General features: G+C 46.8%; 1 protein-coding gene across 2 annotated transcripts; it reads right to left on the bottom strand.

Annotated features, from left to right (window-relative positions):
* Positions 1 to 10,207: 10,207 nt before the first annotated feature.
* Positions 10,208 to 224,977, bottom strand: GALNT14 (polypeptide N-acetylgalactosaminyltransferase 14). Of its 2 annotated transcripts, XM_006118082.5 has the most exons (15): positions 224,089 to 224,969; positions 138,215 to 138,384; positions 90,348 to 90,446; positions 74,251 to 74,318; positions 68,302 to 68,367; positions 65,341 to 65,462; positions 57,123 to 57,210; positions 54,479 to 54,563; positions 50,915 to 51,018; positions 41,358 to 41,484; positions 36,877 to 36,969; positions 34,818 to 34,901; positions 33,597 to 33,741; positions 19,428 to 19,547; positions 10,208 to 18,512 (listed from the first exon to the last, which is right to left on the bottom strand). In XM_006118082.5, exons 1-15 carry the CDS (start codon positions 224,212 to 224,214, stop codon positions 18,354 to 18,356), a joined length of 1,656 nt encoding a protein of 551 aa, XP_006118144.3. In that variant the 5' UTR covers positions 224,215 to 224,969; the 3' UTR covers positions 10,208 to 18,353. The 2 variants fall into 2 exon arrangements, with proteins under 2 accessions (XP_006118144.3, XP_075781445.2); XM_075925330.2 differs by lacking the exon at positions 90,348 to 90,446 and having other exon boundaries at positions 224,089 to 224,977.
* Between the last annotated feature and the right edge of the window lie 11,381 nt (positions 224,978 to 236,358).

Raw genomic sequence — 236,358 nt, 5'->3', positions numbered from 1 at the left:
GCTGCATCCTTCGTGAATATATCTTGCTCCAAACACTTGTTGCTGGGTATTCTGGCACCAGGATCGATAATCTGGTGGGGTGACATTATCTAACACAGCGGTTCATTCATTGCAAAAAACCTGAGCAGGTTGCAATGCTGGGCTTGAAAATGTTAACTCCTAGTACCAATGCCAGAAGAGTCAAGGCCTGTAGCCATAATATCAGGGCTAAGTTCAACCTAACTGAGAGGAGAGGCACCTCAAGAAAGTTGTGGATGCTTGTGCCAGGGCTAATTTTGGCCTCTCGTACTGCAATCCCATCAGCTCTCGCTAAATCAAGGCCAGATACTGCAGTCAGATCTTCATGCACCCACCCACATGGATCCAGTTGCAAGTTCAGACGTGGGTTAGAAGATAATAGATTTCCAAAGAGCACCTATGTGGTATAGGAAAGGAGGCAGTGATGCATCACATTTCTGTCTGAGACACCACTCAGCCAGAGTCTCAGCAAGTCATCTTAGTGGCTAGAACACCAGTCCACACTCCTGATCAACTATGATCATGAAAAGTCTTGTTCTCATGAGAACAAGACTTGTTCTCATCAGCTACGCCTGCTGTCCCAGACACATTAATGGGTGCATCTAGGCTGGCAAGATTTTGCGCAAAAGCTCATGCTTTTGCGCAAAATCTTGCCAGCTGTCCAAACTGGCCGCGAGAATATGCGCAAGAACACTGACGATCTAATGTAAGATTGTCAGTGTTCTTGCACAAGAACTCTGATGCTCCCGCTCGGGAAAAAGCCCTCTTGTGCAAGAGGGCCAGTATAGACAGGGACAGGATTTTTTTGCGTAAGAAAACCCCGCTGGCGAAAATGGCCACCGGAGCTTTCTTGAGCAAAACCGCATCTATAGTGGGCACAGATCCTTTAGAGCAAAAGCAAATCTTTTGCGCAAAGGCACTTGCCAATATAGATGCTCTTTTGCGGAAATACTTTTAATGGAAAAACTTTTCCGTTAAAAGTATTTCCGCAAAATCATGCCAGTCTAGATGCAGCCATTCTGACTTAAGTACATCACATTCTGCTAATCAATTGTACTCCTACCCCACCTGTCCTAACTTCCTATGTGCTATGATTATAAGGTAGCTTGTGGGTACATGCAGTAGTCTCTCTGTTACATTTATGCAGCTGTTTGGAATCCTTAAGGACAAAAAAGCTCTATGTGCTGTGAACATAAGATCTTGGGACTCAGTTCTCTACCTCCCTGCATCTTGCATTGCCATTCATATCTGTGCAAAGGAGGAGTGAAATATGGCCAGATCAAATGATTGCATTTCACACCCACTTCACATGCACAGTGAACAGATGTATAAAGCAACACAAAATGGAGAATCAAGCTCAGTTCTTATGTTTAATTGAACTCTGCTCCCTTGATAAGGTCTTTCATTATATGGGTACATTACAATGGACAATGGGATGAACCACTTGTTCATGTTACAGGTGCATGCATGTCTGTCTGGGGAATGGGAAACCATTGCCGCTGATGGACAGGGAGCTGATGACATGAGTGATTCTGTTTACTTGAACTGGAAGGCCATATAATGACAATGATGGTTTGAGAGAAAACCGTGTGAATAGTAATTGCAGCAATTAAATTGTAATGATACAATTAATGTAAAGATTATGCATGGCTCAACTCCAAGCAATCAAAGCGTGAGAGGTATTTATCATGCTTAGATGAAAATTATTCCTGTTGAAGCTCATATCAGTTCTGCTTTTACAACTTAACCCTGGGTAACCATTTACAAGAATTCTGGGAATTTTCTGTTATCACCAATGACTGACCAGGCTACCAGCGACAGGGAGGAAACACAGCATGATTGTGAACAGGGATGGACAAACTGGCCAATGAAAATGAGACCAGCCTGGGTAGAGTAAAATATTGTTATCCACTTCCAAAGCCTGCAAGAGTTGTTTTACCACATAACAACCAAATCCAACCTCGAATCCTTCCTGAAATCCATTTCAGGGCCAGTTAATCTGGCAATTTACTTCAGAATTTATGATGTAAAACTGGAGCCCAGCTCTGTGAACTAAATTGCTCAAGCTTACACAGTAATACTGGTGAAAGAGAGGAGGATAAAGGCCAGATCACCTGCTACCCATTTCATGGTTTAACCACAGTGAAAGCTGCTTTCTCCTCCCCAAAGTTGTTAAGTGAGAAAAATGCACTGAAAAACGTCCTAATTGATTGATATTGCTGTTCAGGTGGCATGGTACAGAATTCTTCATGCCTTGGCAGGCTACACATATTCCAATGGCCAGTGAAGAAGGGCCCCTGTTAAATCCTGCCCATTGTGTTTTCATTATATCTGCCCTGGCCCCGAGCCTTCTCTTAAAGGGTGTAGCTAAGTTCTCAAAAGCCAGGTAGCTAGTCATATTTCAAAAAATCTCCCAGCAGCTCTGCAGTGAAGACAGATAAAAATTATGGGCCTCATAGATCACACAAAGCAGGGACCTGTCAGTAGGAAAAGCTAGCTCTGATGGGCCAAGTCAATAGAGTGCTCCTGGATCCAGCCAGTCACATGGTAGGCATCCTAACCGGGGAAACTGTGCATATTGTACAGAGCAAAACTCTCTCTTCTTTTCACCAATGTAAACCTGTGATGATGGGGGGGGGGGGGGGAGGAGTGACGGACTCTCAGAGCTTTGATTAGGATCAGCATCCAGGTGTTGGCTGCTTTTGTGAACCATACACACATTTTGGATCTGAAAACTAGATTGAAATGTGAACAGAGCCCCCCTTTCCGCCCCTCACTTCAGGCCTGAAATGGTAATTATTCCCTATGCTGAATATGGGATACCTGGTAAAATTACTCTACTTCAATGAATGCATTGGCAATCAATCAGAACTCTGCAGTACAAACATTCAAATTAACATCAAGTCAATGGCCCCCCTGTTAAAAAGAAATACTGCATAGCTGGAGTTATTTTATTTACCTTATCTTTAAGGTTTGCATGGGGAGAGGTGACACACCCACATTCCCATATACCTCTCTCACACGGGGGAGGCGTAACTAACCAACCTTCCCTACCCAGTGCTCTTCACCCTCCATGCCTCACTGAGCCCCCAGGGTGGGCCCACCTCTTCTGGTATCTGGTACCACATCCTATTATGCAAAAGGGTCAATGGCCCCTTCCTCCAGATTTTTGGCAGGATTCTCACAAGCAAGTAGCCAGCAGCAGCCTTTCAGCACTTTGCAGGAAGGAAGAGATGGAAGCTGCTTCAGCCAAAGGATGTGAAGGGGGTGGGGATGGCCTGGCCCATGTTTTTCCAGAGTTCATCTCTTCCCTCCTTTCTCTTCCCCTTCCTCCCATCCCCACCTCCCCTCCCCCCGCACTCCCCTGTGGCTAGAAGCAGTTTGTCCCTTCCTGCCCACATCACGTAGACAGGCAGCTAACACCTCCAAGCTGGTGCTGGCCACCAACATATGAAGCAGCAAGAGGGTGCTACACACCCTGCCTGAAGACCTGAAGGGACAGGGCACAAACAGGCTGGAAATGGCTTCCTCCCTGCCACTCCAGAGCTTAGCTGAGGGGCAGAGAAACTTCCCTGTGCCAGTCCTATGTGGGGCTTTGGCACATGCAGGACTTGGCTCCTCCTGACCAGTGCCCTAGGCCAGAGGGTCTTAAGCTTTCTCTGGGACCCAGCCCAGCCAGAGGCAGTGGGGGAAGGAAGGAGCCTGCCAGCCAGGCTGTTGGTGAGCTGAACGATGCAACTAGGGGCCGGTTCTCCACATGGTGCTGAAGTGGGACACGCTTCCGGGGGCTATGGAAGAGCAGTGGGCCTGTGGGCACGTGAAGGGGCTCAGCAGGGAGAGAGCAGTGAGAGGGAGAGCGTGTGCAGAGCTGCTGGTTGGGCAGCAGAGGGGACACGTAACCAGCCACCGCCTGCCTGCATTCACTAGCCACTGCAGCAAGTAGCCAGTGCTGGCTGGAAACAGAGCGGGGTGGGAGCCTGCTGACCAAGAGCTCCCCTGCAGCAGGGACTGCACTGACAGACCAGCAGGGGCAGTGGCCAGCCCAGCATGGTGCAGCTTTGCCCAACTACCAGCCTGGCACACCCACTCCACCATCAGCCTCACAATTTGCCCATTTTTTAAAGAATGTAGGGAGTCCTGCAGGAGGGCTTAACTATGGGACCATCCCTTTAAAAAGGGGCATCTGATCACCCTCATCTTAATGCAAAGATGGGTGAAAACAAAATGGCTGTTGAGTTCCTCCCTAGAGGCATCTGCCTTTCAGTGGTGGATCTTTGTATCCACAAGGCCAAATTCTGGCCTCAGATATTCCCCTGCAGCTACCAGTGTTCTGTCTAGCTGAGGCATTTTAACAGGCCTGTCATAGCTCATTAGGAACACAGAGTAGTAACATAGGAAATCTGCCCAAATCCTGCAAAGACAGCCATCCCTCAAAGCAACAGACCCCACTCTTGGTCCCATTTTCCCCACTCAGGCAGATCTTGGGATTTTGACCCTTACCTACTGTGGGCCAAATTCTGCTCAGATGTGTGTGCAACAGTTTCCACTGAAGATGGCCCAGGATTTGCAAGGCTGGCTGGGACCTATCAGGATTTCATATTAATTGTTGACTTCTGAAGGCAGGGTGGGTTGCATGTCTGGGAGGCCTGACACCTGCACAGTTTTGCAACAGGGAAAGGACAGAAAACTGAAGGCTGCATGACCAGGGCACCAGGGACTGGAGGGCTCTTGTTCTGAAGGCTCCCTCAACAGGGGATGAAGTAGCCACAGGGAAGGAAGTTTAGGGTAGTGTTAGGCTAGGTCTAGACTACAGTCCTTTGTCGGAAAAAGCAACGCAAATTGTGAAGCACAATTTGTGTAGCTTTTTCCGATTGCTTTTCCGGAAGAGGTTTTTCCACCATTTGGCCCCATCTCGATGGTATACAGGGCTCCCCAAAAGAGCACGTTTGCTCTCTCGCAAAAAAAAGCAGAAGAGCAAACGCATTCTCTGAAAAACATGCCAGTCTAGAGAAACCCTTAGACTTACACTATTAAACTCTCGAATTAGGCATTCAAGGATCTTTGTGGATCTGGATCTTGGAAGTCCCAGTTTTGGCTCCCTTGCAATCCACAAAACTCTCACTGAAAATTCACTCAGCACCTAAGTTTGCGGGACAGAAGTTCCCTCGGTGCCTACATTTCTGTCCTATAGCACATGCATTGCTGCCCCCTTCTAGGCATCTGGGCGCTCATCTCCTGCCTAAGTCAGGACCGATCCACCCGTTTACCTGCCTAATTGCATATGGGCTCTAATGGGCATGCTTAGAGGCTTCCTACTAGATCAGGCCTCATTCAAAAAGTGACAGTGGCAGCATTCAGCTTAATACTTCTAACCCAGGGATTAGAGTCAGTGGGGCTGACAGCTACCATGGGCCCCTGGACAAGGTGTGGAGGGGCCGTGGCTCCTTGTCTCCAGAAGAGCTGGGGCCTTGATGCAAGGGGTGGGGCCAGGAGCAGCCAGCCCTCAGCTCCCGTCGCGATTTAAAGGCCGATGCCACATTAGCAGCAGTGGCGGCTGAGAGCCTCAGATCTCTTTGAATCACCAGGGCTTACCACCCCCCCATTGGCAGGCCTGATTAAAATTCTTGCACAGGAAGTGGGAAACCCAGCTTCAATTCTTGACCTCGGTGCAGCCCTTTCCAAAAAGTCTCTGTTTTATCCAGAATCTTTTGTTCTTTTTCTTATGGAGTCACTGTGGGAATTGGCAAAGTGGTTTATGGGTCACTCCTGGGACCAAAATGTATGGGTTTGTTCCTGGATAGCGTCATTTTCAGTTTTATTTGGCTTTAGAAAGCCCATAGGTCCTGTTAAGTGAACCCTGTATTTGCCTTCATGGAAACAAGCAATATATTGGTAGTTCAGCTTTAAAAATGCACCTTGTTCAGCATCTAAGGAAGAATAATCGTTTTCTATTTAGACTGTGTAGTGTACTGCTTAATAATAAATACATTCCTGACATTGTTCACTGATAGCCTGCTTCTAATAAACCCCATGCTGATTCATGTGTTGGTTAGAGTGGGTAATTCATCTTCCTGGGCTGCTAAAACTTTAGCTGGGATTATAAAGACAACATGAATCAGATGTGTTAGCCTCTAAAATAAGCTATTTCCCCTGCTGGTTTGCTCATTTTCACACCATAACAAAATATTGGCCAGTTTACCCTTTGTTTTTTGGCTCCCATTATTAATTTGGTTAATAGCCATTCAATAAGGAAGGCATATCAGTGAGGGACCTATGTGATTTTTTTTGTAAAATATGAATCTTTCTCCTCCCTCCTGGATCTACCTGATATCAAGCTGCATCACATCACTGTTATTTAATAAAGAGCCTGCAGCTAAACTCTGACTCCACTGGGATAAATTGAGTGCTCTAATTTTACCCCTTGATTTGCGACTGAGTGCAGAGAAAAATCAGATTATCTTCAAATCTAATTATGGCTCCAATTGCTTTATGTACTGACTCACAAAAGTTTTCCTTGTGTCACGCCCATTAATACCCTCCAATAGTGTTCCCTCTAATATTTTATGTCCATGTGCAGAATGAATTTTGTTAGGAGCACCAATATGGAGATGATATGCAACACATTATCTCCATGTTGGTGCACACAAAATTCATTCTGCCCATGGATGAACTGTGGCAGGGATAGGGCCAAGGGGTTCAGAGTGGGGGAGGGGGAGAGGCTCAGGTTGAGGGGGGATGAGGGCTCCAACTGTGAGTGTGGGCTCTGGAGTGGGGCTAAGGAGTTTGGGTACAGGAGGGGGTTCCAAGCTGGGCCCAAGGGGTTTAGAGTGCGGGAGCAGCCTCAGGGCAGGGGGTGGGGGTGGAAGTGCAGGGTCTAGGCTGTGGGAGAGGGCTCAGGGCTGGAGGGGTGTTCTAGGAGGGAGCTAGAGTGGTGGAGGGGGCTCATACCTGAGGAGGGGATAGAGGTGCAGGGTGCTTACATGGGGCAGCTCCCATTTGGTGGTTGGGGAAAACCAGGTGGCTCCACGCTGCCCCTGCACTCACCTACAGGCACCACTTCCTGCAACTCCCTTTGGCCATGATTTCTGGCCAATGGGAGCTGACATGGCTCTAACTGGGGCATGGGGAGAGGAACCCAGTGTGCAGAGCCACCACCCCACTCTCCTGCTAGGAAGGGCAGGCCCAGAACATGGGGCTGCAGCCCCTAATGCCCCTTTCTTAATCTGGCCCTGCTGCTGGGGCCAGAAGAGCATGCCTCTCCCTCTAGCAGTGGCAGCTCCATGCACAGCTGCCCTGAGCCTCTGCACAGGGCTTTTTAGGAGGGGACCTTGGTCACAGAGAGCATACAGCCAGTCTGACCTCTTGTATATCACAGGTCACCAATTCTGCCCATCACCCTCAGTCTAACCCCAACCAGTGACATTAGACCAAAGTACCACAGCCCGCACGAGACCAGGCGCTTATGTGCCACAGCAAGAGACTAGCAGGGACCAAGGTGCACCAGTGCCCAAGGTCCCTGCCGTGGCAGTCGTTTCAAGGTAGGTGCTAAAATGCCATCGGCTGGGCTGCAGGTGTGCGAACCCAGTGTGCCCTGCAGACAGCAGCCTGTGACTGAAACATACAGCTGAATTAGCTAAAGTGAGTGGAGCCAAACTCTAGGGCCTGACGCAGTGCTCAGTGAAACGCCCATTGATTTCTGTGGGTGCTAAGTCAGACTCCCAGAGACTAATATCTTCACTATTTTTTTCCAGGGGATATCATGTTCCCAAGGGGAACTGCAGAGTGCATGATTGGTAATGGACTATGATGCCTTTCACCTCTAGGGCACGGGCTCTGATAGGCCCAAGGCAGCAGTGCGAACGTAACCAACGGCTTAATCCAAACATTCCAAAAAGGATGGAGGTGTAAGAATACTAAGAAGTGCCTTTCCTGACAGGTTCATCAGAGAGGCTAGGGGTGGGGTTGGTTCTCCCAGGTCGCATTTGAGGCATATTAGCAGAGTAGCTTGGGAAACCTGGGTGGACAGCTTATCTAACGAGCTGCTGCGTTCCTTGGGTTGTTGCTACAGAACCTTCCATGTGAATAAACAAATGGATTTTCATACTGGGGCTACCTGGAAAAATCCTGATCCTGATCCCAAAGTCCTGACTCAGGCAAAACTCCCATTGGCCTGCCTAACATTCACAGTACACTCCAAAGCAGCAGCTTGCTGAGAGTTATTCTCTGGATGGCCCTGTGCTTTTACAGTTAATGAGGGTTTCCTGCAAAGCTCCTTCCCCTCAGAGGCCAGACCAGGCCTCAGCAGGGAGGTTATCAACAGGAGAGCGATCTCACACAGGACTGGTAGTTGGAAGTCTGGGCTTTTAATCTCAGCCTTTCTGCAGTCTGAGTGTAGGCAAGTTATATAGGGCCTATCTGTGAGCTTCTAGCCTGGATAGCTACAACTATTTACACCCCTCAAGACTTGTACTGGCTACTGTTGGACAGAGCAGAAAGACATGTCAGGTTAAGGATCCAGTTGCTCCTAGCTAGGCACCCTTGAACAGGGGAACTGACAGCTATGCTGGGCCCCTGGGCAAGGTGTGAAGGGGGCGTGCTCCCAGAAGTAGTGGGATCTCGGGCAGAAGGGAAAAGGTCAAAGCAGCGAGTGCACCACATCAGCCCCCCATGACCCTCAGTACCACCAGGAGTATAGCATAATTCCTCCCCCACAGCCCTCAGAGCCACCTGGTGTATGCTGCCTGCGGCTCTGATGGTGATTTACATAAGAACGGTCATATAGGGTCAGACGAAAGGTCCATCTAGCCCAGTATCCTGTCTGCCGACAGTGGCCTATACCAGGTGTTCCAGAGGGACTGAACACAACAGATAATCCTCACATGATCCCTCTCCTGTCACCCATTTCCAGACAAACAGAGGCTAGGGACACCATTCCTACCCATCCTGGCTAATAGCCATTGATGTACCTAACCTCTATGAAATTATCTAGCTCTTTTTTGAACTCTGTTAAAGTCCTAGTCTTCACAATCTCCTCTGGCAAGGAGTTCCACAAGTTGACTATGTGCTGCATGAAGAAAAACTTCCTTTTGTTTATTTTAAACCTGCTGCCTATTAATTTCATTTGCTGACCCCTAGTTCTTATGTTCTGAGAACAAGTAAATAACTTCCTTATTCACTTTTTCCTCACCAGTCAATTGCCAGCCCCCAGGACAGTTGCCTCCCTTGGCCTCTCCTCCCTTCCCACCACATCTGTGGGCCTGCATTTGAACTATCCTAAATATTTCTTCACTCTCCTAGACACTGGATCTTTCCAACAGCTGTTGACAAGGGCCATTATTTATTAAAAGTTTGTGTGTCAGTACATTTTAAGTGCAGTGTACACAGACTAAAGCCACACATTCCTTGCCCTCCCAGGTTTTACAGCCAAAATGAGACAAATAAGACAAGACACAGGGCAGAAGGAATCGGGAGAGGCTGTGTGCAGGTATGAGGGGCTCAAGGGAGGAAGGCCTGCTTGAAGACAAGGGACTGCTAGAGGAGGGGGTGCTCACTTGGTGGATGAAGACAAGGATCATTCCACATGGCGGAGATAGCACGAAAGAAACTACAAAGCTGAGTGGAACAAGAAGAAAGCTGGAGGAATGAGATAAGAGAATGAAAAGCAAGGGGTGAGAACAGAGATAGATGGGGCCATGTTGTGCAGAGACATGCACGGTCAAGCAGGTTGAATTAGATGTTAAAATCTCGGAAGCCAATGGAGGGATTGGAAGGGGACGGGAGGAGAAAGATGACTTTAGCAGCAGCCTTTTGGACAGGTTAGAGGAGGGAAAAGGGAAGGACAGGAGAAGTTTGCACAAATCCAAGTGGGAGAAGAGCAGGGTGTGCACATGCCCCTCCTTAGCTGCTGCATTAGAGTTTTTAATGATTTCTAGCAATCTAGATTGAGCTTCCTGGATCCACTCATGGTCTCACTCTAAATACAACACAGGCGTCCAATCGTGACAAGAGGCTACAGAGTTGTACTTGTCTCAACAGCTTGCTATGGCTAAACCTGTATATCCTCTGGGTTGTGACACCAGTCATCGGGAGTCTTTGTAACGAGATCAGGAAATATGACACACAAGTTCTGAATCAGAGCAAATAGACGCGTCTCATTTCAGAGTCAGCTCATGGATGGGTAGAGATCAGATCAGCTGTAAGAAATTCCCTTTATTGTGCAACTTGTTATTCATGCGAGGGTGAAAACAGTTTCAAAGGTGATCTCGTGCACTCTGAGGGATATCTTCTTAGAGCTAATGTACTTTATACAAACCAAATTGGTTTTTGCTTCAAACATCCCTCCGCAAAGGAAAAATCAATTTCAGGTTACAATGGCTGTGATCTTTCAAGCTAAAGAGCCGTTGCAAACGTGCTAAGCGGTGGGAATGCAGAGCTGCGTAGCCTGGTTGTGTAAAGTGCACGTTCACACACGTGCTGTGCTCAGATCAAGGAGCAACCCAGATGGGTTTAACACCCACAGCGGTACACGAGGCAGCCAGTTCACCTGCAGAGAAAGGCTCTTGCTCCCGTTTAATTTCCACATAGGGCCCACTCAGAATCAAAGCCCCATGGTGCGGGGTGCTAGACTGAAACAGGAAATGCAATCCCTGCCACACAGCACTTACCAGCTGTGTGAAGACATGCTCAGGTGTGAAGTGCCACACTCACCTCTTCCAAAGACCTCTTAGTCCATCTCCTCCTCCCTGCTTGGTCCTTCCACAACTTCCCAACCCATCTGCAATTCCCTCCCTGCTCTGGCTCCTCCCCCAGAGGCCCAATTCTGTTGTTGCATGGGATACAGAAGACCAGATCTAAAGATCCCTCTCCGCTGCCTATGTTTCCCACTGACACTCCTCCACCTATCAAACCCTTCCCCTACCTCCCAGTGAGTGCCCAGCCCTTCCCAGCTGCACTTTACAAGCATTATGGGGCCATAGACCACCGGTGTGTAAGTAGCCCCGCATACTAGCTTTCACACAATGTAGACATTTTGCCACCACTGTGATGTGTTGAGCAGAGGAACAGTTAATCAGGGCCCTGTCTCATTCCTCTTGTTTGCAAGCCTGCCTCCCTATCTAATGGGCTCGTGGGTTGCTATGAAAGGAGCGTGGGAGAACGGTGATGCTCACTGAGTCTCTCTCCGGTCTAATACTACTCCAATCCCAGCTGGTTAATGATGGCTGCACACAACTGAAATCAACAAAGGGCACTGAAGTGAAACTGACATGAGGGAGTCCAGCAGTGTGTGTACCAGACTCTTAGTGGCACTAGCTTGGCCTGAGTCAGGGCTATGTTAAGGAGGCTCTTGCTTGAGGGAATGACTATACATGTGTTCTTGGGTTGACTCAGCACTTAAAAAACAAACAAACACCCAACCAAGGATTCTTTGCTAGAGAAAACAGACCAGAAGCCCAGTGATACAATCCCTTCTTTAGCAGAATGGCATCTATTACAGAAGTGTAGGCCATGAGCATAAGAGCTCCTAATACAGATTTAACCGTATTATAAGAATTAGTGCAAAAAAATAAAATGCATTATTAAAGATACTGGAAACTGACCTTGAAACAGGATTGGCTCATTTCTGCAAAGCTGGGATGAGGAGCCACATTATACAAAGAGGCACCTAAGGGCTATGACTCATTGGCCGGTGTCTGTTTGCAGCATGTCCAGTAATGCATGATTAAAGCACATTGCAAATATACTGTACTTTTAAGAACACAGATATTGCAGGGAAGCCATGTGACACTTTCTTTGCAAACCCACAAGCCAAGTAGAATTGGAGTTTCATTACAAACCTGGAACTTGGGCCAAGTTCATTTTAACTGTGGGAGGGCTAAAATAGAACTAAATTTTGGTTTCAGGTGAGAGTGATTTCAATCCATAGCTACAAGGACAGACTTTGGCTGACCCTATCTGCCCACGCAGGAGACTGAGGCAATCAAGATACCCCTTGTTCTCCTGAGAGTGACACCTGAAATGGTTACAGCTCTGCCAACACAAATCGCTGAGTTTCACTCATCTGTAATGAGCTGCCAATCACTTATGTAAGTACGGGAGTTCAGGATAGATGAAGGCCAGATAGCGACTGAGCAGATGGAAAGCTTGTGAACTAATAAGTGTGAAAATAATTCCGGTAGGTGAAATGCTACATGTAAAAAGAAAACAAACCCTTGAACTGTTATTGCAATGATTAAAACAGCCATTTTTAACACATTTTGTTTTGCTGTGGGTTGTACATTTCTTGCATATCTCAGTTGGAACTAGTCTGTTCCCTTCTGATCGTAACCAATTCCACTTTTAAGCTTTCATACCCTAGCTCAAGACTACAATGTTTGGGCTGCAAAGACACTAGCAGGAGGTTTTTAGAGCATAACTGAACAACTGCTTCCACTGAATTATTCCCCCTTTTTGCAAAAAATAAAATAAAACAACCAAACCCGCATTTCTGTTGGTCTTAGGGTTTCAGAAACTATTTCTGGGACCAGAAGTAACTGGTTCTGGCCTCCCTTTAAATACACATTTCACATCACATATGAAGTGTGTACTTACTTTTTGGCACAGATAGATTCAGATACAGTTGCATGAACATATTTTAGATTAATCTAATACATGGTTATATTACATATGGGGACATTAGTTATCATGGACACACATACACAAATCAGGTGTGTGTTTGGTGGAGGGATGGGGAGAGGGTGTTAAATGCATCTTGTAATGGGGACCATTTTTTTTTTTTTTTTTTTGGTCAGCCACAAAGCAACAGGTTGGATTTTCTTAACAGGGTTAACTACAAAGCCACTATTAAGAAAAAGCAACAATCTTACCAGCAAACTTCCCAGCAGCTCAAGATCAGCTCTGTTCTCAGACCAACCCAGCTTTTAATTAGACTCAGTTAGAGAACAGGTGCAAACCATCAGCTGTGCCAAAGTTTTACTCTTAAATGGTTCTTTGGCACTCTAGCCAATCACTCTATTAACTTTGGCTCCTTGGGTTTCAGTTTAATCCATGCTACTCAGACCTGAGGGGTTCAAGAGCCAAACTAGCAATTATTATTATCCCAAAGAGCCATTGTAGTGTGACTTTATTGTTTCATTTACCATATCTGATTAACCAAGTACTCTACAAACGGCTTCTAACATAGTAAAACCATCCTGATTGGTAAAATTAATGTATAAATTAAATTAATTAAATTAAATCACAGAGTGTTTTAATAGCATGGATGAAAAGACCCACTTGTGGCTCTCAAGCCTCTATATGAGTATCACTAATTTATCCTACCTATACAAGTTCCAGTATTAATTACCCCACCAGGTGATGGATAAAACATTACAGAACACTGACACTAGAGCTGAGAAAATAAGTAAGAAAGAATAATAAGCTTCAGCTTCTTTTTCTAGTTGTAAAGTGACCTTTATCTTTAGCCTTTCATGATTTTCCTGAATTTATCAGGATAGTTTTCTTTATAATTTCTATGACTACTTCCTGAAGTTTGATGCCTGAATATTCAATGCCCCAAATATGAGTGGTACAGGTTAATTCTGAAAGGAGACAGGAGTCCATTTCTATTGTAACTTGGGCTACTTCCAGAGGCAGGCAATGAGGGCATTTGGCTGGGAGGGGGGGAGGACTTCCAGGGAGCGCCATGTACTTGGCTAAATCCCTCTTTATAAGCCCTGTGGCCAGAGGTTTTTCAGTCTATAGGATGTGAGTCTGTTAGCTCCTTAGCTCAAGATATAAGCATACATGAGCTTTGAATGTTGCTCGTGCTGTTTTCGGTGTGCTGGACAAGGGGATGGGTACCAACATATGGTATAATAAATAATAGCACTCTACGGCTACGTCTAGACTGGCATGATTTTCCGGAAATGCTTTTAACGGAAAACTTTTCCGTTAAAAGCATTTTCAGAAAAGAGCATCTAGACTGGCAAGGACACGTTTCTGCAAAAGCACTTTTTGCGGAAAAGCATCCGTGGCCAATCTAGACTCACTTTTCCGCAAAAAAGCCCCGATCGCCATTTTCGCGATTGGGGCTTTTTTGTGGAAAACAAATCTGAGCTGTCTACACTGGCCCTTTTGTGCAAAAGTTTTGCACAAAAGGACTTTTGCCTGAACGTCAGCAGCATAGTATTTCTGCAAGAAGCACTGATTTCTTACAGTAGGAAGTCAGTGCTTTTGCGGAAATTCAAGCAGCCAATGTAGACAGCTGGCAAGTTTTTCCGGAAAAGCGGCTGATTTTCTGGAAAAACTGGCCAGTCTAGACACAGCCTACCAGTTCAACGCATTTTACATTCATTAACTAAGTCACACAAAACCTGTGTGAGATAGGCATATATTCGTCCTCTTTTACAGATGGGGAAACTGAAGCAGCACAGACCCCAGTACTGCAATTAGTTAAAGAACCAGGATTAGAACTCAGCACTTTGATACCTAGGCTCTTTATTCTAGACCACCTTTTCACTCCTTGTTAGGTCTTTTCCATGACTGGATAATCATAAATATTCAGATCAGAGTTCTAGTGTGGTCCCTTAACTTCTAAATTATAAATTCATTTCCCATTTATTTTCCTCAAGAACTGAGTAAAATTTGGTGTTTAAGCCATTGCTCTTGGCCTTAAACTTAACAACTATGCTAGCAATAGAAAGTGAAGGTAAACTGGCCTGAAATCAAGTGAACCAAATTATAGTTTTGGGTTTTCCCCCCCAATTCACAAAATCTTTCAGAGTAGCTCTCATTAGGACAGCAATATCTTTCGTAATTATATTGTTAAACATTCAGCCAGGGTAGCTCATTTGAAAAGCAGCAAAAGACAGGTCTTTCTCTGAGTTTCCTGCTTTGGATCCAGTTTTCCAGATGGCTTTCACTCAGGCACAAGGACAAGTGACTTACCCACAGGCCACACACCCAGCCAGGATTAGAACCATAGCTTCTCTTTCTCGATCAGTGTAAAATTGGCCAAATAGCATTGCTGCAGAGAGCACCAAAGTGTAAATACTAGAGCCTATCTAGACATCCTGTCAAAGGGCTCCCAGTTTATGGCCGGTAGAATTATAATCAATACTAAGGGAAAACTCAAACATTAAAAAAGTAAGTGAATCTATTTCCAGACTGTTTTAATCAGATAATTAAACCTGTAGGCTACGTTGGATTTCACCAGTCTTACTTTCTACTGACACTCAAAACAAGGCATTTTGTGAGCGCAGGAAAGAAAACATTTGCAAACTGGTGGATAGTGGCATGCTCCTACTGAGATTCATGAGAGGCAAGCTGACACCCCACACTGTTTTAAGTATGTTGCTGATCAGATGGCTGATCTCACTGGCAGGGCCACGAAACAGGCTTCAGACAAAGGGCTGCATGGTAGGCATGGGAGTGTTTCTGCAGCCTCAGGTATGCTACACAATTAGCAGCTGTCCAGCCTGCACTACGTGGATGGAGGGCTGGCTGATACAATGATGATACTGTCATTTTTCACAGCCACTCAGCACACCTACATTCAGCTTTTCTGTGCCCCTGAGCCTCCTTGCAAGTCCCTGATGGAGCACCTGTGTGGTACAGCTCCATGGTTACCAGGGATGCAGACCCTGCCTTTATTATGCTCTTTGTCTCATGCCTCCAACCATCTCACAGCAGTCTTACTGCAAGTAAAGCCTTCTACAAACTTGACTTGGCCCAGAGGGTTAGGCCTCAAGAGTAGTATCCAGCTCTACCTTACCACATCAGGGAAATGAAGTGAGTTTGAACTAAGACCTTCTTCGAACACACATCTACATACCTGCACACACATGCATGTGAAATGCCCGTCACATCTACACACAAATGCAGAGGCACACACACATATGTACCGACATGTCAACAGACACGCACAAATGCACATGTACATGTATGCAGTGAGGTAGCACTTTGATTTTCTGCTGAACAGCGGTGGTTGTCTAGAACACTGGTTTTGGCCATCAGCAACAGGGATGTTTTGAACCCCAGGAGAGGAAGTGATTGCTAGATGCACCACAATAGTTTCTTCACACAGTTCTGGGCAGCCAAGAGCAAACCTGCTAAAGCAGAGAACTCCAGATTTAGAACCCAAAGTCGAGCCGTCCATCAATTGCCCGGAGGATGCTGGAGAATAGCAGCAGTTCTTTCCAGAATGGCATTTTGTCTGCTTATTTTGGAGGAATCAGAAACAATGCAGCATCAGGGTATCACAGGGCAAACACAACACAGGTACATTTAAGGTAACCTCCAAACTTTTGGGAGCTACTTTACCACTTGGGACCTCCCATCACTATTAGACAGTGACTTATTCCAGCCTGCCTGTCATTTGCAGTGACTAAAGTCATTGGCTCAATGAAATAAGGCAACCAGCAAGTTCACTGACTGCTTTGTGAATTGGGCCTGAGTTTTCTCCCTCCTCCCCACCCCGCCCCGCTCTATTTGTAGTTGTCTTGTTTTCCTATCAGAAAGCTGAGAAATGAAAATGGTGCCGTGCATTGCTGTGACATGATGGCTTCCTTGAACTCTTTCACAAGGCAGGTCCTGGAGGATCACAGCATAGTGGCTTCATCAGATTAATAACCTGCTTTACTGCAGCTGGAAAAGCATTTTATAAACCGGGATGATTTGAAAATAAAAACAGTTATGGTGGTGCTACACTGTAAGCCCAGGGCGTCTGAGCAATCCAATCCCTAGCACTATATTCATCAAGGGAGGCCAGGCAAACTTGGTAAGAGGATGTTCCACCTCCAGGTCACAGGTTTGAAATTGGCCAGAGGACGGGATTTTTGTAACCGCTTACATGACTCAGGAGCTCAAACCTCACTGGTTTACAAGTGCCTCAGGCCCTCTTGAAAGTCCCACCCTGCATTGTACCCAGCTGTGCAAGGCCCTATATAGACTGCCTTGGTGATTTCCATCCTGTTGGAAAGTCCTGCTCCACCAATCCCTTTTTCTGTGCAGAGACCTAGCCCAAAGGCCAGGTCAGAAAGGACTGTTTCCCGTCCACATCACGTCCTGAGGTCTCCACTTAATCCCCTCAGCCCTGCACAAACATCATCTTGGCATTTTATCTCTAGCCAATGCCTGTTTCTTGGAGCCCCCACATCTCACCACCCCAGTGCCTACGAGTGCCCATGGCCACAGCAGAGAGAGAACCTTCCAGGGTCTCCTGAACTGGGGCTTCCTGCTCAGCGATGCAGCTGGGGGGCATCCCAAATTCTTCCATCAACGCTCACATTCTAGGAGGCAGCAACATTGGGGTGGATCTCCTTTCTCCTGCGCTTCATGAAAGCCCTCTGGGAGGTCCCTACCTTAGTCTGTGCCATGCTGAAGGAAGCCCCATTCCCTCAGGCCCCAGCTATTGTACGAAGCAGATTGGGAAACGCACACAAGGCACAATTACCTTCAAGTAGCAAAATATTAGTGGAGTGACATGGTATGATCATTTGAGAGATGCCAGGGTTGAAACACGAGACCTGTACTGAGGTTAATGGGGAAAACTCAGTGATCTTGGCTGGCTCAGGCCATTCAGGCAGGAGAACTAACAGTATTGTTCCCCTGCATTGTCAGAAGGGTTTGCCTATTTAGCTCCCTCACAGGCTTGGCCTCTGTGGTAAGACTCGATGGGGTCCAAGCACAGAGAGTACAGAGTGGTGAGAACCCCCTCCCCATCATCTTGATTCTGGCCACATGCCAGCACGGGCCCTCTGTACAGTACACACCAAGTGCCAGTCTACAGACAAATGAGAACATGCTATCACCTCATCCAAATCCATGAACAGAGACAGGTAATCCTGGCATTCTCCACTCATCCCCAAGGCAACCACATTTGTCTCATGTTAGCATCCTCTTGCTCCACCCTTCAGCCTTTCTGCCAGCCCTGTGGCCAACTACACACTTGTCTTGCTGTGTACAGATCTCCACTTTCCCTCCAAGGATCTTCCTCCAGTTTCCATCTTGGCAGTAAAAGAATAAATACTGTGCACGCTGCATTTCAGCAGGGCCATCCTCAGACCTCAGCCAGGACTCAGTGTTCCTGAAAGATGTTTAGGGCCTGGCTGTGTGTGGTTCTGCCTTGCTGAACCTATAATCCCAAGAGGCCACTAACTGCAGGTCCCACAGCCGACATCCCTTCTTCAACCCAGAGCTCCCTTGGCCTAGCTCTTTTTTCCTCCTGCTCCCGCCTCACAATGAACAAAGGCGCCCAATGGTTCTGCTGCTGAGTTCCCAGCAGCCTCTGCTGTGGGCCATGGCTGCTTCCGACGAAGCCCTCCTGGCTGGTTCTGCACTTGTGACACCTCGGGTGGTCAGGACATCACCATGTCCCAGCGCTGACTCATGGCTGTGCTCTCACAGGGGTTGATGACAAGTTCCCCGGTACTCTCGTTGGTGTCGCCCATCATTTCGGTGTCCAGGCAGAAGCGCGAGGCCATGTGCTCAATACGAGAGCCGACTTTACCCCATCGCTGTGCAGGGAGACATGGGAAGAGGGACAAGAGTGAGTGCATGACCAATGGCTGTGAAACAATAATCACTCCTTTGATACACGGATGGCTCAGCCCCGGCAGCAGCAAGTACCAGGAGCTGGTAGAAGATATTTAAACAAGAAAATCGTAGTCGATTCCATTGGCCTGACTCATAGGATGTACTGAGCACTGACGTCACTGAAGACTGGTGACACACCATGTCTTTCTTGGTCAGCAGTGTGCATATTAGGCAGGAGCCTCCTCCTAGGTTCCAGGTTTAAAAAAAATCAATACATCAGCAAAGGCTCTCTCCTCTACTCTGTGGTTCATACACTGCTGAGGTCATTAATAGAGCCCTGCAAATCTGCGGATATCAAATTTATAGCCACAGGTATCCGAAGCTGTGGATGCAGATATCGGCGGCTCATTTTTGCAGATGCAGACACAAATTTTGTAGCTAGAATTCTGCAAATTTGGGTACATCCATGGGGATTGGTCTGCATGGATGTCAGTGTAGATATCCACGGCTCATCTTTGCTGTACAGATGCAGATACACATTTTATATCCGCTCAGGGCTTTGATCATGAACTGCTGAGACATGTGAGTGTTTGGTGGCTGACTGGCAGCCAGGGTGAAATGAGTTGCTGGCTGTGGTTGAGTTTCTAATGGGCAATGACCTCCGGGCCAGTGGACTAAGTGCCACACTCAGCGACACACTCAGCTTAGAGGCCAAGGACTGAATCGAGGCATCACTGCCACTAGCGGCTGTATCCTCAGGACACAGAATACGCTGCTGGGACGATGTGGGAGAAGAGCCCACTGCCACTGCCGGTGTGGTACGTGCTCTGGGGAAGGAGAGAGGACTAAAGCCTCCCAGGCGGTCAGAGAAAGCAACAAATCATCCACAGACTCACCTGTTTGCCATCCCCTTCTTTGCAGGGGGACAGCAGCACCTGGGAGCCTGGGAAGAGGGTGTGCACGGACAAGCAGAGCTGCTGCTGGCGGACCTGATGGTTGTATGTGTACGTCCATTCCTGGAAGGAGAGAGAGGAGAACCCAGGACAAACTCAGACTCGGTGTTGTTAGCCCCCTTTCATCCTCCGAGGTGGCACACGTGGCCCAGGTCCTGGTGCCCTTTAAATCAATGGCAAAAATCACCCTGGCATCCATGGCAGGAGAGCAGTCGAGAGTGAACAGAGTTTACCCACCTCTCATTCAGGGAAGGGGCAATGTCATTTCACCCACTGCTTTGGTACCACTACACCAATGACCAGCAGGGCGAGGCCAGTCTATCTATGAGGGCACCATAGCTGCAGATTCTTGGAATCCACATCTGCATAAGCCAAAGGGAGCATCTCAAGTCCTGAGGAGAGCTCTGTGAGGAGAAGGACTCAAAGGGAAGGGAAGGGGCGATAGAAGTAGTAAAATGGTTCCCTCTCCTTCAAGTGGTATAGGATGCTTCCCTGATGTGGCTGGGGAGAGGAGGAGGACGTGATGCGTAGGAGATTTTGCTAGTCGCCTGGGGTCTGATCTAGCTCCCAGATAGTTCAATGCCAAAACTCCCCCTGATGTCAATGCGCAGAAAGGAGCCCCAAATGTTTAAAGTGGTCACACAGATTATTAGCTAGCTGTAGAGTGCTGCTACCACTGCCATTCATGCTGATCAGTGTTGCCTTATAGTTTCCTACCCCCTCCACCTGCTTATCGTAGACCTCTGTGGGCTCTCATTTTCTACTTACATTGTAAGTTCTTTGGCACAGGGATTGCCTCCTTGTTCTGTCTGTACAGTGCCTAGCATGCTGGTGACCTGGTTCATGCCCACCAAATGGACAACAACGGTAATATGATTGTGAGATGCCTGTGCCGGGTGGTGCTCCCCCTCCTGTTCAGGAGGAATTTCTGTTGGTTTCAATGGGACTTACTGATAGTTACAGAAGGCAGAGCCTTGTGTGCTAGTAGTTATTGTCCCGTTAATGCCCTTGCTGTTTTTGTGGCAAGCTTTCTCCCAGGAATGTATCCCTCTGTGGGTGGGGTTCCTTCTCTCCACCTCTCACCCATTGCTTGTCTCTATGTATATGTTAATTAGGTGCACATTCCACATGCTCAGGGTCTAACTGATGCTATATTTGGGGTTGTGAAGACATTTCCCCCTTAATCAGACTGACAGAGACCCTGGGGCTTTTTACCTTCCTCTGCTGAATGGGGCACAGATCACTTGCAGGTTTGAACTAGTGTAAATGGTGGATTCTCTGTAAATTGAAGTCTTTAAATCATGATTTGAGGACAGCAAAATAAAGACATTGGATTTCAAAAAGGCAGACTTCAGCAAACTCAGGGAGTTGGTAGATAATCCCACGGGAAGCCAGTCTAAGGGGAAAATCAACTGAAGACACTTGACAGCTTTTCAAAAAGACATTAATATTATTGGTTTTCACCAAGAAACCTGCTGGTGATTGGACATCTAACATAGCAAACACCAGTGAAAATGAGGTAGGATCAGAGAGGCTAAAATAGGAAAAGTACAAGTTAAAAATTATTTAGACAAGTTACCAGGGCCTGATGAAATGTATCCTAGAATACTTAAGTAAGTGTCTGAGGAGATGTCTGAGGGCGTGTCTAGACTACAGGGTTTTGTTGACAAAAGTCGGCTTTTGTTGACAAAACTATACCTGCATCTACACTACCTCCAAGTTCTGTCGAAAGTAAGTCAACAGAACGCAGCAGTTTTGTCGATGGTGGTAAACCTAATTCTACGAGGAATAACGCCTTTTTTCGACAGTTATGTCGAAAAAAGGTGCTATTGCATCACACTGTGCTTTTTCAAAACTGAGCAGCTAGACTCTCTGTCGACAGAACTGGCTGTAGTCTAGATGCTCTTTTTCGACAGAGGCTTTGTCGACAGTATCTGTCGACAAAGCCTCTATCGAAAAAAGCCTGTAATCTAGACGTACCCTGAGTCATTAGCTATTATCTTTGAAAAGTCATGGAAGATAGGAGAGATTCCAGAAGACTGGAAAAGGGCAAATATAGTGCCTGTCTTAAAAACGGAAATAATGACAACCCGGGGAATTACAGACCAGTAAGCTTAACTTCTATACCCAGAAAAATAATGGAGCAAATAGTTAAGCAATCAATTGCAAATATCTAGAAGAAAAGGTGAAAAGTAACAGCATGGATTTGTCAAGAACAAATTATGTCAAACGAGCCTGATAGCTTCCTTTGACAGGGAATAAGCTTTGTGGATAGAGGGAAAGCAGCCAGATGCTGTGGATTTTGACTTTAAGTAAAGGTTTTAGTACTGTCTCGCCTGACCTCCTCATAAACAAACTAAGGAAATGCAACCTAGATGGAGAAAGTGAGTGTAAAAGTAGTTGGCAAACCATTCCCAGAGAGTAGTTATCTGTGATTCACAGTCATGCTGGGAGGACATAACAAGTGGAGACCAGTAGGGGATCAGTTCTGGGTCCAGTTCTATTCCATATATTTATCAATGATGTAAATAATAACACAGAGAATCTACTTATAAAATTTGCAGCTGATACCAAGCTGGGAGGGGTTGCAAGTGCTTTGGTGGATAGTGCTATAATTCTAAATAATATGGACAAACTGGAGAAATGTTCTGAAGTAAACAAGATGAAATTTAATAAGGACAAATGCAAAGTACTCCACTTAGGAAGGAACCCTCAGTTGCACACATATCAAATGGAAAATGATTACCTAAAAAAGAAACTTTGGTTTGTAAACATTTCAGACCACCTTGTGGGGAGGAAGGGAGGAGGAGACAGAGAGAGATTCATCTGTCAATATTGCAGCATATTACAGTCAGGAGTTATAACCGCTTTTGGTATCAAGAGACAGCAAGAGGATTTTAGCTCCAGGGCATATAAATTCTGTTTGATTTTGGCGTTTAGCCACCTAAGATGGAAAATATACATTGTATGAAAGTTCCAAACCAACAAAGACTTTACATTTGGTCTCACTTTTCTGTGCTTCTAAGGTCCAGCGTCCACTATCTTAACAAAAATCAAAGCTGGCTTCGTAAACAGGCTGCCCGCAGGCTTGTCAGAAAGAATTGCCCAGGTTTTCAACACAAGCAAGAAGAATGCATTTTGGAGACATATACTGCCCCCAAAGGGCCTTTTGGCAGCTATTTTTCTTTGTCAGGGTTTGTCTCGTCCTACAGCTATTGAATTCCAAACGTTCCACCGCACATGCTGTCAGCTGGTGTGTACGCTACTAGTGTGGGAAATGGTGTGCCAAATAAATCCTGCACCTGCCAAGAATCAAGCCCTCAGTGACCAAATCCAATACCTGTTCTTCCCTCACTTTGGGGGAAGTTAACTTTGCACATGTGAATGTGTGTGCACGCGCGCGCACGCACACACACACACACACAGAGCTCGTTACTCTGGGTCCCCACTGATTTACAGCATATTTATTACCTTACCACAGAAGTAGCCCCATTGGTTTCAATTAGGTTGCTCATTAAGAAAAATGTACCATTCCAATGAGTCCCAGCTTTGTTTACATTAGGAGCTCCTTTCTATGCTGCTACCCGCCCCAAACCCATATACATATCTCCCTTGGAAATAGCAGCACCCTCCCATTTAGTAATATGGACCGGGTGATGGATACGGCTGCTAGAACAAGGATGCCTGCATCAAGGCTCTCATCTACTAGTCCTTGTAATGCAATAGAAGCAAGCCCTTCATAAGCAGCTTTATAAGGCAGAATCACAATAGAAAATCCTCAACCAGTTTGAAACCGTGATGAGCAGAGGGGCAATAAGAACCAGTTTCAAAGTCATCATCACCCACGCCTCCTTTCTTAAGGATTGGATTGGTAATGGAAGAGCACGAGAGCATAGCAATGGCCAGCGGGGGTCAGGTCAATGGTCCATCTAGCCCCATATCCTGTCTTCTGACAGTGGCTGGAACCAGATGCAATGAACAGTACAGGGCAATTCTTGAATAATCTATCCTGTCATCCAGTCCTAGCTTCTGGCAGCCAGATGTTTAGGAACACCCAGAGCATAAGGTTGAATCCCTGACCATTGTGGCTATTAGCCATAGATGGACCTACCCTCCTTGAACTCATCTAATTCTTTTTTTGATCCTGGTTATTCATGATAATTGAGCTTGATATAGAGGGCCCTGAGGCACTGCAAGGCATTCTGAATCACCAAAGAAAGTGGAGATCGGGGGGGGGGGAGGGGAGATGACTGGCTGGCAGAAGCAGGGCTAGCCGGGGGTGGGGGAGGCAGTGGGGCTGGCCAGGGGAGACCGCCGGGGGAGAACTAGCTGGCAGAAGCAGGGCTGGCTGGGGGGGCGAGAGCAGTGGGGCTGGGCCAGAGGAGATCGCGGGGGTTGGGGGGAGAACCAGCTCGTAGGGCAGCAGGGCTTGCCAGGAGAGATCGGGAGAGAATCGGCTGGCAGGGACAGCGGGGGTGGGGCGGGGGGGGGGCGGAAGAATCGGCCAACAGTGAGCAGGACAGTTCAGGGCGCATGCAGATCCTGAATAAAAATGTAAAAGCAGTGCCTTTTAAATATCCCCACTGCTGACAGTGAGGTTTAAAGGCACTACAATGTGTCAGAATGGAGAGAACCTGGTTGCATTCACCATCCTGAATGAGAATATGGATAAAAAATTCCAAAGATGGTCTCAGATTTCTGAAAATAAATGAGCCCCTTTTCAATACATGATGTGGTGGTGCAGGGTTTTATTGGATTACAGTCCATTTTTCCAATCCATATTCCCTTAACTTGCTGGTAAGAATATTGTGGGTGGCCGTATCAAAAGCTTTAGCAAAGCTGGCTCTGGGGGCTTTGGGAGGACCAAAACCGCCGTATTTGCATATTTGTAATTTGCTTAATGAATATGCAAATATGCAAATGAATGTTACCAGTTCTCCAAAATCTCGTGAATGGATTTACTGGTCCCCGTGTCAAAAAGTTTGGGAACCCCTGATCTACTATATACAGAACTTCACCTGTCTATATCTAAGTGCTTCAAGAAACCAACTGCTCTGCAGTGCAGTACTACTCTTGGGTTGGAGAGCACCTGTATACTACTTTGTATGTCATTCAGTTTGTTGTATTCTAACTCTTTGAAAACTGGTAAGTATAACTCTTAGTTATACTCCAATTCAGCTGAAGAAGTGGGTTTTGCCCATGAAAGCTCATGATTCTATATATTTCTATTAGTCTTTAAGGTGCCACAGGACCACTCATTGGTTTTAATTTTCAAACTAAGATGGCTAGCCCTCTGAGATATCTTAATTAACAGAATTTTTGATTAATGGGCACCTCCATTCCCCTTACATTAGTGGGGGGCAAAAGGGTCTCTGTGGGCTGCCAAGCAGGTTGATCCAGCCCGCGGAGTTTCTGCCACTCCCCCACTGCCAGGCCAGCCAAGGCCTAGGGATGGGGGAGTGCGTGGCACTTAGAATCAATCCTGGTGGTTGACTCTAAGCAACACGCACCAGAGGACAGGGAATGAGAGACTTTGTGCATTCCCCCACTTCCCCGCCCCCCGGGCCAATCAGGGCCTGGGGGTGAGGGGAAGCGCACAAAGTCTCCTCCCACCACCAGGGGCACGAGTACCTAGAGGTAACCACCAGCTGTTCAGATCACCTGGCAGTTCTTTCTGCAGGAGGTGGGGGCAAAGACTTCACATGCTCCCCCGCCCCCAGATCAGTCAGGGTCTGTGGGTGGGGAAGCATGGAAGTGTCCTGGCCCCACCTCTTCCACCTGAGGCCCTGTCGCTTCCATGGTGGCCCGTGGCCACTTCAAAAATTTCTGAAGTGGCTACCGGTGAAAATTATTGCCCACCCCTGCCCTGCATGCAGGAAAACAAAGTTTTAACTCTATCCGTATTATGATCTTTTCTTTTTGTTGTATCCTTTTCCTAATGGCCCCTAACAATCCATTAGCTTTTCTCACTGCTGCTGCCCTTTGAGCGAATGATTTCAGAGGATTATCCATAATGACACAAAGATCTCATTCTGAAGTAGTAACAGCTAATTTAGACCCCATCGTTTTGTAGGTTTAGTTGGGATTGCTTTCCAATGTGCCTTACTTTGTATTTTTCAGCACCAAATTTCATCTGCCTTTTGTTGCCCAGTCACCCAGCATAGAAAAATCCCTTTGTAATTCTGAGTCAGCTTTGAAATCTTGAGTAATTTTCTATCATCTGCAAAGTTTGCCCCCAGCTGTTTACCCACTTTTCCAGATAATTTCTGAATATATTGAACAGCACTGGATCCCTTAACAGGTCTTTGAGGGACCCCACTATTTAACTCTCTCCATTGTGAAAACTGACCACTTATTCCTACCCTTTATTTTCTATCATTAAATAGTTACTGATCCATGAAAGTACTTTCCCTCTTATTCCCGACAACTTATTTTGCATAAGAGCCCTGGGTGAGGTTCCTTGTCAATGGCTTTGTGCAACTCCAAGTATATTGCGTGCAGAGGGCCACCCTTCTCCACGAGTTTGCTGATCCCCTCAAAGAATTCTAGTAGATTACTAAGACATGATTTTTCTTTACAAAAGCCATGTTGACTTCTTCCCCATCACATCATGTTCATCCATGTGTCTGATAATTTTGCTCTTTACTATAGTTTTAACCAGTTTGTTTCATACCGAAGGTAGGCTTATCAGGTTGTAAATGCCGGGATTGCTTCTGGAACCTTTTTAAAAATCAGCATGGTGTTATCTGTGCTTCAGTTATCTGTTACAGAGACTGATTTAAGCTCAGAGAAGGGAGTAAATGTTCAAAGCTCCCTCTGAACTATTTGAAAATCTGGTGAGAAATCTTAAGAAAACTGGTTCTTGTTACATTTAATTGACCAGAAACTCCATAGGCCTGATATTTTGGAACTTATGATCACTCACAACCTTAGCTGAAGTCAATTAAAAAATATCAGACAGTCTGAGACCTGCCCCTCTTGTGGCATTATGGCACTTTCACTTTCAGCCCTAGTGCTGAAAAGGTGCAAGAAAAGAAAAAATAAAGAGAATTTTGAACACTTCTGAGTCTCCAAGACAGTTTGGCTTGAAATTCAGGCCAAAGCCCATGTGGGTTCTTTATCTTATTCATTCCTTATTCAGATCACTTCACTCCATCGGTTTATCTTCCCTCAAATCCTTAATGGACCAGGTCAAGACAAGTATACAGCACTGTTCCTTGTAAGTTGTGTGCTTAAGTGGCTACCCAGGAGAGATTCAAATGCTGCCCAGCTGATTAGCAGAGTGCCCAGAGCTGATTGCATGTGTTTCCACTGGTGGTGCATATCTGCACAAAATTTGGTGCACATAACAAAATTTATTTCATACATTGATGGAAAAAATAGAGGGAATGTTGGTACACAGCTGAGTACAAGCTTCAACTCTCAGATGATCCACTACTGGATTCGTGCAGAGCATTCTGGCATAGCTCTAAACCATTAGAGTCCCCTTAAAGTATACCAGATGTAAAGGCAGCAGACTGTCCAGAAGCGGTCACCCTACAAGCTGAATGCCCAGCACAGATGGGATGTGACTGCAGACTGTTACAAAGTAGTGGAATTGTGTCTGTTAGCAGCAGGGGGTGGAGGTGAAAGGAAAGGAGCATGGGGCTGGATAGAGCAGAGAGGGTCACCAGTGGGTCACAATGGTGATGCCCCCGATGTGCTAAATGCTTTCCTCTGAAATCCCGGCTATGCTAACTCCATCTGAGGCTTGGGACTGTGTTTCAAAGCTTTAACATCATTCAAGGAGGCATCTGTCAGTGTTACTCAGCTTCCTTATGAATTGATCATGTGATTTTAAATTGTCACCTTGGGCTTAGTTTAGGCTGGCTGACATATGAAAAGAACTCCTCTCAGCCAATCAGAGAGTAGCCAGCTGGCACATGCCAGAAGTCTAGAGAGGTTCTACCATTGAGATAGAAGAGCGCAGCTGTGCCCTAAGGCTGGAGAAGAAGCAAAGGAAGGAAGGGGGAAAACAACCCATTCCTGGAAAACCCTGGGGTGACTTCTGTTTATTATGTTATTAATATTAATAATTAATAACTCAACATAACATTATAATTAGCGCTCTATAGCCCCTTCCATCTACAGTTCTCAATGCACTTCACTATTATTAGTTGATCAGTGTTCCTCGTGCTCTGGTGAGGTATGTATTATTTCCATTTTACAAAGAGGGAAACTAAAGTACAGAGTGGTGACACGTCTCAACTAATATCGCATAGGGCACCAGCGCTGGAGCAGGGGTGAGAACTCCCAGGTTGGCTGACTTCCAGTTACCTGCTCTAAGTATTAGAGCAGCTTGATTCTGTATTTGTTTCAAAAAGCCCTCGTGGCCAGGGCAGGGCAGTGCAATAGCATACTCAACAAATTGACTAGGGAAGTTGTGCAATCTCCACCACTGGAGATTTTTTAAGAGCAGGTTAGACATGTCAGGGATGGTCTAGATGGTGCTTGGTCCTGCCATGAGTGCGGGGGACTGGACTAGATGACTTCTCGAGATCCCTTCCAGTCTTGTGATTCTATGAATACTATCTATGCTACCTCCTATCAAGCCCATCTAAGGCAACAACATTAAAGTACTAGCCTTTACTAGCAATTGCCTAGGAAGGCTGATATTACATGCCCTGAGCCTCACTGGGGCCACTTCAGAAGATGTGCTGAACATGCCAATGCAGATAAGTGAAAAGAGGGGAGAGCTGCTCCCGACACTTCTGTTAGCTCTGCAGTCCCCATTTTGCCATGTAAACTACAGCATGTATTTTCAGTAGGTAGATGCTGTCTTAATACTCCTCACTTATTGTCACTGATTCTGGACTAGGCTGTTGCCTCTCTGCTGTGGCCTGATCCACCATAAAATGACAGCTAAAGTGGCCTACCAGTACTGTTCTCAGTGAATACACTCTCTTGGTGCAAGACACGTCTTGGAGAAGTGTGTGTGTGTCTCAGGCTAGGTCTACACTACAGAGTTTTTGCGCAAAAACGGCCATTTTTGCAGAAAAGCTCGCAGTGTCCACACCTCAAACATGTTTTTGTGCAAGTAAAATGAAAGAACAGAGGGGTTTTTCTGGTGTAGGAATTCCTGAATCTAAGAGGAATAACTCCTTTTTCTGAAAAAGTTTTCGCAAAAAGGTGTGTGGGGACAGGCAAGAGGGGGTTTTGGAGCAAGAAGAGGGAAGAGGAAAAAGCACAGGTGCCCTGGTGGCCATTCTGTGCATACCAATCAGTACTTACTTGTGAGAGAACATCCAGGCAGTGTGGATGCTCTCTCGTGCAAAAGCACATCACTTTTTTGATGCATTTTTGCAGTCTGGATGCTCTCTTGCACAAGAAGTTTTTGCGGAAGATCTCTTCCACAAAAAGCATCTTGTGCAAGAAGCCTGTAGTCAAGACATAGCCTGGCCCTGCATTGCCCTTGTCACAGTATCCAGGGTAGGAGAACACCAGAGAAACAGAAAGAGTGGCAGAGGGCATGCTGGGAAAGGGAGGAGCTATCACCAGAGTGCTCTGCTCTCAGCTATTCATTCAAAAGTTAGAGTATCCCTCGGGGCAAACACTGAGGTCTTAAAGTCATCTTTGCTCCCCCTGCTTGCTTGAAGGACACAGCCCAAGGTTGGGGCCACCACATTTAGCAGGATTGCAGTAGATCCTTGGCAACTGGATTCAGTGGTCCAACAAGATCCAAAGTACAAGGGAGTCTCTGAGAAACCAAGAATCTAGCTGGGGGGCAGGGGTAAAAGAGGAAATCCAAGAATCTAAGAGTTCATTGGGGCTTGTGGGAGAAAGATCAAGGAGTCCATTGAAGAGAGAGGAAGAGAAACTGAGAGTCAGAGCAGGGGCCTAGGAGGGAGTCTCTGAGAGGGGATGGTTCTGATGTTTTTGAGACCGTGAAGTTTTGGTGGAGGCGGTTTTTCTAGTCCTAGTCTTGTCCTTGGATTGCTAGTAATGAACCTTAGGACAAAGCTGCTACATTTTGCCGTCTCTCCCTCACGTGAGGATACAATGACACAGCTTCACAGTGTTCTGTCATAGAGTGGCACCTTCTCTCCCCTAATTCACAATCATCTTGCTGCTGCCGTTAATGTGCTCAAGTGTATCCAGGCCTAAGAGACTTCTGATGTTTGTTCTCAAGCATGCCAGGCTGCCTGGAACAGCTAATGATTAATGGGTTTATTGAATGCATCCCAGAGTCAGAAATCTATTCCAAAAAGGTTTCTGCACAGTCGCTTATCAACTGATGCTCAGTTTCAACAGAAAACAAATGCATAAGCCAACCAGTGGCATCTTCATTAGATGATCTAGGGCGAAATTACAATCAATTATTTACTCCCAAATGCATTTTGCTAGCAAAGAGCTAAATCAATCAATTGCTTTAGTAAACAAGACACGAGATGGAAAAATACCAGGGTTCTGTCCGGGAGCGCAGTAAAGACAGCACACTAAGCCCAGGGGAGTCAGTATCTAGTCCTGCTCCACAGAACTCTCTCCACACAGCTGACTTAAGGATTGGCATGGTCGGACTCAGTAGGGAGTTATGCCACACCTTTCTCACGATAGGGGATAATGCCATAATGCAGGCAGGTCCTTTCAGCAAGGGAGGGATGGGATTAGGAGGGAGACAACTTGGTCTCTCTTGGCAAATCAACTTATGGCTATAGGTTTCAAAGGGACTTAATTATCAGGTGACAAATCTGCCTGTGCCTCAATTTCTTCACCTGTAAAATAGGGAGAATGCTGAACTACATCAGAATGGTGCTATGTGAATTAAGCCTGATCCTCAGCCTTAAAGGTATAAATCTGCCTAGCTCCTAGATCTGTTGAAATCAATGGAGCATCATCAGTTTACACCCACTGAGGATCTGGCTTTTCATTCAGAGTATAGTATGGCACTTAGCCATGGAAGTGCAAATAAGTAACTAATATATTACTATTAATACTCATGGGAAAAGGTCTTGGACTGACAGGATCCTTTCAATATATTTGATGCATATCAAGGAACACACCCTTTTTGTGGATAAATCCATTTTCCAGATAATCAAGCTTTGATTAAACAAGATTTGACTCAACTGTGATACAATATAATTGACAGGACCTGCGCTGTTTTCTAAAGTTGTAAATGCTCATGAGCAGGATTTTCAATTACAGGTTGAGCTTCTCTAGTCCAGCACTCTCGGTCAGCAACATCTGTGGTCCAGCATGATTTTAGTTAGCTGGATGTCCACTTATCATGGAAGTAGCCAAGTTGCCTGTGGTCCCATAAAGTTTGTTTACAGCCACCAGTCCTGGCTCCAAGTGTTCTGTGCTGTTATTTAGCTCTGATTTATTTCTAAATGTCTTCTAAGAGCCCAGTAAGCAGTGGAAGTGCTGGTAATGCTGCCAGATATTACTGCCCTCCTGTGGTTCAACAAATTTGCTGGTTTGTCACCAGTCAGGTCCTGAAGGTGCAGGACTAGAGAGGTTCAACCTGTACTGCCTATTCTATATTTTGTGACCTGTTAAAGGAAGTCACTATTGCAATATATACAGTTAGACTTTGCCTACACTAGCACTTGATCAGGGGTGTGAAAAAAACAACAACAAGAGTTTCACCAACAAAAAGTGCTGGTGTGGACAGTGCCATGTAGGCAGGAGAAAGCCTGCTGCCAACATAGCTAATGCTGCTTATTGGGGGGTGGAATCATTATACCAGCAGAAGAGCTCTCTTCTGCTGGCAAAGAATGACTACATAGGAATCCTCATAGCAGCAAAGCTGCTATGGTCCAGTTGTACTTCTGTAAAGTTTGTAGTGTACAGATAACCTTAAGGAACAGAGCAATTGCCAACATTTTTGTGATCTTCTAAACTTTAAAGGAACACTTTCAACTTAAATCATATTTTTGTCTCTCTCTACTTCACTATAATTGCAAGAGATTGGGAATCATTTTTTCTATTTTTATCTGTTTGCTTTGTGCATTTGTCAATATTTTGTGTATAGTCTGTTTCACACGTTCTAGTTAAATCTTTGCCCTGTTGTTCATGTGGATCGACTTCACAGCATCAGGCAAAAGAAAAAGATTTTTAAAAGCAAAAGAATGTGATTGTTATACTATAAAAATTGTCATGGATATTCTGGGGTAATACCTCACACTACTTTCAATTTATTTGTTGAACTGATTAGAATCCAACTTGCCATCGTCCATTTAACAGTACGCTTTTTCATGTATTAGGGATGCAGAAAGGTAGGTATGATGCAGGTCTCCTGTGCACATGCAAATTAGGTAATTCTGCAACAATATAACCACGTTCGGTCACTTGTGTGCACACTTACCCACTTTGCGTAATGTCAATACTACAAGCTAGAGGTGTGATTCCCCAGTTTATGTACACATACTCTCACAAGCTAAATTAGAAAAGCAGTGTAGCCATAGTAGCTTGGGTAGTTTCTCTGCTGCATTCGCGTGCTGCTACAGCTACCCTTCTACTTACACTTGTGCTAACCTGATGAGAGGTGGTGCAAATATGTGTACACGAGAAGGACAATCACACCATGCCAGCTGATGTGTTGCTGCAACAGCGACCCCTTTGGCCAGGTAGGGTGTTGCACCAGAGTTCACTCAGTCTAGCAAGGTAGTCAGTACCTGTTGCTAGAGTCTCAAAGGTTTTCTCTTTTTTCATGGTGGGGTCAGCTGGTCTCAGTGTCCAGGGGTCTGGAAACTACCTCAGTTCTTATGTCTCTCAGGGGTTGGTAGGGGAAACCAGGACTGCCCGCTCCAGTGGGTTAAGGCTCAGCATCTTCCAAACAGGCAGAACTGGGCTTCTACAACCCCTCCTGCTGTCCCCTGAGCTCCTTTTTACCTCCCACAGTCTCCATAAGCTTTTCAGCCTGTTGGTCCAATTGTCCTTTCTCAGCACAGGGGCTCTGCCAGGCTCCCCAGTGGCTTGCTGGCAGGAGTTTCATTCTCCAATCTGCTCACTCCTGTGGCAGCAGCCCTTTACCTCCCATCTCCTTTATTCTCACAGCTGCTGTGAAGCAGCCATTCAGCCTTGGCCAGCAGTACTTGCCTAAACCTCATCGGCTGCCAGGCCAGCCTGGGATATATACCCAAGGGACACAAGGGACATACAGCTGCATACTGTCTGTTTTAACAGCTCCCATTGCTGAAGTATCTGAGCACCTGACAGATATTAATGAACTTATTTTCATAGCACCTCTGTGGTATAGAAAAGTGTTATCATCCCTGTTTAACAGATGCAGAAACTGAGGCTCAAGGTGATTAAATTACTTGCCCAAGGTCACCCAGGAAGCCTGTGGCACAGATAGGATTTAAACCCAGATAGGATAGAATCCAAAGACCTCAACAAAAGACCACTCTTCCTGTGCCAGTGCATCTGAGAATCTGGAGCAGAGAACACATGCTGACTGATGTTGTATACTTGGTCTCTCAGTGAGATTTTAAAAAATAAATGAGGTCACGCTCATTAAGCTCTTGCTAGTTTAATGGGCAATTTAATATTGAATGAATGCAGCCTATGAAGTTATAAATACCATTGCAATTCAGTACATTTTGAAATAGATAGAGGAGTAAATAGGTCAGAAAGATGAGAGGAAATTATAGTTCTCATTTTCTTCCTCTGATCTCTGCATTTGAATTGCATGTGAAAAGCAAACAGGTCTGGGTGACCTGGACTGCCGACGAGGAGTGCTCTATGCAGCTTAGGAAAGGCAGGTTAGGCCAAAAGGGGCCTTAGGCCATTTTTGCATTCACTCAATTCTAGGACTGTCTGGCTGCAGGGCTAGTCCCTTGGTGGTTGGAGCAATTGGCAGATGCTGCCAATGGTCCCAAATGATGTTGACTAATTGATTTATTGGCAACTGGGGATGATCAGGGATCCCTTGTCACACTCCCATCCCTTCTCCCCAACCACAGGGAAGGGAATTGGCAGCAGCTTGGTGCCACTCCAAGATTGCCCTGCAGGGGTCAGTTTCCACTGGCCAACAAAGCAGGTAAACAAAGCTGCTCCCATACACTGGAGTCAGCTGTGTGTATCTCTGTTTTCTTTTTATCTGTATTAGAAAGGCAGGCCTAAAACTGTTACCTGTGCCACTGCTGCCACACCTTTGCTGCTGATGCAGGGACTTAAGCTCAGGACTGGAAACTCCTGGTCTTCAGGCTTCTGGGACTCCAGACACCTCTGTCTCTGTCGGATCATTCCAGATTGATACAATGTTTCCTCAGGAATCCTGGGGAAAGAACCCCAAGAGGATGTTACAATACTTGCCAGAGATAGGCACAGCATTCAAAGAGAGGAAGGGCTGTTTGCCCCATAGGATGGGTCACTTTCATGGACTGCAAGGCCCATCACATGCAATGAATCGCTGTGTGAATTTCAGGGGAGGGCTACTGGCATTGCAAAACAGGTATCACGTGATAAACTGAGCCTTCTCATGTGGCATTGCTGCAGGAGGTTGACCAAGCTCATTGGACACAGTAAATACAGCAGACAGAAATATATTTGACTCACAAGTGTAAGGAAACCTCAAATGAAGCTCCCATCAGTCTTTTACTCACAGTGCAATGCCTCTCTGCATGAAGAAAGCTCTATAGGGTACAAGTTCATCTACACTTGATATGCTGGAGTAGTGTGGCTGTACCACTTTAGCACTTCAGTGTAGACACTACCAAAGTGGATTGGAGAGATTTTCTTATTGGCATAGGTAATCTACCTGCCCAGGAGATGGTATCTAGGTCAATGAAAGAATTCTTCCATTACCGTAGTGCATTAGGGGTTAGATCTGTTTACCTACTTCACTGATAACTCTGGGGAATACAGTTTTCACATCCCTGAGCAACATAGCTGGGCTGACTTAACATTTAGTGTAGATCAGGCCTCATTCTCAGACTTTTTCTCTCTCTGACTCCACATTCAATCACTCTCAGCAGGACCCTGGGTGCATCTCTAGCATCCTTTGCACCAGTTCCAAAGATGGCTGATGTTAGTCACTGGGGGAACTGTTGCAATGGCTTCTGGGGCATTTATGGTGCCCGTGGGGTGTGGAGCAGCCGAAAGTGGCTAACAAAATACAGTTTAGCAGAAAACCTGAGACACAGAGTGAGATGGGCTCTGGCTCAGGCATCTGCTGTTGAATACAGGCAGAGAACAACTTCCCAAGAAAGGTTCTCAGAGATGACTTCTGAGTTCTCCCCTCTCACAGACCCTGAAAGCACTGGTGGAAATGGAGGCCCAGGAGGTGCTGGTCATGTACCAATCAGCATGCATTACATCTTTATGAAGAAGGATATAACAGTTGGCCAATACCTAAGTTCTGGATAAACATTTTCCAGGTACCACTTGAAGGTCTGGCATTTCAAGCTCTTCCTCAGTTCCAGTCTGCTCTTGATGCTGTGTGGGGGAAACATGATGTAGCTGTAATAATTGCAGTGATCACATAAACGTCGCACATGGAGACAGATCGAAGTCATGCAGATCAGATCCAAGTCACAAGGGAGGAAGAAAACGTTTGTATAGGCAAGGATCACAAAAAACTTCACCAGGCTCTGGGCAAGATGTATGGGGGGGGGGGGGGAGGAGGGAGGTGGCTTTGTGTCTTGGAAGGGGAAGGGCTTTGGGCACAGGGGTAGGGGGTAGCATCCCCCAGCTAACCCTCAGCACGGCTCAGACCACATCGCTTGGGGCTCCAGCTTCAGTTTAATAGCACGGGGCTCCAGCTGCTGCTGGGTTGGTAGTGGTAGCAGCCCACAGCCCCAGGCCCTTTTAAATCGACGGGTTGTGGGGCAGCTGTCCCCTTTGCCCTCCCCACTCCCTGCTCTTCTGGTTGGCAGCCCTGTGTGTAGGTACCAAATCAATAACATGCAAGGCTGAGACCTGGCTTCTGTTCCCTACTCAGGCAAGTCAGTTCACTTTTCTATACCTTGGTTTCCCTGTCAGTAATATGGGACTAATGACACTTCCCCATCTTTGTACCATGCTTTGAGACTGACATAAGAACAGGCTGATGTAAGAAATATGTAATGTATGCTATTTAATATGCCAAGGATTACATTAATATAGGGATGATACATGAAATTATTATGTGCTAATAATAATAAAATATTAGTAATACTAATACTAATTGAGATTTAATTCAGCAAATCACTTAACTATGTGCTTAAATCCCTTTGAACTCCATGAGACTTCAAAGCTTCATATGCTCAAACACCTATTCAAGTCAAGAAGCAGATGGGCAGAAGCCCACCTGTAACTGAGTGTACCTCTCCCAGCCTTCGGGAAGAAGCTACTGCATTCAGGATTCAAATGAGTACAGGGGACAACTTCAGCCCTCCTGCTCAACTTAAGCACTTGGATGAATCCAGGACAAATTTACCAGTGGGGGAGCATATTATACCGAGTGGCTGTTCCTTGATTCCAGCGCACTACCTGGGCAGGCCACGCCCACTTTTAATCATGAAGCTAAGCGGGTGTCAAGCGAGCACATGTGGGCTGTTAGTAACTATAAAGCAGTAAGAAGCAACCCGTATATTTTGCTTTCCCCTTCCCAAATCCCAGTCCTCTCTGCAGTTCTGTTTGCAGAATGTGACAGAGCTTTTCTTTCCCTCTGTGCTGATAGCAGAAGGGAGGGTATGGCTGATGGTAAGCAGGTCAGGCTGCACAGTATTTTAATCATCTAGATTCTCTGACAACTGAAAAGCAGAAGAAAATCTGCTCCAGCAATTCACCTTTGGACTGAGACATGCTCATTCTCAGCCCTGAACGGAGAATTTCTGTGACAGTGAGGAGCATGTTAAACTAGGGGATTAGAATGCAAGGCTGGCTGCTATCTGAACTCAAGAGTTTGCTGCCTGTGAATACAGACCTTTTTTTAATAAGGAGGATTTCTGACTAGCCATGATTATAAAGGAAAGAATCACAAATGTCCTGGCAAAACACAGAGTAGTAATTCAGCTTCCAGAAAACCAAGTCTGCCAAGACAGGATCCAGAACATGCCGATTACTTTTCTTGCCTGCTGGTTTCACGTCTAAATCGCATTGTTAAAGCTGAGCTCTAGGACTAGATCTATTCAAAGTCAAGAGTGGGAATCTGGGCGGGATGGGGGTCCCCAGCAAGAATTCAGTTGTCTCCATGGCATGACTTAACAGCTTCTAAACAAACTGGTTATATGCTCAGGAGCTGGGAATGTATCACCTTACCTGTAGCATCTGCTTTGTGTGAGCACTTAACTGTTAGTACTGAAACTAGAGGAAGACACTTCGCAGGTGCATACAATGCCCCCGTGTCATTATCTTGACCTTTTCATTGAATCAGGCACACTGGGCAGAGCTCTTTGTGCTTCCACTGACCACCAAAACCACAACTTACTCTCCATACGGCCTCCCTTGTGCTGCAGGCCGGGCAGCGTAGTAGTATTGTTTGAACTCGTCCATCCACACTTCAGCTGTGCGCTTGGTATTTCTAGAGGAGCAACGAATGGCAGAGGTGAAAACCAATGAAGCATATCAAGGGACTTTCTACTTTCATTCAAGGGAGCCCCCAACACTGTGACTACACCTCTCCCTTTATCCCACTACCAACATATTGAGGGTGCTACTTTGGCTTCACCCAACCCACACCACTTCAGTCCATTCCTGGTTACCACCCTGGTTCTACTACTTCCATGTCCATGCAATTGCTACACACAACCTAGGTGACTGTTTGGAGGAGGAGTTTTCATCTTGGCTGGTGTAATAAGATCACAGCTAGTTCTCACAGTAACATTCCAGAAAGACCTGCGTGGGGCCTGGTTTCACAGCTGGTAGAGGTCTCTGATGGGCTGTACACTTCAACTCTTTTGGTTCTCAAAGTTTCAGTCACATATTTCCTCCTCCATTTCAGCCCTCATGCATTTGCCTTCTTGCATCCTTGAGTTTCATTTGAATAAACTCAAACTCAAAGTTAAACTCAACAGAAACCATTAACTCCCAGTGGCTTCAAAGTGAGACTAGAAAAAGGCTCCAGGTCAGCTCAGAGGAGTGCAGGAGGCTTGCAGACTTACAGAAATCCTGTAATGACCCTGAGTGGAGTTTAGAGCCAATAACAAACTCTCAAACCAGGCGAGTTTGATGCAGCTTCAGATTTCCTTGCAAATATTTCTTGCTACTCTATGTCTATTCTTTCACTTCTCTATGTTTCAGGAATACTCTCTGTGAAAGTGATGGCCTCAGTATTTAATGGTCTGGACTATTATTGCAAAACCCGCCTATCACATAAAATGTCATATGTGGGCCCTACAGCTTAGCAGGCCCGGGATAGAAGTTTCCAACCTAGCTGTACACAGCCTGGTAACCTTGTACCCTGCAAATGCAAACAGCAGCTGGGCTTTATCAGCTTTACCCCACGCCTTGATCTGGGAAACTGTAAAGTGGTAAACAAGCTTGACCTCGGTCTCAGCTCATGAAAGTGATAAGAATGGTGTTGAGGCAGTACACGCACACCCAGTAAACAACTGTAGTATAACTAGTGTAGGGAGTTCTATGCCTAGTGAGTCTCACCAAGGACCTAGACTTTGGAGGGTGCCCTGGATTCCCCCAGATGGAGCCACATCCACTGTGGCCTGGTTGAGGAGACAGGAACGGGACTCCCTGCAGACTAAAGAGATGTAAGCATTTCTAAGTGCCAGTTACTCTTTTATACATTACTCTGCCTGTGCTTATTGATGTGTCACTTTGCAGTAGCTGTGTAACCATTTGGCAGTATTAACTCTGTAATAGTAGTGATGCAGTGAGATTAATAAAAGCAACTATCCCTAACTGACTCTGTTGTAAAGTGAATTCATAATCCTGTTTGGCCATGACCCTGTGAGTTGACACCACCCAACTGTAAACTTCTCTGGACAGTGACTGACCTTAGATTTATGTCCTCTTTTGCACCAAACCCACTTGTGTCAATTAGCAAGCAATAACTGTCATGTGAATTGTGCATGAGTTGGGAAGTTGAACTTTCTTTTGCTGAGACTGGTGTGGAAGGGAGTGGCAAAGAAGGTGTATGGAAGAAATCAATCCCTGGAAGAAACCTAGAGGTGTGAATTTATACATATATGGTAATATCTTTGTACTGGGCCTTTATTGGGAGCCTTGATGAGAAATAGGAGTATTAGATTGCCTGAGTCCACACTCCAAGTTCACATCTTAGAATGCTATAAGTTAAGGCTACAAGGCATCACAGGGCTCATCAGATCTTAGCCCTCGATGCTTTGCTAATGCCTATACACACGATCCACCAGAATATGCTTTCTGATCCCCATTTGAATGGCTCTAGTGATAATACCCCAGCCACCCCTCAGAGTGGCTGTTCCATTTGCCTGATCTTTCTTTTTGTTGGAGATGGACCTACACCACAATGTTTCAACCCAGATCTTAACTTCCCTATGTTCAAAGGCATTCTGACTGGAGAGTTTGGTTTGGCCTATAATAGAGATGGGGATCCACAGCAAAGCTGGCATCTGTATTTGGAATCCAAACCTCCCAAATTTCATGGGTGTCTGTACATAAACTATTAGGTTGGACTCCTCTCTTCTTGAATCCATTAAAGCCTCTCTTCTTTATTATGGACTTTACAGCCAGAACCTGTTTAAGTTCACCCTCTTCACCCCCAACAGGGACCAATGCAGGTTACTTCCCTACAACATTTTATCAAATACTTCTCTCCATGGTCAGCCTCCAACTTGTCTCCTTCCTCCTTTTTTTACTGTATCTGTGATTACATCTCTCCTTCACCATTCTCTTGAAGCGAGGCAATGTATTCATTGTTGGTCACCTATCCTTAAAGGCCCTTTTCTCTTTAACTTTGCTGCAAGACATATCTGAAAATCATACCTAGAATGCGATAACTGAGAATGGAAATGAAAATATAACTGACTGGCCTTTCAGGGTACATCTACCCAGCAGCGTTAGCTCAGAATAACTGATGTTATTCCAAAATAACAAAATGTGCATCTACACTACAAGCCTTTATTTTGAAATTATGTCAAACTAGAGGACTTCCTACTCCAACTCGTGGTAACCCCCATTTCACGAGGAGTAAGGGAAGTCAAAGGAAGAATGTTCCTCCTTCAACTTCCTGATGGATAGCCAGTGCCAAAAGCCTAGTTAAACTATTTCGACTTCAGCTCCGCAATTGACGTAGCTGAAGTTGCATAGCTTATTCCGACTTTAGCCCTGCTACGGAGACATACCAGCAGTACATCCACAATAAGCCTGAGTAAGACATGTAGTGGACGGGTAAGAGGTGGCCATACTGCAAGAAACTGAGTATTCACATTTATTATTAGTTAATCTTATAACATTAGAAAATATACACAAAAAGGGATCCACAAACACACAGCTAATCTGGGAAACAAACTGGTGATAAACACAACTGTTTCTATCTTTGGACCACACTCTCTTTATTGGGATAACAATGAACAACCCTCCGCTTCAAAACTTGAAAGGGGAAAAAACCCTTTTTGACGCCACTGGCTGTTCAAAGAGATCCTTTAATTCTCCACTACCCCTTCTGCACTTTCTTATTCTTTGGCTAACTATTTCCAACACCAACCCAGACAGATGAATGATGCCTTCACAGGGTTATAACTTGTCTTTCTTAGCTGTGCTGTGGAGCGCTTAGCTTTAGCCATGTCAGCATGTGCTTGAAAGGTTATATTCATTGTCTTAACAAGAACAGGGATCTGTTGGCCACTAAACAGGAATCCCAAGTCCTGGCCTGTCACCCAGGCTATGTCTACACTACAGGCTTCTTGCACAAGAAGCTTTTTGCAGAAGATATCTTCCGCAAAAACTTCTTGTGCAAGAGCACGTCCACATTGCAAAAGCGCATTGAAAAAGCAATGCATTTTTGCACAAGAGAACGTCCAGACTGCATGGATGCTCTCTTGAAAAGAAACTCAGATTTCTATTTACAGAATGGCCACCAGGGCACCGGGGCTTTTTTCGATTGCCTCTTTTTAAGCAAAAAATCCCCGTTCCCCGTCCACACACCCTTTTTGTGCAAGAACTCTTGCGCAAAAAGGAGTTATTCCTCGTAGAAAAAGGAATATCTACACTGGAAAAAACCCTCTGTTCTTTTGTTTTACTTGCACAAAAACATGCTTGAGGTGTGGACACTGTGTGAGTTTTTGCACAAAAACAGCCATTTTTGTGCAAAAACTCTAGCCCCAGTGTCCTGTGTCATAAGCAGCCAACTACAGTGAAGCCAGCTGCTCCCAGCTGTAAGAAGTCCAAGCATTCCTTAGGGCCTGCTCTGAAGGCAGTCTTAATTTGGAGTGGATGATCAAACTGCACCACATCTTCATTCAACATGCTCCCCTGGCTCGGTCTTCATTATCGTTATGTTCTTGCAGGCATTTGGCCCAGATTTTCTGGTCTGGTTGAACTGTCCTAAGCCCCAGGCCAGAGTCAGTGGGGACAAGGTAGCACTAAGACACTTTTATGTTCCCCTTAATTTCAGAGCTGCTAGCTACCAGCCTGGTGGCATCTAGGAATCAGCAAGGGGAAGGAGTATTCCCTGCCGCACTCCTTGTGCTTAGGGACAGGGAAGGCATTAAGGAGCCATTACTTCAGTGGCCTATGCCACTGAAAGTATCTCCTGCTCTGGGGAAATCCTGAGGGGCTTGAATGACCTGGGTTTAGGTCTGTTTTGGGCTGGGACACTATTGAAATGTTGACACCTCAAATCTTTCCAGCCAAACTTTCCCCCCTTCATCCATTTCCGATGTGGGTGTTCCTCTACCAGTAACATCCAATTCCTGTTCACATAGCAACTCATCAGTCAGCAGCACACAACGACAGTAAGAGCACAACACCTACTTTATATAGGTGTTGGCATTTCCCTCTGGGAAGACATAGGGGTGTTTCTTCCGGAACACGTGTCCGACCCGGCTGCAGGGGATAATTTCCAGGCTCCCACCACACATCCACACACGGAAGGAGATTTCTGAAAGAGAAGCATTGTCAACATTTTATCTCCTGACCACAGGAGCTGGGTAGAGCCTGGTTTTCTCTCTCACTTCACCCTTTGCTACACCAAATTCAGGTAAATCCATTACTGGAGGTGCTTTCCTAGGCTCAGCTTTCTTAAAATTACATGTCAAAACTCCTTACTCTCTGTTTGAAGATAGCCCACTTGAAACCTGCCTATAGCACGGTGTGTAACATTGCAATTGCCCAGGGAGGATGTGAAATCTCCATCTGTGGAGATATTTAAGAGTAGGTTAGATAAATGTCTATCAGGGATGGTCTAGACAGTATTTGGTCCTGCCATGAAGGCAGGGTACTGGACTCGATGACCTCTCGAGGTCCCTTCCAGTCCTAGTATTCTATGATTCTATGATTAGACTTCAAGACATGCAGCATAGCTTATGTCTCAGAAACATCTTGCTGTTTGTTCCTCTAGAAATAACTTCTGCACTGTGTAATTCAGAGCCACGTCCCTCCACGGGGGCTCACCAAGAAAGGGTATGATTTCAGTTTATTAATGACTGTAACATGCCTTTAGAAGGCCCGCATTTTTATGAGTCAGGGCCTGATCCTGCCAAGCACTGAGCTGATTATGAAAGGTCCTGAGCACGCTTCAACTCCCACTGGAATCAATGGGAGCTGAGGGTGTTTACACATCCCAGGAAATGCTCAGCATCTTGTACAACTGGGCCCTTGGTGCCTATGCTGCATGCACATGTACAACAAGGTCACTTACATACACATCTGCCTGCGCTGCTTTGTGCAGAATCAGCATGGAAAACAGAGCTGCTGGTATCAGGTAATTTAGTCCAAATTGCCCAAGCAAGTTTCTGACTGTCTGGATGGGCCTTTCTGGGAGCATTTATGTCCCCTGTGGATAAAGGATTCAATACCGGAGGAACTGGCTGAAATTCTATAGGTGTATAATGCAGGAGGTGAGTCTAGATGAGCTAATGATCCCTTCTGCCCTTCAAATCTATAAATCCGATACCTCATTGCCTGATCATCATCACCTTTAGACAGAATAGGGATTTGAACACCCTGTGGGAGACAGAAAGAAAATAAGCAGAAACCAATTTCACAGTTTTTTGTATCCTGGATGACGATGATGGTTTTTGAAAGTAAAGAGTGATATTTAGCACTCATCAAGCTTTACAAACATTGGCTTGCTCCTCCCCTGGAAAACCGGAGAGTATTGTTACTCCCATTTTACTGCTGAATCACAGAAATTAGACAGGAAAGACACCCATTAGATCATATACTCCATTGCCCTGCCTATTCAGGATTATTCATAAGAACGTCCATATAGGTCAGACCAAAGGCCCATCTAGCCCAGTATCCTGTCTGCCAACAGTGGCCATTGACAAGTGCCCCAGAGGGAATGAGCAGAACAGAGCCTTACACTTCATTTTTCAGTATTAGCATAATGGTGCTGATCAGTTGCTGCTTCAATGCAAATAATGCCAATAAGAACGGAGGAGAGTTTAAAGGCAGGGTGGTTGTTACATGCCTAACTTCCAGAGTCAGAGAGAGTTCGGCACCTATCTGCCATTGGTACCTTGGACATGTCCCCCAACTGGCCTAGTTTTAAAAGTTCTAAGAAATGGCCCTTCCATCTCTTCACTTAAGAGATTATTCTTCAGCTTAATATGTCTCCCTGTCAGGAGGTCTGACCTGGCACTCACCTTTCTTAATTCCGCCATGATCCCATTACTCTTAGGTACACTTCATGCATCAGCAAGTGATTCTTTGCTTTCCCTTTGAAAACCCTGCAAGTATCGGTGGAGCATTATCATGTCCCCACTTTTGTCACGGGGTAATCGAGCTCTCAAAACAATCTTAATATTTCCCCTGATAATTTCCGCGGCTCTCCTTAGAACTCCGTTAATATGGTTTGGGGAAACTGATGCACGGGGGCTAGGTGACTTCCCCAAAACCACACAGAAAGTTCATGTCAGAGCCAGCACCAGCACTAAAGCTGTCCCTGGTTCTCAAACCATTAGGCAAGGCTTTCTCTGTCTCTCTCTCCAGTTGAAAATTAAGTTCCTTAAAGGGAAGGACTCTTCCTGTGTGCCCTCTCCCTTGGTTACTGTGCAATTTTTGTTCCAATTCATGAAAACATCACTGTCACGCAGCTTTTGTAAAAGGTATTTTAAGATATAAAATATAAATTGGGGGAGGGGGGGAGCAAAATTGGGTGAGTATCCCTTTAAACACAGTGACATTATCATCAGATAGGACAAAACAGCCAATCATGATCATAGTCCGCATGTGCTCTTTGGGGGTTACCCAGCTGCAGCTGTTTCCAGCCCTCACTGCCCCTCCTGGCTCTCTCTGGCAAAGCCCTGGTGAGACCAAACTAGCTGGGATGAGGAATTTCATGCCTTGAGCTCATCTCTAATGACAAGGCCCCTTCAGGACACACTACCAAAGCCCAGAAGCGGAAGCACAGCAGGCGGCCGCGGAACAGACGTGAGTGTCTCCTTTCAGAAGTCCCCTCCCTCTTGCAGCTCCCCCCTCCTTTTGCTGTGGCAATTATTGAGAAGCAAGCACTGGCGAGGAGTGGAGCCTCACAACTCACCCAGGGCAGGTATTAATGGGCCAATAAAAAATGCCCTTGTGCCGCATCTTAGTGCTATATTGGGAGCCACCTTAATCACAACAGGAAGGAAATGAGATTAGTAAGGGATTTAGAGGTTCTCAGCTGTTACATTCAGCTCTCCTTGCATCCGTTCTTCATCTGCCCATGTGTAGCACACTGTACGGTCCCTGAGTATCACTGCAATTAAAACCTGATGAACGCACAGTTAGCCCAAGCAGCTGGGAACTGGCTTGTGGATGCTGTGCCATTCATCCCTCCACTTTCTGTTCAGCCTGCCAGGGACTATGGCTCTCTGAAGGGTTTGTGAGGGTGTGGGTAGGCTGTAGATTTCAACCCCCTGCTAGCTTGCATCTTAAAGCACAATGAAGAGGAAGGATGATGTGATTTCAATGCACTGAAAATCAGTCTGGAAGCACAGTGCTCAAACTGAAGAAGAGACTTAGTAAGTGAAGCATCAACTTCCAACCACCTAGCAGCCTTGCAAGTCCCAGAAGGGACAATTCAAAGCCTTCAATTCTTCCCAGTTTACTGGGTATGGAACTAATACTTGGCCCCACCTATATCACCTGCCTTCCAAGGGTCTGAGAGTGCTACTGTAATGAGTAATCCTCACAGCACCCTCTAAGTAAGGTTGTTTTATACTCATTTAACAGATGGGGAAACTGAGGCACGACATGGTTAACACATGTGTCCAAGTCACACAAGGCCAGGAATACAAGCCATATGCCCTGGTACCTAGACCTGTCCCTTACCCACAACCCATTACTTGAGTTTTAAGCCAATCACTGGTGCATTGTTACTTTTGCTTCAGTTACTATTACAATCCTTCCATGTTCTATTAAACATGGTGTGTAACAAAGTGTCAGACTCCAAAGGATCTCCTTGCTCCAGCTCGGCCACGCAAGGCTCTGTCCTGACAGAGGAACACTCTTCTGCTAGTACCATGACCCCCCTCCTATTCTCCCTGTCACTATTTGCTACCAACTTGACAATGCTACAATTCTGCACACCTGAGTTACATGGCACATGGAAGCAAGGCCTGCCAAGGGGAATTGCAATGTCTGCAGAGAGGGGAAGACAGCAAAGCAGGGGGTTTGAGTGTTGGAAGGGATAGCTAATGAGCCAGGGACTCATTCTTTGCTAGGTCTCCATCCTGAATCCATTCAGGGCTGGGATGTCACCACTATCCAAAGGGAGTTCAGTGATCTGCATGAAATGAGTTGGCAGGTCTCACTCTAAAACTGGCAGCTAAGGATCCACAGCCTATTTGGCATCTCTACTGGCACTCTTGGCAATGAAAGTGAACAGCCAGGGGCACTAACCACCCCAGAGACAGCCCTCAGGGTGGTCCCTTCAGGTCAGGTTTGAGGCATGCTGGAGGCTTGCCCTTGCTATAGTGACATGAAGCATCTTCAATCTGCAGGCAGACACTCAACAGCCGGGCACCAGCCGCAGTAAATTTGCTGACAGAAAGCTAAAGAAGGAAATTCCAAACCAGTGTGGGAAGTGACAGAATCCCAATAGCCCTCCCTCTAATTTGAATGCAGATTCCAACTTGCTTTTATTTTCGATGGAGTCTGGCAGTCCCCTGTGGCTGGCAATCACGCTGCCATAAAGCTGCGGAGTTTACAGTTGTTAATGTTGAAAAAAAAACCCACTGCAGTGCTACATTGTATTCAGAGTGCTCCATCTAATTAGGAAGAAGAGTAAATCACCAGAGGGCTGAAATGTATTTCACTGCAAATATAATGAAAGGAAGTGCAAAATGCACCACAAGAGCCTAATGTCTCAGCCACTTACCCTGAAACCTGCCACTGGCGCAACTTAAATCAGAATCTAGTCCGCTGTGCGCTTAGCACAGGGGAGATTCTGTTCTGTCAGGTGGGAAGGTGAGGAGCTCTGCGGCTAGGTCACTGAGGGGCAAGTTCTGAACCCTCTCAGGGAGGGAGGTGAGAGCAGGAGCTAAACTCACACAGTCGGAGGTTCAAGTCCACCACTTTGATGTCACCATTTGAGCCTGTTTGGTCCATTTTGTGTCGTATGTACTATCCCATTTACACACAAGCTGTCGTCCCGCTTCTCAGCTCCCTCATGCTGGAGAGGTCCCAGCTGTTGGCCTATTACAAAGGGCCAGATACACCACAGTTGTTGCAGAGAGAAGCCAACTTTCCCTCTATGTACCAAGAAGACTCACCGTGTCCCAGGTGGGGTTTCCAACCTGTCTATCCTCAGAAACTGTACTGGTGGAGGATACTAGAGGAATGCTTACTACTGCCCAGCGGCTCCAACCGAGATCAGGACCCATCTGTGCTAGGCCAAATATATACAGTCAGTGACATTCCCTGCCTTATAAAGCTTACAGGAGGCACCAGAGAGGTGAACTGACTTGTACAAGCTCATGTTGCAGGTTAGTGATAGAATTGGGAATCAAACCCAGGACTTCTGCCAGTCCAGGGACCACACTGCCTTCCATAAAGCATGTCTCCTCCAGCCTCTATGTTTATAATCTAGGCTTGGCCAATGCCATTTGTTTTAGCACTTCATGGGATGCCTGCAACTCTTGATTAGTTTAATCTAGCAAGCTCCATGGCTAGCAAATCTTGAGTCTATTAAAGTTTGAACTTTGGTTAAATTCTGCCTGGGACTCCATGATATGGCTGCCCTCTGACATTGGGTGGGTGAGAACACATGCTACTAACGAGAACACCTAGCTCCATAACATAGGTTAGAATGACATATAAAGCCATAGTGCCCAGCACGCTAGCCACATGTGGCTATTTGGCCAGTTGAGTGTGGCTATTTGGTTTGAACAATGTGGCTATTTGGCTGGCTGAGTGTGGTTAGTTTGCTGGAAGCTATAGCCACTATAGTGGCTACTGCTTCAGAACTGGTTGGATCCCACAGATATAAAGGGTATAAACCCTCATGCTTCAGGGTGTAAGCCAACAGCTAACTGACAGAAATTTCTCCTAAGGTGCATCTACACAGCAGGGCTTAACTCAGAATAAGCTACCCAAATTGAACTACGTCAATTGCATAGTTTATTTCAAAATGGGGAGCGTCTACACAGCATTTATTTTGAAACAGAGCATTCTTCCTCTGACTTCTTTTACACCTCATACAATAGTGTCGGAGTAAGAAGTCCTTTATCTTGATAGTATTTTGACATTATTTTGAAATAACTGCCTGCTGTGTAGATGCAGACTACGTTATTTTAAAACAATGCTAGTTATTTCGAAATAATGTTCCTGTGTAGACATACCCCCTAGGGGGAGACTCTTCCATAATTGTCTATTTTGGTCTCTTTCTGGAATGAGGATACAGGACCACGCATCTGATCCAGTATGGCACGTCCTATATCTATGTTTAGTTTTCTTTGCAAAGACAAGTTTGAGACCATTAATTCAAGATGGGAAAAAGGCTCCATGGGATTTTGTGATGAATTTCTTCAGATAGCAGAGGAAGGAAGAGCAGATGCTGCAGGTCAGACCACTGGCAAGAAATTCTCTCTCTCACACGCACATTTTACACGAAAAGAAAGAAATAAAATACTATAGAGAAATAGCGAATAGAAGACATCAATAGCGCTAGACAGTGGATGGGATTATTGTAAAACACAAACATCTGTTCCGATGAATCCCTGACAGCATTGCTACATCTGTTAAGATAGGATTTTTTTTCCTTGCTAGTCACACTCCCCAGAGGTGCTGAAGTATTAAAACCAGCGTAAGATCTCCTCCCTGTCATCAAGTGCATCCTTCGCCTTTCACAACTGCTGGCCAACTGGATCCAATCAGCAGCATGATTACAGCAGCCAACAGAATCAAGCCCAACCTGATCTAGCACTGTCGGACATGGTGAGTGAGGATAGTACATCATCTACTTAACCCCTTCATCGGGGCTCACAGCCAGGAGCTTCCCAAATGACACATGTGAACACAGAGGGCAGAGGTGGAATGAGATGTCCAGAAGCACAGGGCCCTACATCCACTTGCCATCAAATTAATTAGGCCAGGTTTTCTCAGCCTTTTCCATGCTGGAACCCCTCCCATCTAGCCAAGGTTAACCTGGGAATCTCTCTCTTATTTAGCAGTATAGGCATGAAAGCGTTGTCACAACGCTCTGATGGCTGTTTTTTCATAGATTAATAGACGGGTCCACTGTGATCATTTAGCCTCACCTCCTGTATAACAAAGGCCATAGAACTTCCACAAAGTAATTCCTCGAGCAGAGCTTTTAGAAAAACATCCCATCTTGATTCAAAAATTGGCAACAATGGAGAGTTCACTATGATCTTTGGTAAATGGCTCCGTTGATTAGTGAAAAAAAATTACCTCTCATTTCCAGTTTGAATTTGTCCAGCTGCAACTTCCAGCCATTGCTCATGTTTTCCTTTTTTCTGCTACACTGTTGAGCCCACTAAATATTTAAATATGTGTGTCCCACATAAACACTGATAGACTGTAATAGAGCAACCCCTTAACTTCTTTCTTTGAATGTAAATAGATTGAAATTCTTGAATCTGTCACTGCACAGCATGTTTTCTGGTCTTTTAATCATTCTTGAGGCTCTTTTTTGAGCTCTCTCCCGTTTATCAACATCCTTTTTGAATTGTGGAGCCAGAAATGGACACAATATTCCTGCAGTGTCGCACTACTGCCAAATACAGAGGTAATGCAACCTTTCTACTGATACTCAAGCTTCCTGTTTATGCACCCCAGGATTGCATTAGTTGTTTTGGCCACAACATCATACTGGGAGCTCATGTTCAGCTGATTAATGACCCTTTAATCTTTTTCAGAGTCACTGCTTCTCAGGATAGAATCCCCTGTCTTGTAAATATGGCCTGCATTCTTTGTTCCTAGATGCATATATTTACATTTAGCTGTGTTTCGCAAACACATATTGTTTGCTTGCACCCATTTTCCTAAGTGAACCAGATCATTCTATATCAGAGACATGTCCTCTTTGATTTTACCACTCTCTCAATTTCTGTATTATTGGCATACTTTATCAATGAAGAGTAAATGTCTTTTGCAAGGTCATTGATAAAAATGTTAAACACTGCAAGGCCAAGAACCGATCCATGTGGGACCCCACTTGAATGATGATTCCCCATTTGCAGTTGTATTTTGAGACCTAACAGTTAGCCATGATTTAATCCACTTACTAGGTGACATGTTAGGTTTTTTTATTTTCTAGATTTTTAATCAGGATGTTGCACAGTACCAAGTCAGTCACATCAACGCTATTGCCATTTTTATCAACCAAATTTGTAATGTCATAAAAAAAAGATGCCAATTTACTTGAACAGGAGATGTTGTCCATAAATGCACGTTGACTTGCATTAATTATATTGCCATCCTTTAATTCTTTTTTAATCAGGTCCTGTATCAGCTACTCTCTTACCTTGCCTGGGATGGCTGACAGGCTTATAATTATCTGGATCATCCCATTTACTCTTTTTAAAAACTGGCATAAGGTTAGCTTTCTTTCAGTCTTCTGACACTTTTGCAATTCCTCCAAGACTTCTTGAAAACCAACATTAACAATTCAGCAAGATTCTCAACTAGCTCTTTTCAAACTCTTCAATAGAAATTATTTGGACCTGGCGATTTACAAATGTCTAATTTAAGTAGCTTCTTTTCAGCATTCTCCAGTGACACTAGTAGAATGGAAAGTGTTTGATCATTGCCATATGAAGAAACTATATCATCTCTTCTGCCTCAAGTAGGAATAAGAGATCATCCGGAAAAGGGCTTATTTTCCAGAGAATCACGTCTAGACTGGCGCTTTTCTCCGGCTTATCCCCAAGCCGGAAAAAAGTGGCAGCCATGTAAATGCAAATGCCGCGGGGGATATTTAAATCCCCCGCGGATTTTGCTATTCCGATGTGTCTAATCTGCATCCCTTTTCCGGAAAAGGAGTGCAGTGTAGACACAGCCGAGGGGTACGTCTAGACTACATGGCTCCGTCGACGTAGCCACGTAGATTTGTTTGTTCGGCAAAGGGAAATGAAGCCGCGATTTAAATAATCGCGGCTTCATTTAAATTTAAATGGCTGCCCCGCTCTGCCGATCAGCTGTTTGTCGGCAGACTGGGGCACTCTGGACGCTCCCCTGTTGACATGAAAGCCCTTTATCGATCTCCCTGGTAAACCTCATCCTACGAGGCATAACGAGGAGGTCGATAAAGGGCTTTCAGGTCAGCGTGGGAGCGTCCAGACTAGCGCGCTGAGCCGACATACAGCTGATCAGCTGTTTGTCGGCTCAGCGCGGCAGCCATTTAAATTTAAATGAAGCCGTGATTATTTAAATCGCGGCTTCATTTCCCTCTGCCGATCAGCCTAATCTACATGGCTCCATCGATGGAGCCATGTAGTTTAGACACACCCTACCTGAAGGCCTGTTTCTGGGCACTAGTCCCTGAGCCCACCCTTTCTGCTGGAGACCATGCCTCTACCTCAATTCCTTCCACCCTCTTCACCACCAGATGTAGGCGCCCCATCCCAGCCATCTTGGGTTCTGGCCAGCCCTAGCCCCAGAGCAGCAGGCTGCCCCAACACCAGCTGCCCCAGGTTCTAGACAGCCAATCAGCTTGCCTTAGCCCCAGACCCAGACCCAGGCCCAGCCTGCTTTGGGGGAGAGGCTAAGCAAGGCCAGGAAGAGGAGTAGCCTGGGCTGGGGCCACAGGGGAACACCAGAATGCAAAACTTAGGTGATACCAGCCATGCTTGAGAGGAAGATCTAGCCCCATCTCTTGTGAGAATGAAGCCCCACACATCCCTGTATAACAAGAGACTCACCAAAATTCTCCCCACCCCAGATGTCCATGGCAGTGTCATACTTCCCGAGGTGGTTGAACCAAGCCTTGTCGATCACAAAAAGCCCCCCTGCAATGATCGGAGTCCTGCAGAGATACACAGGGAAAGGGGACAAGCTCTTACTCAAACACTGGAGCAGAACCCCAGATGCGCAATTCACCACCTCTTTTCACTTTCTATTCTGCATCTATGAATCTTCCTATTACCTTAAAGAAGGAGACACATCAAAAAGTGACAGACCCATTTAACTGGCTGGCGTGGTATTTTTCTGTCAATCAGCAGCACTTAAAAACAGGCCAATGCATCTATTAGCACAACTCCTAGAAGCCCAGAGTTCACAGCCCTTATGGTTGGCTTCAGAACCAAGAATACACTCAGCAGTTGGGACTTATGTACATGACATTACCTAAAGTGCCTTTGTGCCAGGAGATATCTTATTAGAAGCACCATTGCAACAGGGAGATGTTGACTAGCCTGTGCCTGTTGAACAGGGAATTTTTAAAAGTCATCGAATTTGATTCAATATTTCTCAAACTAGGGACCCCAACCCAAAAGGGGGTTATAAGATTATTATGGGGGGGTTGCAAGAGCAGTTGTTGGTGGCTCAAGCAGAAGCAGTGCAGAAGTAAGGGTAGCACAGTGGGGGGCCATTTGTCACTTTTTCAGGGGAGTCATCACAGTATGACTTTTTCAAAAGAGGGTCCTAGCAAAAAATAAAGTTTGAGAATCCTGACTGATCTTTATTTCAAAACACAGCTACTTTTTGCCTTTTGGATTAGCTGGCATGGGTATCAAAGAGAAGTCATATGGCAGGGCTGGAGAGAGAGAGAAAGAGAAGGATCATTTTAGGAGGACCACTCATTTCATGGGCCAAGCCACCCTCTGAACCTGTGTCACTTCCTGCAAACACATTCAGTTAGGATGCATTGAATCTGTCTCGGGACTCATGATTTCTCTGCATCATGTTTGCAGGGCAGCATAATCACAAACATTAGATGAGGCATTGGGGGATGAACATGAGTTCATTACAAGAGCCAAGATAGGGAGAAGCAAGATTTGTTTCCCAACAGTGTGTGTCCTCTGCAGTGTTTCTGGAGCTCTGAGCACTCACCGCCACATTCCCCGTCCCATGCTGCCACAATACTTTTCTGTTCAAGGACTTGACAAAATTCCAGCCAACGCCATACCTCTGCCAGCCACAAGGGGTGATAATGAATAGGGTGAGGCACGCTCAGCCAAAGAATGAGGACAGACACTTTTCTCTTCCTGACTCCATTAACTCTCCTGAGACTCATCACTCACTCCAGACTTGCTGTCTGTCCCTTGGGCAGCTCAGCAAGGCAGTGCTGGTTGGGAAGGCATGATGCAGTTAACATGCTTGTATCAAGGCAAGGGTATCATCCTATCAAGTTTCCTTCTTGTTCTTGGGCAAAATATTAATTGTGAGAAGAAAAGTGAGGCCTTGTCTACTCTACTGCAGACCATCAACCTAAGTTGTGCAACTTCAGCTACAGGCAGTCCCCGGGTTACTGTAAGATAGGGACTGTAGGACTGTTCTTAAGTTGAATCTGTATGTAAGTCGGAACTGGCATCAGCCGCTGCTGAAGCTGATCAGTTTCAACAGCGGCTGAATCTGGATGCCAGTTCTGACTTACATACGGATTCAACTTAAGAAACCCAGGCGTCCCCAAGTCAGCTGCTGCTGAAACTGATCAGCGGCTGATTCCAGGAAGCCCGGGGCAGAGCAACTGGGGTGCTGCTGGGTTGCTCCAGTTGTGCGGCTCCTCGGCGCTACTGGAGCAACCCAGCAGCACCCCAGCTGCTCTGCCCCAGGCGTCCTGATTCAGCCACTGCTGAAATTGACCAGCAGTGGCTGAATCAGGACGCCTGAGCTATGTCTAGACTGCAAGCCTCTTTCGAAAGAGAGCATCTAGACTGCAAGTTGAACTTTCGAAAAAGCGGCTTGCCTTTTCGAAAGAAAGCATCCAGTGAGTCTGGATGCTCTCTTTCGAAGAAGCCCTATTTACATTGAAGAACGCCTTCTTTTGAAAGAGGAACTTTCGAAAGAAGGCGTTCTTCCTCGTGAAATGAGGTTTACCGCCATCGAAAGAAAAGCCACGTTCTTTCGATTTAATTTCGAAAGAACGCGGCTTGAGTCTGGATGCAGGGGAAGTTTTTTCGGAAAAAGGCTACTTTTCCCGAAAAAACCCTGAGTCTGGACACAGCCCTGGGGCAGAGCAGCTGGGGTGCTGCCAGGTTGGTACAGTAGCGCCGAGGAGCGGCGCTGCGGGACCAACCCGGCAGCGCCCCAGCTGCTCTACCCCAGGCATAGGCAAGAAAAGCCTGGTCTGCTGGGGGGGGGCACTAGCTGCCCCCCCCCCCAGCAGACCAGGGAGACGCGGGTGGCAGGACCGCCCGCGTCCTCCACGGCTTTGCTCCGTCTCCCTGGTCTGCTGACCAGGGAGATGGGGAGCAAAGCCACGGAGCACGCCCGCAGCGGGACAGCCCAGGCACGCCCGGGCTGTCCCACTGCGGGCGTGCTCCGCGGCTTTGCTCTGCGTCTCCCTGGTCTGCGGGGGGGGGGGGGGGCTGCCCCCCCTGCAGACCAGGGAGACGTGGAGCAGCTTTTCTCGCCCCGGAGGACGGGGGCGGTGGGACTGCAGCGCACCTGGGCGTCCCGCCACTCCAGTCCTCCGGGGCGAGAAAAGCCCCGTTCGTAACTGCGGATCCGCCATAAGTCGGATCCGCGTAACTCGGGGACTGCCTGTACATGAATAACGTAGCAGAAGTCAACATACTTAGGTCTGTTTAAGTTAACAGCTGATGGTCTCCTGTTGACTCTGCTGACTCTCCTGAAGTACTGGAGTCAACAGGAGAGCATTTGGCGGTTGATTTATTGCATCTATACTAGAAGTGATAAACAACCCCCACCGGCCTGACTGCTGTCTGTGGAACCTTTAGTAAAGACATGCTTTGTTGTGGAGAAAAGGTTCTCATTCACAGGCTGGAAGAACTAGGAAGCTTCGCTATCTTTCCTTAGCTGCTTAGGGGAAAATTCACATGGAGCACTGAGAAATGATCATGTTACAATAATAATAATTTTGACCCCTGTGTTGTAAAAGCCCCACAGCAAACTGGAACTCAGGACAGACTCATGAGACTCAGGACTGTTGTGAGATGTGTGAGAGTGCCTATCTATCTCCTTCATGGTACCATATATTAAACCAAATCCCTAATTATATACTTCAGTTTCCTTCTGGACCAGCTAAATAGGAGAATGATTTGCAAAAATGATACTTATTGCTGTATCAACAAAATTGGGCAATATCTCCAGTTAGGGCCAGATCCACAGCCGGTGAAGTAAATGAAAAGACTCCCGTTGACTTCAATGGACTTTGAGCCTAGTCCTTAATGTGCAAATTTCCCTGCAAGTGAACTGGACAAAATCAAACAAGGCCCTGGACACAGCTTGGCTGGCACAAAATTCTGCAGAAGAAAACCTTCCATTCACTCCAGAGTTTCCCCCTTCCTTGTCTTGACACTTACTTAATAGGTTCTGTTGGGTCAATTCGCTTGGCTTTTTGTTCTGGGGAAAGCTGCTCCCATTTGAAATGTAAACTCCAGTCAAACCCTAAAAAACCAAGTAGAGAAAGACCATTGTGAGATTAGAGATGGACATAAACAAGGAAACTACCAAACCCATCCCCTGGCCAGCACAGAATTGCTTCTTCTTTTCTAGTTACAAATGACCCAAATAATAGGGCCACAGCCTGTTCTCTTAGGAGACAATTTCAGTGTCTAACACATGTAAATATTACAAACAAAAAACTACAAGAAAGGAGCGTTTCAGTTGCAATATCCAGAACACAAAAGCCAGGAAATGTCCAAACAAAGGTTATCTATACAGCCTTAATTCAACATTCTTATGCATATGCATTAGGATGCAGTCTTTAACTACATAAGCAAACACTTATTTTCACAGGAACCCTGCCCCATTCAGTGCACAGAATGGACAGTTGATGATCAGCAGTTTAATATTTCTTGTTACCAGTGTCGTTCAACATGTGAGCCCCTGGCCTTATTAATTTCCTTTTTTATGGTGCTCATCACTGTAATAGCTGAGGGTTTTACAAGCATTAGTGAATTTACCTTCACAGCACTCACATAGCATGATGGGGTGATACTATACTTATTTTACAGATGGAAAACGGAGGCAGGGAGAAAGTAAGGTACAAAGCATATGTTAATTCGGGGTGCCCAGTTTGAGATACGTTGGACCTGATTTTTCAAAGTATTTAGCGTTACACAGAATTTTGAATGTTCAAAGCCCAGCTTCTATTGACTTCAATTGCATTTGTGAGTGCTCAACACATCTGCATATCAAGACAGGCCTCCCATATTGAGGCACACACAAGTAGTGACCATCTCTGAAAAGTCTGTTGTAAGTGCGTGGTGCAGCATCACACAGGCATGGAACCCAGATCACCACACAGCATTCAACTGTCTAAACCCTGAGACCCCACCTCCTTCTCTTTCTGCAGCCCCCTGCCTCATTCACCATCCATCCACCTTTCAATTCTGCAACAAATGAAACAGGGGCCTTCCAACAAAACCCGCTCTGATGCACAGCACAGGTTCATTCTCTAGGTATGAAGGAAATGTTGTGTGTTCTGGGGCTCTTAGAGAGGTGCAAAGCACAAAGGGGCACAGGGACAGGACTCTCAGGCTATGTCTAGATTGCAGGCTTCTTTCGAAAGAAGCTTTTCTGGAAGAGATATTCTGTAAAAACTTCTTCCGAAAGAGAGCATCCTCACTGCAAAAGCGCATTGAAAAAGCGATCTACTTTTTCAACAGATAGCGTGTTGAAACAGCTATCTCTTTTTCAACAGCTATCTCGCATGTAAGCTGTGATTACTATGGGCAGAATGGTCACCAGGGGACCTGTGCTTTTTTCTCTTTTCTCTTCTTGCAAAAGAACTCACTCTTCCCCGTCCAAACACACCGTTTTGCAAAAGATCTCTTCTTCCTCGTAGAAAGAGGTTTACAATGTTGGAAAAACCCCTCTATTCTTTCAATTTTCTTTCGAAAGAATGCAATTGCAGTGTGGACATAATTGACAATTTTGGGAAAAATGCTGTTTAAAAAAAAAAAAAGCCTCTATAGTGTAGACATACCCTCAGAGAGCCAGCAAGTTTGCAGTGAGGTTAAAATTAGAGGCTGCTTGATCTGCTAGGCCCCACTCTTGAGAAGGGGGACTCAAAGATCGTAGCAAAGAGGCAATGATCCAAGCCTGTTGGATCTTGAAAAATGGCTTTGGCTCTGTTTATGGAACTGTATAAATTGCCATACCAGAATACACTCAGGGTTCATCTGGCCCAATTACTCCTTTCTGCAGAGATTATAGAGACTGGTCTTCAGTATGGGCCATGTTTCCTCCAGTACAAACAAGTTAATCTGTCATTAGTCTCATCATAAGTTATATTTGTTAAAAGCACAAGAGCCTGCCCAGCTGGCATTTTCTAGAGAAATCTAAGGATATGAGTAAAAGACTCCAAGGGTGCATGCAACACAAAAACAAAGAGAGGAGCCATTCTCCCTTAGCATAATGAAAGAACAGCCTTCTCCAAGGAGGGAAGAGACATCTGGCCATTTAGCACAGGAAAGTCATATTTCAGGGCATGGTTCTTCACTGCATCACTTTGGTTTTACACTGGCATATAGCTGGAGAGACACCGTGGGGAAATCAGGCAACCAGAAATGTGCAAAGCTCAGAAGGGGACTTCAGCTAATAAACCAAAGTATAGCTGTGGAGATACGCATGGCAATACAATCCCTCCATGTCCCTCCTCTTCAATGACCCCTCTGCTGCTGGGGGTTAGCTTAGATGTGATACTTCTCTCCAGCACGGCCACTGTCCCCTCAAAAGGAACTCCAGTCCCTCAAGTCAGTGCTCTGAAGGGCCGTTCTAGCCCTGCAAGCTGACAGAGGAGGAAACTGGATATTTTTAGCATGCAGTGCACAAAATAGTTGTGTGCACAGAACATTATAAATAATCCTTACAGTAGGGAGCTCCGAGTCAGTGCCTCCTTCACACTGAGTCAGCCGCTTTCCTCTGCCAGCATCTGCTGAGCATAGGATCTGACATATCAGTATCACCTGACAGGGAGTGAGCACAACACGACACACTCACCACCTCGCAGGTCCGAGGAAGCGGCCACGTAGGCAAAGGTGTCCAAGTTGATGATGTCAATAACTGGACTGACCACGCGGGTTGGATCCTGAAAACAAGACACAAAACAACCCGTGACTTTTGGCCTGGTGTTGCTTCTCTTCAGAAGCCACCTCAGGAGCCGAGAAAACCTGTGTGATGGACAAAGAGGCGAGGAAGTTGGTTTGCCTCTGAAGTCCTCTACTGATTCACAGGACAAACAAGTTAAGGGAAGGGCCAAATTCTTAGTTATGCAGAATGGCTGGAATTCCTGGTGTCCAGATCACAGAGGCAACTCTCCTTCTTGGGGGAAGGGATAGCTCAATGGTTTGAACACTAGCCTGCTAAACCCACGGTTGTGAGTTCAATCTTTGTGGAGGGGATTTGGGGCAAAAATTCATCAGGGATGGTCCTGCTGAGAAGGCAGGGGACTGGACTCAACGACCCTTCAAGGTCCCTTCCAGTTCTAGGAGATAGGCAATCTCCATAAGAAAATTCTTATCAGACAAGCTAAGTGCTGCATGGAAGCATCTGCTTAGACACTTTCTTCCCTGGAGGATCAGGTTGAGGGTACACTGCCAGGGTAGCATGTGGGGGAAACACTTATACTTCTCCTATTATGAAAAGAAGACAAACTCCAAGGATGTCAAGCCAGCCTCTTTCACTAACTCAAAATTTTCTCATAAAGAAACCCATACTGCACAGGCTGTGGGTGGGTTTTATATTAAGCTTGGCTCAAGAATCTCTGGCTGAGTACAAAGCTCCAACTTTTTTATACAGATTCCTCAATTTATTCCCCACCACCACCACCTTCTTTCAAATCTTTTTATTGCATTTCAAATGTTAAGCCACAAACAAGCAGCATAAAAAATGGACAAAACAAAGCCAGTCAGCCAGTTAAGAACGTATAGAAAAAATACTACAGAACACACATCTGCAAAATTATGCCATTCTGCACTGGTTTCACCCAAGGAGGGAAAGGGGTTAAAAAAAAGAATGAAATGATGTTAAATATTTGATGCTAGTGATTTAATTACCAGCTTGTTATGGGGGAAAAGATTATACAAACAGTTAGGGACAAAAATATCTACAGGAGGATGAGATTTTGACAGCTTTGACTGGTTTCTTATCTTCTTTTTTCTTTTCAAAAATCCCAAACTCCAATTATAGCTAAAACTTCAAGCTTTTCCCCTCACCAGATCAAATCGCTTTTCACAGACATGTAGACGAATGTGTCGTCGCACATCCAGGCTTGCTGCCTCACTCTGGTGACATTTTTTGTTTTATTAATCAGTCCTAACAAAGAAGAGCCATGTTCTGGTACACCTACAGGACAAAGGAGCTGAGCACTGAAAGCTGAGCTGTTCAGCCATATTGGGGCCTCGGATTTTCTAAACTGGAATGATAATTCTTGGCATTCCTCTGACATTGTCTAGCTGAGAATCTCAAAGCACTTGTGTGGTTATGGATGAACTGAGCATCATAACCACCTGTGTCAAGTCAACAAGCATTGTTATTCCCATATGGTAGATGGAGAAACTGAGGCACAAGAAGTTAAAGAGGGTGACACTTTGTGCCTCAAAGTAGCACTCTGGAACCCCCATATTCACTACAATTGAATAATTATATGTTTTGTACAAAGTATACCTGACGAGGTACCATTCTGAAGGTCTTGATTTGTTGAACATTAATATCCTGTTGAATTGTACATACTCTCATTGGCCGTGATGCTATGAACTATTGCTGAACATGTTACCAAAATATGCTGTGAGCTTTGGAGATATCCACAGCCAGCTTTTCATTTGCAACAAAGGAGAGCCCAGATAGTATTAATGGCCCATGGAGAACAATCAACTGTCCTGCAGATTTCTCAGAAAAGGTAGAAGAGGCTGCCTGACCCCACCTCTCAGCAAGGATCTCACCAGCAGCTGGAAGAAGGCATAAAAAGAGAGGCAGTGACATCATCACTTGGGAAACCTCCTGGAAAGAAAAGACTTGGAGTTAGGGAGACTGGACCCAAACTGGAAGGCCCAGTTTATGTATGGAGGAACTGTAAGCGGGTGTACCAGCTGTTTGGGTGGGGATGTTTGATTAGGGTTGCCAGGTGTCTGGTATTGATCCGGACAGTCCGGTATTTTTGCCTCCTGTCTGGTAAAATAATTCAGAAAATACCAGACACCTAAAATGTCTGGTATTTTCTGATTTTTTCCCAGCCAGGAGGCAAAAATCCTGGGTGCTTACTGGGTTCCACGGGGGGCTGCTTGGGCTGGAGCAGGGAGACAAGGTGGCGGGTGGCCACTGGCAGCCTGTTAGGACCAAAAAGCCTCAAAAGCATTTCTTAGAGGGTCCACACTTTGTTTTTTAATTTTGTTTTGTTTTGTTTTTTTGTTGCTTAACAACTCTCAGGGGCCTTTGTTTGTTTGTTTTTGTTTTTTGTTGCTCAACAACTTTGGTTTTCCCCTTTTTTTTCTCAAAAGAATTTTTTCCCTGTTGGTTTTTTTTGGGGGGGGGTCAGTATTTTTGGTTAAACCATCTGGCAACCCTACGTTTGATTCAAACATTTCTTAGTCTGTTTAAATTAGAATTAGCTTGCAAATTTAGTTTTGTTTCTTAGGTAACCAGTTTCGATCGCTCTGCCTGCTATTTCTAATCAGTTAAAACCCATCTTTCTGCAGTTAATAAATCTGTTCTATATTTTACTTAAAACCATGTGTTTTGGTTGAAGTGCTTGCGAAATCTCAGCTCACGTTAACAGGCACTGATGCATGTCCACTGTCCTTTCTTTAGAGCGGTGAAGTAGTTTAGGGGCCTCCACTGGCTTGGCTTCTGACCAGGGCACAGTGGTAAAGTTCTGAGGTGTAGGGCTGAGACTGGCTGAATTGGCTGGAGCTTCTCTATTCTGTTAATGTGTGACTGGGAAATTATATACCTCAGTTGGCTGCATCCTGGCCTGTCCATGGCTGGGTAAGTGCAGGGCCTGGCAGTGGATTGTAGCTTAGGCCGTGTCCAGACTCAGGGGTTTTTCGGGAAAAGTAGCCTTTTCCCGAAAAAACTTCCCCTGCGTCCAGACTCAAGCCGCGTTCTTTCGAAATTATTTCGAAAGAACGCGGCTTTTCTTTCGATGGCGGTAAACCTCGTTTCACGAGGAAGAACGCCTTCCTTTGAAAGTTCCTCTTTCCAAGGAAGGCGTTCTTCAATGTAAAGAGGCCGTCTTCGAAAGAGAGCATCCAGACTCGCTGGGTGCTCTCTTTCGAAAAAGCGGATTTCTCTTTCGAAAGATCCGCCTGCAGTCTAGACGCGATCTTTCGAAAGAGGCTCTTTCGAAAGATGCTTTCGAAAGAGCCTCTTTCGAAAGAAGCCTGCAGTCTAGACATAGCCTATATGACAGCATCACAATGTGAAACTCAGCTGAGGCTGGGGGAGAAACGGGAGGAGGGTTGGCTCACTGGTCCCACAGTCCAGGTTACACCTCTGGGAAGCTGTCACTAAAACCCTGCTTCCAATGAAGTCAATGGCAAAACTGTCACCACATTGAGAGTAAGACTGGCCCCTAAGTGGCTTGATCAAAGTCAGTGCACAGAACTCAGACACCCAGACTTGTGCCTGAACCCCAAGACCACCTAATTTTAAGAGGAATAAGGGATCTTCCGGAAAAGGCTTTATTTTCTGAAAGATCCCGTCTAGACTGGCGCTTTTCTCCAGCAAAGCCCCGAGCCGGAAAAAAGCGGCAGCCGTGTTCATGCAAATGCCGTGGGGGATATTTAAATCCCCCGCGGCATTTGCAATTCTGACTTGTCTCATTAGCATCCCTTTTCCGGAAAAGGGTGCCAATGTAGACACAGCCACCCAGTGTGGGCTTTGAGATACTGACAAGAAAGGCTCTTCCTATAAGCATAGTTATTAGCAGCTTCATGGTTCACTTTTACTTTAGTCAGTTTCACCTGAGGGGCCTCTCACGGCTAACACAGTACTGTACTGTTTAGGGCTGCAAAAATCTCAGGAGCATGTTTACCTCTACCCCCACCTTCCCATATTCTCAAACATTAGAATTTTCAGAAATCCAGGAATACATTTCTACTGATCTTGTTGTCAGAAAACTAAATGGTATCTGCAAGTCAACCATGCATTGCCCCTTAATGGTCTTAAAAATCAAATAATAAATTTCAATGGAAAAGGAAATGTATTCCAACCATTTGGGGCCACAACCACCAACGCTGGCCTCCCCTTAGATGGAACGGTCAACAGGAAAGCAGTGGACAGCCTCCTCCCTTTGCGATGGCTTCATGCAAGGTTATAACTTAACATTCCACCTCGGCGCTCTCTCCATAGAATGGGAGAACACACGGAATTGTCAGGGGCTTCTGATGGAAGCGGAACGTCGCCATCCGCTGGTTCATTATAGCGGCATTAGTAAAAAGTCAATTTTCAGGTGAACTTATTAAGATGACTCTTACTGTAAAAATGCCTTAGGCTTGATAATTAAATTTTAAGGAAAGTTATTCAGTTGAAGTAAATGGGTAATGGTTTTAGATACAGCTTTATAATGTAAAAATGAGAGACTGTGTGATTACCTGTTTGCAGTCATAAATACAGTCTGATGATATGCACACAGTCTCTCTCTCTCTCACACACACAGTCTTATATTCTCTTACACACAGCCTCACCCTCAGGCACACACACATTCAGGTATGTACATCCACTCAGACAGTCTCAGGCACAGGCTCGCACCTTATCAGGCAGACACACGTGCACGCTCAGACACGGTTCACTTAGGGGAAAAAAAGAGCTAGAACAAGTGTTGTTCAAGCGTAAGAGTGACTGACACCATATATCCATCAGAGGGAGAAGCAATCTGCATAAGGAAAGGCTACACAGTGTGTTTGGGCTCTGTATCCATGTGGGGCACGTGCATGAGCACACACGCACACACAGAGCTGCTTTTATTTTGACATTTGCTGAACACCCAGAAACCTGCCTGAACAGCTGCTTTGCCCAGTGAAAAATGGGAAGTGACATGCAGAGTGGAATGGCGCTGGGAGCAAAGTCAGATTCATTTTGGGCCAGTCATTGGTAATTTGCTTGAGACTTCCATTTTATTACAACAAGACAGACCACTCCTGCCAGGAACAAAGCAAGAAAAGGCTTTTTATAGAACATTAATCCCCGCTGTAACAGAACAGGGCAGACAATTGGCCAGTTGTCTTTCCAGCACCCACCTGAAGGTGGCAGCAGTAACATTTCATATAGTTCAGGGATCAGTGTCTTAACCCCAAGTGTGAAAGATGGAGGCAACGAGTGGGGGCGGGGAGGGAGGATTAGGGACCTCCTGGATCTTTAAAAAAAGTTTCTCCGAGGTCATATATATATATAAATGCCCTTGAATCCCAGCCTGTAGTGCTGTCCATCTCACCAATCCCCCCCACCCCTCAGTGTTCCAGAACTAGGTCCTCACCCAGCTCTGAGGTGCACCTCAATCCTGCCTGAAGCACCACCTGTAGTTCCATTTCTCCAGCCACCAACCACCTTATCTCTAATGTATCCCCATCAAGACCCACAGCACTGTCTGTCCCAGTCCTGGGCTCCCCACACACAGCTCAGTCACTGCCCTTTGCTCCTGGCCTGCCACAACCCCTGCTATTCTGATCTCAGAGACCACTGAGTGTGTCAATCTTGACTATATGATGGTTTAGCAAGCAGGAAAAATGCCCACTAGGAAGCAGGATGAATCCACTGCGCTGCCTTTGTCCTAAAATAGGATTTAAATCCGGGTCACCATGGTCTGTGGATTAAACCTTCTACTATCTCTTTAAGGGTCTATTTTGCGGTGACCTCACTTGGCCCAAAATGTCAGCAACACCCTTCAACAAAGCCCTTGCCAACTTCTAGGGAGTAACTGAATCTGCCTCCTCTGTGGCAGGGCCAGCCACGAGCGCTGCCCACAGAACCAGCTTCTACTTCAGGCCATGCACATGTTTATGAGGGTATGTCTACACTAGCTCGTTAGTTCGAGCTAGGTAGGCAAATGAGGGCAACCGGAGTTGCAAATGAAGCCGGGATTTAAATATCCCGGGCTTCATTTGCATGTTCCTGGGTGCCGCCATTTTTAAATCCCCCTTAGTCCGAACTCAGTGCCCGCGGCTACACGCGACACGGAGTAGGTAGTTCGAATTAGAGATCCTAATTCAAACTACTGGTACTCCTCGTTCCATGTTCCTCATTCCATGAGGAGTACCAGTAGTTTGAATTAGGATCTCTAATTCGAACTACCTATTCTGTGCCACGTGTAGCCACAGGCACGGTGTTCGGACTAAGGAAGATTTAATGGCGGCACCCGGGAACATGCAAATGAAGCCTGGGATATTTAAATCCCGGGCTTCATTTGCAACTCCGGTTGCCCTCATTTGCCTACCTAGCTGGAACTAACGAGCTAGTGTAGACATACTCAGAGAGAATTACGAATGAGACATTAGCAGAGGTGAAGTTTGGCTTTCACGTTACAGACAAACCATGCTCCTGTCGCTCTCTTGTAATGAAACTCCTCCAGCACTGCTGCAGATGCCACCCACACTCATCTATCACAGCGACGCTGAGCATGAGCAACGGTCCCCAGCACCACAAGGGAAATGCAGTCCTGACTGCCATCCTGCTTGCTTTCACTCTGCCGTGACACGTCAAGGGCCTCGTTGGAGACAGACACTGTTGCTCTTAAGTTGAAATTCAGGGAGGAGTTGGTTGGGGGAGGGAATGTGCGGGAAGGAAAGTGTTAAAAAGGCCCTTCCCAAGGTGAAAAGCAGCTTTCGCGGAAGACCCTGTAAGGGGCAGGTCAGATCTGAGTCTTCATAATATATAAGTGTCATTTTTATTACATCAATATTTATGAGATGAATTTTAGTGCCACTTTCAGCCAGAGATGGGGCCCCATTGGGGTGGGCATTACACAAGAGTACAAAAGACAGCCTGCCCCTGACAGCTCATAGGCTAAGAACTTGACCTGGAACTATGCCCCCACCAAGCCATTGGGGCTTCACAGTGGAAGGTGAGCTGTATCCACATGGAACTGCCTAGGTTTGTAAGAAGGGGCAAGGCAGATTTGTGATATGATGCAGAAGGAGGATAAAAGAGACAAGGGGCAGGGAGACAGCAAAACAAGCCCATTTGTACATACTATGATGACCTTAAACAAGGCATTTCACCCTTGTATATGCCAGTTCTCCAAATATATGTTTAGCTATTTCAGAATACAATATACAAATAGCTGTTTCCATAATGAAAAACAGTATTGACTAGGGTACACACATTCCTGATCATAGTAACAATAATGATCCTTCTAAAGACCCATAAACACTTATCTTCCAACCAACTACTTAAAATCCACATGTGATGTCCCCAAGAGGGGCATAAGAGTTATTATCCCCATTTTACAGAGGAGCAAGTTCAGGCACAGTGAGGTGAAGACTTGCCCCAGGTCACAGGAGTCAATGGTAGAGCTCGGGAGTTCCTATCCCTGATCCTGCACCAGATCCTGCCATCTTTTATTTGAATGACAAGGTGCTTTGGAGGGCAGGGCAAGGGGAGAGGTGTTTCTAGTGGAAGGATATCACTGTCTGCTATGAAATCAGCAGAATTTAAACCTATTAAATCCATTTATTAAAGCTTAATTAGCATGAAATTAAATTCAACCCTTATTCAAAGAGCCCTAAATCATCAGTACTGGGCATTTTAACATGAGCTTAATTGAAAAATCTGTTGGAGCAGCGCCCGTCTATTCCCCTTGCGTCACTCAGCATTTGCCTCTTATCTATTGCAACAGCGACCCAGTGGTTGAACTAGCTTAATTTGCACACACACACTGGCCAGTTTCTCGCATCCTCTCTCTGCGACACACCCACCATCTGCTGGGCTTGACTCACTATTGCACACAATCGGTCATGCTCATGTCGACAGCAGAGGTTTATGGGGGATGAATTAGGTCAAGTGGGATCACCAATGGAGCCGGAGAGAGTGAGAGAAAAGTGCATGCTCAAGAAAGACCAGAGAGAATGTGGCAGGTGTGCCAATGAAAATTGGTCCCTAGAGAGGTTTATCACCAGCCCATCCCAACACCCATCCACCTCTGGCCATAAGAGGATCTGCTCGGGGTTAAAAGGGAGGGACAGTGGATTTTGCCAAGACTGGTGAGACAGTTACCTGAGACACTTACCTCTTTGATCCTCTGCAGAAGAGGCAGCAGCCAGTCTTTATTCACCTCACAGTGGCTGTCTAGGAAGGTCAGAACTGCTGCCTGTGCCACATCTGCCCCTCGGATTCGGGACCGGATCAAACCTGTTCAGATACAGACAAGCTCAGGTGCAGCACAGATTGTGTGTGTCTCTCTGTGCAGGGGGACTAGTGGCAGAAGCATGTAGAATAGTGATAGAAATGTAGCCGTGTTAGTTTCTATCACTATTCTACATGCAAGGCACTACATTTAGCCGTTTGGAATGGAAATCCATCAACCATATGAAGAAACTCGCACAGATACAGACAGACATCATCTTTCTATACCCCAGACTAGTGGCAGAAGCACATTCTACACACACACTGAGGCCCCTTGAACCCTTCCATTCTCCATCCACATGCATACCCGGGTTCTGGGGGGAGCGAGCCCCCTCCCCCATTTTCCAAGGACAAAGTAAATAACGGGCCTCTTTAGATTAACGATTTATGGCATTTATACCAATTCTTAATTTATGCAATTACTTCTGCTGCCACTTTGCTGGGGGGAAAACAAAACGTAAAGTGCTTCACTGTCCCCTGCAGGTACAATAGTTTAATGTGAACTTAATGCAGCTTGGAATGTGACTGTAACAGCAGTGAGAACGGAGAGGGGAATTTGAACAACTATTCTACCGCCCCACCACTCTCTACCCATCCTCCCCCACACCTCTCCTTAATAAGTCTCTGGTTCTGTCCTGTCCATTCACTGGTTCCACCAACAAAGTCCCCACTGAAGTCCATGGGGATGAGGATGGAGAGCAATTCGAGCATCTCTCGCTCTCTAATCCCTAAAATTCATTCTGACTTCCTGCTACTGGGCTCATCTACCGGACCTGCTGATGTCTTGTCTCTGTGGCATCGAAGATCAGTGGCTGAGACAGCTGAGCAGCAATATATCTTCTATCAAGGAGGGGGAAATCTCAGGCACTGCTCCCAACGGGCAAGCCTGCTGTGTCCTTATAACACATTTAACCCACCTGGGTGTTAGCCGATACAGGAGGTGGATATTTGTGCATGTGAGAAAGAGAGCGAGCGAATGTATCTAACTGTGATGCAGCAATCCATGGGGCACTGCTCACACAGATTTAGGGCTGGATTGTTTGGTTAATTTTTGATCTCTGAAGGACATGAAACCCTCCTTCCATTAGCTGCGTCGCTCCAGTATCTCTGTGTATGTGGTATCTACCATCTGTACTACAGGGAAATGGCTCCTCCCCGCTCATTCCTTCAGCATACACGCAGCCTTCACTAGCAGCAGCATTAACTAAATGGATAGACCCTCCACAACTGAAAGGACCTGTCTCTTGACCAAGTGTAGCTGAGAGGGCTAAGTGGAGACACAAGAATGGAGGCAGTGCTGGAAAAGTGGTAGGGCTGGTGGAGTGAGGGGAGACAACAAGGAATTGATGGATGCTGGGGAAGAGATGAAAGGCAAAGGCAAGAAGCAGCATCTCAGGCACAGGCAGAAGGAACCCCTTGATCCTTATGTTGCAATAACCAGGAGGAAAGGGACTGAGACACCCCCAAGAGTTAGAGCAAGAGCGAGAGACAGGGTTGGGCACCTGGGCAATGCGAGGGACTATAGAGTTTGCTGGGATAGCCTTGTGGACTGGAGACTCACCTTAGACAGCATTCTGCAACTTCTATGACAACTGCAGGTTCTGTCTTCTGATTTGGGGCCTACCATCTCCACCACACCCCTGCCCCAACTGCTTACAGGCAGGGGGCAAAGAGCCTCGATGGAGTATAACTCTGTGGTGTACAAGGGGATGTGACCCCTCTGGGCTGTGTTCCCAAATTCCTGACTCCTTACACGCTAACATCTGGAGCAGAACCGCCATGTTTCCATGGGATCAAGGACCTCTGATGCCATCGAGGAGCGTGTGTGTATGGGGGGGGGGGCGCATGTCGTGGGGTGTCACAGTGTGGCTGGAAGAGAGACAGACAGAAATGCAGATAGTGCTAGAGAAAGAGGATAAGACAGCCATATGAATGAACCAGAAGAAGACCTTGGAGTAGCTCAACAGCTTGTCTCTCCCACCAACAGAGGATAAGACAGCAAACTTACATGAGTCCAGGCAGAGAACTCCTTTTGACGACAGTGGGGCTAGCTCAGATTGACACCAGCCTAACAGAGCAAATCCATCCCAGCGGGAGAATATTCAGATAAACCCGCTTTGCTCCTCATCCTCTCTATCCCCCTCCTGCCCCCCCACACTCACACCACAAAATTCCTATCACTCATGCCTTTGGCTTGCTGCTAAAACCTTTTTTTGATATTTGTTTGGTTTTTTTTTCTTTAATACTGCAAACAGCATTAGAAAACAACCATTCAGATTTTGGGGCTGGGTGGAAAAGTGTATCCAGAGGTCACCAACAATAGCTCCCCGAGGGCATACGTTCATCCTCCTTACAGATCATCTTAATCTTTAAAATATAATTAATTTACATTTTTATAAAATTCCCAAGGAGGCAGCAGGAGCTGATCTTGCCTGTTTCATTAGAACAAACAGTTTTAAAAAGAAGTCCCCGGGCTTTGTTTTGCCTGTTCTAATTTTCTGGCTAATAAGCTGCAGCTGAGCCTCATTGGATAGCTTAATAGGGCCAATCTTTTTGAGTGTGTGTGTGTGTGTGTGCGTGCTTGTGTGTGTGTATGTGTGTGCTGGGTATATGTGTGGAATTCATTTCAATTCCTGATCCTTTCAAACATCTCCTTTTTTCAGTGCTCTTACCCCATCAGCCAAATGTTGCTGATATTTGCATAAAAACATCAGACCTCTCCAGTGATCACCTAACCCCAGTACAGCCACTCCTGCCAATGCATTTGGACATCCATCCCTTTCCCTCTTTTGTGAACTTCCCTTTTTCTCACCATCCACTTGCATCTTGACAAATGGGATCTTACCTTCTCGTTGTCTGTTGCGCAAGCATTTCACCTTGGGTAACTTGCCCAGTAAACGGCAGTCATCAGCTTTGGAAACACAAACAGAGGCACATCAGTGTTGAGGCTACAACTTTCACATGAGATGTGGCCTCACAGGGTCACTAAGAGGGCTGGCAGGGCTATTTTTTGACAGATGGCACCTCGGCTAGAAACTGAGCTTGGTTTTGGTCTCACACCAGTGTAAATCAAGAATGACGCTGCTAAGATTAATGGGCCAGGTACCTTGTTGGTGTAAATCAGTGTAACTCCATTTATTTTCAATGGCATTACATGGATTTACAATGGCTGAGGGTGAGGCGGATCAGGGCTTAGGTTGGATTCTGATTCCATTTACACTAACGTAAACCTAGATAACCAGCCATATGAATGAACCAGAAGAAGACCTTGGAGTAGCTCAACAGCTTGTCTCTCCCACCAACAGAAACTGGTCTGATAAAAGATATTACCTCCTCCAGCTTGTCTCTTTATTCCTCTGTGAGGCAAGAAAGCCTTTTGGTGGTCAAGGTGACAGGAAAGGAAGAAGCACTAATGCACTCTGGCAATCCCAGGTGTGGTTCCTTTGAGGCTGTTGCAGAGGGATGCTATTTAGAGCAGCCCTGAGGTTGCTCTAAGGTATGGAGGCATAAAACTGACCTCTGATACTCTAAGGACTAAGAAGAGCACTATAGTGGCTTACAGCCACCTTTTGCTTCCTCTTCCCATCTTTCCCCATGTGATGCCCTGATGCCGACGAAGATCTAGCCCAACAACTTTCTTCTTTAGGAAGGTAAGTGCCTTATATTTTTTAGCCAAATAATTATCATTTATTGGTTCTATGCCTCAAACATCACACTTATTCTCATCTCTTCCCTGCAGAGAGAAAAGCTCTGGGCCTAGATTGTTCCTCAGTTTCACATCACTGTAATCCTCTGATTTCTGTGTCATGGTTCTTGATAAATAATCTGATACAAAACTCACTGAATTCAACAGGCATCTTTCCAGTAACTTCCGTGGACTTTGGATCAGGCTCATATGCCTGTGTGAAATCAGAATCAGACACTGTGTGCTTAATGTGCACTTCACTCAGCCCTATTTATAGCCTTTGAGTGTTCGCAGGCAGAGAGCAAATTGGTTGGGAAAAGGGTAAAAGTGTGTTTTACACCCTCCTTTTAATTGCTTTTCCTGCTACACCTTGCAACCCCATGGAGTGCAAGTTTAAGTGAAATAATGAGCATCCAGAGTATCAATTAAACCTGTTTTCTTGTTCATTCACAAGCTACAATCATGATTCTCTGTCAGTCACACCATTGTGACATTATTGGCCCTCATCCTTGTCTGCGATCAATCGGTGTATTTCCAATGATGTCAATGGAACTATGCCTGCTTACGCCATCTGAGATCTGTTCCACTGCTTTCTATAGAGTTACACTGTGTAAAACTGATATAATGGAGGGAGAATCAGGTCTCATGTGTAATTTACAGCACCATTTATGACACAGCTGAAGTTAACTTACTATGCTACGAATGGTCCACAAACGGATATGATTCCAGTCTCCCTTACACCAGTGAAAATTAAGAGTTACTTCTTTGAAGTGAGAGTCTCCTCTTGAGTACAATTTAAGTCAAAAAGTGTTCTGGACTTCTAGCAGCATAACCAAGATTCAGATGTAGCAGAATAGAACACTACCAGTTTAAAACCGGTGTGAGATCAGAATCTAGCCTACTGTAAACAGAAATTATTTGTTTTGTTTCAATTAAAACAGATCCTCTCTGTTGCAGCCCTACCCTTTGCATAAAGCAAAATGTGAACTAGCAGGTTCAAAACTTTTTTTAAAAAACAAAATTTCCTTCCTAGCCGCACTTTAGATTATTTAAAACTGACAGACTCTCACAAACCTGTACTGATTTTGTACAATACAAGCTATGTACATACTTTTTGTGCATGGAAAATGAAAACAGGCCAGTCAATTTTTACTTCTGATTTTACAGAGTGACTTTTAGAGTTCCATGCATCCATGCAGAGCTGCAACATACAGGTTGCAAACTAAATCTGGATGGGAATTTTTCTGTGAAAGAGTTTTGGGTAAGAAAATGCTGATTCTCCAAAACCAAATTTTTCACAATCATACGGGGATATAAAATATATAGAAAGGATAAAGCAGTCCGGGTGGGTGGCGGAGTGACACTGTATGTGAAAGATAATGTAGAATCAAATGAAATAAAAATATTAAGTGAATCAACATGTTTCATAGAATTGCTATGGATAGTAATTCCATGCTCCAATAATAAGAAATTAGCAGCAGGGATATATTACCGACCACCTGACCAGGACAGCAATACTGACATTGAAATGATGAGGGAGATTAGAGAGGCTACCAAAATAGAGAACTCTATAATAATGGGGGATTTTAATTACCCCCATATTGACTGGATACATGTCACCTCAGGAAGAGAAGTGGAGATGAAATTTCTCAATGGCTTAAATGACTGCTTCTTGGAGCAGCTGGTGCAGGAACTCACAAGGGGAGAGGCAATTCTCGATTTAGTCCTGAGTGGAGTGCAGGATCAGGTCCAGGAAATAACCGTTACAGGACCGCTTGGGAATAGTGACCATAATATAATAACATTCAACATTCCTGTGGTGGAAAGAACACCTCAGCAGTCCAGCCCCCTGGCATTTAATTTCAAAAAGGGAATTTACACAAAAATGAGGAGGTTAGTTAAACGGAAATTAAAAGGCACAGTGACTAGAGCCAAATCCCTGAAAGCTGCATGGAAACTTTTAAAAGACACCATAATAGAGGCCCAACTTAAATGTATACCCCAAATTAAAAAACATAGCAAGAGACCTAAAAAAGAGTCACCGTAGCTTAACCACCATGTAAAAGAAGCAGTGAGGGACAAAAAGGTATCTTTTAAGAAGTGGAAGTCAAATCCTAGTGAGATAAATAGAAAGGAACATAAACACTGTTAAATTAAGTGTAAAAATGTAAAAAGAAAAGCAAAATAAGATTTTGAGGAACAGCTACCCAAAAACTCAAAAAGAAATAACAAAATGTTTTTTAAGTACATTAGAAGCAGGAAGCCTGCTAAAAAACCTGTGGGTCCCCTAGATGATCAAGCTATAAAAGGAGCAATCAAGGACGATAAAGCCATTGCAGATAAACTAAATGATTTCTTTGGTTCAGTCTTCACAGCTGAGGACGTTGGGGAGATTCCCGAATCTGCACCATCCTTTGTGGGTGATGATTTTGAGGAACTATCCCAGATTGAAGAGTCATTAGAGGAGGTTTTGGAACAAATAGAAAAACTTAATGTTAACAAATCTCCGGGACCGGATGGCATTCATCCAAGGGTTCTAAAAGAACTCAAATGGAAAATTGCTGAGCTATTATCTGTGGTTTGTAACCTATCCTTTAAATTGGCTTCTGTACCTAATGACTGGAAGGTAGCCAACATAACACCAATATTTAAAAAGGACTCTAGAGGCAAGCCTGGCAATAACAGACTGGGCAGCCTAACTTCAGTACCGGGCAAATTAGTTGAAACAATAGTAAAGAATAAAATTGTGAAGCATGTAGAAGAACATAATTTGTTGGACAGAAGTCAACATGGTTTCTGTAAAGGGAAATCCTGTCTTACTAATCTATTAGGGTATGTCTACACTACAAAGTTTATTCGAACTAACAGACGCTACACATGCAAACCGCTAGTTCGAACTTAATTCGAACTAGCGGTGCGCTTAATTCGAACTAGGAAAACCTCATTCCACGAGGACTAATGCCTAGTTCAAATTAACTAGTTCGAATTAAGGGCTGTGTAGCCACTTAATTCGAACTAGTGGGAGGCTAGCCCTCCCCAGCTTTCCCTGGTGGCCACTCTGGCCAACACCAAGGAAACTCTTCTGCCCCCCTCCCGGCCCCGGAGCCCTTAAAGGGGCACGGGCTGGCTAGGGTGCCCGTGCCAGGTGCAAGCCTGCCAGCACCCAGGCAGCAGACCTTGCACCTGGCACGGCTTGATCCAGCCACCCGCTGCCACCCAGCCCTCCGCCTCTTCCCGGGACCAGGCTGGCGGCTCCCGGGAGCCTGCCCAGGTCTGCGAGAGGCAGGCGCCCACCTGGTCTAGTGCAGACATCGTGGACCTCATCCACGACCTCCGCACTAGGTACAGGAAAGTGGCCGTCTAGGGCAGGATAGCTGCCATCCTGGCCACCCAAGAGCAGGTTGGCATGAAAATCAAGGTGGTCCACTGAGAACCCCGACCCTGAGCCCTGAGCTTAGAATGGCCGTACTGGGTCAGACCAAAGGTCCATCTAGCCCAGTAGCCAGTCTGTCGACAGCGGCCAACCCTAGGGACCCTGGAGGGGATGGACCGAAGACAATGACCAAGCCATTTGTCTCGTGCCATCCATCTCCAGCCTTCCACAAACAGAGGCCAGGGACACCATTTCTACCCCCTGGCTAATAGCACTCCATGGACCCAACCTCCATGACTTTATCTAACTTCTCTTTAAACTCTGTTCTGGTTCTAGCCTTCACAGCCTCCTGCAGCAAGGAGTTCCACAGGTTGACTATTTGCTTTGTGAAGAAGAACTTTCTGTTATTAGTTTGAAGCCTGCTACCCATTCACTTTATTTGGTGTCCTTTAGTCCTTCTATTATGGGAACTAATGAAGAACTATTATGGGAACTAATGAAGAAAACTCGGGGAGACTGGGAAAAGGAGGTGGGAGAGGGGAAGAGAGAGGGTGGGAGAGGAGAGGGTAACTAAAATGATCAGGGATTTGGAACAGGTCCCATATGAGGAGAGGTTAAAGCGACTGGGACTTTTCAGTTTAGAAAAGAGGAGACTGAGGGGGGATATGATAGAGGTCTATAAAATCATGAGTGGTGTGGAAAAGGCTGATAAAGAAAAGTTATTTATTAGTTCCCGAAATAGAAGAACTAGAGGACACCAAATGAAATTAATGGGTAGCAGGTTTAAAACTAATAAAAGAAAGTTCTTCTTCACACAGCGTGTATTCAACCTGTGGAACTCCTTGCCAGAGGAGGCTGTGAAGGCTAGGACTATAACAGCGTTTAAAGAGAAGCTAGATAATTTCAAGGAGGTTAGGTTCATAAAAGGCTATTAGCCAGGGGATAAAATGGTGTCCTTGGCCTCTGTTTGTCAGAGGCTGGAGAGAGATGGCAGGAGACAAATCGCTTGATCATTATCTTCGGTCCACCCTCTCTGGGGCACCTGGTGCTGGCCACTGTCGGCAGACAGGATACTGGGCTAGACGGACCTTTGGTCTGAACCAGTACGGCCGTTCTTATGTTCTTATGTTCTTAGAGGAAAGGGTCTGTTATGATGAATTTCCCATTTTAAAAATTGAAAAAAAATATTTTCAAATCATCAGTGCACCCGACTATTCATAGAATTGCAAAACCTATTTGCACTGGAACTTTTTAAAGCCAAAAGTAACTTGTGGACATGGTTCTACTTGTCCTTGAGTTTTCTTAGAACTTCCTAGTACACAGCCTAAATTTTAGCCAGATTTTCAACCAGACAAGGTCTCTTTAGTGAATGGAAATCAGAAAGTGAAATTGACTATAAACAGAAAATGAAGCTGACCAGCCTGGTTGGATTGTCTATCCTGAGTTAAAGAACAAAAATTAAACAAACAGAATAAACAGGCAAAGGAGATATAAAAAGATTTTCCAGCTTAAAGATTCTGTCTCTAGTTCCATGCACAGCCCCAAGCCCTTGATTCCCTGGCTCATTGCAAAGGGGGTTCTCTGGGAAAGGTATTACATCTCCCATGTACTGCCACCACCCAAAAGAGGGCTGTGTATGCCTCATCCCTGCAGAGCTTTGTCTGTCAGCCCAACCCAGCACAGCCCCCTTGCATACAATCTGTCTCTTGGTGGTTAAGATACGGAGAGTCACTTACGATCATCGCTGAAGTCATCCACCAATATGATTTCATGCACCAGGTGCACAGGGGTGCGGTTTAAAACACTGGGGAATGAAGAGAAACAAAAATCAGTGATAGTCCCTGAGCAGATAAATGAGTTAGGAGATGGGGAAAGGGCAGGGGGACTGATAGATCGATTGATCGACCAATATCAAGGTCAGGTATCAAGGTCAGAGGTAGACAGTGGACAGTGAAGCAACGTACTGGAAGTCAGTACCTGAAGTCGCATCTAATTATTCTAAAGGGAGGAGAGCCCCTATTCTCCTCTGCCCCAGCCCTGCAAAGCCTGGAAGAGATTTGCCATGAACCTCAACATGCACATTGGAAGCTAAGTTTCACATGCTCTTCAGATCCCTTCCCCTCCTCTAGAACTACCGCTGGGTTACTGACAAGGGGACCGACACAAAACAAAATGTCCCATGGAAAACCCATCTTTTCAAGCCTCACAGGCATGGGAGGAAAAGTCCTGTTTTTATTGTGAGCAGATTGTGTTTCAAAGGCTGCAGAGAGGATAACAGTAGGTTTGAATCCTGCCTGTTTAATAAAAGAAAGAAGCTGGAGGTGATAGTTTAAACGCCCCTCCAGGAGTGTAGTTATTGTTAAATGGGGATGAAAGCTACAATCTCTTCTTAATTATACCAGCTACATTTTCTGTCATTAGAAATGCAGGGTCTAATTTTCTCCTGGCTTACAGTAGTATAAATCAGTGAAGTCAATGGAGTTATACTATTTTAAACTCTGCCTATGTGAAAGGAGGAAAGCTTGATTTTTTTGAAGGGAAGTTGGCTACTGATGGATTGGTTGTTGGTATAAAGCAGGGGTAAGTCAGTTATTTTTGGTCACAGTCCAACTTTCTTGGTCAAGGTATAGTCAAACCAGATTCTAGTGAAAATAATTAAGAAAAACCATTATAATTTACTATATATTTTGGAAAGTTTGTGCGTCTGTCTGCCTGTGTGTCCATTTCTTCGAGAACTCCTCCTAAATGGTAAGAGCTAGGATCACCAAATTTGGAGTGCGACTGCCTCTTATCATAACTTAAAGCAACATCAGGCTCTGGTTGTGCCAGGACAATGAGACGTGTGTGGACTGCAATTGTTTTGCATCAAATGGAAGGGGAGAGAAGTGAGAGTGGGAGAGTTATATTCACAAATGCCCACAAGCATGGGGGACAGTTATACTCACAAATGACCAAAGGGGGGGCAAGCAAGTGCCCCAGTCCCGGGGAGCAACCGGCGGCCTGCAGCATGGCCTTCACCACCCTAGCCTGCCCCAGGGAGCAGCTATTGGTTGCCATGTAGCCCCCGCCATCCCAGGCTGCTCCCAGGCCACCACGGCACATAGCCCCCACCACTCAGGTTGCCCCCCCAGGTAACAGCCACCAAACAGGCTGTGCAGCCCTTAGCCCCCTGCTCTGGGCTAGCCCCAGGGAGGAGCTGGTGAATGGTCTATGTGGCCTTCTGTCCATTCTGGGCCAGCCTTGGGGAGAAGCCCACAGATGAACCACGTGGCCCCCACTGCCCTGGCCTGGCCCCAGACCCAGACAATGCTGAGTAAGTCTTCTAGTTACTATATATTTGAGAGTTTCTCTGTCCATCCGTCTGTCTGTTCAAGAACTCCTACACAGTAAGAGCTAGGACCACCAAATTCAGTATGCAGCTTCTTCTTATCCTAACTTAAAGCAAGGTAAGGACTTGGCCGTGCCAGGATAATGGGATGTGCCTGGAATGGGAGTGCTTCTCCTAAAACCATGTGGAAAAGAGACAGACTCACCAGGCAGGTGAAAAGGACTCCTGGGACTGCCCCAGCCCATTAGAGCGGCTGGTGGGGGACGTGATTCTCACCTCCCCCCACCTAATTCATATGGGAACATTGCTGGCTTTTCTCCTGTGTCAGGAAGCGAGGGGAAAGAGCACAGTTTGCTCCATTCTTCACTTTTGCCGAGGAACACAAAGTGCAGATGAACCTGGGCCTGCCTCAGCTGGGGCATATGCACCCCCTTCTCCAGCTGTGCCTACTGGAGGTGCAGTAGCCAGAGACAGGCCCCAACCTGTTGTGGTGAGAGAGGGCTGGAGATATCCTCTATCCCTGGGCCAGCCTTCATTCTGCACACCTCATCCCCAGCCCCACCCCAGAGCAATGATTTAAAGGAAGCGCGCACATTTTTCATTTTATTTTCCAAAAAACAAAAATTGATTGAGTTAAAGACCTGAAAATGTGAGAAAACATCCACAATATTTAATAATTTCAATTGGTATTCTATTGTTTAACAATGCGACTAATCACTATTCATTTTTTGAGTTAATGACATGAGTTAACTACAATTAATCAATAGCCCTAATTTCAATAATCATCGAGCAAAATCCAATAGCTACATACACACTAATGATATATATTTTCGACAGAACAATGGTTTCCAAGTCACTTTCCTATGCTATTTTACATGGCATGCTTTGTATGAAATGTATCATAATTATATGATAGGGCCAATATGAGTTCCAGAGTGCTGATTTCAGATACAGCATGTCACAGTAGGCTTGGCAGAATTTTTTTTTTTTTTATTTTAAGGGGATAAAATGAATGTTTATCCCTAAGCATCTTTTTAGATTTTTATTGATTTAAATGTTCAGTTATGTAAAATTATGAGTTTTAAGCATTTTTTATTTATCAATTTAGATTTTCACAGTTGCAGGAAATTAGGGGGCATAGATTCCTTAGATAATAATTATTTAACAGCAATAGAAATTGAGATTCAAAATGTTCTGGCATTATAAACAAGTTATATGAAAGACAAGTCTTCAAGAGCACGTCAACATATACAAAGTAGACATTCTTAAATCAAACAATAATAAGGTTCTCAAGCAGCATTTTCTTCCTTCACTTATATGTAGATTTCAATTATTGATGGAAATATTTTTTTGTCCTTTTGTTCGTGTCTGATGAAATTGACAAAGAGATAAAAATCAGGTCATTAGAATCTCCTTCTCACACACCACTCCTTTCTCTCACCCTCTCTACAATGCCTTTACTCTTTTCCCCTTTCTTTTCTGCTCTCATCTTGTCTGTTTATTACACATTGCCTCTCCTTCTCTTCCATTGCTGCAGTCTCTCCCACCTGATACCCATTCAGGGCTAACATTCAAACCCACAATGTTCGAGTGGGTTCAGAGTAAGTCAACCCCCTCCTAGGTGGAAGTGATGCCTTACCCCACCTGTCCTTGTCCTGTGGGTACTGAGAATCTTCAACTCTCATTGAAATCAGAGAGATCTGGGAGTATTCAACCCACCAGAGGATCAGGCCTTCGAGTTGCACGCAGAACTAAAATCTGCAATCAGTAATGCTGGGGTAAATCTGTACTAGCTCCACTGAAAGCACCACTAACTTATAACCAAAGTAACTCCATTGGTTTCAAGGGGGCTAGTCTGGATTTACACCAGCAAATGTGAGAGCACCACTGGTCTCAATCCTTGTAGAGTCAGGTCTTTGCCTGGTGTAAATCAGTGTATTGACGTCAGTAGAAGAATGCCATTTTGCAGAAGCTAAGAACAGAGGCTGTAAATGTAATATTTGAGTGACATCTTGATTCCAACCCCTAAGAGCAGTAACATTATCTGGGGAATATTCCTGTCCGTTCCATTGCACTAGGACAAGTGCAAATCCCTGGTGATAACAAAGGTGGGAGCTGCACTAATGCTAAGGCTGTCCTGGCTGCTGGCCTTTTTTAACATCAGAGGTTTGGACAGCACAGGGTTCCATGTGCCAACACATCCAAAAAGGATTAGCAAGAGTGTCTGGCTGCCCCTCTTCCTCCCAGAGATTGCACATTGCAATTGCCATGAGCTGTTCCCACCTGTCAAGTCTCTTTTTTTTAATTATAATTATTATTATTAATAGGTTTGTCTTACAAAATACTAAAAAAAGCCCAAATGCAGGAGCTGAGTTCAGCAAATAACTGCAGCTAGGCATCAATACTGGGAGACAGGAGAGCAAGATCACGCTCAGCAGAATAGCTAACAGGATCTAATCACCTGGAAAGCAAACTTGGGGGAAGGGGCAGGAAAAGATGATTTGCAAAAAGAACCAGGGAAATAGACCCTGGAGCACATGGGGAAGGGGAGAGAAATAGTTTAGTTTAGGGCTGCCTAATCTGGTAAGAGGAAAACATCAGTGGGGCTAGTTCTGCTCTAACTTAAACCAGCAAAACCATAGGAGTCACTTGACTGAAGTCAAAGGACTGGGCTGTAATCTCAGATCTGCCCCTTACTGCCATTCTAACTGGGAACAGAACAAGCCACCAACAGAAAATGCCTCACTCTTGATAGAGGAAGGCTTGTACAATGGTTACATTATGATTTACCTGAACTGATTCCTCCCCTCCCCCCTCACTCACATTTTCTAGACTTTGACATTTTATCCTGATGTGGATGGGAAACTTCTTGCAAACCTCCAAACATTTCCACAGGAGAGAAAATCCTTCTCCGAATCAGCTTTCACTTGACTACCCCAAATGCAGTCTGGAGAACCAGGGAGTCAGGCTTCCAAAAAGGCACCGGACCTTTTGGCCTGCATTACAATGATCAGAATTTCACCTCCCCGTGTAGCAGTAATAATTTGCTCTGTCTATTTTTTGAATGGGCGGGTGAAGATGTTGCACACCCAGATAACACTGCTTGCTGTACTCCGAACAAGTCACAGTAAGTAAGGAAGATTTTATATCTATATTTTCAGCCATCATTGAAATGCAGCGGCTGTTCTGCAACAGCATCACTATGCATCTGTTCAGGACAGTGAGTGCAGAAAACATTCTCTCACTGAAAGTACCTGGGGAACTTGAGAGAGGTATAATGCAATCTGGCTAGAACTAGTCGACTCTTGCCAACCATACCCTAATGTCACCTTATTTTTACTCTCTTATGATGGAGAGCACTTTCCAACAGCACAGCATCCACAGCACTAGTTCATTAGCAACTCACAGAACAGGGCGCCCCATCTCAATTACCCACATCAGTTCCTACAACACCTATCCCTAATCCTAACCCTTTCCCACCCAAGTCCCAAAACTGCTTAGCTAATGACCTATATCACAGCCAAGGTGCGACAGGCCTGATTCTCCATTCACCTTTCTGAGTGTAAATTGACTGACAAATTCCTGAAAGTCAGTGGAGTAATACTGGTCTCAAGCTACAGAGTCTGATGAATGAGAGTCATATGCCTGCAGGCCCTAAACATTACCATTTTGGAGTTCTTGGCTGCACTGCTGAAAACCTGCTCAATAACAACCATCTGCCACTGGTATAAAGAGCTGTGTCACAAAGGCTTTGTCTATACTTAACAGCTTAAAGCACAGTGGTAGCAGTGCTTTATACTGAAAGTGTGGGCATGGCACCAGCGCTGGGAGAAAGATCACCTCCACTAGGGGAATAGCTAACAGCTGTAACCTGGTTCACATCGACACTTTACAGTGCTGTGACTATTGCTGCTTAGGGGAGGAGGGGAAGTGTTTGAGCCAGAAAGTTACAGCACAATAAAGTGCCAGTGTAGACATGGCCAAAGGCTGCTTGCTACTTCTCTAGGGCTGTGTCTAGACTACATGCCTCTGTCGTCAGAGGCATGTAGATTAGACACATAGGCAAAGGCAAATGAAGCCGCGATTTAAATGATCGCGGCTTCATTTACATTTACATGGCTGCCGCGCTGAGCCGACAAACAGCTGATCAGCTGTTTGTCCGCTCAGCGCGCTAGTCTGGACGCTCCCCGCCGACATCAAAGCCCTTTGTCGGCAGCCCCGTTATTCCTCGTGGAATGAGGTTTACCGAGGCTGCCAAAAAAGGGCTTTGATGTCAGCAGGGGAGCGTCCAGACTAGCGTGCTGAGCGGACAAACAGCTGATCAGCTGTTTGTAGGCTCAGCGCGGCAACCATGTAAATGTAAATGAAGCTGCGATCATTTAAATCACGGCTTCATTTGCCTTTGCCAAAACAACAAATCTACAGAGGCTCCGTCGACGGAGCCATGTAGTTTAGATGTATCCAAAGAGTCTGAGGCTACATCTAGACTACGGAGTTTTATCGGAAAAAGGTATGCAAATTGCACTCCGCAATTTGCGTACGTTTTCCCGAAACAGGCTATTCCAAAATTTGGCCCATCTTCACTGGGCCAAATTTCGGAAAAGCCTCCTCTTTTGGAAAACCCCTCTTACTCATGGAATGAGGAAGACAGGGCTTCTGAAAGAGTGCATCTGCTCTTCCACAAAAAATGTTGGAAGAGCCTACGCGTTCCCTGGATGCGGCGGAGTTTTTCCAGGCTATATGCCGGAAAAACACCATAGTCTAGATGTAGCCTGAGAAAAAATTCATACACTTGCCAGCAAGGCCAAATTCACTATTCCTGATCGACATTTGCAACTTGAGTTGTACTAATCAGATAGTAAGTTACAGAAACTACTGAAAACACAGAAGATTACACACTCCCCACCTAGAGTGACAATTTGCAGGAACAACAGGAATACTGAACACTTTGGCTTCTTGGTGATACATGGACTTCCTCAGATACTCTATAAGACACTCATAAAAACTGAAGAGCTTCAGGGGGTAACCGAGATAGTCTGTTACAGAAAAAAACAACAAATGGTCTGGTAGCACTTTATTGACTAACAAAACATGTAGATGGTATCATGAGCTTTCATGGGCACAACCCACTTCTTCAGATGACCAGAGTTATGAGTTGGGGATATGAAAACTCAAAATAAATAGGAGAGGGGAAGGGGAGGGGGGAGAGAAAGAAAAAGGGAGGGGGATGGGAGACAGAGCATCATTAAGTATCTGGAGAATGGGATCTCTTATGCCTCCTGCAAGGAGGTTTACAGGATATGTTGAAAAAGGCTTTCTTTCTCGACAGATCCTCCTCTAGACTGCCGCTTTTTGCCGACAAAGTGCTGGGTCGGCAAAACGCGGTGGCCATTTTAATGCAAATTAGGCACGCGATATTTAAATCCCTGCCTCATTTGCAATGTCAACCTGCCTAATCTGCATCCCTCTGCTAACAGAGAGATGCAGTCTAGACATACCCTCAGTGTTTTCAGTTCTTTGAAGTACCTCTTATTTATAGATAATTTTCTTTCTGAAATTAAATGCAAGAAAATATATCGCAATAAAAATCAAGACAAATCAAAATATTTTGGGTCAAATCCCAAAGTCTGTGATCATTTGTACCAGACAAAAACACCCATTGTTATCAAAGGGCTTAGCCCAGAGAATTTACCTAAAGTCAGTTGTCAAATAAGGACTAGATTCTTTTCTGAGTTACTTTGAATTGACTCCAATATAGCTTCCTTAAGTTCACTGGGGCTAAGTCTAGACTGCAGGCTTCTTTCAGAAAAAGCTTTTCTGGAAGAGATCTTCTGGAAAAACTTCTTTTGAAAGAGAGCATCCACATTGATTGGACGCTATCTCACACTGAAGTTGTGATTACTGTGGACAGAGTGGCCACCAGGGCACCCGTGCTTTTTCCTGAAGGCCTCTTCTTTCGAAAAAACACTCTCTTCCACATCCACACACACCTTTTTCTGAAAAAGCTTTTTCGGAAAAAGGCTTCTTCCTAGTAGAATGAGGTTTACTGCCATTGGAAAAACCCTTCCGTTCTTTTGACTTTCTGTCGAAATAACTCAATAGCAGTGTGGACATAAGTATAGTTTTTCTGGAAAAATAGCTTTTTTTTCTGGAAAACTCTGCAGTATAGACATACACTGGGTTTAAATCAAGATTATGTTGGTATAACCAAGCACAAGCTGACCCTAACTTTTCATCATAGGGTAGGTTCCATCTTTGTCACTTGCATTTTAGAGGGATTCTCTTCAATATGCCCAAGAGTAAGTGTTTGTAGAATTAGGTCCATAAATGCCACCTGTAAATAATTATCAGCAAAAAATTGACACTGATGTAGGCAAAACGTGGATGCAGACATGAGAGGCCAGTGATGGCAGACATGAACCTATATTTTTTGTTTGTGTGTTCTTTTGTCACCCCTTAATACTTCCTGGTTTATAAAAATTACTCCAGACCTTGATCTGTCTGTATTTACAAACCCTTAATTCTCTCCATGGCAACATAATGGGACCTGTGAAAGAAAACCCAACAACATAAAGTGCTAGAGGGGTTGGAGGTCATGGTAATTGAAATCAGACAGAGAGAGAGAGGAGACAATGCCCCTTGAAATGAACTGCTCCAATGATCCAAAATGACTAATTATGCAGGAGATGGAGAGAGATATTACACCAAGAATAACCATAATGAGCTTTGATTACACTGCAGCTTCCGCACTGCATTCTCTCAAATACCCACCCGCTCTTTGAAATTCAAGAGTTCTCTTATGTTAACATCAAAAGGTAAAAGCGCATGTAGAGCTGTGTATTTACTCACTGGAGAGATGATTAGCAATTTTTTAAAAAGATGGCCAGGATTTTGGGGCAGAAAAAAAGAGAGGAAAAAAATTAGTCAGCACAAAGTGCTAATTATATAGCTTCAGAGTAACACCTGGCTTGGTTTTGCTCTTTTAATCAGAGCCATTTGAGCGATGGCACAGCCTCTATGCTGTGCCTTCATACTGCCTACAGATTAGGCGAATGACTTCACTCCGTTTTCTCAGCAACTGTAGGTTACACATCAGATTGCATGGAGAGGGAAGGTTGCAGGGTGCTAACTTCCTGGGACAATACCTGCTTCTACTTGTGGGTATTGGAAAAGGTAAGAAATGACAGTCTACCCTCTAATTACCTAAATATTTGATCTGGGATGTGCAGTGCTCATATCAAGATTTTTGTCAAAGGATTTCTGATAAGAGGCACATAAGTAAGCCTCCTGATCCTAATTCTGAAGACTCAGGTTGCAGATATCTAGAATAAATAGCAAACCCACAGTGGAATAAAACTGCACATCTCCCAACAGCTCCTGTATTTGGAAAGCATTCTCAACAGCATACCACAGCGGAGACTAACAGCCAAGCTGGGGCAGTTGTGAAATCATTGGAAATCTGGCTCTGGAAGTGATCAAAGGGAGCAAGATGGAAACTAAGCATTTAAATAAAAGAGAAAAATCAACGCTATGTAACAAGGAGAAATGGAGTCTAAGCCAGATGTTAGCAGTAGGAGGGATCAGATCATTGGGGAAAGGTAAACCCCCCCACCACAACTGGGACCTATGTTACGGCATCATTAAAACTCTGTACATTGGACTGAGCTCTGTTCCGATTTGGCTACACCTTTGGGTGTTAACAGATATAGCAGCTCAGGGATAAAGTTAAAATATAGGGTCAAAACCTAAGCTGGCGTAAGTTTATCTCCACTGAAGTCAGTGGAGCTGAATCAGTTTACACCACTTATTTAAGGAAGTTTGGCTCACTCTTGGTCCAGCATGGCTTGCTGTCTCTCTTTCAGGACTTTCCAAAGAAGTCTGAGCTGCTGATTTTCCTTGGCATCTTAGGGTATGTCTACACTACCCCCCTAGTTCAAACTAGGGGGGGTAATGTAGTCATACGGAGTTGCAAATGAAGCCCGGATTTGAATTTCCCGGGCTTCATTTGCATAAAGCCGGCCGGCGCCATTTTTAAATGCCGGCTAGTTCGGACCCCGTGCCGCGGGGCTACACACAGCACAGACTAGCTAGTTCGGATTATGCTTCCTAATCTGAACTATCTGTATGCTTCGTGGAACGATGTGTACAGCTAGTTTGGATTAGGAAGCCTAATCCGAACTAGCTAGTCCGTGCCGCGTGTAGCCGCGCGGCACGGGGTCCGAACTAGCCGGCATTTAAAAATGGCGCCGGCCGGCTTTATGCAAATGAAGCCCGGGAAATTCAAATCCCGGGCTTCATTTACAACTCCGTATGACTACATTACCCCCCCTAGTTCGAACTAGGGGGGTAGTGTAGACATACCCATAGGTACTAGGTAAACAGTCATTCACTGTCCCTCTCTTAATAGCCCAGTTAATGTCTTAAAAGGATCTCTCTCACACACTTCATTGTCCCTATTTAAAGAAGAAGGGCATCTTCCTGAGGGTTCAGTCTCCATTTCTTCTTAATAGACGAGGCATTATCTCGTCCCCTTGTAGGCGTGATGGCTTTTTACCATCCCAGAGGTATCCCAAAATAGCTATTCTGCTTCTTTTGAGCATGCCCATTATTTCAAAATATAACAGGCTCGCTATTCTGATATCCTCATAAACCTCGTTCCACAAGGAGTAAGGGATGTTTTGGAAGAGCAATTTATTTCAAAATAAGTGCTGCATAGACATAGATAAATTTCAAAATAAGTGATTTTGAAATAACATTGAAATAAGCTACGCGATTTGCGTAGCTCAAATTGCATATCTTATTTCAACCTACAGTGCTGTGTAGACACACCCAATGAGACTGAGGGGGATTCCTAGAGAAGACCCACCAAATCAAACACTGGGGGAACCCCCATCAACACTGGTACTCCTCACTTGATGATGAGTAAGGGAGCGTTTGTTCCCCTCGACCTCCCTCTGTAGAGATGGTGCCAAAGGTTGAATTAAGATACTTTGACTCCAGCTACATAATGTAGCTGGAGTGGAGTATCTTAATTTGACCTTCCAGATAAGTATAGACAAGGCCTAAGACAGTGCTCTGAGAAGGGGAGGATAAGACAGGGCAGCCAGGTAAATAGAGAGATAAGACCCTATCATACCCTTCCTCTCCTTCCTCACTTCCGGCTTAAGAGTAGCCTGCCTCTTTTCTTGTGCTCAGTTTGGCATCTGCTTCCCTTTCAGCTCTGAAGATAATTCCCCAGTGAGCTTAGGTGCTTTACCGACAGTCTCATACATTGCAGCAATTCCTCACCTGGCAGACTGCCAGTCCCTCACACTTCACAATTTCTGTCCTATTCAGAGCTTACAGGAATTTGGCTGATCCCAGACTGTTGCAGAGACCTTTGGGATGAGACATAAAACAGAAGTTTTGATAACCTGTGATCATTAAAGATGCCATGTGGCCCATTTTACTGGCATAAGCCCATCAACCCTGCTGTTCCAATCAGATTCTTGCCTGGGAAGTACACCCTGTCTCCCTAAAATCCCCCTCTTCGTTTCAGTTAGATGCGGGATTTGACTTCAGTTTTTGCCTTGCACGATGCTGAGTGTAGCATGGTGGCCATCCTGCTCCAGGCATATGAAGGGTTAAAATAGCTATGGGAGAGGGCTGTCGCTAGGGACCAATCATGAGACACCTTGCAGCAGCCAATCAGAGCATAGGAGGACTGTATAAAAGAGATGGCTGGACAGGTTGAGCACAGTGTCACTCCTGCCTTAGCAGGTGAAGGACCTAGCTGCCTGCTAGCCAGGGTGCCATGGACAGAGGAGTGCTGGGGAAAAGCAGAGTGAGCCAGGGGAGCTCCAGCCTGAGTAGTCCCAGGTTGAGGCCCAGGGCCAGAGGCCTGAGGGATACCAGTGCTGCAGGAAGGTAGCCAGGGCAGGCAAAGGCAACAGGTCCTCACCCCCTTGCCTATTATGAGTGGCTATGGCCAGACTGCATTTGGCCCCTGAGGCAGAGGCTAAATAACGAGTGGAAGTAGGGTCACAGAGGCAAAGTAGATATAGGTGGTTGGAGGGGGGGGGGGGTCTCTGAGGGGGAGGACCCCAGAGTATGGGGGCACTCTGGCAGGGCAGTATCCAGAGGGTAGGGTTCTTTAATCTGGGAGGGACACAGGTGCTAATTAACATCTGCACGGAATAGCAGGCGCAACACCAGCCAGAGAAGGTGGCTCCAGCATTGAGCAGAGCTAGCTCCCAGAGTGACCAGCAGGAGGTGCCCTGTGTTACACTGAACAGCCATTGACTTTGATGGATGCATATCAGGATCAAGTCCATCAAGCAGAGTGTTTCACCCCAGAGATAGCTGCACTACAGTGGAAGGTGCAAGAGATATTCCCACATGCATGTTATAGTTTGCAAAGCACCTTGGGGCTCTTCACAGATAGAGAGGGTTACGTGATGGTAAGATGTTACTAGTAATCGCTGTTAGGAGCCGTTGCGGTTGATCAAGCCCTTGCTGAGTCCAGCTCCTTTACTTCAGCATTATTCTTTACCCTCCCACCTGCTGTGCTGCTGTGGATGTCTTTAGCTCTCCCTAGGACAGCAGGAGCAGGAAATGACAAGGAGTTTTCTTTTTAAATTCAAGTTTGTAGGAGGCAGCGGGAGATCATGGGAGGAAAAGAATGTGGGAAAAGAAATACAGGGTGTCAAGTAGGGTAGACAGCTGTGAAAAGGTTCCAGGTTTCCCCCCACAGCCTCTCTTTTTTCAGGTATTTATATGGCCCCATCACCAGAGTTTCTGAATGCTCTGCAATCTTTAATTCATTTATCCTCCCCACAACTGCCCGGAGAGGTAGAAAAGTGCTATTATTCCCATGTAACAGGTGGAAAATTGAAGGGCAGAGAGATTAAGTAACTTGCCCGAGGTCACACAGAAAAATCTGTGGTAGAGCCAGGCATCAAACCCAGGTCTCCTGATGCCCAGTATAATATACTCCTTAATGACAATGCCATATTTCTTCCTATCTGCCATATTCTCTCTTTCCAGCCTCCTCCTATTTTTCTTTTGCCTTGACCCTAGAAGCCTACCTCATCCCTGAGATGTTCACACATACTAATGCTGATAAAAGAATTCCCAGAGAACTATGCATTCAATTAATTTGGGCTCCCCCCCCCCCCCCCATTGGCAAATGGTGGGGGAATAGACCATGATTTTCTTCAACCAATTAATTATTCAACATGAATTTTTAATTTTTGTCAGTGACTAATTCTCAGGATGCAGATTGTTCACAAATGGTGTGTGGCTGATGTTCAAAATGTGAGAAATCCACAAGTTGTGTCATGCTGACTACTGACAGAAGTCACACTACATTATTCCCATCCCCTGACTAGGTCACTCATGCCACTGACCAGGCAGGAGCCAGACATGCAGATTTTGCAGTCCAATTCAAAGTTTGTTTGCAGTGAAGATTCAAGTATTCAAGCTTCAGATGAGGATTCAAGCTAGTAAGGATCTCACATGTCTTTGGGAAAGTGCACAAACAGCATCAAACTGAAACCTACTTTTGAGTTCTGAGGATGATTAATGGTGACTTGCCCCCCACTATTTGCTCATTTTCAGTATATACATGCATCATGCTCCAATGGGTTGATGTGTCCAGTTAGGACGGTGCAGCCTATCCCCACTCTTGTGATTTTTACAACAAGTAATTTCTTTCCCATTTTTCTTCCTCGTGTTTACAATGATGTCCACTGATTTGTGATGAAGACTCTGGGGAACGGTCATCATCTTATTTCACTGCCAGGCAGGCAAACTCAGGGCCACTGCTCTGATGATTAGCCAGGGACAAATTATTAATGTTTACTTATATTTCTACAGCACCTGGTCTGTAACTAAGATTTCTAGGACCCCATTATGGTAGGCAACGGACAGTGTTCAGGAATAACTTTGAAGGGAAGAGGAATCCATGGCAAAGAGAAGATAAAACAGTGAAACAAAGAGGTAATGTTTCCTAGTAGTTATAGCCTGAGCACTCTTCCTGAAACAATCTCTCTCTGCCCCACTTTATCCCCATTAACAAAAGGAGGCTAGACAGCGCATACTAATTTCACAGTGCTACCAAGAGGCTTAATTCAAAAAGGCAGTGGAGAGAACACTCAACTGGGACTCAGAACAGCTGGGTTTTATTCCTGGCTTTACCACTGACCTGCTGGATGATCTTGGGCAAGTTAAGTCACTGCTCTATGCCTCAGTTTCCCCAGCCAATAGAGACAGTGCTACTTACCATCCTTTGCACTTTGAAAGGTACTAATGAAAAGTGCTTTTACAAGAGCTATATATGATTATTATTGTTGCACATAAAGTGCTCTGACGTCCTTTGGCAGAAGCACAAAGTAGTATTAAGGCAGATTTTGTGCTGACTGACATATGGAAAAATGTATCAACAAGAGGTTACTGAGGTCATGGAAGAGAGATTTCTAAGATCCAATTAAGCCAAGCAGTTACTGAGTGAGACAAAACAGACCAGAGATCCGGATATATTAGCTTACAAAGGCTTAAGAGGACACTAGATCTGAACTGGGTTCAAAAGCAGGCAGGAAACAGAGGTTGTTTGGAGCTGAGCCAGCATGGGCCGGGCTGCTGACAGAATTGTCAGGCCCCAGGGCAAAGTGGGGGACAGATCCTTGGACGGAAGGGGTGAGGGTGAGGCTAGTCCCTCAGCATCAGCCAGTCCTTCAAGGTGGCCAAACTTACTGGTGCTCCAAATCACATACAGCAATCTTCAGAAGTCCAAGAGCCCAGGCACACTGGCTTCCGCCCCACAGAAGGCCCCTGATGGGGCTTTTCAATCTCACTCCTTTTGCAGCCCCAGATTCCCTGCAGATGCAGAGCTGAAGCTGAGAGACACACACCCTGGTGGGCCTCTCCCCTATCACTCCTCTTTCAAGGCAGATGTCCTGAGCTCCCCCTTCCCCAGTCTGGTACATGGAGAATGGGGGTGGGGTGCTCCACAAGCCACCCTTACTCTGTTCCCTTCCCTTACTTACATGAGAAATCCACTTGTCAAACGCTTGTATAATAAACATGACTGAATGCACCTGACCACTGCTTTGGGGTGAGCCGCCCACTGAACGAAGTGCACTGATCTAACAGGACAGAAGTTGTGACTAGTTTTCAAGAAATCTTTCCATTCCACAGCAATGAGCTTTGTTAGAATCAAGATACACTGGAATTCAATGCTGCTTTTAGAAAACCTGCAGTGAAAATGAAGCATGAGCTCTATCACACTACAGAAAACCACAGCCAAGAACGATCCAACACATGGAAGAATGGCCACATGCTCAGACCTCTCCACTGCTCACTTAGGGTGGGTCTACATGGCTCCCGAAACTTGAAATTGCGTAGTTTATTTAGTCTATTTCTAAATAGCTTATTTCGTCATTTGGCGCTGTCTACACAGTCAAATAAATGAAATAAAGCGCTATTTTGAGCCATCCCTTACTCCTTGTAGAATGAGGTTTACAAGGATGGCGAAATAGCACGTCCGTTATATTTCGAAATTGTGGACGCATTCAAAAGACACAGGGTAGCTATTTCGGGATACCTACCGGTATCCCAAAATAACTTTGCTGTGTAGACATACCCTTAAGGTGTGTCTACACTGCACCCTTATCTCAAAATAATCTATGCAATTTGAGCTAAGCAAATTGCATAGCTTATTTCAAGTTAATTTCCAAAAATAGCTTATTTTGATATTTGGAGCTGTCTACACAGCACCACATTTTGAAATAGAGTGCTATTCCAAAACGTCCCTTAATCCTCATGGAACGAGGTTTAGAGGGACATTAGAATAGTGTGCCCGTTATATTGAAAGCTATATTGAAATAACGGGCACGCTGTAAAGACGCAGAAAACACTGTTTCGAGATACCGGAAGTATCCCAAAATAGCGCCGCTGTATAGACACACCCTTAGAGCTCAGGAACAGTCCATGACAAAGCAGCTTCTCTCTCTGAGCCATCAGAGTTTCTCAGCCAACTCTCCTTGCTAGCATCCCTTGTGGCCGACTGGTATCACTGGGGAAGTCAAAAAAATGATACTAAAGCAGACCTTTGCAAAGCCACAGATACGACTCTGGAAAACCACAGCTCAGCATTAACAGTCACGTGAATATAAAACCTGCCATCCCAAGAGCCATCTGGTTGTTGACATGCTCTCAACCGCAACACTGTCAGACATTTCAAAGGAAGACACTCCATAACGCACCGCGTTGGGCAAAACTACTTCATGGGAATCAGATCTCAGGATCTCCTCAGCTAGTGCTCGTCCTAGGACCTGGATGAGTAGTCTTTGTAACCCTGGTAAGCGTAGCTGAAAAGAGGATTATCTTTCATACAAAGGTCTAACTCTTTTTTGAAATGGGAAGGATTTTCTGTCATAGTGTGAGGAAAATGACACGCGTGCTTTTGAAGCAGGGTCATACATATTATGCTACACTCACATATTAATTTGCATAAGTCTTTCTTACCTTCTGATAGTTCTTAAGAGGGTGGATCTGGCTTCATTGTGAAAGGTGATGATGATACTCGTTGACGGAAGATCTGGACGATAGTGCAAAGTAGTACATCTGAGTAGGTGGAAAAGATACAGGTGTCACTAAAGTTCTGGAATGTAAAATGGCAGGTGATGTAATAGACACAAATATTAAAGGTATGGTGTAAAGGTAGATGGTATGCATTCAGAGTTTTCCTGGAACTACTTGGTTTTCTGAGCTATTCATTTCTATTTGACCCAGAATCTGTAGCATCCTATTGTGTGGGATGAGATGACTGGGATTTCTATCATTCCACTTTCTGCTTTGTTTCTGGGTCTAGCAATGGGATTCCCCAAAGAGGTTCAGCTTATATAGATACAGTGTTTGAGGAATCTCAAAGGGTATGTCTACACTACAGCACTAATTCGAACTAACTTAATTCGAATTAGTTAATTCTAAATAAGCTAATTCGAATTAGTGCATCTAGACCTAAAAACTAGTTCGAATTAGCACTTTGTTAATTCGAACTAGCATGTCCACATTGAGTGGACCCTGAACTGAGGTTAAGCATGGCCGGAAGCACTGCCGGCAGGGCATCAGATTAGGACTTAGAGTGTGGAGCTGCTGTCTCAGGCTAGCCAAGGGCTGTGCTTAAAGGGACCTGACCTCCACCCCAGACAGACAGTTCTCAGGGGTTCCCCGCTTGCTTGTCTACCTCGATGAGGGACAGCAAAGCAGTCCTGGCTTGGAGTACCCTGAATGCCCACACTCGGCACATCACAGCACTCGGCCATCAGCCCGGCTGCACTTGCCGCAGGCTGCCATCCGGGGGGGTCAATCGGAGGGCTGCAGGAGAGCTTCCACCCCGAGGAGCCCGCAGAGCCACCCCAGTCCTCCCCATCAGGGTCTCGTACCCCATTCCTCCCTCACATCCTTCCACTAACCCCTCCCTAGCCCCCCTTCCTGATATACAAAATAAAGGACACGTGTGTTCAAAAATAGAAACTCTCTTTATTGAACAAAACTCGGGGAGACTGGGAAAAGGAGGTGGGAGAGGGGAAGAGAGAGGGTGGGAGAGGGGAGGAGGAAACCTGGGAGGAGGGAGCTGGAAGGGGGAAGCCAGGGTAAGGAGGAGGAGGGGAGGTATCAAACTATGGTACACCATATCTTCAGTACTGTGTACAGATGTGATCTCCTCACTCCAGAAAATATATTTTGGCCTTGGAAAAGGTTCAGGAAAGGGCAACTAAAATGATCAGGGGTTTGGAACAGGTCCCATATGAAGAGAGGCTAAAGAGACTGGGACTTTTCAGTTTAGAAAAGAGGAGACTGAGGGGGGATATGATAGAGGTCTATAAAAGCATGAGTGGTGTGGAGAGGGTGCATAAAGAAAAGTTCTTCATTAGTTCCCATAATAGAAGGACTAGAGGACACCAAATGAAATGAATGGGTAGCAGGCTTCAAACTAATAACAGAAAGATCTTCTTCACAAAGCAAATAGTCAACCTGTGGAACTCCTTTCTGCAGGAGGCTGTGAAGGCTAGAACTAGAACAGAGTTTAAAGAGAAGTTAGATACATTCATGGAGGTTGGGTCTATGGAGTGCTATTAGCCAGGGGGTAGAAATGGTGTCCCTGGCCTCTGTTTGTGGAAGGCTGGAGATGGATAGCTTGGTCATTGTCTTCAGTCCATCCGCTCCAGGGTACCTACTGTTGGCCACTGTTGGCAGACAGGCTACTGAGCTAGATGGACCTTTGGTCTGACCCAGTACGGCCATTCTTATGTTTTTATGTTCTAAGCTCAGGGCTCAGGGTCGGGGTCTCACTGGACCACCTTGATTTTCATGAAAACCTGCTCCTGGGTGGCCAGGCTGGCAGCTATCCTGCCCTAGATGGCCACTTTCCTGTGCCTAGTGCGGAGGTCATGGACGTTGGAGGCTTCCCCCCCAAACCTCGATGAGGTCCACGATGTCCGCACTAAACCAGGCGGGCGCCCACCTCTTGCGGACCTGGGCAGGCTCCTGGGAGCCACCAGCCTGGTCCCGGGAAGAGGCGGAGGGCTGGGTGGCAGCGGGTGGCTGGCTCGTGCCGTGCCAGGTGCAGGGTCTGCTGGCTGGGTGCTGGCAGGCTTGCACCTGGCACGGGCACCGTAGCCAGACCGTGCCCCTTTAAGGGCTCCAGGGCCGGGAGGGGGGCAGACGAGTTTCCCTGGTGGTGCCCAGAGTGGCCACCAGGGCAAGCTGGGGAGGGCTAGCCTCCCACTAGTTCGAATTAAGTCGCTACACAGCCCTTAATTCGAATTACTTAATTCAAACTAGGCGTTTCTCCTCGTAGAATGAGGTTTACCTAGTTCGAATTAAGCGCTCCGCTAGTTCGAATTAAGTTCAAACTAGCAGTTTGCCTGTGTAGCTCCTATAAAAGTTAATTCGAACTAACGGCTGTTAGTTCGAATTAACTTTGTAGTGTAGACATACCCAAACAGACTTTGATGGACCACTCCTGGAATAAATATTGTCACATCACAAGCAGTATTATGCAGTGGGGCCAGACCTGAAGAGTTCCCTACAGCCTGACTAGACTTGTCCTTCTCCTGCACATTGAGGATTGAAGTGCTTTCAAGTGCAGATGTGTAGCAACTTCTGCCTTTGAGGGTCTTAGGGCAGAAAAATTTTCCTCCATGCAGCTGGCCCCTTCCAGAAGGCTTGGAAGGGGCTCCCACATCTGTGGGCTCTTTTGACTGCGGTCATCACACCACACTGAAAATATCTGCTCATCCAACCCTAAGTGGTGTACGAGCAAATTTATAAAGAATATTTCTCAGATACAGCTAAAAGTACAATAGTCATTCTTTTTCCTTCTCTTTCACTCTCCATCCAGGAGCTCAAAGCCCTTTGTACACTTGGATGACTTATGCCGTACAGCTGGTATTATTCCTCCTACTCTATAGAAAAGTCAATTGAGAAATGGAGAATTCAAGTGAATTGCCCAAGGCTACATGCTGAGGCAGCAGCAGAACCAGAATTAGTACCTATGTATCCTGGCCCCCAGACATTTGAGATTTCACAACCTTCCTAGGCAATTTATTCCAGCACCTTTACTCCTGACTGTGTTCCCATTTCCCAGAGCTGTGGCCCTGCTTTCAGAACCAGCTGGGGGGAGAGGGATGCAAACAGGGGGAGGGGCGTAATCCTGAAAAGTTTGGGGACCACTGGTCTAGTGGTTATAACACTGTACTGAAAATTAGGAGAGCTGGGTTCTGTTCCTTCATCTTCTGTCTATGATCTTGAGCAAATCTCTTCATGCCTCTGTTTCTCCTCCCACCCTTTATCTTGTCTATTTCTCCTGTAAGCTCTTTGGGGCAGGGACTGCCTCTTTCTTGTTAATGTTTGCCCAGTGCTCAGCACAATGGGACCTCGATTTCATACAGCTAGGGGTTCTGGCACTTCCATAATGTAATAAACAATTCAGGCCACCTCATTAGTCCCATACATGTGTATCCCTTTGCAGTAGAAATAACCCGGTGTAGAAGTGTCATGTGAAGTTCTAGGTCAGTCTGTAACAGTGATTGGGTGAATGGAGAACAATCTCCTAAAGAGCTGCCTCTACCCCCCTACACTGCTCTATGCTCCCTCCTCTGGTGTGTCACCTAGAGATCGAACTACAAATCTCCTGAACTTTGCCTTGCTCCACCATCAGAAGGTTTCTCTGTGAAGCCTGACAACTAATTGGTCTCTTACAAGAGAAACAGTTTTCAAAAGGCTCCTTTCATAGATTGTATTGGCTCTCCTGCCACAGAAACTGTGGGGCCTGATGCTGATTGGACTTACAGCAGCTTGGCACCCCCACAGAGTCATTCCCCATTGACACCAGCATGAATGAGATCAAAAGCAGGCACGGAGGGAGGATGCTGATGCAAACATGAGGTCATTTGTGAAATGTTTATGCCATGTGCCACTTTAGCAGCTTTGTGAGCACTGTGTAGAATTCTCGGATGGCTTGGAGCACCGTGCTGAGATCTTTATTTCCACTGAGCCCACCCATTCTGGCAATATTTACTCCCGCAGCGGAGAAGGAATCACTAGCCGAGTATAAATTAAACAGCGTAAACTACGGAGGGGGTTAAAACAGCAGAATAAAGGGGAAAATCTCACAAGAGATCTCTTTCCCTTCATAGGACTGAACTCCAATACAGTTTTGTCTGTTGACCTTCTAGTCTTATAAGTGCACAGACTAGCAGGATGGCAGGTGAGTTGAGAACAGAGTAGTGAAGGGTCAAATCTACAAAGCAGAGATCCTAGTTGAATTTGCCCAAAGTCTAGGGGAAAGTCCAGCCATGCAGGTTTTGTTCAGGACCATCCCTAGAAAATGGAAACACGTTACAATCCATGTGATTTATTCTGCCATCAGTGCTCATTCATGACCTTGACTATAGCTACCGCTTGAAGACGCACCAGGTCACCCTACTGACCTATCCGCTCCAGTGGTCTATCTCCAGTAGTAGCCAATGCTTGACGCTTCATGGAAAGATGAATGCCCACAAGATACCTAATTATCTGTACAATGCTGAAAATGCTACTGAGCAAAAATTCCTTCCAGATCTCCACAGACAATCAGCTCATGCCCTGAAATGAACCGTAAGATTCAGTTGTCCTTGTGATCTTTGCCTGTACTCTTACATCAGTCACTAATGGTCAGAAAACTAGCCAGCCTGGTTTTAAATCCAGCCACGGAATGGGGTTCACTGACTTCCTGAGGCAATGAGTTCCATAGGCTCTAAAGAGATTGTTTCAAAATTCCCTGTTCTTTAATCATACAATGTGGCCACTCGGTCAGGGCAGAAGGGAGAGACTGTTTTCACTACAGTCTTCAATATACAGAGTCCCATATCCAGAACCACAACCATGCTACCAGTCTCCTTCCCAAATTAAAACATCTTCACTCCTGAAATCATTGTGATCCTCAGCTGGTTTCACTGACTTTAGTAAAGCTATCCTGATTCACACCAGGTGAATACCCACTCAATAAATCCAGATCAACCTCTAATATCTTTGGGTATGTCTACACTGCATTCCTCTTTCGAGAGAGGAATGCAAATGAAGCGCGAATTTGAATTTCCCACACTTCATTTGCATAATAGCATCCAGGCGCTATTTCAAAATATCCTATTTCGAAAAAAGAAATGCTGTTTAGATAGGGTTATTTCGAAAGAAAAACCTTCTTTCAAAATGACCCTTACTCCTATGAGGTTTAAGAAAAATTTCGAAAGAAGGGTTTTCTTTTGAAATAACTGTGTCTAGACAGCATTTCTTTTTTCAAAATAGGGTATTTCGAAATAACCCCTGGACGTGATTATGCAAATGAAGCATGGGAAATTCAAATCTGCGCTTCATTTGCAATTTTGCTCAGCTGCATTTGCATTCCTCTCTTGAAAGAGAAATGCAGTGTAGACATATCCTTTGCTGCTGTTTGGGGGTCCATTGAGTCTTCACTGTATCTTTAAAGTGAAACAGCTGAACTGAAATGCTGTAGGATGGCCAGTTTCCAACATCACGTCATCATGTATCACATTTTCCCTCAGGGTTTTACCCCATCTGAGCAGCTTGTGTGCCCTTCTATAACTGGCACTGCACATCACTCAGACACCTGCAATGCATTATCCAAAATAAACTATCAGTCTCTTCTCTGAGAATCCTGAAAGTGCAGGACACAGGAGAAGGGCTGATGATGTTGGCCCATGGGCAATACATTTCCTTTATCAAAGTTACATAGGAATACCAAGAGCAGAGCGTTACTCTGCTGCCAAACACTCACCTTCTTGTGCCTTTACCGTACCATGTTGCTTTGGTCTCCTATGTCCTACAACAGTTCACTCGCATTCACAGTAGTTTTTCCTATTAGCTGATTGGGGAAATCAAAGCTGATACACATCTCCGAGATGAATGCTGCTTGCAGACAGCCTGTATGGTTACTCTTTCTCAGTGTCCATACTAAACATTTCTCCCTTAACTGCTCCCAGATGTGTGTCCTTCCCCGCATTTTGAATTGGCATCAAGAAGGAGTGCTGTGTATCAAACAAAGCATGCTATTTTGGGCATCGTAATGAAAGAGCTTGCCAAATACATCACCTAGACTGAGGGACAGTTTAGGAAATGTTCAGATTTATCAATTCCACAAAGACATGATGCAGCCTCCTTGTATTTGGGTGTCATATGCCTTTAAAACTCCAGCTGCAATTGCAGTACAGTAATTCCTCATTTAACACGTGTCCGCTTAACATGTTTTCGTGATAGCACGATTTTTTTTGGGAATGTTTTTTGAATTACACAACCGTCCCCAGAATAACACAATTTCCCCAGCTGGCCCATTTCCGGCGGCTGCATGGGGCTTCCCCCACCTCCCTGCAAAGCAGTGGAAGGCTTGCCGCTCGCCACGTCGTTACCTGGCGACCCCCCCTCGCTGGACACAGTGCGGGTCCCGGCAGACCCATCACAGGAGCATACTCCCAACCCAATCCCCCTCCCCTTTCCTCCCCTTCCCTTCCCCAGAGCCAAACACCTCCCGTCCCTGCTGTAACCCAGTCCCCTTTCTCCCTCAACCTTTATGTCCCGATCCCAACAGACACCACCGCTTGAAACGCAACCCCCACCTTTTCCATTATTTTCAATAGGAAAATTGACCCCGCATAACACGTTTTCACTTAACACGATCATTTTCTGAAACATATCTATAGTGTTAAATGAGGAATTACTGTATAGTTACTTATGGACAGTCCCAACCTGATTAGAGAGTGGCCAAGATTTTCTTCAGGCAGGAAGGTGGAAGTAGCAGCCAATACTCCAAATATAAATACTTTCAGGCTCTGCAAGCTCAAGTCCAAAAACTCATAGAATCCTAGCACTGGAAGGGACCTCTAAAGGTCATCAAGTCCAATCCCCTGTCCTCACGGGAGGACCAAGCACTGTCTAGATCATCCCTGACAAGTGTCTCTCCAACCTGCTCTTAAATATCTCCAATGATGGAGATTCCACAACCCCCCTAGGCAATTTATTCCAGTGTTTAACCACCCTGACAGTTAGGAAATTTTTCCTAATGTCCAACCTAAACCTCCCTTGCTGCAGTTCAAGCCCATTGCTTCTTGTCCTATCATCAGAGGGCAAGGAGAACAATTTTCCACCTCCTTCCTGAGACATCCTTTTAAATACCTGAAAACCGCTATCATGTCCCCTCTCAGTCTGCTCTTTTCTAAACTAAACATGCCAAATTCTTTCAGTCTTCCCTCATAGCTCATGTTTTCTAGATTGTTAATCATTTTTGTTGCTCTTCTCTGGACCTTCTCCAATTTCTCCACATCTTTCTTGAAATGTGGTACCTAGGGATGTGAATAACTAGTCAACTATCTGATAAGCAAATGCTTATTGGATACTCGATAGGTTAGTCAACTAGTCGCTTCCCGCCCCCCCTTCTGCCTCTATCAGAAAGAGGCAGAAAGGGGAGGGAGAGGAGGAGATGCTTCAAAGTGGCAGCGTCTCATGGAGCTGGGGGCCAGACTCCGGGGTCCACATGGGACTGCCGCTTTGCAATGCTGCATGCAGTGTTTCAAAGCAGCAGCACCACACGGAGCCTGGTGTCAGCTGGTGTCAGAGTGGGAAGCTGTGGGGAGCACATGGCCAGTGGGGGACTGCTTGAGTTGCCCCCTTGCTCCCCGCAGTGCTACACTTCAAAGGCAGAAGTTGCTACACTTCAAAGGCAGAAGTTGCTACACTTCAAAGGCAGAAGTGCCTTTATTGACAAGTCGAATAGTTGATGCAAATTGCATTGTTTGTTCAATTAGCCAAATAATCGAAATTTTACATCCCTAGTGGTGCCCAGAACTGAACACAATACTCCAACTGAGGAGTCATCAGCACATAGCAGAGTGCAAGAATGACTTCTTGTGTCTTGCTCACAACACTCCTGTTAATGCATCTCCTAGTAATAGGTTGAATCAAAATCCCAGAGACCTGATTCGCTGTTACCTTGCACCTGGGGGGCTAGCCTGCACCTATTAAATGGGTATAAAACACCACTGTTCTGATCTGGTTTTACACCCACATTGCTCCAGTATATTTCACTGCACCAGGTGCAGGGCAATGGAGGCTTGGACCTGAGCACCAAGTGCACCATCATACTGGAAAAGTGCCCTTCTAATTCTGAATCCTATGTCTCAGATCTGGCTGTAGCTGGGTGGGGAATGACTCCTGCAAATAAGGCTCCTTCAAGTCATGCTTTGAATATGTGACACCAAGCACAGTAGCACCAAGTCTCCTCCCACAATGGTTTTGTACATGGGTAGCTCCACTGGTGTTATTCCTGATTTACACCAGTCTGTGCAATAAGAGAAATGGGCCCAAAGTTTGGAGAAATTTGTCAGTGAAATAAGGAATGAAAAGTTCTAACAGGATCCTTCCACCCAGCCTCCGTGTTTGTTTCCCAGTGTAATAGCAGCTAAATACCCTGGTGCCTGACAAGGCAGAGTATTGTTTAAGCTGTTGACTACAAGTGTTTTTTTGGCACTTGCTTCAGTGATAAAAACCACAGCTTGGAAAAGCATTAAATTCAGCATGTCCAGGGTTATTCTGTGTGACAATTACATCTGGGGTAATTTCAATTTAATACCTCCCCGCAAGTGAAAATTGCAGCATGCCGCCCTAAAATTGCTGTAATAATGAAAATAAGCCCATTAAGAGCTGCCTGTGCTACCTCGGGCTGTCACTGGATAAATGCTTTCTGCTGCTTATGGTACCTCATAGGTCATCCAATTGCCAACAAGGAAAAAAAAACAACCACAACGTTTGTGAGGAACCAATATAAATCTGTTTGTTTTTTAAGATTGTTCATTTCAAAAAATTTACTGCCCCACTTGTATTTGCACTGCCGTGTAGCTCACAGGCTACAAGCTCCGTGCATACTCTGAAAACCAGCAACAACACAGAGAAGAAGGACTAGCAGAATCAATGCTTAGACCCACCCCACTCTATGCGTGGCTAACCATAGCATAGGGTCTGTTCAGCCTCTGAGGTACATGAAAGTCCACAGCAGCAAGATGGGCCTGTCAATAGTGAGAATTAACAATCCGTTCTAAGAACTTGGCCAAGAAAATTCTCCAAGGGATCCCAGACTACACTGATTAGCTTAAGACAAAAAGGACGTCAAGTTTTTCTAGTGCCATCATGGCCTGCTTTTGCAAGAGCACAAAGACTCCACGGGTATGTCTAGACTACATGCCTCTGGCAACAGAGGCATGTAGATTAGGCTACCCGGCATAGGCAAAGAAGCAGGGATTTAAATAATCCCTGCTTCGTTAAAATAAACATGGCCACCGTGCTGTGCCGACAATCAGCTGATCAGGCACAGTGCGGTAGTCTAGACGCGGATCGGTCGGTTGGGGAAGCCTTTGCCGACCGATCCCTTATGCCTCGTGAAATGAGGCTTACCGGATTGGTCGGCAAAGTCTTCCCCAGCCGACCGATCTGCATCTAGACTGCCGCGCTGTGCCGGATCAGCTGATTGTCGGCACAGCGCGGCAGCTGTATTTATTTTAATGAAGCGGGGATTATTTAAATCCCCGCTTCTTTGCCTATACCCGGTAGCCTAATCTACATGCCTCTGTCGACAGAGGCATGTAGTCTAGACATACCCCACATGCTGTCAAAAAAGTTAACAGGGTTAGGAACCATTAGGGGAAAGGGATAGATAAGATGGCAAACTTCATAACGTCACTATAATCATGTGATTCTGCACTCCTCTTTTGTAAACCCTCATTACAGAAACAGAGATTACATCCAAGCAAAGCAGGTGAGAACATTTTAGATGAAAGTTTCCCACTGAAAACGCCTTTTTGTCAAAATGGAAGCATTTTGCAGGATTACATTGATTTTGACTAGATTTCATTTTAAAAAGCCAAATGAAGCATTCTGATGAGGAGGAAACTTTTTACAAAGTTTTCATGTAGTGGAAAATTGTAGAGTTTGCTGGGTTTTGTTGCTGCAAAATAGAAATCACTTCAGATTTCCCTCCAAGTAAAACTAACAGTTTTGCCAAGCGTGAGAAAAACCATTCTCACAAACAAAATCTCAGCCCATGGAGAAAAAGACAGAGCTGAACACAACCCCAGTACTCCACTCACAACTGAATAACACATCAAATGCCAGGTTCTGGTTCTAATCTTCAAAGCCCTCAATGAAATGGGACCAGGGACCACTGGGGGGACTTTTTCACCCTTCATGTTCAGGCCTATTGCACACCAGGGGTCTGTCAGCTTCGTGCATCAAATCCGAGAGTGCAGAAGACAGCAGTTTCTCTGTGGCAGGCCCTCAGCTTGGAACATCCCCTTCCAGAAGAAATACGGCTGAGGTTCTCAAAGGTCTCTCAGGGTATGTCTACACTTCAGCACTAATTCGAACTAATTCAAATTAGTTAATTCAAACTAAGCTCATTCGAATTAGCATCTAGACTTAAAAACTAATTCGAATTAGCACATCCACACTGATTGGACGCTGGGTCGCAATTAAGGGCAGCTGAAACCGGTTCTGGCAGGACATCAGGTCAGTAGTTGCTTTGTGTGCTCGTGCTTAAAGGGGACCCCCCCCCGGACAGCCGGTTCTCAGCTTTTCCACTTGCTTGCCTACCTCGCTGAGGGACAGCAAAGCGTTTTTCTCTCCGCCTGCCTGTGTCGGTGCTTCCCACTGGAGCCGCCGCCGCAGTTGGCACCATGGAGCCAGAGCTCACTCTGGGCATGCTGCTCCAGTTTTTGGACTTACTGCTGCAAGCCTGCCAGCAATGGGTGGAGGCTGCCTTGCACCATCTGGTACACGTCAGCCCTCTGCCTCTCCCCCGGCCTCCCTGGGGGTTGTGGAGGAGTGGCAGCAGTGCCCGAATGCCAGTGTGCCCCGCCGCATCTGGCGTCTGGACACCAGCAGTGACTGGTAGAACCACATCGTCCTGGAGCGCTGGGGAGACCAACAGTGGACCCAGAACTTCAGGATGAAGAAGGACACCTTTCTGGAGCTCTGCGAAGGCTCGCCCCTGCTCTGCGGCAACGGGACACTCGAATGAGGCCCTCCATCCCCCTCCAGAAGCGTGTGGCCATCGCCCTGTCCCGGCCATACTACACACCGCCCACGGGGATTACTTCCAGGAGTGGGGCGCGAGGCAATGCCAGGGAATGAACACTCTCAGTCACCCGGCTGCCCCAGTGATTCGCAGTTTGCTGTGACCCTCTGCAGGTGGTCAAGGCCATCAACCGGGTGCTGCTCTGCAGGGTGGTCCACCTCGCCAACCCGGATGTGGTCATCTGGGGGTTCGGCGCCCTCAGCTTCCCCAGCTGCAGGGGGGCCATCAACGGGATGCACTTCCCCTTCCTTCCCCATAACACCAGGCCTCCCAGTATATCAACTGCAAGGGGTACTTCTCCATCCTCCTGCAGGCTGTGTGTGACCACCGGGGCCAGTTCACGGACATTAATGTGGGCTGGTCCAGCAAGGCACACAACGCCAGGGTGTTCCAGAACTCCTCCGTGTGCCAGAGGCTGCAAGCCGGGACCTTCTTCCCCGACCGCCACATCAGGGTCGGGGACATGGACATGCCCGTCTGCCTGGTGGGGGATGTGGCCTACCCCCTACAGCCCTGGCTGATGAAGCCCTACACGGGGCACCTCAACCCCTCCCGGCAGGCCTTCAATGCCAGGCTCACCCGGGCCCGCATCATGGTCGAGGGGGCCTTTGGCCGACTGAAAACACGATTTAGGTGCCTCCTCACCTGCCTCGACCTTGACGAGCACAATATCCCTCCCATGGTGGCAGCATGTTGCATGCTGCACAATTTGTGCGAGCGGAGGGGGGAGGAATTCCTGACAGCCTGGATGGCTGAGGATGACCGCATGGCTGGCCAGTACGTGCAGTCCCGCACCGCCGCCATCCGGAAAGCCCAGCGGGGGGCCATCCGGATCCAGAAAGCCCTGCAGGAGAGCTTCCAGGTGGAGGAGGAGGACTGAACTCTCCCTGCATGCCCCACTGGGGCCTTCTTCCACCCTCACCTCCTTCTCATTTCCCCTCCCTAATCCCCCTTCCTAATGTCAAATAAAGACACCTGCTTTGCCAACAAAAATCTCTTTTTATTTTACATAACTGGGGTGGGGGGAGGGAGGAGTGAGGGTGGGAGATGGGAGGGAGAAACCTGGGAGGAGGGAGCTGGAAGGGGGTGGAAGGGGAGGAAGGGAAGGGAAAGCTCAGGGTTGGGGGTCCTGCTGGCTCTCCCATCTCGCAGCACTGCAGGTGCGGGGGTGTCGGGGGGAGTGGGTGTGGAGGGTGGGACAGGACGGGGGGTGCGGAGGAAGTGGGAGGGGGAGCAAGAGCTGGGGTGGCCGCAGGAACTGGAGCAGGAGGAGGCAGGAACCTGTCCACCAGGGTCTGGAGGTGACCTCTGAGGGCACGGCTCTGCTCCTCCAGCACATCCAAGCTCCGCTGCCGCATCCGCAGGTCCTCCCGGACTCAGTGCTCCTGGATGCGGATCTGGTGCTCCAGGAGCCGCAGGTGCCGCTGGTGGTAGTCCTCCAGATTCCTGGTGCGCCTGCTGGCCTGGGTGCAGGTGGCTGTTGCAGGCGGGGTGGTGCGCCCTGCAGTCCCAGGTGCTGTGTGGCTGTGGTGAAACAAGAGCAGTAGTCAGTTCTCCCTGGGGACATGGTGGGTGAAACCCAGCCCCCCTCTGCAAGGCGAGGTCGGCGTGTAGGGAACGGGCCAGGGCCCCTGAATGACACCCAGCTGCTGCTCCATGGTGGGCAAGGCCCAGGCGCACAGTCCCTGGGCTCCCTCTCCCCCCAAGCTCCCCATACACATAAGGGGAGCATGATGGCACTCACATGTGGAGCCCTTCTCGGTCTCGGATGACACAGCCGATGTGCTCTGTGGGGTGCCTCGGCAGTCCTGGGTCCTGGGCAGGCTCCCTTCAGGCTCCTGGCTCTTGGCATCCTTCTCCTCCGTGTCTAGGACGGGTCCCTCTGCCCCGGGGGTCGATCACCACCCAGGGAGCATGCACTGTATGAGCCCCCAGGATGCGGTCCAGGGCCTCAAAGTGAGGGCATGCCTCTGGGTCGGCCCCTGGCTGGGAGGCCCTGGAGTAGACCTGCCGCAGGTCCTTGATCTTGCAGCGGACCTGCTTCCGGGTCCGCATGTGTCCTCTGGTGGCCAGGCTGTCAGCCATGTGGCTGTAAACGGCCGCGTTCCTGTGGCTAGTGCAGAGATTGTGAACATTGGAGGACTCCCCCCAAACCTCGATGAGGTCCATGATCTCTGCACTAGACCAGGGGGGCGCCCGCCTTTTGCAGCCCTGGGCAGGCTCCTGTAAGCCACCAGCCTGGTCCTGGGAAGAGGCGGAGGGCTGGGTGACAGCGGGTGGCTGTCTCATCCTGTGTCAGGTGCAGGGTTTGCTGGCTGGGTGCTGGCAGGCTTGCACCTGGCACGGGCACCGTAGCCAGACCGTGCTCCTTTAAGGGCTCCGGGGCCGGAAGGGGGGCAGAAGAGTTTCCCTGGTTGTGCCCAGAGTGGCCACCAGGGCAAGCTGGGGAGGGCTAGCCTCCCACTAGTTCGAATTAAGTGGCTACACGGCCCTTAATTCAAACTACTTAATTCAAACTAGGCATTAGTCCTCGTAGAATGAGGTTTACCTAGTTCGAATTAAGCGCTCCGCTAGTTCGAATTAAGTTCGAACTAGTGGTTTGCATGTATAGACGCTATGAAAGTTAATTCGAACTAATGTCTGTTAGTTCGAATTAACTTTGTAGTGTAGACATACCCTCAGGGAGTTCAGTGCCCAACTTCCATTGTATTTCACTGGGAGCCAGGTGCCTATAGATGCACAAACTTTACCGCTTTCAGAACAAAAAGCATCTCTCATCTCATTAATATGGCTCTGCCGCATTGCCCACAAGTTTGATACTAATGGTAAATGATCCTGGACTCTTCCCTCCTTCCACAGTTAAGAGGGAGCAGAGAACCAGAGAGCAGCATTGATCAGACCCCATAGTAAAACCTCCAATATCAGTCATGACCATGAATCACGCTAGATCAGTCTCCATGAATAGTTGATCCTTGCCCTATCTATGGAGAATGCTTTTCCCCAGCTCCTGGAATTCTTGCTGACTAGGGGATTTTAATGATGCTGTTTCGAGCAAGACCCTTTGCTGCTTGTTTATCAACTCAAAGAAAGATCATTGGGTTGCTCGCTTCTATAGCTGTCTGCTGCCTGTAACCCAGCTGTGGGTCTGCTCTGGGCACTGCCTCACCCTGGCAGTGCAAACCACTGCAGCTCTGTGTTTGGTTCAGGGACTTTATAGAGCATTTGGAATGCTAAAAGACACAGCCGTGGCTATGCTAGGACAGAAGAGGGAACAGAGGAGCTGACAATTAAAACAGCCTCTTCTTTGAGTTACCCTAAATACTAGAGATATGATGGAATCAAAATCCTGGCTTATTTACAGATTTTGTGGCATCGCCCCTGTCTTTATTATGAGTTTTCACCCCTTGCCCTCCCACCGAGTACAGGCCTGATAACAGAATCCTTCTCCCTGCCCTGCCCCATCCCACTTCTACCTTAAGCACCAATGAGACACTTTGCTGGTGGTACCACTGGGGGGTCATGAGTTGTAACAGTGGCCTACATAACCTTTGTACATAGTTCCTTAGCTGGTAGAATATTAGACCAATCAGCCAGGTGTAATTTCCAGTTTGTGTTTTTATACCTCCTTCCCTGTGCGATCACTCTGCCTGCTTCTCTCACACATTCTCTCTCTGTGCCTTTGTTAACTTTTCCTTTCCCCCTCCAGCCCTCAGCCTCCACTCACTAGGTTTCCACTCATTATTCCTTTCTGCTTCAACACCGCTCGCTGGCCAGCAGCTCTGCTTTGAATTTTTAACATTCTCCCTGTGATCCTAAAGCTCCCTCAACCAGCCAGCATCTTACAAAAAGCACCCTCTGCATATTCGTTCTTAACAGCCGGCCCTGTCTGCAGAGCTACACCATCTTTCAGTTCCCTGCAAATCCCCCTTCTCTACTGAGCCACAGATTGGCTAGAATTATTCAGCTTTGGCCTCACACTCAGAATCAGAGTTTGCCCATGTAATGCCAAATTCCAGTACAAAGGGAGGAGCTCCACTGTATTGTACCCATTTATTTCTCAGGTTCTCAGCTAGAGAGAGGCAAACCTCAAAACATGATCAAAGGTTCAGATGAACAGTCCAAAGTCTGCATGAATTTCCAAACTAGATAAACCTTTCTGAGCAGCAATGGTGAGGGGATTATACAGTGATCTGATGTGCATGAATTGTGAGTCATATAAAAGGCTCCTGAGGAAAAAAAATGTTGGAAAAGAAACAGAACTTCTTTTAAGTTCAGGTCGCTGTGAGAGGGTGCACAAACCCCACACCAGTGTGGAAGTGGTTAAATGGCTGTTTGGAGTCCAGGCAGTCCCACCCCACCTAGGGAGCACAGAAGGCTTGTAGGAGGACTCTAAAGAAGAACAGGCCATCAGACACAGGAGGTGAACTGTCTTATGCTGTGAGCTTCTGTGATGGCGCAGTCGGGGTTCCCCTAATCCTGCACCCCGTAGCAGCCAGAACAGTCTCCACCAGCCAGCAGAATAGAGAGGGGTTTATTGATTTTCCAGAATACAGCACAACATAGACGTAATGTGGCAATAGGAGGGGAGCTAGTATGCCCCAGACCCTTTAAAGCAGGATGCCTGAGGCCCTAGTCTCCAAGCCCCCTCCCTAGGCTGTCTCCATAATGTTTCCAGTCCCAGACTAACTCTTCCTCCCCCCACGTACTTCCCTTGTTCCAACCTCCTTCTCTCCCCCAGTCAGAACCAGTCAGGGCAGTGTCTGGCCCCCCTGCTGGGCCGTGCTCACAGACAGGGCCAGTAGGGGACAGCCCAAGCCTAGCGACCAGCAAGATGCCCCACTACATCACAGCTTCTCACTGTCGTGACCCAAAGGGATGAGACTGATTTAATGTCTTGTCTTTACCTATTAGGAAAGAGGGGACTGGCAAGAAGTGATCCAGGGAGGCAACAGGATAGCCTGCACTGGGTCCTGGAATGGCAGGTGAAGGGCGTGGAAAGGCGTACCTCCAAGAATACTAGAGGGTGCTGAAGGCAAGAGCCTCCCCCTGATAAAGGGGATAGAGAAGAAAGAAGGCACTCAGGAGAGAAAGGTCACAGTCCTGAGATGTCAACCTAAAGGGAGATCTGGAGCCCTTCTGTGATGCTGGCACACCAGGTGCCAGCTCATGACAAGGTCCTCCTGTCTCAGTTGAATGCAGACAAGTACATAGCTGGATTCTGTCTGGCTCACCTGTATTGTTAAAACATTTACTAGAATTCTAAGAATGTGCTTAGACTTTATTGGATTCTTGTGAGCTCCTGCATACATTAACCTCGAAACATCTTCTCCTATATTGTAAGGGGATATTTCAGCACTTGTACTGTGAGTTTCTGTGACTGGGTAAGTCACTAGACAGGAGTGAAACATTAATTAGTGTGAAGGGCTTATTTTCAACAGGAGGTTTTACACCCTTCCAAAAGGAAAGGTCCATCCACACCAGACAGACGACTGTGGGATGTTGCAATCCAAAAATTCCATATATAACATTAACAAGAAGACAAAAGGCTTTCATGTTCTTCTTTACTTCCTGGGAAGAGGAATCAAGGAAGTGGATTCTTGCCATCAGTGGAGTTTTCAGCTTAGGGCACATGACAGCAGAGGGGTGGAGTATTTACATCCCTAGTTTGCATCTTACAGCCTTGACCAGAAGACTTCAAAGGATGGACAGTCAAGTGGCACTTTTCCTATTACAATCCATATTCTCATGTAGCACAATGCAAATGACATGCTACCTATGTTTACACATGTGCATTCTATATGAGGGCATCTAGGTTGTCTCCTCCACACCCACCACTCCTGTGCTACCAGAATTAGACCTCTAGGATCATCCCGCGCTTATGTCTTCTTTCCTGCATATCCTCTCAGATTCCTCTGTCATACAGCTCTGATAGATCTGCAAAATCCTGCATCAGCCAGTATTATTCTTAAATAACTAAACTTCCAGTCTCACTGTTCAGTAGGATTTATAGTGAACCTGCTAAACTAAGGAGACAGCCCTGCATTGCCTGCTACTAAATATTGGAAAGGAATCCACAATAAAAACCAACCCCCCAGCGCAGTGGTGGGCAATAATTTTTGACAGGGGACTACTCCAAGGATTTGGAAAGTGGTCAAGGGCCGCACTCTTCCATGATATTAATGGAGGAGGTGTGGGATCTGGGATGGAGGTTAGTTGCAGAAGGGAGCTTCGGTAAGGGAAGGAATTTGGGTGAAGGAGGCAGTGGTTAGCTGGGGCACTGGACTGGGGTGCATGGGGTTGGATTGTAACCTAAGACAGGGAATTGGGGTACAAGAAGGGGTGCAGTGGTTTGGGTTGTGAGCTAGGGCAGGAGGGGACTGTGATCTGGGGCAGGAGATTGGGATGCTAGATCCAGGAAGGGGTATGGGTGCATGAGGGGGGCAGAGGATTTGGATATGTGGAGTAGAGGGGCAGGAGTGGGGGGGGGGGGGAAGAGGGTTGGGGAAGGGAGGGGCTGGGGTGCCAGAGGCAAGGTCTGGCTAGGAGACTTACCAGCCAGCAGCCCGTTCCCGAATCAGCCTCCCTGTCTGCCCCGCCCCCATACAGGCTGCTGCCATTTGTTCTGTGAATAACTAGGAGCCCCTTGTGCTTCCTGGCTGCCTGTTATTGAAACAGGCAGCTCCCATTGGCCAGTTTCTGTCCAGAAGACGGCCAATGGGATTGCACTGGGGGTGGGAGCAATACCTAACGCTTTCTCCATTCCCCTCCAGGCTCACTTTTTAAAGTGAAACTGCCCCACAGTTGTGCTTCTGAGCAGTGTGCTGATGGGGCGAGGCAGGTGGGGAGCCTCCCTGGAGTTCCCCGCAGCATCTGCAGGCCAAATCCAGTGGCTTGGCAGGCCAGATGCAGCCTGCGGGCCATATTTTTCTCAGGCCTGCCCTAGCCAAAATGAATAGTACAGCGCCCACGCAACAGAGAGGATTCATACTATGTGCTTTTACATAGCGTAGTGCTGCCCAAATTCAAGTTAATTCAGAGCAGCTGGAACAAAATCAGATGATCAATACATTGGATCATGGGCTCTCCATCTGGAGGTCATTGAGGAGTCCAGGTGGTCGCCACATTGCTTTCTTCCTTATAAATGCAGTGCGGGCTTCAACCCTTCTGTCTGTTTCAATAATGGGCCATAATATGGAAAAGGCTGAGGAGAAGAGAGAAAAGAGAAGGTGCGAGTAAACAAGGTATTCTAAATTATGCAAAAGACCAAAAGTCATGGCACAAGGGTGTAGCAGAGAGAGGGAGGTTAGCACATCATGCTGAGTACTTTCCAGTGTGCTCATCTGGTGTTCCTGCAAGGCTGTATATTACACTGCCATAAATCTATTGTCTGCATGCCTGGCAGCTGCGCAGTCCTGACAGGAATGTCATCCTGTGCCACACACAGCTACTTCTCTGGCTGTTCGCAAGTCCTGTGTTCAAGGGCAGGCACAGTTGCTGGATTTGCAGCATGTAGGGTTTTGCTGCTTGGGTAGGCTACCATCATTTGCTTCTTTTGTGGCTGCTGGGTAATGCTACCAGGTCCCTCTCAGAAATCTCCGTGGATTTCAGCAAAGTCAGAGAGCTTATGACTTGACACAAAACAGTAATGTAACCAGAAGCAGATAGTAAAGTTCAGTGACTGTAGCCTGAATGATAACCTAGACAGATCAAAGCTTGGTGGTTCCAGATGCATTGAATGGTCCAGGAGATTATTAGGATGTAGAACCCTCTCAGTTTTAAATTGCTTGTTCAGATCCATTACAAAAGGATGTGGACGCATTGGAGAAAATCCAGTGGAGGGCAACTAAAATGATTAGGGGGCTGGAGCACATGACGTACGAGGAGAGGCTGAGGGACTTGGGCTTGTTTAGTCTGCAGAAGAGAAGAATGAGGGGGGATTTGACAGCAGACTTTAACTATCTCAAGGGAGGTTCCAAAGAGAATGGAGAAAGGCTGTTCACCATAGTGAGGGATGGCAGAATGAGGAGCAATGGTCTCAAGTTACAGTGGGGGAGGTCTACGCTGCATATTAGGAAAAACTGCTAGACTAGGAAGGTGATGAAGTACTGGAATGGGTTACCTAGGGAGGTGGTGTAATCCCTGGAGGTATTTAAGTCCCGGCTTGACAAAGCCCTGGCTGGGATGATTTAGTTGGGATTGGTCCTGCTTTTAGCAGGGGGTTGGACTTGATTTCCTCCTGAGGTCTCTTCAACCCTATGATTCTATGGTCCACCTCCGGTTAGTAATGACTAAAAGATGTTACTGTCTAATATGAAATGAGCTAGTAACAGAGGGTTAACATCTAAACTGGAAGGAGTTGCAAATTCTGCTAAGGACAGAGAAATAAAGGCCCTAGAACGATCCGAGACAGAAAAGTAATCTGAAACAAATTCTTCATGCCACTGAGGGACCTGGAAAGCAGCAGTGCTGAAAGAGATTGATAATGGACAGCTAATCAGACATCAGATTGCAATATAATATGATAGCAAAGAAAGCCAACTCAATTTCGGTCTGCATACCCAAAGGCAAAACATTGTGCAGCAGGGAGGTAACAGACACTTCTCTGCATAGTTATAGTGCAACCACAACCGCAATATTACACACCGACCCGGTGGATACCACATTACTAGAAGGAGAATGACAAATAGAAGGGAGTTCAAACAGGAGCAACAGAAACAATCAGGAGCTGAAAGGAACGAGGAAAATTAAAACAGCCTAATATGCATAGCAAGGCTAGCAGATGACTGTGTGGGTGGAAGGGGCTTGGGTGGGGGTGGGAAGACACATGATAACAGTCTACAAATATTTGAAGGCTGTTAACATCAAGGATGGAGAGGAATTATTTAGCAGCATTTAACTAGAATTAATTGGAGGAAACCAAGAAGGGGAGGGGGGAGGAATGCTCAGAGTGTAAGAACTATTTAGCTAAGGAATAGACTCACAAGGGAACTAGTAGAAGCACTACATGGGACAAAATACTAGAAAATGGGATGTAATGAACATGCCTACACTAGCAGGAGAGGGAGCAGATGAGCTAATAAGTTTTGGCCATTTCTGAGACTTTCTCTAGCACATGTGGTGCTGAGTGCAGCTGATTTGCTACAATAAGAAGTGTACAGTGCTGTAAGAGGGCCAGAGTCATGGAGTTGATTCACACAGGGCATGTCTACACTACAGAGTTATTTTGAAATATCTCAAAACTAGGGGGGCTAACAAGGTGAGCGTCCACACAGCAAGCTCATTATTTCAAAATTATTTCAAAATAATGGGCTTGTTATTTTGAAATAATAACCCCTCATTCTTTGAGGAATAATGCCTATTTCAAGATTGCTATTTTAAAATAGGGTTAGTGTGAGCGCTCAGCTGCAGTGATTTTGAAATAACTACTCCCCAGAGTCATTCAAAGGAATTACTCCCCAGTGCTTTCTGGGGCTCTTAATCGAGATAGCACATCCACATTATGGGAACCGGCCTTGGACTAATTTCGAGGCTTCCCTGTAGTGTGGATGCGCTATTTCAAAATAGTTACTTTGGACGTTATTATTTCGAAATAGCTTATTTTAAAATAACCTGATAGTGTAAACATAGCCATAGGAAATATGATCATGAAATTGTGAAGGGGAACATTCTACAGGTTGAACCTCTCTAATTCAGCACTCTCTGGTCTGTCAAGATTTAGTCAACAGGATGTCCACTTATCAGGGATGTGGCCAAGTTTCCTATGGTCCCATAAAGGATGTTTACAACCACCAGTCCTGACTCTCAGCGTTCTGTGCTATTATTTAGCTCTAATTTACTCCTAAATGTCTTTAAAGAGCCCAGTAAGCAGTGGAAGTGTTGGCAATGCTGCTAGATAATACTGACCTTCCATGGTCTGGCAAATTCTCTGGTTCAGCACCAGTCAGGTCCCAAGGGTGCCAGATTAGAGAGGTTCAACCTGTAGTAGTGGGTTGGCCCCAAGGGAAATTTCTCAGCTAAGATATTGGAGGTGGGAGCTGTGCTATTTTTAGACAGTGTAAAAGCAGTTGTGTGTGTGTGCATGTGAGAGATCTAAAAAAATAATCACACAGACAAATTTAAAAAAAACACAGGAAAAAAATGCAGAAGGAAACAAAATAACCTTCATTCAGTGTGTGATATGCTGCCTGTGAACCTTGAGACTTGTCAGATGATGCATTTATTAAAAATTCACCGGATTTTTGTCTTTGGAAAAGGAAAGGAGGGGGAGAGCCTATTAAAACTGAAGGAAAGAATAGCAGGGCTGCATTTAAAAACAAGATTAACTAGACTGTGTGCAGTGATTTTCAAAGCAGCTTGTGAATAATTCAGACTCCCAGGGCCCTCCACACAGATGTGGGATTTGTTTTGCCTGATTCTCCCCCCCCCCCCCCCACACACACACACTCTTTGGAGCGTGTGTGAGTGGGGAAATTACTTCTCTGTTTTCAATAGGTTCTAGAGTATTGGTCAGATTCTGGCATCTCTCCACAAATATGCTGGTGAAACAGAAAACACTGACTTGTGTGTTCCATTGTATATAATTAGGAAAAAAATCTAGCCACTTGATTTCACCTATCGACCTTCCTGGAACGCTACTGACCTGACCCTTTGTCAGGATTTCAGATGCTTAGGAACCCTTTGAAATTCCATTTGGGGTATTAAAACATCTCCCATGTAAAGACTCAGTCAGGATAACAGTTTCTACCAAAGCTTTGTGATTCCATGTCTTGGCTGAATGATAGGCACTACACCATCCCTTTTAAAAACAAACCAAGCAGCACCCACCCCTGACAGTTCAAATCCCTTAGTTAAAAGGTTTGCCCATTATACCATTAAAGGCTAAGATTTTTTGACAGTGCTTGAAAAATATTGTCAATGGCCATCCTGTCTCTGTAATTGCAGGGTAGATTACAGTAGTGCCTAGATACATAGACGGATGGACAGATGAGTGAAAAGAGATGGTAATAATTATAGCTCAGATAGCCAGGTATTTTTCCCTGAGAAAATATGAAATGATAGCTCAAGGGAAGAAAGTGTCTGATAGACTCAATTAGCAATAGCAGTGAAGCTCAAGGAATTAGTTTATTAATACTCAGGCTCCCTTTTAGTCCAGGCAAATACTGTTGGCCAACTGAGACACTAAGACAAAGCTTTAAGTTAACAATTGTATTCCATCAGAATTATTTTGAGGCAAGTTATCAGAGTAATCAATGACTCACAAATAACTATAAGACAAATGATCAATACATTAAAGTGGTTGAAGGCATAAAGTAATTCTAAGAGAGAGAGTGATCAATGACATGAAAAGACCTCGGCACACAGAGGGATGAAGAAATATGCCCTCTGTGAAATAATCAGAAGGCATCAATACAGTTTGGTTATACACGCCAGGCCAGTTTTTTTGCTCTTGGTAAAGGGCACCACGCTAAAACCTTGCTCTGTCTTATGCAAAAAGAAAAACCCTTTCTTTCCACTTGAGGGAAGAATGGAAGCAAACTCAGGTTGTCCTTGTACACTTTTGCTCAAAGAGGAGACCTGCTTTGCTATTTGTATCACCCTTTACTGGGATAGTCTAAATAATGAAAGTGCTATAAAATTCAGTGCAACCTTGATGGGTAATGCAGCCTGCTTTATGCACATGACCCAGCATGGCTAGGTAACTGTAATGGCATGAATGAATCTAGCTGGACTGTCAGTTGCAAATGCACTGGTATATATCCTTAATGTGACTGGGTTTCTCCTGGGAATCTGGCTGTGGTACCGGCACATTGTTTCCAACTGAACTATTGAACAATATTAGCTCATTCGCTCTCGCTGTGTTGCTATTACAGTAGCCACTTGTTCTCCCTTAGAAGGTCGGTCTCCTGCCCGTAGTCAAAGAGTTCATTTAAACTAGCCCCTTGACAAGGACCATCACATTCTGCCTCAACCCAGACAGCCCTTACAGTTGGCCAGAACTTTGTCAGAGGGTTTCTTTTTCTTTGGAGCTGGTCTCCATCTTCTGGGAAGGAGTGCAGCCCTTTAAGAGATGAAGGGTTGGCTTCCTTCCGAGGGGATGGCTAGAAGCTCTCATTTGAATGGCTGTCTGGTTTCTTGGCCTGGATGCTCTCTCCCTGTGCTTGTCAGGCCTTTCTGTAAGCAACTACCACTCGCTTAGGACCAGATTTCCCCGAGCTGAGGTCTGGGACATTGGTTTCAGGAAGAAGAGTTAAGATACTATGACAGAGTCAACCTATAGGTCCCCCAAAGATGGGAAGAAGAAGGGATAACTCACAGTTGTTTGGGGGGAGGGGGAAAGGATTCATACCATTTCTAGGCCCTCCCTCACCCCACCCCACCCCACCCCCACCCACCCATATTGTTCTTTTGAAACTTTCTGGAACTTCCTGTTACTTTAGTCCCCCCTTTATTTTTTTCAAACCAGTGAGTTTTTCCAAAAGATATTTATATACATCACTTTGCCCCACACAAATGAACAAACCCATTCATAAATCCCTACCCTCAGCAGAGCAGTTTATGGCATGGCAGCTGTAACCAGGCTAATCAGCTTTCTCCTCCCCTCGCCCCCCAGGCGTCCATCTCCTTTAATGAAGGTAGAGGTGGCTGTGCCAAACATAATTTGCCTTGCAACAAAGCAGTTCCTCATTAGGTAACAAAGTGGCAGGTCACCATCTTATTTTTTTCCCCTCTTGACAGGGACATGAACAAAGATCATTGAGACTCCAACAGATTTCCAGAGATGAACTTTATCTCCTGGTGAATGTGTCTCAGAAGTGGAGCTCGTTAACTAGAGTTCGGTTTAAACAAAGGTTAATATTTTATTTCATGTCTTGTGTCTTGGGGAATAATTAGCTTTGGCAGCACTAGTTCTGACACCTCCTGGTGCTGGAATGGGAAATTAAAATGTGGAGAGGCACATGAAGTAATTGATGGGAAGCTGATCAGTGCTTTTCAGGGGCTAACCATATATCCAGCCACTGGTTACTTTTTAATGCAAAAACACTTGTGCTAGGAAATAACCAGCAGCAAAATTCTGCTCTCAGATTCAGTCAGCCAGTTCAGATGTTCTGCTTTACCTAGATTAGAATCACCAGCTATGAGGGTACCCAAAAATCAACACACTGAGTCTCAACAGTGACTCACCTAACCAGGAGCTTTATTCTCCTTGTGTACCCCAAATTTTCCCCCAGCATGCAGTGAGCGGAGTATAAAACCTCAGGTGGATCCTCTGGACACAGTCTCTTTCCTTCTATCATCCAGACCCAGGCTTTGGAAAAAAACAGGGATGCTCAAACTGTTCCTTGCCTACACCTACGGATCTCTTATTGAAACCAAACAGGAGATCTGCACTGGTCAGGAGAGCAGATGATGAAAGTAAACGTCAACCATGTGGACTGGAGAGAGAGAGACGTATGTTGCTCTAAGTTATTGTGTGGCAGTTCATGAAAGAGCAGATGTAGGATCCCCATCTAAGAGTGCATTAAAAGGGATTTGGTCAGGAAATGCTGGCCTGACCCCCAGAGAATCAAAACCAAACTCTTCAGAAGAAAGTGTTGCCCATTCTGCACAGAGGGACTCTTCCTACGCATAAAGAGAATGCATAGCTGGGAAGAGCTAGCATGTATGAAAAATACTGTGGTCCCACTGTGGCCTTTTACCAGCTGCAGACTTATCCTATGAGGAGTGAGTTGTTCCTCCATGTGCCCCTCATTTCCCCATCATTCCACTGTTTGGTTTGCTTGTGGCCCAGGGAAAAGTTGTCAGGGAACTGGCTTTACTTATGAGATGAATGCAATATTGCACTGAGTCCTCTTCTGTTCAGGACCTCACTGGCTTGTTAAAGGCACAAAATCCATCAGAGCACTGTTGGCTAAGGCAGAACTCCATTAGGAGACCACTTCAGTTCCCACCCTCCTGCACCACACCCCTTTGCTAGCCTCCACCTGCCCACTACTCCTGTATCACTCTAGCCCAGGGCTAGAATCCCCACCTCCCTGCATTCCTGGTCCTTTAAAATTCACTAGGCATCAGCTTTGGTTGGTTGGTTGGTTTTTATTTTGTTTTACAGGATCTCACTTTGCTTTCCAGTAGAATTCACCCCAAGCCAGGAAATTCACTGCGGACTCAGAATAAGTCAGGGACTTCATTTTAAACAGCCAGAAATCCTACAGAACCACAACTTTACCTGGTAAGCTCCTTTCCTCTACACATACCTGGTAAGCTAGCTTTACCTACCAAGAGCACAGCCCAGGTCCTTTTGTGGTTGTTTTGGCTGTGCTGGCAGGTGCCATCACAGCAAAGCACATTGCTGTACTTCCAAATGTAGTAGCTTTACCCTCCAGAAAGATGAATGACTCAACCACTTAACTAATGTGTTTTCATGCAGTCAAAACAATGGCCTCTATATTTCCTTCAGAGCCACATAAATGCCAGCTCACTCCTCCAACTCCCCCAAGAAGTCATCATCCTCCCTGGCTGATCTGTTCTCTTTTCCTTGGAGAGATGAGGAGACGAGGGGGATCATTTTCCTTATTATTATTTTTGAAAATTGGGCTCACCTCTGCAGTCTCAGTGCTTCCCTCACCATTTCCCTTGGGCCCTCAGAGCTGAGAGGATCCGGCAGCAGCTGAGCCTGCTTACGGACACCATCCTCCTGCAGCAGAGGGGCTTAGCTCCAGTGCCTTGCGTTAATAATCCAGACAACCTCATCTCTAGAAACTCCCATGTCAATTCATTTCTCTCCTTCTCTGCCCCTCCTCACCCCCACTGTTCACTCTGTTCCTCTGCTTACAGGACAATATGGTCCCAAATTACCTTCCAGTCCTGCTCTCTCCTTTCTGCCACTATGACATCCCCACCAATCCTTTCCCTACATAATGCTCTTTGTGATAAAGCTGCTGCTACAGCTGGGGATGGGTCAGATCCTGTTCTTATTTACATCACTGTACAGGCTATGTCTAGACTACGGGGGTTTTGCAGAATTCTGGAGGTATCCCACAAAAACCCCACCGCATCCAAGGAATGGTTTGCTCTTCTGCTTTTTTTGCGCACTCTTTTGGGTAGCCCTGTATACCCCATCTAGAGGGGGCCAAATGGTGGAAAATCCTCTTCTGAAAAAAAAAGCAGAAAAAGCTACGCAAAATGCGGAGCGTATTTTGTGTAGATTTTCCACAAAAACATCGCAGTCTAGACCTATCCTATAAGTCTGGAGTCCCCCCTCCCACACACACATACATTGACTTCAGTGCACAATTTACAAAGGTGGGTTAGGTGCTGCTATAATAGATACGTTGGCCCAGATTCACCATTTGTACAAAGTGGGTGCAGTTCCATTGACAACAGAGTCACAGCGATTTTGCTGCAGTGAAATTAACCCCCTAGTAATTGTTGATTCTTATCTGTTTTTTGAGAGATGACAAGAAGTTGCTTGTTGGATGAATGTACCAGTCAAAGCCCCCCACACCTGCGGCTATAGAGAAATGGCAGCCACTGGCTGGGTTTAGGAGGCTGCAGGCCAGATGGGAAACCTAGGCTGAACACAGGTTATACTGGCATGGCATGCTATACTGTTCTACACAGCATGGGCTTGATTCCCCTCTCATGGGGGTGTGACCACAGTGTAACTCCATTGATTGCTGAGCAGGGGACCATGCGGCGTGGGAGCCCCGGGATAACACACCAGGGATACTGCCTTAGCTCTATGAAGGTGGTGACCGGCACTTGTGCAGCTGCCAAAGAGGAGCTATGCTTCTTTGACTCTTTGCCTTCCCTGGCATCCAGGCCACACAGGCCCTGAAGAGCCCATAATGGTTACTGCATGCTCTGTTGTATACACTGCCTTTGTCACATCCCCTCCTCATCAACTGTCTGGGTGTAACACCAACAGACACCAGTCATTGGTGGATGAGATCAAACCTGGGACCTCCAAAACTTAGTGCATAAGCCTCTACTTCATGAGCTAAAAGCCGTATGGCTCTTAGCTAAGCCTGTAGCAAACTCATCAACCTCTAGCTGGGCTAGGTGCCACTAGAAGGGGGCAGAGTACAACACCAAGCAGGCATGGGTTACATGGGTTACACTTTGTTTTAGACACTGCTTATCTAAGAGAACAAGACCAGGAAACAGGCTTTGGCAGTGGAGAGCAACTGCTTTTCCCTGAGTCTCTTGCTGCATGCTGCTTTCACAAGTGCTGTCTGAAGCATCACACGTTTTCCTGCTCTACACAAAGCAGGAGAGTAAATCCCCTAGAATTTGTTACGGCGGAGATGGAAGCTCTGCCTCTTCCGCTTGGGGGTGAGTAAATAATGAAGATGACAGGTCACTGGCTCAGAGCAATGTGGTTCACTTGGTAATCTGGGAACAAGCACATAACGTGTGTTTTTACATGGCTCATGTAAATATACACCAATCTAAGCACAAGGGATAAATGCATGGAGGACTCTATCCTGGGGAGCAGTGACTCTGATAAAGATCCACCATGACCCCTGGATCATCAGCTGAACACAAGCTCCCAATGTGACACTGCAGCCCAGAGACTGAATGTGATTCTGGGGTGCATAAACAAAGGGACTCACAAGCAGGAATAGAGATGTCATTTACCTCTGTATTTGGTGATGTGCGAGCACTGCTTAAATCCTGTGCCCCGGTCTGGTGCCCACATTTCAAGAAGGATGTTGTTAAACCGTAGTCAGAGAGTTGTTGTTAACGGTGCTAAATCCTGCTGGAAAGGGATAACAAGTGGAGTTCCGCAAGGGTCTGTTTTGGGACCCGTACTGTTCAATATCTTCATCAATGATGTAGATATTGGGATAGAGAGTACGCTTATTAAGTTTGCAGATGATACCAAACTGGGTGGGGCTGCAACTTCTTTGGAGGATAGGGACATAATTCAAAATGACCTTAGCAAGTTAGAGAAATGGTCAGAGGTAAACAGGATGAGGTTTAATAAAGAGAAATGCAAAGTGCTCCACTTAGGAAGGAATAATCAGTTCCATACATACAAGATGGGAAGCGATTGTCTAGGAAGGAGCATGGCGGAAAGGGATCTAGGGGTCATAGTGGACCACAAGTTGAATATGAGTCAACAGTGTGATGCTGTTGCAAAAAAAGCAAATATGATTCTAGGTTGTATCAACAGGTGTGTTGTAAGCAAAACTCGTGAAGTCATTCTGCCGCTCTACTCTGCACTAGTTAGGCCTCAGCTGGAGTACTGTGTCCAGTTCTGGGCGCCACATTTCAAGAAAGATGTGGAGAAATTGGAAAGGGTACAGAGAAGAGCGACAAGAATGATTAAAGGTTTAGAGAACATGACCTATGAAGCCAGGCTTCATGAACTGGGCTTGTTTAGTTTGGAAAAAAGAAGATTAAGGGGGGACATGATAGCGGTTTTCAAATATCTAAAAGGGTGTCACAAGGAGGAAGGAGAAAATTTGTTCCTCTTGGTTTCTGAGGACAGGACAAGGAGTAATGGGCTTAAAGTGCAGCAGGGGAGGTTTAGATTGGACATTAGGAAAAAATTCCTAACTGTCAGGGTGGTCAAATATTGGAATAAATTGCCAAGGGAGGTGGTGGAATCTCCCTCTCTGGAGATATTTAAGAACAGGTTAGATAGACATCTGTCAGGGATGGTGTAGACGGAGCTTGGTCCTGCCTTGAGGGCGGGGGGCTGGACTCGATGACCTCTCGAGGTCCCTTCCAGTCCTATTATTCTATGATTCTATGATTCTATGAAATCAGAGAAAGTTCAGAAAAGAGTCATTAGAATGATCAGAGGATTAGAAAACATGTTTCATAGTGATAGACTGAGCTCCGTGAATCTATTTAGCTTAACAAAGAGAAGGTTAAGGGGTGATTTGGCTACAGGCTATAAGTACGGACAAGGGGAACAATTAGAGAGGCATAACACAGTCCAAAGTCTGGAAGTTGAAGCTAGACAAATTCAGACTGGAAATAAGAAAAAATAAATAGAGAGAGTAATTAACCAGTGGAACAGACACAGTGCATTCCCCACCCTGACACTGTTGAAATCAAGCTGGGATGTTTTTCAAAAAGCTCTGGCCTAGGAATTATTTCAGGGCAGTTCTATGACCTGTGTTACACAGCTCAGACTAGATGATCATAATGGTTTCTCCTGGCCTTGGAGTCTCTATTAATCCCATTTACCCTTCAATTCCCTGCTAAGGTGCTAGCTGTCGGGTGGGTTTTTTTGGAAGACACTTGCCCCACCATGTAGGGGGCTCAAATCACCACTTCTTTGCACATCAGCCACTCAGCAGCAGGTAACAATTTTCATTCACTATTAAGCTAGGCATACGGTAGACCAATGAAATACTCAACATCTCCCAGCCCTCACCTGGTCAGAGCCACACAATTCCTCCCTATGGTGCATCTTTATTAACCCAACTGTGAAATGCTAAGACATAGAACTGTTCATGGCAGGGAAGTGACAAGTTCAACAGGGGAGATCTCGAGGGCAAAAGTGCACAGAAGGTAGGAGCATTAGGGTGCAAATACAGAAGTGCTATATTCTGGGTCCGCTAGTGTCATGATCATGAGGGTTAGCCAGCAGCCTGGGGACTAAAGGGTTAACTGTACCTAACCAGGTAGCCGGCAGCCAATAGAAATGCAGGTAGGAATTTCAAACTGCGACAAAGGAATTTTTGTTTTTTCCCTCCTTTTGTCCATGAGCAGTTTCTCTCCAGATACTGAGGGGGACAGACATGATGTCTCTCTCCAAGAAAAGACTCTTCACTATCTGTAAGTAGGGTAAAGTTTAGATAAATCCGTTAGGTTTTATTGCTTTATGGTTTGGGAACGGAAATCTGATGTCTGTGCATTTAAAAATGGGTTTTCCTCTCCTTTGTAAATAAGTTTTTGGCCCATGGGAATTCCCCATGAGTTTATTAATTAGCGGCTCTTACCAACTAGCCAAGCCAACTATGCTTGTAACAAAAGTGTTGTTGTAATAATAAAAGTTCTTTCTTTTTTATTAACCTGGTATTGGTTAATTTTTGTGTCCTGGTTTTACTTTAGGGCTGAGATTTCCCAAGTGATCTCTTCCCTGGTTTTCTTACCATCACTTGGGTGGTGGCAGCGGACTTTTAACCCCAAAATCTAGGTTTTTAAGATTTTTGGGGGAAGCTTTATACCAAAGCCTGGAAAGATAAGGTTCTGGGGTACTTTTGCAGGCCCCCACTTCTGCATTCATCATGCAAGAGTGGGGATTTAGCCTTGACAGCTAGTTATACACAGCCCCTGGGCTTGGTTTCTTCTCACCCACAGCAGTGCAGGTCAGGAGTAATGGCAATGAAATCAAGTGGAGTCACACTGGCATGAAATAGCTGCAGGGGAGAACAGAAATAGGCCCCAAAATCAGGCTGGAGGAGAGGAATAATGAGCCTGTGGTTAACACATTGGGACTGAGATTCCTTTCTCCCATCCTTGTCTGCTTCCATCTAATTAGAGTATAAGCTCTTTGGAGCAGGGACTGTCACTTATGCTGTGTGTGTACAGCACCTCGCACAATGGGACCCTGATCTTGCCTGCGGTAGAACAAATAAATGAGAAGGACACATGATCTACTGGGATGGCCATAGGCTTCCCCAAGGCATTTCACCCTGATGTAGGCCTACTTCCTCCTTTCACTGAATTTAGCTTTACAATTCAGCAGAGTTTGATTTCATTGGCATTACTCCCGATTTACACCAGTTTCAGTGAGGGAAGAATCAGGCCTATAGCACCTGGAGAAGTGGAATGAGAGGGGTATTGCAAAGACATTTATACAGTACTAGTCACATTACTGTGAACTGCTCAGAGAGAAGGACTATAAATCATGTGCACCACAAGCAAGATTTGTAAATCATGTCGAGAGTTACAAAACTGCCTCAGAACTGGCTCTGGACCAAGAGTGACACGCAGAAGCTCGAGGCCTCAGCAGACTATGAAACAAGACCTAGTGTTTACTGATGCATCTCAGATTAGTTCAGATTTAGCCACTAACAAACCCAAGCCCCAGGCTCCTAGGTAGGGATGGATGAGCTCAGTGGTAACTGTGTTCTCAGGGACTGACCCACATGTGTGCACCCCCCTAAATTTCACTTTCAGCTTCAAGTTCAAATTAATCCAAACCTCAACATGAAATTCAGCAGAAAAGTGATTTTGACACTAACGCACACAGTGAATTAGGTTTCTTCAGACGTAGAGGTGCGTGAAGCAAGAGAGGCCAGAGTTCAGCTTCCCCAAGGTTTGGAAGTTCAGATCTAGGGATTTGGGCCCATCACAGGCTGGCCAGGGTCACCTGAAAGGTCCAGGAACATTTAGCTTTCTGCCAACTCAGTCTGAGTTTCAAGTCTATAGCAAGACTTGGAACCAGATGAGTTTCCCGTGGTGTTAGGCTGTGTTGGGAATTTTTGTGCAGTTCTGCTGTTGACAACCAACAAGCAGCATGCCTCAGGTCACACAAGGAGTGTCCGTTCTGCTCTCTGGACAACAAAGGATATTCGCAGTTGGCAAGACAGCAGAGGGGAGCAATCATGCAAGACAGGAGAAGAGGACTTGTTCTTCCCCTTCTAATGCTAAATGACACAGACTGATATTGCACCTTTTTGGAAAGATGGATCCCCAAGCGCTTTAGAAACAATAGATGAGATGGAGGAGTTCACTGGATCTGGAGTACCACACCTCTGGGGCAACATATGACAACTGTAGCTTAATGCAGTAATGGCACACAACACTCTTTAGCAGCAAGGAACCGAAGTTGAGTGCCTGTTTTCAAGCTACTAAAGGAGTTTTCCAGACTACCCCCTTAGCTCATTACTGGGGGGAAGTTTCAAACTCTGGATCAAACTCTGACTGGAATTAGAACAGCTGGAGCCTCTGAGGTGAGAGTCATGTCAGGATCTGACCTCAGACAGCTGAGCCTAGAGTCCAGTACAGAGAGTGACAACAGGTATAAATTATGGCATTATTGTTTGCAGTTTCTGATTAAAGCTGGGAATCTGTTTCCTGGAGGGAGGGTGAATTCTTCATCATGATTTTTTTTGTTTGTTTTTGTTTGGTAGCGTATGGCTAGATGTCTCTGGCTAGTTAGTAAACTGGAGCTGTTAATCATCATATTAGGTAACAAAAGGCTTGAATTCCTTGAGAGGTGAAAGGACCTATAATAAGATCATGACAAGGATATAAAGCTCCCTAAAATCCCAAGGTGAGGGGGTGACATGACCATATTTAAATTAAATGTTTCAGATTCATGGTTCTCAAACTATTGCAAGCTTGTGGGTGGACTGCAGAGAGCTGGCTGGCCTCATAATGCTGCCTCTCCAATTTGTTTTCAGCTTTGAAAATGCATTAAAAGAAGCTAAAAATACTCTAGAGCCTTTCCTAATGTTAACATGCCATGCAAGCAATTGCAGTGGTTAGCAAAAGATTGCAGTATGATTGTGCATGGGTGGTCAATGGGAAATCTCTCTGTTAAGATGATGTCCACTCTATGAAAAAAATGTTTTAAAAATGCTGGTTTCATTTTAAGCTGCCACAGTCAAGTATTGGCTGGAGAAATGGAGCCGCATCCAGTTCACAATTCATCATCGAAACACAAGCCAATTGCCGTCAGTACAGAGCCCACACTTCCAGAGTCCCCACTCCGCGCTATCCAGCGCGGTTGTCAAACAAAGTCCTGCCGCTCTTGCCGTTGGGGGCGATTGATTTTTCCACACGTTCTAATCCCCAGAAACCCCAGCCTGAGAAGGGCTCAGGAAAATCCGAGTGTCACAAGCTATGCTCAAAGCACTTGGGAAAATAAGCGACTAAGCCATTTCCTGTAGGAGACATTTTCATCTTGACTGTCTTCCCAGCTGTTCTTGTCACAAGTGTCCCTTGGAAAAGCACATTTTGCCATCTCCCCATAGGTCAGCTACAAGCTGAGAGAGGCTGGGGTTGAGAGGAGAAGCCCAGCGCATCTTCTACCTGACTACCAGTGTTCGAACTTCCTGCGAGCCACCATTGCCTATTGTCTAGAGAACCGGAATGGCAGTGCTCACATACACAGGAGCTGGATCAGACATGTGGCCCAGACATAACCTCCTGGGTGCACCCAGAGGGAACACAAACAGCTAGAATCACAGGCCCAGGGACAGAACAAACCTGCTGGCGATTATCGGCTCTGGGAAGCAGGGAAAGGTGACTAAGAATGAAAATATGAAAACAAGGAGAGAGCCCAAATCTGTGACATCAGCTGACTTGCTGACTGCTAGCCCAGTTATGCGACACTTCCACTAAATTGCATTTACTCACATGTGTAATCCCTGTGATGTCAATAGGAGTCTGCCTGTGGGAGGACCTCAGGGACTGGCTGAGAAATAACAACCGGTTAGTGGATGTGGTGCTCAGCAAAGGGAGCGACTCATTGCCTTGAGTCAGCCTGAGTGCAGGCAGGCGTTGTACAAGCTTCCCACACACAGCTGTTCCGGCATACCTCATCCCAGCCCTGGTGCCAAGCTTTGCCAATGCGCCTAAGTCCTGACATGCAACATCTGTTCCTGTTCCAGCACTGTCTCCCTCTCTACCCCCATGCACTCTTGGTCCTGATTTGCAGCACTCCTACCATTCCTGGCCCCATGCCAGAGCTTTGCCCATGCATCTGAGAGCACTTTGCATAAAACCCACTAGTCACCATGGTATTGAGGGAGCGTTTGGGACCCCTCCCCAGCATACTGTAGCACCAGCTCCTTGATCCTCTCCCCTGCACAGCTCAGCCAATGTTCCTCAGTCCTAACCAGAGTTGGTTTACTCATATGCAAAACATGCAGCTGCATGGGGCACCAGGAAATTTGGGGCGCCGAATTGTCCCAAAACTCATGGTACCTTTACAGAGCTGCATGCTGCCTATGGGCTCTGGAAGTCCCCATCCCCCGCTCCAGCCTCAGGGCTGGGGCTCTGCCCCTCCCCCAGGGCTCCAGCAGCCCCCAGCCCCAACCTCCCGCCTTCCCTCAGGGCTCAGTGCCCAGCCCCTGCCCACCAAGTGGGGCTTGCAGGACCAGGGGATTCTGGCAGAGAAGGGGGTAGCTGTGCTGTGGATGGCTGGAGGGAAGTGGTGCTTTCCCCTTAAAAGCACAGCTTCTCTCCTGCCAACTCTGCAGCCCTCTGCTGCTCCTCTGGTCTGCACCTCCCTCCTGGCTCTGCTCCCACATGACCAGCTCTCTGGACCAGACACCAGTAAGTTGCATCTGGTCCATCCAGTCCGAGAGAGTTGGCAACCCCTTTCCCCACAGCTTCAGTCCTCCTCCCCCACCCCCTCTTATGCAGAGCAGGGGAAGTGCCAGTACTGGACTGCAGAGGGCACCAGCATTGGTAGGGGCAGCCCTGGTCCTGATGACCTGTGCAGCACCTCCTGCTCAGGCAGAGTTGAGCCTCCTCACAGCTCTGACAATGCATAGAACGAGCACTATTATTCCCATCCTGGGAGCTCACATCTCTGCCAATGCCCCTCAGCCCTCATCTGCAACACTCCTTGTTATACCCAAGACTAGGTGTGTACATAGGGCCACTTTTGGCATCAATTGAAGCTGACATCACTGGAGTACATACTTTTAATAGGTAGCAGGTTTTAAACAAAGAAAGTATTTCTTCACGCAATGCACAGTCAACCTGTGGAACTCCTTGCCAGAGGATGTTGTGAAGACCAGGACTTTAATATGGTTCAAAAAAGTACTAGATAAATTCATGGAGCATGGCTTTTATCAATGGCTATTAGCCAGGATGGGTAAGAATGCTGTCTCTAGCCTGTTTGACAGAAGCTGGGAATGGGTGGCAGGGGATGGATTACTTGATGATTACCAGTTCTGTTCATCCCCTCTGGGGCAACTGGCATTGGCCATTATTGGAAGACAGGATACTGGGCATGATGGACCTTTGGCCTAACCTAGTATGTACATTCTAATGTTCTTATACCAAGTAGGGGCCCCAACACTTGGTCCACATTGCATAGGACATGGAACTAGCCCAGCTATGTTACCGCTGCCAAGCAAAAGAGAAAAGCCATCTACGGTCAGCAGCAAGAAAGGAAAGGAAGCAATTAAATCGTGACAGCTTTCAAGTACTTTCTCCTCTGAAATGTACAGGGATTTAGCTATCTGTTACCATGCAAACCTCACCTGCAATCTGAGAGGACTCTTATTGTATCACCAGCAATAGAGATGCTGCAGGCTAAATTCTGCTCTCACATGCACACCCACAATCCCTCATACCGTCTTCAAACTCTGTTTCACTGGGCTAACTCAGTAACCCAGGGTAGGATTCAGCTTTGCACTTGGGCATTACCAATTGTCAGGAGGATGAGAGAGCCAGGGGAGGGTCCAATTCACTCCCACAGAGCCAGGCGTTGGCTCTAAAAGGAGCAATGAAAGCATCTTTCTGCCGCTAGCACTTCAGTCTCAGAGATGAGACTGAGTACACACAGGAAGCGGTGGAGTGAGAAGGGGTCATTTCCACACGGGTCACTCTGCAGACATAAATGATTCCTGGGACCCTCTGGAGGGATAGCACAGAACATTACAAGGAGCTCTGAGGAAGCCAAACAAGGAAAAGACATGAAGCCAAAATTTCCTTTAGTGGTACAAAATATTGCAGGGTTGAAATTGTTTCTAGTTGTCAGGGCAGATTGTTCATTTTGATTCATTTCTAAGCAGGTTTAGAGGCGCAGACTCCAGGCAGGTAAGCAGATTTGGAGAGAAACAAGGCAACAGGAGAAATCAAATGGAGTCGGGGGGCCACAGAGAACTTTCAGGCAAGGGCATATTGCCAAAATCTAATTGTTGCTGCTTATGACATTAGGTAATGAGTGGACAGTATATAATCAAGAGTGCTTGAATGCAATCCAGTGCCCACTCCTAGGGTATATTTAGACTGCATCCCTCTGTCGGTAGAGGGATGCAGATTAGGCAGGTCGACATTGCAAATGAAGCAGGGATTTAAATATCCCATGCCTAATTTGGATAAAAATGGCCACCATTTTTGCTGACTCCGCACTTTTTCTGCAAAAAGCGGCAGTCTAGAGAGAGAGGGATCTGTCGATAAAGAAAGCCTTTTTCAACAGATCCCTTATGCCTCCTGCAAGGAGGTTTACAGAATCTGTCGAAAATGGCTTTCTTTCTCGACAGATCCCCTTCTAGACTGCCGCTTTTTTGCCAACAAAGTGCTGAGTCAGCAAAAACGGCGTCCATTTTATGCAAATTAGGCATGGGATATTTAAATCCCCACTTCATTTGCTATGTCGACCTGCCTAATCTGCATCCCTCTGCCGACAGAGGGACGCAGTCTAGACAAACCCCTAGTCTGGAGCACAGTAATCAACTCAACAAGCAAATGTAACTCCCAAGCATACCTGTGCACAGAGACACACTACAATTGCTCCCACATGGACCCAGCAGTGCATATTTGCATTGCACTCTCAACTTTCAGGTGCCACTCACACAACATTTGAATTACCTGCACACATGCATATACAGATGTACACAAAATACCCATCTCCTCAACACTCCTTCTTCCCCATGTGCACCATGGGCACCACTACACAAAGACAGAGAGGTGTCTGTTGCAAACAGAGTATATTCTACCAGATCGCTGCATCAGGACCATGTGCATAAAGGAGTTCACTGCTCCTGCCAGCCTTTGTACTAGCCCAACTAAAGACGGTTCAGAGAGTAAAAGTGCACCTGCAGCCACAGGGGTCCCACCACATAAAGGACAGGTCAAAATATTAGGGGGAGATGTGCTCATTCTCCAGTCTGGGTGAGTGGCTTCGTGCTGACCATGTGCTGTGCTGATAACAGCTTGGGCCTCTGAGGTTTCCCAATACCACCCATCACCCTCTTTTTGCAGTCCTGGGTCATGCTGTGAACACCAATTTTAACCCCCTAACTTTCTCCACAAGCACAAACTCCCTTTCTCGAAAGATTGTCTCACCGTGGGTGGATAATCTCACACCAACTAACACAAGCTGGAAGTAGGAGAGGCGGAGAAGATGACATACAGGAATTTTGGCACACATTGGGCTTGAGGTATGAGAGGTGGAGAAGATGACATACAGATTCTTTGGCCTTGCAGCAAAGAGACTGGGAGCAGGACTGAAACCGAATGGTTTGGCAGGGGTACATGTGTTTATCTGAGATGGCCTCAGATCTGCCCAGCTATTCCTAGCTCTAGCAGATTTACCCTCCCATCTTAGCACATTCTTGCTTCCTACTTCAATTCCAGCTTAGTTTTAGCAGCTGCACTCTCTTGGGCAGCAGAGGTTAATCCAGATCAGCATGTGCATGAAATACTTAGGGGCCCTCAGATGGAAGATGCTTCAGAAAATCAGAGTATTACTGCACTCCTCCGGCACTTCAGAGAGCATCCTAACTCCAGCAAGCCTCGAGGCAGTGGCTGCTAAATCTGTAAGGGTACGTCTACACTACAGCGCTAATTCGAACTAACTTAGTTCGAATTACTTAATTCGAACTAAGCTAATTCGAACTAACGCGTCTAGAACTAAAAACTAGTTCGAATTAGCGCTTTGCTAATTCGAACTAGCATGTCCACATTAAGTGGACCCTGAACCGGGGTTAAGGATGGCCGGAAGCAGTGCCGGCAGGGCATCAGAGGAGGACTTAGAGCGTGGAGATGCTGTCTCAGGCTAGCCGAGGGCTGCGCTTAAAGGGACCCGACCCCCACCCCGGACAGACAGTTCTCAGGGGTGCCCTGCTTGCAAAGCAGTCCTGGCTTGGAGTGCCCGGAGTGCCCACACTGGGCACATCACAGCACTCGGCCATCAGACCGGCTGCACTTGCCGCAGGCTGCCATCTGGGGAGAGGGAGCAATTGGGGGGCTGCAGGAGAGCTTCCACCCCCAGAAGCCCGCAGAGCCAGCCCAGTCCTCCCCATCGGGGGCTCGTGCCCCATTCCTCCCTCACCTACTTCCACTTACCCTTCCCTAGCCCCTTTTCTTGATGTACAAAATAAAGGACAATTGTGTTCAAAAATGGAATTTGTCTTGATTGAACAAAACTGGGGGAGACTGGGAAAAGGAGGTGGGAGAGAGGAAGAGAGAGGCTGGGAGAGGGGAGGGCAACTACAATGATCAAGGGTTGGGAACAGGTCCCATATGAAGAGAGGCTAAAGAGACTGGGACTTTTCAGCTTAGAAAAGAGGAGACGGAGGGGGGACAGGATAGAGGTCTCTAAAAGCAGGAGTTGGGTGGAGACGGTGCATACAGAAAAGTTCTTCATTAGTTCCCATAAAGAAGGACTAGAGGACACCAAAGGAAAGGAATGGGTAGCAGGCTTCAAACTAGTAACAGAAAGTTGTTCTTCACAAAGCAAAGAGTCAACCTGTGGAACTCCTTGCTGCAGGAGGCTGTGAAGGCTAGAACTGGAACAGAGTTTAAAAGGACGTGAGATCAAGTCATGGAGGTTGGGTCCATGGAGTGCTATTAGCCATGGGGTAGGAGTGGTGTCCCTGCCCAAGATTTGTAGAAGGCTGGAGAGGGATGGCACGAGACAAATGCGTTGGTCATTGTCTTCGGTCCATCCCCTCCAAGGTCCCTAGGGTTGGCCGCTGTCGGCAGACAGGCTACTGGGCTAGATGGACCTTTGGTCTGACCCAGGACGGCCATTGTAAGCTCAGGGCTCAGGGTCGGGGGTCTCAGTGGACCCCCTTGATTTTCATGCACACCTGCTCCTGGGTGGCCAGGCTGGCAGCTCTCCTGCCCTAGCCGGCCACTTTCCTGTGCCTAGTGCGGACATCGTGGACGAAGTCCACGATGTCCGCACTAGCCCAGGCGGGTGCCCGCCTCTTGCGGTCCCAGGCAAGCTCCCGGGAGCCGCCAGCCTGGTCCCAGGAAGAGGGGGAGGGCTGGGGGGCATCGGGTGGCTGGCTCGAGCCGTGCCAGGTGCAGGGTCTGCTGGGTGGGTGCTGGCAGGCTTGCACCTGGCATGGGCACCATAGCCAGCCCGTGCCCCTTTAAGGGGTCCGGGGCCGGGAGGGGGGCAATAGAGTTTCCCTGGTGTTGGCCAGAGTGGCCACCAGGGAAACCTGGGGAGGGCTAGCCTCCCACTAGTTCGAATTAAGGGGCTACACACTCGTAAAATGAGGATTACCTAGTTCGAACTAAGCGCTCTGCTAGTTTGAATTAAGTTCGAACTAGCGGAGCGCTAGTGTAGCGCCTATGAAAGTTAGTTCGAACTAACGTCCGTTAGTTCGAACTAACTCTGTAGTGTAGACATTCCCTAATAGAATAGAGGAGATAAAAGCACAGCAAACACAGGAATATTGGCACACATGAAGGCCCTATGCTGGGCCACATCAGATACATGATAAAGTAATCTCTTTTGGGGGCTCCCTCTCCCTTCCCCCCCAGAATTTGTCTTATGTCTCACTCCATTTTCTCTCCTCTACTCTATTAACCTCAGGAAGAGCAAACTCAAGGCCAGTGCAGCACCAGCCAAAACTAGTGGCACAAGCCGATTCTAGCAGCAGGGCATTCATGCCTATAAAACCAGTGGAGCATTCTGAAGACACAGGTCAGCACGACTAGCATATGGAACAGTAATAGCATGAACACTGGAATGTCTGAACTCCTTGGGAGGCATCTGCTACAGCTGGAAGACACCCAGAACCCATCACTGAGAATTCTTAGGGCTTTGGGTCATATTTCCTGCTCTTGGACAGTTTTCCAACTTGCTGAGCCATAGCACAAACCTCTACACCACAGCACGGACAGATCCACAACTCTGACATTCTGTAACCTTGCTTCCCATTTTATGGACATGCAGCTAGTGGGTACGTAAGGCGGGATGTGACAGGAATGCAATCCAATGGTGCACGTGCCACTTACAGCCTTCCGCAGATGAGCAAGCTAGCACAAAGAAGCTGTGCACTAGAGGCACTCATAGGGTGTGTCTACACAGCAAAGTTATTTCGGAATAATGGATGGCTTATTCCAGCTTCTGTAAACCTCATTCTACGAAGAATAACGCCTATTCCAAAATAGCTATTTTGAAATAAGGCCTGTGTAGACTCCCCACTTCTGCTATTTCAAAATAGTCTCTCACCGGGGCCATTCTAAGTTATTCCTCCTGGGGCTCTAAATCGAGATAGCACGTCTACATTAGGGAAGCCTTCAGACTAATTTTGTGGCTTCCCTACAATGTAGACATGCTATTTCGAAATAAGCTATTTCAGAATAACAATTTCAGAATAGTTTATTCCGAAATAACTCTATAGTGTAGATGTACCCATACAAACTCAACCTTCTGGCAAAGGCCAAATAGCCATGCTTGGGACTTGTAGCATTTTAAGAAGGACGAGCAACATACTTTGGGCAGAGCATGTGGAAGCGCCTTTCTTCTGAGGGAATAGGAAATGTTTAATATTCACAGGTTGGGTAAATGAGGATTAGAGTTGGGATATCATATGCCATCTACACATACTTACAGCAGCATGAGGCACTGTTTGCAGTAGTCGTTTCCTAGCTTTTTAAATTTGCAGAGCCTAAAAATTGTCAAAGGGACCTGCAGACCCCTTTCGAAATCTTAGACACAATCTGCAAACATGGGGGCCAATAGAATTGCTGGGTCTCTCTGCAAGGTGGATGGGAGTGCTCTGTGCTCCCGGAAGGGGTGAGGCCTTGGATATAAGGGGCACGGCTAGGGGCAGCCAGCCCTCAGTGCCGCCCCCAACCATGCTGTGCCCCAACCCTGCCAAACTTTATGCTGTCTGGACCATGCTGCCCAGGGCTCCAGCCACTACTCCCTTTGCCCATCCTGTCAGTGGGTCTGTCTGCAGATCCCCAGGGTCTGTGGACCACAGGTTTAGTGTGATCCAAAGGGAAGCTTTAACAAAGAATGCAACTAAGCACTGGAAAGTTTAGGCTGATTACCAGGAAAAAATATCAATTGTGGGATCCTTTAGACCAGGGGTGGGCAATAATTTTTGCCCCGGAAGTGGCGGGGCCTAAACAGGAAGTGGCGGGGCCTAAACAGGAAGTGGCGGGGGCTACTCCACCCCCACACCATGTTTGGTCTGGGTGTGGGGGAGCCCCTTGGCCCCCCCCTTCTCACTGGGCATCCATGCCCTGGAAGAGGCTTGGCACACTCCCCCACCCCCCAGGCCAATCAGGGCCTGTGGGCAGGGGAGTGCGGGAAGCCTCCTCCCGCCCTGCAAGGAGCATGTGGCACTTAGAAGAGCCACGGGCTCCTCACAGGGCCGGGGCAGGGCGAAGGAAGCTTCACACAGCTCCACTGCCCCCAGGCTCTGATTGGCCTGGGGCGGGGGAGAGCGTGAAACCTCCTCTGCTCTCCCCCTGCCCTGAGAGCAGCACGCAGTGCTTCAAAGCACTACATGCTCCTGGCAGGCAGGAGGAGGCTTCCCGCACTCCCCTGCCCACAGGCCAATTAAAGCCTGGGGGCAGGGGAGTGCATGAAGTCTGCTCCGCCTTGCCCCTGCCACATGCTGCTCGCAGGGCGGGGGCAGAGCGGTGAAGGCTTCGGGCGCCTAATTGGCCTGGGGGTGGGGGAGCAGCAGGGCCTTTCCGGGCCGGAGCCCCCCACTTGGTGGGCCGGATCCAGCCCGCGGAGGCCCTTTTGCCCACCCTTGCTTTAGAGTGACTGTGGTCTCCTGGGAGAATTGGTGGAAACTTCACTGCCCAAGTCATTGAAAAACAGGCCACAGGAAACAAGCTGGCTTTGGGAGGTGACAGGACACCACTTTCTAAACCCTGACTCTCCTCTACCCTTTCCCTCCTACCGCCCATCAGCTTCTTGCTGCGAGAGTCTGGGATGACAGTTTCCATTTACCCACCAGGCTGTGCTAAGCGATCAAACAACCCCTCCTCAGTGCCTCTACCCAATGAGACGTAGCAGCAAGGTCTGTTTGCAAAGCACACTGTAGTGCCGGGGCGCGTTGCTGCATCTCCCCAAACAGCTGCACAGTGAACAAAAATCTCTGCCCGTGGAGGGCCATTAGACCTGTCTTCCTGCAGCCCCTCTCCCCAGCTGTCTGGTGCTTTTGACTCTCCAGGCAGCGCTAGCTCCTTAGTGGCTGTTGTAATGCTGGAACAATGTTGCAGATGATGCACCATTAGTACGACATATTCAATAAATCAGAATCCAATTACCGGGTTGAGGAAATTGGAAGCAAATTTAATTAGCTCAGGCCCCTCCCCACACACTGTGCCTTTGCTTCCTCCTGAAATGAGGACTTTTCTTTTCCAAAGCATTTGACACCATGTCACAGGAAAAGGCTGACACTTGGCCGCAGTAGCCAGACCGGAGGGAGGGTCAGTCTAGTTGTTTTTCCTTTTCAAACAGGGCAGATGGTTAACAACTCATACATGAATTCTCAACAGGAATAGTAGGCTCTCTGCTCTGCTCTAGCATGTGTCCATTGGGCCCATCAGTGCAACGAGCATCTGGCCTCCCTAGGCAAGGGAGTGAACATCAAACCAAAAATTGTGCTAAAGAGCAGGTGCAAGTTTATCATTAGAGAGGGGCTCAAGTCCTACCTTTAGGATCAAGTTAATAGAGGAGGTTTGGCGCCCATGGCTCAGTTCTCCCCCTTTACACAGAGGCAATTTAGGAATTTCAAATCCAGACACCGAATTGGATTCTGACCCAGATTCTGACCAGGGTTCCGGTTCAGGCCTGTTCCTCCCTAGTAGTGTGCTATGGGCTCTCACCACACAAATGGCTGGGTGGGAACTGCATAAGGAGCTGAAGCATGTCCTTGGAAAGCAAGCGGAGCCCACTGCAGCTCAAAGCAAGTGGACCGCAGAGCGAGAAGCCGGACATGGGCAAGGAGCTCTAATCCAGCTCTCGGAGGGCAGGGTTCGTGTTCACTCAGCCTCGCCAAGCAGCTAAGAACTCCCCATTACTGCAGGTCAGCCCCAAGGTGACAGGGCCCAGGGGAAGATGCAGCTCTTTCACTGTGCTGCCACACCAGTGAGCCTCTGCGGTCTCTTCTCAGGAACAACCTTTAAATCACTCTTTGTCCTACTCGTCACTGCCCTGCACGAAGCAGCACTGGGCTGGGGCTGGTTTCTAACCCGGCTCTTCCTCTGGCCACGTATGTAGCCTCAGGCACGTCCTTCAGTCCTTGTATTGCCGGGTGCGAGTCACATTCATCATAGGAAGTAAAGAATCAGTCAGAGGACATTTGTTTACTGCACTGGAAGGAATGCTGTTTACAAGCCCAGTTGGTCTGGACTGAGGGGCCCACTCATGGAGATCTCAGCTGTCCCCTGTGACAGATGGGAGGATGGGGATGAGAGAGGTCTTCATAGGGCAGTATTCCTGTCTAGATGAGAAGGGTTCTCCGCAGGTCTGGGAATCCAAGCATGGGGAGTGGGTGGGACATGCCTCATCTTCCATCAACAACATGGGCTTGGGAGAAACGGCTCAGAGCTAGAGGCAGTGGAGGGTGTCACAGGTGCTTTTGCTGGCCAAGAGAGCCCTGTGAGGTTGACCCCATTGGAACTGCACTGTCAAGAAGCTGATAATGGCTCACAGAGCTTTATGTCTGGCCCTGGTCTCCCATGGAGTCCTTGCAATCCAGGATGACCCCAAGGATTGCCAGTAAGCCCCATAACAAATGCTGCCTCCCACACCCCCATCAGAACAGCCAGGAAGAACACTTTCCCAGAAGAACCTCTGGGAGACTCCCGCCACAAGTCTGCCCACAGGAGGGGACAAACGAGATCATTATAGCCACATGCAGCTGATTGAGGAAGTCAGACCATGTGCCAAGCAGGTCGGATGCAGAAGTGCAAGAACGAGGGGCGCTGGGGTGTGGTAGCACCCCTTGGTGGAAGTGGTTTCCATCCCACACAGGGTTTGCATTTTGGGTCAGTGGCTCTCAGCACCCTGGTAGGATATGGGCTATGGCAGCATTTCCCCTTATGACTAGGGTTGCCAGGTGTCCGGTTTTGAACCAAACAGTCCAGTATTTGAGCTTTCTGTTTGGGAAACAAATTGAGAAAATAGAAATGTCCGGTATTTTCTAAATAAGATGCAATGTAGATTGTGTCAAGTGTGTCTGGTATTTTTGTTGAAACCATTTGGCAACCCTACTTATGACTCTCATGGGAAACTGGGGATCAAAACAGTGAGCTCTTGTACAGGATGTGAAATCAGGCCCCTGCAGACCCTCCCCACCCTATCAGCACCCAGCTCCTGCCTGTCAGTTTTCCACTGCCATGAAGGGAGTCCATCGCCACTCCATCAAGCAGCACTGACATTATGAAAGACAATCCTGCAGATGGCACAGATCCACCTGCAAAGCACCATCCAAGTGGCCTGCCAAAGCAGAGGGCCTGTTTCTTTGAGTGTGCCACTCAGATGCCTTGTCCTTTGGCTGATGAAGGGAGCTAGGTAAGTTCTTACATTTCTCTCTCTCATACACACACACACACACACACACACACACTCCTCCACTTTTATTCTGAAATAATCCTTTCCTTCCTTTATTAACCCTTTGCTCTGCTGAACAAAATTGTGAGCTTCTGTTCCACACTTGTGGCCTCATCTGATTGTTTCCCCTCTTAGGGCCACAGGGGATCGACGCTAGTAGCATGTGTGTATACGTACACACACACACACACACACACACACACACACACACACACACACACGTCTGCCTGCCTTGGAGGAAGGTAACATCTATTTTTCCTCAAGCATCTCGATGGAATCTTATGGGATTCAACCTGCAGGGCAGGTGAAGTTTTCAGTGAATTGGACCTGAGCATCATACATGAGAATAGACATCGGGGGGTGGGGGGTGGAAGGACTTCATCCTAAGAAAATACAGACCAGATCAGACCCTTTCCACCCACAAATGAAGAGGATCAGTGAATTTTCCTGTTTACTCAATAAAAGCACTCAAAAAACAATGAAAAGGACACTCAATACATTTAAGCCTGACACTTAGGTTTGGTTTCTATTGAATAAATATAATGGGAGAGGCCACAAGCATCATATAAATAGAATAAATCACATAGGGTATGTCTACACTACAAAGTTAGTTCGAACTAACAGACGTCTGTTAGTTCGAACTAACTTTCATAGGCGCTACACTAGCGCTCCGTTAGTTCGAACTTAATTCGAACTAACGGAGCGCTTAGTTCGAACTAGGTAAACCTCATTCCACGAGGATTAAGCCTAGTTCGAACTAGCTAGTTCGAATTATGGGGTGTGTAGCCCCTTAATTCGAACTAGTGGGAGGCTAGCCCTCCCCAGCTTTCCCTGGTGGCCACTCTGGCCAACACCAGGGAAACTCTACTGCCCCCCTCCCAGCCCCGGACCTCTTAAAGGGGCACGGGCTGGCTACGGTGCCCGTCCCAGGTGCAAGCCTGCCAGCACCCAGCCAGCAGACCCTGCACCTGGCACAGATCGAGCGACCCACCCGATGCCCCCCAGCCCTCCCCCTCTTCCCGGGACCAGGCTGGCGGCTCCCGGGAGCTTGCCCGGAACCGCAAGAGGCGGGCACCCGCCTGGGCTAGTGCGGACATCGTGGACCTCGTCCACGATCTCCGCACTAGGCACAGGAAAGTGGCCATCTAGGGCAGGAGAGCTGCCAGCCTGGCCACCCAGGAGAAGGTGTGCAAGAGAAACAAGGGGGTCCACTGAGACCCCCGACCCTGAGCCCTGAGCTTACAATGGCCGTCCTGGGTCAGACCAAAGGTCCATCTAGCCCAGTAGCCTGTCTGCCGACAGCGGCCAACCCTAGGTACCCTGGAGGGGATGGACCAAAGACAGTGACCAAGCCATTTGTCTTGTGCCATCCCTCTCCAGCCTTCCACAGACCTTGGGCAGGGACACCACTCCTACCCCCTGGCTAATACCACTCCATGGGCCCAACCTCCATGACTTGATCTCACTTCCCTTTAAACTCTGTTCCAGTTCTAGCCTTCACAGCCTCCTGCAGCAAGGAGTTCCACAGGTTGACTCTTTGCTTTGTGAAGAACAACTTTCTGTTACTAGTTTGAAGCCTGCTACCCATTCCTTTCCTTTAGTGTCCTCTAGTCCTTCTTTATGGGAACTAATGAAGAACTTTTCTGTATGCACCGTCTCCACCCAACTCCTGCTTTTAGAGACCTCTATCCTGTCCCCCCTCCGTCTCCTCTTTTCTAAGCTGAAGAGTCCCAGTCTCTTTAGCCTCTCTTCATATGTTCCTGTTCCTAACCCCTGATCATTTTAGTTGCCCTCCCCTCTCCTAGCCTCTCTCTTCCCCTCTCCCACCTCCTTTCCCCAGTCCCCCCCAGTTTTGTTCAATAAAGACAGATTCCATTTTGGAAGACACGTTATCTTTATTTTGTACATCAAGAAGAGGGGCTAGGGAAGGGTAAGTGGAAGGAGGTGAGGGAGGAATGGGGCACGAGCCCCCGATGGGGAGGACTGGGCTGGCTCTGTGGGCTTCTGGGGGTGGAAGCTCTCCTGCAGCCCCCCAATTGCTCCCTTTCCCCAGATGGCAGCCTGCGGCAAGTGCAGCCGGGCTGATGGCCGAGTGCTGTGATGTGCCCAGTGTGGGCACTCAGGGCACTCCAAGCCAGGACTGCTTTGCAAGCGGGGCACCCTGAGAACTGTCTGTCCGTGGTGGGGGTCGGGACCCTTGAAGCACAGCCCTCGGCTAGCCTGGCACAGCATCTCCACGCTCTAAGTCCTCCTCTGATGCCCTGCCGGCACTGCTTCCGGCCATCCTTAAGCCCGGTTCAGGGTCCACTTAATGTGGACATGCTAGTTCGAATTAGCAAAACGCTAATTCGACCTAGTTTTTTAGTCTGGATCCGTTAGTTCAAATTAGCTTAGTTCGAATTAACTAATTCGAACTAACTTCGTTCGAATTAACGTTGTAGTGTAGACATACCCATTCTTACTAACTCTCAGAATGTTATTGTGAGTCTCATGATACTTGTTGTTTCTTTTAAAGCTCCAGCTTCAGGAGGCATATGATTAGGAGAGAATTTCTACTTTCCCCCTTTTAAAAAGTATGTTTCTAATACTCATGGTTGTAAAGAAATGCTTGAAAGCCTGATTTGAATGCATCCTGAAGGACTAGAAGCCAGAAGGGGGCAGAGGGAAGCTCTCAAAACTTATTACTTTAAGCCACTCTCATGATTTTGTAGACAACTCAATATTTTTGGAGGTCAGTGTAAAAATAATGAAAAAGTCTTTTATTAAAATGTCAGCACAATCAGTAGAGATTTTTTGAGGATTCAAACATCCCCTTCTTATTTGAAAAAAAACTAAAACAGAATCTTTCTTTTTGTACAAGAGAAAATAGAGTAAAAACAAACTATAAATTAGAAGTAAAATTGACCTGTGTAGCTTCCCTGCCCTAGCGAAATGCAAACAATGTATCAAACAGCCCCAAAGCAGCTTCAAATAAGTGTCTAAGGTGGTATTAATAAGGTGTGTAACTAAATTATTTTTAAATCAACATGACTTATCTTTTCAGGCTCTGTTTGAAGGCAAAGATATCCCCTAGGTATGTTCCCAGTCCTACATAGCCTCACAGCTTTGGCCCATTATAATTTCCCCCGAGTGTATATTTTTAGCTTCAGTGGACACCTTTAAGGAAGGGCAATTCATGTCCCTTTTTCACTCATTCTGTTTGCTCAAAGAAGGGGATGAGAAGGATGGAAGAACCTGTAATGCCTGGTGTCGCGGATAGCACGGTCACTGGGAATCCTCTCGCTCTCACGCTGGTTAAAGGCGTAGAGGCGGTACGGGTCCTCTCCACCCTTCCATTTCCGGGCACTGAGGTACCTTCTCTCTTCAAACTGATCCCAGAGGTCATCCCAGTCGACATCTGAGCCCTGCACACACAAGAAAACATTTAACCCCATCATACGGAGGCCTGCAAGGTACAGATTTCTCTGAGTGGAAAGCAGTGACACCCAGCAAGTGATTAGTACCACAAAGGGTGCGTGCTCTCACCCCCCTCTCACAATTAGTAGCTGAAATCAATGGACCTGCACCGATTTACATCAGCAGAGATGTACAGATGAAAACTACAGGACCACGGGGGACCCTTAGCATTGCCCTTTGACAGCCAGTTCCACAGGCGAACCTCAGCATCCTCCCATGGCCATGACGCGCTTGGTTAAATTATATGGTGTGGTTTAATGACTTCTCACAACTGTCTAATATTCAAGTGGCTAGAGCACAGGGCTGGATCTGCACTTCCTTTCAGATGGCTGGGGGCATCTCTTCTGAAACACTGCCTGCTCTGCTGCCACCTTATTCTGGACAGCAGGGTTCCCACAAAGCCAGGCATTAGGGAATGCATCATCTCCATCCTTTGCTCCGTACAGAGGAGCCACAAGCCACATCGCAGAGCCCCACATTACTCCACACAAGGGACAAAGTGTCCTTTCACTAAGCAGCACACAAGGGCTCTGTGCCGGTGCCGAGGTGGCGAGCGCAAGGTGCACTTGATAAGATCACATCATTATGGCAGCACAACCTCTTTGATCTCAGCCTACGTGTAATACAGAGTGAGTCAAACGTGTACAGTAATTTCAGCACCAAAGAAAATTGTGATCTTATCGAATAATTGATCTTTTTATTTTTTTTGTTACTCCATCTCACAGCCGCTCTCCCCTGCTAATGGCACAAAATGAAGCTTTTGAAACAGGCGATTTTTATCCCATAATTGATTTTATTCACATCTGACAGCACATTCTCCATGTTAATAGGAAGGGGGAAGGGGAAAGAGATGGCCCCTGCAAATGAACAGCCTGTATCTCAGACATCAGCTTAAAAAGGAGCTGGATCGAGAGTCCCCTGGATGCTGTAAAGTCTTTGGAGTGAAATTTGAGAGAACGCAGGCCACCTCCAAAGGTCTAATCAAACTCCCATTGAAGTCAGTGGATGACTCTCCATTGCTTTCAGGGCCAGCTGGGTCAGGACTGGGCCCAAGCAATGTGCTATTCAACACAGCAAATACTGCATGCAAGATGGCAAGCAACGTGCCATTTAAGATGGCAAATAGCTGGCAGAGTGGAGTTCAGAAAAGGCCTGATGCTGCTTCACAGCCCAAATTGATTCTCACACACACACACCAAGAGCGCAATAGTTGTAACCAACAGTGGCTTTGTTGCAGCTGACCTTGTCCTCTCAACCAAGCATTCCCAATAGCCAAAACGTGCCAATATTTCTTACTATTGCTCACTATTGTTGGGCCAAATTCTGATTACAGTTACATCAGAGTAAATCGGTGACACAGAACTCAGAGCCCAGGCTGTTGAATGTAAACTCTTCTGTGCAGGGACATCAAGGCTGATTCTAACTTTACACTAGTGTAACACCATTGTGCTCCTTGGGGAATACTCTCTCTCTCATCCCCAGTGGCCAGATGAATCTTTCCTGTCACTCCAGTTGAGTCCACCTCCACCAGTGGCGTCATCCCAGAAAGAAATTTGGCCTTTGGGTTCCACCTGCTACTAAGCAGAGAAAATGTTTTTCCCTCTTGCTCCTACTGAGCCCATACAGAAAGCTGAATTCTAACCCAACCCTGATCGAAGCACATTATCAGCCTTGCTCTGATGACAGTAGCTTTATTACCTTGCTGCAAGAGGCAAGACGACCATGACTTTATTTTCATATCCTGGGGTGAGCATACAGTGGCTGAGAGCTATAAAAATCATCTGTTGACTTGCAGACGCAGCACATTCAGAGGGAATAAATATGGTGCACCACAATGTCATTTTTATAACTGCTTTTCTGCTTTTAGCCATTCTACCTGGGCTGTGCCTGGGCTGCCTCCAGGGACAATCGCTGAACAGGCCACCTTTTTGAACATCAGTCCAGCATCTCTGGGCACTAAGGGTGCGTCTACACTGCACCCAGAGCTCAAAATAAGCTACACAACTTGAGCTACTGAAATTGGGTAGCTTATTTCAAGTTAATTTCAAAATAGTTTATTTTGAAATTTGGCGCTGTCTACACAGCACTTATTTCAAAATAAATCGCTATTCTGAAACGTCCCTTGCTCCTCATGAAAGAGGTTTGCAGGGACATCAGAATAGTGCACCCGTGATATTTTGAAATAACGGGCACGCTCAAAAGATTCGGAATAGCTATTTCGGGATACCCTGAAATAGCACTGCAGTGTAGACGTAGCCCAAGAGTGAAGGATAGTTATTAAAATGTTATGGCCATTCCGGTCCATCAGGAGGTTTATGAGCAGAAGGCTATCCATAAAAATGTGTATGCTCTTGGTAGGAGTGCAGTATATTGTGCAATAAATATAGTTTATGTTTAAGGCATCTTGTAAAGCATGATTTACCAGGCCAGTGAAAGATCAGGAGAAATGGAGCTGATTGTGTCTCAGAACCACCTGAAACCCTAAAATTTACAAGATTTGGAGAGGATCCTGAGCTTCCAGCTCTGCTGAAAAAACTGTCAGAGGTTAAGATACCAAGCTAAAGCTCTGTTTTTGATAATAAAAAAAGTTATAAAACTCAGCATGACTAGAAATGTTTCCATTTTAAAACAGCCATGAAACAATGTCATTTAAAAAAATGTAAATTAAACGCTGTTAATTGAGCTTAGACAGGAGACAGGGAATAGAGGATAAACAGGAAGTGAAACTGACCAACCAAGTGAGAGAAGAGCAAAAATTACACTATCAGCAAAATATTACAAATTTCTTTCAGTTTTATATAGTAGAAGTAATAAAACTGAGCTGTCAATAGTGTGGGCTTAATTCTCCACTGCCCTACACCTTGTGCACTCATTTACACCACTGCTCAAGCGGGTGCAGGGCAGAACAATGGAGAATCAGACCCTGCATGGAGAGATTATCAGCACAGCATCCTTTAAAACCTTGACATATCAACCTGTCCCTGTATAATATGGCTAAGCAGCTTGGCACTTTGATTTTTAATAATTATGCTGCAAGGGAATCTGGGTAGTGGGCAAGTCTTTGCCAGCTTGAGGCTTGCCAAGTTCACATGGCATAATGGACAGATGCAGTTCCAAAACAATACAATTAGCCAACTGCTGTGACGTCAACCATATGTTCCAAGCACCTCTGTTCGTACAAGGACACCAGCCGTTTACATATGGTGGTGAGCCGCAACACTAAACTCAAAAGATCTGAACAGCCCAGTCTATGATAAGGTGCAGTGGCCAAGTTTGCTCCAGCTAGGACTGTGTGCTCAGCAAACAAGACAAGCTGCTGCAGATGACTGAATAGCCCTTTTCCATATGTAGATTCTGATCCTCAGATAGGGTATGTCTACACTACAGCACTAATTCGAACTAACTTAATTCAAATTAGTTAATTCGAACTAGTGCATCTAGACCTAAAAACTAGTTCGAATTAGCATTTTGCTAATTCGAACTAGCATGTCCACATTGAGTGGACCCTGAACCGAGGTTAAAGATGGCCGGAAGCAGTGCCGGCAGGGCATCAGATTAGGACTTAGAGCGTGGAGCTGCTGTCGCAGGCTAGCCCAGGGCTGTGCTTAAAGGGACCCAACCCCCACCCCGGACAGACAGTTCTCAGGGGTTCCCCGCTCGCTTGTCTAACTTGATGAGGGACAGCAAAGCAGTCCTGGCTTGGAGTGCCCTGAATGCCCACACTCGGCACATCACAGCACTCGGCCATGAGCCCGGCTGCACTTGCCGCAGGCTGCCATCCGGGGGGCGGGGGTCAATTGGGGGGCTGCAGGAGAGCTTCCACCCTGAGGAGCCCACAGAGCCAGCCCAGTCCTCCCCATCGGGGACTCGTACCCCATTCCTCCCTCACCTCCTTCCACTTACCCCTCCCTAGCCCCCCTTCCTGATGTACAAAATAAAGGACATGTGTGTTCAAAAACAGAAACTCTTTATTGAGCAAAACTCGGGGAGACTGGGAAAAGGAGGTGGGAGAGGGAAAGAGAGAGGGTGGGAGAGGGGAGGGCAACTAAAATGATCAGGGCTTTGGAACAGGTCCCATATGAAGAGAGGCTAAAGAGACTGGGACTTCTCAGGTTAGAAAAGAGGAGACCAAGGGGGGCATATGATACAGGTCTATAAAAGCATGAATGATATGGAGAGGGTGCATAAAGAAAAGTTCTTCATTAGTTCCCATAATAGAAGGACTAGAGGACACCAAATGAAATGAATGGGTAGCAGGCTTCAAACTAACAACAGAAAGTTCTTCTTCACAAAGCAAATAGTCAACCTGTGGGACTCCTTGCTGCAGGAGGCTGTGAAGGCTAGAACTAGAACAGAGTTTAAAGAGAAGTGAGATCAATTCATGGAGGTTGGGTCCATAGAGTGCTATTAGCCAGGGGGTAGAAATGGTGTCCCTGGCCTCTATTTGTGGAAGGCTGGAGATGGATGGCACGAGACAAATGGCTTGGTCATTGTTTCGGTCCATCCCCTCCAGGGTCCTTAGTGTTGGCTGCTGTCGGCAGACAGGCTACTGGGCTAGATGGACCTTTGGTCTGACCCAGTACGGCCATTCTAAGCTCAGGGCTCAGGGTTGGGGGTCTCACTGGACCACCCTGATTTTCATGCAAACCTGCTCCTGGGTGGCCAGGCTGGCAGCTATCCTGCCCTAGACAGCCACTTTCCTGTGCCTAGTGCGGAGGTCTTGGATGAGGTCCACGATCTCCGCACTAGACCTTGTGGGCGCCCACCTCTTGCGGACCTGGGCAGGCTCCCGGGAGCCGCCAGCCTGGTCCCGGGAAGAGGCGGAGGGCTGGGTGGCAGCGGGTGGCTGGTTCATGCCGTGCCAGGTGCAGGGTCTGCTAGCTCGGTGCTAGCAGGCTTGCACCTGGCAGAGGCATCGTAGCCAGACCGTGCCCCTTTAAGGGCTCCGGGGCCGGGAGGGGGGCAGACGATTTTCCCTGGTGGTGCCCAAAGTGGCCACCAGGGAAAGCTGGGGAGGGCTAGCATCCCACTAGTTTGAATTAAGTGGCTACACAGCCCTTAATTCAAACTACTTAATTCGAACTACGCTTAATCCTTGTAGAATGAGGTTTACCTAGTTCGAATTAAGCGCTCCGCTAGTTCGAATTAAGTTTGAACTAGCGGTTTGCCTGTGTAAAGCCTATCAAAGTTAATTTGAACTAACAGACGTTAGTTCAAATTAACTTTGTAGTGTAGACATACCCATAGAAGGCCTCCAAAGTCTAGAAGCAGAGCTCGTTTATCAGACAGGGAATGCTTCTTGTCTCCAAAACTGAATGTCACCCCAGGACATCCAGGGCACTGTGCTATTGAGAGGAGCCCTGAGAGTACTGTACTTTAAGGAAATAAAGGACAATGTGATGGGAAATATGATCAATCTACTATATATTTGAGAGAGTCTGTCTGTGAGTCTGTCTGTTTGTTCTAGAATTCCTCCTAAAAGATAAGAGCTAGGAGCACCAAATTTGGTATATAGCTTCCTCTTATAACTGAAAGCAAAGTCAGGGTTGGGTTGTGCCAGGAAAATGGGATGTGCCTGGAATGGGATTGCTTCTCCTAAAACCATACAGAAAAGAGACAGACTCACCATGCATGCGAAAAGGGCTAGATAGTGGTGCCCACCCCACCATCCGGGACTGCCCCAGCTCTGAGCCTCCCACCCCACAGGACCCTTTAAGGAGGGTGGAGGAGGCTGAAGCTCCCCCAGCCCAATTCATTCCGGGTACGTCTACACTACAGTGCTAGTTCGAACTAACTTAGTTCGAATTAGTTAATTCGAACTAAGATAGTTCGAACTAACGCGTCTAGAACTAAAAACTAGTTCGAACTAGCGTTTTGCTAGTTCGAACTAGTAAGTCCACATTGAGTGGACTCTGAACAGGGCTTAAGGATGGCCGGAAGCAGTGCCGGCAGGGCATAAAAGGAGGACTTAGAGCATGGAGATGCTGTCTCAGGCTAGCCGAGGGCTGCGCTTAAAGGGTCCCGACCCCCACCCCGGACACACAGTTCTAAGGGGTGCCCCGCTTCCAAAGAAGTTCTGGCTTGGAGTGCCCTGAGTGCCCACACTGGGCACATCACACCACTCGGCCATCAGCCCGGCTGCACTTGCCGCAGGCTGCCATCTGGGGAGAGGGAGTAATTGGGGGGCTGCAGGAGAGCTTCCACCCCCAGAAGCCCACAGAGCCAGCCCAGTCCTCCCCATCGGGGGCTCGTACCCCATTCCTCCCTCACCTCCTTCCACTTACCCTTCCCTAGCCCCTCTTCTTATTGATGTACAAAATAAAGATAACGTTTCTTCCAACATTGACTCTGTCTTTATTGAACAAAACTGGGGGACACTGGGAAAAGGAGGTGGGAGAGGGGAAGAGAAAGGCTGGGAGAGGGGAGGGCAACTAACATGATCAGGGGTTGGGAACAGGTCCCAGATGAAGAAAGGCTACAGAGACTGGGACTGTTCAGCTTAGAAAAGAGGAGACGGAGGGGGGACAGGATAGAGGTCTCTAAAAGCAGGGGTTGGGTGGAGAGGGTGCATTCAGAAAAGTTCTTCCTGAGTTCCCATAAAGAAGGACTAGAGGACACCAAAGGAAAGGAATGGGTAGCAGGCTTGAAACTAGTAAGAGAAAGTTGTTCGTCTTGACAAAGCAAATAGTTAACCTGTGGAACTCCTTGCTGCAGGAGGCTGTGAAGGCTACAACTAGAACAGAGTTTAAAGGGAAGTGAGATAAAGTGATGGAGGTTGGGTCCATGGAGTCCTATTAGCCAGAGGGTAGGAGTGGTGTCCCTGCCCAAAGTTTGTGGAAGGCTGGAGAGGGATGGCACGAGACAAATGGCTTGGTCATTGTCTTCGGTCCATCCCCTCCAGGGTCCCTAGGGTTGGCCGCTGTTGGCAGACAGGCTACTGGGCTAGATGGACCTTTGGTCTGACCCAGTACGGCCATTGTAAGCTCAGGGCTCAGTGTCGGGGGTCTCAGTGGACTCCCTTGATTTTCATGCACACCTGGTCCTGGGTGGCCAGGCTGGCAGCTCTCCTGCCCTAGACGGCCACTTTCCTGTGCCTAGTGCGGAGATTGTGGACGAGGTCCACGATGTCCGCACTAGCCCAGGAAGGTGCCCGCCTCTTGCAGTCCAGGGGAAGCTCCCGGGAGCCGCCAGCCTGGTCCCGGCAAGAGGGGGTGGGCTGGGGGGCATCGGGTGGGTGGCTCTGTGCCGTGCCAGGTGCAGGGTCTGCTAGCTGGGTGCTGGCAGGCTTGCACCTGGCACGGGCACCGTAGCCAGCCCGTGCCCCTTTAAGGGGTCCGGGGCCGGGAGGGGGGCATAGAGTTTCCCTGGTGTTGGCCAGAGTGGCCACCAGGGAAACCTGGGGAGGGCTAGCCTCCCACTAGTTCGAACTAAAGGGCTACACAGCCCTTAGTTCGAACTAGCTAGTTCGAACTAGGCGTTAGTCCTCGTAAAATGAGGTTTACCTAGTTCGAACTAAGCGCTCCGCTAGTTCGATTCAAATTCGAACTAGCGGAGCGCTAGTGTAGCACCTATTAAAGTTAGTTCGAACTAACGTCCGTTAGTTCGAACTAACTTTGTAGTGTAGACATACCCTCCGGGACATTGCTGGCTATTCCCCTTTGTCAGGGAACGAGGGGAAAGTGCACAGTTTGCTGCATTCCTCTGGCTGGGAAGTGCAGGGGACAGACGAACCTGGACCTGCCCCAGCCAGGAGACAAGCTTCTCTCTCCCAGCTGTGCCCACTGGAGCTGCAGTGGCCATAGAGAGGCGTTTCTCACCTGGCCCCAAGCTGCTGCAGTGACAGAGGACTGGGGTAGTCCTCTCTCCCCGGGGCAGGCTCATACTGAACCCCGTGATGTTCTATTTATGGTCAGACTCATATGTCATACAGCATGTGCTTGCTCTATGGGCATTTCCTGACAATACAGTTTGGATTGGATCAAAATCATTTTTGTCCTTATTGAATGCAAGTCACAGGTTATTAGACACTTAATAAAGGTGGTGTCATGAGGATTCTAGTCCCTTTGGAGAAGGGAGTGCCGGGGTTATGTGCTCATTCAGATTCTGGGATCTGGAGCAGGACCTAACCCCATCCAGGATTTCAAGAGCACAAGCAAAAGAACAAAGGCCAGGACATAAAAGAAGGGGAGGAAATAGGCAGCAAGTCCCAGAGAAGCCACCAGACTCTCTTCCTTCAGAGGGACCCTGTCAAGTCACAGTCCAGCTCAGCATTAGGCTGTTTGACCACTAGAAAGAGCATAGTCCAGCCCATTTTCACTTCCAGAAGCTCAGACACAGTAGGGATGTGAACGACTAGTCACTTCCCCCTCTTCTATCAGAAAGAGGCAGCAAAGGGGAAGGTGGGAGGAGGACAGGAGAGGGTGCTTCAAAGCAGCAGCACCTCGGAGCCCAGAGCTCTATGTGGCACTCCACTTTGAAAAGCTGCGGAGAGCACGGGGCCAGCGGGGAACTGCTTGAGTCCCGCCACGGGCCCCGTGCTCCCCACAGCGCTTTCGCCTTTGAAGTGCAGCAACAGCCACTACTGCTGCTGCACTTCAAAAGTAGAGGAGCCCTTATCAACAAATCGAACAGTCGGTGCAAATTGTATCGACTATTTATTAGCAAATTAAGCTAAATTTAACATCCCTAAGACACAGGCCAGGCAGCAGGCTCTGCCTTTTGTCTGGCTTCTCTTTGGAAACTGCGGAGACAAACATCCTGTCAATCAATATCTTCCTCCTCTGTCCCCTCCATCCCCGTGCTGCCCACCTGCCCCGGAGCTGACTTGCTCCCCTTTGTTACTCTTCTTCCATTCCTAGCTTACCTTGAAGGTACAGCAGTGCTGAGCCACCTATGAGCCAAGAGTAACTCTTTAGCCCCTTTCTGAATGGTGTGGGGCGTCCACATCCTGCCGCACATGTAACACCCCAGAGCTAAGACATCAGATGCAGAGTTTACCCGTGTCCAGGTCAAATTCCTATTGGACCATTACACACTCTTTACTATAGCTAAATCCCTCCTTGAGGTTTCATTAGGAAGCGGTATTCTTCATCCTCAGCCTCTCTTAAATGCCCTGTGAGGCTGCATGAAATCGGAGGAGAATTTTCAGGCCTACACTGACTGCAGACAGTTTGTCGGCACTGTATACCACGAAGGATGCATTGTATAGGAAGTGTTCAGACTATCGAAGTGCTCTAATGACAGAAGGTTTCTCCAACTTGCGGTAGATGATTTACTTGTTTCTGGACCACTGACAGGGGAAAGGAAAAAATCAGGCAGGACTGGGACAGGAAACCCCCGTCATACATGCAGGGACAGCACATCAATTCTAGATTATTGGATAAGAACTTCATTATATTTCCACCATGTATTATCACCTCTTCCTCACACTGGAATTCTATCTTGGGAGTTATTTAACTGATGTGCGGAAATCTAAATTTAATTTATTATGATCTAACTCACTTTAGGAGCCAAATTACCCTGCACTAGAGAAAGATCAAGTCAATATTCCACTTGCCTTTCTATTTATCTTCTGCTGGGTTCCTTCTCTGTAAGTCTCATTCATTTTCTCTCATGTACTGGTAATAAATTTTATTTTTTCCCCCCTCAGAATTAGGTAGTTTCTCTTTCAATGCTGCAGTCTAATGTTTGGTTTTAATTATAGGAAACAGTCACTTCTTTTGGCAAAAGAGTTTGAGAGATTGGATAAGTCTGCAGCAGAGGGAGAAAAAAGTGTACCCATTTTGTGGTTTTAGAAAAGGGGGAGGTGCATTCCTATTACTCTAATGAAATAAGTGCGCCTCTCTTGCCCTCTCAATAGTATCAGACAAACCACTCTGTTAGGAAACTTGCCTGTTAAGATTCACTTGCAGCAGTTAATCAGCCTCCCTAGCTGTGAAAAGCAAGACCTAGTTTAGTGATGGGTGAATGGCTCACAGAGTTTGAGATCAGTTGAGAGGAGCTGCATCTAAATCTTTCAGGACACTACAAACAGGTATTAATATTAGCCTCGATATAGCATGGAATAAGCACAGTCATGAGATCTCTAGTATTTCCCGCCACCAAGAGCCTGGAACCCAGCTCAGTAAGCAAACACTTGTCCCTGGTAACTGACACCTTAGCTTTAGAATCTGTTTGGGTTTTTAAGGAAGCCTCCAGCCTCTAGGATTGTGGGGAAAGCGATTGAAATGGGATCAAGTTGTGAATAGATGCCAGTTATTACCAAGCAGCAATGGAATGTTAATTCTGAAACTTAATGATGACAATTTAGATTTTTCAGTACAGGTGACTATTTCACAGCTATTCAAAGAAAGAACAATCATGATCATGTCAAGCTTGAGCCAAAAACTGCTACTGAAGACAAACTTAAAAAACAACAAATGGTCTGGTAGCACTTTATAGACTAACAAAACATGTAGATGGTATCATGAGCTTTCGTGTGCACAGCCCACTTCTTCAGATGACCAGAGGTGGGGTTGTTTTTTTTCCAAAGTCTTTCAATTGACTGCAGTGAGCTTTGGATTATTGTTATGAAGACTTGACCATAAGTGCCAACACTTTCAACAGTTGAAGTGGGTGAATCTTGGGCTGTGGGTGGTGTTTCCAAGGGCACTGGAACCCACACTGGTTGGGTATGCATCTTTGTCCCCCTTTAATAGCTGGGTCACATAAGAGGATAAAAGCCTAATACAATTCCCAGCTGCCAATCCATGTTCAGACCACTTGAGCAAAACTGTCAAAAGTGCCTTAGGATCCTTCAGGATTCAAGACTGTCATTTAAAATATGAGTGAGTTCTAATGCTTCACTACACTTGGACTGACAGACCTGGATCTGGAAAACTTTGAAAGAGGCTCTTTCAAGATTTTTCAACCTCAATACTTGCCTACAAGTAACTTTTCCTGTTCAGCCGGGAAGGCAAAGTTCTTTCGCTGCATTGTCAGAAATGAACATGTTTGCTGTCTAGTGGATCCCACACAAACAAAAAGCTAGTTCAAAAGTCATTTGATCGGTCCTCACCAGTGTTCCCTGTAAGCTGTGCACTTGTGCAAGCCACTCAGGAGACATTCAAATGTCACCCAGCTGATTAGCGGAGCACCCCCAGCTAGGGTTTTTGCACATTAATACATTCCTTGGTGCACATAAAAAAATTCATTCTGCACATGAATGGAAAAAATCTTCACATGGATGGAAAAGCTGAGAGGAAACATTGATCCTCACATAAAAGCATCAGAATGTGACCAGCTGACACACAGAAGCAGAACTCATCAGAAATAAACACACCTAGGAATCAACTATAAGGACATGGGACTAGGGGTGGGAGCAGGAGAAAACCTGTGTGTGCTCTAAAGAGACTTGGCCGAGTTCATCCTTGTCAGTGGAGTTATATCAGGGATGAACTGCATCTCATGAACATATTCTCCCACTCACTGACCTGCTCCTGCTTTCTCCAATTAAAACCTGAGCTGTTGTCCCAATGGGCATATTACAAGGAGAATAGAAAATGCCTGGCCTTATTTCAACTTCTGCAGGCAGGCTAGAGACAAAATTCAATTCAGTGGGAATCTATCTTATTACACCAGATATTTGACACTTTCCCAACTGAGAACACACTCTAAACAGCCTCTTCCTTCTTTACCAGCTTGCTAAGTGGCCTCCTCCAAGCCACCTGTAGGCTGTAGCCTTATTAGAGAGAGAAGGGGAGGGGGGAAGAGAAAGAGAGAAAGAAGTTCTCTCGCTTTGACAGTACATTAAAAATTGAGAGTCTAAGCACAGAGATGCACTTCCTTGTCTGCCTCTTAAATCAAGGCTCAGAAAAGAACGGGGGGAGGGTGCGTAAAGAGAGCAGGTCATTAGCAGTAAAGACTACAATTTTCCAGAGATTGTTAATGCTTTGTTTATGTGGATTTCTATGAATATGACATTTTAATGGCATAATAATTGTGTGATTACAGTGCAGCCGGGATTGCTGGAGCAGGAACAGAGAGTGAGTGGCTCAAACCGATACAGCTGTAGGTTCTTCAGTTTCCCTTGGAAAGCTCAGGCTGAAGGCAGATATCCACAGCTTTTCCATCCATGGCACATAAGTGAACCTGACACCACTCCACAGCATTCACACACTCACATCATAAGGTAGAAATTGCTTCAGAAACAGGTGCAGTAAGTGGCAGGTCGGGACCCTCTCGCTTTGTTTGCTGGAAAGGCTTAAGGAGGCACTTACAAGAGCATGTTACCTAGCATGGTGCCACATGGATAATGACCAGAGCTGGTTCAAGATGCCTCGCCCGGTGCTGGGCTTTATGCAATATGATGCTGCATGCAATGATCAATGGTGCTGCAGGAGAGTCTGATTCAAGTCACCCAACCTGCCCCTGTGTGTAGCCCATTGTGTTTCTCCATGCAGCACTGGGGGCTGAGTTGATGCACACTCCCCTGCCTGCACCTGCCAGTCCCTTGCCCAGAAAGGTGCCGAGAGCCATAATGAGCTGTGCTGGGCCATTCTGCTTGTATAATCAGCCCCAGGGCCACGAGAGCCAGTTTCCTAGAGACTAGTTCCATTCAACCAACAATCCCCTTTTGTTTGCAAGTGCAGCTCTGCCAGCCTTCACAGAAACAGGTTGGGAAAAGCATAAACAAAGCTCAGGGACTGAATCAACAGCACTCCCTGGGTTTTGCTTGGAGTTCTGCCATCCAACCTTTCTTAGCTTAACTCAGAAAAGACCATTTCGCCAAGAGGCCGTATCTACAAACTGCAACTACATTTAGGGCAACCAAAGATTTAATTAAGGAGAGAAAGGACATACATTTCACCCTAGAATACAGGCCAACTCTTGTTTTAAATAGGTCTCAAGGGACAGCCAAGCCCTTTTTAAAGGCAGGTGAAAACCACAGATCAGCGTGGGAGTGGTGACAAAACAATGCATACTTAGAGATCAACTGCAGGAGCAGTTTTGGGGGTGTTTTTCCATCACATGCCTAGGGACACTATTTGAGGAGATCCAAGGCAGGAGAACCACACCAAGTTTTGTTTACAGAGAGCTACTCCAATACCTAAGGCCAATGGGATGCATCCAACCCAGAAACAACAAAGGCAGGTGTTTTCTTATCCCAGGGTGAGTCAGACCCTAAGATCTGTCCAAACTCAGAGAGAGAAAAGGACTCTCACTACATTCCTTTTTATAGTTTCTAAAGAAGCCACAGACCTCAGCTCTGCTCTGGTTCTTTCCCCCTTGGCTGTACTTCTTGACCACGCCTGCCATGAGGGTAGACACCTGCTGTAGATTAAAGGTTTTCAATTCTCTCCCTGATAGCCATGAGGTAGGGCCTCCATTCCCTATTGCACACTCTCAGACCACCCGCCAACCCCCAGGCTATCCTGCTTTGAACCCCTAATCCTTTTGTCTTAGTCAAACAGCAGTTAGACCCATTCCCCCCAAATCAAATGGCATTACAACTTGGTGCATGGGATCACAATGTCACTCACATCCGCTCCCTCTGCTCTTCTAGCTCTACAGAGGGAGAGATGGGTCAAACCTGAATGGTGCTGCATCCCACATTAGCCACTTGTAACATTAATAGATATGCACCCTGGGTTTTTTCCCCTTCCACTGCCCTTACTGGCACATCTAACCCCCATGTTGTACTGGGGTTCTCATTGCATTTCTTCCCCATACGCTATCCCTAGGATGTACACCATCCACACAATCCACCCATTATATGTTTGCAGATCGCAGCCACAACGCAGCTTTAGATCACAGATTAGAGACAACGAGACCAAGTGGTGTTAGAAAGGCATTGAAGAGCATGGCTGGAGAGTTAGACCTGAATTCCGGCTGTAACCAGAGCTTCTGCAAGTGTGCACACCACTGCCTTCTTCAGGGTGGAATGAGACCCGCACAAAGTACATGCCATTAAGTTGTGGAATAGTAGCAGTCGTGTGAGGAGTAGACAAAGCACTAATGCTAATGGGAATTCTCTGGGAACTTGTGCAACAACAGTCTGTGTTCTAGGAAAAGAGGGTCCCGAGTTCTAACATTTAATTTAACAGCTGATGATGTTCCCTACCTGTAGGCAGCCAGGAGTTTCATACACGATGCACAATGTGCATTGCAGCAATTATAAATACCTATTCTGGGGAAAGTGTTCCGAAACATAACCCTAAAAAAGTTTCCAGTATGATGTGAATGAAATTAAGAAAGATAAAGGAACCTCTCTATTTGGCACAGCGCATTCTATTCACCAGTCTTAGACAAATGTCAACACACTGCCAGTTGCAGCATGAATGCCAGCTCTCTGCAAAATACGTTGCCTGTCACCTATAAAGAGTATTAAAATTCAGCTTCTGCTAGGAGTATCTAGGAAAGAAAACACCTTTTCTTAATTTAGAAAAAAAAACTAATTCTGAGGTAAAAGAAATGCATCACACTGTATAACTGTCTGAGCAACAGGAAAGCAGGTTCACACTCCCCAGCCTTCCCTCCCATGCCTTGTTGCCACAGAAAGAGAGACAGCCCATCCCCCATCACCTCTTGCTTTGCCTCTCACGCTGCCTTTTCCCAGGTCTCATCTGAAGATGAAGATTGCATTTACACACCCCCAAACGTTGTTCATGTCAGTGACAGGCACTGGATCAATATCCTCTATTAATCAAGAGAAAAGACACAGTAAGGATAGCTGTAGGTAGAGTTGTCCCTCTAACATAGGCGCTTGCAACCTTTCCAGCCTAGTGCACCCCATTCAAGGAGGCTGATTTGTCTTGCATATCCCCAAGTTTCACCTCTCTTAAAAACTGCTTGCCTACAGAAATCAGACAAAGATTCAGAAGCATCGCAGCACACCATGACTGAAAAAATGGCTGTCTCTGTTTTACCATATAATTATAAAATAAATCAATTGGAATATAAATGTACTTGCATTTCAGTGGCTAGTATACTCTACCTCCGTATAAACCAGTCATTGTTAGCGTGCATGGACTTCACTAGTACTTTTTATGTAGCCAGTTATAAAACTAGGCAAATATCTAGATGAGTGGATGTACCCCCTAGATGACTGCTTCATACCCCCCAAAGGAACATGTACCCCCTGGTTCAGAACCACTGATCTAACATACTTAACCTCTGAGCCACATGCATCTCCTAGGATTGAAAGGGGACACCAGTTTCCATGGCTCACACAGTGCTGGCACGGAGAGGACTCTGTAAGGTTAACTGTGTTGGCAGTTCTGACATCCGACCACCAAACACTGAACTGAGACTAGTAGGCTCGTTTCAAGTTTGACACCAGGCAGCTGTTATACAGGAACCATTTTTAGTCACCACACAGAGCACTGGGCTAATTCTCATGGTCAGCAAGACATTTTCACCCATGGTGGCAGAGAGAGTTGGCAAATTGTCCATTACAGGGTACTAGTGGTGACCACTGAGTGACATATTGCAGCACTCTTACACCCCCACACCTTTGGGTGCTGGCAGAAGAGAAAGTCTGAAGGGGTTTCATAGACAGACCCACGCAGGGAGAAGTCTGATGCCCCATCACTCTAGTATCAGAGCATTAGAAACGGGAGAGACAAGGACAAGCAGGCTTGCAGGGAAGATGGCAGCAGGGGAAGAAGGATGACACTGGTACTCTGAGGCAGCAGGAATCTGGCCCAGGTTTTTCCAGCTCTATGCCTCCTGCCCATTCCATGTCTCCAGAACAAAGATGGGAATCAAGAACCAGCTACCTCGTGGCCTGTCTCGCCTGCCATTCATCAGAGAAAGCCGCTGCGGCATCACACCCTAATATCTGGGCAGCTGAGTCAAGGCCTATGGCTCCAGACAACAAGGGCTGTGAACATACACTGGAGGAGGAGTATCTGCAACAGGACACCATAGCCCAGTGCAGCAAGATGGCCCCCTAACCAAGTATATTTGATACTGGTCCCAAGATGAAGGGGAAGCAACATGGTGAAAGGTTCCAGGCAGATCCCTGCTCAGGAAGATTTCCCTACTCTCAGTGTTTCACACCCAGGGGTTAGAAACTGAGCAGAAGTATTCTCTGGCAGCCTGAAGATCGGTGGGATTGGGAAATGGTCCCATCACAGCCAGCAGGTTCCGGGAAAGGCAGTGCTGGGTATGTCACCCCACCCTAGGAATGGTGCTCAAGTGGCACAGAGGGCTCCAAACTCAACTCTTTCCCCTCTAGCCACTGAGCTACAGAGTCACACTTTCTCTTGGCCAATGACTTTACGAGATGGGCCAGGAGAGAGCCATAAAGCTCAGCCAACCAGTCAGAGCAGAGAACCTTGTCACAAAGGTGGAGAAACGTGATCACAGGAACTAAACAGGCTTGAAAAAACCTGATTGTGCCAGGCCTTGCAAAGGTGAGATGGAATGGGGTAAAGCTCCTTTGCAAAGACCAGCCTGATTCATACTGGCTATGTCTACATTCGCGGATTCTTGCACGGGTAATATGCAAATTAGGCCAAGTGTGGAATATCAATGAGCCTCATTTGCATACCTAATGAGCCTCCATTTTTTTCAGAAGAGGCTCTTGCGCAAGAAGGAGCATCTACACTGCCCCTTCTAGCACAAGAAAACCCTCTTGCGCAATGCCGCTACACCTACTACCAGGGCTCGACAAATAATGCAATCTACTCGCCTGTGGCGAGTAGATTGCAACCCGGAAGAGCTGGGTTCAGGAGATCTGCACATGCGCAGAACGATCTGCACATGTGCAGATCGCTGGACAGTGCGGCTGGCGAGCGGGGCTCACCACAGTTCGGCGAGCCCTGCCTATTACATATCAGGAAGAACGGCATTGCGCAAGAGGGTTTTTCTTGCGCAAGAAGGGGCAGTGTAGACTCTCCTTATTGCGCAAGAGCCTCTTCGGAAAAAAATGGTGTCTCATTAGGTATGCAAATGAAGCTCAGCAATATTCCACGCTTAGCCTCATTTGCATATTACTCGCGCAAGAAGCCGCGAGTGTAGACATAGCCACTGGGTGCTGCTAAAGCAATGGCCCCTGGAGTATACAGTATCATGTGTTTCTAATACACACACAGGGTGCTATGTGCCTTTATAATGCTCCCATGGGGTAGTCTACCCTGTGCTGCTAACATCTATTTGCCATGAGTGAGGCATCACAGAATTAATACATTCATATATCAACAGTGCAACGGCATCAGCAATCACCCAAGAACTCCTGGCCATTTGGCACAGATCCCCTCTGGGGACTCAGATGCCCTGAGGTGTTTGTGCTCACTGGAAGGGCAGTCACTCTCTTCCCTGTTTTTGGATGGCTTGAAGCTGTTTGTTTCCATTCAGGGGTACTGGAGGCGGACAGTAATCTCTCAGCAGGAATTGTAACCAGGCATTATACAAACAAGATTTAAATATCTACGGCAGCTCTGGGGGAGGCTCAATTAGAAAGCTGTGACCATCCGAGGCACTAATGCCAGCTGAAAGGATTATATCACTCCAAACAGAGGAAAGCTCATCCCACCTTCTCCTCAGGTGCCAGCATGTGCTCTTAGGAAGGAACACAACCACAGCAGGGGCAGGCTGGAGCAGCGGGGGAAACCAGCAAGCTTGACAGATCAGATACTTCCCCAACACAGCACACTTAACCTGAGGTGGGCTGAGAGGGTCTTCCAGTGTGGTAGGGAGAGATGCTGAGGGGAAATTCTACATCGAGAGGTAGCAAAACAGGCCAGCGTCACAGCCTGAACTCCTCTGTGTGGCTCAGAAAGGCTGTTACACGTATTGTGTGGGTATCCATAAGCCACAGTTGAGATCAGGGCCCCCATGAGTGCAGTACATACACCTAGCAGAGATAATCCTTTCCCCGAGGCGTTCATAGTCTAAGTAGACCAGAGAGAGTGGGAGAAAACACGTGTTATCCCCATTTAATGGATGGGAAGCTGAGCCAGAAAGAGAGACTATGCAAACTGACTGAGGTTGCACAGGGTGTGTGCAATGCCACTCATCTCCAGTGATGCACTCAAGTGCCTTTACCAGAAGGCCATTCTTCTCCGGAGACTTTCCATGTCTCAGCAATGCGTCTCCACCCGAATCCAGATTATGAGAGATGGTACCTCTGTCTCCACAGATCATTGTAGGCCTTGACCCCACAAAGCTCTTAAGTGCAGCCTTAAATGCTAGGCACTTGAAGAATCCCCCTGACATTGCTGCCCATGTGCTTTAAGTTAAGCACAGGCTTAAGTACTTTGCTGCATACATCAGAGCACCAGTCACTAGCCTCTGTACTGGGGCTGCCTGCTGGAGTGGTCATTCAGTGGGGGCACCAACAATGTACAAGGAACTGGACAGAATCAAGCCATTCACAGAATAAAGATCAGGGGTTGCTCCTTTTTGTTGAATTTCTTCTTGTGGCAAAGTGGGCACCTCAGCTGACACCCTTCTCCTCTTGGGCAGGCTGTGGTGCTGCAGCAAATTTAGTTTCCTCTCTCCCCGCCCTCTCGAACTATCTTTTGGCCTCCTGTAGCCATAGCATCCTGGCCCTCCACCCAGATCCCATAAAGTCCTGCCCCTTGTTGGACCACTGTGTCCTTCACCCAAAGGCAAAACCTTCAGCCCAGCAGGCAGGCACCTCACTACAGGCATATCTCTGTTGCTCTGCATGATCCTCCTATCCAACCATAACCCTCTGTGCTCTAGCAAACCCCGCAGCTCCACACCTAACATGCTCCAGCATTCAGTCTGGTTAGAGCTTCTCTGAGCTCTTAGCACTGGGCAGGCTTTCACCCCCTAGCATAGCCTGTGTCAACTGTTCTGCTCACCTTCTTTCAGGTGGCTTCCCAAGAAAGGGAAATCTCCATCTCTCCTCTCCAACCGGCTCCTTAGGGAAACAAGCCCTGCTCTGCCCCAGCTGGGCTTTATTTCTAAACTTTCTTCAGATGCAAGCAGGTTGGTTAACTGGTCTCTCAGGCCCATATTAACCCTTTCACCACATGGGCATGTTAAACATCCCATCAGAGGTCTGCTCCGAATGAGTTTTTGGCAGCTTCCACGTTATCATTTGCCTTTAAAGTGACCAGTCTTCGGACCCTGCTGGGACTTTATTGGTGGGGAGGGGCGAAAGTGGATTTGTTTGTTGGTTTTGTGGGCTGTGCGGTGCTTCTCTTTAGGTAGCAGGCCTCATCCCAATGTGACTCGCAGCCTCGCCTTAGCAAGTGTGACGGAGCAAAAGCCCTCAACACATGATCCGAGTGGAATGAACAGTGACCTAAGGCCTGCTGGGGACCTCTCCAGCACCATACACAAGCCTCTCTCCCCCCACACTCCCAGAAGACAGTGGGCATCTCTGATTTTTTCCCCATTTATGCCAGAGGAGCTGCAAATCAGAAATTGATCTTGCCCATGACAGTGGGGGGAAAGCCCCTTTTAAAACAGAGTATTCCTACTCCTGGCTAATTAAAGCAACATGCTTCCCTACAGAGTCTGTCCTGCAGCTGGAGAAACTTGGAGCATTCCATTATCATGCTTTTATCTTGCTAATGACCATTACATACTCCCAGAGATACGAGTATTTACCAAAGAAGGTAAATCCCAAAAGTTTGTACATCGGCTGCCATTGTATCAGCAGAGCAGGGAGGTCTGTTTGGGTTCCTCAGGGAACCTGTCCCTTACATATGGCCTGAGGCAATAACTTCCTCCCCTCTCTATCCTCACTCCTCCCCTCCCCCCAGTTTCTTCCTTCCACACCCAGCCTCATGCAATTCTCTCCCGGTGGAATGATTTGGTATGTCTCACCCTCCTTCTCCATTTGTCTCAGCCGCCTTCTAGAGTACAGGCAGTCCCCGGGTTACGTACAAGATAGGGACTGTAGGTTTGTTCTTAAGTTGAATTTGTATGTAATTCGGAACTGGTACATATTGTACCCCAGGTGTCCCCGATTCAGCCGCTGCTGAAACTGACCAGCAGCTGACTACAGGAAGCCCGAGGCACAGCTGCTTTGCCCCGGGCTTCCTGGAATCAGCCGCTGATCAGTTTCAGCAGCAGCTGACTTGGGGACACCTGGGGTAGAGCAGCTGGGGTGCTGCCAGGTTGGTCCCCGCAGCGCTGAGGTCCCAGGTGTCCAGATTCAGCCGCTGTTGAAACTGACCAGCGGCGGCTGAATCAGACATGCCGGGGGCAGAGCAGCTGGAGTGCTGCTGGGTTGGTCTCGTAGCGTCGACCCTTGGCGCGGCGGGACCAACCCGGCAGCACCCCAGCTGCTCTAACCCAGGTGTCCCCAAGTCAGCTGCTGCTGAAACTGATCAGCAGCTGATTCCAGGAAGCCCGGGGCAAAGCAGCTCTGCCTCAGGCTTCCTGTAGTCAGCTGCTGGTCAGTTTCAGCAGCGGCTGAATTGGGGACGCCTGGGGCAGAGCAGCTGGGGTGCTGCTGGGTTAGTCCAGTAGCGCCGCACCTCGGCGCTGTGGGACCAGTCCGGCAGCCCCCAAGCTGCTCTACCCCAAGCGTCCTGATTCAGCCGCTGCTGAAACTGACCAGCAGCGAGAAAAGCCTGGTCTGCTGGGGGGGGGCGCACTAGCTGCGCCACCCCCCCTCTTCCCAGCAGACCACGGAGATGCGGGTGGCGAGAAGATAAGCACCTGGTTGCGTGGGCCGTTGGGGCTAGTAAATGCTCCGGTGGAGAAGATGCCGGGGTAGAGATAACTGAATGCGGAATCACTTCTACTGGCATTGGGGGAATCCGTGCCGAGGTGGGCCCCGTCAGCGTTGCTGACCGACTCGGCACCGGTGATTGACTGCGCTCCCGAGATGTATGGAGAGGAGAAGGCCGTCGCATCGTCGGTGAACGTCTGTGCTGAGACGGGTCTTTCGGTGCCAAAGGGCGACTCGGTGCCGGCGCGGTCGACGTCGAGGAGTGTCTCGGTGCCGAAGGTCGTTGTGACTCCCGTTGTTTGGTGGGAGGCGGTGGACGCTTCGGTGCCGATGGAGCCGCATGCCTTGAAGGGCGGCTAACTTCCGCCGACCGTTTGGTTGCGGTCTTCAGCGTCGGTGGCTGTTCCGGTGCAGGTGAGCCCGTAGGTTCCGGTGATCATCTCGGCGCTGGGGAGCGGCTCGGTGCCGGAGAGCGGCTACGCTCCTGAGAACGTCTCGGTGCGGGAGAACGCCTCAGTGCCGGGGCCCTCGGTGCCGGTGAGCGGCTACGGCTCAGTGCCCGGCTACGGCTTGGTGCTGGGCTGCTCGGTGCCGGGCTGCGTCTCGGTGCCGGGGAGTGGCTACGTCTCGGCGCCGGGGAGCAGACCGGTGCCGGGGGACGCTCGGTGCCGGGAGCGGTTCTCGGAGCCGTAGGCGGCCTAGAGACCGAGAGAACGGCTGATATGGTCGAGCCCGATATAGAAGGGCTCGGGGCCGACTTACTCCGGCTGTCTTTCGGCAGCCTCGCTACTTTCGCGGGCGGTGCTGTTGACGTTCCTGGTTGATCGTCTGCCGATCTTGAGGGTGGGAGGGATCGTGTCGGAGACGGTTTTCTTTTAAGTTTCTTGGATTGTTCCGAATGTCCTTTTGACTGTTGGACGTCCGGTTGTAGGGCTTTGTCGAACAGAAGGACTTTTAGGCGCATGTCTCTGTCTCGTCTAGCTCTAGCAGTTAGTTTGGAGCAGTGGGGACATTTTTTGGGGAATATGTCCTTCCCCGAGGCACCTAATACATAAAGCGTGGCCATCAGAGGCAGGCATTGCCTCGTGGCATTCGCTACATTTCTTAAAGCCCGGCATTGGGATAACTAATTAACTATTGAAGAAAAACTGGTTTTTTTTTTTTTTGACTAACGACTAGGATAAACTATAACTTGGAACTCTATATAGGAACTATATACAATAACATATAAAGTCTCTCTGTCTCTGTAGGAAACAGTGGTCACCAGAGAGACGATATTCCGTCCGTGGCCAAGGACGGTCAAGAGGAACTGGCGGGAGCCGGACCAGCGCTGCTCAAACGGCGTGAAAAGCCACGAGCCGTACTTCACGCATGCGTGGTCCGGCAGACTACGGCTAGAAAGATCTCCGATCTGCGGCGCCGGGACAAGCCGACACCTACAGTGGAGCACCCATGGGACACTGCTCGAAGAAGAACAATCGTTACAGCACAGGGTGAGTAACTTCTTTTTATTTATAGATTATGTTTTAGGTATAATATTAGGTATATTACAATAATCTGATGTGTAAAACTGTTATTTGCTCATATTACATAATTTTTAAATTAATTTTACGTAATTTTAAATTTAAATATAAATTTAAGGTACTTTTAAATTTTGTATGATACATAACTTGTTTTGTTGAAATGAAAACAAGTATAGACCATGGTTAATCAAATAGGACAGGCGTCTGAAAATTTCAGATATTTTGTAAGTTTGAGATTTTGCATAAAGATATTATTCATGCAATTGCAAAAAATTGACATTTATTGATTAATATACATTTTGTGATTTTATTTGGGAATGAATAAATAAAAAACAATATATCAACAAAATATTCCCTTCCTCTTCCTCCGGAGTCAGGTACTCACATACCCCTGTTCTAACCCAATCTACTCCCCCAGAGCCAGCCCCCCCCCCTCCGCAACCTAATGCCTCTCCCCTCCCCCAGAGTCAGGCTCTCCCAGACTCCCCCCCTCCAACCTAATACCTGGGTCCTGGAGTTGACGTTGCCACCTGAGGTGCTGAGGCAGCATGAGCACAGCAGCCGGCCATGAGCGCGTGCACAGAGCAGCCCAGCCAGCCGCAAGCAGGCACTCGGACATATGCTCTGAGTGGCCAACGGGCCACACTTCATTCTTTAATAAAAATGTTTGGGGGGGGGCGCAAAATGTTGATCAGGCTGCATGCGGCCCTCCAAACACCAGTTTGACATGCCTGATCAGCAGGATCAGAGGGCATGGCAAAAATGCATTGCTAGATTCCCCTCTCTGAAAGACTAGAAGGGGAGAAAATGGCCTGATTACAATGAAGGTTGTAGGCACTGAAGACAACAGAACGATCGGGCCCGGTGTCCTAGCCAGGATCTAGTCCTATTCCGCATACTTACAATTTCTCCTTCCCTCACCTGAGTTTCAGTGAGACATAGTATTCTCCTTTGCTCCCTGAGAGTGGAATAGTTGTTACACCATACAATGGCTGCCATATTCCATCCCAGGCAGGGATGCCAACAGGGGAAGGGTTAGGGGAGGGTATGACAAAGAGGCAGCTGCCCAGGGGCCTAATAATTTAAAAGGGCCTCAGCAACAGCAGCAGCTGGAGCTCTGGGCCCTTTAAATCACCACCAGAGCTCTGAGCAGCATGGACCCATCCCTATGGCCCCAGCACCGCTGAAGGGCTGGCTCAGAGACGCTGTCTCCCCCTCCCCCTCCCGCCCCACAGTCCTGCCCTTTCTGAGGGGCCTAGAGCTGACTTCCTCCAAGACCTAGAGAAGCCTCTTGTAACTGCCCTGATCTCAGGGCTGAAATCTCAGAGATTGAGTTGATCCGTAAGTAGGTGGATAATATTAATGGGACATGCTTAAGGTTTCCAAAAGGCACGGTATAAATAATAATACCCATTATGGGTATATCTCCTTGCAATGCAGCTGCACAGCCTAGCACCAGAGTACACATAGAATCATAGGACTGGAAGGGACCTCGAGAGGTCATCAAGTCCAGCCCCCGCCCTCAAGGCAGGACCAAGCTCCGTCTACACCATCCCTGACAGATGTCTATCTAACCTGTTCTTAAATATCTCCAGAGAGGGAGATTCCACCACCTCCCTTGGCAATTTATTCCAATATTTGACCACCCTGACAGTTAGGAACCTCCCTTGCTGCACTTCAAGCCCATTACTCCTTGTCCTGTCCTCAGAAACCAAGAGGAACAAATTTTCTCCTTCCTCCTTGTGACACCCTTTTAGATATTTGAAAACCGCTATCATGTCCCCCCTTAATCTTCTTTTTTCCAAACTAAACAAGCCCAGTTCATGAAGCCTGGCTTCATAGGTTCTCTAAACCTTTAATCATTCTTGTCGCTCTTCTCTGTACCCTTTCCAATTTCTCCACATCTTTCTTGAAATGTGGTGCCCAGAACTGGACACAGTACTCCAGCTGAGGCCTAACTAGTGCAGAGTAGAGCAGCAGAATGACTTCACGAGTTTTGCTTACAACACACCTGTTGATACAACCTAGAATCATATTTGCTTTTTTTGCAACAGCATCACACTGTTGACTCATATTCAACTTGTGGTCCACTATGACCCCTAGATCCCTTTCTGCCATGCTCCTTCCTAGACAGTCGCTTCCCATCTTGTATGTATGCAGGTCCCCAACCATCTTGTGTTTTGATAGCTAGTCTGTGCTGCCAGCTTCTCTGCTATTCTTAAGTAAGCCAGTGTGGGGCTGTTTAAAGATTTTGCAATCACCTCTCCTGAGAGCAGTGGAGACAAACCCTTTGGATATGTCTACACTGATGGGTTCTTGCGCAAGAGTTCCTGTGCAAGAACTCTTGCACAAGAACACGTCCACACAGCCATGTGCTTTTGCGCAAGAACATCCATGACAGTGTGGACACTCTTGCGTAAGAAAGCTCTGATGGCCATTTTAGTCATAGGGCTTTCTTGACCAAGAAACCCCTGCCCCGCATCCACATTGTTTTCTTGCGCAAGAGCTCCTGAGCAAGAGTGCTTACACCTGTTAGAAAAGAGTGTAGCTTCTGCGCAAGAATCCCTCTCTTACCATGCTTTACTGTAAATCTTCTTGTGCAAGAGCAGGCGGGCAGTGTGGACGCTCTGCAGAAGAACAGCCATTCTTGCACAAGAACCTGCCAGTGTAGACACAGGCTTTGAGTCATCAGCACAGCAGGATGAAAACCTAAGAATGCAGGCACTGAAATACAGGCCTCCACCTCTTGTGCTGAAAGAGGTGGAGGGGCAGAGCATATCCTCTGCAGCCATGTCCTACCTGTCTGGAGCTCTCCTTAGCCCAGCTCTCTGCTCGCTCTGCCCAAAGCCAAGGCAACACAGCCAGAGCACTCTTTGGCCCAGTTTCTCCACAGTCTGGCTAAACAATTTCAAACTGAGGCATGAGCTCTCCAGATCCAAATGCTCCTAACGTGTTTGCCTGTATGCCTGCACTACACAACTATCCCCAGACACAAATTCCCCTATCACTGCAATGCCTCTCCCTGCCCGCTCCACCACATAATGTCCCTCATCTCAGAAGGAGGTTTTGAATCCCGGAGGCACCCTGGGCCCAGCTTCGTTCAGAATCCCTCATGAGTGCCCAGCACCCAGCCTTTAATTCTTTAAAACAATAAATTAGCCCAGAGCTCGCCTGACGCACGGAGACAAATCCTGTTTAATTATAAAGAGAAGGCAGGCGATTATATCCTCCTGGAGACCACTTCTGCCTGCTTCTGTTTTATTTATACATGATACTGTGTAATGAGCTGAATATTTAGGAGGTCAACATAAAGCAAGCTGTTGACTGGAGAAAAAGCTACCCAGCTCTGCATAGATCAATAGCCAGGCAGTGCTGTGGAAGAAATAGGGTGTGTATGCGTGTGTGTGTGTGTGGGGGGGGGTCATTTCACTGCTGACGATGACCTGTTAAGTTGATCGTCTCTTTCCCCCTACTTCAGTCTCACATGGGTGATTCTTCCCTGCGGTACATTCTCCTGTCGAGCTCCAAAAGACCCATCTGTTGGGAGACTATTCCACACACTGTCCCCCCTCAGAAATGTTTCCTGATACTCAACATATAGTTTCCCTTTGCAGAATGTCATATCTTACTCCTTGCTACTCCCACCGCCCACCTCAATCCACTCCGTCAGCTTCATGCCTTTCAAGGGCTTGTGAACAGGTCTGTGCCTGTGTAACCCACTCATCTTGCGTGGTTCACTGTCTCATGAAGTCGCACCTAGACCACAACAAAAGATAAGAACTAGAGACCTCTACAGCAGGGGTTGAGAGCTAGCTAGACTCTAGAATCCACAACTTTTTTCACTAACACTACTGCTTTTGGAATATTTCAATTAGGATAATCTAGTTATTTACCAAATATTCCCCGTACACCCTTGACAAGCTTCTCGTACCCCCTGGGGGTACATGTACCCCAGGTTGGGGACCCCTGCACTAGACTAACGAACATCGGGAACAAACGCTGCACTAGGCCTCGCCCATCTCTGATGTCTAGGAGTCACATCTATGGGGTCTAGGGCAAGCGCAGAAGGGAGGGAGAGGAAGCATTGGTGGTCACAGACTCTAGGCTTCTGTGAGAAGCACAAATGGAACTTTTACATTTCGCCTCAGAGACAGATCCTTGATTTCTATGGTCCCATTGGCACCATGAGCCTGGATTGAAAGCGGTTTCACTGGTCTGCGTGTTTATCTTTGCCACCTGTCCACCTTCACCGACAGCCTCGCACAAGCAATGCTGTTCTCCTCCCCCCCCCCCCCCCCCCATGCTTCTGATGTAGCAAGTGCTCTCCTTGACATTCTCCTCTCCGCTCTCCTCCCACTTTGTGAGCCAGCTCGGAACACAATGCCGGCCCTGCTTGGGTGGGCTCCCGGACGTGTCAGGAGAAGGCAGAGTGCATCACAGCTGCTGTCGAGCGCCTCATTAAGCGGGACACCGCGGGCAGCTCCTCCACTGCCGAATTCGAGTGCTTAATGCCATCTTTAGCTGGCTTGCTGCACTCCTGCAAGGCAACCGAGCAGCAGGCAGGCAAGCCCGCGTCTCTCTCCCCTGAAGGCTGGCAGCAATTAAAAGGCACAGAAATTGGAGACAGGAAGGCAGCGCTGTCTCCCCCATGCCAGCCTGGCTTTCCCCTTGGCGCCCCCGAGGTCAAGCACCTTTGGAAACAGCTGAGTCCCCACGGCCAGTGGAAGGAGAAAAGCCCAGTGCAGTGAGCCAGGCTGTTATTTGTTTTTGTCAGACGCTTTCCCACTGATTGTGCCTTTTCAAGACAGAATGGAGGTACTTCAGATCCATCAAGGTCACGCCAACCTCCCCACTAGCGTGTCGGTAAGAACAGAAGACGCGTTGCTATTTAGGAGCCCAGCGCCCTCAATCTCGAGCCAGAATTTGCTCCTTCCCTCGCTAAGCTCAAAGCTTGAGAATAAATAAAGGTTCAGTAGCTCTGGGGTTGGAGGAGGCTAAGCCTGTCCCTGCAGAGATGCATGTTCTGGTCTCAGCAGGACAGTGGGAGATGGACGGTATCGTAATGCGACCCAGCCCGGTTTGGGCAGCAGAGGCAAAGATCCCAAGAAAAATGCACTGCTCAGAGAAGAATCTCATACAAGGAAGCAGAGACTCTCAGTTGCACTTGTGAAGCCCTCCAGCTGCAGTTCGGGAAAGAGATCTTGAAGTTAATACACTTTGCATCCTTGACCCGACGTGGCCTTTTCACAGCAGTGCAGCCAGCAGTAATACATCCAGTAATTGCTTCTATGGGGATATTTACCTGGCTTTAAAAGCTACTGCTGCTATCATATGCCTGGATGGCTGCCCTTCCAACCCAGCCAGGAATAGGGGGCAATTGACACCAGCAGTGTATTATTTGAAAGAGCACTGCTTGCTCCTCTTTGCCTTGCCCTCTCAGCCAAGGAAACTCTGGGTTTCTTATTAGTCAATATATTCAATCCACCTAAATTCCCCCTCAGAAGTGGCTCATAACAAAGATACTTGACAGTATCCAATATAAGAGGACAATTAGCGCCCACTCTAGACTTTGCTGAGAAAGGTCCCTTCCTTTTCCCCAGGCCTTTTGCTCATGCAGAAGGTCTCAGGCACAGACATGGGCAAAGCTAATGCGTACATAAGCAGAGCAATGCACACATCATGGAGAAAAAGAAAATACTAGAGAAGCGTGCTCAGGGCTCCTGGGCTCTATTTGCAGCTCGGCTACTGACCTTGAGGCAAGTCTCCAGACCTCTGTGCCTCAGTTTCCCCCATTATTATTGATGTAGAACAATGCCCACAAGGCACTAGGCACTCTCCACACACCGATCCCTGCTCTTTCAGTGGCTGTGGCAAGAACATCAGGGAAAGGTGCTCTTTGTAAACAGCCATTTTTACTAACCTGGCTTTACATGACAGCACTGAGACATGGTCTGTGCCATACCTCTATATTCCAGCAGGCCCTGGTTGGAATAAAAGCAGCACTTCTGCTGTGCTGACAGCACTTGGGAGACTCTCAGTCCTACTGACACCTCCCCACGCCCCAAGTTACTTAAAGGCAATTGCACAGTGTGGCTGTGTCCTGCAATGGCAGTGGGAAGATGACTGGACAGGCTAACTAGGGCTTTTGCATTTTTTAGGGCCAAATTTGGAAAATCTGGTCTCTACTTGTGGGAGCCCATTAAACCACATAGATAAGGAAGTCCAAACCCTTCCACCAATGACCTTGGTGCATTGAAGGGAAATGGAGATCCAGTTAGAATGGCTACTAAAGACATAACTGTTTGTTTGCCTCTATCTTGTAATGAAAAAATAGCAGAGTAAAGCACCAGCATATAGAGCAATGCCAGCTTGACCTGACTTTGCAAAGAGACAGGTGTCTCCATGGCCCATGTGCTAGAGATCCAGGAGCAATAGACTATGTTGAGAATAGGGCTTGAGTCACTGCTAGAGTATTGTACAATGCAGGTATCAAGCAGCTGCCAGCCCACACTGCTGTGAGCTCTCCCAGAGAAGGAATTAGATGTAAAATGCTTGTGACAGCAGGAATTGATCTAAACCTTTGATCAGTTGGTACCTGCTGCTGCAGTGCTCACTAGGCTCCAGGTCTGGAAGGGACACAACCGACAGCACAGAAGATACAGCAGGCATAATTTAGGGAATTGTGTCAGCTCCTAGTTTCTCCTATTTCAGCTCAGTAATGGAAAATAAACCAGGGATAGTAGGAGATGGACTGTATGCAAGGCATTGTGAGCTAGACTGTAACACAGCCTGCTCCAAAAGAACCACACACTTATTCTTCCCCCCCCTCCCCCCCCGCCCTTCCCTTATTTATTCTTGGTTCTGGACTTCCAACACTCCAGTCATCTGAAGAAATGCCCACAAAAGCTCATGATACCATCTACATGTTTTGTTAGGGATCAAGCAAAAGTATTTGGAGCAATGCCTGCCCTCTTCAGTGCAGAGAGAACTCGGGGGTCATGATAAGTGCAGTGACTTTTATTACTAGAAAGATTTGTATTATCTGTGTAAATTCTGAGCCTTATGCAATGGTTGGAGGGCAAGCTTCACTAGGGAGGAATCCCAGGAAACCATGGCCAGGGTGTCTGAGAACTACTGGAAAAATTCTGTGCCACTACATAGGTGCAGAATTCATGTCCCCTGCAGATTCCTTTGCTTCCCCACAGACAATGACAGGGAAGTAAGGGAAAACTGCAAAGGCAGTCACACGCCCCCTCCCCAGCAGCACAGATGCATAGTTTCCTGCACCCAAAGCAGCCTACAGAGAGATAAATCACTGCTAGGGAGTACTGCCCCCCTAAAACAGTAGCAAGGTGGGGAGGGAGGCACATGGTGTCAAGTGCCACAGGTGAGCAAGGATGACTGGCTGACTCCATCTGGACACCACCTCCTGGGTCCTAGTGTCAGTCACCTTGCACTTCTATATGTGCTGGGCACCCTCCATTGCTATTATTCTATTCTCTGTACAATGGTGAGTGCCTACAGTGGGGCCAAGGGAAGAGGAAGAGGCAGTGGCGAAGTAGGGGCTGGAATGAAGCAGGGGAGGGGATGTGGGGGTGAGGTGGGGTTGCCAGGTATCTGATCTTCAACCAGAACACCTAGTTGACACCTAGTTGAAAAGGGATGCTAATGGCTCTGGTCAGCACCACAGACTGGGCAATTAAAAGTCTGGCTCACTGCACATGGATGGACAGTATGGGGCTAAGGCAGGTTCCCTACCTGCCTTGACATTGTGCCATAACAAGAAGCTGATGCCATATCCCTTCAGCCTTCCATGTACTGCCCACCCCCCACAAACAACAACCAATGGGAGCAGCACTTGAGTGGCAATGCACAGAGCCTCCCTGTATCTAGGAGGCACAGGGACCTTGTGACCACTTTCTGGGAGCTGTGGTAAGCACCCACAGGGCCCCACATTGCAACCTCCTGCTCCAGCCCAGAGTCCCTGCCTCTACCCTTCTATTGCCTGGCACAGAAGGGAAAGGCCCCAGGGTATTTGGGGGGGCAGATATGGTCAGTGTGCTGTGTCACAGTTATATATGGCAATATACCTAGCTCATAGAGCTTGAAGGCCTGTCCCTAATGGCAGGACCAAGTACCATCCCTTACAGATTTACCCCAGATCCCTAAATGGCTCCCTCAAGCATTGAACTCACAACCCCTTGGTTTAGGAGGCCAGTGCTTAAACCTCTGAGCTATCCCTCCTGCCTTAAGAAGGCTGAAGGTTAATCTCCCACCTGTGTGCAGCCAGTGGCCGATGCTCCCCACTGTCGTCATGGAACCTCCACAGCCATTCACTAACACATTAAAAATTCTGCACACAGTGTTTTAAAATGTAGCAATTTTTTTGGGGGGGATGGGGGGCACAGAATTCCCTCGGGAGTACAAAATGCAATCTGGGGTAGAAGAGCCACAGCAGCTGAAACTCAGAAAAAAGAGGCTGCGGAGCCTACTGGTGTGACTAGGACTGGTGGCAAAATCTCATACCGCGGCAGTTCACACGCATGCCTGGCAGAGAAAGCTGGTACAGCTGCCCACAGCCCCACTCACTTACTTCTGGGGTCTTGCTTACCTTCATGGGCTCAGCCCTATTAGTAAATACTAACATTTAATTCTCCGAACACTTGAGTACATCTACACCTCAAATGAAGGTGCGAATGTGGCATGGGACGGCACCCCCACGCTGTTGTTAGTCTACAGAGAGAGAGTAACAACAGCAGTGAACAGGCCCACCAATGGGGAAGGGGTGCCTGCACAAAGGAAACAACTGCCCTGGGGCCCAGCAATTCAAAGGGTCCATGGCTCCCAACGGCCACTGCTGCTACTGTGACAGTGGCCAGAGCTCCAGGGCCCTTTAAATCACTGCTGAAGCCCCACACAGCCTGCTGTGGGCAGCTCTGAGGGCTGCCTGAGATGGGGGAGGGGGTGGCACTGCATGCTCTCTGACGCACAGAGATCCGTCTGCCCCAGCCCTGCCCCTTCTGCCTGAGGCCCCACCCCTTCCAGGAGTATAGAGCTGCCTCTCCTCACCATGCCCAGGGGCCACGCAAGTCTATCAGCCCCTGGCAGTGAAGATGTGGCAGCACAGACTCTGCAATGGGCTAGCAACTCAAGTACGTACCCAGAGTCCCTTGCACCAGAGCCTTGTGCAAAATGAATAACGAGCCTCCCTCAGCTTCAGAGCTTGATTTGGTTGGGGCTGGTCCTGCATGGAGCAGCGGGCTGGACTAGATAGTCTGAGGTCTCTTCCTACCCTAATCTTCTAGGCTGCTATCATCTCGAACAGCTATTTCAGTCTGGCACCTAGGCTCAGAGGCTCACCCCCATAGGCTTTGTAGACATTCCCATAAGTTTGAGGTTGTGAGAAGGCATGGGGCTTTGGTCCTGCTTTTTGCCCACCTCCAAAATTTGAGCGCCACATATGACATTCAGCCTTATAAACTGAGACAGGCCCTTGACGCATGTAAATCAGCCTAGTCCCACTGACGTCAATGAAAGGTTGCTGATTTCCACCTGCTCTGGACCTGGACCTGCTTTTGGAAGGGAAGCCTGAATTCCTAATTCTTTAGGCTGCTGAATCCCGTGAGTGACAAACTTCTCATGACCCCCCACCAGAAAGGATTATCCGGCCCTCTGACTACTACCCCATGCTACTCATCCACGTGGGCACAAATGATACTGCCAGGTGTGACACTGAGCGGATCAAGCGTGACTACAGGGCCTTGGGTGTACGGGTGAAGGAGTTTGGAGCGCAGGTGGTATTCTCTTCTATCCTTCCTGTCAAAGGTAGGGGCCTGGGCAGAGAGAGGTGCATCCTAGAGGTGAATGCCTGGCTGCGACAATGGTGTCACCAGGAGGGATTCGGCTTCCTTGATCACGGGGTGCTCTTCCAGGAAGGACTGCTTGGCGGAGATGGAGTTCACCTTTCCAGGAGCGGGAAGGCCTTGTTTGGACACAGACTGGCTAACCTTGTGAGGAGGGCTTTAAACTAGGTTCGACGGGGGCAGGTGAGCAAAGCCCACAGGTAAGTGCTGAATGTGAGGGACTGGGAGATGGGTTGGAAATGGGGGGGGACTACGGCCTATAATGGCAAGGAGAAAGGAGGGTCAGGGCACAACAGGGAGGCAAGATCAAATCAGTATCTTAGATGCCTATATACAAATGCGAGAAGTATGGGTAATAAGCAGGAAGAACTGGAATTGCTAACCAATAAATACAACTATGATATCATTGGTATTACAGAAACCTGGTGGGATGGGACGCATGATTGGAATGTTGGTATGGAAGGGTACGGCTTGCTCAGGAAGGACAGACAGGGAAAAAAGGGAGGAGGGGTTGCCTTGTATATTAAAAATGTACACACTTGGACTGAAGTGGAGATGAACGTAGGAGATAGCTGTGTAGAGAGTCTCTGGGTTAAGCTAAAAGGGGTAAAAAACGAGGGTGATATCATGCTAGGAGTCTACTACAGGCCACCTAGCCAGGTGGAAGAGGTGGATGAGGCTTTTTTTAAACAATTAACAAAACTATCCAAAGCCCAAGATTTGGTGGTGATGGGGGACTTCAACTATCCAGACATATGTTGGGAAACTAACACAGCGAGGCACAGGCTATCCAATAAGTTTCTGGACTGCATTGGAGACAACTTTCTGTTTCAGAAGGTTGAAAAAGCTACCAGAGGAGAAGCTGTTCTGGATTTGGTTTTAACAAATAGGGAGGAACTAGTTGAGAACTTGAAAGTGGAAGACAGTATAGGGGACAGTGATCACAAAATAATAGAGTTCATGATCTTAAGGAAAGGTAGACGGGAGACCAGCACAATTGAGGTAATGGATTTCAGGAAGGCAGATTTTGATAAGCTCAGAGAACTTGTAGGTAAGGTCCCATGGGAAGCAAGACTGAAGGGAAAAACAACTGAGGAGAGTTGGAAGTATTTCAAAGGGACGTTGTTAAGGGCCCAAAAGCAAACAATTTCACTGTGTAGGAAAGATAGAAAATATGGCAAAAGACCAGCTTGGCTTAACAAGGAGATCTTGCACGATCTCAAAATAAAAAAGGAGTCATATAAAAAATGGAAACTAGGACAACTAACAAAGGATGAATATAGGCAAGCAACACGGGAATGCAGGGGCAAGATTAGAAAGGCAAAGGCACAAAATGAGATCAAACTAGCCACAGGCATAAAGGGAAACAAGAAGACCTTTTATAAATACATTAAAAGCAAGAGGAAGACCAAGGACAGGGTAGGCCCACTGCTCAGTGAGGAGGGAGAAGCAGTAACAGGGAACTTGGAAATGGTGGAGATGCTCAATGGCTTCTTTGTTTCGGTCTTCACCGAGAAGTCTGGAGGTGTGCCTAACGTAGTGAATACAAGCAGAGAGAGGGTAAGTTTAGAAGATAGGATACACAAAGAACAAGTTAAAAGTCACTTAGGAAAGTTAGATGTCAGCAAGTCACCAGGTCCTGATGAAATGCATCCCAGGATACTCAAGGAGCTGATAGAGGAGGTATCTGAGCCTTTAGCTATGATCTTTGAAAAATCATGGCAGACAGGGGAGATTCCAGAAGACTGGAAAAGGGCAAATATTGTGCCCATCTATAAAAAGGGGAATAAGAACAACCCAGGAAACTACAGACTGGTCAGTTTAACGTCTGTCCCAGGGAAGATAATGGAGCAGGTAATTAAGGAAATCATATGCAAACACTTGGAAGGTAATAAAGTGATAGGGAATAGCCAGCATGGGTTTGTGAAGAACAAGTCATGCCAAACTAATCTGATAGCTTTCTTTGATAAGATAACGAGCCTTGTGGATAAGGGAGAAGCGGTGGATGTCATATACCTAGACTTTAGTAAGGCATTTGATACGGTCTCGCATGATATTCTTATTGATAAACTAGGCAAATATAACTTAGATAGGGCCACGATAAGGTGGGTGCATAATTGGCTGGATAACCGTAGTCAGAGAGTTGTTGTTAACGGTTCTAAATCCTGCTGGAAAGGGATAACAAGTGGAGTTCCTCAAGGGTCTGTTTTGGGATCAATGATGTAGATATTGGGATAGAGAGTACGCTTATTAAGTTTGCAGATGATACCAAACTGAGTGGGGTTGCGACTTCTTTGGAGGATAGGAACATAATTCAAAATGACCTTAGCAAGTTAGAGAAATGGTCAGAGGTAAACAGGATGAGGTTTAATAAAGAGAAATGCAAAGTGCTCCACTTAGGAAGGAACAATCAGTTCCATACATACAAGATGGGAAGCGACTGTCTAGGAAGGAGCGTGGCGGAAAGGGATCTAGGGGTCATAGTGGACCACAAGTTGAATATGAGTCAGTGTGATGCTGTTGCAAAAAAAGCAAATATGATTCTAGGTTGTATCAACAGGTGTGTTGTAAGCAAAACTCGTGAAGTCATTCTGCCGCTCTACTCTGCACTAGTTAGGCCTCAGCTGGAGTACTGTGTCCAGTTCTGGGCACCACATTTCAAGAAAGATGTGGAGAAATTGGAAAGGGTACAGAGAAGAGCGACAAGAATGATTAAAGGTTTAGAGAACATGACCTATGAAGCCAGGCTTCATGAACTGGGCTTGTTTAGTTTGGAAAAAAGAAGATTAAGGGGGGACATGATAGCGGTTTTCAAATATCTAAAAGGGTGTCACAAGGAGGAAGGAGAAAATTTGTTCCTCTTGGTTTCTGAGGACAGGACAAGGAGTAATGGGCTTAAAGTGCAGCAGGGGAGGTTTAGATTGGACATTAGGAAAAAATTCCTAACTGTCAGGGTGGTCAAATATTGGAATAAATTGCCAAGGGAGGTGGTGGAATCTCCCTCTCTGGAGATATTTAAGAACAGGTTAGATAGACATCTGTCAGGGATGGTGTAGACGGAGCTTGGTCCTGCCTTGAGGGCGGGGGGCTGGACTCGATGACCTCTCGAGGTCCCTTCCAGTCCTATTATTCTATGATTCTATGATTCTATGAAAGGCCCCTCCCTCTCCAAAGGAAGCTCTCACACCCCTGCCTCTCCAGAGGACATCTCCTCGCTCACGGTAGTCATGCCACTCACTGAAGCAACGTGAGGGAACTTGCCAAGTGAAAGAATGTCACCACTGACCTAAAGACACTTGGCTGCCTGACAGAATTCTCTACAAGTGTAGAATCATCCCTGCGGGGAGGTAGGAGATCATGCTGGGAAAAATAACAGCATCTGCCATAGCAACCCTCCTCCCCTTCCGCCACCACAAGCAACACCTGCTTTCCTAGAGGGACAGAATTACAGAGAGTTTTCTTCCTCAAAAGAACTAGACACCCCGCCCCCAGTCGCCACCTCCACACTCACTTGAAGGAAGCGCCTAACACAGCTCTCTGCATTTCTAGGAAGCTCACTGAGATGTGAAAGGAAAACAAGAAAAAGAGCTTTAATTGGTGTTGTAGCAAATGACAATTACAATCCCGACTGCTTCTCGGTGCGTTAACAATTTTATCGGAAGAGGAGGCTGGGATCTGGCAGGCCACCAGCTCTGCTCAGATGACTCAGTTCATCAGCACTGCCAATTAAATGATGAATCCAAAGGGGAGAGGGAAATACAGGCAGGTAAATGGTTTCCCAAGGCCATGTCAATATTTTTCAGGTCTGTCCCACTTGCTTCATTTTCCTGCCCCTCCTTGTCTGGAGTCTCAGGGTTTCATGACACCTGGGTGATGGGCAAGTCAGTGGTCCTTACTGTGCACTGAGGAGAACGAGGGTTTGTTTTCTTTCTTCCCAGCCACTGTGCTGCTGGCTTTGTAGGAGGGTTTCCCCATTCATGAGGGGGAACAGGACACTGAGCCTGACAGCAGCAAATGGAGGAGTGGGAGAACAGTGCAAATGGAACTGGGAATGAACAGATTGTTGGCAACTGTTCTGGACTGGAGACACAGTAAGTTGTGTCAGTTTGGGGCCCCTCCATCCCACAGCCACAGCTTACTGGTTTTTAACACCCTCCTTTGCCCCAGCCTAACACAAACCTTGTCTCACTTTACTCCCTACACTGCTCCATGTGTCCATCTACCATCAGCCTTCTGTCTGTCCCTCCTTACTCTCTCCTCTGCTGATGAGGAGCCTTCTCTTCTGCCCACAACACAGCCTTTCCACTCTCCATGTCACCGATCCCTCAGCCCCTCCAAAAATCTAATCTGAAAACTCAGTGGCCCCGCTCTCACCATACTTGTTAAGCATTTTTATTTTACACTGATTGTCCCCACAGAATTTGGGGAGAGAATTTGCAAGGAAGGTGCTCCACAAATTCTCTTGCACTGGAAAAGGCAGCTGATCGGGTCCCAAATGTGCAACTCCCAGAATTCAAGCCGGTTCAGGATTGAACTTGATTACATTTTCCAGCACAAGACTATTCTATAATTTGGAAGGAAGCTGTGTTACTACCAAAAGCAAAACACTGGAATTGTCAAATCCTTTCACCCTGGCTCAAATTCAGACAGCACTTCAGTGTCAAACACAGCAGCAGCAGCATCCCTCACACATACAAACTCACGTCTGGTGTAACTGGGTGGAATCAACATTGCTGCACTTGCCTATAAATTGGGAGCAAAAGATAAACCAACCCAGCCACTTGATAGTCATCTGACAAGGCAACGGTGAAAGAGCCCCATGAAGCATGGGGCTCTGAAAGAAAATGAAAACCCAGAAGGTTTTTTTGGTTATTGTTATTAAGTATTTTCATTTTACACTGCTTGCCCTCACATGCCTCACTATCGATAAAAGAGGATTTTGCCGTTGTCAGTAGCAAGAAGGCAGCCTGGAAATCTTGATGTGCAGTTACAGCTCGGGCATAGATGAGTTCCCTTTGCTGACACAGAAGTGAGATTTCATTATAGCCAAAATATAAGGCTGCAACATGAGATGCAGTTGGTTTAATAACTCCCTGAATGTTTCTGGTCCATTTCCAGTGCTATTCTAGCCACTTTGATTGACAGGGAGCCTTTGCTGCAAAGCCATCTTGAACCATGAAGACAGGTAGGTTACAGCTTGGAAACGCTGCCAGGTGTCTCTCTGCTTGTGTTACAGGGAAGCAGGTAAACAGGCATAGCTGGCCTAGTTTTGGTTTTTCCCTGTAGGCTTTAAACACTGCTTGAGGGCACATTTGTATCAGTTGCAGCTGGGAGATGCTGGAAATGCAGATAGGCCAGTCAGTTAGTCTGAACTGGGAAGCAGTTTTGTGAGGTGCCCAAATATGGATAAAAGGAGACTCAGCAAAGCCATTTTTGCCTGCTGCATACCTTAGTCCTGACTCCAGAGGGCAGCTGCTGGGATTAGTATCAGTCTGGGATGCAAAGCATACCACTGCTCACACCCACCCTTAGTCAACAGTGACTGAAAGTTGATATAATTTGGTAGCTTTTTCAGGGGCCTGTGTGAAGTGAATGGGTGGGTTTCCATGGGCTTGCTACTGACCAGGTACCTACATCACCACGACTGGCTCTAGCCCTTCTGGTGATTTCAGCAGCGATACCAAGGACTGCAGCAGGTCTAGAGACTCAGCTACCACCTCACTCCCTCCTGATAGTTACAGCTGAGGCTTACTGGCAGAACATTCTGGCCTTTTAGGGCTGCCAACCTAGCACCTTTTGCAAGCAGCATCTTCACATGCAGTTATCTGTCCCCCTCTATAAAACCCCTACAAAGGACTAATGATCTCAGAGTTATCCAAGTGAAAGGTGGCTACATCTATGAAATGTGCAAGATCCACACAAGGCAGGAGATGAGGGGGTCACAACCAAATACATGTCTATAAAGCTACAGAAGAGAAAACCATGGAGGGGCAAGCTAAGGACATAGCAGGTTCTGAAGATCTGGGTAGAAATCAGAACTTCTGGGGAACCTCAGAAACTTCCCCAATGCTTTCCCCAAACATATTTAAAATATATCTGAATCAAGAAACACTGCTCACCAGCTTCCAATGCACTAGTTCCCAGGGCCTGATGGGCATCCCCTCCCCATTTGCAATCTGTCTTGCCATTTGGGCAGGAGACTCAAGTGTTTCATAGATTATAGCGGATACACATTCTCCTCTTTCTTGATGCTTTCAATGGCTGCAGAAGTGTAGCAGAAGCAGAGAGCATCCTGAGATATCCCAGAGTCTCTCTCAGAATGCTCTTTGCTATTCCTGGTCACTCAAGCTCTTTTCTCCCCTTCTTTATTTCCCTGCCAGTCTATACACCAGTCAACTCTGGGACCCCCAGGCTGTCTTGTGGGTTTTGAAACTCCTGAAGTGGAAACCATTCAGCTCTCAGCTCCTTTTAAACTAGAAGAGTCAGCACCATGACAGCGGCTGTTTTCCTTAACTAAGGGTTTTTTTTCCTTTCTTCTTGCAGAGTAAACAAGCCAGTTCCATTAGAAGCTGTAAAATATTTACCAAGCACTTTGCTTTCAAAACCCCTCTGTGAAAGACCCGGGAAACAGAGCCAGGGCATGAACTTTGGTTTTAATCAGTCACTCTGTTAACCTTAATTCACAGCCCTCTGTACATGCTAGATTCACCACAGTTCTCTGTGGGGGGAGGGAGAGTTTCCAGTCACTAGGAGTCTGCAGCATCTGGAAGCAGGGAGGATCCGAAATAATACTACAGATGAGATCAGACACTGCAACTTACTGTCTGGCCCGGAAGCCATGAACTTGCCCTTCCAGCCAAAGAGAAAGGTGCCACAGAAGCACTGTAAAGGAGGTGGGGAAAAGATAGACAGGACTATAGTGCATCTTAGTCTAATACAATCAAAACAATGTTTTTCTTGTGAGGCTTTCTGTACAAGCCATATTCCAAAGCCACTTGCAGAGCTAAGTAATTCTATTATAGGGTCAACTACTAAGCAGCAGCAGGCAGGGCTCAGTTCAGGGGAGTCAGGAGATAAAACTATGTCTGCAGTTGAACTTTTACAGGAGGCAGGAAGTAGGCAAGACGGAGAGCCAGAGGCTGTTCTGCACAGCGGAAGCTGCAGAGGAGAAGGCTCTCTCAGCAAGAATGAGAAGATTGTGGGGTGGTGCAGAGAAGAGGCCAGTGTGGGATGAACAGAGGGAGCAGAAAGAGCAGAGAAGGAATGAATTTGAACAACTGTGGAAGGAGCTCCCCTGTCAGAAAAAAAGTCAGCTGTCATAAAGCACACCAAGTAGTTTTACTGGAATCCCAGAGGTCAGGGAACACTTCCTACTAGGGACCTGTGAACTGGAAGAACATTTAGGAAGGGCTGGGCAGCCTTACCACTCCTACCGAGGTAACTAGTGCAGCAAATACCGGTATAGAAACCAGGGACAGCCCAAATCCTGGATCCAAACACACCCCAAACTTTGCATCCATCGTAGCACTGCCAAAATAATATCTGCAGATTGTTTCTCCCGCTGTTGGTGCGAGGTAATGGGGGAAAATAAAATCTCACACGGAGTAAAGAGCTTTGGATAGGACTATCAGTTTGCACAGGTTAAGATGATACCTTTGTACCTTCTGGTGTTTGCCTGTCACTAGTTATATGAGGCCGTACTCTGAGGGCCCAATCCTGCAAGCCATCTGCAGTCACTGATGGATTGGTTCTTCTGTGGGTTTCACAGCGTACATTACTGCCCAGATGAACAGAGAGGTCAGAAGAGGCACACAAACCTTCCCTCTGTCTCCTACACAAGAGTTCAAAATCCAGATCAGCATGATACAGCTCAGCAGCATTCTTGTACATGTCTCCATTCATAGTGAAAGAAGCTGGAAAGAAAGATCTCAAAAGATGTTCAGGCAAGAACTTCAGGAGGCGGCAATGTGGTCTAGTGATCGTTAGAATGAAGGACCGAGCGTCTATAGATTCCAGAGTAATTTCCCAGCCCTGCAATTGACCCCAATGTACCAGCTATAAAATGCAGGTACTAATGTTCATGTACTCCTCGGGCCCATGGGCAATTAATGCTTGTAAAGTGTGTTAAGATCCAAGATGAAAAGATGCGAAGTGAGTGCAAGGTGGTATTATAATTAGAAAAAACTCCTAACAGCTGATAGACTAATGGTCCATACTGCACTATACAATCCATACTAAGGCCAAGTTTATAGTGGCACTTTACAGCACTGTATTTCTCAGGCTCTGGGGTGTGAAAAAAAAACACACCCACCTGAGCACAGCAATTTACAGCGCTTTAAAGTGCCAGTGTGAAGCAGGCTACAGTGCTGGGAGACCCCCTTGTGGCGGTGGTTTACACAGAGCACTGGGAGAGTCCTCTGTGTGTGCCCATGACGTGGCCACACTTTCACTTGAACGCACTGCTGTGGTGGCACTTTAAACTGGTAAGCGTCGACAAAGCCTAATATGGGATATCTAACTCTAGCTGATGCCACGTGTTTCAAAAGAAAGGACTATCCAATCCTACCTCACCCAGCTGCATTGGGCAAAGTCCTTCCAGACTGCAGCTGGCAATAGGTCCCATGTCCTGCAGACTGAGAATTGATTTGCAGGCGGGAAACCTCACTGTCTCCTCGGCTCCGTCAGCCCAACAGATTTTGCTTCCCTGCCATGTCATCTGCTGAGCTCCTTGCATTTTCACACAGACCCTGCTTCAGTTACACACACAGCCTCTGCTGTTTTCTCAGCTCAGCCAATTACCTCTTCAAAACCACTGAGCCGGGGAACTGAGCGTTCAGAAGGATGAAAAGGCCAAAGGAAACATCCAGGTTATTTTAAAAGCATCCCTATTCTCAGCTAAGGTCGGACATCCCTCTTGGCTCTCTGCTTTGTGGTAGAGCAGCATTCCCTGGCTTTGGCTCTGGACCGGGCCATGGACACCACAGCCGCTGTCCAGGAGCTGGTCCGACCATTCAGAGCAGCAAGGCAAAGACCCAGAACACAGGGCCTGAAAGGGTCCACACACTGCCAAGTGGAATTAGACAGCCATGGTGGGAAATCAGACCAGATGAAATGCAAAGCTCATTGGTTTCTGTCCCACATGATGGTTTCCTCTGGGGGCAGGCCTCTCCCTATCAGCCCCCTAATGAACAATATCCTGGAGCCAACATATGCACAGCACCGTCTCTGTTGGTAACTGTTCATTTCCAGAAATGTCCTCCTTCACTGATTCACCACTGAGTTACACCCCCTCGCCCCAGACATCCCTGCAGCCAACATATTTATCTAGTGTCTAATGTTTTCTTAAAGAAACATGGTCATTTTTTAAAGTAGTTTAATGGTTCTGTTTTTCACTCACGGCTAGCAAGAACCATCATAGAAAGATGAAAATGGTTCTCACCCCCTAGTGATAAGTGCCTTTCCTTCATGCTGAGACAAACCCTTCCTCGGCTGAGGAGCTGGCTATAATAGACGTGGAAGGTGTCCCCAATTATTTATATTATGGTAGCAGCTTGAGGCCTTACTGAGAGTAAGACTTGACTATGCTAAGTGCTGCACAATCACACAAGAACAGACAGTCCCTGCTCCAAAGAGCTTTTACATTCAGATAGCAGACAAAGGATGAGAGGGGAAAGAGAGGTGATGTGACTTAACCAAGGGTCACCCAGCAGAGCCATCATTAGAATCTTCATCTCCTCAGTTCCAGTCCCGTAACCTGTTACCTCCCCAGCTTCCAGACAGAGAAGTTCGATTCCAACACTCTCGCTGGAAGGCTGCAGTGTAAACCTATTTCTTAGAATTCAGAATGCCACCACACAAGAACCTGAACCAGAGAGGGAAAAAACAGGCTGCTCCCTCCAGACAGCCAGAAACAACTCACCTCACCTTGTTCTGGGCCAACTCTTTTCAGAATGACCCATTGCATGCTGGCTTCCCTACAGAGATCTACTTGCCTGCAGGCGGGACAAGGAAACTCCTATGCAATTAAAGTGTTAGGTCTACAGTTTTAATACTGTTTTCTACATGCCCCATTCTCCTCTAGTCAGCATGGTCTCTATTGAACAATACCCCCACCCCAAGCCACACATTAACCACCATGATGATCATGCTCCCTGCTACTATGCATAGAGGGGAGCAGCCAGTGAACCTATGAGGTGTCCAACCAACTTATCCTGACCCTCTCTTAAATTCTTGCCATGCAGGGATCTCTCAAGGCGCTGTGCAGATTGCAGGGTACACCTCATGAGTGAGCTCTGCAAAACTGCCCCAGCTCCACTCCAAGTGGGACTTCCACAGGTGCAGCAGAAGAGGGAGGATTCATATTCTGTAAAGTCAGTGGGCTCCTGCCTGGGGCGGGTCTTATTCTCTAGCCGCAGGTACAAACACATCTGATTTTCTGCTTGCTTTCTTGCTGGTGCCACCATCTACAGACCTGAGAACATTATTGGTTAGTGCCAGGAGGGGGAAGCTCACAGCACTGGTTAAAAATGTTTGTTTTCTCTGCGAGGTGGCAGTTGGCTGTTGTTGGTTCGTTTCTTGGCAGCCCTGCAGTGCACCTTAAAAGTGGGACAAAGGTGCTTTCAATCCAGAGGACGTTCCCCAGCAGCAGGTTCCATTTCAGACATCACGTTCCATAGAGGTTCCCTAATGTTCCTCTCTGCTGTCTCAGATCACAAAAGGAGAAGGAATTTTCAGAGAAAGTTTCATTATTCTAAAAGTCAGGTTCAGGTCATTCAAATAGAAAAATAGATGTTCTTCTGAGCTGAGATCAGGGACAAGACTGCAAGCTCTTCAGCAGGGGAGATTGATTGATCTATTAATTCTGGCAAGGGCACAGTTCTTGTGTTCAAATAGGCTTGATTGGGTTTATCCCTGCTCATGCTCAGCAACATGCAGTGAAACCTATTGATCTAGTCACGAGGTGGATGGGAATGTCTGAGCTTTGTGTTTTACTGCTGGGGTAAGGTAGAAAATTGACAGCACCAGAGACTGCTTGGTCTACCCATGCCAAAACACAACTTTGCTTGTTCCCCGTTTAGATTGTTCAAGAGCAATCCCACCAATACAATCCCTACAAACCAAGGAAATCACCCAATAAGGCAAACACTAGTCACATGCCCTAATAGCCACACTATGTCCCACTCTTCCCCAGAATAGCAAAACCACATGCACTTCCATCACCTACTCAAACTCCATGACAAGCCCTCAGCATCACCCTCACCCTGTGAGTACCAGCAGCTCAACTGACCCAGACACAAAACTGACCCAGACACAAAAGGAGTGCCAACATCTACCATCATTTCTATATGAAACATGTAGGTCAGTGGAGATAACAACGTGCACATATAACCTTCTCCCCACTCAAGCCTTCTTTCCTTCCTAATTCCCCCCAGTAGTCTCTCAGAGCTCCTCCACCCCCCGTTCCCCTAGAACCCCCCAACATGACCATGCTGCTCAGCCTACCTCCCACAGGTTAGAGGATGGCAAGAGTCAGGGAGCACTGTTGCATTGGCTTTTGCCTGCATTGATAAAGGAGGCTGATTCCAATCAAAGAGTATAACGTGTGCGTGCTTAAATGTAACATTGCCAAAGTGGCATCTAGCTGAGGTGAGAAGGAACACATCAGGAAGGCCGTGGCTCTGTAGCAGGAGGAGCCCAAAGAAATGTTACTGTTTTAGCCATGTCCCAAAGGGCTCATTCTTAAATGTTCCTTCTGCCAATGTGGGTAAATATTTAAACAAGAAAATACTACAGGCTCACCACAAGCGAGTGTGTTAAATGCTGTGGTGGAGTGCTCCCTCCTGCCCCCACTGGCAGACAGAGAGGGGCCCCGAGTCCACGAACCCAGATATCTTCTACCCCTCTAGAACCTGACTCACTGGCCTAAGTCAATAAACACAGTCTGAAAGTATGGCCCTTTAAGGCAAGACCTGCGCTGGCCAATCAGGGTTATGGCAGGGTCACACCCCTGGTAGGGAGACCTGGGCCCACCCTACTCCACCGGTTCTCAGCTCAGGGCCCTGTGAGTGACAGGACGGTGTACCACTCCCTCGACGGGGAAGTCCTGCCAAAATGCACCGAGGTTCCTGGGGAGGAAGAGGTGGCTCCCGCTCCTGCCCTGGGCCACTTCCTACCTGGTCCGCTGGAACTACTTCCCACATACTGGTTTGCTGCCTCCCTGGGGCAATGTCCCCTTGGTGGGCAGCCTCTACGATGCTCCAACTCAACACGGCGTCTCCTCTGGCTTATCCTGGGGTCTCAGGTTGGTGCTGACCAGGAGCTTCCTTCATAGGTTCTTTTCCTCTGGCTGCCAGCCCAGACTGGGCCCTTTCCCCAGGCTTTTATAGTGGAGCTGCAGCCTGGGCATGCTCAGTAGGGCTGCGGGGGAAGGGCCTCTGCAGCCAGGTAACTCTGGCTGGGCTCTGCAGATTCAGTGTGGGGCTGCCTCGCCCCATCACAAATATGAAGAGTACATTCAGCAATTAAATGAGAGCTGTCAGTCCTGCTTCAAGCAAAAATCTCACTGTAACGTGAAGGACAGAGCTACCAGGTTTCCTTCACAGAGCCCTGAAATCTCACCTGAAGCCAGTGAGACCTGACTAGAAGTATCAAGGTTCAGAACACAGCCACACGCACTCCAGCTTGGGTCAGGCAGTTGCTGCTCACTTCCTTCTCCTTGGCTGTGTCTAGACTGGCATGATTTTGTGCAAAAGCAGCCGCCTGTCTACACTGGCCATGAGTATTTGCGCAAGAATACTGACTTTGTAATGTACAAAATTGGGGTTCTTGCGCAAATACTCCGACGCTCCCGCTCAGGGATAAGCCCTCTTGCACAAGTATTCTTGCGCAAGAGGGCCAGTGTAGACAGCCACATTAATTTCTTGCGCAAGAAAGCCCGATGGCAAAAATGGCCATCGGAGCTTTCTTGCGCAAGAGAGCGTCTACACTGGCACAAATGCTTTTGCGCAAAAGCACATGCCAGTATAGACGCTCTCTTGAAATACTTTTAACGGAAAAACTTTTCCGTTAAAAGTATTTGCGTAAAATCATGCCAGTCTAGACGCAGCCCTTGTGAGGTTGGGCGTGCCAATGGCTGTGTAGCACTCTCCTGATGGCCACTGCCACCTGACCATATGGTGTGCGCTGTGCAGAGCTGACTGAGGAGTTGTGGTGCACCACTGGAGCGAGAGCTGGGGCACACGGAGCTGTTGCTCTGCCAGCCCCAGTAACAAGAGGCAACAGCAGCAGCCATTACTCAAGTTGAGGAGGAAGAGTTGGGTCAGAAAAAAGCTCAGGTCAGGTGGGCTTGGGTCCAGTTCCAGCTTTAAAATTAGAGCTTGTTTCTCTGCCTCTGGAGACAGTCTCTTCCTGAGGCACACTGGCAAGGAGGCTTGAAGGCAGCGTGTGCTATGTCCCATTAGCAGAGCCCTTCAGTCTCCCGGGCTAGCAAGCAGGCAGAAGCTACATTCACCTTCTCAAGGCTTTGCAAGACACAGTAGATGAAAGATGCTGGCAGCAAGGAAAGTGCCATGGAGAGGATGGGCTCGGAGCAGCCTTCATTCCAAGCTGCAGCTTCTCCTTTCCTACCTGCAGGTCTGACTCACACACACTCCTCCCCCCACAATCTCTATAGGAGAAGAATCCCATGAAGGGCCAGATTCCAATCTCATTGGTGCTGCTGCAATGCTTGAGTCACTCCACTTGAAGACAAGAGACATAGGCTATCATGTGCCCAGACTAGCTGTGGGTCAGAGTCTCAGCAGCAGCAAGCTCACTGTAGCAGAGGTGCAGCAAGAAGGGCTGGATCTAACCGACCTTTACCTTCCTCTGAGAATGGAGACTATAACAGCCCCTGGCATAACAGGCAGTAGATGAATGCCTGCTCTAGGCTTTGCCAGCAGCAACGATTACATACAGACTGTTCTGCTGGCCAAGAGTCACTGTGCACTCTGGCCTCCCACCTCCAGTGCCAGCACTGCCTGAGTCTCCTCGGTGCCACTGGAGCAGTGTGAAGAGATTTAGACAAGACAGAGGATCAGTACCTGGTGCTAGGTTGTACCAAAGCATAGTGGGAATATTTCCTTCCTACTGTAATTATGACAACATGAAACTTTACCAAGATCAGCCAGTAGTGTTGTAGGAGGGTGACAGAGCAGAAGGGGCCCCAGATGTGGGTCATGCTGTAGAAGTTGCTAGACTGGTCCATACCAATGATCAATCTAAATGCAATATCCTGTCTCCAACAGTGGTCTCAGAGAATGATGGGGGAAGAAATGCCCCAGTAATGCTGTGACAACACGTCAGGGGGTCCCCGACACTGCACCCCCATCCGCAGCCAGATGTGACTCTCAGACAGCCAGTAGAGTAGAAGGTTTATTGGTTCACAGAGACACAGCTTAGCTTAGGATCGATGTTAGCACAGGAGCCAGGGCAGACAGAATTATTCCTCTCAGGGTGGCGGAGGGGCTTCACCCTCTTCCTTGGTCTAAAACCTCCTCACTCATCCTAGCCCAGATGAGACTGACTCTCTTCAGACACTCCCCCGCAGCCTGGTGACAGTCCCACCTATATCCTTTGGCCTCCTGGCCCTCAGGTGTCTAGGCCCAATACACATTTGGAGTGGGTCATCGGGAATCGCATATAACACAATGCAGCCACCAGGCAGGACACACAATTACAAAAGTAGACAGCACTTCCACTACATCACAAATGCCTCTTATTGTCCACTGATGTTATTAATAATTAAAGCAGATACTCCCTGAAATTTTATTTTAGACAATATAAGGAATCAGTATCAGAATCCCAATGTTCACTTGAAAATATCCCCCAGTAAAAAGTCCCATGGGCCACATTTCATGAAAGTACTTCCTAGAGCTACATACAGAATGGCAATTCTGTTTCATGGAAGTTTTGAGATTGGGCTTTACTCCAAATTGGAACAAAACCCAAAAATTCTCTATGAAGGAAAAAGTCCAGAAGAGTTTCATTTCAAGCTGATAGAAATGATTCAACAAAATAAATCAAAACATCTCATTTAAATTGGTCTTTCAGAATTTGGTATTATCATCATAGACTCACATCTTCCAAGTCTTTGAACAGCATCCTTCCTATTGGCCCCCTCTTCTTCCTCATTCTTCATGATCCATTATCACATTCACTCTCCTTTAAGCTTTACGTCAGACTAGCTACAGCTCCTCCCATGACCACACCAATACTCCTGAACATTACCGAGAAGATTAAACTGCTATATTACAGTAACTGACAGAAATCAGAAATAGTATCAAGCTAAGCATAACACTCAGTTCATTTTCTCCCAATATCATTTGTAAATGGCTTCAATGTAGAATTACATGTTTAAGGCTGATGGTCCATAAAAAGTACAGCAAAAGAGATGAGTATGAATTCAAGTAGCTGCTATTAACAATAGTTAACAACAGGGCTTCAGCTAATGGCTAACAAATGCTTTATGAACTAGCTAAATATCTCTGTGGAGGCCAATTCAATTTATTCAGAATGCATTTGCGGTGTGCTATTAAGGTCAGAAGTGTGTAATCTGTCACCTCTTTTTAGGGATGTCACCATAAACTGAAACCTGTACTTCTGGAAATGCCACATATTGAAGACTGGTGGGATCAAGATCAGTCTTAAAAAGGGTCACTGTCAGGAAGCTCAGGCTTAAAAATTAATACCCAAAAATTAGGTACCCAGAAATGACCCTATTTTCAAAGGTACAGTACAAATCACCAACAGATGCCACAAGAGAAACTAGAAGATGCAAGAGCATGGCATTGCTGGAAACCACCCCTCATCAGGTGTCCAGATTTATAGAGCTCTCGAAATCTGCAGATATCTGCTTTATATCCACAGATATCTGCAGCTCATTTTTATGAATACTGATGCTGATGCAGATACAAATTTTGTATCTGCGCAGGGATCTATACCTTGACAGGGTTTGTCCTATAAAGTTTTCACAAGACAATGTTAATACAGTTGTGATCATGTTTTTCTTTTAGTGAGTAACATGCTTCTAAAAGTGAAAGTCCCCTATCGGGTTTGCAAAACACAACCTTATACAGCAAGACTCAGAGGCTATGTCTAGACTGGCATGATTTTCCGCAAATGCTTTTAACGGAAAAGTTTTTCCGTTAAAAGCATTTCCGGAAAAGAGCGACTAGATTGGCATGGATGCTTTTCTGTAAAAGCACTTTTTGCGGAAAAGCATCCGTGCCAATCTAGAAGCGGTTTTGCACAAGAAAGCCCCAATCGCCATTTTCGCCATCGGGGCTTTTTTGCTCAAAACAATAAGAAAGTGAGTGATCATAGGCTGAGGTTGAAACAGACAGATCTAGTTTCACTGCCCAAGCTGAGTGAAATGCAAAAAGTAATCCCAGGACAGTCCATTTGATTTGTTACATTATTTCATTTTTAATAAACTAAGTGTTGACATGACTGGTAACAACACAAGGAGAGAGACTGCCCCAAGTCCCTGCATGCAGGCTATTTGTAAAACCATCAGGTTGTCAGGCGTTTCAACCCTGCATGAAGAGACAGGGTAAATAACTGCTCACTCATATTAGCAGGTGATCTTCCAAGCTGCAACAAAGTTAGTCTCTCAGGGTATGTCTACACTACAAAGTTAATTCGAACTAACAGACGTTAGTTCGAATTAACTTTCATAGGCGCTACACAGGCAAACCGCTAGTTCAAACTTAATTCAAACTAGCGGAGCGCTTAATTCGAACTAGGTAAACCTCATTCTACGAGGACTAACGCCTAGTTCGAATTAAGTAGTTCGAATTAAGGGCTGTGTAGCCACTTAATTTGAACTAGTGAGAGGCTAGCCCTCCCCAGCTTGCTCTGGTGGCCACTCTGGGCACCACCAGGGAAAATCATCTACCCCCCTCCCGGCCCCGGAGCCTTTAAAGGGGCACGGTCTGGCTACGGTGCCCGTGCCAGATGCAAGCCTGCCAGCACCCAGCCAGCAGACCCTGCACCTGGAACGGCACGAGCCAGCCACCCGCTGCCACCCAGCCCTCCGCCTCTTCCCGGGACCAGGCTGGCAGCTCCCAGAAGCCTGCCCAGGGCTGCAAGAGGCGGACGCCCACCTGGTCTAGTGCAGACATCATGGACCTCATCGAGCTTTGGGGGGAAGCCTCCAACGTCCACGACCTCCGCACTAGGCAGAGGAAAGTGGCCGTCTAGGGCAGGATACTTGGCAGCCTGGCCACCCAGGAGCAGGTTTGCATGAAAATCAAGGTGGTCAAGTGAGACCCTGACCCTGAGCCCTGAGCTTAGAACATAAAAACAGAAGAATGGCCGTACTGGGTCAGACCAAAGGTCCATCTAGCTCAGTAGCCTGTCTGCCGACAGCGACCAACGCTAGATACCCTGGAGGGGGTGGACCGAAGACAATGACCAAGCCATTTGTCTTGTGCCATCCATCTCCAGCCTTCCACAAACAGAGGCCAGGGGCACCATTTCTACCACCTGCCTAATAGCACTCCATGGACCCAACCTCCATGAATTTATCTAACTTCTCTTTAAACTCTGTTCTAGTTCTAGCCTTCACAGCCTCCTGCAGCAAGGAGTTCCACAGGTTGACTATTTGCTTTGTGAAGAAGAACTTTCTGTTATTAGTTTGAAGCCTGCTACCCATTCATTTCATTTGGTGTCCTCTTGTCTTTCTATTATGGGAACTAATGAAGAACTTTTCTTTATGCACCCTCTCCACACCACTCATGATTTTATAGACCTCTATCATATCCCCCCTCAGTCTCCTCTTTTCTAAGCTGAAAAGTCCCAGTCTCTTTAGCCTCTCTTCATATGGGACCTATTCCAAACCCCTGATCATTTTAGTTGCCCTTTTCTGAACCTTTTCCAAGGCCAAAATATATTTTCTGGGGTGAGGAGATCACATCTGTACACAGTACTGAAGATATAGTGTACCATAGTTTGATACTTCCCCTCCTCCTTATTCCCCTAGCTTCCCCCTTCCAGCTCCTTCCTCCCATGTTTCCTCCTCCCCTCTCGCACCCTCTCTCTTCCCCTCTCCCACCTCCTTTTCCCAGTCTCCCCGAGTTTTGTTCAATAAAGAGAGTTTCTATTTTTGAACACACGTGTCCTTTATTTTGTACATCAGGAAGGGGGGCTAGGGAGGGGTAAATGGAAGGAGGTGAGGGAGGAATGGGGTACGAGTCCCTGATAGGGAGGACTGGGGTGGCTCTGCAGGCTCCTCGGGGTGGAAGCTCTCCTGCAGCCCCCCGATTGACCCCCCGGATGGCAGCCTGCGGCAAGTGCAGTCGGGCTGATGGCCGAGTGTTGTGATGTGCCAAGTGCAGGCACTCAGGGCACTCCAAGCCAGGACTGCTTTGTTGTCCCTCATCGAGTTAGACAAGTGAGCGGAGAACCCCTGACAACTGTCTGTCCGGGGTGGGGGTCGGGTCCCTTTAAGCACAGCCCTGGGCTAGCCTGAGACAGCAGCTCAACGCTCTAAGTCCTAATCTGATGCCCTGCCGGCACTGCTTCCGGCCATCCTTAACCTCGGTTCAGGGTCCACTCAATGTGGACATGCTAGTTCGAATTAGCAAAATGCTAATTCAAACTAGTTTTTAGGTCTAGATGCACTAGTTCGAATAAGCTTAGTTCGAATTAACTAATTCGAATTAAGTTAGTTCGAATTAGTGCTGTAGTGTAGACAAACCCATAGGCTACGTCTACACTGGCCCCTTTTCCGGAAGGGGCATGTTAATTTCAGAAGCCATAATAGGGAAATCCGCGGGGGATTTAAATATCCCCCCGCGGCATTTAAATAAAAATGTCCGCCGCTTTTTTCCGGCTTTTAAAAAAGCCGGAAAAGAGCGTCTCCACTGGCCCCGATCCTCCGGAAAAAAAGCCCTTTTCCGGAGGATCTTATTCCTACTCCCTATTACGGCTTCCGAAATTAACATGCCCCTTCCGGAAAAGGGGCCAGTGTAGACGTAGCCATAGGGTGTATCTAGACTACAGGGTTTTTTCGAAAAAACTTCCCCTGCATCTAGATTGCTGCCGTGTTCTTTCGAAAGTAAATAGAAAGAATGCGGCAGTTTTTTCTACTGTGGAAAACCTTGTTTTATAAGGAATAACGCCTTTTTTCAAAAGTGCTCTTTTGAAAAAAGGCACTATGTAATGTAAGCTATGCTTTTTCGAAAGAGCATCCAGACTGCCTGGGTGTTCTCTTTCGAAAAAGCGGCTTGCTTTTTCAAAAGTACTGGTTATAGTCTAGACGCTCTTTTTCAAAAGAGGCTTTTTCGAAAGAATCTTTCAAAAAAGCCTCTTTCAAAAAAGAGGCTTGCAGTCTAGACATAGCCTCAATCTGGGCAGAGGGGATTAGGGAATGAAACAGTTGTACAAGGGAAAAGCTAGATACTATCAATGTAAGGGAAAAATAAGGCACATTTTAGTTGTGATTTTATAGCTTTTATTTATTTAGGAAATTAACAGCTTTACAAATAAGTGCTCTGTAAATGACAGAGGAAAAGTGACAATCAGTACAACAGTGTGCTTATTCTTTGTTTAGAGAAACATTATTCAGTTATCAAATCTCTAACACAAGGGTCTCCAACCTTTTTGAGCACAAGATCACTTTTTGTATTTAAGTGCAATCCAGGATCTACCTCAAACCCAAATACCTTTGCCCTGCCTTCTTTGTGCCCCTTCTCTGAGGCCCTGCCCCAGCTTACTCCGTCCTCCCTCCCTTCTCCATTCTCCCTCCCTTTCACTGGGCAGAGGCAGAGGATTGGGGCACAGGCTCTGATGTTGGGCTAAGGGATCAGACTGAGCCTGGGGCAGGGAGTTGAGGTGCAGGAGGGGGTTCAGGATACAGCTCTGTAAGGGAGTTTGGGTTCAAGGGGCTAAGGGCTAGGACAGGGACTTAGGGTGTAAGAGGGGGTTCATGACTGGGGCAGGGGTTTGGGATTCTGGCTTCACCTGGACACTGTTTACCTCAGGTGGCTCCTGGGTGGTGGAGCAGTGGGGCTAAGGCAGGCTTACCCCTGCCCTGGCCCTGCACCACTCTCAACAGCAGCCAGCAAAATCCCTCCATCCCAAGCCCTGTCCCCCTCCCCCCCCCCATCCATTCTGTGACTACAGGGTGGGAGGGGGCATTCTGACATCAGCCCCCCCTCCTCTCCCTCCTGCCTAGCAAGCAGGAAGCTCAGGGGAGGGGGAGAGGGGAAGCAGATCCAAGGCAAAGGGCTCAGCAGTGGGGGAAGGGGCAGCTGAAGTGCCAGCACTTGATAGCCTCTTGGCCAAACCAGTCAGGATCACCTGTCAGAGGCTCCAAGATCTACCAGTAGATCCCGATCTACTGGTTGGTGACCACTGGTCTAACAGGTGTTTTCAGAGAATCATAGGACCTCAAGAAGTCACCAAGACCAGCCCCCTGTGCCATGGCAGGAATCTAGACCATTTCACCCAAGACCATCCCTTACAGGGGGTCTGTTCTGTTTGTAAGAACTTTCAGTGATGAGGAGTCAACAACTTCTCTTGGGAGCCTATTCCAGAGCTTGACTGCCTTTATAGTTGGAAAGTTTTCCCCCGATATCTAGCCTAAATTTCCCTTACTGTAGATTATGATCACTTCTTATCCTATCCCCTTGGACATGGACAACAATTTGATCTCTGTCCTTGTAAAGCCCTTAACATATCTGAAGACAATCAGGTTCTCCCCTCTCCTCTCAATTTTCCTTTCTTAGGGTACATCAAGACAGTGGCGCTATTTCAGGCTACTTCTAGTATAACCTATTTAAAAATTAACTCAAAATAAACTACACAATTTGCATAGCTCAAATTGTGTAGTTTATTTCGAGCTCAGGGTGCAGTGTAGATGCACCCTTAAAGATTTAACATACCCAGACTTTTTAACCTTTCCTCAGAGGTCATGTTTTCTAAACCATTTCTCATTTTGTTTGCTCTCCTTTGGTCTCTCTCCAGTTTACCCACATCTTTCCTAAAGTCTGGCACTCAGAAGTAGACAGTATTTACCAATGTTGAGAAGAACAAGACAATTACTTCCCATGTCTTACATACAATACCCTTAATAATACATCCCAGAATAATTAGCCTCTCATACAGCTACATCACTGTGTTTGCTCACAGTCAATTTGTGATCCACTATACCAGGGGTGAGCAATAACCCCCCCACCAAAAAAACCCCACACCAAACATTGGCCTGCCAGGCTTAGTCCTTGGCGGGCTGCCACCGCTATATTTACTTGTGCCTCCACAAGTATCAGGTGATCACAGCTCTCATTGGCCAGGGATCACCATTCACAGCAAATGAGAGTGACAGGGACCAGGAGACAGCTTCCTGCCATTCCCATTGCCTGTGAACGGTGATCAGTGGTCAGTGAGAGCTGTGATTACGTGGAGGCACAGGTAAATATAGGTGGGAGTCCTCCAGGGACCAGCCTTGGCAGATCAGATTCAGTGCCCACCCCTGCACTATTGCCCCCAAATCATTTTCAGAGGTACTGCCACCTAGTCAAATTTCCTAAATAAAGTACTCTACATATGCCCTTATTGCGTTTCGTCTTGTTGAATTCAGACCAATACTCCAATTTGTCCTTCTGAATCCAATCTTATCTTCCAAAGTGCTTGCAACTCCTCCCAGGTTGGAGTCATGGGAAAGTTTTAGAAGTGCACTTTCCACTCGATTAGCCAAGTCATTAATTAACACATAGTTAGTAATGGACACAGGAATGATCCCTGAAGTATTCTAGTAGGGTATGTCTACACTACCACCCTAGTTCGAACTAGGGTGGTAATGTAGACAACCGGAGTTGCAAATGAAGCCTGGGATTTGGATTTCCTGGGCTTCATTTGCATCTCGCCGGGCGCCGCCATTTTTAAATGTCCACTAGTGTGGACTCCGTACCGCGCAGCTACACGCAGCACGGACTAGGTAGTTCGGACTAGGCTTCCTATTCTGAACTACTGTTACTCCTCGTTTCACGAGGGCTGTGTCTACATTGGCACCCTTTTCCGGAAAAGGGATGCTAATGAGACACATCACAATTGCAAATCCGCAGGGGATTTAAATATCCCCCGCAGCATTTGCATTTACATGGCTGCTGCTTTTTTCCAGCTTGGAAAGTAGGAATAAAAGATCCTCCGGAAAAGGGTTTATTTTCCGGAGAATCACGTCTAGACTGGTGCTTTTCTCCGGCTTATCCCCAAGCCAGAAAAAAGCAGCAGCCATGTAAATGCAAATGCCGCGGGGGATATTTAAATCCCCTGCGGATTTGAAATTGCGATGTGTCTCATTAGCATCCGTTTTCCGGAAAAGGGTGCCAATGTAGACACAGCCGAGGAGTAACGGTAGGTCAGAATAGGAAGCCTAGTCCGAACTACCTAGTCCGTGCCGCATGTAGCCGTGCGGTACGGAGTCCACACTAGCGGACATTTAAAAATGGTGGCGCACGGCGAGATGCAAATGAAGCCCGGGAAATTCAAATCCCGGGCTTCATTTGCAACTCCGGTTGCCTACATTACCACCCTAGTTCGAACTAGGGGGCTAGTGTAGACATATCCATAGATACATCCTCTCACTTTTTATAGTTTACAGAATGAGACTCTTTACCCCAGGCAAGCCATGTTGCCTCTAGTGATTTGATTAGTCCCCAGGAAAGAGAGGGGGCACATTTACACTATGTATCCTGTGTCTATTTATTCTGTTCAGAAGAGGGTAGGAATTACATTTATAGAGAGACAGATAAGAAAATGAATGTAAGATTCTTATCTTGACAGTGTACCTTTAAGAAAAGTTCTAGGGAATTTATTATGCCTGAAACTAATAGGCTTCTATAGTCTATTTACTTTCTAAGGCTACAGAACATAATAGTTAATGGTATCCTTCCTGCTGAGTTGAATAGTGATCTCTTCTGTGAAATTCTATAAGCTAGTTTAAAAATCTCAGAGACAGCTTCCATAATGTTCCATTAAATTCAATAAGACTTTTCCTTTAATGTCACTATTTCACACAGCTTATTAGCAACACAGCTAAGTCATTAAAATAATGACATTTGTGGAATGGAAGAAGTCTTGTTGACCTTTTGCTACCTCCTACTTTACATGCACAGTCCCAGGGACATATTCATGCTTGTGCACTGGTTCAGAAGCGTAAACAACAGAAGATCTGGCCCACAAGCTGCCCACAAATACCAGAGGTGTGAAACAAAATTTGTATGACCTCCAAGGATCATGCATGAGATTTACCTTCCTGAGAGGGGAAATTTCAATTTTGGGAATTGAAGCAATTTGACCGGTTGTCAGAAAAGGACACACTCGTGTTTCAGGTTGTCAGTTGAGAGTCGAGGAGGATATCTGAATACAATATGTAACACTGACCAGCTATATCAAGTGGGCTTATTTGTTTGCCTTCTTTGAGGGCTCCATTATTGGTCATGGATGAAGTCAGGACACTGTACTAAATTGACCACTGATCTGATTCACAGTAGCAAGAAACCTAGACTGGCTATGTTTACACTGGCAGGTTCTTGCTCCAGAAATATGTAAATGAGGCTAAGAGTGGAATATCACCGAGCCTCATTTGCATACCTAATGAACCGCCATTTTTTGCAGAAGAGGCTCTTGCTCTCCCTTTGGATCTAGGAGAGGTGCTCAGTGTGTCACAGCTTAACACATAGTGCAAGCATTGTAAATCAACACAACCAAGGCTATGCAAGCGCTGCTCCCCAGGGACTCAGTCACACTATTTCTACAGGCTCGGTTTCCCCGCTGCACTGCGCAAACAGTGCCAAAGCCAGTGATTTAGTCCATTTTTCCTCGCTGGCTTTGGCCACTGAGAAGCAACCTGTTGAGGCAACTTTTAGCTCCATAGGCTTAATTATCTCATTTGCCCCAGTCATCTGCAGTGACTCCACTGACTTCAACGAAGGGAAATGGATTTATATGAGAACCAATGGGATGCATAGTTGGTCTCACTGCATGATCATGAGTTGTGATCCGCACGGGGGTGGGAGGAGAAGGGGATCCGTGGGGGGGGGGGGAGAGACAAAAAAAACAAAAAAAAGGGGGGAGGGATAGCTCAGTGGTTTGAGCATTGGCCTGCTAAACCCCAGGTTGTGAGTTCAATCTTTGTGGAGGCCATTTAGGGAAATGGGGCAAAAATTTGTCAGGGATGGTACTTGGTCCTGCTGTGACAGCAGGGGACTGGACTCAATGACCTTTCAAGGTCCCTTCCAGTTCTAGGAGATAGGCAATCTCCATTAATTTAATTTATGTATCAGTCATGTAAGAGATACGCAGTGCAGTGTAAGGCTGGGGGGAAAGGGGCCTGGAAGGTGAAGACAAGTAGTTTGTGTTGGAAAAAGGAGAGACGGGGCAGGGATAGAAAGAGAAGTGATGTGGTGAATGTGACATGATCTTTGCAGCAGCCTTTTGAGTGGTTATGAGCTGGGAAAGACAGCTTCCAGACTTAGGAGTGCTTGAGTTTGCAACCTTAACACAGTTCTTTAAATGTAGGCTGTTACTAGAAACATCCTTGGACTCAAACCCTGAACTTTTGGAGAATTATATACCCACAACTTTGTAGCTGGCCCTTGTGTTGATAATGAGCTGTGATCCAAATACCGACTTGGGAAATTCAGATCTGAATCTGGATCCAAACTTTGGGCCCCACCTCTGTCTGCTCTGATTCACACAGTATTTATTTTAATTGTACTTACATAATTGCCTTAACAAATCGCCGCACAAGCCAGCACCTGCACTTTAGTGCACAGGTGACACACAGGAGAGGAGACATTAAAGGCTTCAATCAAACAGTCACAGAAAGAGGGCCCACTTTGTGCCTTAGGTAGCAAAGGTAAAGCAGAGGGGCAATTATAATCATAACTCGCCGTTCACTTAAGCTTTGGAAACTGGCAATCAGCAACACATATTCATCACCGCCCCACCTAATCCCTTTCATTTATATCGTTCCTCTTGAATGTTCAAAAGCCCTGGCACATAAATCACTTTACCCACAAATAAAATGCAACGACTTCTGGGGCAGTAACTGTTTAGCAGGGCACAGCAAATCTACGCCCCAACTTAGCAAAGGGCCTACAGAAGAAAGTGTGCAAGTGAATCTGCACTGGACAGAATGTGTAACCTTCATGTCCTAGCCTAATTCAAGTAGAAATAGTCATTTTAAATGAGCACAAGACTGGGTGTTTGAAACTTTTGAGCTCCACTCCATGCTGTGCCACAACTTCAGCGGGACCTTAAGCAAGATATTTAGAAGTATAGGAACTTCCACACCAGACCGACCAATGGTTATCCTAGTCCAGGGGTGGGCAAAAGGGCCTCCGTGGGCCAGATCCAGCCCACCAAGCGGGTTGCTCCAGTCCGTGGAGGCCCTACCGCTCCCCGCCCCCAATCATGGTCTGTGGGTGGGGTAGCCCAGAACAATCTGCCTCTGCCCCTTCCAGTTTAGGCCCCGCCCCTTCTGGGGCAGTCCAGGGCCACTTCAAAAAAATTTTAAGTGGCCCCCCAGCCAAAAATTGTTGTCCACCCCTGTCCTACTCCATATATTGGCTGTGACAGTGGCCAGTACCAGATGCTTCAAAAGGTGCAAAAAGTTCCATAATGGGAAATTTGGAGATAACTTGTCCATAGGTGAAGTTTCTTCCTAATTTCTGTCAGTGACCAACTGATTTGTACATGAGGGTATATCTGCTCATATGTAACTATGCATGTATTTAGCATACTAATACTTAGTGAATCTTTTTTTATTCCTACTTAGCTTCTGATCAAAAGGCTATCTTATGGCAATGAGTTCCACAAGTTAACTATGCACTAGGCATTATATCTTCCTGTCAGATGTGCATTTGTTGCCTCTCCATCTCACTGTCCATCCCCTTGTTCTTTTCATGTGAGGATAACCTGGAGCACCTAGATGCTTTTCCCTATACATCTACTATGTATCCACTATTCAGTCTAATTGTAATTCAATTCCTCCTGCTATAGACAGATTTCCATTCTCACAGCCATCTCAATCCCTCATTTCATGGGTCCCTTCCAGGTGAGGTGCCTAGCCCAGAACACGGTATTCAGGATGAGAGCCCATATTCGTTTCTACAATGGCTTTATAATACAATCAGTATTCTTTCCTTTTGCATCATCCAACCTGTCATATTGTTTGCTTTTCCACCACCTCTGATGTTTTCATTGATCTGTTCCCTCTAACATCCCATCCTTGAGCAATTACAGCTAATTTAGAACCCATCCCCATGAACAAACTCTGTCTCAATTTCCCCATCTGTACAATAGGGCTAATCATGATGGCATGGCAGTGGCTGTAAATCCTTGTCAACTGAGAGCTATTGAGAGACCAATGAGAAGTGCTGGTTTCCATTCAGTTCTGAGTGGATAACTGTCCACATAACAAAGAAGCCAGTGCTGAAACCCCAGACTCTTTCCAGACCCCCCCGACGTGTGCCAGGGCTGGTGCACAATGGCAGGGAAATGTGGGGAAACTGACACTGTTGCTGCTGCTTCTGTAAATAAATAGAGGGCTTCAGTCTTAAGGGCTGTCAGGCTTTCAACCAGTACTGAATGCACTTAAAGTCACTACAAAGTGGGTCTGGCCCACGAAAGCTCATCATCTAATAAACCATCTTGTTAGTCTTTAAAGTGCTACATTGTCCTGCATTTTGCTTCAGCTACCCCAGACTAACACGGCTACATTTCTATCACTATTCTACAAACCCCAGCTCTGCCAAGCAGCAAATGGACAACAGTATCTCTGATCAAATCTCTCCGGTAGCCACAGACAGCAGGTGTGTAAATTGGGCTATGATTTAGCTCCATTTAGTGGCCTTTTTCCAATTTCTCATTTCATCACACACTATGGTTGTGTCTAGACTGGCAAGTTTTTCTGCAAAAGCAGCTGCTTTTGTGGAAAAACTTGCCAGCTGTCTACACTGGCCGCTTGAATTTCCGCAAGAACACTGACTTCCTACTGTCTGAAATCAGTGCTTCTTGCGGAAATACTGTGCTGCTCCCGTTCATGCAAAAGTCCTTTTGCGCAAAGCTTTTGTGCAAAAGGGCCAGTATAGACAACCCAGATTTATTTTGCGCAAAAAAGCCCCGATCGCGAAAATGGCAATCAGGGCTTTTTTGTGCAAAAGCGTGTCTAGATTGGCACGGACGCTTTTCCGCAAAAAGTGCAATCTAGACACTCTTTTCCGCAAATGCTTTTAACGGAAAACTTTTCCGTTAAAAGCATTTGCGGAAAATCATGCCAGTCTAGATGTAGCCTATGGGAAGAGGGGTGCACCCTTTATCTTTTACATCTGGTGCCCGGAAAAGGAAAGTGAAGAACTTTGGGGGACTGTGTGTTCAGGTCTATGTGACGGTACACATGTGGGTATGGGATGTGCCAATGTAGTAGAAGGAATACAAGTGTGTGTTAATGCACATATGTATGCCCAGGGGGAGAGGGGGAGAAGCAAGGAGCAGAAGCTTATCAGAGGGAGGATGTGTGAGAGAGCTGTGCGTGACAGTGTCTATATGTGTGTACCTATTTCCTTCCAATGGAGCTTCATTCCCAGACTTCATGGGGAAAATTCAGTGCTCTCCTATCTCGGTGTCTATCTCCTCATCCTTGATTACTTTGGATTTTTCTTTGCTCTGATCATTCTTAGATTTTTACCTGATCCCCCTCTTGTTCACATTATAACTGCCATTGATCTCCATGATGACCAGGTTGATTTATTGCGCCTATCCATGCGGCTCTGGCATAAACTATATGAAAAAAGGACAGATGGAAGCTGGCATGAAACAAGGGCCTGGGCACATCAAAGTGCAACAATTGGAGGTGGGGGACAATAGAAAAATCTTTTCAAAAACATTCCTAAAGAGGGCAATTTTATTCCCTCTCGTTTCCATAAGCAACATGAGCTCAGCTTAGGGCCTCCAAGCTACAGTGAAGAGACAAACCCATCAGAAGCGCCGGTTCCACATCCCATTGGCAAAGAGCAGCAGCCATTCAGAGAGGATTACTTTATTGCGAGGGAATTTTTTTTGGCGGGGGAGGTTACATCGGATTAAGGCTCCCGTGACGTGTGGCACCTAATTCCCAGGGACACACTGTCAGAAAGCAGCATGAGCTGGAGAGGTTTTCTGTTGGTTTTTAACCCTCCCCCCTTTCCTTTCTCAAAGCCAGAAACTAAAGGATTCAGAAAATATAAATCAACTGCCGCTTTTGTGTAGGGGATACATAGGAATAAAGCACCAGGCCTGCTGGAGGAGATAACGGAACTGACAGTAAGAACGCCAGGGGTCAGGAGGACAGATATCATGCCAGGCAGCAACTGCTGGAGGGGTGGATTTCTTGTGGCATTCGATCAGTCTGATTAAATCAGAACAATTAAAAAGGAGCACGTGTCAACTGCTGGGTTTTTAAATCGTTGGTGACAGCTATATTGCCCCCCTGCCACACGCACACACCCTCTACTCTTTATGATGATGATAATACTGCACACTTCTTAAAGTGCTCTCCTTCCAGAGGTCTCAAAGCAATACACCAATGGTGGAGATGCCTTGGTACCTCCCACCCAGCCCCCATCTTGCCAATGAGGAAACTGAGGCATGGAGGAGTGAGGTGACCTGCACAAAGTTGTTTGGCTTTTCAATAGCACAGAACTCCATTCCCTTGACTCCCCCACCCCTGCTAGATGGCTACCAATGGGGCGGAGCAACTTGCTCTTGTGGAAAACAGAATCTAGGCCTGGTAGCCAACTCTTTGCAGGCTAAAATAAGCTCCCGGATCTGAGCTAGCCTCTGACTTTGGTTCTGCAAACCCAGCAGGGCTGAGCTGGGAGAGGCACGCAGAAGCCCAGGGGGTTACAAGACAGGTGAGGGCTTTACTAATGGCAAGCTGTAAGTGACACTGCAGCCAGCAGCACTGCTTCCCAATTCAGCAAGACTCTGTCAACGTTAAGTCCTTCAGTGCCCACCAGAAGCAGGCCCTGATTTTACCCTTCTCTCTTGAGTAAGTACTGATTCTACCCACCTGCTCCTTCCTGTGTTTCTAACAAAGCAGAAAGCAAGTGGGGACTCCACTTAACTTTCTTCCATTATGGAAAACAATGCTACAGAGTGGAAAAGACAATGGTAACCTCGCTCTAGGTTTTTGACCCTCCTATGGGATTTAACAGAGAGTTACATCCCAGTGACAACGACAGAAAGCATTTCCTTGCATTACCAGCTGGAGAGGAAGTATGCCTAGGTCACCTGCCCTCCCCTGGCAGTATAAGGCTGTTCCTTCCAACGCTTTGTCCAATCTAATGTCTCATATGATCAGTTTCTGCCACGTCCCTTGGGGCAGTAGTCCCACCACCCAATAAATCTCAGTGGGAATACAGAGTGCCTTTAAGTAGAGCTCTGAACTAGGGGTGGTGCTTCAGAAGCAAAACTGCAGCAGTAGCCCCACGAGGAATTGTGACTCAGGCACCATTCTGAATTACAATTACTCCCCCGCTTCCTTCTCATTCCATGGGGTAGCCTATCCCAGCAGCAAGTTAGTCCCCATGTGCTGCTGGCTCAGCTGTGCAAACCTGTGAGCAGGTAGAGGTGGGATTAACACTTTGCTTGTTCCTCACCTGCTCCATCCCTCTCTGCTCTAGGGTGTGAGTAAATAGGCACGTAACCCTGGTCACTCCTGTGTGCCAAGGCCCAGAAGTATGTGGACGGGGGGCTTCTTACCTTCACAGGTGCAGAACCCATGTCACCATCTACCTCACTACGATCTTCAGCCTACAGTTTCCTGTGCTCCGTTTTATCCCATTATTGAAGAAGCACGGACCCTTTGGGTCACCCCAAATAACTCGTCTGCTTCCTTAATATTTGTGGTTATCTCCTCTTCTTTAGCCCTGGCTGGATGAGCACTGATATCCCTACAAGAATGAGGCTGATCTGGTTGTGGGGGCTGCTTAGGGGTTTTGACTTGTCAGCAGAGAAATCCCTCGTACACCGGTGGACATGGAGCACTTGCCCTGCCAAAGAGATCCGGCTTCCATGCCCCAGCAAGCTGCGTGACAGGCCGACTTGCTCAAGATCAATTAAAATTCACTGAACCTTGAGAAGGGCCTTCTGCTGCAACCTAACTTTACGACTCTCCCCCTACTCCTACCTCGGTGTTCTTGCTAACTGAAACAGACAGGGCAATGATTAGCTGACAAGTTCATTAGCGTTCACCTCCTTGGTATTCTCTCCCTCAGATCCCTTTGGAGAAAACAAACAGCGCTTTAAAAAAAAACGGTACTAGTCATCTATGCAAGGAGTTTCTCCAGGCCTGAGAAGAGCAGGTCAGAAAGAATGGGAAGAGAGATGCTGCAATCCAGCCCACGTCACACTGTAATCTCAGATAGTCACCATCACTAGGCAACCTGGCTGTTGGGTTTGGGTTCTCCCCACACAGACATACCCTCAAATGAGCCCAATGATGTTGGTGTGCAAGTCGAATTGAAATTCTGCAGGATTTCGGTACCTAACTTGCTTAGCTGCCTTTGAAAATCCCAGACTAAATTGCTACATTCTGGGCCAATGGAGCTAAACTGAAGCTTGTGCCTGGAGGAGGTAATGTATCCTAGCTGACATCACACACACACACCTCACAGACAAGAACAAGCATTTAGCTAATGTTTCCACTGCACAGTTGATTCTAGTGGGGATTTACAGTTATAAAAAAAGCCAGCCACCATTGGCACACTTATTGTTATTGTTTACTCACTGGTCACCATCAAATGGTGCCCCTGCTGGAACATGGGCATTGCCCACAGCATACACCATCTGATAGGCTTGAATACGATCATGTATGCTCTGGATGGGTCCAGGTCTGACCATAAGCATCTCTAGCTTCCTCGGGCAACTTGTCCTGTTGCCACTTCCTTTGGAGTTGGTCTGAATTCTTCCTGCTGAAGCTTAAGCCCATGACTTCTTGTCCTGTCCTTGCTGACTAATGAAAATAATTGATCCTTGTACTGTAGATACAGTAATATCCCTTTTCCAGTTCACAGGGTGTTATCCTAACTTTCATTAGGGATTTTTCCTTGACACTGAACATGCCCACTTCTCTTCTCAAAACCCCCTCCCGTTCCCCTGTGGGTTTTATTGCTGTCTTCTGAACTCTTTCCAATTTGTCTTTGGAAACCCCCTTCCCCTCATGTAGGTGGCCAAAGTCCCCAACAGAACATGGTGGCATTGAGCAAAGCTCTCATCTCTCCACCTCCCAGCCCATGGGGATTTGCACATTATTTCAGTGTAGTATTTGTGACAATCATCAATTTAACACTGCTGCAGACAGCAGTGGACTCTGCAGGAGTAAATAGTCACTCGAACAGCATGAATATTAGGGGGCTCTTAACAGCCCTTGTCATCCCATCATGACTCCCAAGTAGGAATCTTGTCAAGCAAAGCTACTGCTGGCACTAAATTGAAATGCCACCTTTTAAATTTTGCAGAACTTGCGATGGCATCAGAAATAACCCCATTTTCAGAGGAATTAAGAGTCCTGACAGTTGAGACAAACACTGTTCATACTGATTTCTTACAGATGCCATACTATCTAAGTAGTCCATTCTTTTAGGCTGTCCCAGAGGCTAGGTCTAGACTGCGGTGTTTTTGCAGAAAAAGCTACGCAAAATGCACTCTGCATATTGCATAGCTTTTTCCACTTTTTTTCCCCCGAAAGAGGCTTTTCTGCCATTTGGCCCTGTCTGGATGGGGCCAAATGGCAGAAAAGCCTCCTCTTTCAGAGGAGCCCCTTATGCCGCATAAAATGAGCAATACAGAGCTCCCTGAAAGAGCGCATTTGCTCTTATGTGAAAAAAAGTGGAAGAGTAAATGCGTTCCTTGGACACGGCAGGGTTTTCCCGCAAAAACCCCATAGGCTAGACATAGCTGAAAGTGCATAATGTGAGGTCAGTGTTATTTATGGCAAGTGAGGCTTCTCCATGCAAGAAAGCTACACTGGTTTAAATTAAATTGGTTTAAAACTGATTTAATTGGATTAGTACAAAGCCAGGTATAGACATTCTTATTTTAGAAAGGCTTGTTTTGATTTAGTTTAAGGGTACGTCTACAGCTGTAGCACTGCAACGGAAGAGGTTTTGCCATCATTCTGCAAGACACCGTTGTTAGGTTGACTGAAGATTTCTGTCAACATCACTGTACCTAGAGTGGAGGTTAGCGTGACTAACTAAATGGTGCAGGACATGCAATTTTTCATAGGTCTGAGTGATATACTTAGTGTAACCTAAGGTTTTAGGATGGAACTATGCCTAAATCAAGAAAGAATCAGTTTAGGACTTGTCTGTACTCGAACTGGTACTGAAATAGCGATGTGAGTTTTAATTAATACCTGTAGTAAATGCAGCGTAAAAGCCATGTGTAGATATTTTGTTTACCCAATGAAGTGAATATCCTATTTTGATTTAACTTAAATCAACAGTACATTAGAATGAATTAGGACACACTATAAGTACCCACATAGTATGGAAATTAAAATTAAGCTTAATTAACATCTTTTGTTATTATTTTGGTTCCAGTTTGTGTGTAGGCTAAATCCACATATACCATTCAAACTGAAAGAAGAGTGTCTAACGCACCATTCAATACAATTCTAACTAAATTAATTTGAGATCATGTCTTTAGTTAAACTGGTACAGGAGTGTGTGTAAACAAGGCCTAGATTTAGAACAAGTGATCAATGTGTTTTATTTCTTTAAGCGGCATATAACAGTTTTGTATATTTCACCGCTTCAGAAGGAGGTCGTGGAGCAGAGCGAAAGGGCTCGATTTATTACTAGGTTATTACTTTTAAGCCCTTCTAGTTCTAGTGGTAAATTAGGCCCACTGACACATCTAGATTTTTTTAACTCAGTAGGAAATTTTCAATTAAGTGCAATCGTTCATTTCAGCATCGGGATTTGGCCATTGCATGCAAGCACAATCTGGTGGAAGGAAGATCTGATGTGGTATGGCACACAAACAAATCCTATTTTCAAGAATACCAGTTCTGATTGTTCAGGTATACATGGATCAAATTTCATCTTTCAAAACGCATTTTAAATTCATGGAGGTTAGGTCCATCAATGGCTATTAGCCAGGATGGGGAAGGATGGTGTCCCTGGCCTCTGTTTGTCAGAAGCTGGGAATGGGCAATAGTGGATGGATCAGTTGATGATTACCTGTTCTGTTCATTCCCTCTGGGGAACCTGGCACTGGCCACATTCGGCAGACAGGATACTGGGCTAGATGGCCCTTTGTTCTGACCCAGTCTGGCTGTTCCTATGTACTTTCTTATGTTCTCACCCATTGCTTCTACAGATCAGCCTGACCTCTGGTTGGGAAGACCAAACTGAAAGTTCCTTGTTTCTTGGATTCATTGGGTGTCTCAGGGAGACCTTTATTATGGAATTCTTTAATATAGTGTTTATCAAGCTTTTTTTTTATAAAGTATCTCTTTTCAAAAAAAAATTATAAGTACCCCCAGTTCCTACAGTTTTCAGACACACAAAATTATTTTCTACCATTGCAACACATTTGTTTAAACAACTTAATGGTAGCTGGGCAGCCGATGAAATTTTTGCATATAAAAAGTACAAAAATAATAAAGCGCTGCAAAACTTAAAACAAAAATTCTGTTTTCTCCAAATTTCAGTTGTGTTGATGTACACTTCCCCCCCCCTCCCCGACTTCTCTTGAGTACCCCTTAGGGTACTCGTACCACTGGTGAAGAAACACTGCTTTAATATGTACACACATTTCAAAAGGTAGGGTATGAAGCACTGCCTATTAATGTTGCCCAGTGCTTCCCATTATATGACCTTTTCAGATTTTTTAATAATTTTGCCAAACTTTAACTATTTGGCCTGAAATTCCCCATGCTGAGTGTCTGCCTCAGGCTGGATTTTGTGGAGAAATTTCAGCTGACGCACTTCAGCACTTTCTAAGAACAAGGCTAGGGGAAAATGACATTGTTTTGCTGATGTCCTGTTGATCTTTTGCTTGAGATGCTCTGGCAGGTACTTGACGTTTGGCAGGAGGGTGATCTGTGTGTCCAGAATGCACCTTGTGCTGTTCTTGTGAAAATCTGCATAATTTAGGCCAAGTTATAAGCCTTTGAAAAAAAATCGCAGTTTTCACTTAATCAGTAGAAACTTCTTAGAGATTAGCACTATAGAAAAGCCTATGAGGAAATTAATAAGTCTGTCTTCCAAGCAGGGTTTGAATAGTGTGCGTGAAATAAGGCCTGGGGACCTCACATTAAACAAGGAGGGTAAAAGGAAAACATTAAATAGTTGCTCATTCCATGACTGACATCCACCTCCCGCACTGACTGACACAGGGTCTAGTGCAAAAATAGTATGTGATCATGTAATTAAAGACTGTATTATAATGCACAGGCACGAGGGGCTGAATTAGGTTGCATGGGGAAACCTTAAGACAGGCATTTCTTGTTTCTGAGTACTTGACTTTGCAACCTTAAAAATGTTCTTTTAATGGAGTTTTGTGTGTGTTTCATAAAATATCAGTTAGTACAAAAATTATAAGGCTAATTCACTCAGCCTCTGACTTTTGGTAGATTTCCATTCAGCTTAAGTATAGAGCAGCTATCAATGCCTCTATAATAGAGACTTGGATCATATCTTCATTTCCTGCAGAGAACCCACAGGAGGATACAGACACGAAATCTTTGTGAGATTCGCCGCAACAAACACATCCCATTGGGGGTACTGGAGAGGGGAGAAACAGAGGCAAAGCAGTTTAAAGCAGCAATGGGCAGTCACGAACAGTGAATGGGCTGCACGAGTGGCCTTTCATCTCAGAGGGTCGCAGCAACTGGTGGCCCACTGGAGTTCTACCTGAGGCCTGCAAACCTCCTGTCTGCCCCCCTCTCCCAGCTGATTCACAGAGTTCCAGTTCTTGGAGGGAGTGGGGACGGAGCACAAATCAGCAGATTCCTGGCACTCCGAAAATGCTGGGAGGGAGAGAGAGAAGTAGGAAGTGCGGGGCTCCAATACCCCAGTGCAGAAGAGGCATGTGGGGGTGGGGGTCAGATAGGGGGTCCATGAGCCCTAGGTATAGCCCCAATACGCTACATGTGGCCCATGGGCCACAGATATCCCACCACTGATTTGAAGTAATAGCAGGCTATACCAGCACCAGCCACAATTCATAGCAGTTTACACTGTCTACCCTAGGGGTTTGTTCCAGTGCGGCTACACTGGTGATTTGCTACCAAGAGCTGAAATGGGAATAAATCCGCAGTGTAGACAAGACCTAGCACTTTGAACAAATCTATACCAGATGATCCTTCTGCAGAGCATGACAGTGCTTTACGAGCCATTTCACACTCCTGATGCTAGGAACATCCCATGTGCAATCTATATGCTGGACACGTTTTCACTCTTATTGTTACCTGGAAATTCATTCATTTTGATTTTAGACACGGGAAATCAGACGGCCGGCTCATTCATGTTTCAGGCTGTTTTCCCCTTATCCTCCCCACAGGCTACACTGCATTAAAACTCTAGGAGATTGCTGAGGACATTAAAACACTGCCACTGCCTCTCTACTCCCACGCAAATGCAGGATCCTGGAAAATGACCAATTCTTCGCTATTTACTTTGGCTCTCCAGCTTCCGTGTCAAAGCACCCAATCAGGCAGCTCTCTCGGGCCCATTCAGCTGACACAAATGCTCTGCTTTCCTTAGCCACTAGGTGCGATTGTGAAAATCTCAATGCATACAGAGCCTGAATTTATGTCACCAACCATATGTGTTTCTTAAAGCAGCTGTAGAAGGCCAAAGCAAAAGGGACTACACTGCCTTAGCACCGTGTCACCAGGACCATTCACCACTCCAGGCACCTCCTCCTGATCCAAGCACTGCAGCCTCCGCTAATAGCAGTCTCTCTATTCATCATCCTCTCTCACCCTGCAACCATTCTTGCTCCAGGAGCTGCAGCTTCCCCGGGTTGACTTGGCCCTCTGGCCACATCACTATGGGACTCCCCTTCCAGGGTATCAAAGAACTGCCAGGCAAACTGCTCCAGGCAGTCTACTGTCCTGTCTGGGCCACTTCCTCACTGGCCAGTAGGGGAACCCAAAACCATCCTTTACTCTGGGCTCCAGAGTAGGGATGTTAAATATCCAGTAACTGACTAATCGAATAGTCGATACATTTTGCATCGACTATTCGATTAGTTGATAGGGCGCCTCCCCTTTTGAAGCGCCCTAGGGCTGTTGCTACACTTCACAGGCAAAAGTGCCACGTGGAGCCTGAGATCAACTGGGGACTCCCCAGCTGACTCCAGACTCTGTGTGGCGCTGCCACTTTGAAATGCCGCAGGGAGACTGGGGACAGCAAGGGTGGGGGGGAAGCAACTAGTCAACTAGCCTGTCGACTATCCGATAAACATTTGTTTATCGGATAATTGACTAAGTCGACTAGTCGTTCACATCCCTACTCCAGATAAGGAGCCCTCTAGTCAACAGCTAAGTTCTGGGCCCTCCTGAATCTTGCTGCCTCTTCCCTGAGCCTCTCCTACCTTTTTGGCTCCCCACCCCCTTTGCCAGCCCAAACTTCCTCCCCCCAGGCAGTAAATGTAGATTAATATGTATAGTCCCTAGCATGCCTCCCTTCACCCACAGTGTAACCACAGTGCTTCCCTGCAGCCCCCAGCTGCCCTCAGCTCCTGGGCTTTATCAGGCCCATACACAGGAATTTCTGTGTGTGTGGGGGGGTGAGCCATAGGAGGGGCTGGTGGCTGTCCCGCTCCTGGCCTCGCTTCTGGGTGGGGGGGAAATCAGCCCCAGCCTTTCCCGTGGCCAGCTGGAGCCCAGGGGAGGGAAGCTGGGGCAATTCACTGTTCCTGCCTTCCCCCAGCCAGCTGCACAGGGGAAGGAGCAGGGCCGGACTAAGGAGTGGACGAGCCGGGCAGCTGCCCAGGGCACCAACCGATGGGGGGGCGCGTGATGGCAGCTGTAAGGGGCACGCGGCGTCCCATACAGCTGCCATCAGGCACCGCGCACCTGGCTCCCGCAGCACCAGGCCCCCTCCCCCCATCCTCGTGGCTCCGGACAGCAGCGCCCTTCCCCCCCGCGGGGCCCTGCACAGCCAGGCGCTGTGCGCCAGCAGCAGTGGCTGGGCTGGGCAGCACATGCGCCATGCGCCCTGGGGTTGGGCCCATGCTCACTGCAGGGGTGGGACCTGGGCTGCGTGCCAGCGGCCGGGCCGGGCAGCGCATGTGCCGTGCACACTGGGGGCGGGCCCGTGCTCCCTAGGGCCTGCGCCGTGCGCCCGGGCCCAGGGTGCCAAAATGGCTCAGGCCGGCCCTGGGAGGAAGGCTGGGGCAAAGCACCATCCCAGCTTCACGCTTACTTGGAGGACCATAGGGGAGGGGTGCCTTTGCACCCTTCTCACACACCCCTTTGTATGGGCTTGTGCTATATAAGTCTCTCCTGTTCCTGTTAACCAGAGCCTCCTCTCCCGTCCCTGGCTCCCCCTCCAGGTGCAGCATGGGAAGTTAAGTGACTTACCTACCCACCTTAACCCCCTCCAGGTCTTGTGTGGGGTGGACACCGCAGCTCATATCATCACACCCTCCCATAAACAGCACCCTGTGGAATGGCAGATGCAAATATCAATTCTTCAAAAGCTGCTGTATTGCTCAAGACTAAGCAGCATACAAATGAAGTGTGAACAGTAACATTTTCCAAATTTTAGAAGCTGGAAGTATGGGGAACTAACTACAGCTTTGCAAACTTCTCCTCAGGAAGGAGTGGGCCTGGTTTTCCATCTGGAGTTCTAATGTCTGGTGTTTTGTAAAGAAAGGACAAGGGCATTTTGCTGTCTCGCTGCTCATGGAAGCTTAGAATTGACTGGCTGAAACTCCAGAAAGGTTTAACTCACTGGAAAAAGCTTCCCTTCATCTTTCTATGGGAAAAGAAAGACTCTTTGATGGCTCACCTTTCATATAATAATATTTTAAATGAGCTTCCGGTTTATACAGCGCCTTCCATCCTATAAGATTCCAAAGGAATTTACAAACTATGCTTCCACAGTAAAAAAAACCGAAGTGGCTATCACTGGTCATCAGCAGGACCTGGAGGAATGAGTAGGACTACTGATCAGGGACATAGCCAGGGAAATTGCCCAAATACTTCTTGGAGGGACTATATTTCCCAACATATAGCCTACCCCAAATACTTACAGACTCATTAATGTATCTGCGTTCCACAGCTAACTCTCTGTAAATCTTTCCATGTGTGATATACCCAAATACTTGTTCACTCATCCCTAATCTATACTCTTAAACTTTAACAATTATAATTAAGCAAAAATGAAATGTGCACACATTCAACTGACCTAGCCTTTCCGACCAGTAACAACATGGGTGGGGCTTTTAGAAAAACAACCAATCATCTCTGATATGCAAACAGCTTAGAAGAGAATAGGAGGAGGAAATGAGAAGGCTAAGAAAAGGGGCCACATTCTTTTCCCAGGCCACCATCTCAATTTGGAAGCACTCCATTAACGTCAGCAGAATCTCTCCAGATTTCTGAGAGAGGAATTGGGCTCGAGAAGTTCAGATGAGCCTGTCACAATCTAAAATTCTGTTCTTGCCTTGATTTTGCTCATTGTGCCCAATTATACTTAAGCAAAAATGAAATGTGCACACATTCAGCTGACACCTTTGCAAAACCCTGCAGTGTGACGAGGCTGTCTCCGCCACTATGCACCACTACCATTAAATATCTTTTTGTCTTATCTGCGAGCCTTGCGTCTCTATAATGTGTTATGAGGTGTGTTTGTAATTGTCTGATGCTGGCACTGGTCCTTGAAAAGGAAATGGTGTGTGTCTAAATGCAGACAAAGCTATTTAGGAAGCCAGGACAAAGCAGCTTTCTCCCTCTTGCTTGGGCCAAATTCGAGCCTCTGAACTTACTCCTTCCATGGCTGTAAAAGAAAAGAAAAAATCTCTTTCAATTGCCTTGGCTTCAAAAACAACAGATAGAAGGTGATTTCAGAGCTCATTTGTTTTTGCAATGCACAAGCCTCTTTCTCCTCACATCATTTTCTAATAATTTTATTGTCAGCATCTCGGACGATAAAACTGACGAGTAAAAGCCTCAGTTCCACTTGAAACAGTAAGTAAATAATAATACCAATAATACAATCTTTTCCTTTTCTTTTAGCCTGATTCTCGAATGAACCAATTTTGTTTTTGCAGCAGTCTTCCGACACTGTATTTCCTGATATTTTTGCAGATCTTTTTAAAATGAGTTGCAATGATTAGCTCACTTGCTCCCACAAATAGTATTAGGTTTGGGGGCTCAGCCTCACTTATGGTAAATTATCACCTTCAACTCTACTGAAAGAAGGGGGTGGGGTCTAGTGGTCAGAATATAGGATTAGGCACACTGGAGTGCTGGGTTCTGTTCCAGTTTCTGCAGCTGACTCACTAAGTAAGGTGGGACAAGTAATTGAACCTCTCTGTACCTCAGTTTGCCCAGCTGTAAAATGGGCTGATATCATGACAATGCTGTTGTATACTGCTGACTCACAAGCAGGCCCTTGAATTTCCCCAACCAAATATTGCACTGTGATAGAACAACAAAAACAGAGCCTAAAGGGCAAGTGGTTAAATCAGCAGGCTATCTAGATTGCAGACAGTTGCTTACAAACCAGTAATTCAGACTTTAGGGACCCAATTCTCTCTGTGCTAGGTTCAGATCCAGCACAGAGATGGCCCCAACTTAGATCACTCTGAGGCAAGTAAACCCATTTATTCCTGCACTAAAAGTTAACACAGACCACTGTATTTAACTTTCTCCTGAGGGCTCTGTAAGGGTTAACTGGGGTTTGTAAGGAGCTTTGATCTATTTGGATAAAAGGCAACTGATGAGTATTACAAATAGCGCCTTGATAAATAAACCAGTGAATGCCTGATGAAACTGTCATCCCTGTTCATTGTCTGAATGCAAATGTTAATGATGATTGATCCTTGCTTCCAGCGCGTACACTCCGCACACACCATATGGAAACAAAGAAAAGAGTTTACAGGCTCCATTCGGGCACCTGGACACGCAGAGCCCCAGAAGCCATGCATATATACTGGACCATTAGTGGCACAGTCTTTTCTTGTCTTCAATTGAAGCAGCTGCCTGAGGAAGTAGCAGTCCCACTTCAATAGTCTGTTGTCTGAAGTGGACCAGCTGACTTGGAGGTCTAGCTCCTATTGTCCAGATTTGGACCCAGTGAAGCGTTACCATAGTCTTAAGCCATGTTGACATTACAATCAGGAGGAATGAGGCAACATATGTAGACATGCCCAAACCAGCCTGGGTCTAGCTCACTCCAATTACAACAGCAGTGCAGCCATAAGCAAATGGCCAGAGCACACAACCAGGGGCCCAGGCAGCTTGGACACAGGTGGCTAGTGACTGTTAGGCAAGCTAGCTAGATCACAGCTCTCTCAGGTCTGTCTACATGTGCTCCTCTCATACCTCCCTATTGCCGTGTAGACATACCCTGAAATAGCCATTCTGGGAACAGCAAACAGTCTGATTTGGCTCAATGGCATGTTGATTCTGGAACCTAATAATGCCAGTGGGAATTTCAACTTGTAAGCAGCCTCGCGGACGACAGGGTACAAAAATAGCAGATGAGTAAGAGAACTTGCATGGGATATGCCACCCAGATCACAACTTGGTCCGAGAATCAGAAAACGTACTGTACGTTGTGAATGCCATTGCTTGTTGTGACGCCAACATCACCTTGCATTACTTGTCCTGAAAGAAGTTATCCTTTATTTACATTCTGCCCTTCCCCTCATCAAGATTGGCTACCTTTACTTATTGTTTCAGAATATGATATAGCTGCAAGTCTACTGCTAGCAGAATGTGCATTGCATCCTCCCACTCCCCCTTCCACAGACTGGCCTAGTAGTGGATAACAGCACACAATTGCTGCTAGCTAATGGGGTAATCCCTTTCATTTAAATAATAGAGATCTGTACTATGATGTTGAAGGTCTTTGTTTCAAGTCCAACTGATAACTCATGGGGGAGCTCATTAGGCAAGCCATGAAAACCTCAAACTAAGTAGCCTGGTTTGGAAAGGCCAGAAGAAAGGGAGAAATAGATCATTACAAAGAGCTAGGACATGAAGAGTTACTCAACAACGAACAATGACAGCGACAGTATCTATTCTGCATCCCACCTTGAAACGACTTACCCATCTCTTCTTACTTATATTCATGTTTGGGGTCATACCCAATCCTTGGTCACTTCTCGATATTTCAATCAGAGCAGTGGCCAAGAGTAATTCCCACCCGCCAACTGCATATAGAGAGGAGAATGGGACCCGTTTTCTCAGAGGGGAGACTTCAGTGGCTTCCTCTAGTCCAGCTCTCTGGTCTAGCGCTATATCTTCAGGCTATTTGGAAATAGCAATATAGAATAGGATTGCCTGGTTACTTGGCTATTCTCCTGCAAGGGGTACACTACACCTAAGCTGGAGAGGCTCCACTGGCTTCCAGTTAATTCCTGGGTGCAATTCAAGATGGCACACGTGAGCTAGGAAGCCCTATAGCATAGCTTGGGGCATACGTAGTTTAGACACCTGCTTTTCTTCTGGCGTTTTAACCCAGCAGGGCAGGACACTCACTTTTACTGGTCACCCAACCAAACGGTGGTTGAGCTGGCTTTCAGGGCATGTTATCAAATCCCTTGAGCCAGGTTAAGGGACCCTGCACTGCACACATTGCACAGGTGAGTAGCCTTTACACTCATGCACAGTCCTATGGAAGTCAATAGGAGCACTCCTGTGAGTAAAACTTACTCACAGAATCAGGCCCAGCCCAAAGGGGAGGAGATAAAGAGGTGAGAGGGCTCTTACTGTAGGAAGGTCACTGATTCAGCTTTGCATTGTTCTGCGAGACGTTTGTTATATGCTGACTTCTGCCTGTGCTTCGAGTCTAATGGTAAGTGCCTGGAATATAGACACATATATGTAAACAGATAGGCAATCAGCAATCACAGGACTCCCATTGGGAGCGAGACGGCTGCTGTTGCCATCCTTAACCAACGGAATGGGACAGGAGGCAGATGTAAAATACTCTGCTCTCCATTCTATTCATCTCCCCAAGCAAAGGCAGTTGAGTGGCATCGCCGCACACGCACTTTGACAACGCCATTCAGAAGAGACATTACAAATCCCTTTTTATATTAACAAGGGGACAGATCCACAATGGATGGAACCTAGCATGGCTCCATTACAGGCAATGAACCAAGGCCAATTTATACCAGCTGAGGATCTGGCCTCAGGTCTCTTTCCCAGCTGATCTTCCACTTACATTGACTCCCGCAGCGGCTTTCGAACCAAGAAGGGGAAGAGGGAGAGAAAAATCAATTTAATTGCAGCTTAGTAAGCAAATGTGCTAAGTGTTGCTGGCAAAATGTGAGCACTTTATTGTAAGAGAGAGGGGTGGGGGAAGATGGCTCTTTTCATTGCATGGAAAGTGGGGTGATAACAAATCTACTAGGCCGTCATCTGGTTTTCACCCCTTCCGCTTCTTTAATCAGGAGGACGCCTCCTCCAAGAGGCACGTAGTTAATGGTTGATATTTTGTGCTTACACTGCTCCATTTAATAGTCAATCCACTGCACCCTTTGTTGTTCTCCTACACCTAATTACCCTTTCATGCCAGGCGTCTCCCTTAAGCAGATCCTGTTTTTGCTTTCTCCGCAGATACATCCCAGTGATTGGTTTTATTGCACCAAATGCTGGGCTGTCCTAGTGGAAGGGAAATGGCTCTAACTACATCGCTCTTACACAGCTGCAGCGCATTGCTTGTGCATTTTTTATTATTTCTCCCATGTTTTCTTTTCCATCAGCGCAGAGACTCGAGCTAACAAAAAATACCAAATTGGCATCCTCCAGGGGCGGGTACGCTGCCAACCCTAATACCATCTGCAGAGCTTGCCTATAAAGCAACATGCGTGCTCAAAGGGACTGTGTTTCAAAAAGAGCTTGTTCAGTCATGTGTTAAATACGACACCCGCCACTGGGATTATGACATCGAGCTGAGAGGTAACTCCACTTCTAGGGACTGATCCTGCTGGCACTGAAGTCACTGTTAAAACTCCCATTGACTTTAGTGGGCCAGGCTCAGCCCCTGAATGACTAAGGGACTGACTGTATGAGGCTGCTTACAGGCCTTGGTGCTAGATGAAAGCAGGGCTCATAGCATCGGAGCTGAAATGCAGTGCTCAATACAGCCAGTGCCTTTTGCCAATCTTTGTGGTTCTTTGGTTATGAAAACTGCCCAAGCAGCTCCTTCCAAACAGCCATTCTATATCTGGAAACTTGTCATTCCCTTATTTATATACTGAGTAAACAACTTGTGTCCATAGCAAAGAACAACACGGCACCAAATGCACCTTTGTAAAAAACCTCTACTCAGCTACTCAGGCGTATCAGGATAGAACAAGAATGCACCAAATACATTGTATATACTTCGCTGTATGCTGATGTTGGACAGAACAACACTTCTCCAAGCATTAGGCCTATAATCTGTATATTTATCTATGGCTTATACATATATTTTTCCCTGGGTATTTATCTGTAAATATCACTATATGGCATAGAGAGTTTTCAAAACCGTTCAATAGATTGTACCTTATATTCTGCACAAAAGAGCTTATTCCTCTGATTAGTGACTGTGGTAGGGGAGGCAAGCAGGCCCTTCAGTTGATGGGGATCATCCTTCCGCTCTTTGATATGGAAACAGGTTTGAAGATTTCTTTCACAGATACGATGCTTATGAAAGGCACTGGCTACTTCACTGAATTACAGGGGTTACATTATGTATGTATTGTACTGCATATGGTGTAGCACTCAAAATGTTCTAGGTACCCTCCAGACATCAGACAGATACAGTCATTGCCCCCAAAGCATTTATGATCTGAAAGCAATTCGGGGGAAGATTTTCAAAAGAGCTCAGCTCCCATTTAAACACCAAAGTAAGAGGCTAGATTTTCAGAAGAGCTCACTCAGTGGGCTGGGTCAGCAATGGTCAAGCTAAGCTAATAAGTGACCCTCCTTCATCTCAGTGGGCCCTGAAAGATTGTAGTAACCAAGATGATCTTCTGGGATGGGGTAGTTTTGCTAACTGCGCTTGCATGCCTAGAATTTGTGGGGTATGCTGATTGAACCATAGCAGCGCTTTGACTGGATGTAGAGGGAATGTATGGCTATTCCAGACATGTTCTGTGCAACCAGCACGCACCTCACTTCATGTGCCCTTGCTTTACATGCATGTCACTTTAGTAATACCAGAGAGATAAAAAAAATCTATGTGGATTAAAACCAGTGGAATATGGCAACCCTGCAAGTGGACAATGATAAACAAAATGTCTCTCTGACCCAGTTTGGCTGCATGCATCCGCTGGGCTATAGGTTGCCCACCATGGGGCTAGGTTCTTCAGTGCCCTTAGGTCAATTTGGTTACAAGGGTCACCATCGCAGCTGCTGAGTGGTAAACATCACAGACAGACTTGGGGTCCAAGCATGCGCTGAGCACTTGAAAATCTGCCCCTAAGGTCTTTGGAAAAAACTAAGTCACTTCTCTTGCTACCTACCAGCTGGAAGAGAGCAGCTGTTTTGCTGCACACAATGTAGTTGTGCAATAGTTTAGAACAAACAATGAAGAGGACAGTTTCCACCTGGAACTTTAGGGGGAAAGTTAGGTTAACAGGATGCAGTTATCAGAGTTTTGCCCAAACGCTAGGGATGTGAACGGTTAACTGGTAAGCAACACCCTTAGCTGGTGGGGACCTGGAGCAGCCCTCCCCCATCCCCTTTTAATTGGTTAAACATAATGTTTAAGTGTTTAATTAATTAAATGGGATTTTACGTCCCTACCGGACACCAGGGTTGCAAAGGTGCCAAGAGATCCTGCAGTACAGTACCCCCCAATAATCCAGTGAGGACAAGGCTCAGCACCGAATCTAAGAGGACAATGCTATGTTACCACCTACTGTGTTACCACTGGCACTGGTGTAGTGGTGTTCATTGAGTCCCTCATAATATTAAACCAGGGACATCCAGGGCCAACCATGTTAAGAAGAAAAATCTGTATTCGATTATGAACTAAACATGTTCTGTGAGATGTGATTTTTAGCTGACATGTCTGCATAGGGTTGCCAAATGGTCTCCCAAAAAATATTGGACACACGATATTTTTTGGTCAAGCAAAAAAAAAAAAAGAATGTGGGATAATAAGCCCAGAGCGGCGATCACAATCCCGCCTCCCAGCTGGGACTCCCAGGCTGAGAGGCGGGGCCGCCATCGGCATTGTGCATAAGCCTGGCGTGGGCAAAGGAGTGGCTGGGAGTCCCTTCCATTCCCCCCACCCCCGCCAGGCTTCTGCGCAATCACAGGCTCCTAGCGCAGATTGTGGCCCCGCCTTCCAACCACTCCCTCCGCCAACGCCAGGCTTCCATCCGGTGCACAGCCAGAAAAATCAGAGAATACCGGTCATTGCGCATGTCCGGTATTCTCTGATTTTTTTTACCGGACAAAGAGTGCAAATACCGGATTTTCCAGTAGAATACCGGACACCTGGCAACCCTATGTCTGCATCCCTCTGAGGAGCATATAAGGGTGTCCTGCCTCCCTAGCTACATCGCACAGTTTCCTCCGTTGCTCAAGTGTGAGCCCAGCCAGGAGTGTTTCCAGCAGCAGCAATCCAGCCCCAGCCGTAGTTGCTCAACAGCCCCCCTACTAGCCATCTACTGCATCACAGGGGAAGGAGAAGAGTAGCCCTGACTGACCTATCCACTGCTGGAATGTGGAAGCCCCAGGAAGATGAAAATAGGAGCTCTTCTGGCTCTGCTAGAGCTTAGGGGAGTGCCTGACAAAGGTCCTCTCCCCAACACTGCCATTAGAAGTACTCTAGAAGAGAAGAAGCTGAGAACCAACAGCAGGCAGCTGAAAAGGAGCAAACTCCACAGCAGGGGATTCTCCTAGCACTGGGCATTCCTTAGAGTCACAGAACCACCACCTACACCTCTCTCTCCACAGCCCCTTGTGCCGGGGTGAAAAGGCAGGAGCTTGTTGCCCTAGGACTATCTCCAGCTAGCATATCACCCCAAAGGACTGTTGCCAGTTGACGCAGGTTAGAACAGCCCCCAGACTATCAGAGAAATCTGGCTGAGTGGCACAAAAAGAGAGCAGAACAAGCCAGATGCTCTGCCCCACAGTACTGACAGTGACCACCTGACCTTTCTGAAAGAACATTTGGCCCTTGGACTGGCCACTGCTGGTCTAGGTGTTTCATGAAGGTGTCTCATCCACATACTGCTCCAGTTCAGAGCCACTTAGTTTAGGAATTCTGTCAGTATTAACCCAGAAGGTCACACAGCTGCAAGGTCTCCTATCCTCAGCCAGCCCTGAAAGGATTAAGTAAAAAACTCCACAAGGGAAAATGGCATGAATCCAACCCTATTGACTATATAGAAGTTCTTGTAAATAGTGCTACTAGCAGGGGAACTTGCAGTCAAGTTTCAGGTCAGGGTCAATAGTAAGGATCAGAGTCTGAGTCTATTTCCAGGGCTTAGGGCAGGAGGCAAGGTCCAAATTGAGGGGAGGTCAAAGCCAGGAGTTCAAGATCAAGAATGGTCATGGTGGTTACAGCAGATCCACACAGTTGCCTGGACACTTCTTGGCATGCCCCTTGAGTTTGTATTGGGCAAGTGCCAACCAGGCTTCCTTGAGTTGGGATGTTCCATGATCTGTGTCCACAGCAGCTCATGGGTAGTAGAACACAAGCTAGTTACAGCTGCTGTTGGAAGGCTGCATGGAGATGTACACTAGCAGCTCTGCAGGCCTGTGTTTGAGACTCACTGTGCCTTCCAATCCCAGTCCAAGAGCGAATGGCTTTGAATTTTCTTGGCAGCACTGGAGACTTTTCAAAATCTTTATATCTTCTCTCAGAGAAAGAATAAAAATTTCTCCTCTGTCCTCTAAAATGTCAAACAAAGAGGTTTTAACTGCATCCAAGATTTATTGGGCTTCTTCTGAGTAAACAGCCAGCATTTTTTTTTTTTTTTTTTTTGCTCTTTAAAAAAATTTTTTTTTTACAAGCACCAGACAATGGAAGGTTCCTGGGTACCTTGATGTTCATCATTTCATAAAGCAAACAGGCCTTGTTCAATCAATATTTATGCCTCTATCATTCACAGCTGCACCATGAAGCTATGATGGGGGTAAATTCATTCATTGTAACTACCATTGAAAATTTAACAAGGTTTTCATTTACTGCCTATTGTTTCTCAGATATCTCAGAGAGACCACTGATGCACAGTCAATAGATTAATTAAACAACATGGATAAGATAAGCTACACGCCATTTGCCCGTGACAGTTTTCTTATTGTTATAGCCAGCTGAGTTGTGCCTCACCAGTTGGATTGCTACATTCTGACGGAACTTTGTGCCCCGCTCATGTGCAACAAAGAGACAGTTGTTTGTAACCCGGGAGGATAGTGCCGAGGAAAACTATTTTCAAAGCATAGCCCATTAGGAAAGTGATGGAGAAAACAGCCCTTTCTTTTTTCAAACAGGCCTGCTTCTTGGCTCTGCCCAAGACACACAAACACAAAAATGATTGTTTAACATTGTTAGACATGCAGCTGAAATCCAGGGATGGGAGAGCAAACTGGATTCAATTTTAGCTCATGATTCACCAGTTTGTTAGTGATCTAGACATGCTATAAAGCCTGCCTTTACTCTGGACAGTTCAAGGAAGGCATTTGTTGACAAGCGGCATTATAGGGCCCATCTTGTGACCATCAAAATCAGTGCCAAATTCCCCACTGGTTTCAATGGACACAGAATTAGGCCCTCTATGTTAAATCACCAGGCTTCTGTTCATGTTGCAATAGGCAGTTCAGTTAATTAACATGTTATGATCTTAATTTTGGCAGTGTACATTGTTGTTTTAATCTATGCTAAACACCTCCAATAGACTGGTGCTCTACAACCTGGAGAAATTAGAGGGAGAAAGATTATCTGCTGAGCTCTGGATGCAGAATCTTTCTAGCTGGTGATGATGCAGAAAGGCAGCAATGTGATATTCAGCTCCCAAATGCCACTGCCTTTCTACAGGCCCAACCTCACAGGGTGCACAGCAAGGGCACCGGAACCTTTGTACAGGTGAGCAGGGAGGCAGGTGCACAGCACCTCCCTCCCCCCCCCTCCCCCCACCTACCAAGTTGCTTCCAGCAAGAACTGTGGGTCCAGAACAGCTTACAGGAAGTTTTAATCACTTCTCAGGATCAGCCCCCACCACCTTGTTTTAACATGAACCAGTCCCTTTTGTTGAACAACCACATATATTTTGTGGTTTATTTTTTTTCCCACCCTCCAGTGTTTGTAACTCCTCCTTCAAAACTTCTCCGGGAAAAGGGGGTTAATTCCATTTTTTTTAACCATTAAATTAACAAGGCCTTGTTATTTTTGACAACTGGGGAATCTTCTGGGATGCCAGATGCCTTCTTCTTCTATAGTTCAGCCCCACTCAAAGTGGTCCTGCTTTTCTCCAGAATCTATCAGCTATGCTTCATCCATACACCACTGGGAACATTAGGGGGCTCCTTGCCATTTTAACCCTCCCTGCCAGTCCCTGCCTGCCCCAGAAAGTAAGAGGCCAACCAAGCTGAAAACCTGATCACTGCCATCATCTGCACAGACTCCAGGAATTCAGCTTGCCAACTCAGTGCCACTACGCAGAGTCCACTGCATGCATTCTTCACAAACCAATCTGGGAATTTACTTGTAATTAATCCAGCATATCAATTCTCATTATTTCTTAATCTAATTAAATTGATAATTGCTACGTGGGTTGTTTTTTTTAAATGAGAGAAAGGCAGAGCTGTGCGAGAGATTGTGCTGTCCAAAGGTAAGAACAGGGACAGCGAGTCAAAATTCCTGGATTCTGCTCCAAGTTCAGACACTGCCACACTGGGCAGTTTAAAGCAAGATGTACATGACCTGATTTCCCAAGGTACTGAGCCACTCCTCTCTCCTTTGTATGCAGGACATGCTAAGCATTTTTGAAAATCATTAGGTTTGGAAGGCCCCAGTTTGCTCCTCTGGAAAACAGAGGGAAGCGGGGGGGAGTGGTTGGCGCTGATTAATACTTGTGAAGTGCTTGGAGATCCTGAAACGAAAGGCTCTGTAAGCACAGAATATAATCACTGAACCTCAGCTGATGAGAAACACACCGATACAGTTGCTCCCTCATCCAGCAGACAGGATTAATTTTACTAATCCCTTGCCTGCTAACTGGTTCACCTGATTAGGTGCCTGCTAGACAGCAGACACTAGAAGACAGTCACGCCATTCCAGCAGGCCCGCTGCTCTCTCCTTCCCAGATGGACAGGGCTCCAAACAGAACAGAAGCACAAGAGCGTTTTCCCCAGCCACGCACCCAGGGCTCCAAAGGTCCTTTGCAAATGTCACTGGCCGGGGTTATAACAGCATGGATGGCAGCAGATGAATGGGGGGCTTTATCCCATAAGCAGCAAGGAGAGGCATCTCTTGCGAGTTTGATAGGATACAATTTTTAATTCCATGCCCCACTGTTACTGTGAGATTATTACTTAAAATAAATACTTCCACATGAAGTCCTCTGCTTGAGAGAAGAACTGCTGATCTTCCTTGGACAGAGGAAATGTTCCATTGCAGCTCCTGAGTATGATAAAAGGCTGGCTTGATGTAGCCTGCTAGACAGACAGCCTAGCTTTGCCTAAACTAGTGCCCTAAAAACTGCAGTGCAGCCAGGGGTAGCAAAGGGGGTAGCTCAGACTAGCCCCCTGAGCACGTAAGTAGGGACCCCACAGGTCTGTACTCAGGCACCTAGGCCGTATTTCACCGGCGATGCTGCTATTGTGAGTGCACTAGCTAGCATGTGTCTCTTTACCCAGGCTGGGAAGCTGGGTCCCAGCTGCAGTGCAGACGTTGCCTCAGAGAGCAATAATGCTCAGAAAATCAGGTAAAAATCAAACAAGCACCCTCCTGTCCATTCGGCCAATGGGCATAGGGAAGGCCTAGCTACAATGAGAATGTCCTGGATGTCCACGTAGGAGACTCGGGTTAGATTCCTAAGGCATAGCGCTCACCTCACTTGTACCAGTGTAGATCAGGAATGCTTTGCCATGGAGGCTGATAAATGGAGACACCTCATTTCCCCATTAGACCAGTTTATCCCAATATCTTAGGATGTATCTGCCCAGAGGCGTAGTGAGGGTGTTATGCAGGAAAGGCAAAATTTGTTTCCCCCCTCCACCACCGTGTGGTGGGACTCCGAATCTGGCACACAGCTGAGCCCGACCCTAGGAGGAGAGGGGGGAGCTTGTACCGCATCTTACCCCGCCCCCTCCAGTTTGGGGCTAGGCCCCCGCATGCACTAACCCACTGGCAGAGATGGAGGAGGGTTGGACTGGGGGCGGAGAGGTGGGGAGGAGGCTCCAGCCAGCAGCAGCGGGCAGAGGAGGAGCAGGCGAGCTGAGGGATGACAGGGGAAGCAGAGGGGGACTAAACTGGTGCCCCCCTAGCATGGCACCCCTCCGCCCCCCCCCCTTGCTATGCCACTGTGTCTGCCGTTCCAGTATAAGCTTACTCTAGGAAGTTGGAGAGGGTGAGGAGGAACCTATCTGCATAAGTGCAATATTATTACTTGCTACTGAATTAGCCACTAGCCGATTTCCAAAGTACATAACCTCATGGTCAGAGGACTGAACTGTCCTATGGCCAGTCACATGTTCTCCCTTCATTGCTGCTTCCCTGGCTCTAGTGCATGTATATGAAATCAGATTTGGATCCCCTAACAGGGGCTAAATGAAGTGACATCATGTCCCTTTTCTCACCACTAGCTCATATTTCATGTGACTCAAAGTAGTTTCCAAAGCCAAAAATGTAATACACTAAAAAATGAATCTGTACTCTGTGAATCTCAGGGGGATGCAACTGTTTTGATGGAAAATTCAGAGGAAATGAAGGAGAGGCAATTTCATCTGTCAGATTTCTGGAGTTATAGCAACTTGGCAGGTGTAACTTAGAAATTTAGGACCTGATCCTGTATCTATGAGTGCATTACCCTTGACTTCAATATGAACAGGATCAGGTTAGCAGTCCAAAGAGCAGTCTTCTACTTGTGTTCAGAGGATATTCAAAGGGGGCTGTAAAATAAAGAATCAATTCTACTGCAAGTGTTGTTAAGTAAAAAGGTTCATTTGAAGGAGAATACAGTACATCATGTCTGACAAGTCAGGTTTTATTTTGCAGTTTTGAAGAGTGCATTTTCAATACAAGCCTATTTACCCAAAGGGATAGTTATGGTTAAGAGAGCACTTTCATTCTAAACCTCTGTTTCCAGAGACTTATTACCTTCCCCCACAAAAATGATCTTTGGGCCTGAAATTGCATAAACTCCTTCTCCCATCCTTGATAGGAGAGATTATGGAAAGCTGAAAAATCCATTTAGTCATTTTTTGGTTGAAAAGAGCATAAAAAACCCACATGAAAACCAATATATTTTTACCAATTTAAGAATTATTCAAATAAGTAGTTTGGATTAAAGTTCCAGATTTGGCATATGCATAGTCATTTGTGAGGAATAGGTTAAGACACAATTTATACAAAAATCATGGGCTAGATGCCCATCTCAGTAACCCTGGTGAGGTAAATCTTGAATGAAGCCTGCTCTATAGCCCTTTAAAATTCCCATTAATTGTATTGGTTTGGGATCAGTTCCTAAACCCTCTGATTTTCACCAAGTCACTCCAAATTTACAGTGGTATAAATAAAATCAGGATCTGGTCCTAAGTATTTCAGTCATTTCTTTACTAATGTTAGTACCGCCATAGGTTATTAAAATGGAAAGAATTTTGAAAAAGTCTCCCGGTTTATGCCACTTATTTACGTTTTGCATTTCATACAGTTTAGACTGTACACCTAAACTGGTCAGTTTCAGTTTCTGTGTATAGTAAATTGCAGGTGGCAGTCTCGTGCACTGTACAGTGATGTTCTTCAGGCTAAAAACACTGCAGGGGAATTTCAAGTCCAACCAGAAACTGCTTTCACGGGAACAATTTTATGAAAATATTTATACTTCATACTAACACCCTGACTTTCTTGTTTAACTGCCATAAATCTAGAAATTTAAACCAGTACAGCATCTTTACAGCTTTGCCACTGACTCACTGTGATGGACAAGTCCATTAAATTCACCTTGTGGGCTTCCCTAGCTTTAAAATGGGTATAGTGCATCATTTTCTTACAGCTTAGTCATACACCAAGCACAGAGCTCTCCTGAGCATTTCCTTCAATTGCTATTTTAAGTTTAGAATGTAAGATAGTGTGCTTACAGCCAGCCAAACAAACCAAGAAGAGTTTATATATCTCTAACAGGCAAATATGAAACTTGAGACTGATCTAGGGAAAGGGGAGTGAATATAAACATTAAAACTTTTGGCATAGATAATATAAGCAGAAAACTAGCAAATGGTAAAACTATCTAGTCACGGTGCGGCCTGGTGAGGTCATACTGGGAACACTGAGATCAGTAACAGTCAGCATATAAAAACAAGTGCATAGGAATAAAGATGACACAGCAGGGAGGAAAAAATGAAGCCTGGACTTGAGAAGCCTGGTTAGTCAAAAAGGTAATAGAGCCCTAGGTTGGCATCCTGAGAAGAACCCTTTAATACCAAAGGCCAGCAGAACAGGTAAGTCCTACAAGGCTGAGGACAATGTTATCAGATACCTGCTGGAGGTGGCAGGAACTTCAGAGCAGGCACCCCACCAAGGACAGAAATTGAAACGAGCACGTCTTTACTAGGGGCTTGATTCTGATCTGACTCACACTGGTGTAAATCAGGAGCCATTTCATTGGGAGCAAAGAAGTTACACCGATGTACATTTAGCTGGGGCAAGCAAGACAAGACTCGGGCCCAATACACAGATGAAGCTATCAGAGAGGCACCAATAGGAGCCCCTAATCTGACTCGAAGAAAGGCACGAAGCAAGCAGCGAAGAGGGTGAATTACTTGCAGTTTGTACTTTCTATAATCGCAAACTCCCTCGAGAGGGAGCAATCTGGGAGGAGCTGGCTCCCACCCAACCCAAACACTTCGCCCGGGGTCCGGAGCTCAGCTCCCGCAAAAGACTGAAACCCTCGGGTCGGGTCTTACTAGGGCAAAATTGGCTGCCTTTTCCACGGGAAGCAAGCGCCCGGAGGGCTCGGCTGGGGAACGGGTGCGGAGAAGTTGGCACTCCGTTGCCCCAGGCTGACGTACGAGCCGCATGGGCACTGGGGCCGGGAGGGCACCGACCCCGGAGGTTCGTCTCCCCCGTGATACTGTTCTCCAAGCCGCACGTGTGTGGGGGCAGCAGCCCGGCCCCCCTTGCCCCGGGACAGCTGGGCAGTCCCCAAAGCCCCTTCGCGCAGAACCGGGCGCCTGCTCGTTACCTTTGGCGTCTGCCCTTCGGGTCCGGCCGCCTCCAGTCTCCGCCTGGCCCCGAAGAAGAAGAGCAGAGCAGCGATCCACAGGATCCCCGCGAGGGACAGCGCCAGCCGGCGGGTCGGCCGCCTCATGGCTCCAGAGTCCCGCCCGGCGGCGCGGGCAGAGGGGCTGGGGGCAGCGCTGGCAGCCGGCGGCGCGCCCGGCGCGGGGCAGGGCTGGAGCGCGGCGAGTCCCGGGCTGGGCGCTGCGCGGGGCGGGGGAGGAGGAGGTGCCGGGGTGGGCAGGGCTGGGAGCGGCTGGCTCAGAGAAGCCGGCGGCGGCTCGCACGGGGAGCGGCGGAGCCAGGCGCGCTGCTCGCCCGCCGCTGCTGGCAGGCTCCGGGCGCCGGGAGGGGTCGGCGGCCCCTTCCCAGCGCCCCGCTGCTGCAGCAGCCCCGGCCTCGCCCAGACTCCTGCGGCCGCTGGCCCGGCCCGGATCGCGCTGCGGGGACGGGCCCTGGAGGCTCCGCGCGCGGCTCTGGGGAACGCGGGGCGGGTCCGGGCTGGGGACTGTTCCGAGCCGGGCTACGGGGCAGGGACCCTGCAACTTTCCAGCACTTCAGAGCGGAGCGGGGAGCCCCGGCCCGGCCCGCTGAGCACTGAGCTGCGCGGAGCCGCACTGTGGGGCGCTTGGCACCGGGGCAGCGAGGTAACTGGTGGGGCTGCCTCCTGCCGCCTGCCTGTGGCTGGGGTGATGGAGAGGAGGAGTCTGGGCGCCTGGGTGCGGGTAGCCTTGGAGTCCCTGGGTCCAGCCTGGGGGGAGGACTGGGGGGTTTTGCAAGCCCGTGGCTGCTTTAGTTCAGTGCTGGGAGGGCGGGAAGCGGCTTGTTTCCCACAGCACCGAGGGCAACAGCTGGTGAGAATCACAGTGCGCCATAGAAAAGCCCGCCCTGGCCAGAGGGGCTTTTACTGAGCGCCCCATAAGGCGGGGAGAGGAGGGGGGGGGGGGGGGAGGAAGGACAGGGCAGCTCCCCTGTAGACCCACATTAACCCACCGCCTCCCCCAGCCTGCTGCTACCCCCGCGAGCGATTGAAAGGCACTGGGAGGCAGGGTGGGCTGTGGGGAAAGGCCACTTTACAGATGGAGAACAAGCCCAAGGCCCAGTGTAGAAATGTCCCAAAGGGGCACCGTGAAAGCAGGTGCCTAAGATAGGCCATGTCGATGCACTATCCAATTGAAGCAGTAGGGGGAAGGCAGGGAGGTGGAGTTCATTCACCCAAATTGGAAGAGCAGATTAAAGGTTCTAGATTGTGTATGAGTCTTTGAAAAGTAAAATCATCCACCCCAATGGGTCTGCTTGGAGGTAGCTCTTATCCTTTGTTAAGGTGCTATCACAATAGGGGCCAAGGAGCAAGCAAGGCCCTGCTGCTGCAAGTGAGTCCCAATTATAGGATTTTTGCACATGCACATTCCCCCTGTGCCTAAGGCCTGGGGCAGATGCAGAACAGGATCTGGCCCCTGAGGCTTAGGGCTCCAACATTGGGATGGCCCCTGTTCCCCTGTGGAGCACACAAAAATCTATTACCCTAGCCCCACCTGCCCCAGTCTCTGGTGTGGGAGGGGAGCAGAGGGAATGTCTTTCTCAGTCAGGGGCCTCTTCAGTGCTGGGAGGTTTTTTGTTTGTTTTGCTTTCTTGCTTCTCACTTGTGTGCGACAGATTTTTCTATGTGTCAGTGGCCCAGGACCCGAAAAAGTTTCCCCACCCCTGGCATAAGGGATCTCACACACACCATTAGTGAAAGTTAATAGTAAACACAAAGTCACGTTTCAGGAGTTGGCTCAGTCCCCTTCCCCACCTTGCTACTTTTCCATTCCTCTGCTTGGCCAGAAGTGAATAAGCCAGCCCTTTCCCTGCAGGAGAAGACAGAAAATAAATTAGATGTTGGAGCAGCTGTGAATCATTCATGTTACTATAAAAGCTATAGACCAAAACCCCATAAAAACAGGAACCCATGCATAAAGTAACATATGGAAGGAATCCGAGATAAGCTGTCAGAAAGCTGGGCAGTCCACTGCACATGTTGCAAACACTCTCCTGTGCTTTTTTCCCCACTGCTCCTGTTTTTCTGATTTCCTCCAGTTGTGTGTGTCACTTACTCGTTTACTGTTTGCATTCTCCATCCTTTGTTCTTTTTTGATTTAGCCCAAGGTTCATAGTCTCTTCTCTTAATGGCTCTTAGGCCTGATGTGCTAGAAAGATGCCCAGATAAAAATGTTATTAACAAAGAGACACATTTCATTAACAAAGAGACATTTCATCTTTTCTTTGTTGTTAGGCTGTGTGACTTTTGTGTCCAGCGGGATCCTGGAAGGCTAAAGCAATGAAAGCCTTGTTCAGCTGCAGCTGTTTTTAAACATAGAAGCAGTTGGTGCTAGTGTAGACAGGACTGTCTCTAGCAGTGCTGCTGCCTTACACAGCCCCATACTGCCACTCCCCCACACCAAATCCCCTGAACATCCACTGTGCATGAAGGAGCTGAAGCTGGGGGAAAAGGAGTTACCAACTCTCCTGGACTGGATGGACCAGATACCATTTACAGCAGGCATGTCCAAAGTCCGGCCCGCAGGCCAATTGCGGCCCGTGTTCCGGTTTAATACGGCCCCCCAGGTAATTTGGCAATATCTATCTTTTATGGCCCCCAACGAATCCATATGTATTGAGATGAATACATTGTAAAATCTCAGTTAATGTCAGTTGGTCTAAATCAGTTATAAATATATTTGGACACAACATGTATACTTGGTGTTATGTTCCTGTTCATATTTTTTGAACTTAAAAGTTGACAGACAACCTTTATTACCAATAATATGTAATGTACTTTACAATGTTCCTGACATATATTTCAGCTTCCTGGATTTTTTTTTTCATCTGGCCTTCAGATATGAAAGGCAGAGTGATTTAACACCTGTTTAGATTTGTCATCCATGTGACGAAATGAAAAGTATGCCGTTTGCAATAAACTTTGCATAAAATAGTTAATTTGCATTTAATTTTAATGGTTCAAAGAATGTCAGGCAAAATGGGGGGCCCTCACGCATGTTCACTTCATCAAATCTGGCCCTCTTTGAAAAAAGTTTGGACACCCCTGATTTACAGCAATGGTGTCCAATCTAGGAGAGTTGTCATTGCTGGAGTCAGGCCAGAGGAGTGGCAGACGGTCATGCAGCTGGCCAGAGAGAAGCAACACTTAAGGGGAAAGCACCAATTCTCTCCAGCCACCTGCTGCACAGCTGCCTCCTGTTCTGACTGAGTCCTACAGCGCTATCTCTTGGTGAGCAGGTGGTGAGCCCAAGGGGACAACCAGGGATGGGGCCAGGGCTACTGAATCCATGACACCAAGTCTGCAGGGAGGTGGAGGGGAGATGCCAGAGCCCATATGCAAGACATGCAGCTGCATAGGGCACCATGAAAGTTGGGGCAAATTTGTGCCCTGAATTTCATGGTGCCCCTTATGGCTGTGTGTTTTGTGTATGGGTAAGGATGGACCTGAGTGTGCAGCCGGTGCTGTCTTTGCAGGTAAGAAGGGTTGAGCTAGCGCAGTATGTGGCTAACATAGGTGCTGTAAGAAGTGGGCTTAGCAAATGTAATTTTACCATTCCTCCTCCAAGTCACTCTCCCAGCAGGTTGTGTGAAGAGGGCCATTTCTCCCTCCCCCGGAATCAATACAGAAATCCTTCCCTCCAGTGAAAAATAAATCAGTATTCATCTGCCAGTTAACACAGTTAAAAAGCCCAGTGCTCTAGCAAGATTTCAGGTGGGGGATTCTGTTTATGTATCAACTTCCCCCCAGTTTCCCATCTTACGCTCTCTGTTACCATTTAATGCAATGGAGAACATGATTATAAAAGTTGCAGACTGAATGAGAGTTCAAAGACCTTGACAAACTGGAGAATTGGTCTGAAATTAACAGAATGATGTTCAGTAAAGAGAAGTACAATGTACTACCTGTAGGAAGGAGAGGGGGAGGGGGAGAAAATGAACAAATTCGAAAGGGAAATAACAAGGTAGGCTGCAGCATTGCTGAAAAGTCTCTGGGGGTAAGAATGTGTCACAAACTGATTAGGAGTCACTGAGATGCAGCTGCAAAAAGATTAATATTCTGGGGTGTGTTAGTAGGTTGTTGTATGTAAAACAGAGGGAAATAATTGTCCTGCTCTGCACAGCACTGGTGATGCCTCAGCTGGCATATTGTGTCCACTTCTGGTGCCACAATTTAGGGAAGATGCAAATATATTGGAGAGAGAGTCCAAAGAAGAACAAAAGGTGACAAAAAGGTTTAGTAAACCTGACCTACAAGGAAAGGTTTAAAAAAAATAGACTGAGCCAGTTTAGTTTGAGAACCAAGTATTGAAGAAGGACCTAAAGTCTTCAAATATATTAATGGCTGTTATAAAGAGGATGCCATCATCAATTGTTCTTCAGATCTACTGGTGCTAGAGCAAGTACGTAAGGGGCTTAACCTAAATAGCCCTTGTGGCAAACTTAACTAGAAGGGTAGTTAAGTTCTGGAATAGGCTTCCAAGGGAGGTTGTGGAATCCCTCATGACTAGAGCTTTTTAAGACCAAAATTAGATGGACTTAATCATTCAGCTGTAGGCCTCACAATTTCACTTACGTTGTGTTCTGCCATCTGCTTCTTGTATCCAATGGTTGTCATCACACACCTAGTTTATCAGCCTTTTATGAGAGGGACCCTCTCTTTATTAGATCATGGTAAGGGGTCTGGCACATTGCAACTCTGATTCAGTGCCACCATACAGACAACCATTTACATCAGTATGGGCATAGATCCCGCGAGACTGTCAATGCAACAGGACTGTTACAGGTTTTAAATTTAAGCAAGTAGTTTTGTTCCCACATGGTCATCATTTTTCTAGATGACTCTACACTCGGCCAAAAGGGTTAAAAAAAATGCAGAAGGCACTTGAGCTGGACAACTTACTGGTGGATTACAAATCTTGTCTTTTTTATAGTTCTACATAATTGTAATATTTTTCAATAAAAGTTTGAATGGCAAAGGAAATACAATACAAATTAGATTACAGGTAGAAATAATAAATAAGACGTGCCTGACAAAAATAATGCAATCAGATGATGCTCTCTTGTTACATTGAGAAACAGCTCCCTCTACTGCAGGAAAGTGTTATTGACAGAGGCCCAGCTAATACAACATAAAGCTGGTAATTTGTGTGCAGTAAGTAGCTAGGGTCCCAATCTCCAATATCACTACCTCAAGTAGTCATTTACATCTATATAGGATGTATGTAATACCCACATACACACTACTGCAACTGCAGAATTCCAGTTTGATAATGTTCTATAGCTGTTTTGCATATACACCAGTGACTCTGCAAAGTACAAGGAGATCCCTCGTGATAGACTTATGAACCACCCAAGGCTCTTGCATCCATGGACCAAGACAAATGGCCCACAGAAATATATTTAGCAAGCAATCATGCAAGCCACAGAAAGATAGTGCAGGAGAAGGAGAAAATGTGTATTCACTGAAAAGTTATATTTAGAACCAGGATGATTTTACACAGACACACAATTTCCCTCATTACATTGCTGCAACCACACTGATGCCAAATGAGTTAGACCAGCAGCAAGCAGTGAGGAGAATTTGGTGCTTTGTATTTAGATACAAGCAATGGGGGAAAATGGACCCAGTGAAGCTTGGTATGTTACAACAAGAGGGCACCTACCTACTTCTGGGTATTTTAGTCCTGAGGCTGTTTCCAACAGGTTGCAATATATTGGATTAATCATCCAGAGCAGCATATAGCAGGTGGACACATCCATTTTCCCAGCTCCTGCACCAATAGAAGCACAGCAGTTAGGCTGTGGGAAAGCCAGGTACACTCAAAGGTTCTACAGCAACAGGTGGGTGATCGATACAGTACTTAAATCAAGCTAGATCAAAACAACATAGGGCCAAAACACAGGAAGATGAAGACAATCATAAGGGCCTTGAGAGAAAGAATTTTAGGCAAGTTAGAGAAGTGGGAAGAAGCTGTCATCTTAGAAATGGGCTACACTTAATTCCAGGGACAGGAGTGGATAACCAGGACCCGGTTTTGAGTGAAAGGGGTGCTCCGAGCTCCAACCTCAAGCTGCTGCTTGTGGTATCATGTTAATATCATGGAGTAAGTGGAGAGAAGAGAATTGCTTCCTATCCTTTCAATGGCTGTCTTTGCAGATCTGGTTGAAATGTTTGAGAAAATTAAGTTTCAACACCACGCACTGCGCCATCCAAAGCAAAACCATTGCAAGGAGGGATTGGGTTTTACACAGCTGTTCCCTCCCCCAGAAGATCTGTGGAGGTGCAGGGCTCGCTGCTTACTTCTGACCTGATAAACTGACTCTCAGCTCAAAAGCTGGAGCTGTTGGATTCTCTAAACAGAGTTGTGTCTGACGCTGTTTCCAGAGCCTTTGACAGGGTTTGGTGTTGCACCAATGTGTGGGCCTGTTGGGGAGCTTTGACTGAATACTGCCACTTGTGCCGCCTGAGGAAATTTGAGCAAGGCAAGACTGAGATGTGGCAGTGAGAAAACACGGGCCAGATGTCCCTGCTGCCTTCGGGGTGCTGTTCTGCTGATTTCAGTGAGTGTTCTCCCCCCTCTGCTCATCCCAGAGCTGAGGTTTCTCAGTAGAGTTTCTCCTTCCATATGAATACTGAGCAAGCTAGCCAAGACAACATGGAACTGGAGGACTGATCCAGGAGCCAGCCTGCTGACATAGCAATGCAAGAGGATTTGACAGTATTCCTTCGTCCCTTAGCTCACGACAAGAGTATAGCAGAACCAGGATGATCAGAGCCAAGGGAGTATGATGAAAGGGGAGTAGATAGCTGCTTCTTCACCCGTTTCCCACCCACCCCAGGGGCAGAGGCACACAGCTAGCACTCAACCTAGCTGAGAGGCAGCGGGATAGATGGGCAGGAGAGAGAGAACATTTCAAGTTGTTCTTAAGCTCCATCCTAGCAAAATTCAAAGGTATCCAGCTCTCCTTTGCCAGAGAGAGGATCAGTTTCAGGGCTTGCAGAAAGAGGAAATCCTGGAAGATCTCCAAAACCAGCCTACAGATTTAGGAAGAAAAAAAAGGACACTGTGCTCCCTCTCCCACCCAGATGCCCATGCACTATAGGTTTCCCAAAAGAGTCATGTTAAATACTCTTCTGTGATTCATACTCTAGACTATCAAGCCCCCCAGCTGAGTCCTCATGCACAGCCCTGGAGAAGGAATCCCAGCACTTAGCTAACTGAGTATGCTCATGTGCGTGAAAGGGATTGTAAGCAGGGAAGAATCCAGTTAGCCCAAGTCGGGGAAGTCTTCTAACAAAAAGCAGTGGAGACATTTTGAACCTGAAACGAATGAGCCTAGCTACCAGTGCAGCCCTCTGAAACCCAGGCAATGTGTTGGTAAGCAGACTTTCTGGACAGAGGATGTGCACCCAGATTTCAGTCAGAGGGTCCGATTCTCAGATAGCGTAGACTGGTATAAGACCCACAGGGGTCAGAGTATCAGCTGAGGAGATGGTCCACAGGGTCCAACAAGCTCACAATGGGTGAGGCCAATAATAATTTAACTAGCTTGTCTAAACCCAACGATACTCCCACTCTATGATCTAGTATGGCAATTGCAATCAAATTGGCTGCTTGAATTATCGGGCCCATATTAAAGCCTGAAAGAGACTAGTGACTAGTTTGTTGACTTCAGTGATACAATAATAGCTCATGTCTTAGGCCAGGTCTACACTAGAGGGGAAAATCAAACTAAGAGTCACAATTCCAGCAGTTAATGTACCTTAGCTCAACTTATGCAATGGCCTCTATGTGGGCGGTCAACGGTATAAATTCTTCCATTAATTTCCCTTAATTCTCACGAACTGGTGGAGTACCAGAGATGATAAGGATGCAATCAGCAGATGATCTAGTGAGTCATTAAGACCCACTAAATCAAGCCCCGAGAGATCAATCTCCACAATGTCAATCTCCTGGTAAGTGAAGAGTAGCTCTTAGTTGGTCACTTTCTGTTTGATGGGGAATTTTTAATGAAACCTGGAGGACACCAACATTCTTATTTTACTTACCTAAATCCATCTTCCAACTGCAAGTAGATACTCTTGTCTATTTCCTGCCCTAAGCTACTCTATAAAGATATGTCTACACTTGCACCCTAGTTCGAACTAGGGATGCAAATGTAGGCATTCGAAATAGTCAATGAAGCGGGGATTTAAATATCCCGCGCTTCATTAGCATGACCTTGCCGGCACATTACTCTCATTGACAGCTCTTTTGAAAGTGAAAGTGCGCGCCGGGACACATTAGTTCGAATCAAGGGGTTTGGTTCAAACTAATGCATCCTGGCGCACACTGTCACTTTCGAAACAGCTGTTGATCGGAGTAACGTGCCGGCAAGATCATGCTAATGAAGTGCGGGATATTTAAATCCCCACTTCATTGACTACAGCCGGTCCCCGAGTTGCGAACGTTCGACTTACAACTGTTCACAGTTACGACCAAAGCTGTCATACATGGTGGACCCTGAGCTACAAATGTGATCCGCGCTTACGAACAGCGCGGTCGCGTGTAACTCAATGGGGTCCGACTTACGAACAAACCAAGTTACGGCCAATTACTTGGTCCATAACCAGTTCATAAGTCGGGAAGAGGCTGTATTTCGAATGCCTACATTTGCATCCCTAGTTCGAACTCGGGTGCAAGTGTAGACATACCCTAATATAGTGCTGCTGTGTTCCACCATAGAAGTGGCTGCATATTTGTGAGTGAACAATCCTTGTGTACACACACAGAGTATAAGCCATTTTAAAATCTTGGTATGTACACCATAAATTAACAGCTAAAATAATGTGACAAAAGCTGCAAAATCATGAATTCAGAAGCTCGGAAATATCTGAATTAAAGAAACCTGAACAACATCAATTTGGCTCCTGTATGCCTTAAGAGCCATTCTTACAGGATATGCTTTCCACAGGAGCCCTCCCTAATTCAGTGCACAAGCTGATGCTCTGTTTTATCTATGGCTACTTCAGCATGATGCAAAAGACTCTGGAGTGTTCTGAAGAGTGCAACTGGAATGTTCATAAAATGGGGAGGAGCCAGTGTTTCTTCCCCCTGCCCTGTGAGCTTGAAACTTGAGCAGATCTGGATTCTCAAGTGGACTGCAACAGATACTTCTATGAACCCACAATTACACCCTCTGCCAAGTTTCAGTTTCCTACTGCAAACAATGTTGTTTCAGAGCAGTTCCAAAAAAAAGTCAATTAAAAAAAGATCCACAATAAGAGTTACCTAGGCTATCATTCCTAGCCTCTTGTGTTGAAGAGGACTGAGCCATTTGTGCTGATTTTTTTAAAAATCTAAACCTCAAACAGAGACTGTACATAGAAAACGTCATCCAGGCTGCTCAAGATTTGCCAGAATTAAAAGCAATGGAAAGAGACACATTGTTAGGCAACCTTGAGGAGCACCGAGATATCCCTAAGGATGTTGCTTATTTAAAAACAAAAGACACTCTTTGAGGTCGAGTTGCCGTTTATTCCTTTGGGGAGTTCAGTCACTCCTCTCCAGGAGTGCGCAACTACTATTTCTAGTAGCTTTCACCCCCGGAGGGGGCACTACATATGCAAAAATACCCTGCAGTGAAACAGAGGCCATTGTGGATATTTCCAAAGTCATCTAAGGTTACATCTAGACTGTGTTGCTCTTGGGATATCAGAAGTATCTCGAAATAGCAATGCAGTGTCTTTCGCACCTGCTATTTCCCAAAATAGTGGGCACACTATTCCAGCATCCCTGTAACCCTCGTTCCATGAGGGTTAAGGGATTTGTTGTAATAGTGCCTTATTTTGAAATTTGGCACTGTTTACACAGTGCCATATTTCAAAATAAGCTCTTTCTGCTTCTGTCAGAATAAGCTACGCTATTTGCCCAGGGTGCTGTTTAGATACACCCTAAAGGTATGTCTACACTAGCTCGCTAATTCGAGCTAGGTAGGCAAATCAGGCAACTGGAGTTGCAAATGAAGCCCGTGATTTAAATATCCTGGGCTTTATTTGCATGTTCTCGCCTGGACGCCATCTTTATATCCCCCGTAGTTCGAACGAACTGCCCGCGGCTACACGTGGCAGTTTAAAGTTAATCCAAACTAAGTCCTTAGTTCAGATTAACTGTTACACCTCATTCCACGAGGAGTAACAGTTAATCCGAACTAAGGACTTAGTTCGGATTAACTTTACCTGCCGCGTGGAGCTGTGGGCAGTTCGTTCGAACTAAGGTGGATTTAAAAATGGCGTTCGGACAAGAATATGCAAATAAAGCCCGGGATATTTAAATCCCAGGCTTCATTTGCAACTCCAGTTGCCTGATTTGCCTACTTAGCTCAAATTAATGAGCTAGTGTAGACATACCCTAAGAGAGTTAGGCCTGGTATACCCTGGCATGTTTTGTCACCAAAACCTGCCTTTTTGCAACAAAACAGAGAGAGTTTACACTACAATGAGACTTTTGTCAGGAAAAAACATCCAGTCTGGGTGACAAAACTTTCAGTCCTGAGAAAGGCTTGTGTCTTTTCCACCTCCCTTTATTGCCAACAAAGAGCTAGTGTGGACTCTGCTGTTTGTTTTGTTAAGACAACGGGCTTCCGCAGGCACGTTACTCCAATCAACAGCTGTTTCGAAAGTGAAAGTGAGCACCGGGACACATTAGTTTAAACCAAACTCCTTGGTTCGAACTAACACGTCCTGGTGCTCACTTTCACTTTCAAAACAGCTGTTGATCGGAGTAACGCACTGGTGAGATCATGCTAATGAAGCGTGGGATATTTAAATCCCCGCTTCATTGACTATTTCGAATGCCTACATTTGCATCCCTAGTTCGAACTAGGGTGCAAGTGTAGACACACCCACAATGGCTCTGCTCAGTGTTTTGTGATTTCTGCTGACCTGAAAGCATGCACCCTTCCCCTTTCAAAGCTCTAGGAAGTCTGACAGCTGAGTGAGCTGCTCCATTTGTGGAACAGACAAACAAAACAAATAATTGGAATGTTTCTGTTCTGCTGCTACAGGGGAGGGCTGGGGAGACTGCTGTGCTGCTTTGACATTCCTTAGCACAGAAAGCTCACAGAGCTAAGAAAAGCAGGGATCATCTCTGCCTTCCCACAACACTATATTGTGGAACGCTCACCCACATGCTAGCTCCCCTGTCAACAGACAGAGCAAAGCAATGTGGCCATGAAACGCTGACAATGGGAGGCAGAAAAAGTGGTGGGACCAGTTTTCACTTTTGGCGACTTTTGCATGTCAACGGCACTTTACTTGCCAAATCTTCCCAGGGTAGACACAGCCTTCCACACATTGGTTTTGTTTCTTTTTAATGGAAGGTATGTGTCTTCTTAAATTCCCTAGGAGAAAAAAAAAAGTCTTGAGTTGGCTTCTAGCCACATGGAAGCTTAAAGCACCCCTGCATCGAGCTCTGCAGAGGAAGGGACGGAAACCGCTATCGCAGTTGACTAGCTCTGCTGCAGGCATTGTACAGAACACTACTTCATTTCAGGAAGCCTCTGAGTTGATATCTAGATACTCTGCTGAGTGCCCCTCCCCCCCCAAAAAAACTGCCAGAAAGATGAGCTTCACCCTTTGCAGTGTCTTTGTAATGCAAGACAAACGCATTTCTTTTTGTTCCTAAGCACCAGTTTGTTTTAGTCCTTCCAGAAGGTAGCTCCTGAGTAGAGCAATGAATTCTCTGAATATGTATCCCCAAGGAGAAATCACAACAAAACAATTGCTTCTGGTTATGAGCTAACAGCCTGAGTGTAGAGAAAGTTCTCAGTACCTTTTCCATTGTCAAGCTAACTGAATTCTAGCTTGTGTCACAGCTGCAGCCTGAATTGGAGATTCAAATGTGATGCTTTAAAGTGCTTTATTTTCCACCAGAGCTGTCATATCAAGACTGTACATCACATGTTAGCATCAAATGCATCGAAGATAGAAATGAAGGAATTCCCGTGGGCTTTCATTGGGCATGAATTGCAAATAGATTCCCCCCACACACTAACTATTGCAGATCTTTTTTAATTAAATCATGAACATTCTTCTCTGGCAAACTTTCCTTGATGACGTCTCTAGTTAATTAAAGGTTTAAGCTGTGAGAAGATGCTATGCGTTAAAAAAAAAATTAAAGAGGAGAGCTTCTTTAGTCGTGATGGGTAATTG

This window comes from Pelodiscus sinensis, chromosome 3, assembly GCF_052426305.1.
Source record: "Pelodiscus sinensis isolate ZL-2025 chromosome 3, ASM5242630v1, whole genome shotgun sequence".
Taxonomy (NCBI): Eukaryota; Metazoa; Chordata; order Testudines; family Trionychidae; genus Pelodiscus; species Pelodiscus sinensis.
Note: the sequence above shows the minus strand (reverse complement) of the source record. Positions and strands in the feature narration are given on the sequence as shown.

Bases quoted from the DNA above. Each gene is read 5' to 3' on its own strand.
- GALNT14 (XM_006118082.5), bottom strand. From the start codon at position 224,214: ATGAGGCGGCCGACCCGCCGGCTGGCGCTGTCCCTCGCGGGGATCCTG. The intron at 41,485-50,914 runs GTGAGTCTCTTG...CTTCTCTTTCAG, and splicing joins CTGGGGTGGGGAGAATTTTG to AAATCTCCTTCCGTGTGTGG. The intron at 34,902-36,876 runs GTAAGTTGTGGT...TCCCCCACACAG, and splicing joins CAAGGGAGGCCGTATGGAGA to CATCAAGAGCAGACTGGAAC.